Raw genomic sequence first — 288,358 nt, 5'->3', positions numbered from 1 at the left:
CCTCCCTGTATGTGTGTACGGTCTTATAGGTTTTATATGTGTGTGTGTGTGTGTGTGTGTATGAGTGTGTGTTGAAGTGGTGTGAATGGGAAATGGGAAAATAAGAAAGTAAGGCAAGTGGCTTTTCCTCCAAAGTGAAATACTGCTGATTTATTTCCAAGAAAAAAGGACAGAAGTACAGCGGGCACGTGCTACGCAAATTAATACCAATGTGAAAAAAAAGTGACGCATATACTTGATTCAAGTGCAACAAACAAACAAGCAGGTGGCTGAGAAATACAAGGAAATTCATAAAAAAAGCAGCCCAATGTCAAGGTGCAGGATGTCAGTTTGACGTTAGAAATGTTACATTAGATGTTAGACCACAATGTAATGTTTCCCCAAGAAATTCAAATAAAACACCATAAAGTCACCATAAAGAAATACAGCAGAGATGTCAGATTGACGCTAGAAAGTCAAACATTGGATAAATGTTGAATTTTGATTGTTCACACAACTGTCTAAAAACAGCATTGGGTTGACATCAGCATTGTTCTGAGGACATTAACATTATGACGTTTAGCAGATGTTGAGTTGGTGGTGGAGAATGCACAATATTTGAAAAAACAATATTGGGTTGGCATCAACATCCAACATTAAACAAAAGTAGGTTTTTTCGAATTATTCACATTGCAACATTAAACTTGACGTTGTGTGGACATTAACATCATGACGTTTAGCAAATGTTAAGGTTGGTGGTGGAGAATGCATCCTTAAAAAACATACAGTTTCCTTCAGAAATTTGGGGAAGACATGCATAAAGTGTCTTAGTAACACAAGAGGCACAGGATGGCGGTTTGACATTAGACTGATGTTAGACTCAAATATTGGATAAATGTTAAATTTAGATTGTTCACACAACTGTCAAAAAAACTAAATTGGGTTAACATCAACAGTCATCATCAAACAGAAGTAGAATATTTCTTTATTTGTTTATCATTGAAATATTAAACTTGACGTTGTGTGGACGTGAACATCATGAAGTTTAGCAGATGTTGAGTTAGTAGTGGAGAACGCATCTTTCCAAAAATCACTGTTTCACTGAGAAATTCAGGGAAAACCTCCGTAAAGTGTCAGTTTGACGTTAGACTCAAACATTGCATAAATGTCACAAATGTCAAAAAACAAACAAAAAAACAACACTGGGTTGGCATCATCATCCAACATTAAACAGAAATAGAATTTTTCTTCACTCATTTATCATTGCGACATTAAACTTGACATTATATGGACGTTAACATCTTGAAGTTTAGCAGATGTTGAGTCTGTTGTTAGAGAATGCATCCTTCCAAAACCAATAGTTTTTTTCTGAGAAACTCAATTAAAATCCGTAAAAATGTCTCAGTAAACCAGAAGGCGCAGGGTGTCCGTTTGACCTTAGAAATGTTACATTAGATGTTAGACTACAACGTAATGTTTCCCTAAGAAATTCAAAGAAAACACCATAAAGTCTCTTAGAAATACAGCAATGTGGTCAGATGGACGTTAGAAAGATGTTAGACTCAAACATTGGATAAATGTTGAATTTAGATTGTTCACAAAACTGTCTAAAAACAACATTGGGTTGGCCTCAAACAGAAATAGATTTTTTTTTGTTGGTTCTTTAACATCAAGACTTTAAACTTAACGTCTGAGGACGTCAACAAGTTGAAGTTCAGCAGATGTTGGGTTGGTGGTGGACCATGCCTCCTTCCAAAACTTCCTAAGAAATTCAGGGAAACCCCCATAAAGTGTCTTAGTAACACAAGAGGCACAGGATGTCAGATTGGTGCTAGAAAGATCAGACAAAATTCATAACATCAGACAAATGTTGAATTTAGATTTGTAACACATCCTTCAAAAAACAATATCGTGTGGACATGAACATATAACATTTAACAGAAGCAGAATTTCTTTTTATTGTCTAACATTGTGACTTTAAACTTGATCTTCTGTGCAGTGTTATCAATATGAGACTAGCATGTGACATTTGGAAGACATTGGATTTGTATTATTTAGCATCACAAATTAAAACCAACAATGGTAGAATTTCATGCTGTGTGGATGTTAAAATTATAAAAAAATAAAATATTTGTGTACACTTTTAAAATTAATGCTACTTTAAGTTGCAACTATTGCTGACACAACTGTGCAAATGCACACACACACACAGCTTGTCTGGGCCCTGTAGAGAAGTCCTGCCAATAGAATAGAACCCCCTCAAACTGATTAACATAAATGTAATGGCACCATAAAGCATTATTCATCATCCTCACCTCACTCATGCTCTGTCGCTTAATGCAATCAAATCCTCACAGTAATGCTCACCCCAAAATATAATTTTAAGTTTTCTCTGCACAGTACAGACAGCTACCCCAACAAAAGCAGGATAAACTCTAAATAATGATCTTGGTTTTGAAAGAAACAGAGAAACAGTGCATTAGCCGGAATCCCAATGCTTTTGTCCGTATAGTGAACAAAACTACATACAGAATTATTGCCAAATGTAAGCTAAACGAAAGCGATGGAGTTTATTTCTGTCAAAGTTATGATGTACATTTTCTTTTTCTGAGTATGTGTGTGTGTGTGTGTGTGTATGTATGTGTGTGTGTGTGTGTGTGTGTGTGTGTGTGTGTGTGTGTGTGTGTGTGTGTGTCAACCCCTCCCCCTGAGTCTACCCCTGCAGAACTCTACACAGGTCACCTGGATGACGAAGCTTGTCTCTCTCATCAAGCAATGTGAAAAAAATGAAAAGATGAAAAATGAAAAAGATGAACAATTTTAAATAAAGTCTTACTTTGTTAAAGCAGCGGTCCCTGAGACTTCTTATTTTACAATAAAAACACCGGTATTCCTGAGTTGGGAATTTTATACAGGGTTGTCCCAGCATATTATTTTACAATACTTGCAAAGTAATCTACAGCTCTGGAAAAAATGAAGAGAACACGTCCGTTTCTGAATCAGTTTCTCTGATTTGCTATTGCTATTTATAGGTATATGTTTGATTAAAATGAACACTTTCAAAATATTGTCATTTAGAGCATTTATTTGCAGAAAATGAGAAATGGCTGAAATAACAAAAAAAGAAGCAGAGCTTTCAGACCTCAAATACTGCAAAGAAAAAAAAACAAGTTCATATTCATAAAGAGTTTGATAACTTTATGCCACTTCTGGTAGAGTTCAGTTTGGTTTGATGGCTTGTGATCATCCAGCTTCCTCTTGATTATATAGGTTTTTCAATTTGGTAAAATCGAAGAAACTCATTTCTTTTTCAACAAATTTTTAAGTGCTCTCTTATTTTTATCCAGAGCTATATGTCTCAACATACAATTTAAACAAGAAAAAAAAAAATAAATAAATAAATAAAAATATATATATATATATATATATATATATATATATATATATATATATATATATATATATATATATATATATATATATTTAAATGTCATTCTGTTATGCAAAAATATTCAGTATGAATTCTAAATTAATACTTGTTAAAAAAATAGAAACAAAATTTTACAGAAAAAATACTGTTGAAATGCTCATATATTGCTGTTGTTCATAACTGCAAAAAAAAAAAAAGAAAGAAAATACATGAAAAAAGTAAGGTAATTATCTGTTTTTTTACAGACATTTTCTCTACTTTTGTTTTTTGACATATAAAACAAACAAACAAAAAAATCAACAGTAATTTATGATTTGCATTCTATAGAAAAATATAGTTTTTGATTTGTTAATTCTGGCACCTCTGCAACCATAAAATGATCAGTTTTTTTTTGTTCTACAGTGCTCTGTGCTATTACACCTTCTCACCAGAGAGGTCTCTAAATCCCCCAAACTTACAGACTGACACTTTAAGTTATTTTTGCCAAAATTACTACTTTCATTTTGGTAAAATCAAAGAAACTCGTCCTTTTTACTTGGTCTATTTTTTCCCAGAGCTGTATGTCTCTGAAGAACAACATAAAATGACAAAAATAGAAATAAATATATATTTTTAAATGAAAATTCAGTATTTCTGGCATTATAATTTTTTTTTTCTACAGTGCTCTGTGCTATTACACCTTCTCACCAGAGAGGTCTCTAAATCCCCCAAACTTACTTACTAAAATGACTACTTTCTATTTGGTCAAATCAAAGTAACTCTTCCTTTTGTGACAAAATGACAAAAAAAAGAATAAAATATATATTTTTAAATGTGTCATTCCATTTTGCAAAAATATTCAGTATGAGTTTTAAATGAATGCATGATTTTCTTTATTCATTTTACAGAACAAAAATACTGTTGAAATGCTGATATATTGCTGTTGTTCATAAGTGCAAAAGAAATATGCATGAAAATACTTGCCAAAAGGGTAAGGTAATTATCTGTTTGTTTACAGACATTTTCTGACAGATTTTTGACAGATAAAACAAACAAACAAAAAAACAACGACAAAGAAATTGAATAAAATATATATTTTTAATGTTTCATGCCATTTTGCAAAAATATTCAGTGTGAATACATTAATTTCTTTTTGTTAAAAAATTAGGAACATTTTGTTTCATTTTACAGAAGAAATACTGTTGAAATGCTGATATATTTTTACAGACATGTTCTGTCCTACTGTTTTTTTTTTTGGTTTTTTTTTGGCAGATAAAACAAACAAACAAAACATCAACGGTAATTTATGGTTTGTATCCTATAGAAACATAATAGTTTTTGATAGTTTGGCTTTTAATGGCACCTCTAAAATATATATATTTGGCACCTCATAAATATATATATATATTTTTTTTTAGTTGTTTTCTCTGCAGTGCCCTTTGCTATTACACCTTCTCACCAGAGAGGTCTCTAAATCCCCAAACTTATAGATTGTAGCTTTAAGTTGTTTTTGTCAAAATTACTACTTTCTATAAAATATATATATTTTTTAACTAAGTCATGCCATTTTGCAAAAATATTCAGTGTGAATTCTGAGTGAATACATGAATTTCCTTTTGTTAAAAAAATTAGGAACATTTAGATTTTAAGTTTACAGAAAAAATACTGTTGAAATGCTGATATATTGCTGCAAAAGAATTATGCAAGAAAATATATGTAAAAATTTTGTACAGATTTGTTTTTCTACAGTGCTCTATGCAATTACACCTTCTCACCAGAGAGGTCTCTAAATCCCCCAAACTTACAGACTGTTACTTTAAGTTTTTTTTTTTTTTTTTTTGCCAAAATTATTACTTTCTATTTGGTAAAATGAAAAAAACTCATTATTTTGTGACAAAATTACAAAAAATACAATAAATTATAAATTATATATATAATTATACAATTGTAATTTATGGTTTGTAGTCTATGGAAAAATATAGTTTTTAAATAAAAAAAATAAAAAAATAAAATAAAAAAATAAAAAATATATATATTTATGTATATATATATATATTTTTTTTTTTTACAGATTTTAGTTTTGTTCTACAGTGCTCTGTGCAATTACAACTTCTCACCAGAGAGGTCTCTAAATCCCCCAAACTTACAGACTGTTACTTTAAGTTGTTTTTGCCTAAATTATTACTTTCACTCACTCACACAAACACACACACACACTAACACACACACTAACACACACACTCTAGATTACTCACTCTCTCACAGACACACTCTGCCTCCCTCGCTCGCTGTTTCGTGCCGTACATGGTTGTTTTGATTACTCCCATGACTCATGATGGATTGCTGGAAAATAGCCCCATCCATCTTGTTGCGTTGCTGGCCGCGCTTCTATTTATCCTGGTGGCTGAAATGTTGCTATTGAAAATCAGTCGCAAGTAATTAATAAATCTATTCCAACTCTCCTCACCCGAGACTGATCGGCCCAGAGAGCGCAGTAAACAGGCCAGGTCACGGTAATACGGCCCTCATCACTACGCAACAAAGAGAAAAAGTACACTTGAGTCCTGCTGAAATACATCAGTACTCTAAAATGTAATAATATGTATGTAAAATTATATTTACACCATTATTATACTTGCAAAAGTACTTATACCCCTTGAACCCTTCTATATTTTGTCACATTACGACCACAAACATTTTAAATTATCAAATTTAATGATAAAGACCAACAAAAAGTGGTATACAATTGTGAAGTGGAAAGAAATGTATGCATTAAACAAGACTTTTTATGGTTTTCTTTTAACAGTTTTTTTCTTCTATAAAGATCACATTTGTGTAGTGCATGACTAATAGTGATCTATGGATCTCTGCAGCTCGTGCAGAGTGACCATGGGCCTCTTGGCTGCATCTCTCTCTGTCAGTGCTCTCCTTTTTCAGCCTGTAAGTTTAGGTGGACGGCCTTGTCTGGGTAGGTTTACTGTACAGTTGTGTTATACTTTTTCCATTTCCCAATAATGGATTAAACAGTGTTCTGTGAGATGTTTAAAGCTTGGGAAATCCTTGTATTGCCTAAGGCTGCTTTAAACTTATCCACAATCTTATTTCTGACCTGTCTGGTGAGTTATTTTTGGACTTCATGATGCTGTTTTCTCCCCAATATTCTCTTAATAACCAACCTGAGATTAGATTACACACGGGTGGACTCTTTTTAGTCGTTAGCAGTCATCAGGCAACTTCTGAATGCAATTGGTTGCACTCAGAGAAAAGGGGCTGAATATTTTTGCACACCACACTTTTTTATATATTTTTATTTGTAAAAAAATGTTTTGAATTATGCATGATTTTCTTTCCGTTTCACAATGGTATACCACTTTTTTGGTCTTTCACATTCAACTCCAATGAAATATGTTTATGTTTGTGGTTGTAATGTGACAAAATTTGGAAAAGTTCAAGGGGTATGAATACTTTTACAAGCCACTGTATGTGTACTGGTTATATGGTCTTGCAATGTGGATGAGTGTTGTCCTGCTGGAATAGAGCACTAAAATGTGCATTAAGAAGGACCAAAGTAGGACCACTGGTTGCAGGACCACTGGTTCACTTTTGTGTATTTTTGTACTGTGTATTTTAACTTGGGTCTCAACTGCCCATATAAACACTATGAACACTTCAAGTGTGAAAAAAAATCCAATCTATACATTTTCTATGAATTAGCTTAAAGAGTTTAGCATCAGGAAACACCATGCGCTTCTATGAGCCATTTAGATGCTTCCTTTTGCTTCCTATTGTGACGTCACAACAAGGAAACCTGCATAAAACCACCCTGGATCCACCCACCAGAACCCCACCCACTAGATCAGTTGAAGAAACACCATTTCGGTCTGCTGGTTGAAAACCTCAGACAGTACACAACAAGATTATCCAGAAGACTTTGTCTGAGGGAGGGATCTGTAACTACTGTCTACCTCTTTTTTACGCAAGTTAGGATAGATCTATGGGCTGTACAAAACATATTCAGGAAGTTCTTTGCATTAAATCACTCTTAAATAAAACAAGCTAATTCATGCTTAACAGTAATAGAAGCACAAAACTAAAAAAAAATAAGTACTTCCATTTCCTTCATCTGCTGAATTGTCATGGACAATAGCAGTGTTCATTTCTTTAAAGAAAAATATGACAAAAAGTCTCCACTGAAGACCTATTTTTAATGACGAAAACAATATGAAAACTAAATAAAAATGAATACTTTTCTAATAATGTCAAATAATCCCCCCTTTTCCTGGCAGGGGTGCTGAATTCTGTACTGTACTGCAGTAAGTGTTATCATGTCAGGAACTTGACCTTATTTGCTCCACCATTCTTACAGGTAACTTGCTTTAAAACATTTTAATGTTAGCATTATTAAAATGCAACAAATCTTAAAGGCCATTATATAATTTAATAAACATTATCAGAAAATATTCTCAAAATAACAACATAAATATAAAAGGGAAAAATAAAAAATACATAATTCATTCTTTTTATATGACTAAAATTCATTAGACTAAAACTAGGCTAAAATGTTCTTTATTTTTTGTTGACTAAATCTAGACTAAAACTAATATTCACCAAAAGACTTAAATGTGACTAAAGCTATTATGCATTTGAGTCAAAAGACTAAGACTAAAACTAAATCAAAATCATCTGTTAAAATTAACACTCGAGAGTAGGTACAGATTCCTCCCTCAGACGAAGTCCGCAGGTTCTCAAACAAAATGAATGTAATGGCGTTTGTTTCTTCAACTGATCTAGTGGGTCGGGCTCTGGTGGGGATTAATAGGTGGAGCCAAGGTGGTTCTATGCAGGTTTCCTTTTATTGTGATGTCACAACAATGGAGGAGCATCCACACCAAACTTTTTCAGCTGATTCACAAAAAAAAAAACGGATGGATGGATTTTTTTTTTTTTGGCATTTGGAGTGTAAATAGTGTTTATAATGCCAGTCAAGACCAATGTGGAAATGTAACAGCATGCATAAAGTAAGTTTTTAACAATATGTCCCCTTTAACATGCTTTTTCCCTCAATTTTTACTTCCTCAGACTTGTGCTCAAGTCTCATTTGACAAAAAAAAGCAGATAGAAGCACAAAACTTTTTGTTTAAAAGTGCTTACATCTCCCTCTTCTGCTGACTTGTCACGGACGGTAGGTACAGATCCCTCCCTCAGAAGAAGTCTGCTGGCTCTCAAACAAAATAAATGAAATGGCAGATCCTCAACTGATGGATCTAGTGGATGGGGTTCTGGTGAGGGGTTTTTGTTTCACTGTGACGTCACAATAAGGGAGGTGCATCCAAACGGCTCTTAGAAGCATATGATGATTCCTGACACCAAACTCTTACAGCTGAGTCACAGAAAACAGATGAATGATTTTTTTTGGCATTTGGAGTGTTTTACAGTGTTTATAATAGCAGTCAAGACTAGGCTAATATGTTTTTAATTTTTTTGTTGACTAAAACTAGACTAAAACTAATATTATCCAAAGGACTAAAATGTGACTAAAACTATTATATGTTTTTGTCAAAAGACTAAGACTAAAACTAAATCAAAATCATCTGTCAAAATTAACACTGGAGAGTAGGTACAGATCCCTCCCTCAGAAGAAGTCTGCTGGTTCTCAAACAATTATTAGCAGTAAATAATCTCAAAATAACTGTCAGGTCTTAGCCCTGTCTCGTGTCTCTGTGTGTCTTCCCCACGTGACCTGTGCTCCCCTGTGTCTCCCGTCTTAGTAGATTTCCACCTGTGTCTCATTTGTAGCTCCGCCCCTTCCCCAGGTGTTTCCAATTCTAGAGTGTTTCTTGTTTCCTTATATAGATCCCCTGTGCCACTTTGTCTCTGTCGGTCTTTGCACCTTCCTCTGTTGTTTTGTCTCTCTCTGTGTTCTCCGCGTCTCTTAAGCCTTAGTCCTTGCTCTGTGTTTATCTGTTTATTTCTCGTTTGGTATTTCCAGTTTCCTGTTTATTTTCCATTGTTTTCTCTCTTACCCTGCTTAGTTTAGTTCTCTTTGTCTTGTTTATTCCCTTGTGTATTTATCCCTGCCCAGTTTCGTTTTGTATTTTATTTAGTCTCTAGTTTACTTCTTTGTTTATTTACTCACGGTTTGTTTGTTAGTTATTGTTTATCGAGTTTAGTTCCTTGTTGTTATTCCCTGTTTAATTATTATTATCTCTTGTTCGTTTATGTTCTCTAGTCTCCCTCGGTTGTTTTGGTTTGTTTCGCTGTTCTTTGTTTATTTGTTTATTTACTTATTTAATAAATTTCTCGCCTTACCTGTACCTGTGTCCGCCTCCTCGTCTCCCTGCCTGGGTCATACGTGACAATAACAACATAAATAGAAAACAGAAAAATAAAATATACATAATGCATACTTTTAATAAAAATTCATGAGACTAAAACTAGGCTAAAATGTTGTTTATTTTTTTTTTTAATCTGAATCTGAACCTTAATCATCTGTCAAAATGAACACTGGGCAGTAGGTACAGATCCCTCCCTCAGACGAAGTCTGCTGGTTCCTAAATAAATATTTTTTTGGCATTTGGAGTGTTAATAATGTTTATAATGCCAGTCAAGACCCATGTGGAAATGTAAAAGCATGCATAAAGTGAGTTTTTAACAATATGTCCCTTTTAACATGCTTTTTCCCTCAATTTTTTCCTCCCTCTGACTTGTGCATGAGTTATATTTGACAAAAAGCAGCTTAAAGAAAAACTAAGCGCAGTAAGTCTCCAGGTGCTGGATGAACTCAGCTGTTCCCTCAGTGGACCCGCAGTTGAACTCACTCTCTCTGTGTTGCGTAAAAAAGCTCCAACTGTGACTTATCTGCGGCTGAAAGAGAATCGGGGTAAAAATCCCCCCAGAGCACACTCCCCTCTCAGCCGCCGTCCAACGCCAACAGAGCTGCCAACAGCTCTGGCTACAGGACAGCGGCTAACAGACAGCGGGAGCTGCTGAACGCTAGTGCTGGAGCTGTATTTCTGCACCAATAACCCTCAGCATCTGTACGGGGGACGCGCTCATCTCAATACGCTGTTCCAGGAACTGTCAGTGGCCTCACACACACCTATATATACACTAAAAACACACCAAAACACACACAGGATAGTGGTGGCTGCAGCCCAGCCAGCTGAAGAAGCAAAGCCCAGCCAGTTAAAGCAAATCTAATGGTGCATTCCAACCCAAAGGAGGGGTTCAGTCAGCAGTGCTAACGATGCTAATAGCGATGCTATTATGCTAACTGGACGTTAGCCAGTTGAACAGTTGAGCTCTTGACTAGCATCCCAGCTAACATCTTTTGTGTAAGTAGAACATTTTCTGAACCTTACAGTTTAGTTTACGTTTTCTGGATGTTCTTATGTTTATTTATATATTTATATTTAATTTTACATGTGTATTGGGCAGTTATGAAAAAAAAAACATAATATATACAGCTCTGTAAAAAAAAAAAAAAAGAGACCACTTCAGTTTCTGAATCAGTTTCTCTGCTATTTTTAGGTATATGTTTGAGTAAAATGAACATTCAATGAAAATAAATATTTTAGTCACATAGAGCATTTATTTGTAGAAAATGAAAAATGGCTGAAATAACAAAAAAAAAGATGCAGAGCTTTCAGACCTCAAATAATGCAAAGAAAACAAGTTCATATTCAAAAAGAGTTTTAAGAGTTCAGAAATCAATATTTGGTGGAATAACCCTGGTTTTTAATCACAGTTTTTTTCATGCATCTTGGCATCATGTTCTCCTCCACCAGTCTTACACACTGCTTTTGGATAACTTTATGCTTTACACTCCCGGTGCAAAAATTTAAGCAGTTCAGCTTGGTTTGATGGCTGTTTGTAGAGCTGAAGAAAAAAAATGGTTTAAAAAAAGTGTCAAAATGTTTCTATTTTTGTTGAATACAGTGTTCAGTGATCATTACATAAATTCTATAATTAGTGTGATTTATTAGATGGGACAGGTTTTAGTTTGTGTTAGAAGGTTTAGTTGCTCTACAACAGGGGTGTCAAACTCATTTTGGCCGAGGGCCACATTGGCATATTGGCTGTCCTCCGAGGGCCAGATGTAACTTATAAATGTAATAAAATGTAACCAAATGTAATATATGTAAATGAATGTAATTACTCCTTAATGTTAAATAACTCTCAATATATTATTTATTCAATCAAATATTACAGTTGCATGGAAAAAATGTTTGCTTGTTGCTCTATTAACATAAATCCTTTTAATTTGTCATGTCATGAAATCCAAAAACTCCATCAATCAAGAACCAAACTATTCAAGTGAATAGAAATGACATCAAGTTATATTAACTTTGAAATTATTAACTGAAATAAGGCTTAATAAATATAAAATCAAAAATTGTGAGCTGTTAAGAACATAGCATTTCCTCAGATTTAGCAGTTCCTCATCCAACCACTAGTGGGAGCTGCAGCAGCAGCACCACAAGTCCGCAGTCTTTACTGAGTCAGAGCTACAGCCCAGCCACGGGCTACAGGGCTCAGCTCAGCCAGTCTGGAGCGTTTTTACAATTTTTAAGTTCTTCTGTGTATGAAATAAAGATTTTTGTAACCGAATAATACAGCTCTCTACAGTTCATCTTTCAGCCCAATCAGCTAACAGCAGCCGTTTAGAGCATGAGTCACTGCTGGGATTACATTATAAACAGGTCAGTTATCGCGCTGCTAACCTCAGGATGTTTATAACTACGGAGTTTAGTGGACACACCACGGCTGCAGGGTTAGACTGTTGAAGGCTACTGAAGACTATTAAAGGCTATTGGAGGTTATTGAAAGGGTTATTGAGGGCAGAAATCAGTAAAGGCTGGTTAGATAAGTGATTCACGTCCTCGTACTTTGCTGCGGTGAAACTGCGACTAGCGCTGTCACAGTGATGTTTATTAACGTCATTAAAACAGATTTTATCAGCTATTGTCTTATAAATGTTTACACAGAACTTATATCTCTCCTAAAAAGCGTTTATTTTGGTCAGTAACACTCTTCGTAACACAAAAGGCATACCGGTCTTTCGCCTTGAAGCACAGCCGTCCGTCTGCATCAACTTCTCTTTTTCTGGACATTATGGGATAAACATTTATATGTCTCAATTCCACCCGCGAAGTTACACCTTCCCTCCGGCAGGGTTTCCACATCAATGACTACACTGCCGTGTAGTGGCAGTAAGCCGTAACTTTGCGGGTAATACAATCGACAAGCATTGTGGGAAATGTATTTTTTGGTCAAAGAACGCTTCTGACTTATTTATTATAGACACTAAGATCTTACAAGCTCTCGCGGGCCACATAAAAAGACGTGGCGGGCCACATTTGGCCCGCGGGCCTTGTGTTTGACACATGTGCTCTACAAGCATGATCAACCTGACCACTGGCAGTTTTAGGGGCGGGGCCACAGTGGTATTGGTCGCAGCTGAAATCTGATTGGCCACCTGAAGTGCCCCTGTCCTGTCACTCATCTGTCCTTAGCCTGAGAGTGATGATCAGATTGAATGCAGTGCCACACTGAAACACTAGTTAATGGCGCTAATGAGCCAATTACTTACTTACAGTTACACTGTAAGCGGCAGCCAATCATACACAGCGTACTCTCAACCGGAAACAACCGTCCACCTGGAGGTATCTAATTCACCTGATCTCTATGTTTTTGGACTGTGGGAGTCCCCATCAGAAAAACCCACAAACATGTAAGAAATGATGAATCATTTTCAATAATAAAGAATTAAAAATATATATTTAATATATTTGTTCCAGTTTTGAATTCGCGTCAAACACTCTACACTTTGCGCTCCTGTTTGCTGTTCATTCGAAACATTTGAAATTAAAAGACACATTCCTTTCATTATGAAGGACAATAACTTCTCAGTGACTTCTCAGGATTGATATGTCTCTACTTGTGTAAATGTCTCCTCTCAGCGGCTCCTGGTCTTTTTTTAAGTGAGTTCCCGGCACGTATTTCCTCCCCGCGCTCTGCAGGAGCACGTTCTCACCACTCCAAACTCTGGCCTTCTCTTCGAGTGCCTGAGGGAGGATATGAAGGAAACTAATGGATCTAGAGGGCCGCCCGAATCCCCCCGGGGACGGATGGGCCAATTCAAACGCTTCAGTCGGCGGAGTGCCGCTTTGATTCCCGATCAAGACAAATGTAGCAATTAGCATTCGGGTCCGGGAGGAGTTAGATCTCTTTATACCGACAGGTTCTGTACTGTACCGCGCAGCTGGAGGCAGCCCATAGCCTCGCCATGCATCACTCTAATGCCCCCGCAGCACGGGCGCGGGGATTCCATGGATCATGTTGACAGAGTTTTCATCAGGGGTCTTAAGATTTTAATCAGGATTTGAAATATCGGCGCACTCCTAATGACTGTCGTTATCCATTAAAGTGCCACACCTGACGCGCCCGCCGACAATTACGGGGCCTAATACGTGCGCCGAAGTTTACTTTTAAGCGAGAAAAATAGCGATGATCTGAGCCGCGGACGTGAAGGAGCCGTTTAAGTCCGGGGAGGAATTGACTGCACGCTCCGAGGAAGGTAATTAAATATCTGCGTGAAAAGATTTAATTTCAGGTTGACTCGGAGGTAATGTAGCGTGCGTTTACCGAACTACAGAGTCGGGCCTGGTTTAAATCAAGGGAGCTATCGCCGGTGGAAGACCACCCGTATCAATTACGCGCTAAATAAACGAGCCCGGACGAGAATTTATTTAATCCAGCTCTGGGATTGTTCACGCCGTTCTTTTCTTTAAACACCTGTAAAAATGAGTGATTTATTGTGATTTATAGTGATTTATACAGCCTATGTGGCCCGTTAGCCCTCATCACACTGCAAGAAAAGACATTTTAGCACAGCAAATCACCTTTAATCTGTTGTGATATGTGCAGCCGTGTTTTTTGGATACAATCCGGGTTAGCACCCGAACATCCCTTTCATACAGCTTCCTCTTACAGCGTCCACAGTTAATCCTGTTGGATGTGGTTGGTCCTTCTTGGTGGTATCTCGCTGACATTTGGGTGTCCCATGACTTTTGCCAAGCTCCCATTAAAGCTGTAGAACACTTTGCATTGCATGAGACAATTCACCCAATAATATCAGGCCTCACTACAACTCCAACAATAATTTATTACCTTGCCATGAGCACACTGGCCAAGTATTCATCAGTTTCAGTAACTCAGTTCAAAATTTGAAACACTTTATATATTATATAAATGTATTAAACCCAGTGTGATCTATTTTAAGCGTTTATTACTTTATTTTATTGTTGATGATTACGGCTTACAGCCAATGAAATCCCCCCAAATCAGTATCTCAGAAAATGTGAATATTATATAAGACCAATTGGTACTTTTGGCAGTGTGCTAAGTCCTGCTGGAAAATGAAATCCCCATCTCTCTATAAAAGTTGTCAGAGGGATTTTCCCGGAAATTCTTACAGCATTTCATGCTTCACTCTGCTGAGTTTAGAAGTTTTTCAATTTCGTTCAAAAATCTGAGAAACACAAAATAGATCATAACATTATGTATGTTTCATATATGTAAGCATTGTATATTACACACATATGCATAATATATGGTCCATATATATTTTTGAATGCTAGGGAAAAACATATACCATATTTACATATATGTAGTAAACATTTAGATAAATATCAATTATAGTTCATATACGTAATATGTATCGTAGCTGTCCAATGAAAAACAAGTATTCGGTGTTTATTTTTGTCTTAGTAGATCTTTGGCTTAGTATACTTTAATCTACTTTTTTTTTCACTAGCTCAAACTCACTAGCTTTCCAAGAGGTCATTTGTGTTTGTCGTTCCCGGGCCAGTTTTCTTCACTCAGATTAGGCCTGGATGGAATAAACCTCCAAGTATTGAACTTTATTGGCTGGTGATTCAGTCCAGAAGCCAACATTTTCATTTTGGCCTTCAATTTGGCATAAAATGAAACAAAACTGAGCACAGAACACATGGGCCTGATGAAGGGCTTGCTAATAGCTCTGTGCAAAGCTCACTGCTCTGAAACACTCATAAATACTGTAGGTTCAGATCAGGGTTCTGGACTAAACAGTCATTATATGGGTTGGCACACTGGAGGAGCTGTGTGCTTACAGGCTAAATACTCATCCATTTAAAACAGCAGATCCGATAAGAAATAAATTATTTGAATCAGCACTGCTTTCCTGCTGGAAAATGAAATCCAAATCTCCATAAAAGTTGTTAGAGTTGGATTATGTGGTGACCCACCCAAGATGGCGGCGCGTTAACACGCAGCGGCCGCTCCGGGTCCGTTAAATGGTGCTTTTGTGTTACTATTTGTCGTTTTTTCCGTTTATTTCCTGCAAATATGTGCATCGGAACACCCGTGCACATGTTCTACCACCGCCAGACCCTGCTACAGTGGAGAAATCAGCCAGAAAACACGCTACCGGACGAGGTTCTGCAGACGCTACTTGAGCTTAGCCTGCTAAGAGACCCAGGCCGCCAGCCCGCGGTGTTTCCTGACGCCGGAGCCCAGCGGAAGTGCCATCGCAAGCGATGCGAGCGTAAGCGCGGAAAGAGAGCCGGGATCCGCGCGAGGCTAAAGGCTAGTCCTAGCCGGCCGGCTATACCATCGCTTTTTCTGGCAAATGTCTGTTCCCTTGACAATAAACTGGACTACATCCGACTCCAGCGAACAACCCAGCGTGAGTTCAGAGACTGCTGTGCTTTGGTTTTTGTGGAATCGTGGCTGAACGACAACATTCCGGACAGCGCCATTCAGCTAGCCGAGCTAACCGCGTTCAGAGGCGTGTGTGTTTACATCAACACGGAATGGTGTAACAACGCTGTGACTGTCGCCAAACACTGCTCTCCGCTGGTGGAGTTCCTGATAGTCAAGTGCAGACCTTTTTATTTAGTACGGGAGTGCTAAAGAGGCTCGGTCTATCAGCGATCTGCAGAACAAACACCCAGACAGACTGTTTATTATCGCCGGAGATTTCAACCACGCAAATCTCAAGTCAGTGCTCCCTAAATTCCACCAACATGTGAACTTTGCAACGAGAGGAGCGAGCCCGTTGGATCTTGTTTACACAAACATCCCCAGCGCGTACCGGGCGGAGCCCCGCCCCCACCTCGCTTTCTCGGATCACATGTGTGTGTGGCTGACTCCAACATACACACCACTCATCAGACGCTCCAGACCAGTTCAGAAGCAGGTGAAAACCTGGCCGGCAGGCTCCATCTCTGCCCTTCAGGACTGTTTTGAGTGCACTGCATGGGACATGTTTAGGGAGGCTGCTACTGAAGGCGATTCTGTTGATTTGGAGGAGTATGCAGCATTAGTCACTGGCTACATCAGCAAGTGTATTGATGATGTCACTGTCTCCAAGACCATCACCACAGGCCCAAACCAGAAGCCTTGGATGACTGCTGAGGTACGTGCGCTGCTGAGGACCCGTGACTCCGCCTTCAGAGTGGGTGACAAGGTGGCCCTGAGGAAAGCGAGAGCCGACCTGTCAAGAGCTATCAGAGTGGCAAAGCGCACACACGCCCAGAGAATCCACAGCCACTTCAAGGACACGGGTGACGCGCGGCGTATGTGGCAGGGCATCCAGGCAATCACCAACTACAGGACAATGCCACCGTCCTGTGAACGTGATGCCTCCCTCCCTGATGCCCTAAACAACTTTTATGCACGGTTTGAGGCACAAAACAACACGATGGCGAGAAAGACCATGCCCAAGCCGGACGAGCAGGTGTTGTGCCTGACTGCAGTGGATGTGAGGAACACTCTGCGCAGAGTCAACCCACGAAAAGCTGCAGGACCAGACAACATCCCCGGCAGAGTGCTCAGGGAGTGCGCAGACCAGCTGACAGATGTTCTCACGGACATCTTCAACATCTCCCTGTGCAGCGCCACTGTCCCAACGTGCCTCAAGTCCACCACCATCGTCCCCGTGCCGAAGAAGTCCACAGTGTCCTGCCTCAATGACTACCGTCCCGTTGCACTTACACCCATCATCATGAAGTGCTTCGAAAGGCTAGTCATGAGGAACATCAAGACACAACTGCCCTCTTCACTGGACCCCCTGCAGTTTGCGTATCGTCCCAATCGCTCCACGGACGATGCCATCACCACCACCCTTCCTCTCCCTCACCCACCTGGAGAAGAAGGACACTAACGTCAGAATGCTGTTTATAGACTTCAGTTCAGCATTCAACACCATCATCCCACAGAACCTCACCAGGAAGCTAAGCTCACTCGCCTCAACACCCCCCTCTGCAACTGGATCCTGGACTTTCTGACAGGTAGACCCCAGTCAGTCCGGTTCGGGGGCAGCACCTCCAGCACCATCACACTGAACACGGGGGCCCCCCGGGCAGTGTCCTGAGTCCTCTGCTGTTCACCCTGCTGACTCATGACTGTGCTGCAAAACACAGTTCTAACAGCTTTATCAAGTTCGCCGATGAAACAACCGTGCTGGGTCTCATCACCAAAGGCGACGAGTCAGAGAGGAGGTGCAGCGGCTGACAGACTGGTGTACAGTCAACAACCTTCACCTGAATGTGGACAAGACAAAGGAAATGGTTGTTGACTTCAGGAGAGCACAACACACCCACTCTCCACTCAACATCGACGGGTCCTCTGTGGAGATTGTTAAGAGCACCAAGTTCCTTCGTGTCCACTTAGCAGATAACCTCACCTGGACCCTGAACACCAGCTCTACAGCCAAGAAAGCCCAGCAGCGTCTCTACTTCCTCCGGAAGCTGAGAAAGGCCCGTCTCCCTCCACCCATCCTCACACTCTTCTATAGAGGGACCATTGAGAGCATCCTAAGCAGCTGCATCACTGCCTGGTTTGGGACCTGCACCGTCTCTGACCGCAAGACCCTCCAGCGTATTGTGAGGACAGCTGAGAGGATCATCGGCGTCTCTCTCCCCTCCATCACGGACATTTACACCACCCGCAGCATCCGCAAAGCAACCAGCATTGTGAATGACCCCACTCATCCCTCACACGAACTGTTCTCCCTCCTGCCTTCGGGAAGAAGGTACCGCAGCATCCGGTCCAGCACCACCAGATTCTGCAACAGCTTCTACCCCCAAGCCATCAGACTCCTTAACTGCAGAGACTGAACTGATGGTTTTTCTGTACATGCACACACACTCTTACCCCACTTACCCCAGAAAATGGAAAGCACTAAAAACCCTACTACCTCACTGGACTCTATTGCACACTGTGTAATAGAGTAATTACTACCTCACCTGGTCTTTTTTGCACACTGCAAAATTTGCACACTGTCTTGTTATTTATTATTCTTTGTCTGTATTGTGTTGTATTGTCTGTCTGCACTTTTGCACTGTTGCACTATTGTTCTGTATACACTGTGTTTATGTGCACCATGGTCCTTGGAGGAACGTTGTTTCGCTTCACTGTGTACTCTGTATATAGCTGAAATGACGATAAAAACCACTTTGACTTTGACTTTTTAGATAGATAGTTTTGTAAGGGATAGATAGATAGATAGATAGATAGATAGATAGATAGATAGATAGATAGATAGATAGATAGATAGTATTGTAAGGGATAGATAGATAGATAGATAGATAGATAGATAGATAGATAGATAGATAGATAGATAGATAGATAGATAGTTTTGTAAGGGATAGATAGATAGATAGATAGATAGATAGATAGATAGATAGATAGATAGATAGTTAGTTTTGTAAAGGATAGATAGATAGATAGTTTTGTAACGGATAGATAGATAGATAGATAGATAGATAGATAGATAGATAGATAGATAGATAGATAGATAGATAGATAGATAGATAGATAGTTTTGTAAGGGATAGATAGATAGATAGATAGATAGATAGATAGATAGATAGATAGATAGATAGATAGTTTTGTAAGGGATAGACAGATAGATACATAGATAGATAGACAGACGGACAGACAGACAGACAGACAGACAGACAGATAGATAGATAGATAGATAGATAGATAGATAGATAGATAGATAGATAGTTTTGTAAAGGATAGATAGATAGATAGTTTTGTAACGGATAGATAGATAGATAGATAGATAGATAGATAGATAGATAGATAGATAGATAGATAGTTTTGTAAGGGATAGACAGATAGATAGATAGATAGATAGATAGATAGATAGATAGATAGATAGATAGATAGACAGACAGATAGACAGATAGATAGATAGATAGATAGATAGATAGATAGATAGATAGATAGATAGATAGTTTTGTAAGGGATAGATAGATAGATAGATAGATAGATAGATAGATAGATAGATAGATAGATAGATAGATAGATAGTTTTGTAAGGGATAGATAGATAGATAGATAGATAGATAGATAGATAGATAGATAGATAGATAGATAGATAGTTTTGTAAGGGATAGATAGATAGATAGATAGATAGATAGATAGATAGATAGATAGATAGATAGATAGATAGATAGATAGATAGTTTTGTAAGGGATAGATAGATAGATAGATAGATAGATAGATAGATAGATAGATAGATAGACAGACAGACAGACAGACAGACAGACAGACAGACAGACAGACAGACAGATAGATAGATAGATAGATAGATAGATAGATAGATAGATAGATTTGTAAGGGATAGATAGATAGATAGATAGATAGATAGATAGATAGATAGATAGATAGATAGATAGATAGATAGATAGATAGATAGATAGATAGACAGACAGACAGACAGACAGATAGATAGATAGTTTTGTAAGGGATAGATAGATAGATAGATAGATAGATAGATAGATAGATAGATAGATAGATAGATAGATAGATAGATAGATAGATAGATAGATAGTTTTGTAAGGGATAGATAGATAGATAGATAGATAGATAGATAGATAGATAGATAGATAGATAGATAGATAGTTTTGTAAGGGATAGATAGATAGATAGATAGATAGATAGATAGATAGATAGATAGATAGATAGATAGATAGACAGACAGACAGATAGATAGATAGTTTTGTAAGGGACAGACAGACAGACAGACAGACAGACAGACAGACAGACAGACAGACAGATAGATAGATAGATAGATAGATAGATAGATAGATAGATAGATAGATAGATAGATAGATAGATAGATAGATAGATAGATAGATAGATAGATATTTTATTGATCCCCGAGGGGAAATTCTACACATCCAGCAGCAGGTATGTATATTACACAAAGTTACAAAAAGATAAGATATAACGATACATATAAATACAATAAAAGAAAAAATAAAATAAAAAGTATAAAACTACAGTCTTTAGTGTGTGTGTAATGTAGAATGGAGGTAGTGCAGTTGAACAATAGACAGTGAACACCAGTTGTTGTGCATAATGTGAGGATAACTGATGTCAGCCATACAGAAAGTGCAAATAAACAGTTATATAATAATTTAAATTAAATTTAGCAGTGCAAAAGATTTGTAAACAGTAGATGAATGGACTAGTGAATGAACTACTAGTGCAAAATAGGGTAGAACTGTAAAAATAGTGTTATAGGCATCAGCAAGTCTGTATATGTAGAGCTACAGTATAAGGCAGTGCTTTCCAGGAAACTGGTACGATATTTTGTTTCTGTATGTTTTCATAGCATAGTTCATAGCAACCAACGGCATACTTAAAGCCATTCCACATAAACATATTTAAGATTAGCCCGAGGGAGGGGAGAAACACAACACAGCTTATTAAACCGAATCCTCCCAGACGTCCAGTCGTAAACCCAGGCTTCAGATGGTTCTGCTCTTTTTCCATGTAAGACCATATTATTATTTAACTGTGATGATCTCATTCATTAATGGCTTCTCTGGTTCTAAGTTACTTTGCATTTTACTTTGCTTCCACTTTCTTCTCAAGGTATTAGCTTACACACCTCACTCAGAGCGTGGAGGGCTCTATAATTACCTGCTGAGCTGAACAGAATACCTTGCAGCAGTGGGCACATGGATATGTGCAGAGTACTTAACTCCTACCACTGTCTCAATTGGTTTTTAGCTGCCTAGAAACTGAGCTGTAAAAACTTCAAACTTACTGCACTACATTTTTGAGTTTTGAGGCCAAGTCAAACTTTTAAGTTTTGACGAAAACCACCACTTGTGTGGCTCTGTGCCAATTAGAAATCTTAAGACTTGTGCCAGGTTCACCCTACACGATTTTGCTCTTGTTTTTCAGTCGCTGACAGTTTTTCATTGATTGCCAACAAAAACTCTACTCGCCAGGCAAATCGGGGATCACTCGGCACTCACGCTGTCGTGTAGTGTGAACTATTAAAAGATGTGATGACTGATCTCTGACGAGTCCCAGGAGCCCCTCAAAAATTCAACATGTTTAATATCTGACTCAGTCAGCGACTAGGAGTCAGGAGCAGTGGCTTCATACAGCCAATGAGATAACAGAAAAAAAGAACCACAGGTCCAAAACACATCAGAGCTGCTTATGGAGAGTCTGATCACCCTACCATTCCCCCTGTTATATCAAATAGTTGATTAAACTCTAGAGGGAGACTGTGAGTAAGTCCTCTATGAATAGAGGTGAATGGAGCTAAAAGCTAAAAAAGTGTACACTGTAAAGCACTAGCATTACTGCTACTGTGAGCTGATTGGTCGTCGAGCTGAACCTGGACATACAGGTACAGCATTTCTAAAAGGTTTATAACTGGAGTTCAAATAAAAAAAAGTGATGTCTGCTGTACACAAACATTTAACATAGTTCTATTTTGAGGACATAAGTACATATATCAGTTTTAAACTGATCAGACATTTATAAACTCTGATTTTTTTTGCTTTATATGATCCCGTTCATGTTGGACCAGAGACTGTAAAAAAAGATGGACGTCGTGTCGCCGTTCCCATTCATTCAATGAAAATGAAGCCAAAATCTTCCCGAGTCTGCGCAGTAGAGACCAGAGGAGGGAGAAAGACTGTGGAGACACAGCCTACTCATTTAAATAACCCCGCCCCTGAGGGCTGCCTCGAGGTCACAGGCTGCAGAGCGGGGCGGAGCAGAGCTGACGGTCTGTTATTGGTCCCGCCCATAACCAGCCCTTTTACAATAACCACACCTCTTTAAATAGAGCTGAATAACGTTTTAAAAAACGAATTCTGTGGGGATATAAAATGTAACAATATAAGCAGAGGTTACACTAGCTGCTGCATTTAAATAATGGAGGTAGAATTACAGTATATTGGAAAAAAACGTGATTGAAAGTTGTTCTGTTTTGCCATTGAAACCTATGGGGATGGGTGGGGTTACACAGCTTTCTGCAGCCGAACAGCAGGGGGCGCCCGACCTGTGGTGACTTCACTTTTGAGAGACGATGCTCTGTCCAGCTATATGCAGTCTATGTGTTGGACTATTTTATACCCCAAGAATGCACCATGTATTAGTGTTCTCTAGTAATCTAGGAATCGATTGCTATATATTAAGTATATTAAAAAGTATATTTAAAAAAACATTAAATTATTACAGAAAAATGAATGCTGCCGTATTAAAAAAGCACTGAGCGTTCGGTACATCACCCAGCGCTGCTATTGACCCGGTGTCCAGACCTCTGCCTGGGACGGACAGCACCATCTCCCCGGCTTTTTTTTCTCCACAGTGACTCAGGAGTGACAGTAATGAATGCAGGAGCAGAGTTATCATCTTAATGGGCCTGTCAGCGCCGTGTCATCTCAGGACTCCAGGTGACAGGTGGGACAAGCGAAGCGTGCTGGAGACCCGGCAGATCCGAGACGATAACGCCACACAGTCTGGCCTGTTTTTTTTTGGTCATAAAATCACAAACACACACACACACACACACAAAATAATATTAGCATCAGCGGGATCTAGGTGTGGGTCCAGGCTATGGCGGTGTAGTACGGATAGAATACCATATTGTCATTGATTTACACTGACAGTCCAAAAGAATTGCATCAGTATAGTGAAGGTTCTCTACCACGCCCAATCTAATTCCAAAAAAGACAAGACTAGCATCTACTGCAGGCCCTGTATCATGGAAATCGTAGTCCAGTAGTCATCTAGACTATGAAGGAACATAAGGAATCACATAGTAACTTAAAAATGTTAAACAAAGCAAAAACCACTCTGTGAAGAAGCATTTAGATGATCTTATCTGGGTTTAAGCTGTTAACTTGTGGTTTCTGCGGCTGGTAACTCTCATTAACGTATCCTGTACAACAGAGGAAACGCTTGCTCTTCCTTTCTTCAGCCAGTCTTGATGAGTGCCAGTTTCATCTTAGCTTTACTTCTCTTTTTTTACTTAGTTGAGTAGTTCTTGCCATAATATAGACACGTTACTGATGCCCTCAAACACTTTATTAAGAGACAAGAAATTCAAGTAATTAACTCTTGATGAGTTCAGCACAGCTGTTAACTGAAAGCCTAAATTCCAGGTGACTCTACCTCATAAAGCTGACTGAGAAATGCAGCCAAGATATGCAAAGCTGTCTCTGTCTAAGCAAGAAGTGCGTCTTTGAAGAAACTAAAATATAAAATTATTAGTGTCTCATTAATCAGTTACACACATACTTCTTTCCAACTTCTATCTGTGGACAAGCTTCCATGGGGTGTGGATGTGCAAAATAGGCAGCAAAGGTAAAGCTAAGCCTGGTAGCTGCAGCTGAGATAGAGAGCTATGGTTCAATATAGAGTGCTAAAGCTAACACTAAACCTAGAGAGCTAAAGGTAAGCCTGGTAGCTGCAGCTAAGGCTAAAGAGCTAAGGTTAAATCTGGAGAGCTAAAACTAAACCTAGAGAGCTAAAGATAAGCCTGGAAGCTGCAGCTAAGACTGGAGAGCTAAGGTTAAATCTAGAGTGCTAAAGCTAACACTAAACCTAGAGAGCTAAAATTAAGCCTGGTACCTGCAGCTAGGGCTGAAAAGCTAAAACTAAACCTAGAAAGCTAAAGCTTAGACTGGTTGAATAGATAAGGTTAAACCTAGAGGCCTGGAAGCTAGAAGCTGCAGCTATGGCTGGGTAGCTAAGGTTAAACCTGGAGTGCTAAAGCTAAAACTAAACCTAGGGCTAATGCTAAACCTGGAAGTTGCAGCTAAGACTGGACAGCTAAAGCTAAAACTAAACCTAGAGAGCTAAATTTAAGCCTGGTTACTGCAGCTAATGCTGGAGAGCTAAGGTTAAATCTGGAGTGCTAAAGCAACACCTAGAAACCTAGAGAGCTAAAGCTAAGCCTGGAAGCTGCAGCCAAGGCTGGAGGGCTAAGGTTAAATCTGGAGCGCTAAACCTAAACCTAGAGAGCTAAAGCTTAGACTGGTAACTGCAACTAATGCTGGATAGCTAAGGTTAAACCTAGAAGCCTGGAAGCTACAGACAAGGCTGGATAGCTAAAGCTATAACTAAACACAGAGATACATTTAAGCCTGGTAACTGCAGCTAATGCTGGAGAGCTAAGGTAAAATCTGGAGTGCTCAAGCAAAACTTTAACCTAGAAAGCTAAAGGTAAGCCTGGAAGCTACCACCAAGGCTGGAGAGCTATAGCTAAAATGAAACCTAGAGAGCTAAAGCTAAGCCTGAAAGCTGCAGCCAAGGCTGGAGAGCTAAGGTTAAATCTGGAGTGCTAAACCTAAACCTAGAGTGCTAAGGCTGAGCCTGCTACCTGCAGCTAATGTTGGAGAGTTAATACTAAACCTAAATAGCTAAAGTTCAGGCACGTGTGGGTGCAGGGGGGGGCTGGAGCACCTGTACGTTTGGCTTTTACGGCCCAAAGTACACTTTTGTCAATTTTTTTTTGTAAGTGTATGTGTGAAAGTCATACTCGCTTTGGCCTGGAAACTACCGTATTTTACCCTTTTTTCCCCCCGTCTTCACATATTTTCCCGTAAATTACCTGTTTTATATTACAATAAAGAAAAATTACAACTGATGTTCTCAAACACATTAAGAGACAAGAAATTCAAGTAATTAACTCTTGACGAGTTCAGCACAGCTGTTAACTGAAAGCCTGAATTAACCAGGAGAGCTAAATTTAAGACTAGAAGCTGCAGCTATGGCTGGGTAGCTAAGGTTAAACCTGGAGTGCTAAAGCTAAAACTAAACCTAGTGCTGAAGCTAAACCTGGAAGTTGCAGCTAAGACTGGACAGCTAAAGCTAAAACTAAACCTACAGAGACATAGCTAAGCCTGGTATCTGCAGCTAAGGCTGGAGATCTAAAGGTAGCCCTGTCGCCAAAATAACAGAAACAAAATTTTGTTCACCAATTATATAGAGTTTTTTTTCCATTTAAACTTTGCCCAATACTTAATTTTAAACCCAAGTTTAGTATTATACAACAAATATAAAAAACATATCAATATATAAAAGTTGTACTCCCAAGAGCTTTTATGAGTTCTTAAGGAGGTTTTGGACCTGATGCTTTGTTGTAATTCAGTTTTATATTAGCAGTTTTTATACTGGAGTACAGGTTTAGGCTCCTCACACCTATAATGAGATAAAAAACAGAGCCTTGTACAGGAATATGTTGTATCGACCCATGAAAATCAGGTCACGTCCAATTTACATGAGCATTGATTTCGATTAGGCCGCCCACCAAAAGCCTGGGAGTAATTTTCACCTCTTATATTAAAAAGTGCTGATTCAGTCTGAAGGCCTCCTGCTGCAGCGGCGAGACGTCAGAACCCTTACAGCACCTGTTAACGTCTGATAACCGTAAACCTTTAAAGTGACGTTCCTCCATTTATTATTTCACTACTGTGCTCACTCTGCTGCTTCAGAAAGACTTAATACGATCTGTAAGGTAGATTCATTTCGTGAGATCGGTGCCAAGTGAATTCACTAATATGATTTTTTTTTTTAAATGTCAAGCCGCCCCAGTTTCGTATCTGTAATACGAATTACTCCAAAGAAAAATCTTCGCACTTCAGAAGCTATTTTCCTGTTTTACTCCAAAATAACTCAGACAATTATTCAATTCAGCTCAATCCAAATGCAATAAGAGGGATTTTTACAGCTGCTGTGTCACAAAGTATCTTCACATTAATCTGTTTCTGAGGATCTAGTGAGCAAACTGAGCGCGACAGCTGCAGTGAACAGAGGACTCCACTTCCAGACAGTCAGTAGGCTGATGCTATTGTGTTTCTAAGCGGTTACTAGGCGGTTGCTGTGGTATGCCAGGTGCTTGATATGGAGTTATTCGATGACTTGACAGATGGTTGCTATGAAGTTGCTAGGTGGTTGTTAGGTGGCTGCTGGGGTACCCCAGGTGGTTGCTATGATGTTGCTAAGCAGTTGTGAAGTGGTTCCTGTGGTATCCTAAGTGGTAGCGTTGATACACCAGCTGATTGCTGTTTTTCAGAGGGTTTTAATATATTTTTATATATTATATATTTTATGTATTATCTACATTATCCTAAATGGTTGCAATGGTATCCACGGTGGTTGCTATGGTGTTGCTGTAATATTTCAGCTGGTTGCTATTGTTTTCCAGGGGATTTATTTATTTTATTTATTATTATTATTTGTTTTTTCCTGCTGGTTTCTATGGTAATGTGGACAGTTTCTATGGTATTCCAGGTGCTTACTATGGTGTTGCTAAGTGGTTGCTGTGATATTTCAGCTAATTGCTAACATTTTCCATGAGGTTGATATGGTGTTCCCTGGTGGTTTCTTAGTTATCATGGATAGTTTCTATGGTACCCCAAGTGGTTCTTATGGTGTTACTAAATGTTTGCTTTAATATTTCAGCTGGTTGCTATCATTTTCCAGGGGGTTGATTTATTTTTTTCCTGCTGGTTTCTACATTATCTTGGATGGTTGTTATGGTATGCAAGGGTGTTGCTATGATGTTGCTGCGTGGCTCCTGGGGTAGGACCAGGGGGTTTCTATAATGTTGCTTAGTAGTTGTTGAGTGGTTCCTGAGGTATCCTAAGTGGTAGCGTTGACATACTAGTGGATTGCTTATGTTTTTCAGGAGGCTGATTGCTGCGGTATCCCATGTGGTTGCTATGATGTTGCTAAGTGGTTGCTATAGTTTTCCATGGGGTTGATATGGTGTTGCTAAGTGATTGCAAGATATTTGCCGTAGTGCTTCCAGGTAGTTGCTATGATTTTCCAGGCAGTTGCTAATTGTTTTTTTATAGTGTTGCTAGGTCAAAACTAGGGGGTTGCAAGGTGTGATATTTCAGGTGGTTGCTATGGTGTTGCTCAGTGGTAGCTAGATGGTTGCTTAAGTGTTGCTAGGTTGTTTCTATGGCATAACAGATGGTTGCTAGATGGTTTCCATGGTGTTTGACTCACAGGGTACCAGCCATTCACTTGTACACTCACATCTAGGGGCAATTTAACATAGCAAAATTCACCTACACTCTACTTCACACTGGCAGTCCCAACATCTTCTGACAGATAATTCAGTATTGTGAAGGTCCTCCACTGGCCTTGATGAACGCCTCACAGCACTTTGTCATATTTGTCAACACTTCCCTAAACGATATAAATGAACAGCTTCCCCAGACATTCCTCACGTCATTATTTTAACCCAGAACAGTCCTGATGCTCATGGCAGGGTGACGTGAATTATGGGAAATGGAGATACCAGAGGACACCTTCAGCCTCGGTAGGTGGTTTTAATCATATGGTTAAACTGAGTTTAGTTTGCATTTTATTGTAGGTGATTGTTTCCCCTTGTTACTCCAATTTCACCCGATTATTACTTATTTAACTCATCATCATTAATTGCTAGTAACCTTTTATTTCTTTTTTTATATATATAATTTTATTTCTAATTTTATCCTATTTTCTCCCTAATTTACATGGCCAATTACCCAACTCACTTATTAGGACTCCCCCTATCACTAGCAATGCCCCAACACACCAGGAGGGTGAAGACTAACACAAGCCTCTTTCGAGTAGCATCACAGCACTAACACTCGGAGGAAAGCGCAGTGACTCGGTTCTGATACAGCAGCTCACAGACGCAGCCTTTTGCTGATCCACATCACCCTTTAGAGTGATATGGCAAAAGAGCACCATCTACTGTACCCACCCAAAAAGAGCAAGGCCAATTGTGCTCTCTCAGGGCTCTGGCAGCTGATGGCAAGCTGCATGAACAGGATTCGAACATGAACAGCAGTAACCTTTTCTTTAACATATTAATTACTTGAAACTTAAAATGGAACATATATACCACATTCTACACAAGTTATAAGTCTATGAGTCTATGAGCTATACTAAACATGATCATAAAGTTCTTAAAGATCATGAAGATAAAGATAATATCACCAGCTCTATTCTTACCAGTTTCAGTTCTTTTCAGAATAAGCCGTTTAATGGGCTCTGTCACTTTTATGCAAATAAGCTGTTTCTAGTCACACCCCCATGTTTACGCTCAGTGTTTACCACAAGTTAGTGTTAGCTTGCGCTAAATGTCAAAACACAAATATGCTAGTTAATGCTTAACTGTGATAGAAGCACAAAACTCACTATTTAAAAGTACTTACACCTTCCTCATCTGCTGATTTGCCACGGACAGTATAGGATAGGTACAGATCCCTCTCTCAGAAGAAGTCTGGCAAGGAGATGTGGAGCTACTTTGAGCTGGATAACAGTGGAAAAAGTGATTTTGTCACTCAGTCTGAAGGGTGTTTGGACAAAATGTTAAAATTTCTGGATGTCTGAACGCTGTGGGAGAACGGAGGTGTGCTATCCATCAAAGGTAAGAACTTTTTATCATGTTTTACTACAACGAAAGTCCATTTTACACCAGAGATCTCCTTTAATTCCTTTAGATCTCCTGGCAATACCAGACAAGAGGCTGAATGTTTTCTTTAGAAGGCTCTTCCAAGGTCCGAGAGCATATGACACTCAGACTATTACTAAATGGTTGTGAGAGCATCACAATAAACACTCTCTCTCTCCTAGTTAAACTGATTCTTACATTAAAATGCTTTTGGGAACCCAAGCTCAGGTTAGTTGTGAATCTCCATATTCAACTAAAGCACAGCAATGCCATCTGCTGGACAGTGCACAGCTGTACACAGACAAAAGTCTCTAACACAGGCACAGTTTCTAACGCTGACACTATGCAGAGGTTTCAAGTAATTAAGTACAAATACTTAATTACCTTACTTAAGTAGAAATGTTGGTTATCTATAATTTACTGGAGTAAGTTCTTTTTTTACTTCTACTTCCTACATTTTCACACAATTATCTGAACTTTCTACTCCTTACATTTTAAAAATAGCCTCGTTACACTGTTACTGTTTCATTTTTAGCTTTCATTATATCGTTCAATAAAATCCCAATCCCAAACCCCAACCCCCCCCACACACACACACACACACTCCAGCAAGATCATAGCAGACGTTTGTAGTCTAGTATGAAGATGATCCGTGCAGAGACTCAAGAGAACTCCAGATAAACTCCAGTCCAACTAAACTCTAACTTTAATATATTTATATTATTCTACTAAAATACATTAATTTACAATCAGCATATATGCAGTTAAAACACTAGTGGACAGCCTAGTGCCAAATCCCAAACTATATTATCAACATTAACATTTTAATAATAGAACATTATAGTCATTATGACTTTTAGAAAAATGTGTTTTAGTGAGTGGGGGTAGTGCACTATAGGACTTTATTAGCTTTTGTTTGACTTTATTGGCCTTATTTTTTCTCCTTACATTACTTTTACTTTTATACTTGAAGTAGTTTTAAAAGCAGTACTTTTTAAAACACTTTTACTTAAAGAGTAAAAAGCTTGAGTTGATTCTTCAACTTCTACAGAAGTATTTTAAACCCTACTATCTATACTTCTACCTACAGTACAGATACATGTAGAGTAATGTAAGGGAGTACTTTTCACACTTTGTAGTTCTATAATAGTTACAGATTGCAGTCCTGTATCTGTTTCTCTACATACTTTATTTATTATTCTCTTTGTACTCTGTTTTTCAATGGACACCACATGGCAATGACCAACATGGCAAGTGTGAATGTAAAGAGTAGCATACAGGAACGACTATAATGTCACGATCGGCTCAAACTGTGTGTTGCAGAGTATAAAACACGTGCCAACGGGAATTGGCCCACGCTGCATGCACTTAAACCCTGGTTGCCAAGTACGATGTGATATCTGGCCCAAACTGTGGGCGCCAAAACTGCAGTTGCAGAGTATAATACAGAATTCGACCCGAACTACATGTGCCAACACCTTGGTTGCAGAGTATAATACAGGAATCAGCCTGAACCACATGCATTAAACCCTGGTACCAAGTACAATGTGATAATCAGCCAAAACTGCATGTGTCAACACAGCAGTTGCAGAGTATATAATGGAATTTGGCCCAAATCACATATGCAAACCCCTTGGTTGCAGAGTATAATGAGAGAAATGTCCCAAGCCATATGTGTCAAAACCCTGGTTGCAGATTATAATACGGAAATTGGCCTGAGCCATATGCATTAAACCCTGGTTGCCAAGTACAATGTGATAACTGGCCCAAACCATGTGTGCCAACACCCCGGTTGCAGAGTATAATACGTAAATCGGCCTGAGCCATATGTGCAAACACCTTGGTTGCAGAGTATAATATGGAAATCAGCCCAACCTATATGTGAAAACACCCTGGTTACAGAGTATAATACAGGAATTGCCCTAAGCGATGGCTAAAGATAAGTCTCAGCCTTACTCAGGCTGATTCTTCATGCTATCTGGGTAATGTTAATGTGCGGGGCAGCCATCTTGGACTCTGAACTCAGGGTTGGTAGGAGTCCTGACTTTCTGAATAGGGTTTCCTACTTGGATCTCTAAAAACTCTGATATCCGAGTTCAGGTGCAGCGCAGCATAATTAGCATCAGTGGAATCATGTATAACAGCTAGGATGCCAAAACATAGACAGATAAACAGACAAACAAACAAACAAACAAACAAACGATCAAATTAGCATGGCATGCCACACTTCACCGCCGCCGCCTGTGGAAACACTTGTCCTGACCTTTGCCCGATTCTGAACAGTTCAGATCGTGCCCAGAGACCGGGTTTTGGCAGACACCGGTTGCCGGATGCACGGCCTTTTTCATAGTTCTCGCTGTTGCTAAGGAAACGGTTGCTTTGGGGAGTTGAGTAAACAGCTGAACTTGGTCCAAGTGGCACTCGAGGATTTCGAGAGCAGCATGGAAATATGATGCGCACTCGAGACCGGGCTGCTGAAGTCTGAAATGATGCTTGTTTTGCTGACGGCTGATAGGCTGCTGTTTGTTTTCACTGAGACTATTCCTGGCTGGAGCTTTAAGCTGAAGTGTTTCTGATTAACTCCGGCTGAAGACTCCCTCTCAGCAAGTTCAGAACTGCGAGGTGGAACCCGGACACTTGCTGGGGTTTGGAGATGGAGGGAAGGAAGTGGAGGTGCGCAGTCACCTTCAGGTTCATTAGCTGTGTTTTAAAGCCGATTATCAATGCTAACCATACGCTAGACGACGTCCAAAAGACTATAAAAAGACTTTTAACCCTTTGAACCCTTTTTTTTTACTTATTTCTAAAGGTATAGACTTTAAATAAATTCACACCTAAAATATATTTTCAAAAATGTTTAGACTAGAGTGTTTATAAGTTAAAATCATAAGAATATTGATTATTTGAGTTCATTACATGACTTATTAATTATTACTTTGATTAAATACATGGAGAAACAGCATCAGGCGGATTTATTTATCTTGAAAATCACACCTCTAGGATACATGTAGATACTAAAAACCTGACACTCAGAGCAGCCTATGCCTTTCAGTATTTTAATCAGGACACACCAAGAAAACACATATATACAAAAATGTAAACTTTATAGTCTAAATAAATAAAAATGTTTAGTGCAAAATATCTACTTAGTAAAAATGTGCAAGTAAAATAAAAACTATATAAAGTAGTGCGCACATCATACCTAGCTTTAGTTTGAGTAAAGCAGGTAGTTTCACACTTTTTCTGTGGACACTTTTGAGTCTTTATTTACTGATATTATTTGGTTTGAAACATCATATAAATATGTTTGAAGCACTAAAGGTAAATAATATTGGTTGGGGAAGGAGATTTTTTCACTTTTTTAGGTGTTTTTCTCAATGGGTTTCTGGTAGATTTAGCTTTACTGCACTAGGATGTCATCACTATTAGAAAGAGTAAGATCCGCCCTTTCTAAACATATATAGATTATGTTTATGAGTGAAGGGATTCCTGAGTAATTAAGCTGAGAACACAAGGTGTGATTTTGGACGAAAAATCCTTCTGTAGGGTTCTAGACGTTAATAGTCCGACTCTAAAGACAAGTTACAGACTTTTTAGTCACATGCAAAAATTTTGCTTATTCACAGCTGGGTCACTATTAAAAGACTGCAACTATATACTTTTAGATTATTTATAAAAATATATATATATTTATTTTATTTTCTATAAAAGATTAGTGTCAAAGAGACACTCTTGCGCACTCCACAACTTCACAGGGGTCTGCTTAAGACGACCCACAAGCATGAAACATCTGGTCTGTAAATTTAGTTTGAAATATAATGAACGCTAATGGAAAAATAAAAAAATAAATAAAATGCTTCTCTGGTGAGCTTTTGTTTACTTACCTCCCCTGTCTTTCTGTCACGCTCGGCTTGACTTTAGTTTCTGCCCGTTCTTGGGCTCCCTATCTCTATATAAGGGCGTTTTTTCCCTAACCTTGTTCCAATTCACTAGCCGGGGCAGCAGTACACCCTGACGATCCCATGCAAGGAGCGGTGTGTTTATTTATTTATATTTTCTTTCTTCTTGGGTTTACCTGCTTTGAGATCTACTGTTCTGTAATTGTGTTCAACATCCCTCTGGGCTGGAGAGCTACTAGTCTGTAGCACTCCATCCCATTACACTTTTTTTGGATTTTTTTTTTTTTCAAAAAATGATTTTTTTTTTTTGATGGGCCACCACGTAATGGCTTGGAAAATATCCTAAATTAACTTAATTGCCGACCCCTGTTATGGGAGAGCCTTTGTTTCCGAGCCTTCGGCTTAAGTCTTATCCATGTCCAGTTCCGCAAAACCTTCCAGTGCTAACCTTGCGGCTTCCCGTAGCTCTTCTATTGTTTGTTGACATTGTTCACGTCACTTGAGCCAAGTCTCAAGACTTAAAATAATATTAAACACGGTTGATTTTATCTGAACGCAGGACGAGAAAAAGACTGACTGAAACCTTCAATCCTAACCACCTTACACTGAGCGATTGAGATGACGAGACCGCAATTCCACTCTAGCAAAGACTCTCGTGATTTGACCCCAACACTGGAAATTTGTCAGTTTGGCAGTTAAATTGCTAAAAAAAAATGTTTGGTGTAAGATCGGCATAAGCTGGAGCAGAGATGGATTGCATTTCTTGGTCACTACAGTGTGCTTTTTTCGTAAGTGAAAGATTTTCATATGCAGCTGAGACATACAACAGACATTTGTGACGATTTCGAGGACTCAACTGTTGCAAAATGCATCCTTTGGGGTCTTGTGGTTTACAACAATTCTCTGTGCATGAACAATGTGAAGCGAACAAACAGCACCACAAAACCTGGGCAAAAAATTCTGGAAACAGGAGCCTCCAGTGCAGAATTCTTTTGAAGTAGTTTACTTTTAGAATTCACTTTTTTGTGTAAGTTTTACATGGCATCACAAGAACGATTTAAGCTTTAGATTTTAGGAACAATTGCTGTTGTTCAAGTCCAAGATGTGAACCATAAAATGTGATATTAAATCACAACAGCACAAGAAGTACGAGACCAGTAGTAATAGTCTACTAGTCTAAGCTATTTTTCCATTTGTCCCTTAAGTGAAAGTACTGCCCGAAGGAGATTCTGACTCATCTGTAAGTCTGGAAGATTTCAGCTCGCCTGGGCAAGAAGACCTGGACCATACAAGCAGATTTGCAGCATTAGATCAAAGACGAGGAAGCCTTGGCAGGGTGGTCCATCCTGCAGATGTGGACATATCGAACGCGGCAGTCACTGGGCGGTCACGCTGCGTGAGGAGATGAACGAGCTTTGGAATAAAACGATAGAGGATATGTCATTCATCATCGATGACTATAGAGGGGAAAAAAATGGGACAATCCCTTTTGGGATCTCTGGCAGGTTTGTTGGATTGGAGTGTCTGCAGAAATGACATCCAAGGAACTCCCTGTTCTTCTACTGGTGCAGCTGATGTGGCTGGACTTAATTTCTGGCTATAAACTCAGGGAAGTTGGAGTGTCTTATGCCTAGTTCACACTACACGATTGCATCAATTTTATGTATATTGTATATTGGCTAAAAAAAACATCTGCTTGGTAATGCCAGGTTCACACTACACGTTTTTGGGCCAGTTTTTCAGTCGCTGACAGTTTTTTGTTAATCGCAGACAAAAACTCTGCTCGGAGGAAAATCGGGGATCACTCAACGCTCGTGCTGTTGCGTAGTATAAACTTTTGAAAGACCTTTTCGCTGACTGATCGTTGACGAGTCGCAGACGCCCGGCAAATATTCAACATGTTTAATATCTGACTCAGTCGGCGACTAGGAGTCAGGAGCAACAGCTTCATACAGCCAATAAGATCACAGAAAGAGAGAACCACGAGTCCAAAACTCACCAGAGCTGTTTATGGAGTCCTCTCTGAATAAGGGGGAATGGAGCAAAAGGCTGAAAAAACTTTAAATCAAAAATAATAATGAACCACTTGTTCTGAATATTTCTTTAACTTTAGTTCATTAGTCTTCATTGACATAAAGTGAACTCATAAATTGATTTAAAAAAAAGATGAAACCAAATTGATCGGGAGGTAGTGTCCAGGTAGTGTCCAAGACAGTTGACACGCTGTTAAGCAGGTTTTTATAATGTGAGATTCAAAGTTTGAACGCTAGGTGTCAGAAACGGGCCAAAGAGTCTAAAAGCAGAGAGGGTGCGCATTTCTAGCGCAGAAAAACAGGGCAAAAAGTCTAAAAGCGGAGAGGGTGCGCATTTCTAGCACAGAAAAACGGGCCAAAGAGTCTAAAAGCAGAGAGGGTGCGCATTTCTAGCGCAGAAAAACGGGGCAAAAAGTCTAAAAGCGGAGAGGGTGCACATTTTTAGCACAGAAAAACAGGGCAAAGAGTCTAAAAGCGGAGAGGGTGCACATTTTTAGCACAGAAAAACGGGCCGAAGAGTCTAAAAGTGGAGAGGGTGCGCATTTCTAAAGCAGAAAAACGGGCCGAAGAGTCTAAAAGTGGAGAGGGTGCGCATTTTTAGCACAGAAAAACGGGGCAAAAAGTCTAAAAGCGGAGAGGGTGCGCATTTCTAGCGCAGAACAACGGGGCAAAGAGTCTAAAAGCGGAGAGAGTGCGCATTTCTAGTGCAGAAACACGGGCCAAAGAGTCTAAAAGTGGAGAGGGTGTGCATTTTTAGCACAGAAAAACGGGGCAAAGAGTCTAAAAGCAGAGAGAGTGTGCATTTCTAGTGCAGAAACACGGGCCAAAGAGTCTAAAAGTGGAGAGGGTGCGCATTTTTAGCACAGAAAAACGGGGCAAAGAGTCTAAAAGCAGAGAGAGTGCGCATTTCTAGTGCAGAAACACGGGCAAAGAGTCCAAAAAAAGGAGAGGGTGCGCATTTCTAGCGCCGAAAAACGGGGCAAAGAGTCTAAAAGCGGAGAGGGTGCGCATTTCTAGTGCAGAAACAGGGGCAAAGAGTCTAAAAGCGGAGAGGGTGCGCATTTCTAGCGCCGAAAAACGGGGCAAAGAGTCTAAAAGCGGAGAGCGTATTTCTAGCGCAGAAAAACAGGGCAAAGAGTCTAAAAGCGGAGAGGGTGCGCATTTCTAGCGCAGAAACCCGGCCAAAGAGTCTAAAAGCAGAGAGAGTGTGCATTTCTAGCGCAGAAAAACGGGGCAAAGAGTCTAAAAGCGGAGAGAGTGTGCAGTTGTAGCACAGAAAAACAGGCCAAAGAGTCTAAAAGCGGAGAGAATGCGCATTTCTAGCGCAGAAAAACGGGCCAAAGAGTCTAAAAGTTGCCATAATTAAGGAGTTTAATATTAAACTCCGTCTTTTTTTTTTTTTATAAAAAGACATCATGAAGATGAAGATAGTAAGTCAAGTAAAATGGTGTGTAAATGAAATAATCAGGAAAAAAGTATTATTTAAAGTGGTATATTTCATTATTTGTTTTATTATGGAGTGTGACTTGTGACTTCAAATATATTTCTCCTTCTGGCCCCCAACAAAAAAAGTTTGGACACCCCTGGTCTAAGTCATCATTTAGCTACAATGATGGGCTAAGCATCAGATGATCATGTGATGGAAGGTACATTTCAAAATGGCCATCCATGCTATGCTGAGCAAAGTGCTGTAGCTTCATACAATTAGGGGCTGGAAGATCGTGTCCAGTAGAAGTGTTGGAGCATCAGGCGATCAAGTGATGGGAGGAACACTCAAGAAGGTAATTCTGGAATTGCCCTTTAGTGCAAGGCACTAGGCACACTAGAGCATTAGACGCTCAGGTGGGGGTGGTGGAAGGTGTTGTCCAGAAGGTCGTTCAGGTCATGCCATGCTGGGCCGAGTGCTAAAGCATCCAATGATCAGGTGGATGGTGGAAGGTACAATCCAGGTCATATAACTTCACATGGAGACAAGTGTTGGAGGTAATTTCCCAGTTCCATGCTGGGCTAAGTGATGGGAGGTATGGTCCAGAAGGTCATTCAGTGCCATGTTGAGCAATGTGCTGAAGCACCAGATGATCAGGTTTTGAAAGGTACAACCCAGAGGACCTTTCAACCCCATGCCTAGATAAGCTTTGAGTTACTCTACCTGCATCCTCCAATCGTAAAGGGAATACTCAAGGGAAGCCAAGTCCTGGATCACCTTGTATCACCTTGCAAAGTTCAGCTGTATATCATCATGACAGGTGGGATTGTGCAATTGATTCTAAATACAGCTCTGGAAAAAAAAGTAAGAGACCACTTAAAAATGATGAGTTTCTTTGATTTCACCAAAGTGAAAACCTCTGGAATATAATCAAGAGAAAGATGGGTGATCACAAGCCATCAAACCAAACTGAACTGCTTAAATTTTTTGCACCAGGAGTGTAAAGCAAAAGCAGTGTGTAAGACTGGTGGAGGAGAACATGATGCCAAGATGCATGAAAACTGTGATTAAAAACCAGGGTTCTTTCACCAAATATTCATTTCTAGACTCTTAAAACTTTATGAATATGAACTTTTCATATTTTCTTTGAATTATTTGAGGTCTGAAAGCTCTGCATATTTTTTTTGTTATTTCAGCCATCGCTCATTTTCTGCAAATAAATGCTCTAAATGACAATATTTTTATTCGGAATTTGGGAGAAATGTTGTCTGTAGTTTATAGAATAAAAAAAACAATTTTCTTTGTACTCAAATATATACCTATAAACAACAAAATCAGAGAAACTGATTCAGAAACTGAAGTGGTCTCTTGATGAGCTGTATATTTAACCTAAAACTTGGTGCAAGCCTACGTTCACACAGCAGGTAAAAATGGACAAAATCTGTGTGACAGTGTGAACACTTTACATTCAGATTTGAGCCAATTTCATATGTGGCACTAAAATCCGGTACACAACAGCCACATCAGAATCAATGTGATTCTCTTGTAAGTAAGGGGTGTCAGTGTAAAGCTAGTGAGGTAACAGATGTCAATAATTTCGGGATACGGGCGGCACGGTGGCTTAGTGGTTAGCATGTTCGCCTCCCACCACTGGGGTCTTGGGTTCAAGTTTCAAACTGGGTGTGTCGGCGTAGGTTTCATCTGGGGACTCCAGTTTCCTCCCACAGTCCAAAAACATGGAGATCAGGTGAATTGGATACTCTAAATTGTGTATAAGATATATGTATGACTGTGTTCAGATATGGACTGTCACTCTGTCCTGGGTAAATGCTGTAGTGCCCGATGCAGTCCTAGAGGTGGACGGGGTTGTTTCCGGTTGAGAGTATGCTGTGTGCTATTGGATGCCACTGAGTGCTGAGTATGAATGGTTGTGTGTAAAAACATGTCAATTGTAAAGCATCCTTAGGTTTCTAGAAAGGTGCTATATAAGTTAACCCTAATTCATTCATATTAATATTATTAATATTAATTCACCATAAACGATGGTATTTCCAATTTCATTTTGGTCCAGCCTAATTAGATTTGGGTCACTTTCCCTGCTGTGTGAATGCAGCCTAATTGACCGGCGTGATCTGAATCAAATGTCCACACTGTTAAACCATACAATCATACAATTCACCCCCTTTATTTGAAATTTTAACTAGTATCTATACGTAAAAAAAAAAAAAACAGTCCCTCAGTGTGAACGCTACCACATCACTGAATCCAATTTGGCTTCAGTAATAAATCTTCCTCATCTAACTGTGGGAAGTTCTGCACTTGATGCATCATCCATCAAGAGATTCATCCCACTGTGGAGACACTAAATCTCCAAATCTCATAACTCATAAAATCCTTCAACTCAAATGTGTGCACTTTCTGAAATAAGGATCTCAGAAAAAATAACACCAATAAAAAACCTTAATGAAAGCATATTGAAAGAAGTACAAGACAGACCACTGGGTAAATGTCAAGTCGATTTGTTAATAACACTACATACATGAAAAAAAAGACTATCATCATACATTATTTGCCCAAATCTGTGAAAAGAAAGGCTTTTTAAAGGGAACTGTACAATAAAGAAGAGTGCATACATACTGTCTTTCATGGCGAGCGGTTGGAGTAGCATTAGCTTGTTGAGATGGATGCATCAATATATTGATATATTGGGATTTCTTTATTTTATATTACCAGACAGAGCATTTGTTCATAGACTGTCTTGGCCTTTTCTAAAAGTGAGTGCTTATACATGAAGTTCATAATCTGATTACTGCAGATTATCAAAGTTAGTCTGATTAATCTGATTAACACGTTTTTCATGATTGTGGGCAATCAGATAACAGGAAATCTCAGAGTTATAGGAATATAATATAGTCAGGTTATAATAATTCATACCACAGTTAGTTCAGACCCTGCGATGTGATTGGCTGAGAGACGTTCTATGAGTGCTGTTATCAGCTGGTAATGCACTGTAACCGAAGCTCTCCATATATTACTCCGCCACATACAGGTAACCTAGCAACGATTACAAGCCAAGCGCTTACAAACCAAACAGCGCAGCTACAAACAGAGCAGCAATGGAACTATTTTAACTCGCAGAGTTTTTATAACCAAACAGATTGTATTTTTTTCCTCCTCTTTAACTCAAAATCTTTTAATAAAAAGCGATAATGAAACTGTGGTATAGTTGCAATAATACACTCGAGATTCGTGCTATAACATGTAATATTGGCACTATGACCGCAGCACAGCAGTGCTAATATTACACGTTACAGCACTCCCTCGTGTTTTATGGCGTACATAAATTTTGACGGAAACATCACATAAAACCCACTAAGCCAAAATATGAGTTTTAAACACTGCTTAATAAATTCTTGGACTACCGGGTCTATTTTCACACATGCACAGACAATACTCAGGTTAGGAGTTTACATGGACTAAGAAATCTGAGTACAGAGAGTTCTTAATCAGAGTTCTTAATCAGATTTTAAGACCTTAGTTCAATCTTTAGTGAACGCGCTGACTGAGGAACCAGAGAATAGTCTGGTTTACATGGATTGCGAAATCTGATTAAGAGTGGTAGACTTATTTTGTGACTTATTTTAGACCTTAGTTTGATCTTTAATGAATGTGCAGACTGAGAAATCTGCTTAAGAATTCTGATTAAAGGAGCTAGATGTTTTTGTTAGCTCTGTAATTTTTAATGAATGACCAGACTGAGAAATCTGATAATACTCTGGTTACAAGTTTCCATGGACTAAGAAATCTGATTACAGAGCTAAAAACAAATCCAGCTCACTTAATCAGAGTTCTTAATCAGATTTTAAGACTATAGTTTAATCTGTAGTGAATGCGCCGACTTAGAAATCTGATAATATTCCAATTAAGATTTTACATGGACCGAGAAATCTGATTAAGAATTCAGATTAAGGGAGCTAGATATTTTTGGTTGGCCTTAAAATCAGATTTTAGACATTAGTTCAATCTTTAGTGAATGTGCTGACTGAGAAATCTGAATAAGAATTCTGATTAAGGGTTTTTTATTTTTTTTTTTTTAGCTCTGTAATCAGATTTTATACCTGCAAAATCTGAATACTCTGGTTAAGAGTTTCCATGGACTGAAAAATCTGAGTACAGAGCTAACAACAAATCCTGTTCTTAATTAGAATTTTAGACCTTAGTTCAATCGTAAGTGAACGCCCTGACTAAGAAATCCAAGAATACTCATGCTAAGAGTTTCCATTGACTGAGAAATCTGATTAAGAACTTTGTGAGCTCTGAAATCCGATTTTAAGACCTTTTAAGGGTTTACATGGGCTAATTACTGATTCTAATTACTAAGCTGAAAAAAATCCAGCTCCCTTAATCAGATTTTTAGCTCTTACTCCAATCTAAGAAGCTAGGGAATGCTGTTTTCATGTCTACGTAAATAATCCAGTTCATTACTGCAGAAATCTGATTATGAACAGATTTTTGAGGGCATGTAAACGCACTCAGTGACTTTTATAAAAGGTGCAGTCTTATCACTTATAACTTATCACTTTTTGAATGTGGCTACAGTGGCACAATACTGCATCAATCCTGCTGTGTTGAGAGCCAATCGTGGCTGTTCCAGACCTTATGACTGAACAGGAACAGTAGGTCACCAAAGCCTTCTCATATCAGAGAACAGAGGGGCTTTTCTCCACCCTGAACTGCCTCTCGTTAGCTTGTTACCCGGACAGAGCAGCAATAGTTTATGTGGAACATGTAAAGACTGAAAACATGGATACAGTGAGAGCAGAGGCATAAACAGTAGTCAAAACAGCAGGAATTGATTATGACTCAACCGCAACTAGATTGGAAATGCATCTGATTGGCTGGCGTGGGTATGAAGCTTTTTGTAATATATAGTCACTTACTATATTTTTTGCACTATAAGATGCACTTAAAATCCTTTAATTTTCCTAAAAATCGACACTGCACCTTATAATCCGGTGCTGCTTATGTATGAATTCTACCAGTCAGGTATTAAGGAGCAGTAAATCCACTCTGCTGAAGTACAGAGTTATACAGGAGTTTTAGTTTAGTTTAGCAGTATTAGCTTAGCCACTAACCGCGCTAAGCGCTTGCTAGCTATTTCGCCATTAAGAGGTGAGTGTTATCGGACTGAAGGCTGCTGCTAATCCCGGCTAGCACTGCTGGAGCAGCATTAACATTAGCCACTATCCGCGCCAACTGTTAGCTCTTTCGTTGTTCAGAAGTGATTATTATTGGCCTGTAGCCTGCTGCTAACCCCGGCTAGCACTGCTAGAGCTAGTGGTTACCTGCTAATGCTAATGCTCCAGCCATAGTGCTGAAGAAATTTGAGAATCTAAGCTTACTGTACATAAACGTGCTTTACTTACCCAGGAGAGAAATCTGTGTAGATTAACATCCAATATATTTTTAAGAATTACAGTTTTGTTTACTTAGCTTAGCTTTACTTAACTTATTTAACCTTCCCCACCAGAGGAGAAAAATGCTGAATTAGACGGAAAACATGGTGACACCCCTGTTCCTTACTAGTGTCGCTTTAAATGAGTCCTGAGTATGAAAATAGATGTTTTTTGATAGTGCACCTTATAACCTGATGCGCCTTATAGTGCAAAAAATACAGTAATATGTTTATGTATGTGAACAGATCAAGATTTTACCAAATCAGAGCTGAACAAAAATTGATTTTAACTGATTAATGAGGCCTGTAATGTGAACGTAGCCTGAACTGCCAGTTAAGGAACGTAACACAGGGCAATTTAAGAGGCCGAATGTACTCCAGATTAACTGGCATGCACTAAAATTGAGTTTTTTAGTATGAATTTATGTAGAATTATGTTTATGATGCCCACATTTGCTGCAATTCTGTATTTTTCTCCACTACGGCACTCAACCACACTGAAGCTGATCCTACTGCTGTGCCGGGCAGCGAATACTATCATCCAACCTCCGCCTGGGATTAGAATGACTGAGACCCTGTTACCGATAGGGTCCGATCACTGTGCCTCAACATCAGTCATCCATCATCAGTCATTCCCTTAACACTATAAACTAAACTATACACACACATACACACACACATACACACACATCCATTCACTCTAACACACTCTTCCTCTCCTTTCGTTCCATCTAGTTAACTTTCCTGCTGAGTTAAGTTAAAAACGTGTACTTTAGGCTTTGTAGTGATACATGCATCCATTATACTGAAGTACTTATAATTTCTTAAAAAATAAAAGTAAAAAAGAAAAGAAAAGAAAAGAAAAAAACAAAACGAAACAAAAACAGGTATTAGAAACATAGCTATACAGAGTCTTTAGCAGTTCCAGGGAGCGAGGTTTGGAAGGATGCGCCCCATGTCCCGAAGTGATGCAGAGTTAGTTGGGAGGTGAGGTGTGTGTTGGGAGGTGTGGCGGGGGTTAGTTGCTGCAGCACGGCCCTTTGGCAGGCTGGGCAGTCTCTGCAAGGTCCACTCCTCGGTTCCGGCCCGTGCTCGCTCCGGCAGGCTGTGGCTCGCTCTTGGGAAGCTTCTTTGCTGCAGAGACACAAATAATATGAAGATTAAAGGGACTGGTCATGTTTATTGCAAAGATTTAATATTTACACAGTGGCACGAGATCTCGCGATATTAAAACGTGGCGATATTTCTCGTCGAGCTTTAACCTGTCTCGCAGGAAAAAAAATAAAGTTTAGTGTGGACTTTTTAAGCAGGATCTGGCAACACAGCAGGAGTGCAACTAGTATTAGCGCCCCCGGGGGGGAGGGGGTGGAGGAGATCCACCGCGCTAGTAGTGACAGAACCAGCAAGCTGATTGGCTGTTTCTCCTGCGAGAAAATTCATTTGGGGCTTTCATTTGGTGCCCCCTTTAGTGCAGCGCCCCTATGCGTTGTAGGCAGTTATTCTAATCCCTTAGCTCTGTACTGTATTAAAAAAAAATATTCTGTCTCTTTTTGCACTTAAATTACAAGAGATTGAGGAGAAAAAAAACACAAACCATAGGCTTAATATGACTGGTTGTGGTTTGCTCTATATAAGACCTAGAAAAGTTTTTTTATTTTATTTTATTCTTTTTCTTATTTCTATTTCTTAAAGAATCAATGTGTGAGAGAAACCAGTCTGTTAAGTTTGCATTATATGATTTTGTCAAATAAAACTCTAGTTTTCAAGCAATTTTTTATTTTTGACATTTTCTTTAAAAATTTATTTTTAAATATCATCTCGTCTCGTTCTCGTGAACCCAGTATCGTGTCTCGTCTCGTCTCCTGATATTAGTGTCTTGTCACACTTGTCACACCCCTACTGTGTGTGTTTCTAGAACACACACAGTACTGTAACTTTTGTAAAAGGACCTGCACTACACACCCAATACCTGCACTACTGTTACGCTGCACTGTCATACACACTTTAATTCCCCAAGAACTGGGAACTTTAAGAACTTTACCAGCCTTAAGCTAGATACAACATTTGCACTACTGTTATACGGGTTCTATTTATATTGTCACTTGATCTTAATCACCATTAATATTGCACTATTATCTTCTGTCTCACAAATGTCTATTGTGTTTTTGTTGTATTGTACATATAGTGTCTCCCACTCATTTAGATTTAGATTATATATTTATTTCTTTTTATTTCTATTTATATATCTATTTCACCCCCACCACTACTGCACCTTGTTCTGTCTCATGTATGTCTGTGTCCCTGCTGCTGTATTGTACACATAGTGTCTCCCCTTTTTCTTTATTTTTCTTTATTATCCATTATCTGTACTTGCTGTAAAATTGGGAAGGAGAGTAACGTAATTTCAATTCTATGTATGTCCTGTACATATGCAGCATTGACAATAAAATCTACTTGACTTGACTTGACTAGTATGGACTAATTCACTAATTCTTTCAAAATCAAGGATAAAAATTAAAAACCTTAAGTGCCCTATTTTAGTGATCTATAGCGCACCGGTCAATTGTGGCTCATGAAGCTGGATTAATGGTGTGTCAGGGTGTCTTTGGTAAGGTGAGGATGCAAAAAGTACACTTTGCGCATGAACTAATTCTCTTAATTAATCATGGGTGCTTTGGGCATTAGTAGTACCTGTGAGCAAAACTAAAAGACATGAACTCTCTTTTATTCCTCGTGCTCTTAAATTGTATTATAAGTGACTTACTTAGTTTTATGTATTAGACTTTTTATGGTATTGTTCTAAAGTTAATATGTTTCTGTTTTTATACTGATTGTTGAATATTTGACACATTTCAGGTCCCACTGCTTAAAAAATAGTTTTTATGCTGTTGTGTCCTGCCTTGTCAAATTTAATAAATGAAATGAAATGAAATGAAATGAAAAAAAAAACAATAAAATAAACCAATCAGTGTGCCAGTTGCCATTCCCTTTAATTCTCCTATTATGTTTAGTGTCAATTTTACCCATTTTAAAGTTTGAAGATCGAGGGAAAACAGTTAGAAGCATTTTTTTCAGTATGAAACTTCTTCTGCTTGCCTTAATTAGTGTAATCAATATATAATATGAAAATGGTTCATTTTACATATTTGCAACCTCCCCCTACAAAAACTAAAACAAAATTGCAATGTTATGTTTTACTGTTATGTAAAAAGTTTGTGTTTTATATGTTGGTCTTTTAAAGTAATAAAGTAGTGAAACAAAAAAAAGTTTGAACATGTCTTTTTTTATGAAAAACGAGTAAATGATCCTAAATGAAGCATTACCTGTTAGAGGAAATAAACACCATTATACTAAATATTGCTAGAATAATTAGTTATGGAGTAAGCAAAAAAATATTTACACTGCTTGTAAATTTGATTAATTAAACATGCACCGGATTAAATTAACCACCATTGCTGTTCCTGACAAATAAAAATAATAGGAGGGTTAAGAGCCAGACAAGCTCTGACTTTGGTGCGGTTGTATCTTAAGCCCTAAGATATGAACGAGATCAGTTTCTCAGGGGGTTCTGGGGTAATTTTCTCTTTTATGGGGTCCTCTCTGATTTTGTTCTCGTCCAGAACAATCATGTAGGTGTTTTTCTCAGACGTCCTCTGAGAAAATTACAGGCTGAATTATCTACTGTTTTTCTCTGAACTCTTTTTTCGTGGTCCTCCAGTAATTTTAGTCCCGTCCAAACGCACATCTCTGAGTTTCATCACCTCGCATTTGATAAAAAAATCTATTTGTCCACGGCTACACACTGTAATTACACTTGGTAATCTGTTCCTCTATTCTTGTTTTAAATGTCAGTGCCCTCAGAACTGAAAACCAATGAAGTGGTGTATTCAAACTTTTGACTGGTACTTTAAATACATTCTACTCGCCGTCTCCGCCCACAAGCTCCCAGTCCGGAAACTGTTCTCCAAAGCTCGGTTTCACTTGTGTAATTTTGTGGAACTGATCTTTTAAGACCACTGCACACAATTTTTTTCTCTTTTTTCTCTTTTTTATATTAAAAAAAGTTTTGCATTACAGCCATTTTACCACAATGTTTTTATCCTCTATTTCAAGTCATTGTAATGCAGTTCTGATATTCTGCTATATTTATATTATATAAAGGGTTCATACAGTTTTTAACCAAGAAATTTCCATAACTTAATCATGCCTTCATGACAATGTTTTATTTTTATTTATTTTAATTTTTTAAAACATCAGTGCAGACATGGATAATAAATCAAAAATCAACTAAACTAATCAAAATTGATAACAGTAGATCTAAAATTATTTGATATAAAAACATTTCTTTAAGCTTCAATAACAAAATGTGTGTCAAATCCTGAGAGCTTTCTTGCGTAGGGCTATATTACTGTATTTGTTAGTTCAAAATAGCTTTTGTCCGTCAACAGATCATAAAAAATAATAAAAAAAGATTTGTAGATTGCAAATTTCCATGACTGTTCCTAAACTTTGTATTGGTATTTTTTCAAAACTTATTCAGACCTCGAAATTGCTATTTTAAAATTCCATGACTTTTACAGGTGTTTCATGACCGTACGAACACTGTATATATGAATAAAATTAACCTAAAAACAGAGAAATATGGTATTTGCATGACAACAACTAAAATCTAAACAGTACTGTTTAAAAGTGTTGGTCAAATGTAAAAAAAAAAAAAAAGAAAAAAAAAATAGAATGCAAATCTACTTATCTCAGGAGTATGTGTTAAAACATTTTTTTACATATATATACATATATATATTACATACATATTTTTTTCCCTATTTAAGTTCATTAAAACATTTCCATAGCTCTTCTCACAGACTCTAATATTATTTATACTAGTATATCTAAAAAAATTTAATATCATTGAAAATGTACTTTATTTCAGTAATTCAGTTAAAAATGTGAAACTCTATATATTATATAGATGTATTAAACACAGAGTGTTTCTATTTTAAGCGTTAATTTCATTTAATTGTTGATGATTATTACAGCTTACAGCCAATGAAAACCCAAAAATCAGCACTTCATGCTTCCCTCTGCTGACAACTTTTATGGAGATGAGGATTTCATTTTCCAGCAGGACTTGGCACACTGCCCACAACTTAAAGAGACTTACCTATAGCCATAAAAATCTCATTCACGTTCATCGACGTCTTCGCTGACGTCTCCATAAACAGCAGACTGTTGTCGTCTGCGTAAGACTGTGCGTCCTGCAAACAAAACGAGAACCAGTTAGACCAGGACACTGCAGCTATAAACAAACACAAACACTCTCCTAATTATTATAATGTCACATTCATGTAAAACGCTTTTTTTATATGTAAAAAAGCTTTCATTTTAAACAAAAACGAATATCAAGGAAATCAATGTAAAACGATGATATTGCAAGTCATTTTGGAGCAGTTCTATTTGTCCATTCATCATGAAAAATGGCCAGAAATACAGATGTTACAATAATTACATTTATACTCTTGTTGGTGTAAGCATCTTATGAGTATGACTCATGATCATGAGATATAACATATGATCAATGGATATGACATCACAATTTTTCTGACCACAATATTGCTCATTATTTATTTCTTAATAAAGAAAGCCTATTAACATGAAAACCGTTGTTTTATTTTATTTGTCTAGGATATTTTAAAACATTTATTATATTAACTTTGAACTATTATTAGTTAAATGCTGGTGCAATATAAGACTTTTACACACACAGTTGTTTTACTACTTTGAGCTGGAAAACAGTCGGCTATTCAACAAAGGTAAGTACTTTTTATCATGTTTTACTACAAAAAAAGTCTGTTTTACACCAGAGTTCTCCTTTAACTTAGGCCTTATCTCTGAAAACATTTTGTCCTTTGAGTTTTAGAGCTGTAAAATTGACTGTGGGGGAAAGACAGCAGGTAGGCGTTCTCTGCTGCAGTACTGTTAGCCAATCAGAGGTGATATATTTGCATGAATGAATATTCATGGGAAAGAGCCAAAATCCTGTCTTTCTCCAGAGACCAGTAATTTTGTGATCTAAAGCAGGGCTAAATAGAAACACCTGAGCACTTTCATTCCCAAAAAAAACGGCTCACATGGCATTTATTCATATTAGAGTCAAGGGCTGCAACAATTGGTCGATATAATCGACAATGTCGATTATTTAATTTTGTTGACTACAAATTTTAATGTCGACTAATCGTTAAATTATTCACACAAACTGCTGGGGACAGAAGCGCAATGGGAGATGGGTAAATGGATCACTAAAATAGGTTGCACTCAACTTATTCTGTGTCTGCAAAAGTGCCCAAACTCAACAGATTACATATTTAATCCCTGAATATTAATAACTAATAATAAAATAACATCTACACATTTCAATGCCTTTTAAATCTCACGTTTCACTTTTAGAGACGGAGGACATGGCAGAATAATCGTTGACTAAACGAAAAAATAATTACCCCTGGATTTCCCCATTTCCAGAGGTGCTGTCACAATACAGATATTTTATCTTTTTAATCTAAAATATCTGGAAACGCTACTCATTTCTGAAGTGTTTATCCGTCTTACCTTGGTTACTTACTTGGTTAATAACTAATAAGTCTTTTAAGTAACATGACAGAAATTAGCATGGAAAATTTGGAAAATGCTTAATTAAAGAGAATGACAATGTGGATCCTATGTGGCGTAGGTAGGCGTCGGGCCCCAGACATTGTAAAAACTGTCTACAGAAGAACTGAGCAGACATGAAATATATTTATTTGGGATAAACTCCAAACAAGTTTATGCCATGATTTAAAAGATGGAACAGCATCACTGATCTAAAAGTGTAGGATGTTCATCCTGGCAGCAAAGGTTTAAATAAATAAGATTAAAGAGTCTCTCATGCTTAATATTTAAAATATAAAGGTCAGGGAAGCCAAGGAGGAGACACATAGGGTCCTGTTCTATAGACACAGCAAAAATTCTTTAACATCACCAGACCAGTACTTTTAAAACTTTACTTATTACACTACAAAAAGTAAGGCTCAGTGCAGTGACATGTGCCCGATCACTCATGTGGGATGTTAAATAAATGTGTTGTGTGAGAATAATTAGCACTTTCAGTTTTTGTTACAATTAGTAAAAAGGTCGATTATAATCAAAATAATCAAAGATTCATTTTTAGACCATAATCGTCTAGCACTAGTCTAAACATAATAAAATGAACTACTTTCAGCAGTTCACACATTAAATCAAAAAGTCAGAAAACTACACACACAAAAGTTGAAAACAGACGAACCTGAAAGTCCAGTGCTCTCTTGTTTGCGAGGTCCGCCTTGTTCCCAGCCAAAGCTATTACGATATTGGGACTGGCTTGCCTCTGAAGCTCCTTCACCCAATTCTTTGCACGTGCAAACGATTCCTGCCAAAGAAAAGAAGATATCACATCGCTTCCTCTGGACAACTGCACACATATTTTCCCTGGAAAGGAAACTTGTGTCACATTAGCAGCTATTACTCATTCTCTTTACTGGTGCCAGTGGCTGAGAGTTGGCAGAGCACACCTCCTGCACACTGAGAGTACGGAGAACGAAACACAGCTTCTGGCTCTTATTAAACATTTGCACAATGTATTGTTTCCTAATCGCTTATCCCAGCGTTGGCTATTCAGATACAGATGGGAGCCCTGCAACCAATCAGTGTAATGTGTTGTGAATATTTTAGCCAATCACAGGCCTTTCCTGCTGAGTTTTTTTGACTAGGCAATATATTGTAAAAATATCGATATATGAGACATTTCCAAATAAAAACACATGGGTGGTGTGTGTGGAGAGGGTTCAGTTTCTGGAGAGGAGACACTCATTAGAGTACATATTTGGATGAGTTATGTCATAGAAACTAGTGATTCACTGGTAAATTACTGTATCACTCTTAATCTCCTATTACACTTTTGGTATCTTTTTGTTACAATTAATTATTTAATTACATTTTTAAAAATTCGATACCAGTACTGATATATTGCTTTATGCATTTAAGTTTTCATTTCAGTTTTGTTATAAAAAAATCAGTATTACATTGACATAATTAAATTTAATTATATTAGTGGTGTCAATCTCTTAAAAATGAATTGGACTGTAATCATGGTCCTTTTTTTAATGCTGATAGTTCCCTATCAGCATTAAAAACAGGGAGACTGGGAGAGAGACAGGGAAAGAGAAGAGGAGAGAAACATGGAGACGGGGAAAGAGACAGGGAGACGGGGAGTGAAAAGGGAAGAGAGACATGAAGACGGGGAAAGAGACAGGGAGAGAGACAGGGAGAGAGAAGGAGAGAGACATGGAGACGGGGAGAGAGACATGGAGACGGGGAGAGAGACATGGAGACGGGGAGAGAGACAGGGAGACAGGGAGAGAGACAGGGAGGGAGGGAGACAGATAGAGAGACAGGGAGAGAGAATTCAAACATTTCCAAAAAAAAAAACAAATGGGTGCCGTGTGTGGAGAGAGACAGGGAGAGACAAGGGAAGAGAGACATGGAGACGGGAAGAGAGACAGGAAGAGAGGATGAGAGGTGGGGAGAGAGACGGGGAGAGAGACGGGGAGAGAGACGGGGAGACGGGGATAGAGACAGGGAGGGAGATGAGGAAAGAGACAGGGAGAGAGACTTCAAACATTTCCAAAAAAAAAAAAAAAAAACATATGGGTGCGTGTGTGGAGAGAGACGTGGAGGGAGACGTGGAGGGAGACAGGGAGGGAGACAGGGAGGGAGACACATTATGGGTGCAGTGTGTGAATATGGTATGGTTTCTGGAGGGATGGCACTCATTAGCGTACAGATAATGACATTGGCACTTATAAACAGTATCGTATCATCAATAGGGGCAGTGAAGCAGTGGCAAGTAAACGTGCAACATTAGATTACCCTAGTGCAACTTGCTGAACCTGTTAATAATTACTTAGATATACAGTGTGCTATTTACTATTTAAAGGAACAATTAACACACAGAGGCAAAAGACTACGAGTCTCACTGTGTAGCTGAATAAATACATACACACACAATGAAAAATGAGCAAAATGCCCATCTCTACTATGCTACTGCTAAATTATCCAGCTATGCAACCTTACTGAAGCTCAGTGATTACCTATTCAACAAAAAAACAGACAGCTTGCAAGTTTCCAAGGCTGCAGCACACTTTTTGCTATGCTACTATGTTCTATACCTGGCAACCCGGGGTGTGGAAATAGGACTGGGGGAATGGCAGTGGGCAGATACAGAGACTACAAGCCACACAGATTACCATGAAGTCCTTTACAGATCTAATAAGAAAATACTGTCTGAAGCTCTGCTATCAAGAGCTGCCTGTGCTTTAACTCAGCATGTTTCCTTAATATCTGACTAAACAACCTGATAATGTTGAGTTACTGCAGAAAAATACAATCTCTATTGGTCCTTTAGGTATACCATAAGTTTTATTTATTGTATTACTAATAAGCACTGATCATATTGTATCAAGTTTTTTTTTTATTTTACCATATTGCCCATCCCTACTGTGCAGCCACCCAAATCTTCAACCATGTTACATCAATAATTTGTCCACGTTAAAGGATAATCAGTGTATAGCATACTGTGAGCTGTGCCGACTCACTTCGTTCGTGATGTCATACACCACTATGGCGGCCTGCGCTCCTCTGTAATACATGGGAGCCAAACTGTGGTAGCGTTCCTGACCAGCTGTGTCCCAGATCTCGAACTTCACCGTCGTGTCGTCCAAACATACTGTCTGAGTCAGGAATGCAGCTGGAGGAGAGAGAGGAAGAAAACAACAGCAGATCAGATCGATGGTCAATGTTAAAACTATTGGAATTAAAGTAATAGATTGGCGCAAAAAAAAAAAAAAAAATGTGGCAAATGCCTTTATGTAATTCATTGCTTAAAACCATCTCTCGCACCGGGATCCCTGAACACATATACTGTATTTAGTGCTGGGTGATATGGCCAAAATTTATATCACAATATATATTTCTTCATTACGGTCAATAAAATCTGTTTCTGATTTAAATATATACAGTGTAAAAGTCGCTCCTTGTGGTGTATGTAGTCATGCACTGGCAGAACAGGACTATATAGTAATTATATATTAATATTATATTATTTCGTGTAAGGACTTTTTATTAAGGAACAAATAAATAATGAAGGAATATTTTTACATTTAGGCAAAATACATCAGCAGTGGGAGATTCTTAAAAACTGCTATTTAAACAATCTTGCATGTACCATTGTCGGTGTTCTTTAAACACTGATATCCTTGATATCCTTAAAAAAACATGTACAGTAAAATATCAATATATTGCTCAGCAGATACACTAAAAACTGGAAAAAAGGAAAAAAGCATTGCAAAAAATATATATTTTTAGCAAACAAATACATTGGTTTACAGCTTACAGCTGGTAAATAGCATTGGAAATAAACAGCATTTTGGAAATGGATTTAAATGAAGAAAAAAAAAAATCCTGTAGTAAAGCAGATCTGGAACAGAAGGTGTTACTACTGTTACTCTCTACTAGGGGTGTGCCATATTATATCGTACATAATAATATCGCCAAAACTTTTGAATATCGTGAACGATATTATACCCTGAAATATCATACCATATCACCCACCCCTAATTATCACATCAGGGTACTACTTTTTTGCAAAAGAAAAATTCACACTGTTCTCATTTCCATTATATATCTACTAGAGACTATAGAGATTATATCTGTCCAGTGTCATTTATTTTACTTTAATCCTGGATATATGGAGATATTTGAAATGCATTACTAGTATTATGACATTTGGATCATTGACTTCTGTTACAAATCTGATAAACACACTTACACACAGCTAGGGTTGCAACGGTATGAGATTTTCACGGTATGATAACCGTCTCAGAAAATACCGCGGTATCACGGTTATCACGGTATCACAGTTTGTTACATATATTATTAAAAGATACACTGATCCTTAAAGAAATTACAACAAAGGTTTTTTGTTCAATTAACTATTTATTGTAGAAACCCGGAACTGTTATATACAAAATGTCTCCGTTAAAAAAAATAAGCTGTACTCCTGTTCATATAAATACTGCAAAATTAGAGAAACCTAAATCTTTAAATAAAAATCAATGTCTCTTTAGAAAGAAAAATACTTCTTTGTAAACATAAATGTGAAAAAAAGGTTCAGCAAAATTCTTGAACAGTTCTCCTGAGATCAGACTTAGTGCAGCAGTCATTTGTGTTTAATATTTATGCCAGATTATGATGCAGAAACGTAAGCATGTTAAGTTTTTCAGGGCTCAATCTTGAGCGCTGAGGTGACAGAATATGTCCACTTGTACTGAACATTCTTTCAGAAGGCACGCTTGTGGCAGGGATACAAAGATATTTTCTTGCCACATTTGCCAGAAAAGGCATTCCTTCAGCATGCATTTTCCACCAAGCCAGAGGGTCAGCATCAGTGCCAATAGTAGGAAGAGACATGTATATCTTGACCTCAGACATGACCTTTTCATGGATGTTTTGATTTCCTGAGGTTGCCTTGTTTTGCCTGGATGAACTTATTTTTTGTAGCAATGCAGACAGACCTTTCCCTTTTCTCTTAGTAACAGTAGCGGTGCTGCTGCTGCCCTCTCCTGCCTCATTTTCTTCCCTTTCCTCTTGAGGCTGTTTTTGGCATGAACACACTTCTGTTGCAATGGTTACAGCTTCTTCAACACAGGCCTCAACTGTGTCATCCAGGTTTTTGGAGAAGTTTCCCTTAAACCGGGCATCAACAAAGCAGGATACTTTCAGCACTCGTTCTAGCCGCTCTGTGTATCTGACTTCTAGGTCTTCCCTTATTACTTGCTTCATCTGTTTGGTGAGTGCATTGTCTTCAGCTTGCTCAGCGAGAATTTCACTTCTGATGTGCTCCAGTACTGGTGAGAGTGAGGACAGTGTAACCCTTTTCTCAGAGGCCAGAGCATCAGTGAGCTCATAGAAGGGGTGAAGAAGCTGGCTGACCTTCTCAAGTACAGCTATGTCACTGTCTTTTGGCATGAGATGCCAATTACTCCTTTCATTTGCCAGTACTGCGCAGATAGCCTGTTGTTGCTCCAGGAACCTGGAGATCATCTCAAAAGTTGATCCCCATCTTGTTATTACATCATGAATTAGGGCATGCTCCAGATCTGCCTGTTTTTTCTTGAAATCTCTTTTCTTCTTCCAACTCCGAGAAAAACCTTGAATCAAGTGTCTGCATGCTCTGACAGCAGATTCCACCCTTTGGATCTTCAAAACTTTGTTAACGGCCAAATTTAAATTGTGGCCGAAACAAGTGAGCCAGACACAAGGGAACTCTGAAAAGGCTTTCTTCATGTTTGTTGCATTATCTGTGGTAATTCCACACAGATTTTCCTTTGGAAGTTTCCATTCCTGAAGTATGTTTTCAAACATTTCAGAGATGTTTTCTGAGGTGTGGTCTTCAGGGAAAAAATGAGTTTCCAAACAATGACACTTGAGCTGCCAGTCTGAAGAGAGGTAGTGGACTGTAAAACTTATAAATGGTTCCCCTCCTCCACTGCTGCTGGTCCACAAGTCTGTGGTGGCTGAGTAACACACAGCTTCCTTTAGCTGTTCTTCAACACTAGCTCTCACATCTTGGTACATGCGAGGGATTTCACTGGTGGCAAAGTATGTTCTTGATGGAACTTGGTACATTGGAACAGCTTTTTTCATCAGGTGAAGGAAACCAGGTTTTTCCACTACTCTTAAGGGCATCATGTCTTTGGCAATAAAATATGCCACAGCATGATTCAATTCTTGGGCTTGTTTAGACGAGGGATCTAACTTAATTCCCTTTGCAAATGACTGTGCGACAGTTGGCTGAGCTGGATCATGAAATTTCTTTGCACAGCTAGCTTGACCCTAAACCAATAATAGAATAATAATATTAATCAATTATATTTATATATATAAATATATATATATATATATATATATATGTGTATATGTATATATGTATGTATATATATATATATATATATATATATATATATATATATATATATATATACATATATATATTATATACACACACACACACACACACACACACACTTTACACACATTACATGTCCTCTAAGAAGTAAAGATCCTGTGTTTAAACTATTCAGTACAATTATTTAAGTTTAAATTATGTAATATCTGATAAACTGAGCCTGGGTCAGTGTCTGATCAACAACTGTTGTAAACGTCCGTTTTACTGCCAAGTTGGTATATAAGCAGATACTGCAGAAAGAGGGGATTTATTTCTGACATGATCCTCACAATAGAGATTTCTATTTTAAGGCTTTCACAGCGAGTCTGGTTTTAACATATGAAAAACAGCCACGTTAGAATTTGAATATGAACGCATGTAAATGAATGGCGTCTTTCACATCCAGTCCGGCGAGCACCTTTACACGGACACGTGAATCCATCGCAGCACGCACTTCACGCCTGTACCTGCGTGCCCAAATTCCGGATAACTCAGCGCTTTTGCGGGCGCTTACCGCATGGGTTGTGCACGACTACAAAGAGGTTTTATTTAGGTTCAGATTAAAATTATAAACTAAACACATACTTTGAGCTGCACAGCGGGGTGGTGTTCTCTGAGATGGGAGAACAGGTTCGATGTGTTTCCTCCTTTAGCTGCGACTTTACGGCCACATTGGTTACAAATCGGATAACCGTCCTCGGGTGCGTTCGGTGGGTATCCGAAATAGTCCCACACTGCTGATTTCAGTTTAGCCTTTTTTTTAGGCGGACAGAGATTTGCTAAATCCGATGCACGTTCTGCCATCCTCACCACTGTGTGCTGGAGGGCTGAGTAGCTGAAGCGGAGCAGAGTTGCGCATGCGCGGGTGAGTTTCTCCGCTGGCTTGCGTTTTACCGGTAATAAGCAAACACACACGGTATGATAACCGTGCATTTTAATACCACGGTATACCGTGAAACCGGTTACCGCTGCAACCCTACACACAGCACATTCACACTTTTTTAATCAAAATAACTAGAAAAACACACAGAAACCTTCTTTAGAGAAATTACAGATGAAGCTAAAGAGCGATGTGTACTGTTTTCTACACCTTTAAAAGACTCTTGGTAGTTCAAATTACTCTTTGAAAGCCAATATTTGTTAGGAGGCCCACTAGTGGCAGCTTATGTTTGTCATCAGGTTTAGCTGGCTCTGGGTAAAGACTTGGGTAGACTAGTGCATCTCCAAAAAATTTAATGTCATTGAAAAGTTAATCACTGATTGGTGGAAACTTCACACTAGATCTCAAGCAGTTTGTACTGTGTGTCTCTCCACTCTTCCTCCAGACTCTGCTCACTTGATTTACAAATGAAATGGAAAATTTACTGATGATCAGTGATGGTTTGGAGAGACATGTCTGTCATCTGCTGGTGTTGATCCACTGTGTTTTATTATCTAGTTAGTTTATTATCTAGTCAGTGCAGTTTTGTTTTCCCACAAAATCTTACAGCACTTCATGCTTCCCTCTGATACTGACAACTTTTATAGAGATGCAGATTTCATTTTCCAGCAGGACTTGGCATCAATTGTACCAATTGGCCTATAATATTCTAATTCTCTGAGACACTGATTTAAAACAATTAAACGCCTAAAATAGATCACTCTGTGTGTAATACATCTATATAATATGGAACAGGTCATATTTTACTAAAGGTGATGCATCTTTCCCCTGCATTCTTCACCTCCGCCTCAGCAGAAGGAAGATTGCAAAAGTACGTTTTGCAGTGGATTAGCTGTAGGCTTTGCGAAACCCAGTGACAGGGAAGCTGACTGTAAACAAAAGCATTACTTCCTCATCACCCCGGCTCACAGCAGAGCCGCCTCACCTCCTATCGTGCTCTCCTGAAACTCGTGGAACTGGCCTTTGACGAAGCGGAGGACCAGGCTGGACTTCCCCACTGCGGACTCTCCCAGCAGCACCAGCTTGAACTGACAGATTTTGTTGCTGGCTGCGTTCGGCCCATTCGGTCTTGTAGCTCCGCCTCTTCCTGCCATGACCTAGACGCCAGTCGCCTCTTCGGGACTTGAGGTGATTTCCAATTGATTACTCTGAGCAGAGAGGAAAGAAAAGATACTTTGGTAAAAATCAGAAAAATGTGCTTTTACTCAATCTAATTATTTATCAGAGCTGTTGACATTAATTTAGTACGCTACCAAGTTTGACCCCAACTTTAATCTGCCCCGCCCCCCTCCAAACACGCATGAACAACACAATGACAGAGGAGACAGACCCCGGTGTGTGGTGGTGTCCAGCTGTAACGCATTGGAGCCAGCTCAGACCTAGACAGTAAACTTTGGGGAAGGTGAAACACAAAGCACATGGAGCAGATACAACACTCTGACTTGCCCTGGCAGTTTTCACTTGCTTATTTATTAGTTTATACATTAACTAATGCTCTAAAGCACTAAAGCACATTTATGGCATTGCTTTTTAAAAATAAAATAGATTTTTTTTTTTAAAGGAGCTCGATCCAGCGGTCTCCATGATACAGCACACATCACAATCTGATTTTCTAATAATGCACTCCAAATATCTTTATATACCCAGGATTAAAGTACAATTAATTATCCTGGACAGATATAATCTCTATTGTCTCTAGTAGATATACAATGTAATGGGAAATGAGAACAGTGTGAATTTTTCTTTAGCTAAAAACAGCAAAAAAGTGGCACCATGATGTGATAATTAGGGGTGGGTGATATGGCACCATATTTCAGGGTATAATATTGTTGCCGTTATTAAAAAATGTTGGCGATATTGCACGCCCCTTAGTTTTCAGATAACAGCTGTGCTGAACTCGTCAAGAGTTAATTATTTGAACTTCTTGTCTCTTAATAAAGTGTTTGAGAGCATCAGTTGTAAAGCTGGGAAGAGGTAGAGTTACAGGCATACAGTGAATAGTGAATATTTGATTAATGTTTTAATCCATATTATGGCAAGAACTTCTCAACTAAGTAAAGATTTAAAAAAATTACTTTAAGAAATGAAGGTCAGGAGGCAAGTTAACAGCTCCCCAGATAAGAGCACCTACATTTTTAAAAAGTATTTTTTTATTTTGGTTTGTTTAACACGTTTAAGTTACTACATGCTTCCTTATGTGTTCCTTTATAGCCTGGATGACTTCAGGATTCATTTACAATGTAGAAAAAAATAAAAAAATAAAATCATTAAATGAAATGGTGTGCCCAAACTTCTGACTTGTACTGTATGTATTATGTGTCGTCTGGCCTGTGTCCACGTATAGCAAACAAACCAAGCAGTGCCAGATAACAGACTTCCAGTATTAATGTTTAATAGCTCTGCACATCCTCATATGTTTTAATGACAAACAGCCCCGCCCATTTACCATCTTATTTTCACCTGCAGTGAAGAATATTGGTTGTTAAATTCTGTAAAACTGAAACCAATAAATCCAAAATACCTGGTATTTGCTTATTTAGGAGTATCGTAGTTCTTTTGCACTACAAGGAGCACCAGATTATAAGGCGCATTACGCAACACTAGTAAGAAAAAGCCATGTTTTCCTTCTTACCTGCTTAGTGGGTAATGCTAATGCTGCTCCAGCAGAGCTAGCCGGGGTTATTAGCAGGTTACAGGCCAATAATACTCACTTCTGAAAGGGGAAATAACGGATAGCGGCTAATGTTAGTACTGCTCTAGTTTCTGTGCTGGAGAACTAAACTGAAACTCCTGTATAACTCTGTGCTTCAGTGGAGTGGCTTTACTGCTCCTTATTTCCTGACTGCTAAAATTCATACATTAGATGCACCTTATAGTGCGAAAAATAACAGAGAATTTTGTTGAGATATATCAAGTTTCACAGAATCACAGTATACAAACAAAATGAGACGACGTTTTGTAAATTAAGGAAGCCACTATAAAAATAAAATAAAAAAAAACTTAAAATAAAAAGGGGAAAATAATTTTTTCGATGGAGGTAAGGAAACAATGTATTAATCTGAGAGAACAATTTATTGTTGAGTAGTTCTTGTGCAACAAAGAAAACTCTTGCTCTTCCTTTTCTCAGCTGGTCCTGATGAGAGCCAGTTTAATCATAATGTTTCTGATGGACTTTGCGACTGCACTTGAGGATACTTTCAAAGTTCTTGAAATGTTTCAGATTGACTGACCTTCATTTCTTAAAGTATTTTTTTCTTTACTTAGTTGAGTATTTTTTGCTTCTCATAATATGGATCAGAACATTACTCAAATAGACCTATTCGCTGTATACCAACTCTACCTCTTCCAACATAAATGAAAGTGAGGAAACAAGGGAAGAAACACTTTATTAAAATGGAAAAATTATAATTATAGGGAACAAATATGAGGAAACCTCAGCTAACGTAGCTTAAAGCGAAAGCGAAAACAGATTTCCTGTTAAGTTAAAACACAAAACGGAATATTAAACTCTCTATTCAATACAAAATATTCTGTTTTAAAACCTAATTTTAAGATTCTTGATATCAATAATAGTTCTCTCATGTTCAAATTTAAATTTATTGATTATGGATTATACTTTTGGTTCTGAAAACATTTGACACTATTTTGTCGCCATAGGTGTTCTTTAAGTACATCCAGTACTGATGATATATATCCTCTATATCCTTATTGTCGATACGATAAGAAGGTTTATCACAATGCGATAAAATATTGATATATTGTCCAGCTCTAGAACAACTACTTAGGAAAAGAGGGAGTGAGTATTTAGCTATACAAAATTGAAAAAAACTCTTCTCAAATCATGGGAACAAATTAACGTAATTCAAACTTGTGAGATTAATAATAATGTAGAGGCTTTTGTAGCTTAATGTCCAATTCTGGGTCATCAAAAGGTCTCTGCCCAGCATATGATGAAACCTTGGCTAATATGACTAAGCTAAGCTAGCAGCTAACCCACTGACACAAACACACAAGCTTACCTTTAGTAGATAATTAGTACAACATAATCACGATTATGAACATCATAAACAGTGTAAAAATTTAATTAATTGTTTAAAAAGAGGTAAAAACAACATGTTTGGATAATAATGCTAACAAGCTAGCTAACCTAGCTTTACATCACAGCACAGAGCCTTGAAGCTTGTTTAGCTTAGCTTAGCTAGCTAAATAACTAGATTAATCTTATAGTTATGGGATAAAACACGTTTTTAACAGGTGTATTAATAGGTTAGATAACTAAATGTACCATAAAAGCATAAAAAATCAGCACAAAATTGTATTAATAAGGAGAAATAACGCAGTATAACGCAAGGTAAGCTCTAGTTAGTTAGCTAGCTAGCTAAAGCTATTTTGTTTAGAGGTAACAGCAGTTTAACACAAAATTACACGGTTTTTCCCATTAATTAGCGTGAATTAAATGTTATAATCTTAATTAATAATGTATTCTGCTCGATATTAGTTAATACAGTGCCGAAAAAGAAGTTTAAACACGTTAAAAACATGTTAAAAACATCCCACAGGCCGCGATTTTAGTAGCTCTACCAGAATCCAGGTCCATAGAAGTTGAGCTCCGCTCCGGGATTTCGCTCCGATTGCCAGGGACGCTCCGCTGCAGCCGGGATGAAGCGTAGCGTCCCAGGCAGTAGGAGCGAAATCCCGGAGCGGAGCTCAACTTCCCCGGACCTGGATTCGCCACCACTGGAGCTTACGAGCGTCAGGCTAAAGCAGGAAAACAACTGCTGCGACAGAGCTGAGCTTACCTGCTTTCCAGGTGAGTTAGGAAGGTTTCTGGACCCCCAGATCAGGTGTCAGAGCCCAGGTGAAGAAGATACCGATCAAAAGAACCAGGACAGTGCAGCTGTGTCCTCCCCACCGTTTGTTTTTCGCAACTTCCCCTCCTTCACAAGTAAACGCTGACAGGCCGAGTGACTGGAACTGACAACTGGTGACGTCGGAGAACGGGACAGCCAATCAGAGCGCAGGATTCCGGAGAATTTTGCCTCGTGTATAAAAGGTGAGCTCAGGTGAGCTTAGGTGAGACAGGTGAAGAGGGTTTCCAGATACTAACATCACTGTGGACACCTTTTTTTTTTATAAACCATGAATTATCCATTTTGCTAATTAGCACTTTGTATTATTATTATTATTATTATTATTATTATTATTATTATTATTATTATTATTATTATTATTATTATTATTACAGAATATACTTATATACTAGTTTAGTTTCCTTTCCTTTCTTAATGTCCAGTAGGTTCAACAAAAGCAGCTATTATTAGTAAGCAGGTAAAACAGCCCTTGTGTAAACTGATAATAAGGAGCAGCACAGTTTGGTAATTTTCCTGCTCTACCACATCTCTAATCTACACCCTCACCACCGGTTCATACCTCACACCGCAAAATAAAACCGAAAGTAACCCACTGCAGCCCATACCTATGTGCACTACCTCACTCTACCATTAAATACCTGATTAACTCTCAGCTGCACATCAGCTTGTACTGATTATGTTGTGTTTTATTTATTTAAATATTTGATTTAAGTGTTTTGTTGGAGGATTGCTTTTATTTTACTTCGAAGATTGTATTTCTGTATTTTTAAATTATTTTGGGGAGGTACCATTTTTACCATTAACTAATTAATGAATTGACACATTTGTGTTTTAATTTATTTCGTATTTTTTGAGGGATTGTTTTAAATTTTTATCATTATAATTTTCATTAATTTAATTCTTTATTATTATATGTAATTATATTGGGCACTGTTTTGTTTTACTTCGAAGACTGTTTTTCTATATTTTACATTTTTGTATTTTGTTTTTGTTTCTTTTTTATTATTACTACATTTTTTGGGTATTTATTATATATATATATATATATATATATATATATATATATATATATATATATATATATATATATATATATATATATTGTTTACATTTTGATCATAACCATAATTATTATATTATTATATTATCAATTGTCACTGATGAATGTGTAATTTACTCTTCATTTAATTCATTATTCTTATATGCAGTTATTTGGGGAACTAAATTCTTAATTTTTTACTATATTATTATTAGTAGTAGTAGTACTAATTTAATTATCTAATTTATTTATTAATTTTTATTTTGGACTTTATTTGTATATTTAATAGTTTTTGGGCACTGTATTGTTTATTTTATCATAATTTATTATTGTTTGTTTTTCTTATTTGGGTATTATTATTATTATTATTATTATTATTATTATTATTATTATTATTATTATTATTATTATTATTATTATTATATCTGACTAATTACATAATTTATTCGTTTTTTATTTATTTGTATATTTAATTGTTTTGTTTATTTTAATATTTATTATTATTTGTTAATATTTAAATTTGGCAGTCTTTTATTTTATTTTTATTTTATTCTTACTGCTGTTAATTTATGTATTATTATTAGTAGTAGTATTTATTATTACTTGTATTTATTTTTTGTATATTTAAATGTTTTGAGCACTCTTGTTTATTTCATTATTTATTATTGTTTAAATTCAGTATTTGTTATTGTTTATATTTGTTATTTTATTCTCACTGTTGGAATTTTATTTTATGTGTGGATTTTATACTATTGTTATTATATTTTATTAGTTATTTAATGTATTATATATGTTTTTATGGGATTTGTGATGTTGATGTGTTGGTATGTTGGGGGGGAGCAGTAAACTGAGACAGCAGGTTGTGTTGCCTGGTAACAGGGTGTAAACTCTGCTGCAGTGTCGGATGAGCACAGGCTGCGGCTGCTGTTGGTGCTGTTGGTGGTTCAGCTCCAGATATTTATTATAACTACAGAGTTTATAATGACTTTATTACAGAGGAAAAACAGCAGCTGGAGACGCAGAGACACATTCCCCGCTATCAGAGCGGTAATTAATACTCGGGCTAGCTGTTTAATTATACTGTGTTTTTTTTAGAGTGAAAGTGTGTGTTTGTATTAAAGCTGTGAATAATATGTTATTTTATTTTTAAAAAAGGCTGGTAAACTCATACCACTGGGAGACAGGGTACAGACATGCCTGCAGGAACTAACACCCCGGGTGAGTCAGCTCTCTGATATTCACTTATAATAATAACACAGTTTCTCACACCCAGCTCAGCCCCCGGGGGCTTCATTAACTTCCTACTTCTTATTAATTATGATTAAGAGTTTTAATAACAGTAGTGTAACTGTGGCAATGTATGTTCAATGTTTTTCTTTATTTCTTTATTTCATTTATTTTTTTACATTGTAAAAAAAAAATACACAAAAACAGTTTGAACCAGAATGTGTTTTATACTTTTTTTAAGTAACAATTGTACCTTTGAGGACAGATCTGCACCCTCTTGGTGTTTTAATCTCAGTGTCTTCATGAGGGAGAGTCACCTGGAATAGTTTTCTTAGAGTCTTAAAGGAATGAGTTCCTGAAGGTGCTGAACAATAGCTGCTGCTTTTTCTTCAAACTGTGAATCTCCAACTCATCCCAATGAAACCACCAGCTCAGTTGATCAGGTTTAGATCAGGGGATTAATGTGGAGGACAAACACTTTTTTTACTGTTTACTACATAATTCCATGTGTGTCCCTTAATGGTTTTAATGACTTGATCATTGTTCATTAATTGACTATGATCATTTGTTTATTTTCCAACCCAGAGCTGGGCAATATGACCAAAAATTTAAATCACGTTTTATTTACAGGTGCATCTCAAAAAATGTGAAACTCATATATTATAAAGATCTATTACACACACAGATCATATTTTAAGCGTTTTTCTTTTTTATTGTTGATAATTATGGCTTACAGCCCATAAAAACCTAAAAATCAATATCTCAGAAAATTAGAATATTATATAAGACCAGTTGGTACTTTTGGCAGTGTGGGCAGTGTGCCAAGTCCTGCTGGAAAATGAAATCCTCATCTCTATAAAAGTTGTCAGCAGCAGAGGGAAGCATGAAGTGCTGTAAGATTTTGTGGGAAAACAAAACTGCACTGACTTTAAACTTGATAATAAAACACAGTGGATCAACACCAGCAGATGACATGTCTCTTTATGCAAACCATCACTGATTGGTGGAAACTTCACACTAGACCTCGAGCAGTTTGGACTGTGTGTCTCTCCACTCTTCCTCCAGACTCTGCTCCCTTGATTTACACATGAAATGTAAAATTTACTGATGATCAGTGATGGTTTGGAGAGACATGTCTGATATCTGCTGGTGTTGATCCACTGTGTTTTATTATCAAGTCTAAAGTCAGTGCAGTTTTGTTTTTTACAGCACTTCATGCTTCCCTCTGCTGCTGACAACTTTTATGGAGATTTTCCAGCAGGACTTAGCGAACTGCCCACACTGCCAAAAGTACCTATTGGTCTTATATAATATTCTAATTTTCTGAGACACAGATTTTTGGGTTTTCATTGGCTGTAAGCCATAAACATCAACAATAAAAGAAATAAACACTTAAAATAGATCACTCTGTGTGTTTAATACATCTATATTATGTATGAGTTTCACAAATTTGAACTGAATTACTTAAATAAAGTAATGTTTCAATGAAAATCAATTTTTTAAATGCACTAGTATATCGTCCAAACAAAATACTAACTCTTTGCTTCTCACTTTGTAGCCGGTCACACCTCCTATGGTTAAGAAATTTCTCAGCAGTAACCGTCCAGAGCCAGGAGCGATACGAGTTTTCGTCGGAAGAGCAAATGATCCGGACATTGCCAGCAGCCTGGTTCACGGAATAAGCACAAGATCATCCATCACTGTGAATATCCTTCAAACACCTTAACCATGCTTACACATTAACTATAGCCATTTCAAAAATGTATATTTCACTCTTTATGTTTTATTATATTTTATCAAAATTCTTAATGTTCAGTAAATTCTGTGTGCTGGTTTACTCAGGCTGGATCTTTGGTCAACCCACTGCCCAAGACCCGCTATCAGGAGAAGCTGCGTGAGCTGCAGGAGGTCACGTACAACAGCAAACGCAAAGCTCCTCTCGAGAGAGCCTGTGTTAACGGTCCTGGGCTTCCAGAGTGGGTGGACCCTGAGAGAACAGCGTTCGGAGTTAAAACCAGTATCTGTAAGAGCCGTAACTGAATCATTTTTAATTTGGGTGGCCATTATGACGAGATGTTGTGATTAGAATGATAAATCAGATAACAGTATGCTTTCATGAGCGTCTTCAGTGCCTTAAGAACGTAATATCACCCAAAAATTATGAATATAGTGAATTTTGTTGCTGTAAACCAAGAGTAGAATAGAGAAACATGAAATCATTTTATATTTTTAGTGTTTTTTGACATCTTTAACAATACGCTCAATGCAAATTGTGGTGTCATCTATTAAAATGACATATGGCAGCTCTGGGAAAAAATGAAGAGACCCCATTTAGTTTCTGAATCCGTTTCTCTAATTTTGCTATTTATAGGTTTATGTTTGAGTAAAATGAACATTGCTGTTTTAATTCTATAAACTACAGACAACATTTCTCCCAAATTCCACATAAAAATATTAGAAATCATTTAGAGCATTTATTTACAAAAAAATGAGAAATGGCTGAAATAACAAAAGAAATGCAGAGATTTCAGACCTCAAATAATGCAAAAAAAAAGTTCATGTTCATAAAGTTTTAAGAGTTCAGAAATCAATAATTGGTGAAATAACTCTGGTTTTTAATCACAGTTTTTTTATGCATCTTGGCATCTTTTCCTCCACCAGTCTTACACACTGCTTTTGGATAACTTTATGCAGAGCATAAGCAGTTCAGCTTGGTGGTTTGATGGTTTATGATCATCCATCTTCCTCTTGATTATTTTCCAGAGGTTTTTAATTTGGTAAAATCAAAAGTAACTCATCATTTTTTAGTCATTTTTTACACAGCAGTGCCCAAATCCAACTTTTAAATCAACAGTAAACAGAATAAAGACTAAAATATAACATTGCTGTTCCTGCAAAGGAGCTGCCCGCAGGCCTTCACAGTGTGATCAAGCAGGTCAGCTGCAGAAGTGCTGCGCTGTTAAAATACCAATCCACCAAAGTGCACCTGGCTCTTAAAGGGAATGGCAAGGGACACTCTACTTGGTTTATTTCACATTACGCCCAAAACTCTCCTATGATTAATTAAGGGAATCAGTACATGACTTTCACGTGTTGCAAGTAGCTCACTGTGTACTTTTCCAGTCGTTATGATAGCAAAGACATACTGACACCCTAAATCAAGCTGCACAGAACACGGTTGACAGCTCGACTATTCCCTATATACAAACATACACATACACGTTGACATGCCAAAAGTCATGGAACAGTAAAAGGAGCTAGTATTGTGTCCCATTACTTTTGCCTTTTAAAAATAAACTTTATTAAGGCTTTCAGAGCACATTACAAAATCACATCATACATTGACATCATAATCAACAAAAGCAGTGCATACATAACATTTTATAGCAATTGTTTTAAACATATTAACCTAATATCTAGAAAATATTACATTATTACATTTTTAATACTGACCAGGTGCTTTTCTTTGTTTCTTCAGTTCGCAAATGATTTGTTTAAAAACTGTTCTTGCAGGTATTTGTATTTGTTTTATAACCATTGTGCGTCTAGTTTGTTCATAATTTTCCATGACTTTTGCAATTTTCCATGGAAGCTAAAGAACACTGCACTGACCTGAGGGAGATTTGTCTGTATGGGATCTTCTGTATTAAATGTGGACGTGATTTTTTCGGGACGCGAGAATTGCTTTTCTGTTCACGTGGACAGTTTTAGCCAGATGCTGCCAGTCACGATCATTACCACGCACTGCACTGTCCACAACACTGTCCACTGTTGCCAGTTATGCTTTCTATTTCTACAAATTCCTGGTACACATGTGACACAATAGTTTAAGGAAAGCACCCGCTATCAGACCATACTCCAACCCCCATAACTCACACGATAACACCTCACAACTTATACCGATGTGGGTGTTTTCTTAATCCATCCCCTGAGTCAACACTGTATGGTCAATTTATAAACTGCTGTCCCATGACTTCTTAAAACCTTTATTTTATCTGCGTATGGCCTCAGTGCTGGGTTGTTTTATGATAACTCTATATTGTAAATGTGCTGTGAAATCTCTCTTTGTTGAATCTGGGCAGCTTCTAACGGTGGTGAGATCATTAACCCCCCCAAAACAGCGGAGCAGGTGGAAAAGGAGGCACAGGAGGGTCATAAGCAGTACATTCGCTCACACAGCTCCTACTTTGTGGGTAAGTGAGGGGTTTTCAGCACAGTTTATTAGCAATTAGCGCTAATGCTTTTCCTCTTTTATTCGGTTATTTCCTGCTTTTTGCTTTAGTGTGAGCTCTGGGCGTCCTCGGCTTCATACTTATGGATGCATTTAGTGATAAATGATCAAAATTAGCTGAAAAGGAGGTACAGTGATGCATAAATAAGACAGACTCCTCCTACATCCTCTCTAAACATGTTCTAATCATCTGCAGCTGATGTGCTGCACCTGAGTCTAATATACACAGTTTTTACATACAGTTTTAGGCGTTTAGGGGCTAGGCCATTTTTCCCACCCATTCAGCTGCTACTCGCCTCTATATCCCCCATCACTGGTGATGCCACAACACAAGTAGGGTAAAGACTAGCACATAGCATCAGTAGCATCACAGCTATTCGAAGGAAAGCGCAGTGACTCGGTTCTGATACATCAGCTCACAGACGCAGCCTTGTGCTGATCAACATCACCCTAGGAGTGATAAGTGGAAAGAGCGCCATTCATCCACCCAGAGAGAGCAAGGCCAATTGTGCTCTCTCAGGGCTATGGCAGCTGATGGCAAGCTGCATGACCGGGATTCGAACCTGCAATCTCTCAATACCACTCTTAAATGCCGAAATTAATATTCCAGCCCAGTAGAGGATGATCATACCTGTCTATGTGTCTGGCTCACACAAAAACAGATATGTGCACACTCACCGAATGACACCAGTTTAACAAAATCTCCATCATAGAAGCTGAGCTAAAACACTGTTCTCATGTCATACATTCCTACTAATCCACTAATCCGCTAATACATTCCAATTAATTATATTAAAAAACATATAAATATATCTTTATATAATATTTATCCCTCACATCCTGGACATCACCTCTTCCAGACTCTCCCCTCTGGTAGAAGGCTTCAGACCATCAAAACCAGCACAACTTGACACGCTAACAGCTTCTTCCCCAGAGCTGTAGCACTCCTTAACCACAGTGGACACCTCTAAGTCTCCAACCTCAACCTCACCCACTGAACTGTACAGACTGGATTCACAATTAGTTCACTTGCACTTTGCTTATTTGCATAGCTGTACAGATGTTCTTCTGCAATGTAAACATCATCTGCAACTTTCTTTAAACAATATTTAACATAAACCTACCTCAGGAAATTTTGGATAAAATAGTATTCATATGTTTACAGTTTTGATTTTGATTTTATTTTGTTTTATTTCATTTCATTTATCTCTTAGCTTTTATTGCTCTTCAGTGCTCTTTATTCCTTTAGTAATTTTAACTATATTCTTGTTTTATTTATTGTTTATTGTACCTTCTTTCATAGTCTAATGTTTGTGAATAGTTAAATATGTTTTCATATTATTGAAATCTGTATTAATGTCTGTTTTTTTTTGTGTGTGTGGTGTCTAAGGTGAGCGTAAAGACAGAGGTTATGATCTGGGTACGTATCTGAGGGACAGCAGGTTTGGTGTGTCCACCCCTCATCGCAATGATGGACACAATGTCTCCAGGTCTCTGCAGTGGTTCTCAGACACTCAGATGTAAGCTCATCATTCACACTGATCATTTTATGGGTGTGCAGTAGAAACTTTTGTATCATGCATTTGTCTGCAGGTGGTTTAAAGTGTACATTTTAATGCACTGTTTCTTAATTGGACATTTTTTCATGTAGTGCAAAAATGTGTGCACCCTTTTTTTACAATTATATAAATATATTATTATATATTGCATACCACCCACTTCGCCCACTTGGTCACACCCTAGCAGCCTGCTTAATACCATAGTGCCTACTAGCAACTACTAAGCAACTCCGTAGCAACTACCTAGCAACCACAAAAAAAAATATGGCAACCAACTGAGCTAGCATAGCAACCACCTAGGAGCTTTATTGCTTCTAACAGAAATGTAAAGTTTGATTTCCCATAGGAAAATTGGTCTTTAGATCAAATGTTGATCTTTGATGTCTTCACTTAGAGATTCGCAGAAAATGTTAAATTGCTTAGAAGAAATAGCTTTAGCTAAAAATGAGACATAAGAAACTTCTAAGTTTAGAGGAGTAAAAACGGAGAACCTGTTTTTTTTTCTTGATTTTTGTGATTTATAGTGCACCAGTCAGTTGTGTGTTGGTGTGTTTTTGGTATCGTGAGGGCACAAAAAATATGTATTGCAAAAAACATGATCTAATTCTCTTAATTAATCATGGTTAAATTTGGGCGTAACATGAAATAAACCAACCAGTGTGCCAGTGTGTCATTCTCTTTAAGAGTCAGGTGAGCTCTGACTTTGGCGCGTTTGTATCTTAACAGCGTGGTGCTTTTATGTGTCGCAGCAGAGGATTCTGATCAGCTCGTTCACACTGTGAAGATACACCAGCAGCTCATTTAAGAGAACAGCAATGTTATTTTATTGAGTGTTTAATGAGTGTGGGTGTACACAGATTGCTGGGAGCACCTATAGGAAGGAACTCTGATGGTTGGCTGTTGTCAAGGTTTTAATCAGTCAGTGGAGCTCCCGTGTTTTCCACCACCAAAATATATAGAAACACACAAGATATTTACCTGAACACACCTCACTTCCACCACCACACCAAACCATCAGTGTAGATTTATTCCTAAACTCTTTAACTCTTACTTAAACCCATTTCCTGTTTATATAATGCTATATATTGTAAGTTTATATTTCTCTGTGTATTCTGAAGGAACCACAGTGCAAAACTCGTCTCCAAGCGATGTGACGACTTCAGAGAAAGGACCCAGCCGCAGATAGGCAAAGTTCTCGACCCGTAAGTCCTGATTAACGTCTTACAGCATCTGTTACAATAACCATACATGCCTCACTTTTCAATGCATCAATTTCATGAATAATCATTTGTGCGGCAACAATTGACCATCTACCCATCTGTTGTAGGATTGCAGACACCTTGACTGTCCCAGCTGACCACACGTTTGGAATTTTGCTGCGTCCCGATGCATTTGGTAATATAAATGTTTCCACACCATTATAGCGATAGATTGTACATACAAAAGTGGTGTTAAAAAGTATTTGCCCCCCTACAAATTTCTGGTACCACTTTAAAATAAGACTACCTTTATGAAGGGTTTATAAATGGTTTACAATTAGTTTATTAATAGTTACTAATTAGGTTGTAAATGCCATAAAAATCATTAATAATCAGTCATAACACATACGTAGACAGGGCAACAAAATAGAAGGCTGTGGGTTCACTATTTGGGTAACAACAGGTCATTGTTGCCCTTTCTACATATGTGTTATAACTGATTATTAATGTTTTTTAAGGCATTTACAACCTAATTAGTAACCATTAATAAACTAATTGTAAAACATTTATAAACCCTTTATAAAGGTAGTCTTATTTTAAAGGGGTGTCTAATTTCTTTTGTTTTTGCCTTTTTTTCATGATATTTTTCAGATTATCTAACTTTAATATCAGACAAAGATAACTCGAGTAAATATAAAAAGAGCTTTTTAAATTATAAATTTATTTATTAAAAGGTTAAAAACTATCCAAAACAATCCAAACTGTGTCAAAAAGTGTTAAATCTAATAACTTGGTTGGGTCACTCTTGGTGGCAACAACTGCAATCAAGCTTTACTGATAACTGATAACGAGTCTTTCTCATCTCTGTGGAGGAATTTTGTTTTTACTCTTCTTTACATTTATTATTTATCATTTATTATTTTAATTAAGACACGTTACACACTAAGAAAAGTAAGTACAGATTTGTACCTAAAAGAGTATAAAGCTTGTCGCTGGGGCTGTACCTTATATTGAGGTACAAAAAAGTACCTTTCAGTGAAAGTCCTTTTTTGTACCCATGTTTTTTGTGCCAGTAAAGATTATAAATATTATAAACATTATCATCAACTGAATATGTGTCAAGAACTTGATGATCCAAAATTGTCTGGCTTTCAAATAAAAAAATGTGCAAATAAAGTATATATTGTTTATTAGAACAGTGATACAGAATACTGAATGAAATACTTTTGTCTGGTTAAATGGTACAAATCTGTACTTATTGCTGTTAGAAATTACTTTGTACTTCAGATGGAACAAATCTGACCCTGTTAAGACCAATATTGTACCTTTGGTGGTACAATTATGAAGAGTTTACCTTTGAGTACAAAAAAGTACTCGTATCGTACCTCTGTTTTTTAGAGTGTAGAGGATTTTAGAGCATGAATCAGCTGTTTAAAATCACGCCATAGCATCTTAATCTTAAACTTTGACTTGGCCACTTTTTTAAGCCATTCAGAGGTGAACTTGACAGTTGGGATTGTACAAAAAGGTTTTCCTGTGTGAATTTGTGATTGATTCTAAATACAGCTCTGGACAAAAATAAGAGAACACTTAAAAATGATGAGTTTCTTTGATTTTACCAAATTAAAAACCTCTAGAAGATAATCAAGAGGAAGATGGATGATCAGAAGAATCAAACCAAGCTAAACTGCTTGAATTTTTGCACCAGGAGAGTAAAGCATAAAGTTATCCAAAAGCAGTGTGTAAGACTGGTGGAGGAGAACATGATGCCAAGATGCATGAAAACTGTGATTAAAAACCACCAGGGTTATTCCACCAAATATTGATTTCTGAACTGTTAAAACTGAAGTTTTTTGTTATTTCAGCCATTTCTCATTTTCTGCAAATAAATGCTCTAAATGACAATGTTGTCTGTAGTTTATAAAACCACAATGTTTATTTTACTCAAACATAAACCTATAAATAACAAAATCAGAGAAACTGATTCAGAAACTAAAGTGTGATCTCTTAATTTTTTCCAGAGTTGTATATCATACTAATGAGATACTGTGAAACCCCTCCCCAGGTGCAGGTGACCTCATCCACTCCACCCCTCCTTCAGAGCACCTGAGGGGGCAGGACAGGAGGCGGGCTCTGGTCAACGCTGTACGACAACACCTGAAGAAAGCCAACTTCCACAACTTCACATCTCTGCTGCAAGCCTTCAGACACTACGACAAGGCCGGTGCTCTTATTACTCTCTCATGTCATGTGACAAATTGAAGATCTAGCAGGTTCACATGGTGTAATAAGGCTTTTTCAGCATGTGTGTCAGTTGTCATTCCCTTTAAGTGCCAGATGAGCTCTGACTTTGGCACATTCGTATCTTAACAGCATAGAGCTTTTGTGTGTCTCAGCAGAGACTGATACTGAGCTGCTCGTTCACACTGTGAAGATACACCAGCAGCTCATTTAAGGGAACAACAATGTTATTTTATTCTTTATTCTGTTTATTGTTGAGATAAAGATTGTTGAGATAAGTCAGGTTTTTGCTCTGCAGCACCTATAGTAATGAACGTCTGACTGTTGACTGTTGTCAGGGTTTTAGTCAGTCAGTGGAGCTCCTGTGTTTTCCGCTGCCAAAATAGTGAAACGTCAGAAATTTACCTGAACACACCTTACTTCCAGACCACCACACCAAACCATCAGTGTGAATTTATTCCTAAACTCTGACACTATTTTAAAGGTGCAGGCGCAAGGCGTGAAAATAGGCTGTTGACGGGGTGTAAGATAGCAATGAACATCGTAAAATGCTTTGCACAGATTGTACGAAAGGACGAAGTTTATATTTATTTATAGGCAAGTCAGTTCACAAAATCTAATAAAAACACCCTAAACAGTTTATGCACAAAAAAATGTGCAAAACGTGATTTTACAGTTTGTTATGGCTACTGCGCTTGCGCAGATCTCCACAGTAAGTGAGGGCTTCTTTACCAGCATCCTGACTCTCCTCCTCTCTCTGTACAAGCAGCAAGCTGATTGGCTCTTTTTGTTAAAAGGCGGGGCTTTATCCATAAACTGAGAAATCCCGTTCATAAAGTGATCAGTGGCCTGTCCTCTCATTAATAAAGTTTATATAATAATTGCGATATAATCTGTACCAGGGTTACCAGTGCAGGGTTTCTCAATCCTAGTCTTGGAGTCCCCCTTGCTTTGCTCGTTTTACTAGATTCCCTTCTTAAAAATAAAACACTGTAGATCTGAAAGGACTAATTAATGAACTGATTGGTTGAATCAGGTGTGTTGGGAACAGGGAAACAACTAAATGTATAGGACACTATATTGTATTTTTCGCATTATACACCGCACTTAAAATCCTTTAATTTTCCCAAACATCATCAGTGCACCTCATAGTCCGGTGCCTTTTAGGTGTTAGCCGCTAACCGCGCTAGCTTTTTGGCCGTTCAGAGGTGAGCATTATCGGCCTGTAGCATGCTGCTAACTTTGGCTAGCACTGCTGGAGCAGCATTAACATTTTCTGTTAGCGTTTAGCCACTACTGCTAATCCTCTGAAATGACTGTAATGAACCTAGGCAACAGTCAAACAGTCAAGAGTCCATTGCTCTTACAGCCTTTATACAGTGGGTTGCAAAAGTATTCATACCCCATATGCACTTTCTCACATTTTGTTACCCTGCAACCACAAACCTGAACTAAATGTATTTTACAGAGATTTTAAGGGATAGACAAACACAAAGTAGGACCTAATTGTGAAGTGAAATGAAAATGATACGTTGTTTTTACAATTTCCATAAAGTGTGATGTGCAAAAGTATTCAGCCCCCTTTACTCTAAACCTGCTAAATAATTCAGTGCAAGGTGTATTTTTTGCGTCCTCACGATACCAAAGATACACGACACACCCTAAATGCAACTGCATGATCCGCAATTGAACGGTGCACTACAGATCGCTAAAATAGGGCCTTTTGTGTTTAATGTGTTTGAAAAAAAAACATGCTTAAAACTGTTGTGTAAAGTTTAAATTCCTTAAAAAGTCATTTTTGTGATGTCTGCTTGTGCAGAAAGGTCAGGGGAAGATTGATAAGCAGGACCTGCAGGACGTGTGCAGACAGTTTAACCTGGACCTCAGTGGAGACGTGCTAGAGGGTCTCGTGGACTACTGTGATGTTGATAAGGACGGACTTATTAACTTCTTGGAATTTGCAAACTTTCTCAACTGGAAGGATAAAATGCCGATCCGTCCAGCAGAGCAGAGGATTTTAACAAGAGGTAGATATTTACTAATGTTTTAAAGCTTATTGTATACAGATGTTTCTTTTTTCTTTTTATGAATTTTTTACATTGTAATTGTTAGACAAATCAGAATATCTTTTATTTTCACGGTGGCAGAACACACGGCAGACACACACGAATACCAAACACACAGTCAATAAACAAAATAAAGTATGGCAACGAGAAAAACAAACAATACAGGGCTAGGCAACAAAAGAGCAAACAACAAAAAAACTTAAGTGGAAGTGCTAGTTACTAGATTCAATACCGGACAAGGGTGAACAGGAAACGGGGGTTTTATACTAGGGGGAGCAGGTGAGTAATCTCAGAAACTAGGTGAGTCAGAACGCTGATCAGGAATGTCCAGGAGTTCAGGTGAAGGTGCATGCTGGGATATGAAGTCTTTGGTGCAAGTCCAAAGCAAGCAGACTGACAATGTCAGGACTGACATTTATACTTTAGATTATTCTGAGTACCATATTAAATATTAATCTTCAAAAGAAAATCAAGAAAAATATTGAATAAGAAGCTTTGTCCAAACGTTTGACTGGTAATGTATGTCAAAATGTTTTTGGATACCCCTCCTAATGAATGTATCCAGCTGCTTTAAGTACTACTTTACGAATTCCATTGAGTGAACTCCGAGTGGTCCAGCGGGCTAAGCGCTGCCGCTATGATCAGGAAATCCCCAGTTCGAATCCTGTTCATATAGCTTGCCATCAGCTGCCGGAGCCCTGAGAGAGAGCACGATCTGCCTTGTTCTCTCTGGGGGGGGTACAGCAGATGGCGCTCTTTGCCATCATCACTCTTAGGGTGATGTGGATCAGCACAAGGTGTCTGTGAGCTGATGTATTAGAACCGAGTCACTGCACTTTCCTCCGAGTGCGCTTTGATGCTATTTGGCAATGCTACATCAGCAGCAGTTCAAAAAGAGGCGGAGTCTGATTTCACATGTGTCGGAGGAGGCATGTGCTAGTCTTCACCCTCCTTGTGTTGGAGCATCAGTAGTGATAAAGGGAGTCCTTAGAAATTGGAGAAGATCACAGCAAGGCTTCAAAATGGAGTAGAAAATCTTTACTGGGCAGTAGAGACAGTTACTCCAACAAAAGCAGGATACGCTCTTTTTGATATCCTTGATTTTGTAAGCAAATGTACTAATTGAGCAGGTGTCCTAATACGTTTGCCACAGGCAATAAAAAAATAAAATTTTCGCAATTTTACTACTCTTATTTTTACTGTCTTAAAACATTATTAAATTTTAAGTTGAAAAAAGCTCATTTACGTTTGGTTGTCTGCTGTTAAACATGGTGGAGGGTCAATTCCCACCCTTTACACAACACAAGGGTTAATAGTGTCAAGGACGGATTAAGGATCATCCGGGCCCCTGGGCAATTTTGTAGGTCACTAAATGGTCAAGGAGCCATGGTAAATTACTTCTATGGAAGTCAATGGCCCTATAGAAGGGCCCCTTGTGATCAAGGGCCCTCTAATGGTATGGCCTGCTCTTCTCTAGGGCCCTCATAACCAGGGCCTTCTAAAAATATGCCCCCCCTCTTTCCTAGGACCCCTATTAGCCACAAGTTAATGTCAAAGCAGTGCCACATTGCCTCATCCATTTTCATAAAGGGCCCAAAAGCATGGCTAAGGCCCCCAAAAGCATAGCTAGGGCCCCCAAAAGCATGGCTAGAGCCCCTAAAAACATGGCTGGAGCCCCCAAAAGCATGGCTAGGGCCCCAAAAGCATGGCTAGAGCCCCCAAGAGCATGGCTAGTGCCCCCCAAAGCATGGCTAGTGTCCCCCAAAGCATGGCTAGTGTCCCCAAAAGCATGGCTAGTGCCTCAAAAGCATGGCTAATTCCCCCAAAACATGACTAGGGCCCCAAAAGCATGGCTAGAGCCCCCAAAAGCATGGCTAATTCCCCCAAACGCATGGCTTAAGCCCCCAAAAGCATGGCTAGGGCCCCCAAAAGCATTTCTAGGGCCCCCAAAAGCATGGCTAATTCCCCCAAACACATTGCTTAAGCCCCCAAAAGCATGGCAAGGGCCCCCAAAAGCATGGAAAGTGCCCCCCAAAAAATAGCTATGGCCCTCAAAAGCATGGTTAGAGCCCCCAAAAGCATGGTTAGAGCCCCCAAAAGCATGGCTAGAGCCCCCAAAAGCATGGCCCCCAAAAGCATGGCTAGGGCCCCCAAAAGCATGGCTAGGGCCCCCAAAAGCATTTCTAGGGCCCCCAAAAGCATGGCTAATTCCCCCAAACACATGGCTTAAGCCCTGAAAAGCATGGCAAGGGCCCCCAAAAGCATGGATAGTGCCCCCCAAAAAATAGCTATGGCCCTCAAAAGCATGGCTAGGGCCCCCAAAAGCATTGCTAGGGCCCCCAAAAGCATGGCTAATTCCCCCAAACGCATGGCTTAAGCCCCCAAAAGCATGGCAAGGGCCCCCAAAAGCATGGATAGTGCCCCCCAAAAATAGCTATGGCCCTCAAAAGCATGGTTAGAGCCCCCAAAAGCATGGCTAGAGCCCCCAAAAGCATGGCTAGAGCCCCCAAACGCATAGCTATGGCCCTCAAAAGCATGGCTAGAGCCCCCAGATGCATGGCTATGCCCCCCAAAAGCATGGTTAGGGCCCCCAAAAGCATTTCTAGGGCCCCCAAAAGCATGGCTAATTCCCCCAAACACATTGCTTAAGCCCCCAAAAGCATGGCAAGGGCCCCCAAAAGCATGGATAGTGCCCCCCAAAAAATAGCTATGGCCCTCAAAAGCATGGTTAGAGCCCCCAAAAGCATGGTTAGAGCCCCCAAAAGCATGGCTAGAGCCCCCAAAAGCATAGCTATGGCCCCCAAAACATGGCTAGGGCCCCTAAAAGCATGGCTAGGGCCCCCAAAAGCATTTCTAGGGCCCCCAAAAGCATGGCTAATTCCCCCAAACACATGGCTTAAGCCCCCAAAAACATGGCAAGGGCCCCCAAAAGCATGGATAGTGCCCCCCAAAAAATAGCTATGGCCCTCAAAAGCATGGTTAGAGCCCCCAAAAGCATGGCTAGAGCCCCCAAAAGCATAGCTATGGCCCCCAAAAGCATGGCTAGGGCCCCGAAAAGCATGGCTAGAGCCCCCAAAAGCATTTCTAGGGCCCCCAAAAGCATGGCTAATTCCCCCAAACACATGGCTTAAGCCCCCAAAAGCATGGCAAGGGCCCCCAAAAGCATGGATAGTGCCCCCCAAAAAATAGCTATGGCCCTCAAAAGCATGGTTAGAGCCCCCAAAAGCATGGCTAGAGCCCCCAAAAGCATAGCTAGGGCCCCCAAAAGCATGGCTAGGGCCCCCAAAAGCATGTCTAGAGCCCTCAAAAGCATGGCTAGGGCCCCCAAAAGCATGTCTAGAGCCCCCAAAAGCATGGCTAGAGCCCTTAAAAGCATGGCTAGAGAACCCAAAAGCATGGATAGGGCCCCCAAAAGCATGGCTAGGGCCCTTAAAAGCATGGCTAGAGCACCCAAAAGCATGGCTAGAGCACCCAAAAGCATGGCTAGGGCCCTTAAAAGCATGGCTAGGGCCCCCAAGAAGCCCTGGTGTCAAAGTCAGAGGGTCTTTAAAATGGAGGGCCCTCGGAAATAAAAAAAAATATTGTATCAAAAATGTTGATAGGCATCTCAAAATGTTGACCTGACCTCAAGGGCCCCATGGGCACTGGCCCCACTGGCCCGGTCAGCAATCCAGGCATGAATAGTGTACAAAAATACATTCAGAAATTTAGGCAGACAGTGATGACTTTCTCTAAGCTGTAAACCTTTGTCCCACTTTCAGAGCGTAAGGTTAGCACCGCTCCAGCCAACGTCCAGCGAACGATAATCCAGGGATCAGATGTACAGAAAGAGGACAGCTCAGAAAGCCTGGTCAGGTCTGAGGACCTGAAGCCTGTGGAGGTGGGGAGCCCCCTGAAGACCCCCAGAACTCTCAGCAGATCCAGAGCAGAGCAGGAGCACTTCATCACCTCCTCTTCAGTCATCTCTGCCGTTGTGGGTGGTCTCCCCACTACCGGTGAGTCATATTGGACTAAGTGTGAGGAACCGGTGGGTGGCAGGTAAAAGATAAAACTTTTGTACAGGCTTTCAGTTTTTACCCACATCAGTCACTGCTAAAATAAGAAAAGTCCACCAACCAGAAGTGTCTGGAAAAACAATGTCCTGTGGCAGAGGTGTGTCTAGGACTTTTCTGGGTATGGGGCCATCTAAGGGGCAACAATATTCATAGAGGGGTCAATTAAAAAAAAAAAAATCATACACAGTAAAATCTATGGAGTTGATTTTGTTCCAAAAGTTTTACAGAAGAAAAACTAAATTTGAAGAATCAAAAGGTAAAAGTGTGCTAGTGCATCTCAAAAAATTAGAATATCATTGAAAAGTTACTTTATTTCAGTAATTCAGTTCAAAAAGTGAATGTATATATTATATAGATGTATTAAACACAGAGTGATCTATTTTAAGTGTTTATTTCTTTTATTGTTGATGATTATTACGGCTTGCAAGCCAATGAAAAAACAAAAATCAATGTCTCAGAAAATGTAAATATTATATAAGTACTATAATAATTGGTACTTTTGGCAGTGTGGGCAGTGTGCCAAGTCCTGCTGGAAAATGAAATCCACATCTCCATAAAAGAGATGATAAAAAGAGTGTGGCGGTTGCTATGATCTTGCTAAGCAGTTGCTAGGTGGATGCTAAAGTGTTGTTAGGTGGTTGCTAAGGTGTTGCTATGGTATCTGTGTTGGTTGCTATGATGTTGTTAAGCAGTTGCTAGGTGGTTGCTAAGGTGTTGCTATAGTGTCTGTGGTGGTTGCTATGATGTTGCTAAGCAGTTGCTATGTGATTGTGGTTGCTAAGTAATGTATTTGCATAAATCAGGTTTATTGCTAAAGCAATGCGCAGCCATAACAATATCTGCTCTGTGGTGGTTTTCTCTCCTGATCATTGAAGAACAGTTTAAACAGTTTTGGTCTTTGTACTTTTCCTCCACAGATTATCGTACGTATGGAGTTCCCACAGTGCGTCTGGATCTGCCCGCCCCTCAAATAAAGCGCGTCAGTGACCGCACGAACTACGGAGACGAGTCCACGGCGTATAACCTGCTGTTCCCCACAGTGCACTCGCGCTATGGCGTGCACGAGAAACACTTCTTCTCCCCTCGCACCAAAAACCAGGTTAGACTAACCACACATCACCTGCCTCTCTTCCAGAGGTGGGAAGTAACTAATTACATTCACTCACGTTACTGTAACTGAGTAGATTTTATGAGTAATTTGTAATTTTTAAAGTAGTTTTTAAAATAGGTAATTTTACTTTTACTCAAGTTAATTTTGACACAAGTGATTTACTTCGGTTCTTTGGAAAACTCCCTGTTACTGAGTGAAAAAATGAAATGCTGGGGGAAAAAAAAACTAATGGTCTGAAAAAAAAACAAAAAAAACCTGAGTTTTGTTCTCCATGGCAGCGCAGCTGAACATTTTCCAGCAGTGTTTATTATTACGGTTAGCAAGAGAGACGCTGTGTGAATCAGCTGTGTAGCCTGGGGTCTGTGTATGTGGCTCAGGGGAACCGGTGTTCTGTCAAGTTATGCTACCCATCGATATGTGCTTCTTTACGGCACTGTGCATGCACAGCAATGGCAGGCTAAAAAAAAATAATGAACTGTAAAACTACATATAAAAATACAGTTTATAGTCACTTATATGACCATAACCTTTGAACTTTTTAACAGTAAAGAAAAAAAAAGGATCATAGAAACCTTGTTGGCACTTGTTGTATGGGGTGGTCTGAACAAATACTGCCTGAAAGGTCCAAATTATTTAATTGAATAATTATTTAATTTATTGATTTGTGATTTGTACTTTTTTAAATCAAATAAATAAAAGTAACCATGTAACTTTTACTCAAAATACATTTTAAATTGAGTACCTTTTTACTTTTACTCGAGTAGATTTGTAGATGGATACTTTTACTTTGAGTAGAATTTTAGCAAAGTAAAGGTACTTTTACTTAATTACAATTTTTCAGTACTTTTTCCACCTTTGGTCTCTTCACATCGTACACTTTATGATTAACTGAGACATATAATATTTATTGATATTTATTCTTTAGTAAGAAGTGGAGATACTGTACTGTACCTTTTTTTCATTTATCTTGTTATAATATTAACTAATCAATCAATGCTGATTATTGATGTAGCTGTGGTAACGCAGGTGATGCTGTTTCTGTTTCAGATGGTGCAGATTTTCCAGAATGTCGGCCTGAATGTTTCTGAGCAGACGTTTGAGGAGGCCTGGAAGTTAGCATCCATTAGATCTCCCACTGGAGACGTCTGTGTGGAGAGCTTCCGGAACATTCTCAAAGAACTGCAGGCGAATTAAAGAGAACCTGTACTGCATGTACAAAACTTTGTGGACTTTTGTTTGAAATCAAGCGTATTTTAATAGGGGGTTAATACAGCAACAATATATACATTTTTTGTTTTATTCTATAAACTACGGACAACATTTCTCTCAAATTCCAAATATATATTTTTTTAATTTAGAGCATTTATTTGCAGAAAATGAGAAATGGCTGAAATAACAAAAAAACCCTTCAAGCCTTCAAATAATACAAAGAACATTACATTACATTATATTTGGCAGACACTTTTGTCCAATGCAACTTACAATAGTGATGTACATAGAGTAATAGAAGTTTAAGGTAAAAAAAAAAAACTTTTTTAGGCAGCGCCTAAAGGAGGGCAAAGGGAAATAGGAGTGGGATACAGGAGGAAAGGAGGGGAAGGAGGAAAAATGAGGTTAAAAGTAGTAAGTTTGTTAAATAGAGGTGTTACGAGAGTAAGTGCTCTCGTAGTTCATATTCATAAAGTTTTAAGAGTTCAGAAATAGTCAATTTTTGGTGGAATAACCCTGGTTTTTAATCACAGTTGTCATGCATCTTGGCATCATGTTCTCCTCCACCAGTCTTACACACTGCTTTTGGATAACTCCTGTTGCAAAAAATTCAAGCAGTTCAGTTTGGTTTGATGGCTTGTGATCATCCATCTTCCTCTTGATTATATTCCAGAGGTTTTCAATTTGGTAAAATCAAAGAAACTCATCATTTTTAAGTGTTTTCTTAAGTTTGTATATACACAGCAAATTTCTAGAGTTTGAAAACCTGGAGTTAAACAAAAATGTGTGAAAGAGTTAAATTGTAGGAGTTTATCATCCAGCTTAAACTACAGAGTTGAGGGGAACTCTTTAGTGGTGTATCAGAGACTGAACTCTCTAACGGGCGTGTCCCCCAATCCCAGCTCACCATCAGTGTGAAGTCTTTCCCACCAGAGCTCCTTCCATGGTGTATTCCATTGTATTTTATATAATGGTTGTTTGCCTAGCTGATGTGTTGTTGGCCATAAGAGCAAGTTACCATCTTCTGCACTGTGGAGTGTGGCAAAGTGCTGGCAATGCAGTGAAAACTGCAATGTTTTTTTAACTATTACAGTGTTTTTAATAATATTAGTTTGATAACACAAATTTGTTTGCATTAATTGTTAACACTGTGAAGGAGTTTATGGTAAAATTAACTCCAGCAGCTGAGAGCTGTATTTTACTTTAGATGGGATAAATATTTTAACTCCCACAACAGTTCAGATTTAACTCCTGAACAGTTAAAAGTTAAAAGGCCAACTCCCAGAAAAGAGTTACTTTATCTCTGTTATAGAGTGTATTCGATGGTCACGCATACAGTATACACTTAAAATGAGTTGATATTAACTCTCAGGGAGTTTATTCCAAAAAACAGAATTTGCTGTGTATATACAGTATATAAAAGGACACACCTTCTCATTCGTGTAGAAACTTAACAGTGATAATTAAACCAAAATGCTCTAAAATGTGAAGCTTTTAGGTGCTCTTATCTGGGGTTAAGTTGTTAACTTGTGGTTTCTGAGGCTGGTAACTCTGATGAACTTATCCCGTGCAACAGAGGAAACTCCTGCTCTTTCTTTCCTGGGCTGATCCTGATGAGAGCCAGTTTCATCATAACGTTTTTGGTGGTCTTTGCGGTGTTTGAACTTGAGGACAAAAGTCTTGAAATTTTTTGTATTTTTTTTCTTTATTTAGTTGAGTAGTTCTTGCTTCTCATAATCTGGATTAGAACATTACTCAAATATTCACTATTCACTGAATACCTGTAACTCTACCTCTTCACTACTTTACACCTGATGCTCTTAAATTAAGAGACGAGAAATTCAAGTAATTAACTCTTGATGAGTTCAGCACAGCTGTTAACTGAAAGCCTGGATTCCAGGTGACTCTACCTCATAAAACATTTTTGGTAACACTTCTTATGAACCATATCGAACCCTGTATTCATAATGCCTTATGAATGCATTTATAATGCATTAAATGACATGCATAATACCTTTAATGACTGTAATAAGCCTGTATAATAACTCACAAGTACTTACAGCGACATTCATAACACATTATAAACTACAAGTATAAGGGTTTATTAAGAAAGGGCTTATAGAAAGTGTTAAAGTGCATTACAACACGACATTGTACAATGTTCTTATGAACAGATATTATAAGGCATTGTAAGCCCTTTCTTTATAAACCCTTATACTTGTAGTTTATAATGTGTTATGAATGTCTCTGTAAGTACTTATGAGTTATTATACAGGCTTATTACAGTCATTATAAGGTATTATGCATGGCATATAATGCATTATGAATGCATTTATAATGCATTATGAATACAGGGTTCATAGGAAGTGTTACCACATATTTTTTTTCAGTTTTATAGTGCATTACAACACTACGTTTACAATGTTCTAATGAACAGATATTCTAAGGCACTGCAAGCCCTTTCTTTATAAACCCTGTAATTTATAATGTGTAATGAATGTCTCTGTAAGTACTTATGAGTTATTATACAGGCTAATTACAGTCATTATAATGTATTATGCATGACATATAATGCATTATGAATGCATTTATAATGCATTATGAATACAGGGATCATAGGAAGTGTTACCACATTTTTTTCAGTGTTATAGTGCATTACAACACTATGTTGTACAATGTTCTTATGAACAGATATTATAAGGCATTGTAAGCCCTTTCTTTATAAACCCTTATACTTGTAGTTTATAATGTGTTATGAATGTCTCTGTAAGTACTTATGAGTTATTATACAGGCTTATTACAGTCATTATAATGTATTATGCATGACATAATGCATTATGAATGCATTTATAATGCATTATGAATACAGGGTTCAGGGTTTAGGAAGTGTTACCACATTTTTTTTCAGTGTTATAGTGAATTACAACACTATGTTGTACAATGTTCTTATAAACAGATATTATAAGGCATTATAAGCCCTTTCTTTATAAACCCTTATACTTGTAGTTTATAATGTGTTATGGATGTCGCTGTAGGTACTCTGTGAGTTATTACACAGCCTAATTACAGTCATTATAAGGTATTATGCATGACATATAATGCATTATGAATGCATTTATAATGCATTATGAATACAGGGATCATAGGAAGTGTTACCACATTTTTTCAGTGTTATAGTGCATTACAACACTATGTTGTACAATGTTCTTATGAACAGATATTATAAGGCATTGTAAGCCCTTTCTTTATAAACCCTTATACTTGTAGTTTATAATGTTATGAATGTCACTGTAAGTACTCTGTGAGTTATTATACAGCCTAATTACAGTCATTATAAGGTATTATGCCTGACATATAGTGCATCATGAATGCATTTATAATGCATTATGAATACAGGGTTCAGAGTTTAGGAAGTGTTTCCACATTTATTTTTCAGTGTTATAGTGCATTACAACACTATGTTGTACAATGTTCTTATACACAGATATTATAAGGCATTATAAGCCCTTTCTTTATAAACCCTTATACTTGTAGTTTATAATGTGCTATGAATGTCGCTGTAAGTACTCTGTGAGTTATTATACAGCCTAATTACAGTCATTATAAGGTATTATGCCTGACATATAATGCATTATGAATGCATTTATAATGCATTATGAATACAGGGATCAGGGTTTAGGAAGTGTTACCACATTTTTTTCAGTGTTATAGTGCATTACAACACTATGTTGTACAATGTTCTTATAAACAGATATTATAAGGCATTGTAAGCCCTTTCTTTATAAACCCTTATACTTGTAGTTTATAATGTGTTATGGATGTCGCTGTAGGTACTCTGTGAGTTATTATACAGCCTAATTACAGTCATTATAAGGTATTATGCATGACATATAATGCATTATGAATGCATTTATAATGCATTATTAATACAGGGTTCATAGGAAGTGTTACCACATTTTTTTTCAGTGTTACAGTACATTACAACACTATGTTGTACAATGTTCTTATGAACAGATATTATAAGGCATTGTAAGCCCTTTCTTTATAAACCCTTATACTTGTAGTTTATACTGTTATGAATGTCGCTGTAAGTACTCTGTGAGTTATTATACAGCCTAATTACAGTCATTATAAGGTATTATGCCTGACATATAGTGCATAATGAATGCATTTATAATGCATTATGAATACAGGGTTCAGAGTTTAGGAAGTGTTTCCACATTTTTTTTTCAGTGTTATAGTGCATTACAACACTATGTTGTACAATGTTCTTATAAACAGATATTATAAGGCATTATAAGCCCTTTCTTTATAAACCCTTATACTTGTAGTTTATAATGTGCTATGGATGTCGCTGTAAGTACTCTGTGAGTTATTATACAGGCTTATTACAGTCATTATAAGGTATTATGCATGACATATAATGCATTATGAATGCATTTATAATGCATTATGAATACAGGGTTCAGGGTTTAGGGAGTGTTGCCACATTTTTTTTTCTTCATAGTTGTATAGATGTATATGGACAAAAGTAATGGGATACCTGCTTATTCATTATTGAAGAACAGGGCGAAAGGACTACAGCTTTAATTCATTCTACTATTCTATTAATCAGCTCTTCAGTCACAGTCTTCCACAGAGCTCAGCGTAATCTTCTGCGTTAGATAAATTAACCCCATCACACACACACTCACACACACTCACACACACACACGCTAGGGGATTTCTGAAACATTGTCTTGTAGCATTATTATTATTATCATACACACGTATGATGCGAGAGGGAATATGGGGGGGGGGGGTGTTTAGCATAATAAACAGATTAATAAAGTGAAAATGAGGCCTAATACACGATAAAAGCTGAAAATAGAGCAGAATGGTGTATTCAGGCTCATCCACAACACTGCCTGATCCTACAGCCGCACGCATTGTTCGCCGCGATTCGATGCCTGCATGATTAATTGGTTAAATGGCATTAACGTATTAATTTAAACTGAAATGATATCCACTCTGGTAATCATATTAAGACCTGTTAGCACACATACATGTGATGAAACAACCCCCCACCCCCACCCCCACGCAAACTTGAACAATCCATTAGTGCTGAAAATTATAATCCGACTACCATGTTCCTAAACGATTTAATGAGTTCTGGTCAATGATGGAATTCTATCGCTGTTCGGTAATCCAAGACCTCCAGAACAATAATCATAATATAGGCATAAAGGGTTTTTTTTCCACAGAAATAGGATAACATGCATGCTTCCGGGATGTTCTCCTGTCAGTTTCATAAAGGACGTATTTTTCGTATCTTAATTAGACAGTGATTCGTCTCTACAGCCCAGTACGTGATTGAGATTAAGAGAAATACAGTATACCATAAAGTTTAAGGGCCCTAGGATGCTCATTGCTATCTTACACCCCTCCAAAATCTATTTTCTCACCCTCCGCCTGCATTGTTTAAATAGCAACAGTGCTTTTGAATAAATCTACACTGATGGGCGTGGTGGTCTAGAAGTGAGGTGTGTTCAGGTAAATTTCTGGCGTCTTGCTATCTTAGCAATAGAAAACACAGGTGCACCACTGGCTGAATACAACCTAGACAACACATCGACACGCAGCAGTGCACAAAACCCATAGCACGTGCCAGTTGGTAGCTATGCAAACTTTTACCTCAACAATAAACATAAAACACCATAAAATAGTATTGCTGTTAATAGCTTATAAATGACCTGCTCACGCACCTTCACAGTGTGAACGAGCAGGTCAGTTTCCTCTGCTGAGACGCACAAAGCGTTGGGCTGTTAAAATAACAATCTGCCAAAGTCATCTGTGCATCTGGCTCTTAAAGGCAATGGCAAGTGACACACCAATTGGTTTATTTCAAGTTAAACCCAAAACACAAAGAATTAGTACATTACTTTTGCACATTTTGAGTCACACAAGGTGTACTTTTCCCATCGTTACGATAGCAAAGACACACTAACACGCCCTAAATGAAGCTGCACAGTGCACGATTGACCGCTCGCCTAAAGATCTCTAAAATAGGGCCCAATGTGTTATCTGTGTGGCTCAGAAAATACTGAATCTGTGGTATTGAAATACATATTCTATCTGCGTCAGTTCTTTCATGCAACTTTTACATCAAGTTGAGGGATAAAAGGATGTGAGGAGAAGGAAAAAGGATGAGGGTTTCAGTGGTGAAATAATGAAGAAACCACCAGATCAACACATTGTCATGGCCAACCCTGAACCCCATTAAAACCTCTGGAGTATAATCAAAAGGAAGATAGATGATCACAACCCTAATGAAAAAAAATAGATTAAAGTATACTAAGCATTATGTTTAGTATATATAGTATATTTAGTATATATCAATATATTTACAGAGTGCTTAATTTGTACCTATTAAACTTTAATTGTATAAAAATATTGCAAAAGTCTTACTTAAATTGCGCTAAGTGAACTTAACTGTACTAAAATGGAACTATTATTTTAAATATACTTAAGTAACATTTAAACATACTACCTAATGTATGTAATCCCATATTTTAAATATGCTTACAGTAAAATTATAATACATTTAATGAGCATTACAACTGTATCACTATTTATTATACACCAGATATTAGAAATGTACTAAAAATAATGTTAATTATATGTGATCTATTTATTTAAATATGCTTCTTGTTTCTGTCTTTTGTATGTAGGACACTTCTAGTATACTTGGTTGGGTATACAAATATATTTTAATTTACTGTACTACAATTTTTAGCATGTTACAAATTTACTTTAATTTTTTTATTAGACATTTAAATGTCATTTAACACCGCATCCTATAATTTACTTATATTTATATTTTCAGAGCATTGAAAGAGCATTACAGGGCAAATACATTTTAACTGTTAAATTAATGTTGTACCTAAATATAGTTTTTTTTTCATTTATAAATGTAGTAATTTCATTCACTTTATACAAAGTTACATGATACATTGTACTTTAAGTGAACTACTATTACAGCTGTTTTTAACACACTTTGCTAAAAATGTAATAAACAAAAGTATATTTGGAAATAAGTATTTTTTAAGCATATTGAATTACATTAAACTAAAAGTCTACTTCATAGTAGTTTATTTTTTTAATACACTATATTGTACTTTTTAAAAAGTATGATCAAAGTTTATTTTTAAAAAAAATTGATGAAAGCATAATATTAATGTATTTTTTAATATATTTTAAGTAAGTACATACATCTGTTAGTATATTTAAAGCATACTTAAATTTTCACCTTTTTTTTTTACCAGGGAAGCCATCAAACAAAGCTGAACTGCTTTCATTTTTGTGCCAGCAGTGGCATAAGGTCACCCAAAAGCAGTGTGTAAGACTGGTGGAGAGCATGCAGAGACACATGAAAGCTGTGATTAGAAATCTGGGTTAGTTTATAGAATAAAACAACAATTTTACTCAAACATTTAACAATAAATAGCAAAATCAGGGAAATTGATTCAGAAACTGAGGTGCTCTCTTAATAATATTTTTTTTTCCAGAGCTGTATATTACTATAAGCTGAAAGGTAAGGCAAGTTTATTTATATAGCACCTTTCATACACAACGGTCTTTCATACACAAACTGCTTTACAAATGAGAAAATACACAAATTAATAAACATGTAAAAAAAAAATAACAGTAAAAATGGAAATAAAAACTAAAATAAGAATAAAGCATGATTGATTTAAACATGATTAAAACAACAAGGAATTGGAAATAAAAATAAAATAAAAATAAAGCATGAATAAAACATGATACAGCAGCAGTGTTTAAACTGAGCTGAAGGCCTGATCAAACACGTAGGTAGATCAAAAAAGTGCAGTAAAATGACCAGCGACTCCCGAGACACAACTTTTCTCCACACAAATCCTAAAAAGTGAAGGCAGCAGTAAATCAGACTCGCGGAACGCTAAACTCAAAAAATGACATTTCCTTAAAGTTTACTTATAAATGGCAGTTTGCGCGTGAAGTGCGGAAAGCTGGAGCGCTAATGTGACAGATGGGGCGATTTCTCAGACGCGCGAGAGTGAGAGAAAGTGTGCAAATAGCTGAGAGCAAACCTATTAGCAACTATATATCCATCAGAGCAGCACAGAAAACAAATGTCTGTCATAAGAGAAGAAACCCATTAACTACATTTAAAAGCAGCTCCAGCTCTTCACATTCATCAGCCCGTCTCATGGCGTCGAGCAGTTTACATAAACACTTCATAAAGAGAGTGTGTGTAAGTGTGTGTGTGTGTGTGTGTGTGTGGAGGGAAACATATTTCCCGTCTGACAGGCTGCTCGTGAAGACTGAGAGAAGAAGTTTGACTCTAAATTGTGTTTTGTGTGCGTAACTTTAAAAGCCATTACCGTTACACTAAAACGTTACACTGTATGAATGTTTATGAATTTCTGCTCATTAAGATATAATAAGATATTACATAAACAATCGACATCAAATTGAACAGTCTGTCTGTTTATAAACTAAAAGTAATATATATATATATATATATATATATATATATATATATATATAGAATGGTATGAAAAAAGTTGGGGCATCCCTCATAATTTTCATGATTTTTCTTTATAAATCATTGGTTGTTCGAATCAGCGTTTTCAGTTAAATATTTCATATAACAGATGAACACAGTGATATTTGAGAATTAGAATGTAGTTTTAGGATTAAGTATAGGATTTACAGCAATAATGTTCAATATGTTCAGTTATATTCAACGCATTTTACACAAGGAGAAGCTGTATGTGAGAGTAATGCAGAAGAAGCCTTTTCTGAGCACACGCCACAAACAGAGTCGCTTGAGGTATGCAAAAGCTAAAGCACATTTAGACAAGCCAGCTTCATTTTGGAATAAGGTGCTGTGTGTGCACTGATGAAACAAAGATTTAGGAGTTATTTGGGGGGTGCTGCTCCCCACAGTAAAATTAGTGCCAGTTTCATCACGCGGTGTTGATGTGTGATCAGTGCAGGTACTGAACACACAGCCGAGGCTGAATACTTCAACAAGACAACGACCCTAAACACTAAACGCTGCTCAAAATCTAATAAAGCACTAAAGCATTCATGCAGAGGAACAAGTACAACATTCTGGAATGATCATCTCAGATCATCTCAGTCCTCAATCCCAGACCTGAATATTACTGAAATATAATCTGTGGTGTGATTTAAAGCAGCTGTTCATGATCAGAAACCTGAATCAAACCTGACTGAACTGAAGATGATTAGTAAAGAAGAATGATCCAAAATACCTTCAACCAGAAGCTTCAACCAGACCCTCATTGGAAGATATAGGAAGAGTTTAGAGGCTGTTATTTCTGCAAAAGAAGTATCTACTGAATATTGATGTCATTTTTCTGTTGGGATCCAAATTTATTCAGCTGCCTAATTTAGTTTAAAGAATTATCGCACACTTTCTGTAAATCCTATAAACTTCATTTCACTTCTCAAATATCACTGTGTTCTTCTGTTATACGATATATATTTATTCAACTGAAAGATATATCATATCTCGTTGATACATGGTGTCAAATATCAGTGATATTAATGATACATAGGCGCTCTAAACTACCTGAGAGTACCTCCAATCTGATTTACTAAAGTTACTGCTTCATAGCTCCACTTGGAGGCACTATATTAAAAGAATAGGGTAAACCTGTGATGAAGAATGGTGGTTGTTAAATTCTGTGAAACTGAAACACCAAATAAATCCATAATTCCTGGTCTTTGCTTATTTAGGAGCATTTTATCCTCTTCAGTAACACAGATACAGTAAAGGCACAATATATTACAATATATTGAGTATTGCAGCATAGCAGTATCGCAGTATCGATACCTATTTATACATAAATCAAACTGCACACTGAGGTCCAGATTGAAGTACAGCTCAGTCAGAGCCAGCACTATCTTATTCCTGATCCAGGTGATGAGATCAGGTGTGCTCATCACAGAGATACCAGGAGGATGACCCTCCCTGCAGCCACTGTTTCAAATATCAGATTAGTCCGCTCCACCGCTGCTCGGGCAAGCCCCGCCCACTACGATGAGATTGGCTGATATTATAATCCCTCCGTTTGGATTGTCCTGCGTTGTGATTGGCTGTTGTATCGCATTCAAGATCCAATTAACAATTAATACTTTTAAAAAAATGTATTAATTAAATAATATATATATATTTTTTATGATTTTATTATTTTAGTGACACAATCCTGTACTTAGTTTGGTTACTCGTTCACAAGTAATATCGGGATACTGCTGTCCAATCACAGCGCAGGAGGGCGGGGCTAGCCTGAATATAGGTGGAGAAAAAAACAACAACAATAATCACAATAATAACTTAATAAGAGCTTGAGAATTTATTGTTATATTATTTATGTTGTATTATTTCTAAGACAGTGAGCTCGCAGTCATAATAATTTCAAATATGCACGTCTATTATTTTGTATGACATGACTGAAAATTAGTTTTCAGTCTAAAAAAACATCATGGACAATGTTCACCACCCTCTGCACAGCACCATCACCAGGCAGAGGAGCTCATTCAGCGGCAGACTGCTGTCCCAGTCCTGCTCCACAGACAGACTTCGAAAGTCTTTTGTTCCTCAGGCCATAAGACTTTTCAACTCATCTCAGCACAGCAAACTAAAGACTCTGTGACAGTTTTTCATTCCGGCCACTCTGGCCACACCATGGACACACCCCCAGCTATGGACACACTCTCAGACTTGCTGATGCCTAGAACACTTTTTATAGTTCTACCATATTTTGCACTAGTAGTTCATTCACTAGTTAATTCATCTACTGTTTACGTATCTTTTGCACTGTTTACGTATCTTTTGCACTGCTTAATTTAAATCATTATATAACTGTTTATTTGCACTTTCTGTTTGGCTGACATCAGTTATCCTCACATTATGCACATCAACTGGTGTTCACTGTCTATTGTGTTCAACTGCACTACCTCCATTCTCCATCTCCATTACACACACACACACACGAAGACTGTACATTTACACTGTATATTCTATTTCTTATTTGATTGTATTTATATGTATCTTTATATTTTATATTTTATCTTTTTTAACTTTGTGTATTGTGTAACCTGCTGCTGGATGCCAAGAATTTCCCCCCGGGGATCAATAAAGTATCTATCTATCTATCTATCTATCTGTCTATCTATCTATCTATCTATCTATCTATCTATCTATCTATCTATCTATCTATCTATCTATCTATCTAGTTCCTTAAAAAGAACAAAAATTACATGCTTTAAATTTTTTTGCAAATTGTCTAAATTGTCTATGATTGGCTACAAGATTGGCTAATAGTATTACTATTATTACTTATATTTTTAATATATTTGAATATATTTTAATTTTATTTGTGACAATATAGATTTTATTCCATGCTGTTTAGGAGCATTTCTACTGGTTCAGTCATCAATAAATATTAACCCCATGTAAAAACATACAGATCTCAGTGGAATTATCTATTTTATTTTATAAAACAAAAAGAATAAAAATAAAGGAAAATAAATAGACTTTTATAGTATATAATCATAATTAACACGGAATATAATATTAACCACCAAAAAAATCATACCTTTTACAAATGCTAAGTAAAAAAATATATAAATAATATTTTATTTCAAGCATTATTACATTATTATTTCTGATACAACATTAAAACACTAAACCCAGAGTTAAATTATGTTAAAAGTGGGGAAACCCTAATAAATAATGTGTTTTTTTAGCAGTGTCTCGGTCGCTGCGCGTTTTCTCCAGCAGATGGAGACAAAGCCTCAGAGATGGAGCACCGCTGAGGAACTGCCTGGTTAAACCAGCGCTGTTCCACCAGCACTCAGATCAGATCCCAGCTCCACTGTGCTCCTCTAAACCAGCGAGACTGTGTTTTACAGAGCGGAGAGAAATATATACAATATCCTCAGTTATCTGCAGATGAAGCTATTTCATAAAAAAAAAAAACACACAATTACTGTTTATTATTATTACTTTATTATTATTGTATTATTAAACCAATAAAAGATGATAAGATATGGGAAAGTATTCTACTTTTTACATACGTTTTTTATAATAGTGTATTTATTTATACAGAACATATATTTTATAAGCCCCTTTCTATAAATAAGAAATAAAGAAATATACAAAATATAATCCTTTATTAGTGGAAGAAATTCACAGGCACACAGATATAGAACGAATTAAAGACTAAGTATAATAATATAAAAATGATAAATCTTATTTAAAATATAAACATAACACTATTTACATATGCACATTTATTGTATATTTTATATGGTATATTGTACATGTAGATACTGCAGACTGTTAAGCTGTTAAGTGTTTAAATAGTGTATTGTGTGTGTGTGTGTGTGTGTGTGTGTGTGTGTGTGTGTGTGGTCCTACTGGGAGCAGTGCAGGTACATTTTAAGTATGGAAATATCTAAAATTATTAGTCAATCCTGTTTTATTTAAACTATTTAAACCATCAAAACAATTTAATGCAGTTTTTATTCAATAAAAAAAACACAGAATTTAAACATTTTTTTGATTTTCAACTAATTATAATTTATTAAAGATTGAAAAATACATTTACTGAATATCACGGTTACCAATTTTACCAATAATTAATATAATGTTGACTCATCCTCAGTATTTAAAAATGATTTTGCATGATTTCACACTGTGTTAGAACTATATATGCAGATTTTATGCAAGATTATATCATAGTTAGCTAACAGAGCTAAATAAAACACACATAAAGACTTATATATACGTTAAATAATATATTTTTTATTGAATGAAATTAATTATGAAATTCAAGAAATTCAAGTAATTAACTGTTGACGAGTTCAGCACAGCTGTTCACTGAAAGCCTGAATTCCAGGTGACTCTACCTCACAAATCCTGCCAAGATGTGCAAAACTGTCTCTATCTAAGCGTCTAAACTATAATACATATTCAGATATACTAAATAACTCCATGTTTCATTCACAGTTGCATGACTTTAGAATTCATCTACAATTCAGGATTTTTTTTTTTTTTGTAATTCAGGGACTGTCTGGACTTTTAACCAGTATTGCATATAACATTTTATTAAGTCAGTTTTGTTGTTAAATTAATAAAACAAAATGGTTTATCTGGGATATATATATATATATATATATATATATATATATATATATATATATATATATATATACAGTAAAATAAAGAGTACCTCTGTTAATGAATGATTATATATTAATGAATGAATTAATATATTATATTTTAATCTTTTATTCTTTTGCTCTGAACAGGTTTCTACTGCACAGTTGCCAAAAAAAAAAAAAAAAAAAAAAAATATATATATATATATATATATATATATATATATATATATATATATAAAGCTTAATTTTGATCACCAGACCAAACCATAGCAGCAACCCCTGCTGCTGGTGGTGATTACAGGTGAGAGGATTCTGTATTCTTGTTTATTTATAAATAAGAATGTGTGTGTGTGTGTGTGTGTGTGTGTGTGTGTGTGTGTGTGTGTGTGCAGGGACACCTGTGCCGCTGACTGTATTGATTAGTAATTAAAGTCGTGTGTGTGTGTGTGTGTGTGTGTGAGTGTGAAGGGACGCCTGTGCCGCTGAGTGTATTGATCAGTAATTAAAGCTGTTTGTGTGTGTGTGTGTGTGTGCGTGTGTGTGTGTGAGGAGGAGGATGCTGTATGATGATGCAGTGCAGTAATTATCCCCCAGTCTTCAGTGGGCTGATCCCAGTACAATAACGCTCTCTCTCCCAGTGTACAGCTCCATTACTCTACAGACCTGTAAACCCTTACAAACCCCCAGATCTTCAGATCTTCTCCTGCTGTCAGGAGATCCTCACACTCCTCTGTGCTGTTATTACAGAGACATGATAACTGATACTCAGCTCTCTCTGTAGATCACTGTAGGAAGATAATAGTAATATACTATTATAATATACTGCTGATGCATATACAATAGGAGCTCCATACTGACAGATGAGAAAATAAAGTTATTGATCATCTATCAGTCTGGAAAAGGTTATAAAGTCATTTCTAAAGCTTTGGGACTCCAGAGAACCACAGTGATTCACTTTTATTCACTAATGGAGAAAAAACATGGAACACTGGTGAACCTTCCCAGGAGTGACCGGCCGACCTAAAGAAATTACTCCAAAAGGGCATGAACAACTCATCCAGGAGATCCCAAAACAACCCAGAACAACATTTAAAGAACTGCAGCTCTCACTTAAAGCCTCAGTTAATGTTAATGAGTGTTAATGATTTAATAATAAGAAAGAGACTGGGTGAACTTTTGGTATCCATTTACTAACTAACATCTTGATAATCCTCCAGAACTCTGGGTAAATATTCTTTGAGCTGACGAGACAAAAGTGGAACTTTTTGGAAGGTGTGTGTCACATCCATTACATCTGGAGTAAAACTAATTCAAACATATAATTTCAGAAAAAGAACATCATACTGAACGTAGTAAAACATGGTGGTGGTAGTGTGATTAGTGTGATGACCTGGAGCTGCTGGATAACGTGCTGTAATAGATGGAAGCAGGAATTCTGCTGTTTATCAGACAATCCTGAAGGAGAATATCCTCCATCTGTTCTTTAGTGATCCTCAAGCTCAGGTGTACTTGGGTTCTGCAGCAGGACAATGACCCAAAGCACACAAATCCACACAAGTTCAGCTCTGAAGGGATTAAATAGATTAAAACTAAATGAAGGTTTTGGAGGAGTGGTCTAGTTAAAGTCTGGATGATTGAGATGCTGTGGATGATCTTAAACAGGAAGTTTATGCTGGAAAATCCTCCAATGTGTCTGAATTAAAACAATTCTGTAAAGAAGAGTGGAACAAAATTCCTCCACAGAGATGTGAAAGACTTGTTGCATGTGTAAAAAGAGAAAAAGGCATATGTACTATACTGATATAATCCCTTATTTATGATTATGATATAATCCTACTTATACTAAATTATATTTCTTCCATTTAATATTGTATATATAATTGTCTGCATGTAACATATAATGTGAATGTACAAAAACAAACTTTAACACACACACACACACTGAAACACACCTCTTAACTAAAAAAAATCTCATATATAATTAAAATAACTAGTCACATTAATTATACGCAATACATGAAAAATATATTTCTTTCAGTGCTAGTTAATTAATGAGAATTAGAAAAAAATACTATTTATATGTAATAATTTGTCAGACATTTGTTATATAATTATATTGTAATTAAAACACACACACACACACACAAAGTTATATCTCTTGACTCTAAATTGCCTGTGGCAGATAATGAAAATAATTAGTCACATTATGTATTTATTTATGAATGACATTATACTATTAAATGTGTATTTATATAATGTGTATATATGTGTGTTTATATATGTGTGTGTGTGTGTGTGTTTGTGTGTGTATACAAAAAACACTTTACAAAAGTCAGTGACGTCCTGAGAATGTGGAAAGACACCCACACACACACACACGTACGCACACAAACACACACATTTATGAGTATGCACACACACACACATTCATATGCACAGACATGCACACACACACACACACACACAAGCGCAGCTATCTCTGGGCTGTAACTTTTCAGTGCTAGATAATGAGAAAAATTAGTGCAAACGCTCTAAGTAATAGTTTCAGATTTTTTTCCCCAGCAAATGATTTTTTTCAACTTGTTTTTCTATCTATGCATAAATTAAAAAATCTGCTGAAATTTATTATTCATCTGAGATGTGATTAATATGCAAAATTATGCAAATTAAGATGCAATTAGGCTCCAATTCTCCAGTGGAATTTTCCATTATAATTTAATACAAAGTAACAGAGTAATTGGTGTCACGTGTAATTACGGTTACTCAAGTGTACTTTCAGGCATGCAAATGATGTGCTATACGTTGGTTATCCTATGCAAATGCAGCCTGCGCTGCTTTAACCGGTAGGAGATACCTGATCGGCGGTGGATCTGTGGATCTGTGAAGAGCAGGACTGACAGTGCTGTGTTTCTCTACGTCCTCTGGTAGACTGACTCTGAGGAAAAGTTCTTATTTTTCTGTTTCTGCTGAGACTTTTCTTTGGGCTGAACTTGACTTTGACTTAATATTAGCTCTCGCGTTCCTTGAAAAAGCTTAATTAAAACTCATTTCTGGGTTGATGTCATGTGAAACTGATTTGTTTGACTGAATGTGAACGTGACTTTTTGTTTTTTTTCTAAATCGGATTTGAACCAATTTAACATTGCCGCCCTTTAAAGAAAACCATGTGGCTTTATGTCTCAGACTGCCTTCATTGAGTTTTGCTGTGCAGCCTCAGAGGTGCAGGACCAGAAGTAAAGCAGACCAAGCTTTTTGTCTCAGACTGCCTTCATTGAGTTTTATACTTTCACATTGTCATTGTCCAGTGACAATATTTTCACTTCTGTTGATTTTTGGTTTAACATATCGTTTGAACACTATATAGAATAGAATACTAGAAATTATATTATAAATACATTGACTTTCACTAAAACGTACTGTTTTGGAAAAAAAATACCGTACCAGAATTCAGCTATGTTTATACTGTTTACACTGTTTATACAGTTTAACACTGAGACAAACCAAAGCTAATACATTATACTTTATCATCTTAGCTATTGCAAAACCACACACCAGTAACCAGTGAAAGAAGATAAAGGGTCCTGTGTGCAGCATTCTTAGATAGCATACTGTAGGCATTGTCCTGTGGGCAGCATCCTATTGGCAATGTCCTGTAGGCAGTGTTATGTGGGCAGCATCCTTTGGGAAGTGTCCTATTAGCAGTGTCCTGTGGGCAACATCCTATTGGCAACGTTCTGTAGGCAGCATCCTGTGGGCAGCATCCTTTGGGCAGTGTCCTGTGGGCAACATCCTATTGGCAACGTTCTGTAGGCAGCATCCTGTGGGCAGCATCCTTTGGGCAGTGTCCTGTGGGCAACATCCTATTGGCAGCATCCTGTGGGCAGGGTCCTATTGTTAACATCCTATAGGCAGTGACCTGTGGGCAGTGTCCTTTGGGCAGCAACCTTATGAGAAAATCCTGTATGCAGCATCCTATTGGCAACGTCCTGTGGGCAGCGTCCTGTGTGCAGCGTCCTGTGTGCAGCATCCTATTGGCAGTATTCTCTGGGCAGCATCCTGTAGGCAGTGTCCTGTGGGAAGCATCCTATTGGCAACGTTCTGTAGACAGCATTCTGTGGGCAGCATCCTATTGGCAATGTCCTGTAGGCAGTGTCCTGTGGGCAGCATCCTTTTGGGCAGCGTCTTTTAAGCAGTGTCCTATTGGCAACACCCTTTAGGCAGTGTTCTGTGGGCATCATCCTGCGGGCAGCATACCATTGGGAGTATCCTCTTGGCAGCATCCTGTAGGCAGTGTCCTGTGGGCAGCATCCTATTGGGAATGTCCTGTGGGCAGCATCCTATTGGCAACATCCTTTAGGCATCATCCTCTAGGCAGTGTCTTATGGGCAGCATCCTATTGGGAACATCCTCTAGGCAGTATCCAGTGGGCAGCGTCCTATTGGCAATTTCCTGTAGGCAGTGTCCTGTGGGCAGCATCCTGTTGACAGTGTCCTGTGGACAGAATTATAATGTCAGTGTCCTGTGGGCAGAGGTATATTGTCAGTATCCTGTTGTCAGCATCCTGTGGGCAGCATCAGCAGGATAATGCTTAAGTATGCAGAGAAACTGATACAGGACTAATAAAACTTTTATTGAAAGTATCCAATAACAATAGTGTAGAAACAGCATAGAAACAAGTGGTGGTGGAAGTGGTGTTAAAATCACTTCCAGCATTTCATTAATTATAATAATTCACAGTATTTTATATATTTATTAATGTAGATATTGTGAATAATCCCGTAAACTCAGCGCATGGTTAGTGTTGCAGCAGCGTGGTGGCGTTCGGGTCTTCAGAGACCGGTTTCTTCTTGGGCGGTAAATTGATTTTAAATTGTTACACGGCTGCTTACATGGCCTGACTAGCAGCTCATTGACACCGGTATCATAAATGACCCCCCTCTGAACATCGTCGTTTTCCTCCACCTCTCTCTCTCTCTCTCTCTCTCTCTCTCTCTCTCACACTTCTTCATTCTTTTCTTCCTCTCTCTTGTTACCCCCCCACACACACACACACAACTCTCTCTTCTCACCCCCCTTTTCCATCTCTGATGAACAAAGCCGCCGCCCCCCGCCCCAGCACCGCCTCCACCCCGAGCGGCAGCCTGCGCAACTCTGTCAAAGAACATAATCCCTCAACAGAAATCGCCGCACAAAGGCAACTGCGGCTCAATCCTATAACACACGGCCTCCCCACACAATGCCCCCTCCCACCTGCCCCCCGGTCCGCGCCTCTTCAGGAGCTCGGGATGCCCCGTGGCAAAAATCACTCTTTATCCTGCTCATTCCCCCTGCTAGCATGACTGATTAGCGCTACCCTTTCTTTGCGACTCCCGGTCCCACTGTACTCGGCCCGGCCTGGTTGCCCTGTTTTCGTGTTGCTGTAATGTCTTTACTCTGACTTTAAACCCAAGAGCTTCAGTAGAAGTGGCATCCAATGCACCTTATGCACTCCACGCCCATGTTAAAACAAAAGCGAAGCTGGGGGGTACACTCCTAAACCGGAAATTTCAAGCATGCCGAGTTCAGCATCCCCACCAGAAAAAGCACCCCCTCTCGGAGCGTATTACGTAAGTAAGTTAAGTTAAAGCACTTTTATCAAGAGAGGGGGTGCTTTGCTTTTCTTGGTGGGGGTGCCGAATTCAGCACTACTATGGTGCCAAATTCAGCATCCCTGCCAGGAAAAGCACCCCCTCACAGGAAAGACTGCAGTTGAGATGACTATTGGAGTGTTTATATGTTTATATATCAGGGCTGTCAATTTTAAACATTTACTAAATAATTGCGTGTTGAAAATTGCAACAAGTCCCAGTTTCTGATGGGATGGGATCATGCTCAGTTTCAGAATGTCACAGTACATCTGGGAAGTTAGCTCCCCAGTGCTGGCAGCACACATGCAGCTCCAGACCATGAAGGCAGCTCCAGAATGCGTATTGTCCTCTGTTAAAGCCATTTGGCTGTTGATTTACTTCTATGTTTTGGGTCATCGTCCTGTTGCATCATCCATCCTCTGTTGAGCTTCAGTTGGTGGACAGATGGTCTTAGGTTTTCCTGCAAAATGTCTTGGTTAACTTAGGAATTCATTTTTCCGTTGATGACGGAAATCCGTCCAGACCCTGAGGCAGCAAAGCAGCCCCAAACCATGATGCCCCCTCCACCATGTTTCACAGTTGGGATGAGGTTTTGATGATGGTGTGCTGTGCCTTTTTTTTCTTCACACATATCGTTGTGTGTTCCTTGCAAACAACTCAGTTTTGGTTTCATCTGTCCAACAGTATATTTAGCGAGTACTGCTGTGGAACATCCAGGTGCTCATTTTTTTTGCAAACTTCAAACGTGCAGCAATGCTTTTTTTGGACAGTTTTTTTTTTTTTTTGCTCAATAAAAGCATGCAAACGTATATATTTTTGTGTGGTATTAGTTTAAGCAGACTGTCTTTGTCTATTGTTGTGACTTAGATGAAGAAAACATTTAACGACCAATTGTTGTTATTTTTTTTTAATGTTGCTAAAGTCTTCATGTGGTTTGCCAACAATTAAAAGACTAGCTAACCACGTAAAAAGGTACGTCAGTGAAATGTTTGTGTGGTTTGTAAAATGACTAGCATGAATTCTCAGCCTACAGTCTGGACAGTGAAAAGGTTTCAGATTGAATGGTTCTGCTCTGGCTGTGCTGGCGTAGGTGTGTAAAGGTGGTGGTTAGTAACAAACCTGAAATAACGGCGTGCAAAATGCTAGCTGATGTGCAAGTTGACGGCTTGTGGTGAGGCTCAGATAATCACTTAATCACTTTATAGTAGAATATCACAGTAAGCAATTTACTATAGTAAATATACTGAAACAAGACATTCCTACCCTGGAGAAATCTTTGTATCTACTAGACAAAAATAACATGTTGCTATTACATACAGAATACAGAATATTGTTGTGCACTTTTTATTAATTGACACCACTAATATTATAAATATGAAATATGTGTAGTACCAGTCAAAAGTTTCTTCTTCTTATTCAATGTGTGTTTTTTTTTCTTATTTATGTTTTTTTTACATTGTAAATTTAATATTGTAAACTATATTAAAGCTAGGAACACATGCTGAATTATTCTGTAAACAAAAAGTGTTAAATAAACCAGAATATGTTTTATACTTTAGAAAAACAAATGAGAGAACTTAATTTTGGTCTTCCCATGATCTTCAGAAGAATCTGCTGATGTCACTTCTTGTGTGGAGACTGTTCCAGATGTTTTAGATAATGTGGGTAATGTGTTACAGAAACAGGACTGAGTGAAATAAGCCAGTGACACAACTAAAATGTGTATTTTAGCTTATATATTATGGATTTATTATGAAAAAATATATATTTTTAAAGCATAGATGGGTTTTGAAGTCACAAAACAATGCAAAAAATACATCTCTGAAGGGGACAAGTAATAAATGCTATTTTTTCAGTGTTCTAGTAGTAGTTTTTTTATATATATATGTATATATATATGCATATACATATACATGCATATACATTTGCAACTTTTGCAATTAGGTCAATGTACAATACGCCATGCTTAGCAATAAAACGTATTTTAAAGTTAAAGTTTGTGTGCACATTTATAATTAATAGATAGTAATTTCCTAGGGACTGAAAAGGCACAGATTCGACGGAATATTACTTATAGTGCAAAAAGTGAGTTGAACATATTGTGTAATGTGTTAAATATATTTGAAACAGTCATATCTTAACAATCATTTCTTAAAGCATGCTTGTGACTGCTGCACGTGTGCATGCATTTTAAACATCAGATTCAGGTTCATTTGTTCAGGAAGCGCCGAGCAGCAAGCAGATGAACAAACACCAAAAAGACATAATGCACAATAAAAGAAAAAGAAGGATATGCAGAAGAAGACGCATGAACGGGGGGGGTTTGCGGCACCTGCACACACACACACACACTCAAACACTCACACGATGTAGGTCAAGACAGGGTTTGCATTTCCTGTGCGTGGCGGTTTAATAGCAGCACGTCGGCTGTGAGCCCCGCGCCCCAGAAAGCTGCGCTCTGCCGCGGCTCCTGAGCTTCTGGAGGAGGTCGGGTAGCCGGGGCTCGGCGTTTCGGGGTGGGGTGGGGTAAAGGAGCGTGGGTGAGGCGATGTAATCTCGAATCAGAGGCGACGCACGTGTGGTCTTTTGTTACCCGCGTGTGCCTCATTCACCAAACTCAGGGAGAACAGTGTGAAGATTAGATCTGCCAGGCAGGCAGGCAGGCAGGCAGACACAGCCTCCAGAAACTAGGCCACGCTTTACTGTCTATACGAGAAGAACTTTGCTTTTAAGTAAAACTTTTGTGGCACATTAAACTGGCATCATTTCATCCTCACTCCAGATGTAGACATGCAGCTGAAACAGGTTCCTGCTTCTTTAGTTTATCGCTGGAGCTAAAAGCTAAGTAACGAAGTGAACAAGTAATGCAGAAGAATCTAAACTATCCCATGATTTTTGCCAAGTTTCCATGGAAGCTTAAGAACTCTGCACTCACCTGTTGCATATGTGTGCTGGGGCTCTTGCATTAATTGTGGACGTGATTTTTATGCGTCATGCAAGAATAAAGGCATTTCGTAGCTTGGCAATGCCACGAAAGTGTAAAAAAGCTGTCCTGGTAAATATGTTTTTTACTGAACGCTAGGTCTGAATCTATGGTAACGGCAAGATTGTTAGTCATTATCTATTGTATCAAGGGCTGCGCTCAGTTCAGGCAACACCAGTGGAGATACACAGCCTTAATCGGCAGCAAGAAGAAGCACACCTGATACATGATGTGAATCGATTAATGTTCATTACCAGTTCAGTTTATATATTGCTGTCCCATGACTTTTGGCATTTACACGCTGTCAACTACAAGTATGCAAACACAAGATCTCAGCTCTTCTGAAAGTATTGAAGAAAGTCAGTGTGACCAATTATAATACACAGTTAGTTCCAACCGTTATCAGCCGGTAATGCACTGTAACCGAAGCTCTCCATGTATTACTCCGCCACATACAGGTAAACTAGCAACGATGCAGCACTTACAAACCAAACAACAGTGCAGCTACAAACAGAGCAGCAATAGAACTATTTTAACTCGCAGAGTTTTTATAATCGAACAGATTATAAAAAAACAGTGATAATGGAGCTGTGGTAAAATCGCAATAATACACACAAGGTTTGTGCTATAGTCTACAATTTACGACCGCAGCACAGCGGAGCCAATAGTACATGTTATACCACAAACCTCGAGTGTATTATTCCTGAATTGTCACATCTTTGATTTAGTGGCCTTACATTACAGGCGCTGCTGTTGTCAATTCTTTCTGCTAAAATTATAGAATGAAGATCATAGAGTGTCGTCATTTTTACATGAGTGTTTTAAGGCTTGTTTCTACTTTTTTATACTGTGTAGAGTTAATGTGTTGTGTGAGAACATGAGGCTTAGTAAAACAATCACAGCTGCTGCTGTATGTTGTGCACAACACAGTTATATTTCTGGGGAGGTATGCATCAGGTTATGGTGTAGGATACATGGCTCCACACAGGGTACATGGCTACATGAAAGGAATGTACACATAGTGTATGCATGTAGAGTACAAGGTACAGGGTTGAGAACACTTCTACAGGGAAGGATGCAAGGCTACACATAGTGAATGCCACTATGTGTTGGATATGTAACTATGGCGGTAGGGTTCGCAGCTTTGTGTAGGTTACACAGCTATATGGTAGGGTACACAGTTACGTGTAGGGTACACAGTTACGTGTAGGGTACACAGCTATGTGTAGGGTACATAGTTATGTGTAGGGTACACAGATATTGGGAAGGGTACACAGCTACGTGTAGGGTGTACAGCTATATGGTAGGGTACACAGCTATGTGTAGGGTACACAGCTACGTGTAGGGTACACAGCTATATGGTAGGGTACACAGTTATGTGTAGGGTCCACAGCTATGTGTAGGGTACATAGTTACGTGTAGGGTGCATAGCTATATGGAAGGGTATACAGTTACGTGTAGGGTACACAGCTATGTGTAGGGTACATAGTTACGTGCAGGGTACGCAGCTATAAGGTAAGGTACACAGCTATATGATTTGCTACACAGCTATAAGGTAGGGTACACAGCTATGTGTAGGGTACACAGCTATATGGTTTGCTACACAGCTATAAGGTAGGGTACACAGCTATAAGGTAGGGTACACAGCTATGTGTAGGGTACACAGCTATATGGTTTGCTACACAGCTATACGGTAGGGTACACAGCTATAAGGTAGGGTACACAGCTATATGGTTTGCTACACAGCTATAAGGTAGGGTACACAGCTATAAGGCAGGGTACACAGCTATGTGTAGGGTACACAGCTATATGGTTTGCTACACAGCTATAAGGTAGGGTACACAGCTATAAGGCAGGGTACACAGCTATATGGTTTGCTACACAGCTATAAGGTAGGGTACACAGCTATAAGGCAGGGTACACAGCTATATGGTTTGCTACACAGCTATAAGGTAGGGTACACAGCTATAAGGTAGGGTACACAGCTACGTGTAGGGTATACAGTTATGTGTAGGGTACACAGCTATATGGTAGGGTACACAGCTATAAGGTAGGGTACACAGCTACGTGTAGGGTATACAGTTACGTGTAGGGTACACAGCTATAAGGTAGGGTACACAGCTATATGGTAGGGTACACAGCTATGTGTAGGGTACACAGCTATGTGCAGGGTACACAGCTATAAGGTAGGGCACACAGCTATGTGTAGGGTACACAGCTATATGGAAGGGTATACAGTTACGTGCAGGGTACACAGTTATGTGTAGGGTACACAGCAATATGGTAGGGTACACAGCTATGTGTAGGGTACACAGCTATATGGAAGGGTATACAGTTACGTGCAGGGTACACAGTTATGTGTAGGGTACACAGCAATATGGTAGGGTACACAGCTATATGGTAGGGTACACAGCTATGGGGTAAGGTACACAGTTACATATAAGGTACACAGCTACGTGTAAGGTCAGTATTCTCTGGCCAGCTTTCTAGGTAACGTTTTATGATGCAACCATTTGTCTAAATGACCAATAACCAAACAGGAAGTATATTTTTAGCCTATTTAAATAAAGGGACACTTATTTGTCCATTTAATTTCTATCCACCACCACTGTAAAGAAATCTGTGTTTGTGAATTTCTCTACAATGAACCACAAATTCACACCTGAATGACTAAACTGTGCAGAAATTTTGAAAAACGTGTGGAATTCCCCTTTAAGCGACTGGGTGCACAGTGATATATAGTGACCTTTTTCAAACATGCTGTTTGGGCTTTTTAGAATAAACAAGCGCACACCGGAATCGCTGAGGCCTATAGAGGGGTATTTGTTAAATACGCGGGATATTTTTCGTATTTTCTGGCGAAGGCTCTCGGCTCTCAGCAGTAAACAACTCCACACACAGGACAGAAGAAAGAAGGGGCGTCTGTAATATTTGCTGTGCAGATGCATGTTTTTGTGTTTTCCCCCGTTTCCTCGTTCTGTGTGTTTTTTTGTAAATTTGTCTGAACAAACAGATGAGGGGATAGAGAACATGCGTGGAGAATAAACGCAGTCATTTGCTTCTCCTCTCTTGGTGGATTACTGAGCTGCCGCTGCCGCCGCCGCCGCTGCCGCTGTGTGCCTCTGCCAGTCCTGTTTGCCATTTCTGGGCTCGCGTTGCACCTTGAAATATTTGCCAAATGGATTTCTGAGGCTGTAATTAAATTTAGTCCACCTTCACAAAGCTTCAGCAAGGTGGAACGAGGAGCCGCAGCTTACCGCCGACTTCCCTGTCAGCGTAACCGGAGATGTCCAGCTACGGTCATATATAATATATAAAACCTACACTTCAGAAAACAGTTAATGCATTTGGAGAATATGATAATATTTTATTGATATTATAAAACATTATACAACAATATGCCTTTATATGTCATAAAAAATGTGAACAAAAATGGATGAAATAGATGAAAGACTGAAAATGTGGTTTGTAAACTTTGTGCCAAATTTTACAGTTTATCTAATTGTGATAAGTGTTTATAGGGCACATCAATTTCCATTTAATCCACCAGTAGAGGTTGGGGATGAGTTGGAGAGTTGGGGATGAGTTGGAGAGTTGGGGATGAGTTGGAGAGTTGGGGATGAGTTGAGGAATTGTGGATGAATTAGGGAGTTGGGGATAAGTTGAAAAGCTGGGGATGAGTTGGAGAGTTGAGGAGGAGTTGGGGATGAGTTGGAGAGTTGGGGATGAGTTGAGGAGTTGGGGATGAGCTGGAGAGTTGGGGATGAGTTGAGGAGGTGGGGGTGAGTTGAGGAGGTGTGGATGAACTGAGGAGCTGAGGATGAGTTGAGGTGATGGGCATGAGTTGAGGAGTCGGGGATGAGTTGAGGAGTTGGGCATCAGTTGGGAAGTTGGGGATGAGTTAAGGAGTTGGGGTGATTTGGGGATGAGTTGAGGAGTTGGGAGTGAGTTGGATAGTTGGTGATGAGTTAAGGAGGTGGGGATAAGTTGGAGAGTTGGGGATGAGTTGTAGAGTTAGAGATTAGTTGAGAGGTTGGGCATGAGTTGAGGAGTTAGGGATGAGTTGAGGAGTTGGGGATGAGTTGGATAGTTGGGGATGAGTTAAGGAGTTGCAGATGAGTTGAGGAGTTGGGATCGAGTTGAGGTGATGGGATGAGTTGAGGAGTCGGGATGAGTTGAGGAGTTGGGCGTGAGTTGGGAAGTTGGAAATGGGTTAAGGAGTTGGGGCTGAGTTGAGGAGTTGGGGATGAGTTGGGGATGAGTTAAGGAGTTGGGGATAACTTTGAGAGTGGGGATGAATTGAGAAGTTGGGGATGAGTTGAGGAGTTGGGGATAACTGTCATTCACTCTTCTTTGCTGAGTGGATTTATGGTAGAAGTATTGCGATACCATATTATCCACCCTCCCAAACAGCACAATATACATCATAGAAGTATTGCAATACCATATTATCCACTCTCCCAAACAGCACAGTGCTATTGACTCTTCAGTGCTCAGTGGAGTTATCATAGAAGCATTGGGATACCATATCATCCACCCTCTTAAAGAGCCCAGTCATTCAGTCAGGTTTGTGATGCCCTCAGCTGCCATTATTCTGATCTGACCCGCTGTGTTTGTCTCCGCCGTGCAGCTTTAAATTCTTAATATGACATGCAGCAATTAGGTTCTGATCAAATTACAGGAATCAGGTGTAACCGACCCCCTGTAGCGCGTTACTGCGACTCGGACACGTGTCCAATCAAACCCCTCCACCATCCGTCTCTGCTCTCAGGTACACAGCTTTCATCACAGCCCCTTCCAGCACCGGCACTTTCACAAACATTAATAATTCCCATAATAACTGTCCGCAGAAAAAAAAACATCATTTAAGTGTTTTTTATTCAAAGAGCAATCAAGTTTATGGAAGGAGGGAGTAAATAAGCCGTGATCCCGAGTGTAATTGACTGTACAAATGTGGGCTGGAGAGAGAGAATTCCTTAATGCGGCACTGAGAGCCCGGGTTCTGATATTTATATACACACAGAGAGAGAGAGAGAGAAATACCTTCACCTCCCAAATGAGAGAATTTGAAGAAATGTATATTATAGCTCTCATCAAATATTAAATTATTATAAAAAAATATTCCCTTTCGGTTTTTCTAATATCAGAGATATTTGCACATTCAGATTTGTAGTTTTTTATTCTAATTATTATAAAGTTTAATGTGCTGAATGTACCTGTGTAGAATTATTGAAAATAGATATTGAAATAAATGAGCTGATTATATCCTGATGCACCAAATATAATGTAATAAAATATAAAATTCAGTTCCACTTTAAAATAAATATTCTTCATAAAGGGTGGAAAAATAGTTTATAAAGGAGTTTATTCATGGTATTTTAATTAAGTTGTAAATGCTTAAAAAACACTAATAGGCATATACAACACATACATATGAAGAACGATTTTTTAAAAATGTCTAATACAATTATATAGAAAGTCAGTTTAGTCATTTAATATGTTATTATAGTTAAATAAATAAAATTATTAACAGAAATGTTATAATGATGACTGATGGAAAAGACAAAGTAAGATAAGCATCTAGTAAGATCTGAGGTGTAACGACAGGCCACTGTTGCCCTTTATATGTATGTGTTGTATCTGCTTATTAATAGTTTATAACCTGATTAATAACTATTAATAATCTCCTTTATAAACTATTTACAAAAACCTTTATAAAGGAGTTTTATTTTAAAGTGGTACCTTCATCACAAATGTTTATTATTATTATTATTATTATTATTATTATTATTATTATTTAATATTATTATTTAATATTATTATTATTATTATTATTATTATTATTATTATTACAATATATGACATCAAAATGTATAATGTATTTGTAAACAGCACATTAAATCCCATTTAGATAGTGACGTGCAATAAAGTGAGATATAATATGAATTTTACTGTATTTTTGTATTATTATATTTTATTTTAATATGTTAGGGCAGTGTGAAATATGGAAAATTGTTTCATTTAATTTTTTTTACATATTTTTTCTATTATATGTGATTTAATATTTAAAAAAATACAGGGAATTACACCAGATTTCTTCAGACGTTAATGATGCAGCAAGATCATGATATTAAATAAGCATTCTGCATATCCCAGGTAAATGCAAAAAATATTACGTTTGGGCAGATAAATGTAATAATAAAAAAATACATATATATATATATAATATGAAAAAAGAATCCTGTATTCTATTCTATTCTAATCTATTCTGTTCTATTCTATCATATTTGCATTGACTCCATAGAATATATTTAAAATATATACACATATTATTAATGTATTATTACTATTAATGGTATTATTATTGATAGTGTATTATATTATTTACATTGACTACATAGATTTTTTTTTAATATACATGCATATTATATTATATTATATTATATTATATATTATATTATTTGCATTGATCTCCATTGAGTATATACTCAGTAACAGGATTACTGTGTATTATGCTGCTGTACAAATCTTTGTAAATCATGAATGAGTGCCTGTTTGAACACACACACACACACACACACACACACACACTCTCTTTCTCTCTCTCTCTCTCTCTCTCTCTCTCTCACACTCTCTCTTTTCCTCTGTAATTACCAGTGGTTTGCAGGCCCTTCCGGATAGTTGTTATTGTGACATTATTCATTAGTGTTTGCCCAAAGAAATGATTTAAAATCTTTATGGCGCTCCTTCAAGCAGAATAGCTGTTAAGCGGGAAGCTGTGCTGCGCCGACTTAAGTGTTAAATGGTTTGTTGAAGTCATCTGGGGTACAAGAGATGATAAACATAAATTATGGCTAATATACTGCACCACTGAGTACGGGGGTGGGGGGGGGGGGGGGATGTTTCGGTAACGCTTTCTTTTACAGTACCCTAAGTTCTAGGTATTAACCAGGTAATAGTGAGGTACAAACTCGGAAGTACTAAGTCATTATTTTTGGTAACAAGATGGTAAGTACCAGGAAAGTCTTGCCTAATTACACTGAAATGTCTAGGTATTAACCAGGTAATAGTGAGGTACAAACTCGGAAGTACTAAGTAATTATTTTGGGTAACAAGATGGTAAGCACCAGGACAGTCTTGCCTAATTACACTGAAATGGAACTAGGTAATAAACAGGTACATGGGTGGTACAAACTCTAAAGTACTAGGTAATTATGTTGGTTAACAAGATGGTAAGAACAAGGCCAGTTCAATTTAATTACACTGAAATGTCTCACAGGTTCTAGGTAATAACCAGGTAAGTGTGAGGTACTAACCCCAGTAACATGATGATAAGTACCAATACTGTTCATTTTAATCAGTCTCTATTTATTTGATTTAAAAATAAAAGGTCAATACCTGATAACAGAGAAGAAATAGCTTATTTCTCTGAGTTCTTACCATTTAGTTCAACAAATAACCCTCTGTAGAACATCCTTCTGTAAGTACCATATAAAACACTGTGTAACTAACAGAACTTTCTGCTTAATAAAGGAGTAAATGGACTGTAAAAGAAAGCAGAGCTTATTTTTCTGGTTTTACTCAGTTCTTACCATGTAGTTCAACAAATAACCCTCTGTAGAACATCCTACTGTAAGTACCATGTAAAACACTGTGTAACTAACAGAACTTTCTGCTTAATAAAGGAGTAAAAGGACCGTAAAAGAAAGCAGAGCTTATTTCTCTGGTTTTACTCAGTTCTTACCGTGTAGTTCAACAAATAACCCTCTGTAGAACATCCTTCTGTAAGTACCATGTAAAACACTGTGTAACTAACAGAACTTTCTGCTTAATAAAGGAGTAAAAGGACCGTAAAAGAAAGCAGAGCTTATTTCTCTGGTTTTACTCAGTTCTTACCGTGTAGTTCAACAAATAACCCTCTGTAGAACATCCTACTGTAAGTACCATGTAAAAACACTAACTGTTACACTCCCCAGGCGTGGGTTAGGCTATAACAGTTTGCGACCCCGGGTGAGCAGGGCCTAGATCAGCTGAATACAGGATACAGAGAAGACACAGTGAGACGGTGTTTCCAGTGAGTTCTCAGCTTAATCTCTTTATTTAACAACATACACAAACTAAACCACTTTTACTTTGGTCTCTTTTCTCTTTCTTTTGCAGTTTCACATACACATTGCATCTCATCTGCATTTTACATACATTCACAGAGAATCCTTTTTTTTTTTTTACTTTTTTCAGTTAACAAAACTCTGTATATCACAGTACATATTACCTTTACTTTTTAATCAGCAAACCCTCTTAATACTGTTTCTACACAAAAAAAAATATATATATATATATGAATATAAAAATACTACTCTATATTAATACATTTACATATGCATACATATACCAATACTCAAACTTCTTTCATATTAACACACTACATTACCAAAAACACCTTTAACTTTTACTGAGCACACTAACTACATCTTAGTGCTTTTAAATCTCATTTTAAGCAGAGTTTCTAATATTTGTATCTGCATAGAGTGTATAGAATTGACCAAAGTATAAAACTTGAACAAAGTGTATAAAAACATGATTACTTAGAGAAACCTTAAACTGTAGCTTATCTAGCTGTAATAACTCATTATTGTGGTTGGCAGAGGCTCTATATTTACTTTAACAAGGCCAAACTGGCTCTTAAAAAGAGAATAAAATTGACTTGACTTTTAATAAACATGTATTTAACTAACAGCGACTGCTAATGCTAGCGTAAATGTATAGAGAAACAATAGGAATGAAGGCGCGAAATTAGCCCGAGCTACTTTGAGAAACAGCGACACACGGGCACAATTACCGAGCGAAAATAGCTAAAACTAGAGCGCGAACACACGAGAGATAATTACAGGCTTAAACACGGTTATAGAGCGAAGTTAGCGACCGAAAGAGCGAGAGGAATAACAGCGCGGAGCCGGTAAGGAGCGCGGTTAGCGGGGGCAGTGGCTAATGCTAGTGGCAAAGGCAAGAGCGCCGGCCAGGCGCGCGGCTAGCGGGCCGCGGGAGTGAATGCTCCCCGATGCTGAGCGTCCACCAACACACAAGACCATAGCGGCTCATATTACACAGCAAAACCTTTTAACGAACATATACACTCAAATATCCCTCTTATAGTGCTTTGGAAACATTTATACTTGCACAGTTCCACATATTTCCCCACCTGGATACAGAGAAGACACGGTGTTCCCAGTTCTCAGCTGAATCTGAGACCCATCTCCTGTTGCTCACCTAAGCCACAGCCTAGCGCCCGCCCCCTGGCACTGCTCCCCCTACAGGACTGGATGTTTCACGTTTCACATACAAAAACCCATTCAGAAACCCAAAAGAATATATATTACATGGTACTTACAGAAAGTTGTGTCACATTTAAGTAGTTATTATTTTATATATAATAACTACTTAAATGTGACACAACTTTCTGTAAGTACCATGTAAAACACTGTGTAACTAACAGAACTTTCTGCTTAATAAAGGAGTAAAAGGACTGTAAAAGAGAGCAGAGCTTATTTCTCTGGTTTTACTCAGTTCTTACCATGTAGTTCAACAAATAAGCACTTCAAAAAGAACAACATACAACTTCAAAACAAAACAGAACTGTTTACTGTTTATTATTTATCTCTTTTTTGACACAACCAAGCATGCATTACTGAACTTATATATATACAATGAAAGCTGAGGACAGCTTTTATTGGGGTAAGCAGCTTGCGGGCAGGAGCTTGCCTTCGCCCCCTTGACCCTTCCAAGCCACTTCAAATTTTCTATTTCTCTGATCTTACTATGTATAGGTACATGTTTGAGTAAAATGAACACTGTTATTTTATTCTATAAACTACTGACAACATTTCTCCCAAATACTAAATAAAAATATTGTAATTTAGAGCAGAAAATGAGAAATGGTCAAAATAATGAAAAAGATGCTTTAGTGCTTTCAGATCTCAAATAATGCAAACAAAAGCAGTTAATATTAATTTAGAAACAACTATAATAATGTTTTAATATATATTTATATATATATATATATATATATATATATATATATATATATATATATATATATATATATATATATATTTAACATGTAAGACCTTATTCTACAAATTATGTTTAAAAAGGGGGTAAATACACATATTCAACACTTTATTCTTATGGTATACTTTTTCACCCTTAAACCTTGTAACATGCTCTAATGTCTTTAAACATATGGCCAAGTATTCCATTCCTGTGCTGTCTTCCTAGTGAAGAATTCCACTCTATAAACCTTAAATTCATTTTTAGGGATTTCTCAGTCAAATAAATAGAGACTGATTAAAATGAACAGTATTGGTACTTATCATCATGTTACTGGGGTTAGTACCTCACACTTACCTGGTTATTACCTAGAACCTGCGAGATATTTCAGTGTAAGGAAACTGTATTGGTACTTATCATCATGTTACTGGGGTTAGTACCTCACACTTACCTGGTTATTAGCTAGAACCTGTGAGGTATATCAGGGTAAGGAGACTATATTGGTACTTATCATCATGTTACTGGGGTTAGTACCTCACACTTACCTGGTTATTACCTAGAACCTGTGAGATATTTCAGTGTAATTAAATTGAACTGTCTGGTTCTTACCATCTTGTTAACCAACATAATTACCTAGTACTTTGGACTTTGTACCACCCATGTACCTGTTTATTACCTAGTTCCATTTCAGTGTAATTAGGCAAGACTGTCCTGGTGCTTACCATCTTGTTACCCAAAATAATTACTTAGTACTTCCGAGTTTGTACCTCACTATTACCTGGTTAATACCTAGACATTTCAGTGTAATTAGGCAAGACTTTCCTGGTACTTACCATCTTGTTACCAAAAATAATTACTTAGTACTTCCGAGTTTGTACCTCACTATTACCTGGTTAATACCTAGAACTTAGGGTACTGTAAAAGAAAGCATTACCGATGTTTCTTCATGTGTATATATATATATATATGTGTGTGTATATAATATATGGATGTGTATATAATATATGGATATGGGTGTGGATATGAATATGGAGTGGAAATGACTCTCATCTCCCCACCACCCCCTGTCCTCCTGCACCCCCCGAGGGCGGAGTGCGGTGACTGCGCAGGTGTGATCACCTGCAAGAGTGTGTTAGCGCGGCGGAGTTCTCTGGAACATGGGATCGTGCAGCCGGGGTCGTACCTAATTGTTCTATTCCAGTTGTCGGATCTGCTGCGCTTTCTGGAATGTGCTCTCTGATTTAATTGGTTTGAACTGGTGCAAAAAAGCCCTCCGGGGGCAACAATATGCTTCGGCAAAACGTCAAATGAACGTCAAATTTATGTGGAAGCCGGGGTGCAAATGAGCAAAGGGAAGAAAGAAAGAAAGAAAGAAAGAAAGAGAGATCTGGACGCTTTTGGATGTTGATTAAATATGCAGTGCTGACGAGCAGCTGCTGAGCATCCATCCATATCTCAGTCATTCCTGCTCTGCGCTGCCGTTACAGCTAACGTTTTAACCGCTGTTAGCTTTGCTGCGGCTAATCAGTGGGGAATTCGAGGCCCAGGTTCAAGGCCTAATAGTACGTCCCACCGGCGGACCCTCCTTTGTGAGAGCTCGCCTTAGGCCGCCTATTGTCTGCCCTCTTAGGCCGGCTATTACCATTCGCCCTGCTTTCATCGCTCTGTGTGCTCTTTGTTCGAGGGTGTGTTTGTTGTGCCTACCCTTTTTTTTAGCGAACAGCAGGAATTATTAGCAGCTTAGCGCTCTGAGGGGATCTGAAGGTCTCTAAGGGTCTCGCAGGGGCTTGCGGATTGACTCCAGTGGTGTAAGTTCTTTTGCCTTGTTGTCTTGTCGCCTTCTTACCTTCGCCTTGTCGTCTTGTCTCAGAGGTCTTGAGTCAGAGGTACCCATATCCTGATCCTGAGCTCTCCAGCCACTCTATTAATTCTGTAGAATTAGCATAGCATTAGCATTTGTTTAGCGCTTGTTTAGACGATGCTAGCACTGATTTTAAAATATTTCTTTGTCCAAAACTGAATAGATCAAAATTAAATCCAGCAGAAGGGTTAAAAAGGCAAGCTTTCTTTTGGAAAAAGATAAAAGATTAATCAATGCTAAGGGGAGTCCTAGACATGGATTTTTACTATTATTTCTAATATTTCAAGCAATGTTGCAACAGTGTTGTTAGCATAAAACGAAACACAGAAGATATACAAAAAGGTATACAGCTGCAGCTCTGCTGGAAACCTCAATGGCAATGGCAATGGCAAAGCTCGGGTTCCCGGGTGGCGGCGGGCTCTTTTGGGGGTTGTTTTGGCGGCTAATAAGTGGGTGACTGGGAGTTACCACACCTCAGGATCTCTGGGCCCGTCGTTTCGGGGAAGCGTGAGAAATCGGTGGCACCTCTCCTGCTAGCTCGGCTGAACCGGTGCCATATCTTGTGATGGACTGAGGCAGGGAGTGGAGGCAGCCAGGGATGAATACGGCTTAATCTTTACACAGGCCACATGTGTGCGCATGATAACACGCATGCTTTCTTCCCGGCGCCGGGCTGTTCTCGTCCGGCTGCCAGGTTGCTGCCTTCGAAAGAGCCGTGTTTCGCTGCGATATTCAGCCTCGCGAGCGGAAAAAGAGTGGTGGCACCTAAGGAGGGGGTTAATGCATGTTTTTGGAATTGGGGAGGCTCGATTTTGCTGTAATTCCTGACACATTTCAAGAGACAGATACGGGAGTCTTACGGTCTTACGGCTGCAGACAATATGTAAAAGCAACTATAAATGGATCGCTCCCGTTTTAGCGCCCCGATATCAGGTGTCTCAAGGCCCGGTTGCGATGGAGATGGGGGGATTTTTAAATGTCGCAACCGATGGGAACTGGGAAGTGCTTGTCGGCTCAGCACTAAAGGAACTCAAAAAGGAAGGGCCATCGTTTGAGAGAGAGACAGACAGCGCGAGAGAAAGAGAGAGAGAGTCACAGGGGTCGTGACTCTTGTCCTGAATCTCTTGACTCCTCCACAAAACTCCTCACGCACCGTCTATATATACACCCAGTGCTCAGGTCGAGTGTAGCGTTTATAGTGAGTTACTGGTGGGAAGTGCTTGTCAGCTCAGCACTCACTAATCCCAAGCCACCAGATAGCGCGAGAGTGAGCGAGAGAGCAAGAGAGAGAGTCACAGGGGTCGCGGCTCTTGTCCCAAAATCCACCCCGTGCCGTGAAAACACCCTGCACACCCCATCCACCATCAACACCTCGATCAAGTGGCGTTTTTTTTGCGAATTAACCAAACGCTACTCTCACAAAACCCCCCCTCTCGACTCTCTCTTTTTTTTTTCCCGAAGAACGCGAGGGGCGTTCATCGTGATTGCATTACCATAAATGATTCTATAGCATCTGCCCGTCAATAATTATGGTACAGATTTGCCTGACCCCTGACCCCGACTCTGGATGAAACCCAGGTGGAGAGAGCGGCTGGGTAAATTATCAGCCGCCGCCTCTCGCGTCCCCGCCCGTGCACATGGCTCCGCAGCCGGCTCAATTAAAGAACAGGGGCGGGTTGCGATATTAGCGGCAAATTAATAGACGCCGGCTAATTGAATGTATCAAATTCAGACGGTGCCGCGTCTTCTAAACAAATGCACTCGCGCGTTGGAGGCAGCGCTTGGACGCCTAACAATAGATTTGGACTTCGATGCAACTGCTTGGCCTCGGTTCAGCGGCTCTACATCAGTTGCACAGCAGGATGCATTTTACACTGAATAAAATGCAGATTTTGGGATGCTTTGTGTTAATCATTCAAATTACTGCGGAGGAAAAGAGACAACATGAGTTCAAATAAGTAAATATATAGTATATAAATTAATAAATAAATTGATGTGTTGGTGTATTAAATTTTTTTTTTTGGATTTATATATGGGATTTTAATACAAATATGCTTAAAAATTTTTTATTTTTTTTACTACATTACATATCAATATAATTTAAATGACATGAAATAAATGTTTTTTTTTCTTTTTCTTTTTCTGGTATTTCATAATATTAAGATATTTTTTGCTGCTGAACAAATCTATATGTACTTTGAATATGTGTGTATCTGTGTATTTGCTGTGTTTTCTATCACACAGCACAGCAGAGCTATTTAAAAGATCAAGATTTAAGAGAATCATTTTATTTCCAAGAAGAACCTGCAAAAAAAATAAAAGAAAAAAAAAACATATTGTCACTGTCCAATGAAAAACAAGTATCTCCATATTCTTCATAATTTGAACAGACCAACTGTCCTTTACACTGTGCTAAAATGTCTTGAAAACGGATCAATAGAAATAATTTATAATGACCTGAAATCATTTTTTTTTTTACATTAACTTCCATTCAAAGTTTGTTAAGAAGCCTTTTTTTCTCAAATTCCTGTGAAGTTGCTCTTTCGGAAATACTTAACTTTTTTTCATTGGACAGCAACGATATATATTAGTACAAAATATGGACAAAAAAGGGGAAAACTTTCTCTTTTAGAATGGAATAGAATAGAATTCAGAGGAGCTTAACAAAGAAAATAAATAAACATATGTGTATTGCAAATGTACAATAAATTGCTAAATGTTGTAGCTATGTAATTATGACTATAAATATATAGACTATAATAGATTATAAACATGAAGTGGTATAAAGAGGGCAAATAAATAATCTAAGTATGTATTAAAAACAGAGTAGATTTACACAGTATATAAACAATAGTAAGCAGAGTACAGTCTGTCGTTATTGTTCAGATCAGATATTAGGAGGCGGAGTTCAGTAGTATAACAGCTGTGGGGAAAAAAGCTGTTCCGTTACCTGATGGTCTTAGTACGGAGAGTCCTGTAGCGCCTCCCAGAGGGCAGAAGGGTGAAAATTCCAAAATTAATAGAATTAAAAAGAGTTTATACAGCTTTTATTGGAGTATCTGTCTCTCAATTACCCAACTCCCATCCAAATTGAAAAGTATTGGATGGAGCTCCATTGTTCCAAAGGACACAGTTCCACTTATGCTCAACTTCATACCCCTGTACGCCTCAAGGCCTGGCAATAGGGGTGGTGCCATTGGGTTTATCTTCTTCAGAGAAGGTCCTATTCTATTGGCAGTACCTCTACAGGGACTAGACAAGCTATGTATGCTTGTGCATTTTGTCGCTGTCCAATGAAAAATGTGTATCTTCAAAACAGCAGCTTTACAGGGGAGAGAAAAAAACCTTGTAAACTTTCAATGGAAGTCAATGTAAAAAGAATTTAATTCAGGTCATTTTGAAGAGTTTCTATTGGTCTGTTCATTAAGACATTTTGGCACAGTGTAAGGGACAATTTGCCTGTTCAAATTATGTAGTAAACTAAAAATCGACAGAAATGGAGAATCCACAGCTTGTCTATTCCCTGTAGTACTGCCAATAGAATAGGACTCTCTGATGATTTGCACATCGGTGTCAGCAATGTATGCAAAGTAGCTTCCTTAAAGTAGCTGAATTCTCTGTTTTTCCTTAGAATGGATGTCCATAAATTTCTGTACATGGTCTATACACTATTATATGCAAATTGTTTTACCACATGCAAATAACAAAAGCACGTAGAGGGATTTGTCGACTTGTTTACAGGGAGTATACGGCGAGGCTCTGCTCTGTTCTGTTTGCTGTGTACGTCCTGAATTAATAAAACAGCATCTTCTCTCACTTCTCCAAGTTGACACAATAGTCAGATGCTGTCCTAATTGAAAAGTTAATTGTCTTTCGGAAGCCATCAGCTGTCGTTTAGGAGGATCCGATCCCGGCATCCTCTCGCGGGAGCGCCTTTATTTTGGTGTTAACGTCTGGGGAGCGGCGCGTTTCGCCGCGTGAGGCCGTTTGGTGGCCGAACACGGCATTTAGAGCCGACTGCTTAATTAACGGCAAATTAGCGGGACTGTATGCAGTCTTTAATTCCACGTATAAATTGTTTTCTTAAACGCCGCACAACTGAGACAACCCAACTTTTCATTAGCCCGAACCCCTCTCTCTACCCCTCTATCACTCTATCTCTCTTTCCGTCTTTCTCTCGTGGTGCGTTCGCCAGGATCCCGGGCGCTCATACTCAGGTGTTGCACCAGTCTGGGTGGTGGGATTTCTCTCGGCAGCGTACGAAAAAAAAAAAAAAAAGCTCCCCTCCGCGAGGAATTCTGCCGTCTGAATTTGTGTTTGTCACTGGTGGGCTCTCTCTGCATGCAAACACGGGCAAACACAAATCCGTCTAACCATCCAATTAGGCGGTACACTCCAACGACTCCCACAGCTGAGAGCAGAAGCCTCCTCTGAGCAATTCCACCAGCCATGTAAAACATATATTATTGAAGCTCTTCATGTCTTCATGTCGTGTCATATGGGCTAAACTGGAATTTGACTGACGTAACGCCATGTTACGGGTGACTCATGCTGAGGATTGGGGTTGGGGAGGTTCGGTGGGGGTTGTTGTCATATGCACGGCACGCTTCCTCTTGCTACATACGATACATACCTTCTTTCTCATTTGGGAGTGGAAGGAAGGGAAAGAAGGAAAGGAAAGGGGGAGGTGGAGGAGAAGATCTTGCTCTGTACTGTGATGACTGACTCATCTTTGATGAGAACAAGTGATTGATTAAAAACTCACTGCAGTGTACTGCTAAACACAGTGACTATAAATTCGCCAGTTCATCAAAACGACTATACAAGGGTTGGACAACGAAACTGAAACACCTGTCATCATTTTAGTGTGGGAGGTTTCATCATGGCTAAATTGGAGCAGCCTGGTGTTCAATCTTCATTAATTGCACATTGTACCAGTAAGAGCAGTAAGAGTGTGAAGGTTCAATTGTCAGGGTAAGAGCGCAGTTTTGCTCTAAATATTGCAATGCACACAACATTATGGGTGACATACCAGAGTTCAAAAGAGGACAAATTGTTGGTGCACGTCTTGCTGGAGCATCTGTGACCAAGACAGCAAGTCTTTGTGATCCAGGGTAACGTCAGCATACCACCAAGAAGGACGAACCATATCCAACAGGATTAACTGTGGATGCAAGAGGAAAAATCACGGCAGAATTCAATGTGCATCTCAACTTTCCTGTTTCCACCAACTGTCTGTCGGGAAAATAAATTATTGTGTACTAAAACCAGGTGTTTCAGTTTCATTGTCCAACCCCTTTACTGTTTGAAAAAAAAAATAAGAGAGCACTTCAGTTTGTGAATCAGTTTCTCTGATTTTGCTATATGTATATGTTTGAGTAAAATAAACATTTTGGTTTTATTCTATAAACTACAGACAACATTTCTCCCAAATTCCAAATAAAAATATTGTTATTTAGAGCATATATTTGCAGAAAATGAGAAATTGCTGAAATAACAAAAAAGATGCAGAGCTTTCAGACCTCAAATAATACAAATAAAACAAGTTCATATTCATAAAGTTTTACAAGTTCAGAAATAAATATTTGGTGGAATAAGCCTGATTTTTAATCACAGTTTTCATGCATCTTGGCATCATGTTCTCCTCCACCAGACTTACACACTGCTTTTGGATAACTTTATGCCGACACTCTTGGTGCAAAAATTCAAGCAGTTCAGTTTGGTTTGATGGCTTGTGATCATCCATCTTCCTCTTGATTATATTCCAGAGGTTTTCAAGATGGTGCTCTTTCCATCACTACTAGGGTGATGTTGATCAGCACAAGGCTTCGTCTGTGAGCTGATGTATCAGAACCGAGTCGCTGCGCTTTCCTCCGAGTGGGCTGTAATGCTACGCAGCAATGCTGCATCAGCAGCAGTTTAAGAAGAGGCAGAGTCTGACTTCACATGTCTCAGAGGAGGCGTGTGCTAGTCTTCACCCTCCTTGTGTTGGGGCATCACTAGTGAGGGGGGAGAAACAGCTGAGTCGTACAGGTTGTAAGATAGAGTCTGAAATGTTTTTGAGTGGGTCCTTTAGGCATGTCTAGCAGTCAACCATCTCTCACCAAGAGGTACACTAGCCAAAAGTATCTTCTAGGATCCTTTTTATGAGCAGCAAGCGAAGTAATTTTACGCCATCTTTTGGCAAGACCCAGTATCTACTCAGACCACACCTGCACACATTTATATATTACTCCAATATATCTTTTAACAATGAGAGTAACACCCTTTCTGCCTTCTTCAGAGGGGAAATAAAGCAGCTTCAGTTAGCAGCGATGGTAAACGGCTCTTTATCTGATCCGCTGTCGCTTTTTTCACAGGCAGGCCTTTTTTCGCTCGTTCTCATTTGGTGAAATTGGACATGGCCCGTGGGCAGGCTTGTTGAACAAGCAGGGCCGCGTTCACCCGGGGTCAGCGGCGCTTTAATTGATTCTTTCTCTACTTACGCTTCTTATTAGACCTGCCATGTTCTCCATGGGTACGTGTAATTGCTCCTCCCTGGTGGCAGCTTGGGAAGAGAGAGAGAGAAGGAGAGAGAGAGAGAGAGAGAGAGAGTGAATAATGGTCACTTTCATTTTGTAAAGGCACAGCTTGCAGGCTAGCTTTAATACAAGATATGTTGGTTTGAAGAAAGTAGAGTTTTGTGCTGATGATGTGTTGAATTTGGGGCATAAATTGGTCATTATATGTGTTCTGATCTTTATCTACGTCACAACAATAGACAAACACAGTCTGCTTAAACTAATACCACACAAAAATGATATGTTTGCATGGTTTTATTGAACACAACATGTTAAAATTCACAGTTAAGGGGGGGGGAAGGTATGTAAACCCCTAGACTAATGACATTTCTAAGAGCTAATTGGAGCCAGGATGTGATGAGTTTAAAGGATGTGTTGGTTAAAGCTGAACTGCCCTATAAAAAAACACACACTCACCAGTTTGAGTTTGAGTTTGCTGTTCTTAAGAAGCATTGCGTGATGTGAATCATGCCTCACATAAAAGATCAAGCTCTCAGAAAACCTACGTTCTTACTGCAGGCGTCTCACTCAGTCTGTGGCGTCAGAGTAGCAAGATATTTTTTAGGTAATTTTAGACCATTTCTATTGTAAAATCTCAAATTTGAGTTTGTAGATATACTAGATATATTTCTTTTATATTGTATTACGTCGCTGTCCAATGAAAAACACTTACCTTCAAAACAGCAGAGAGAGAAAAAACCTTGCAAACTTTCAATGGAAGTCAATTTAAAAAGAGTTTATTTCAGGTCATTTTGAAGAGTTTCAATTGGTTTGTTCATCAAGAAATTTTGGCACAGTATGAGGAACAGTTTATATGTTTAAACTATGTAGTAAACTAAAAATCTGCAAAAATGGAGATACTTTTTTTCATAGGACAGCGACGATATCCAATTTTTACATAACATACAGCTGGGAATTTATATCTACAACATTTATCTGATGCTCTTCTCCAGAGCGACTTAACAGGTTATTTCTATTACAAAGGTGGGTCAAAGTATGGTTAGGAGTCTTGCCCAAGGACTCTTATTGGTGTAGCGCAGCATAGTTACTCACAGTAGACCTAGAATTGAACCCCAGTGTCCCACATGGTAGCTCACTGGCAGGCACTGGTGTTATCCACTGCGCCACACCAACCAATTATGCAAAAAGGGCCACATGTCTGGTTATGATTCACTACTTATTTAAATTTGATTGTGACAAAAGCATAAAAAGATACAGCTCTGGAAAAAATTAAGAGACCACTTCAGTTTCTGAATCAGTTTCTCTGATTTTGCTATTTATTTATTTTTTTGTTTGAGTAAAACGAAAATTGTTTCTTTTTGTTCTATAAACTGCAGACAACATTTCACATTTCTTCCAAATTCCAAATAAATTATTGTGATTTAAAGCATTTATTTGCAGAAAATGAGAAATGTCTGAAATAACAAAAAAGATGCAGAGCTTTCAGACCTCAAATAATGCAAAGAAAACAAGTTCATATTCATAAATCAATATTTGAAATCAATATTTGGTGTAATAACCCTGGTTTTTAATCATAGTTTTAAACATGCAACTCGGCATGTTCTCCTTCTCCTCCACCAGTCTTACACACTGCTTTTGGATAACTTTATAATTTACACTCCTGGTGCAAAAAATCAAGCAGTTCAGTTTGGTTTGATGGCTTGTGATCATCCATCTTCCTCTTGATTATATCCCATATATATATATATATATATATATATATATATATATATATATATATATATATATATATATATATGCATGTTTAAGGCTTTTAAGTTCTTACATTGGGTTCATATGGGTTCATACTTCATATGGATGTTTTTTTCACACTGAGATGAGCTACTGGATGTGAACTGGTTAAGTTACACCTCTGTTTTTCTCAGTAACTGATGTCCTGTGATCTTGTGGTGTTCTTAAGAAGAGATGTTCATGGACTAACTGTAAAAACCGACAGAACAAACAAACAAACAAACAGGAAAAACCCAACACCCAACACCCAAATCTCACCATAATAAGAGACGATTACATCTTTTTACGTCTAAATATCACCTGCCTGCCGCCTGAGTCAATGTAGATAATGGAATTCAGTGGAATAGTGTTGATGTGGAAATGGTTTGAGCACATTTATAGAGCTTCTTCGTAAGAATACATGTGTGTAAAGAGCACTTGCAGAGGTGTCAACCAAAGCTTGCGGTTTCCAGCAGCCAACTGTAGTCACAGATTTCTTGAAAATGTGAACTGCTTTCTGTATAATAGAGACTCTCTGATGCTCCTCAGTCCACCTGAGTTTCGCATCGAGCGCTACACACTGAAAATATCATTTAGATAAGCTGTAATAATAGTCTGGAGTTGACTCTGTGGCTAAGCTAGCTTCCTGCACAATCGCTAGCAGCATTAGCTGCACTCAGATCAGAGTAAGATCTGAAGGAAGATTGGAATCCACCATCAATTCTAAACCACCTAAAAGACTGAGATACACATCTACAGATCGAGATACACCCAGCAGATAATAAGCATCAGTTTGTACCGGATGCACTGACTATTTGACAAGGGAAAAATATTTAGACGAAAAATAGGTGAACATCAATCACAATTACTGTAAATCTTAATTCTAAGTCATACTGCAGTTTCCTCTAATGTTAGGATTTTTTAAACAGTGATGCCAGGTCACCTATAATAAAAAAAAAAAACATATACATGCATCAAAATATCAAAATATGTGTTTGTAAAGAGGTAGAGTTACAGGTATACTGTGAATAATAGCTCTATATGAGTAATGTTCTAATCCAGATTATGAGAAGCAACAATTACTCAACTTTCAATCAATCAATCAATCAAGCAACCTTTATTTTCACTCGGTAAATACATTGAGGGTAAGCCTCATTTTCAATGTAGCCGAGCTTACATAAAGTTACAGGGATTGAGAATTAAGTTTCAATTATAAAAACAAGCAAACAATGTAAGATTTAATTAAGGAAAAATAAAATAAATCGAAATGAAAGGATATGCAAACAGGCTTAAATGTAGAGCAATAAAACAAAAAGATAAATACTCAGAATAATAACATTTAAGCACAGAAAAACAAATAATAGTAATAAAACATAAAAAAAATAAAGGACTAAAATAACCACAATTATAAAAATGTAAATGATGGGAATAAATAATAATAATAAGTAAAAAATATATTAAGAAAACATAAAAGGAAGAAAATAAATGAAATAAAATAAAATAAAATAAAAACGTAAAGTTCAAAAGTAAAAGCAGTAACACAACAAATAAAAAGATGAAATTAATAAAATAGATAAAATAAAAGGGCTAAAAGGTAAAACATAAAATTAGATAAATAATAATAAAAAAAATATTAAATAAATAATAAGGTAAAAGAAAAACACAACTTAAACAATTACAGGCTGTCTGAAGGTGGTTAGAAACTAGGAGTTTTAAATGATTTAGTGACACCAGCGAGCTGAGCTTTAGGATTTCCTGTAGTGAATTCCAGCTCACTGGTGCACTGTAGCTAAAAGCAGATTTTCCCAGTTCACTAAAAACTCTAGGAACCTGACAGGTGATCCAGTCACTAGAGTGGGTCTGATAATTACTGGTGTTTATAGAAATCATGAATGAGATATTAGATGGCATGTGGCCGGAGAGAAAAATTATAAATATATATAAGCCAGTGTGTTTCCCGTCGAGCTGCTAGTGAGGACCAGCCTCCTTTTTGGTACAGTCTGCAGTGGTGAGTAGTGTAAGGGTCACCAGTAATGAATAAAGAAAAAAATACTTTAAAAAGTAATAAAGGTCAGTCAAGCCCAAATAAAGAATTTCAAGATCATCAAGTGCATTCACAGCAAAGACCTTCAAAAACTTCATAATGATGGAACTGGCACTCATCAGGACCGCTGCAGGAAAGGAAGAGCAAGAGTGACCTCTGTACAGGATAAGGTAATCAGAGTTACAAGCCTCAGGTTTGTTTAACACTTTTAAGTTACTACATGATTCACTTTACCATTCATTTATAATGTAGAAAAAAATACATATATAAATATATATATTTAATAAGAATGTGTGTCTTGATGTTCGACTTTTGGTAGTGTATATACATGGCTTATATAGTATTAAAGAGCTAATAAATGTAATTTGTATAATAATAATAATAATAATAATAATAATAATAATAATAATAATAATAATAATAATAATAATAATAATAATATATTTTAAATAAATTAATAAAAAAATATATGCCTAGTGATATATTTGAAATGTTGAGGATACATCAACAGTACTGTTTTTATTGGTTTTAAATATTATTATTAGTTCATAATGTATACAAATGTTTTGAAAGTAAAAAATAAATGTCATGTCTTTGCTTGATGTATGGAACCAATTTTAAGGTTAGAACATGTTTTAAATGTTAAAACAGTTTTTAATGATTTAATGATAACAAAAGTATCAGCGAGTCAAATCCTACCAGAGATTTACCGCCGGTTCTAAAACTCGCTGAATATGTTTTTTGTTTTGTTTTGTTTTGTTTTTTTTGCAATTTCCAGATTAGTTTCGTTTCCCAGCTGTGTAAAATTCCGACTGTAAGTTTTTGATTTTTTTTTCTGAGGTAAAAACTGGTTGAATAATTGAGTCTGAACTTGTTTGTCTAAGGTCACTTTGTTTGCGAGGTTGTGGAGACTGGAGACGTGAGTCATGTGATTTTCTGTTCATCACGGACTCAAAGTTAAGGAACCGCAACTCGCCCAAATAGGAACTTATTTAAAAGGTAGTTTTGAAGAAGTGGTTGCTTCTAAAATAAGATAAACAAAAATTCTACAGAGTGGAAAATTCACACATGAGGAGTAAATGTCAGCTCAGTGCTGACCATGTTTAACTCTGCTTCAATTTTCCAACCGATGACTCTCGCTTTAGTCACGATCAGACTTTTTGTTTTTTGGTCTCTGAAATGAATGCACTCTTTCTATTTCTGTTCATGTTGTGGTTGGTTTGAAAAATTCTTGCCTGAATATCTCGTCGAGCTTGTTTATCACCTGTAATCTAAGAATGAGCAGCTTCCTGCTTCTCTAAAACCTTCAGACCCAACGAGACAAAAACGTTTGGCAGTAATTGCTTTCTCTTTATTGCCATTTAGTTTTGTTAAACAAGTTTTTTAATAAGTGTTTGTAAGTGTTAGAGATTAGCCAAAACGGTGAGTCAAATGGCAAATGTGTGATTTTCAAGAGCCTATTTATAATTTTCTGCATGTCTTCAATGTCAGGGCGAAACCTTGTGTCTTTATTTATCAACCCAGGAATTGTTTCAGAAGAAATTCAAAAATAGTCATTGATCATCTATCAGTCATTTCTAAAGCTTTGAGACTCCAGAGGACCACAGTGATTCACTATTATTCACTAATGGAGAAAAAACATGGAACATTGGTGAACCTTCCCAGGATTGGCCGGCCAACCGATCAAAATTACTCCAAAAGGGCATGAACAACTCATCCAGGAGATCCCAAAAGAACCCAGAACAACATTTAAAGAACTGCAGGTCTCACTTACCTCAGTTAATATTAGTGTTAATGATTTACTAATAAAAAATAAGTTGTGCATTGTCTTGTTAAACAACACACAGCACATTCACACAGATAATGCTGTAACTATTACATTTATTTAGATAGATTTTAGCAATCTATAGCACACCAGTCAAAATCAGCTTGTGTGGCTCGAAACACGCAAAAGGCATGAACTAATTCTCTTAATTACTCATGGGTGTGTTTTGGTTATAAAGTAAAACATATATAAATAAATCAGTGTGCTAGTCATCATTCCCTTTTAGAGTCAGGTGAGCTCTGACTTTGGCACGTTTGCATCTTAACAGCAATGTTATTTTATCCTTTTTCTGTTTATTGTTGATGTAAAACATGTAATTGCCCTCTACAGTGTGTTTATTTGTGTTTTTAAGGAGGGGGTGGTGTACACATGCTGAGAGCACACAACACTCAGGGCGTTCCTGCAAGGCTGAGATAGGATTGGTCATCTGACTGTTGACTGTTGTCAGGGTTTTAATCAGTCAGTGGAGCTCCTGCATTTCCTACCTCCATGATAGAAACACACCAGAAATTTACCTGAACACACCTCACTTCCAGACCATATTTATTCCTAAACTCAGACACTATTTTACCAGCGCGGGTGCAAGGCGTGAAAGTAGACTGTTGAAGAGGTGTGAGATAGCAAAGAGCCTCACGACGCGTCTTGTGCAGGGTGTTCGATAGAGACCCAAGTCTTTTCTTTAGAGAAATTACAAATTACGCCAGAAAAGGTGAGTCCTGTTTTCTACAACTTCAAAAGACTCTTAGAAGCTGGAGAAAACTGATACAGAAGACGTCTGGCTGACCCACATGGAAACAACTTCTTTAGCCTTTAGCTCAACTTAACATGCAGTGAAGAGATAAAGCAGTAATAAAGTCATTGCTAACATGAGATCAAGAGTCGAGATTTGATGTTTGTGTCGACTGTGATGATAACTCTACCACAGTAGAGTGACATAAGAGAAACAATGTTTTATGGCTTTTCCATTTTTATGTTTTAAGTTATAAACTTTACCAAAAAGTAGGCTGGTCCTCACTAGCAGCTCAACGGAAATCCCACAATACTCACTCTCCGGCCATATGCCATCTTATATCTCATCCATGATTTCATAAGTCATTTTAAACTCTTAATATCTAACTACCTTCAGACAACCTGTACCTGTTCTAGTTAAAATTTCTTTTTTCTTTTACCATTTTATTTATTTAATTAATTCTTCTTTGTTTATTTATCTAATTTTATGTTTTACCTTTTAACCCTTTTATTGTATTTATTTTATTAATTTCATCATTTTATTAATTTTATTACTGGTTTTACATTTAGCCTTTTACCTTTTTATTTCATTTATTTCTTCTTTTTATTTTTTATACGTTTTTTTTAACGTATTATTGTTGTATATAACAAAAATTCACACTAGAGCAACTGAACTGGACTATCAAATTCTTAATCCAGTTTGCCAGCAGGAGCATTAGCGCCACCCCACACAACTGAAAACCCCCATCCTGCCAAAATAAAAGACCCCCGAGTATAAATGATGCATTGACACAAAACACAAAATTACAACTAAACTTGCTGTCTCACATTATTATTATTATTATTATTATTATTATTATTATTATTATTATTATTATTATTATTATTATTATTTTAGTTCCATCATGTACTTTTTTATATTTGTGGTGTTATTTTAGTCCTTTATTTCTTTAATTGTGTTTTTATATTTTAATATTCTAATTAATTATGTCTTGGGTTTATTGCGTTACATTTTAGCTTGTCTGCATATCCTTTTATTCTGAATTGTTTTATTTCTTCTTCATTAAATCTTGTTTTATATAGTATATATGTTATATATTTTTTAAATATTGTTTGCTTGTTTTTATAATTTAAACTAATTTTGTAAATGCTCGACTGCATTGAAAATGGAAATAAAGGTTGATTGATTGATTGATTGATTTATCTGTTTTATGCACCAATTGGAAAAGCAGCATTTGTGGAATTTATTTTTCTAGGAATAAAAAAGTGTTTAGAAGGATTTTATTTATTCGGAATAATCTCGTCAATGTTCGGAAGGTCCGTTTGCAGGTATACGTTTCTTGCCGATGACGTTTTGCGGCTACCCCTGTATCACCGCTCCACATGATTTCCACTGTAAACACTCACGTAGCAATCCATCAGTTGCTACAACAAGTCTGAGCCCAAAACCTCAAATCAGCGTCAAAATCACAATTTTTTTCACAACTTTTTTCTCAATTTTTAGCCCTGAAACTGCGACTTTAATGAGTCTACGCTGAAGCTCACAATTCCCACAGTCCTCCGAAACATGAGAACGTACTGAAATCAATTTACTGTAATCAGGGGAATCCGCCGCGTGTCATGTCACATTTTTTGCACCACTACAATGACTTCCGCAGTCGGGATATTACTCAGCCAACTCACCATATTGAAAAAGTGTCTGGTGTTTTCAGCCTCTGATGTGGGGGGCTGATGTTTCTATACTCCTACAGCTTACCTGAAGTCAGTCACGCCTGTTCTTTCCACTACAACTCCACGACAACACTCTGCTAGAGGATGTTACCGCGGCAGTGTCTTCCTTATCTTACTGAGACGCTGACTTCTGCTTTCAGTAGATAAAACTACTACTAAAGGACCTACAGGAGGGCAAAAAAATGGACGTGCTTTTACACTTTTTAACTACAAAGCCATGGTCTTCAAGTGGTTTGTGTGGCGCAGTGGATAACACCACTGCATGCTAGTGAGTTATCATATCATGTGGGAGACTAGGGTTCAATTCCCAGTCTGGGTGACTGTACTGCTCTTCACCAATAGAGACCCAATGAGAAAAAATGTTTGGCAGTAATGTCTTCTTCATTTTTGCCATTTATTTTTTTTAATTAGTCTTTGTAGGTATTAGAAATGAGCCAAAATGGTGAGTCAAATGGCAAACGTGTGATTTCCAAGAGCAGCACGTTTATAATTTTCCTTTAACGACAATTTCTGCATATTCCCAACGTCAGGACAAAACCTCAAAAAATTCGAAAAACAGATGAGGAAACAATAAGTCATTGATCATCTATCAGTCTGGAAAAAGTTTTAAAGTAATTTCTAAAGCTTTGGGACTCCAGAGAACCACAGTGAGAGTGACCGTCAGACTGAAATTACTTCAAAAGGGCATGAACTACTCATCCAGGAGGTCACAAAAGCTCCCCGTGATTTCCAATGTAAACACTCTTGCTGGTTGCCAGAAAATGATCAATCAGTTGCTTCAACAAGTCTGAGCCCAAAACCTCAAATCCTCACTTTTCAGCTTTGAAACTACGACTTTACGAGACTAAGCTGTAGCTCACAATTCCCACAGTCCTCCGAAACATGAGAACGTACTGAAATCAACTTACTTTTACAAAGCTTTAATAAAGCTGTGGTCTTTAAGTGGTTGGTGTGGCGCTGTGGATGACACCACTGCATGCCAGTGAGCTACCACATCATGTGGGAGACTGGGGTTCAATTCCCAATCTGGCTGACTATACTGTTCTACACCAATAGAGACCCATTGAGAAGAAACGATTGGCAGTAACTGCTTCTTCTTTTTTGCCATTTAGTTATGTTTAACAAGTTTTTTTAATTTGTGTTTGTAAGTGTTAGAAATTAGCCAAAATGGTGAGTCAAATGGCAAACATGTGATTTCCAAGAGAAGCTCATTTATAAGTTTCTTTATTTATTAACCTATGAAGCGTATCGTGAGGGTGCAAAAAATATGCCTTGCACAGCTAGACATACACAAATGGCATGAACTTATTCTCTTAATTGATAATGGGTGTGTTTTGGGTGTAACGTGAAATAAACCAATCAATGTGCCAGTTGTGATTTTCTTTTAAGAGGCAGGTGAGCTCTGACTTTGGCGCGTTTGTACCTTAACAGCTCGTATCAACAACACGCACAGCACTCCTACATGGCTAAGATAGGATTGGGCGACTGACTGGTGACTGTTGTCAGGGTTTTAATCAGTCAGTGGCGCACATTGCCAATTTCCCACCACTAAGATAGCCTCAAGTAAATGTCTTTAGTATTTGTAGTATACATTTGCATCCTTTTTACATTGTTAAATCCCAAAAATGTACATGTACAGTACTTTTTTCTGGCAGTGTATAGCAATTTTTTTATGAAGGTCATGATCATGAAGTAGCTGTATATAAACCTGGGTCCAGGCCCCCCAGTGAGTGAGCCGAACACGACAGTGACAGGAAAAACTCCCTCAGAGCATTTGACAGGAACCCTGCGAGGAACCAAGACTCCTCCTCTGGTATCGCAATCATTAGCACAACAAAAGCAATATGAATAATAAATACAGAAATGACTAATGAATATGCAATAATGATGAATGAATAATGAAGCTAGAAATGAGTGTAAACATCGGATTAACCAGCATTCTAAGAATCACTGGGTTAAAAATAACTGGAGTTGGGTCCAATTTGGCAACCCAGTACTGGATGCAGACTTTAGACTTGATAATAAAACACAGTGGATCAGCAGATGACATGTCTCTCCAAACCATCACTGATCATCAGTAAATTTTACATTTCATTTGTAAATCAAGGGATCAGAGTCTGGAGGAAGAGTGGAGAGACACACAGTCCAAACTGCTTGAAGTCTAGGGTGAAGTTTCCACCAATCAGTGATGGTTTGGAGAGTCATGTCTGTCATCTGCTGGTGTTGATCCACTGTGTTTTATTATTAAGTCTAAAATCAGTGCAGTTTTGTTTTCCCGCAAAATCTTACAGCACTTCATGCTTCCCTCTGCTGCTGACAACTTTTGTGAAGATGTGGATTTAATTCTCCAGCAGGACTTGGCACACTGCCCACACTGCCAAAAGTACCACTTGGTTTTTAATTTAAAAGAACAAATCTTAAGGACTGCTGCTTTAAGTATATTTAACTGATATTAGTTAATATTAATAATACTGAAATAAATAAAAAAAAGTAAAAACCTCTGTTTTTTAACACGTGTGATAGTAATACTTATCTACTCTCAGCAGTAAATGCTGGGAATCTTCTTAAATCAGGTCAGATAAGGTGTCTATCATTTATTTGAAACCTCTGGTTTATAAGAACTACTGTCTGACCTTACCTGAAGTTCTGGCGCATTTCTCTCTCTGCAGTTCCCATACCACGTCTCCCCTCTCCCCCTCCCCAACTTTACTCTGTGTGGGTATTTCCTACCTAACCTGAGAAGCTGAAGGTGCGGTGTGGTTGAAACGTTGTGATGATCTGCATGCAGCTGATATGTAGGTCCTTTCAGATTCTGAGGGAAGTCCTCCAGAGTTTCACAGCCTGCCGACGCATTCTTATCACGAGTGTGTGAATGGTGGAAGTAGATGTACACAACAATCAGCCAAGAACTTTAAAAAACGCTGACACGATTATCTGAGGGCAATGACTCATGTCAGTTTGTGGATCTACTGCACGTATTGGGCAGCGAGTGAACAGTCAGTTTTTGAAGGCTGTAGGTAAAAATCTGAAGCCAGGATTCTGAAGTGCACCAGATTATAAGGTGAAAAGTCTATTTTCTGATCTATTTTCATACATAAGGTGCAGTGGTAAATATGCCTATATCGAAGTGAGCAAGGGTGTTACCATGTTTCCCTCCTTTTTAAAAAAAAATATATTTTCTTTCAAAGTCAAACGAGTGCTGGATGTTAATCTACACAGATTTCTCTTCTGAAAACTGTTTATTTTAGTGTGTAAAGCGCTTCCATTTATTTACAGTAAACTTAGATTTCCAGTATTTTGACTAAGAATGAGTTTCCAGTGAAGTTTCTCCAGCACTAAGGCTGGGTGCAGCAGCATTAGCATTAGCCTCTAACCGGGGGAAACCTGAGTGTTCCTGTAAACCAGAGCACTATCAGCTAGCGATTCATCCCACGTAGCTTGTTTTAACATAGTAAACAAGCAGACTACAGTCTAAATATACTCGCCTCTGAATGGCGAAAGCTTGAGCATTGCGTTTAGCGCTAATGCTAATGCTGCTGCACCTAGCCTTATTGCTGAAAAAAAATAAATCCTGAAAACTCACCCTTATAATGCTGTACTTAAGTAGAGTGGCTTTACTACTTCTGACTGGTAGAATTTATACATAAGCCACACCAGGTTATAAGGCACACTGTCAATTTTGGGGAAAATTTAATGATTTTAAATGAGCCTTATAGTTTACATTATAGTCTGAAAAATCGAAGAAAAAAAGAAATTTACATCTATTAATTACAAGTATCTTCAGATGATGTAGGCTACTGAGATCAGGAGGGCCATTAAAACAAGCAAATTGGAGAGATTTAACTCAAGCTCAGGTTTGCCTCAAAGCAGTATCATTTCACCCACACTTAGGTGATAAACAGAAAAGCCCACACCTGTATAAGTTGTGAGGTGTTATCTTGTGAGAGAGGTCAAACATTGTCTAGCAAGCTCATGGCAAAAGTGTTGTAAAATATGTTGGAGTTGTACAGGGGTTGGACAATGAAACTGAAACACCTGTCATTTTAGTGTGGGAGGTTTCATCATGGCTAAATTGGAGCAGCTTGGTGGCCAATCTTCATTAATTGCACATTGCACCAGTAAGAACAGAGTGTGAAGGTTCAATTAGCAGGGTAAGAGCGCAGTTTTACTCTAAATATTGCAATGCACACAACATTATGGGTGACATATCAGAGTTCAAAAGAGGACAAATTGTTTGCTGCACGTCTTGCTGGATCATCTGTGACCAAGACAGCAAGTCTTTGTGATGCATCAAGAGCCACGGTATCCAGGGTAATGTCAGCATACCACCAAGAAGGACCAACCACATCCAACAGGATTAACTGTGGACGCTGTAAGAGGAAGCTGTCTGAAAGGGATGTTCGGGTGCTAACCCGGATTGTATCCAAAAAACATAAAACCACGGCTGATCAAATCACGGCAGAATTCAATGTGCACCTCAACTCTAAATTATTGTGCTCTAAAACCAGGTGTTTCAGTTTCATTGTCCAACCAGTGTAGTTTTGGGGGTTTGATAGTGGTTGCAGATGGATGGGCGTTATTTAATTTTCTGAATTTGCGTAGGTGTTTAACATTTCTCCGTCCATGGTTTCCGGTGTGTATTGGGTAAACATCATAAAAGGCATTATTGATTGTTTTTTGCAAGCGACTCTGGCAGAAATCACATCAAATTATTTTCATTGCTGGAGGCCCCACACACATATTCCACATGTCCCACAAGTCATAGAACACAATATTAGTTTAGTGTAGACCCCTGGATCCAATCTCTACCCTCCCTCTGTTTAAAAAGTAGAATCGGTTGGAAGTTTTCGCTATAATTCACTGTTTCATCTCAATCGTCCACTTTAAAGGACTTTTTATACTTTAATTTGCAGAAAGTTCCCTTTTTAAAGCAAGTCTTGGAGCGATTTATTGGTAAGAAAGTGAGGCTATACACTTCATAAGTTATCACCAGTACAAACTCTTGCACTTCTGTGCTTCTAAAGAGCCGCAAAACACCGCAGATAAGCTCGCCGAACTCAGGCCTGCTGCTGTTTTAACCGATAGCGCGGTTGGCGCCAGCATTTGGCGCCGGCGCTGCCGGTGACACACTCTGCCGGCGAGCCGAGGACTTTGAGCTAGCCTGCCGAGGCATAGCAGAGCAGGCGAAGAATGGCAGCCTGTGCTGGTATGGCAGTGTCCAGTGTTGGCATGCAGGAGCTTGGCCTGCAGTGGCTCGGCCCGTGGCTCCCCCCGAGCACCTCCCTCCACTCGAGCCGGCGCACGGTGCGGCGCAGCGATACGCCGAGGAGACGCCGGCCGCCGCTTATCGACGCCAATCCAGATGAACCCAAAGACACGCTCCCCCAACGTTGCTGGGCGAGCGCCGGCTGTCTTTTTGAGCTGTGACAGACCTAAGGCGAATGGTGAGCCACTGCCAAGCCTGCTCACAATTCGCCATGTTTTCAAGGCTCGGGGGGGGCTGGGAGGCTGGGGGGCCTTAGGGCTTACTGGCCTGTAGAGACAGTACAGCCCCCTCCCTCCACCCCATCTCCATCTTTGCGGCTTTTCTCGGCCAACCCGGAGCGCCTGGCACCGGCCCGCCGCCTCCGATGGCTCCCAAAGCGGTGGCTGGGTATGATATGTCTTCAACGAGGGGCTATTTTGCGTCACGGTGCATTCTGGGAGGGATGAAAGGAATGCGTTTGCTGGAGGTGCGCTCCGGGTCGCGGAGGACGGGGGCCAGCCTAAGCAGCATTCACATTCCTCAGATGAATGGCAAGCAGGGAAATGAAATGAAAAGACTTTGTAAACTCATCTTCACTGCGAGCGGAAGTGATTCATTTATTGGTATTAACTCCACACTTCCAATGAATCCTGTAGCGCTGATGTCGGGACAAATCCTTGGTTCTCTGAAACTGTAACTCTACAATAGAAGCTATAGGATGGTTTTAATTTTAACCTACATCATATATCAAACGTACGAACATTTGTAAAAAAGGGATTTTACCATGTTTTTGTTGGAGTAACTCAGTAAGTCTACCATAGCTCTACTACATTTTGAAGCATTGCTGTGAAAAATTGGTTGCACTCAGTGATTGTATTCACCTTCTTCTCAAAAGTATAATTTGGAACTCCATCATTCCACACTCTAAGAAAAATAAGTACAGATGTGTACTTAAAAGAGTACAAAGCTTGTCGCTGGGGCTGTACCTTATATTGAGGTACAAAAAAGTACCTTTGAGTTAAAGTCCTTTTTTGTATCCATGTTTTTTGTGCCAGTATAGATTATAAAAGATTATAAACATTATCATCAACTAAATATGTGTCAAGAACTTGATGATCCAAAATTGTCTGGCTTTCAAATAAAAAATGTGCAATTAAAATATATATCAGAATCAGAATTGCCTTTATTGTCACATGGTCACAAGTACCAGCTAAATTAGCTATCAACCCATCCATACAATAACATACAAGGGGGAAACAGGACAGGAAGACAGGGTAAGCCGGAGCGTGTGCACACGCAGCCATCAGTTCTTCAGTTAGAGGGATACAAGGGGAAAGAAGAGGGTAAAAAAACTTACCCCTAGACTGTGCCCTAAAGAGCACAGTGTAGGAACATCATATATATATTTATATTTATATTGTTTATTAGTACAGTGATACAAAATGTAGAATGTACCTTTTGGTTGGTTAAATGGTACAAACCTGTACAAAAAAGTGTTCCAAATATCAGTAAACATTAAACCAGTGATGGGGTCATAGGCAATCAAGACATTCACTTCACTCAACTTCACACAAGATCTCAAGCAGACTCTGCTCCCTTGATTTACAAATGAAATGTAAAATTTACTGATGGTCAGTGATGGTTTGGAGAGTCATGTCTGTCATCTGCTGGTGTTGATCCACTGTGTTTTATTATCAAGTCCAAACTCAGTGTAGTTTTGTTTTCCCACAAAATCTTACAGCACTTCATGCTTCCCTCTGCTACTGACAACTTTTATGGAGATGCAGATTTCATTTTCCAGCAGGACTTGGCACACTGCCCACACTGCCAAAAGTACCAGTTGGTCTGATATAATATTCTACATTTCTGAGATATTAATTTTTGGGTTTTCGTTGGCTGTAAACCATAATTATCAACCTTAAAAGAAATAAATGCTTAAAATAGATCACTCTGTGTTTAGTATATCTATATAATACTGTATATGAGTTTCACACTTTGAACTGAGTTACTAAAATGAAGTAATTTTCAATGATATTCTGGTACCACTTTAAAATATTACCTTCATAAAGGGTTTATAACTGGTTTACAATTAGTTTATTAATGGTTACTAATGAGGTTGAAAGTACCTTAAAAATCATTAATAATCAGTTATAACACATGCGTAGAAAGGGCAACAATATAGATGGCTGTGGGTTCACTATTTGGCAAACAACAGGTCATTGTTGCCCTCTCTACGTATGTGTTATAACTGATTAATAATGATGTATAGGCATTTACAACCTAATTAGTAACCATTAATAAACTAATTGTAAACCATTTATAAACCCTTTATAAAGGTAGTCTTATTATAAAGTGGCACACTAGTAGAAGGTTGCATTTAAATTGCAATTGAAACATGTGGTCAGACTCTTATTGTACATTTCCCAGACTGGGATTAAGCTTAATCTTGGATTATTTAGCATTTTTAACGAAGACATCGTCTACGAGTAGGCTTAAACCAACACTTTCCAGCTCGAAATCTACAGCATTAGTGAAAAGCAAATCAAAAATAAAAGCTCAGGATTTGTGTGATTCACACCTGCCACCCTTAAACGGTTATTTTACCTGGATGCACATTGTTGTGCTTGCCAGAAAGGTCCTGTAAACAGGATGTGGCGTCCTCAGAACGAGCGCCCAGTACTCTCTTGGTTTACGATAAATGCATTCTCGCAACTTTTTTCTTTCATAGAAACCGAAAACTCTACCTTAAAAAACTAAAACGTCAGGTTCATTTTGTGCGGTGTCCAATTTTTTTTCTCAAAAAAAAAACATGTAGTACAAAAGTCATTCCACTCACACAACCAAACTAACAACCTCAACTGTAATCTGTAATAGACGTCACTGTATTTCCCGGATATGTATTGGCTTCTGTTTGCATTTGAGGCTCCCAGGAATTGATGAGGGGTTAATTTATTTATACTTTATTGATTTTTTTTCCACAAAACTCTTATACAATGAAACATTCATATTACAACATTATCCAGAACAAGATGTAAAATACACAATTTTTAGGAATAAATAAAGAAAATGTGAAAAATTTAATTTTCGTCCATTGTGTTTAATAATGTCCATAATCCTTCATTTTTTTCACTTCAGTCATTATATGATATATATATATATATATATATATATATATATATATATATATATATATATATATATATATACAGAACAGGCCAAAAGTTTAGACACACCTTCTCATTCAATGCGTTTTCTTTATTTTCATGACTATTTACATTGTAGATTCTCACTGAAGCATCAAAACTATGAATGAACACATGTGGAGTTTTATACTTAACAAAAAATGAGCTGAACCTCCACAGTCACCGGACCTGAACCCAATCCAGATGGTTTGGGGTGAGCTGGAGCTTCACAGAGTGAAGAAGGCAAAGGAGCAACAAGTGCTAATAAACACCTCTAGGAACTCCTTCCTTCAAGACTGTTGGAAAACTTTCCTACAGTTTTTTACAGTAAGAGTCTGTGAGGTTTTCATTAAAATGTCCATATTTTATGGTCTTTAAACTAAATGTAATTTAAAGTTAAAATTAAACATAGCACCACCATACAGATAATTACTTATTTTATATATATATATATATATATATATATATATATATATATATATATATATATATATATATATATATATATATATATCGTCGCTGTCTAATGAAAAACGTGTATCTCCAAAACAGCAACTTTACAGGAGAGAAAAAAAACCTTTAAGCTGTCAATGGAAGTCAATGTGAAAAGAGTTTATTTCAGGTCATTTTTAAGTAATCCTAATGGTCCGTTCATCAAGAAATTTTGACACAGTGTAAGAAATAGTTTGTCGGTTCTAATAATGCAGCAAACCAAAAATTGACAAAAATGGAGATCCTTGTTTTTACATTGGACAGCGACGATATGTCTTTATTTGAGTCAAATAATTAATTAATTAATTGTTCTTTAAATGTATTCATGAAATCTGAATAGATTAATTTATAGTTAGGTATATTGTTTCTGGAAGAGCCTTTTTTTAATACCCAATTTTTATGTCACCTGTCCATTCTACCTGTCTTTTAAATACCGCTCACCATGATTACATGATACACATTATCTCATTTTAAATAGTTATAAATTTATTAATAGGTGTTCATGCAGTCAATTTCTGGGTCAGCTTTACTGTGATTTCGACTCATGTTCACACACTTAACCTCTTCCTGTTTAATTGTCACTTCTTCTTTAGTTGTATTGCAGGTCTCGTAGCATCTCCAGCTACTTTGTACAGTATTTGCCTGATTTTCTTTCTAGGTTTACACATTTTTGCTAATCACTCTGGATAAGAGCATTTGCTAAATGCCTCTAATGCCTTAATGTATATTTTAATTCCTGTGTGTGCATGTGTGTGTGTAATGTATGTGCATATGATAACTGTTTAGTTAAACATGCAAACATGCAAGAGGCTTCAAAAGTGAGGTCACTTTCAGGTTCATGTTTTAGTTCTGGAACTATCTGGGGTCTCTAATGAGCATAAAATTTAGAGAAAATGATGGCTGCATGTTGGGCTTTTATTTTTTAATGCAAGAAGTTAAATCGAGGCAAATGGAATCATCTAAAATCTGGTCAAAATAGATATTGTGTCTAATATTGAGAACTACTTATACTTCTTTCATCTGCTGATTTGTTACCTACAGTAGGTACAGATCCCACCCTCAGACGAAGTCTACTTGCTAGGTTCTCAACTAGCAGACTGAAATGCTAATCTTTCTTCAGCTGATCTAGTGGGTGGGGATCTAGTGGGGGTTCTGTGCATGTTTTCTTTCTTGTGATGAAAAAAGATGGATGGATGGAATATGGAGGTAAACTAGCATTTGTTTCCGAAGTTTGAACCTCTCTGTTAAACTGACGAAAATACAGTACAAGCTCTGCAATTTCTGTATACCAGCATTTTAAAAATTGATTAATCATAATTAATCACATAATATTTGTAAAGTTTTTTAAGCAATTGAATAAAAAGTATTTTTTATTCTTTTATTTACACTAAAACTCCCATTATTACAATTTTTTTCTTCCTTAATAATAAGAAAACGTTTTGTTAATTGAGATTAATTAAATAATTCTGTTGTAATTAACCATATTAATCTTTTTTTTTATCTTTGATTGACGCCCCTAGTCTTGAAGAATTCAACAACATAGAAATCTGCTTTTTTTCTCTTCAGTGCTGATGCTGTGCCGCTTCTCCAGCTGCTCATGGCTTAACACTTTTGATTAATACGTGGAGGAAATGTTTGTGAAAGAGATTTATGCCTCGATTCATCTGCAAAATAATCAAATCATTACCGGCTAATGACAGCAGAATGACGGATGATAGGGCTACCTCGCGAGATGCTCAGGACTGCGGGGTCCAGAGCCGCCGAGGGCACGGGCCCCTACCTGTCAAAGCGGTAATGGCGCGCCGGCTGTTGGCGGTAGTGTCGCGAACGCAAACGCTGCGCTTAATGAAGTCGTCCGAGGCGGCAGCAATTACTGACTTCTGTCACGGTCTCCCGGGGAAACGAGGCAGAGCCGGGGCTTTCTTTCTCTCCGGCGGAGGGAGAGGATCCCCCGTTGCTTTTTGGAGGAGTGTCGCTTAGTGCTTGTCAAAAGCAGCATGGAATATCAGAGGATTAATGGCTTGGAAAGAAGGCAGGGGAAGCGTCTTTAACAGGAGAATGTAATTGAAACGTATGGATTCATTTCTGTTTCAGACCGAGGCTACTTGTTACAGGAGTTACAGCTGTGTGAAGTTCTTGAGTTTAATATACACCCTACTCCAGCTCATCACCTGAGTATTTACAAGACCTCATCTCCTATTATAAACCACTGCGATTACTTAGATCTCAGGGTGCTGGTTTCTTAATAGTTCCCAGAATTCAGAGGAGCTCTGCAGGAGGAAGAGCTTTCTCTTATAAAGCGCCTCAACTCTGGAATAATCTCCCCGAATATGTTCGGGACTTTTAAGTCTAGACTAAAAACTTATTTGTTTAGTTTAGCTTTTGGTGATTAATGTTTTTCCCTTTAGATCAGGCTGCAGATCCAGGGGTTGGTTCATGGACAGAGGGAATTGTGGGTAAACTGAATGCTGGTGCTGATGTTCACCCACTGCACACTGTGGTCACTCAGGTTTGTGGACGGATGGTGGAGTGGGAGGATGCTGGTGTTTCAGGGAGCCTCCATGTCTATGTTACCTTCTGGCTCTCTTTCTCTCTTTATTTAGGCTGTTTTATTTAGATCTGCAGGAATCGTTAGATAGATAATCACACTCTGATAATGTTTTATACTCTCTGTTTTACATAAATCCCGTCAAAACTAATTCCATCTTTCTGGTGACTGCCCACATGTCCAACCCAATACCGATGGATGTTGGACCCTCAGGATCTCCTGTTACCTAAAAAAATAAATTTGATTTGATTTTAATATATTGTATACTGGTTAAATGGGGGATAGATAGTTTGGAAAGAAGTAAAAAGGAAAGTTTTTAGGTGCCCCATTCAATCCAACCAGAGTAGTTGATGGTTAAATATTGGCCAACACTATGCCTTAATAATAATAGTCACTTGGTTTAAATATGGTAGGTTATTAAAATTTAAAAGACAGCTGCTGCATGGACATCATTTAGAACATTACAATACCATATTGCCATTTTAGTGTAAAGTTTGGACGAGGAGGGGATTAGATGCAGAGTTGTTTTTCAGGACTTGGGTTCAGCCCCTTAGTTACAATGAAAGGAACTCTTAAAGCTTCATCATACCCAGAGATTTTGGAAAATTAAATATAGCCCTTTCCTGTGGCAACTTGACTAAATACCTGTCACCTGGAATAGTTTAGTTTTATCAGAGTCTTCATGAGGTAGAGTCACCTGGAATAGTTTTGTTTTTTCTCAGAGTCTTCATGAGGTAGAATCACCTGGAATAGTTTAGTTTTATCAGAGTCTTCATGAGGTAGAGTCACCTGGAATAGTTTAGTTTTATCAGAGTCTTCATGAGGTAGAGTCACCTGGAATAGTTTAGTTTTATCAGAGTCTTCATGAGGTAGAATCACCTGGAATAGTTTAGTTTCTCAGAGTCTTCATGAGGTAGAGTCACCTGGAATAGTTTAGTTTTATCAGAGTCTTCATGAGGTAGAGTCACCTGGAATAGTTTAGTTTTATCAGAGTCTTCATGAGGTAGAATCACCTGGAATAGTTTAGTTTTATCAGAATCTCCATGAGGTAGAATCACCTGAAATAGTTTAGTTTTATCAGAGTCTTCATGAGGTAGAATCACCTGGAATAGTTTAGTTTTATCAGAGTCTTCATGAGGTAGAATCACCTGGAATAGTTTAGTTTTATCAGAGTCTTCATGAGGTAGAGTCACCTGGAATAGTTTTGTTTTTTCTCAGAGTCTTCATGAGGTATAATCACCTGGAATAGTTTAGTTTTCTCAGAGTCTTCACGAGGTAGAATCACCTGGAATAGTTTAGTTTTATCAGAGTCTTCATGAGGTAGAATCACCTGGAATAGTTTAGTTTCTCAGAGTCTTCATGAGGTAGAGTCACCTGGAATAGTTTAGTTTTATCAGAGTCTTCATGAGGTAGAGTCACCTGGAATAGTTTAGTTTCTCAGAGTCTTCATGAGGTAGAAACACCTGGAATAGTTTAGTTTTATCAGAGTCTTCATGAGGTAGAATCACCTGGAATAGTTTAGTTTTATCAGAATCTCCATGAGGTAGAATCACCTGAAATAGTTTAGTTTTATCAGAGTCTTCATGAGGTAGAGTCACCTGGAATAGTTTAGTTTCTCAGAGTCTTCATGAGGTAGAATCACCTGGAATAGTTTAGTTTTATCAGAGTCTTCATGAGGTAGAATCACCTGGAATAGTTTAGTTTATCAGAGTCTTCATGAGGTAGAATCACCTGGAATAGTTTCGTTTCTCAGAGTCTTCATGAGGTAGAATCACCTGGAATAGTTTAGTTTTATCAGAGTCTTCGTGAGGTAGAGTCACCTGGAATAGTTTAGTTTTATCAGAGTCTTCATGAGGTAGAGTCACCTGGAATAGTTTAGTTTCTCAGAGTCTTCATGAGGTAGAAACACCTGGAATAGTTTAGTTTTATCAGAGTCTTCATGAGGTAGAATCACCTGGAATAGTTTAGTTTTATCAGAATCTCCATGAGGTAGAATCACCTGAAATAGTTTAGTTTTATCAGAGTCTTCATGAGGTAGAATCACCTGGAATAGTTTAGTTTTATCAGAATCTCCATGAGGTAGAAACACCTGGAATAGTTTAGTTTTATCAGAGTCTTCATGAGGTAGAGTCACCTGGAATAGTTTAGTTTTATCAGAGTCTTCATGAGGTAGAATCACCTGGAATAGTTTAGTTTCTCAGAGTCTTCATGAGGTAGAAACACCTGGAATAGTTTAGTTTTATCAGAGTCTTCATGAGGTAGAATCACCTGGAATAGTTTAGTTTTATCAGAATCTCCATGAGGTAGAATCACCTGAAATAGTTTAGTTTTATCAGAGTCTTCATGAGGTAGAGTCACCTGGAATAGTTTAGTTTTATCAGAGTCTTCATGAGGTAGAGTCACCTGGAATAGTTTAGTTTTTCAGAGTCTTCATGAGGTAGAATCACCTGGAATAGTTTAGTTTCTCAGAGTCTTCATGAGGTAGAGTCACCTGGAATAGTTTAGTTTTATCAGAGTCTTCATGAGGTAGAGTCACCTGGAATAGTTTAGTTTTATCAGAGTCTTCATGAGGTAGAATCACCTGGAATAGTTTAGTTTTATCAGAGTCTTCATGAGGTAGAGTCACCTGGAATAGTTTAGTTTTATCAGAGTCTTCATGAGGTAGAGTCACCTGGAATAGTTTAGTTTTATCAGAGTCTTCATGAGGTAGAATCACCTGGAATAGTTTAGTTTTATCAGAATCTCCATGAGGTAGAATCACCTGAAATAGTTTAGTTTTATCAGAGTCTTCATGAGGTAGAAACACCTGGAATAGTTTAGTTTTATCAGAGTCTTCATGAGGTAGAATCACCTGGAATAGTTTAGTTTTATCAGAATCTCCATGAGGTAGAATCACCTGAAATAGTTTAGTTTTATCAGAGTCTTCATGAGGTAGAGTCACCTGGAATAGTTTAGTTTCTCAGAGTCTTCATGAGGTAGAATCACCTGGAATAGTTTAGTTTTATCAGAGTCTTCATGAGGTAGAATCACCTGGAATAGTTTAGTTTATCAGAGTCTTCATGAGGTAGAATCACCTGGAATAGTTTCGTTTCTCAGAGTCTTCATGAGGTAGAATCACCTGGAATAGTTTAGTTTTATCAGAGTCTTCGTGAGGTAGAGTCACCTGGAATAGTTTAGTTTTATCAGAGTCTTCATGAGGTAGAGTCACCTGGAATAGTTTAGTTTCTCAGAGTCTTCATGAGGTAGAAACACCTGGAATAGTTTAGTTTTATCAGAGTCTTCATGAGGTAGAATCACCTGGAATAGTTTAGTTTTATCAGAATCTCCATGAGGTAGAATCACCTGAAATAGTTTAGTTTTATCAGAGTCTTCATGAGGTAGAATCACCTGGAATAGTTTAGTTTTATCAGAATCTCCATGAGGTAGAAACACCTGGAATAGTTTAGTTTTATCAGAGTCTTCATGAGGTAGAGTCACCTGGAATAGTTTAGTTTTATCAGAGTCTTCATGAGGTAGAATCACCTGGAATAGTTTAGTTTCTCAGAGTCTTCATGAGGTAGAAACACCTGGAATAGTTTAGTTTTATCAGAGTCTTCATGAGGTAGAATCACCTGGAATAGTTTAGTTTTATCAGAATCTCCATGAGGTAGAATCACCTGAAATAGTTTAGTTTTATCAGAGTCTTCATGAGGTAGAGTCACCTGGAATAGTTTAGTTTTATCAGAGTCTTCATGAGGTAGAGTCACCTGGAATAGTTTAGTTTTTCAGAGTCTTCATGAGGTAGAATCACCTGGAATAGTTTAGTTTCTCAGAGTCTTCATGAGGTAGAGTCACCTGGAATAGTTTAGTTTTATCAGAGTCTTCATGAGGTAGAGTCACCTGGAATAGTTTAGTTTTATCAGAGTCTTCATGAGGTAGAATCACCTGGAATAGTTTAGTTTTATCAGAGTCTTCATGAGGTAGAGTCACCTGGAATAGTTTAGTTTTATCAGAGTCTTCATGAGGTAGAGTCACCTGGAATAGTTTAGTTTTATCAGAGTCTTCATGAGGTAGAAACACCTGGAATAGTTTTCTTGTCTTGAGCAACTAGTCATGATCCACTGGACCTCAGGTAGGTCCTCAATTAGGTCCACATTCTGTGGAACAGAATGTGAGAGAATGTTCTAGAGAGTCTCTTCAGCTGTCAAACTGGTATCATCCTTCTCTTGTATGGAAACGCTCTTTCTTGGACAAATGTTAATTATCGAGTCACGTCTTAAACGCTGCGCTGAAGTGTTTTGATGGTCTTAATGAAGCTAGTTTCCTCTCCATCCTGCATCTCCAGCACCACCGTCACCACCACCCCCCCAAACCCGACCAACACAGGTGTGCCCTGATGCCGACAGATGTTGCCATGGTTACGTTTTGTGGCCCTATGTAATTATGCTGAACAGCTGAACTTGGTTCTTCAACAAAGGGTAAATATACTGTGTACGTGTCAGTCCTTGCCAAAGTATTTCTAATTTTCTATTAGAGGAGAAGAGAGAGAGAGAGAGAGAGAGAGAGAGAGAGAGAAAGGAGAAAGAGAAAAAGCTCAGCGATGAGTCCATACTTTTAGAGCTTGTGCTCGTTTGATGGCAGGCAATCTTGCAATCTTTTCACTCTTTTGCGAGGAGCTAATGTGTGGTTTCTGAACTCTTCTATTATGATTTTCTCCCAATTTAGCTTGGAAAAAGAATTTTAAAAATGGGTAACGCTTTATAATGCAGCCCGTGTTTTAGAGGGTAAGTTCCTTTCAATTACTGTTTAACTTCTCTGGATGAAACAGTACATTCAAAATACTTACCACGTCCTACAGGTACTTTAACTGTGCGTATACATAAAGTACAACTAGGAACAAGAGTGTAACGACTAGGTACCTTTCTGAAACTTACCCTGTACTTTCCCAACACTTATGGTGTTTCTGTTCTCTATGAATCAGTAAATACATAATACTTACGGGGTCCTACTCATACTTAAATGTAGGTACAAATAAAGCACTGCAGAACCTGCAATTTCCCTAAACTTGAAGTGCAATTTTCATATAATATAATATATAATCATTTTGCCCTTTGTGCATGGCAGTTATGAAGGCTTCATTCCAGGCACGCTCCAGGGAATCATTATTATTCTAATAATTGTATGAGTTTGAAAAAGAAGATGAAGAAGAATTTGATCTATGCTTTTAAATCAGTCAGGGTGGAGCAGGAAGACAATGTACAGCTTTAATGTCAAAACTAAAATACAATAATATTCATATATCTTCAATAACTCACTCAGGAATGCTGAGGTTTTAAAGAAAATGTATTCATTAATACACAGAAACAACAAGGTTTTATATTAATGGTTAATAAACTCACACCTCACCTGATTTTTACTGTTCTTACTCTCTAATTACACAGTAATTACTCAGTAATTACTCAGTAATTACTCAGAAACAGCAGGGAGTGGGCTGTATTATGTAGTGTACAGTGTTTTACCATTCTTACTCTGTAAGTACACAGAACTTACCCTCTTAAACACGGGTTGTATTATAAAACGTTACCAAAAAGTCTAGCACATGCCTCCTCTGACACATGTGAAGTCAGACTCCGCCTCTTTTTGAACTGTTGCTGATGCAGCATTGCCGAGTAGCATTACAGCGCTAACACTCTGAGGAAAGTGCAGCGACTCTGTTCTGATACATCAGCTCACAGACGCCTCAGGCTGATCGACATCACCATAGGAGTGATGAGGGGAAAGAGCACCATCTACTGTACCAACCCAGAGAAAGCAAGACCAATTGTGCTCTCTCAGTGCTCCGGCAGCTGATGACAATCTGCATGACCGAGATTAGAACCAGTGATCTCCCGATGGCAGTGGCATTGCTTTAGACTGCTGGAGCACTCTGCGCCCATGCATGACTAACTTTTAACTTTTAATCAGCTTGGATCAGCTCATAAAGCTGTGTCAACAATACACTCGCTTAGGGCTCCAAGTGGTCCAGCGGGTTAGGGCTGCCACTATGAGCAGGAGATTGCGGGTTCGAATCCTGGTCATGCAGATTGCCATCATCTACCAGAGCCCTGAGAGAGCACAACTGGCACAACTCTGGGTGGGTACAGTAGATGGTGCTCTCTCCCCTCATCACTCATCAGGGTGATGTCGATCAGCACAAGGCTGCATCTGTGAGCTGATGTATCAGGACCGAGTCGCTGCACTTTCCTCCGAGTGCGCTGCGATGCTACTCGGTAATGTGTTAATATAATAGACTGTCTAATATACTAGACTTTATTTAAAAGTTAAAAACAGCCATTTTACAGGACAAAGTAGTCTAAGTAGCTGATAGAGGCTCATTTTTATCCTCTTTATCTTGCTTTCTATATTTATTGTTTTTACAGGTCTTTTCCACTGGTTTGATGACCAGAATTTAGATGTAATAGCAGCAAAGTTTGGTTTGGTGTTCTCAAGCTCTAAATTAAACTCATACGCAGTGGTTTTTCACTTACTCTGTGTGTGTGGCATGTTTTCTCTAACCCCCCTTTTCTACCTCTAGTGATAAGGACAATAGTAGTGTAGCAGTGTTTGATCTACTGTAAATGCAACCTACAGTAATTAGTAATCAGCTCTTTGGTGGAGAAGAAGGTGGATGAGTTGGAGGGGCACATCTGGGGTTTATTAATGGATAGACAGCAGAATTCCCTGCTAGCACCCTCGGGAGGAGAAGAAGAGAGATAGAGAGAGAACTGTGATGAGTCCATTCTTGCAGATCTTGCGCTCGTTTGATGGCAGGCAATCTTCTCGCTCATTTGCGAGGCACAGCAATTGAAACCTACCAGTGGAATTTTAGGAATTAACTTGTGGTTTGCGGACGCTTTCATTACGCCTGACTAACCTCTAACTTGAATTACCTGGGATCTGCTTGGATCAGGTCATAAATCTGCGATAAGCTTGGAAAAAGAGTGGAAAAACGATGCAGGAAAATCCCAGTGGGGGAAAAAGAGGGAAAAAAAGGGGAAAAGAATGAAAGAAACTTCTGAGCGTCTGAGTGCGGGTTAGGAATTAGTTAGCGCCTAGCAATTTGAGTCTCATGCTAATTGATAAAAATACGCAAATTGCATGACTAAGAGGCTTACGCCGAAGGCGACGAGACAGTTAGATATGTGGCAACATGCAGTTTATAAAGAGACATATTATTAGCTCTTAGTGTGTCTTTTTTTACCCAGCGTGCAGCGAGGCCTCTGTTTAGCAGGAATGGCTAATAAAGCCTAGCCAGGCGAGTCCTCTCATGGAGGAATCCTTATCAGGAAAGCGCTTGCTCGACTTCAGATCTGCCTAATCACATCTGTTTAATTAAGCAAGCGTAATGGACTCTCTGAAAATATGATGTCTTGCTGGGGCTCAAACATTGTGTTAAGATGCACGGCAGCGACTCTCGCGGCGAACTGTTAGCGCCGACGCCTGGAGTGAAGCCTTTCTTTTTTTCCTCCCCTGCTTTTTTTTTGTTAATTAATAATAAAATAATAAGCTTTATAAAGCACTTTTCACACAGCAGCTCACAGAGTGCTTTACAGACAAGTGATAAAGTTCAGTAACAGCAATTAAGACAGAAAATGAAGAGTATTAAGATATAGAGCGGTTCTTTCTAAATCAGAGAGAGGGTGGGTTGTGCTCTCTGATTTTGCTTTTATTTACGATTCGTGAGTTTTGAACAGGATGACCAGTTAAAAGATTGTTACAGAAATCTCTGTTTATCTGTAAAATGTAGTGATAAATCAGAAGTCTGAAACTATGCCCAGGTTTGGTACATTAGATCAGATTTAAGGGTTTTTAGATTAAGCTACTAGGTTTAGTTTTTAGCAATTCTATTGAATTCTAAAGGACTTTATTTCAGTAATTCAGTTTAAAATGTGAAAAAAACATTGTATATATTATATGGATGTGTATTAGACACACAGAGTGATCTATTTTAAGTGTTTATTTATTTATTGTTGATGATTATGGATTACAGCCAATGAAAACCCCAAAATTTGTGTCTCAGAAAATTCAAATATTTTAAAAGACCAATTGGTACTTTTGGAAAAAGTCCTGCTGGAAAATGAAATCTTCTGGTAGACACTGCACTCATTGACTTTGGACTTGATATAACAACACAGTAGATCAACACCAGCAGATGACATGTCTCTCCAAACCATCACTGATTGGTGGAAACTTCACACTAGACCTCGAGCAGTTTGGACTGTGTGTCTCTCCACTCTTCCTCCAGACTCTGATCCCTTGATGGGATGACCAGTGAGTTCTTGAAAGAGATGTTATGATTGTGGTGAAGACCTGTAGTTCTTGGAATGAACAGAACGTCAGTCTTGCTGGGGTTGAGTTTCAGGTGATGAGAACTCATCCATGACGAGACATCGGTGAGACATGCTGAGATGCGGGATGAAACCTGAGTGTCGGTAGGAAGAAAAGTAAGGATTAGTTGATTATCATCAGCATAGCAGTGGTATGAGAATAAATAAGAAGATATTATTTCACCCAGAGAGTATAGAGTGTAGAGTGAGAAAAGAAGAGGACCAAGCACTCAGCCTTGTGGAACCCCAATGGAGACCCTGCATGGAGCAGATGTTGCCCCTTGCCATGTTACCTGGTAGGAACGATGCAAACCACGGCCATGCAAAGCCAGTGATTCCAAGACTGATGAGGATGGAGAGGAGGATCAGCAGAGAGATCAAGAATAATCCGGACTTGATGACAGTTTGGCAGCTTTTGCTGCATGAAGCTTCTCTGTAACTGCAATGAGGGCAGTTTTAAAATATCTTTTTTATTGTCTCATTTTTGTTTCTTATGTCTAAAGTCATTCAAGGAGAACTATGTAAGAAATGCATTCATTTGAAAAATTGTCCACAAACATTTGGACTTGGATTGTAGGTTTTCATTAAGACCGTTGCCCTAGTTTATGGGGTTAAATATGGTTTGCAAGCAGACAAAATTAGCCAAACTTGCTTGCAGAGCTGCTTGTGGTTTGATTTCATTCTGCATACCTCTCTCTGTCTCTCTCTCTTTCGCTCTATTGAAAAAAATAAAAAAAATTCTCAATGCTCTGAAGGCAAAACTTGGGTGGTAACTTTCTCTGTGCGCTCGCTCGGCTCTAATCAGCTGAAGCGGTTGCGCTCCAGCGCCTGAGGGGGGAAAAGTGTGTAATTTTGAAGAGCACTGTTGGCCCAGACATGATAAATAATTTTTCAGGCGCTCTCGGGTCTGGCTGCTGATGGGCGCTCAGAAACACTGTGAATACCAACAGGGGGAACACACTGAGACCTGTAGCACAGGGGGAGTACTATGATAGCCCCCTAATGTCTGCACTGGACTGCTAATACCCCTGTTAATACTGCTGTTACCCTTTGACTAAGAAAACTAATAATCTATTACTTTAAACAGGAGAGTTAGAGCCAACTTAGTTGAGTCATCACAAAACAAAACAAGTAAACAAGCAAATTAGGTGGCTTTCACTAGGAGGTTGGGCCTTAAGGGTGTGGCCTGGGGGGTGTGGCTTATATGACGTACACATAGCAACTGTATCCATGTAGCTCCACCACTGGAGTCGTAAACACAATACAAATGTCAATTTGTAATTCAAGGGGTAAACATTGTTTGTTACACTATTAAGCAACATCAGTATAGTTATAACACCACCAAACATCACACCACTGTCACACCACTGACGGTCACACCACTGACTATCATACTCAATCACATCACTGATCATCACACCACTGTCACAGCACTGACTGTCACACCACTGTCACACCACTGACTGTCACACCATTGACTGTCTCACCACTGATTGTTACACCACTGACCATCATACTACTGTCACAGTACTGATTGTCACACCCTTCATTGACTGTCACAGCACTGACCATCTGCTACTGTCACAGCACTGATTGTTACTCCACTGACTGTCACAACACTGACCATTGCACTACTGTCACAGCACTGATTGTCACACCATTGAATGTCACACCACTGACCATCTTACTACTGTCACAGCACTGATTGTGACAACACTGACTGTCACATCACTGACCATCATACTACTGTCACAGCACTGATTGTGACAACACTGACTGTCACATCACTGACCATTGCACTACTGTCACAGCACTGTCTGTCTCACTATTGACCATCACACCACTGACCTTCTCACTACTGTCACACCTTTCACTGCCACATCACTGTGTGTCGCACCAATGACCATTGCACCACAGTCACAGCACTGACTGTCACACCACTGACCATTACACTACTGTCACAGCACTGACTGTCACATCATTGACCATTGTGCTACTGTCACACCACTGACTGTCAGCTCATAGACTGTTACACCACTGACCATCATACTACTGTCACAGCACTGATCATTGCATCACTGTCACAGCTCTGACAGTCACAGCACTGATTGTCACAGCACTGACCATTACAACACACTTTCACAGCACTGACTGTCACACCACTGACCATTGCACTACTGTTACAGCACTGACTGTTGCACCACTGACCATCACACCACACTGGTATCATTTCATTTTTAATAACACTAAGCATTTCATTAATAACACTACTGACACACCTCTGATCTCATTTGAGATATTCAAGTATATTTCTGTACTTCATTTTTTATTTTAGGTTTCTGTAATACTGATATGAAATCTTAGGACAAGATCTATCATCAAAACAGAATTAGATTCTATTTCTAAAATGTAAAAAGCTTTTTTTTAAAAAGGTTAATTTAACTAATATAATATTATGTTATGTAATATAATAATAATAATAATAATAATAGGCTCTGTAAAAAAGATATCTGTAGTTATTGTGGAGGGCTGCGCGGCTTCCTGTGTACTATATATATATGTTTAAATTATGTGCAGGATGTGGTGTGCAGAGGGGACTTTATTTTATTTATTTAGTTATTTCCTGCTCTGGACTGTCTCTAGTCTCTGACCTGTCTCAGACCTTGTACTTTGGGGTTGTCCCTGATAGACCTCTGATTGGGCCGTACTGTATTTTATTGAGATTTTAATAGCTTATAATTGTGAAGTGGAACAAAAATATACATAATTTTTACAATTTTAATCAAATGAAAATGAAACAAAAACCTGTGACATGCAATATATATTTCAATATATATCAAAACTTATTTGAGCCACCTTTCTCTGCAATTACACCTTAAAATCTTTTGGGGTTTGTCTCTACCAGGTTTGATAATCAAGAGACTGAGATTTTTACTGCTGCTTCTCTGCACACGAGAAAGAGAATTTCAAAAAGAGAGTGAAATTCAAAGAGAGAAAAATACAGAGAGAAAGAGAAATATAGAAATAAAGAGACATAGAGAGAAATACAGAGAGAGAGAGAGAGAGAGAAATACAAAGTTAAAGAAATACAGAGAGAGAAATTCAGAGCAATACAAAGAGAAAGAAATACAGAGAGAAATACAAAGATGGAAAAATATAGAGAGAAAGAGAAATACAGATCTAGAGAGAGAAATAAAGCGACAGAGAGAGAGAGAGAGAGAGAGATTTAGAAAGCGAGAAATACAAAAGTAGAGAGAGAAATAAAGAAACATACAGAGAGAAATACTGAAATATAGAGAGAAATAAATAGACATAAAAAGAGAAATACAGAGAGAGAAAAATACAGAAATAGAGAGAGAAATAAAGAGACATAGAGAGAGAAATACAGAGAGAGAGAAATTCAGAAAGAGAGAAATACAGAGAGAGAGAAACACAGAAAGAGAGAAATACAGAAATAGAGAAATACAGAAATGGAGAAATACAGAAATGGAGCGAGAAATAAAGAGACATAGAGAGATATACAGAGAGAGAGAGAAATGTGAATATTTGTCATGCTAATAAAGCTTTTGAACTTTGAATTTGAATTTGAGAGAGAGAGAGATTTAGAAAGGAAATACAGAAATAGAGAGAGAAATAAAGAGACATGGAGAGATAAATACAGAGAGAGAGAAAGAGAGAGATTTAGAAAGAGAAATACAGAAATAGAGAGAGAAATAAAGAGACATAGAGAGATAAATACAGAGAGAGAGAGAAAGAGAGAGATTTAGAAAGAGAAATACAGAAATAGAGAGAGAAATAAGGAGACATAGAGAGAGAAATACAGAGAGAGAGAAAGAGAGAGAGATATTTAGAAAGAGAAATACAGAAATAGAGAGAGAAATAAAGAGACATACAGAGAGAAATACAGAGAGAGAGAGACATTTAGAAAGAGAGAAATACAGACATGGAGTGAAAAAAGCAAGAGAGAGAAATAAAGAGACATAGAGAGAGAAATACAGAGAGAGAAAAATTCAGAAAGAGATAAATACAGAGAGAAATACAGAAATGGAGAGAGAAATAAAGAGACATACAGAGAGATATACAGAGAAAGAGAGAAAGAAATTTAGAAAGAGAGAAATACAGAAATAGAGAGAGAAATAAAGAGACATACAGAGAGAAATACAGAGAGAGAGAGACATTTAGAAAGAGAGAAATACAGACATGGAGTGAAAAAAGCAAGAGAGAGAGAAATAAAGAGACATAGAGAGAGAAATACAGAGAGAGAAAAATTCAGAAAGAGATAAATACAGAGAGAAATACAGAAATGGAGAGAGAAATAAAGAGACATACAGAGAGATATACAGAGAAAGAGAGAAAAAGAAATGAAGAAAGAGAGAAATACAGAAATAGAGAGAGAAATAAAGAGACATTGAGAGAGAAAAACAGAGAGAGAGACATTTAGAAAGAGAGAAATACAGACATGGAGAGAGAAAAAAGAGGTACAGAGAGAGAAATACAGACAGAAAAATACAGAGAGAGAAACAGAGATAAGACAGAGAGAAATACCAAGAGAAAGATAAACAGAGAAAGAGAGATAGAGAGAAATTCAGAGAGAGAAACAGAGATAAAGAGAAATACAGAGAGAAAGATAAACAGAGAGAGAGAGAGGTAGAGATAGAGAGAGGTAGAGAGAGAGAGAGAGAGAGAGAGCAGTACCCTGCGGGTTGTGAGTAAGTTGGACTCTTTCGGGGGGTTTTGTGAAAGAAATGACGAGAGAGCGCTGATCATTCACATGTGTAGTAAACGTTCCCCACAATAACAACATCATAAAGACCTTCCACAAATAGACCTGACGCCCCACTTGTCGCCACCGGGGTTCTGTTTTTAGACAAATTGCCCTCTATTGTAAATAACGGCTGTAATTAAAGCATTCCCGCGCCATGAAGACGCAGCGCAGTTCAGGACTCACGGCCTGCTCGCTGTAAACATTCATTTTAGGGGGAGTTTATACTCTTCCTAATCTGGGTCTCGCACCGTCTCCTGTATACTAAAGTCATCCAAACTACTATTTAGTAAACTACTAAAGTGTTAAACAAACCAGAATATGTTTTATATTTTAGATTCTTCAAAGTAGCACCTCTTGCTTAGATTAGACAGTTTTGCACATCTTGGCTGAATTTTCTCATTCAGTTTTATGAGGTAGAGTCACCTGGAATTTAGGCTTTCAGTTAACAGCTGTGCTGAACTCATCAAAAGTTAATTACTTGAATTTCTTGTCTCTTAATGGGTTTGAGAGCATCAGTTGTAAAGTTGTGTAGAGGTAGAGTTACAGGTATACAGTGAATAATAGCTCTAATTTAGTAATGTTCTAATCCATATTTTAACAAAATGATGAAACTGGCACTAATCAGGATCACCACAGGAAAGAAAGAGCAAGAGTTTCCTCTGTTGCACAGGATGAGTTCATCAGAGTTACCAGCCTCAAAAAAATGTCAGTATTTCAGTATTCAATGTAGAATTGAACCAGAGTCTCCCATGCAATGTGGTAGTTAGCTCCCTGGCAGGGAGTGGTGTTATCCACTGCGCCACACCATCCACCAACCATTGCTGCAATGTTGCAGGCTAACCTTGAACCTGGAACCTTTTCTAAAAGTTTCTGGACGTTCTTATAACATTTTCCGTTAACTGCCTCCATTGCCTATATTACAATATAGGCAGCAGTGCCAATATTACATGTTATAGCATGAACCTCAAGTGTATTATTGTGATTATACCACAGTTACATTATCACTGTTTATTAAAAAAGATTTTAAGTTAAAGAGGACGAGGAAATATGATTTGTTTGGTTATAAAAACTCAGCGAGTTAAAAAAGTTCCATTGCTGCTCTGTTTGTAGCTGCGCTGTTTGGCTTGTAAGCGCTGCAATGTTGCTAGGTTACCTGCATGTGGTGGAGTAATACTGTATACATGGAGAGATTTGGTTAAGGTACATTACCGGCTGATGGCAGCATTCATAGAACGCCTCTCAGCCAATCACATTAAAGGGTCGTAACTAACTGTGTATAATGTGTAAAAATTCATTCAGAGTAAATCTTGTTTGCATGATATTAAGCAACTAATTTGTGGACTCAGAAGACATATTATATTAATACTGTTTTGACCCATTGATTCAAGTTACTAGTACCTCCCACCATTCCTGATTCCCTAGTCTCATTTTTATTCTTATTTTCATTCTTATTCTTCTCAGTTCGACACTCTGCTTTCCTTTCGGGGCAGAATCTGATCTGCGTCAGGGAAAGTGCAGCACTGTCAACACAATTAAACATGCTTCCTGTCTCAGACACCCACACGACCACTTCCACACCCACTGCATCTCTGTACTCTACTACAATAACAACAACACCAACACCGCCATAATCATGCGTCCCTGCACTGACGCTGCGTCTGCTCACACAATATGAGAGATATTAACTGAAATATATTATGTCATAATGTATAAATAGATGATAATGCAGCAAAAATAGTCTTTAATACCTTTGCCCTGCCTGGAGAGAAATAAGAACAGCACTTTATCTGAGGAGCTCCTGTTTCTGTTCCTTGCGATATTAGAGTTTTTATCCACTAGATTATGGAGCATTGCTGTAAGGATTTGATTTTGCTTTTGGCAACAAGACAGTGACAAGAGCATAAATGACATCATGTATTTTCTTTAATTTCAAATGTTTTGTTGCACATAACACTATTTGCACAATTGCACAATTGATCCACAGCTCTGAGAAAAGTTCCTCTCATCCCTCAGATGAGCCCAGAATCAGTCCTGGAAACAGAATCATTAAAATAAAACTCATTAAAACTCCCAAAACTCTGGATATGAGGTGCTAAAAAACTTCAAGAGCAGTAACTATAGTCCTGTTTAAATATATTAATACTGTAACTTGAAGTTACAATTCATATAGCAAATAAATCCAATTAGATAATATATTTAATAGTTTTCTTTTATTACCATTGCATTGGAAGCCTGTGTGTAATATTTCGTATTTCATATTGACCCTTTTTGTTTCATAAACTGTCCCTAAACAGTTAAAATGTATTAAACATGATTAAAACGTATTCTAAATTATATTAAATCAGTAAAAAATAGTTGTTACTTTGCTGTCATTCAAAGGCTCTAGTTTCAGTACTGTTTTTCCTGGGCCAAGTTACTGTTTAATTGGTTTATAAACTCGTTCATTGGCTGGTTCCCGGTCTATTCTGATGGACATCAGCTCCCAAATAGTGTTATGTGCAACAAAACATTAAAAAAATAAAAGAGAAAGAGATAATACATGATGTCTATTGTAATGGATGCAGGTAACACAAGGGTTTGGAAAACATTCTTAAATTAACAATAAATCTTAAGTACAAAGCATTATAAAGCTGTCAGGAAACCCGCCCCTGTTTTATTATTGAACCAAAGGTGATCCCTGCCCCCCGACATCACTCAAAAACCCCTTTGTAGCACCTTTATTTTATATAAAATATATATAAGTGCAAGCATGCATTTCTGGTCAAATGTGCACATATTATCACCATTACCTGCTGGTGATTAGTGTTTTTGATGACTCTTCATAAACAGGACGTAGGTGGTCGTGTGTGGGCTGAAGGTGAAAATCAAGGGTACTAACAGAAGTGGGTGGGGGTGACAAATAGATATATAAATAGCTCATGACACTCAAGACTGTGTCAGTGTGTATCATAAATATAAGCACTCTAACTCATTAATTATACTCATGCAGTACAACAAATACACATACAGTACATTCACATATTGCAGATTAGAAAGCTACAGAAGGAAGCTTCATCAATGGCTCGACAATGGCAGCTTATAGAACTTGGTAACTGAACTATGATTTCTCTCATGTTATGACACCCTTGAAGAAAGCTGAGAAGGTTGTTAGGGGTCTTGTTTAAGCATCCAGAAGTGGTAACTGAAGTAACACAACCCTGTGGTCATTGCCATTGCTGCAGTGTAAAACTGTGTAACTGCATTTCTTACTGAACTAATTAAGTTAACATAACTGGTCCCACTTTATAATAAGTGTCCCTAAGTACTAAGTAGTTACATGGTAACTTTGTTACTTTGTTACTTGTATTTAATTCAGCAAAATTAAGCAATTCTACTTTAAAATGCTTTACACATGCTCGCTTCACCTAAATTGCAAGCAATATAAACAGCTTACATGGTTAATATTTGCCCTTTACCTTTCTTATGTTACATTTCTTTCAAAAAGTGCTACTCTTTTTTTTATTAGTTTTTTAATAAAATGTAAAAGAAAATGAATTAAACTCAAGATATGAGTAGAAAATTTGTTTAGTTTCAAATTTACAAATGAAGCAATGTTTATTAACCCTTGGCCAAACATACTGTATGTAATATAAATGTGTGTGTGTGTGGGGGGGGGGGGGGGGTACAGTGTGTGTTTATCGAAAATGTGTTTTGATATATGTTTTTCTCAAAAAACCCGAAAAGACCCGAAAACACCACACAAGGGTTAAATGAGTGAAACTTGTGGGCACTTAAGCAAAGCTCAACAAAGCTCTTAACCCATTTTAACCCTAGTTTCTTAGTTCAGCAAAACCAAATGCTGCATTGACCAACACATTTATTTATTTATGAGTATCAAAATGGAATAAACTGCTCATGTTCTAAAACAGGAGGTGGAGGTTTGGACTTTTCTAGACTATCTTAATAATGGATGGAGCTTTTTGTGGTGAACTATGTAGAAAACTCTTGATTGTGAGTTCTTATAATAATAATTATGACCTTTTTAACAAATAATTTTGGTAGAATTATCTACAGCCAATCACAATCTCTTATCCACAGTGCTCTTTAACCTCCTGGTCCCCCTGAATTTCTGGGGCCTTCTGTGAGTAAGGCACCAAGCTAATTACGCTAACGGCTAACGTTTATCCCCCCAGATTGGCCCTTCTCTGAGCCTGACCGTTTCCTCTGAGCTGAGCTTCACTCTAAAGCCCCCTCTTGTGGACACAGAAGGCACCACACAACCCCTCAGCTCATTCAGAGTGTGTGCTGATTTGATTTCTTAATGTAAAATCTGTAGAAATGTTAAAAAACCACACAGAATTCAGCCCCGGCTGCTTTAATGTACAGTGCGGTCTGCAGCTTTCCCCCCTCTCACTGCTGCTCTCCTCAGATCACACCAACTGAAATCAACGCAGGGCAGTGATTCATACGGGGAACGAGAGAAAAGGGCAGAGGTGTAACAGTGACAGATAAAAGTTTAACATGGCTTTTGTGGAGTCCCAAAACCACGGCTGTGTGCGCTCTTCTGAGAAACGGCTCCAACCTGACGATAAGGAGCAACGACTGAGTTAAAAAAAAAAAAAGCGTGAGATAATAAGAGAGAAATTGGGTCATTAGTGAAAGCTGTGCAAAAAAAAAGTACGTGTACATTTAGTATACTTTTTTAAGCATTAAGTACATTATTTGTTTTACATCTTTACATCTATTTTGCATTTCAAAAGTATACAAGTAAAATGGTGCAATGATTGCAAGTGTATGAATCATTGCAAGATTAGATCTTAGAAATCCATAATTAAAAATGTCTAGTAGTAAACATTAGTAATGGTATATATTTGTAATACTGTGTAAGATATGTGTACAATATATATATATATATATATATATATATATATATATATATATATATATATATATATATATATATATATATATATATATATATATATATATAATATGCATGATATATGATACCATACTGATAGAAATGCAGGGTGCAAATCAAGCACAAATGCAAGTTGTACATAATTTTTGCACCTTAAAATGGGCAAAATGTCCCATAATTAAGACTTTGTAGTAGTATTTAATTGTTGTAGGTTTATGTTTGAGTAAAATGAACCTTGTAGTTTTATTCTATAAACTACAGACAATGCTTCTCCCAAATTCCAAATAAAAATATCGTCATTTAAAGTGTTTATTTGCAGAAATTGAGAAATGGCTGAAATAACCAAAAAGATGCAGAGCGAAAACAAGTTCATATTCATTTCAGTTCAGTTCAGTTCATATTTCTGAACTTTTAGAGTTTTAGAGTTCAGAAATCAATATTTTGTGGAATAACCCTAGTTTTTAATGCATGTTCTCCTCCACCAGTCTTACACACTGCTTTTGGATAACTTTATGCCACTCCTGGTGCAAAGAAAAAAAATGTATATATAGAAGTAAAGGGTGCAGTAAAGTGTCAAAATATGTAATAAATAGCACAAATAATATATTGTCACTGTCCAATGAAAAACAATTATCTCCAAAACAGCAACTTTACAGAACAGATAAAAAAACTCTTTAAACTTTCAATGGTAGTCAATGTAAAAAAAGAGTTTATTTCAGGTCATTTTAAAGTATTTCTATTGGTCCATTTATCAATAGATTTTGGCACAGTTTAAGGGACAGTTTGTCTGTTCAAATTATGTAGTAAACTAAAAACTGACAAAAATGGAGATACTTGTTTTTTTATGGACAGCAATGATATATATATATATATATATAAATTTGTACAATATATGCATTTTATTATTATGCTTTGCATTATTTTGATATGATTTATTGCTGATAGAAATAAAGGGTGCATTCACTGCAAGTGTGTGAATTAAGCATATATGCAATTTTTGCAAATAGTAAAAAGCAGTAATAGTAAATAGTATATATTATAAACTCTATATACACCATATTTGCATTTTGGATTGTGCAGTATATTGATATATTGAGTAAATGTTTTACTGCTTCATGGCAGGTGTATGAGTTTAGAGCATGGGTAAAAAGTGGGGGAGGTAATGTAACTCAAAATGAGTCAATTTATTAGTTATATGAATTAGAACATATATAACAGTATATATCCATTTGTCAGCTGATGATAAGAACCAATGCTGATGATAAGTTATAAATAACATTTACTAAATATATCAATATACTGCAAAAAACAAAATGCAAATATGCTGTATATCGAGTATATAATATATACTATTGCTACTTTTTACTACTTGCAACAATTGCAATTATGCTTAATTCACACACTTGCAGTGAATGCACCCTTTACAATAAATCTACAATGAATTATATAAAAATAATATATTGCATTATAATACGGAGAATGAGAGAAGGAGAGGTTGATTAGTGGACTCTCAGGTTATGTAGAGGTGTGAGGTGTGAGGTATGATGCTGCTGCTGAAGTGTGTTTTGGACAGATGCTCCTCGCAGTGGTGTGAGAGTGACCCAGTTTCTGCTGCTGCTGCTTCTGCTGCTGCTGGACGCTCTGCACCTCCACCTCACCCTGTTTCCACAGGATGAAGCTCAGCCTACACAGCAGCAGTGGGTCGGGGGGTCGGTGTGGGGGTGAGTGAGTGGGAAACTGGGGTGAGGATGGTGAGGAGGGGGCTTTTGAGGGTTGAGGGTTTTGTTTTTTGTTCCCTTCACTGCGGCACGGAGACAAGCAGCGGAAACCTAGAGAGCTGACCAACAGGTGTGTGTGTGTGTGTGGGAGAGAGAGAAGGGGGACTGCAACTTCTGAAAAGGCTTCATTCCGAGCTCACAGCATTTATCCGCAATAAATAAAGGAAATAAACACATCAGTAAAGAGGAAGCAATTGTTGAAGTGAATAAATATAAATAGAGATCAAACAAACAAACAAATAAACAAACAAATAAATAAATGCTATTTATAGAAATAGGTGGTAAATGAATGCATGATGATATATTTATATATATGCGAAATAAGTAAATATGGAGCTGAATAAATTACACAAGTAAATGAATTGATGAATGAATAAGCAAGTAAGTACGTAAATAAATCATTCAATTCAATGAATAAATAAATAAATAAATAAATAAATAAATGATATATTCATGGACAAATACATTAATACATTAATAAACAATGCCACATACTGCAAAAAATGAATAAATAAATGAACCGGAGCATTTATTAATAAGTAAATAACCAAGATAAGCAAAAGTTAAAAAATAAATAATATTTTTAAAAAGTAAGAAAGAAAGGATAAAGGAAAATGAAAAAGAATAATATATAATGTGCTTTTTATATTTAATACTACCTCTTTCTTTCTCTGCTCTATATAAAGCCACTTACAAAGGATGAGTTTCTGTGATTTTACCAAACTGAAAACCTCTGGAATACAGGGGGAAGATTGTATTCCAGAGTCATCAAACCAAGCTGAACTTGCTTTTTTTTCCAAAAGCAGTGTGTAAGACTGGTGGAGGAGAACATGATGCCAAGATGCATAAAAACTTTGATTAAAAACCAGGGTTATTCCACCAAATATTGATTTCTGAACTCTTAAAATTGTATGAATATGAATTTGGTTTCTTTGCATTATTTGAGGTCTGAAAGTTCTGCATCTTTTTATTTTGTTTATTTCAGTCATTTCTTATTTTCTGCAAATAAATGCTCTAAATGACAATTTGGAAGAAATGTTGTCTGTATATATATATATATATATATATATATATATATATATATATATATATATATATATACTATATATAAAATAAAAAATGAAATAAAATATAATACAAATGATAAAAACTCCACCTCAAACCCTTCAGTAATTATTCATTGCATCTTAAACAATACTTAAATTTTACTGTAATATTTTTAAACCAAATAATAACAAAGTTTGTCAGTAAAATGACCCTTTTAGAAAAATAAGCTACAGCTTTAATTTGCTCGTTGCTTTCCTGTTCGTAGTAGGTTTTCTGCTCTGCTGAGAAATGAGCAGTTTCTGGTTCAGTAGGAGCACAACGGTGTTATAACACACACACACACACACACACCTGCTGAAGCTCACATCTGCACTCACTCACCTGTGCACTGTGTAACTGCGTGAAATAATCAGCATTTTTGCACTGAAAGTCAGTGACAGCGCAGTGGATTTAAATATTTAAATATTTAAACCGAGTTAAACTCATCACGCAAGATTTGGTGTGAATGTGTGCCCTCTTGGCCACGCCCCTTTTCCTTGAAGCGTGCGGTTTTCCCGCGGGTTTGTTTCCCCACATGTATTCTGATGTTCTCGTCCAAAAGTTCCTTATCTATCATGTCTGCTGAAAACTGTGTAATATTGCTGTGAAGATATATGATATGATGTAATATATTGTAGAGGGGCGTGGCTAACACTGAAAAAGATAAATATATGCAAGTTTTAGAATGTGCCATAATTTGCAGCAATGTTCCTTGTATTGTACCATCAAATACAGTTTATCCAATTGTGATGGATTACATCACATTTAATCCATTGGGGGCATCGTAAGCCCTGAATTGTGATATATATCGTAGAGAAGTAATAAAATACAAATATTTTAAGACAACTTTTTTGTTCTCGTTACTCCTATTTCATTTCAGTTGGTTTTCATTCCGGCTTCTCATCCTTCAATAAAACCCCTATCCAGATAAATCTCTCCATCCAGATAGAGTGAATCTGATTGTGACTGGATGTAGAGAAGTATAAACATATACCATTCCGACTCCCTATTGGTTTATACTGTGATCCATCACACCTGCACCAGAAGATCATTTGTGCAGAGACTCAGATATATTTGCATTTTACTTATATTCTTATATTCCTTATTGTGCTATCTTACTGTACGATTGTTGTCTATCTATCTATCTATCTATCTATCTATCTATCTATCTATCTATCTATCTATCTATCTATCTATCTATCTATCTATCTGTTCCACCCGATGTTCAGGTAAGCCACGCCCCTCTATTGCAATGATTGACTAATTAGTCAATCATCCTGGACTTTTTTATCAAAAAAAAAAAAAAAAATTTATTTTTAGTTATATCTTATGAGGTATAGTTAATTTTCATGCTGTTCTCAGTTAGCATCTTTTATAGTCTTATATTCTTTACTGTGCTTTCTTACATAGATAAATCTATCTATCTATCTATCTATCTATCTATCTATCTATCTATCTATCTATCTATCTATCTATCTATCTATCTATCTATCAGGTAAGCCCCGCCCCTGTTATTGCTATGATTGATTAATTAGTCAATCATCCTGGTTTTTCTTTCTAAAAAAACAAAACAAAACAGAGAGAACAAACTCCTGACCAATCGCGGAACAGGTGGGCGGGGCTTTGTGTGGAAAACGGGTGGGGAAAGAAATCAACAACAACATCACACCACCGGAGAGAGTAGTATAGCGCAGCACGAGCGAGATAGATCAAAGTGGGGCACGCGCGAGAGCAGACGCGTGAGGTCTAGAGAGAGAAGGAGAGAGAGAGCGATAGAGCTGGCACGAGGCGGAGACGGGGCGGTTCATTTTTTCATACCTGCCCCCGCATCCCACCCCTCTTCTTGCCCCTCCGCCCCCCTCCAGTCCCCTAACACCCCCTCCCACTCCCGCAGGCAGCTCTATCCCGGACCACAGGTCCCGCGCTGCCCGCATTTCTCGCGCTGCCTCGCCGCGCGCCTCCGAACTTTGCTGATTTTGAACTGAGCTCGAACTGAATTTGAACTGAGCGCGCGCGAGTGACCGTTGGCGTCCAGTAACGGTCGCTTTCTAACGGACTCCTCGCGATTCTGCGGCTATATTTTCATTTATTTTGGTTAATTTAGTTAATTTTGAGGAGTTTTCTCGCCTTTTCCGAAGCTGTCAAGGTGGGAAGCGAGGCGAGACGAAGCCGGTCAGCTTTGGATGGGAAAAGAAGAGAAAAAAGCTGCGAAAAACGAGAAAGAACAACGCAAAACGAAAGGTGAGTGGCTAAACGTCTAGTTGAAGCATTAGTTAAGCTTACGTTAAGTTTTTTTTCTTTTTTTGCGTTTACCTCTGTTACAGGTAACGTCTAACGTCTAAGGTATCGTTAAACGATGCCTGGACTTTAAACGTTCATTAACTTACAGGTGTACGGTAAAAAAAAGAATATCGAATAGACGTTGCTCTTTGGTTGCGTTTAACCTAACTACAGTTAAGTAGTTGAGTTTTTAAGATGCTGATGGAAAAACGTTTAACATTTAAACAACGTTTAAATGGGTTACTTAAAACTGCTTGCTTCATAGGCGTCAGTTAATCAGTTGAAATTATGACTTTGATTCAACGTTTATTTTAAGGCTTTGAAAATCACAAGTTAAGCATTAACTTGCACGTGTAAGGTGAAATGAATATTGAGTTGACGTTGCACTTTGCTCTTTGGTTGCGTTTAAACTCAATTTCTGAAGTTTTAAGTTGTTATTGGTAAAACATTTAAAACATTAAAAAACGTGCAGGTTACTTGAAACTGCCTCATATGCATCAGTTCGTGCTGAAATTCTTACATTGATTAAACGTTTATGCTTTTGTTTTTTATGAGAAAGGTGCTTGCGACAAATAATATAAATTATAATAAGTATAATAATAGTAATGGTTGTCAATATTATTAAAATTGAACTTTCTACACTGTATGTTTGCACATATTTAAGTTTAATACATGCAACACATATAAAACGTATAAACGTTAAACCCATATTAAATCTACGTATCAGTCAATCAGTCAGTGTTTACAAACAATTAAACTCTGACATCGGACATAAACGCTGTTTCAGAGCATTGGAGAAGAAAAAAAAATATATATATATATCGTTAATTCAACAAAATTGAGCGTTAACGTCTGTTGCTGATAACGTCTAACGTCTAATATTATTGATAAAAGTTATTTTATGATATGGTTTTATGATAGAAAAGAGAGGTAAACTGAAGAAGAACAACACAAAACACGAAGTGAGTGGCTGGCATTGCATCGCATTGAGTTTTAACGTTAACTTCAGTTGTCATCAACATCTAACGTCTACTTGGACTTATACAGGTGTAGGCTAGCTTGGTTTTAATCTGAGCTGCGTTTTACTACAAACCGGTTAAACAGCTAGTTAAACATCTTCACACTTACTTAGTTAACTAGCTAAGTGAATGAATTAGCTGGCAGTTAATTAGTTAGTGACTGAAGCCCCCCCCTTCACACATCTATCTAACGTTAACTAAGGCAGAAAGAAAACACCACCTGCTCCCAAAACAAGCTCTCTCCATTATTGACGAGCCTCCATCCCTCACTGTCACATCCCTTTGCTGTCCTCTTTCATCAATCGCCTGATAAAGAATAGATAAGGCCAGGAAAAAAGGTGTGCACTCAATTCTTAAACACTTCTCTTTTATAAGCACTTCAAGAATTAATGCCTCATGCTGTTCTGCTGCTATTTAACTCAAGATTTTTCAGCTCAAGATTTTTGTGTCACACTGATAGAAGTCAAGAGTACCATACATCCATGCAAAGTGATGCTCCTAACTTAGTGCAACACAAACTAAGCCTTAAAAGTTATTTTTATTAAGTAAAATTAACTGTTAGTAGTAGAACATATTGCTATTATGTAGTCATGCTTTTTAATTTAGCTTTTAGTCTTGTTTTATTGCATTTTGATCTTAATATTATAAGCACAACTTCTCTATCATCAATATCAGTTTATACTAATAGAATTAAAGGGGAGAGTCACTGCAAGGGTATGAATTGTAAGCAACGTAATGCAAATAAGATTCAAAGGGCCAAAAATCCTGTTTTATTTCATTGTTTATTCATTTAAAACTCGTCAAAATCAATAGCTTATACTGATAAAAGTAATCAGGACAATAATTGGTAGGTAAAGCAGCAAACTCAAAACAAATCCAAACATCTCGTAATTAAAGATAGTTAATAGTTATTAGAATATTTATATTTATATATGTGTGTATATTTATTTATATACATTTTCAGATTTTTTTAAGCAGTATAATGCAGTTTTTTTCATCAATTTATCATAAGCACTAATCCATTTTTAGATGTTTAATAGTACAAGCAGTGCAGCTGTATGAGTTAATCACACTTTAACTTGTCAGAATGCGTGAGAAAAGCCATATCTAATAATAATAATAATAATAATAATAATAATAATAATAATAATAATAACAAAAAAAAATGCATTAAATCTCTAACTAAACAAAAGTCTCTTTAGTTTAGTTTCATTTTCATTTCCGCATTTTTTTTTTGCAAACATCTCTATGTCTTTATGTATTTGCTTTATATATATACCTGTCCTGAGTATCATAAGCTGAATAAGGGACCAAACCTGTGTGTCCTGAGTAAATGTCTTCCAGATGTGCAAGATAAGCATTTGTGCATCGTATCTATTTAGCTAATAAAACGAAATAAAAAAGCACAAATCACCCAGAAAAGTTTATGATAGCACAAAGGAACACTCTTTATATATATTATAAGATAAAATCTGTATTAACATTAAATGAAATCCAATTAACTACAATAAAGTAACTGTTTTTTTGGTTTATGTCTATTGGATTGAAAGCCTGTGCTTAACATTTTATGTTAGATTTGATATTGACCTTTTTGTTCACAAGCCATCCTTAAAATAAACACTAAAATAAACAAACATGAAAAAAATGTGTTCTAAATGAGGTCTTTTAGTTTATTTAATTTTGGCTCTAGTGCTGTTTTTTTTTTTTTTTCTCCAGTGCAGTGATCAAGGCTGAGCTATTGTTTCATTGGCTTATAAACTTTTAAGTCTATTCTGATTTAAAAACAATTAGTGTCTCAGTTAGTGTTACAGGCAACAAAACGTTTGAAAAATATAAGAAAATACATGATGTCCATTGTAATGCATGCACAGTCTGAAAGGGTTAAGCACAGTTATGTTTAAGCAAAAAGTGCACAGTAGCTTTGGTAGTGTTAAACTAGCTAAATCAACAATGTGTAGGTAAGTTAACACAGCTCAAAATGACTAAAAAAGCATGCAATTTATATATGCAATTATATTTGCATGGCTTTATAGGATATATACATCATTTTTTATGTTTGCAACTTGTCTGTCTGTCTGTTTCTTGCAAACTTGCATGCTTTCTGCACGCAGACGAAGCGACAGCACTAGACTTTATCAAGCAGACCTTATTCTGTCTAAATTAGATCTAGCCGTCCACCCTCATCCGGCAGGGGCTTAAAACCCCCCTGTCACACATATAAACACTATACATAGCTCCGGCGGGTGATGGATGTGTAGAAAAAGAAAAGCATTGCTCCGGGATTTGGCTGAATCCCGCGGTTCTTTTCTTGGAAATGCCAGTGCGGTCTGAGGGATGAGTGGGCACTGCTACTTTTGCAGCGTCTTACACACTTCACGTCTCATTTATCAGTCATACCTCTGAATGTACGCACTGTACAAGCCACCGCTGTGTTAAAATCAGCACTTCTGTACTGGAAAAATGCAAAAAAAAAAAGTCACAGTTTGTGCTAAGAATACAGGAAATTGTTCATATTTGCACTATAACACATGCAAAATGTTTGATCAAGCAATATATGTATAGGAAATACATGTAAAATATAAAAATGTAGTGTAGAAGTGACTTTTACAGAGTATTTTTGCATTGGAAGCATGCAAATAGCATAGACAAACATAGATGAGGGGAATGTATACACATATACACACACAAATAGACACTGAATATATGTAAAATTATATACAGTATCATATCATGTACCATGCACCATACATGTCTGTATGGCTACAGAAATACAGTTAGATAAACAGCCTCGCTGAAAGGATATATATTAATATGAAATATATTAATATGATACATCTTCTGTACTTGCTGAAGGAATATATACGCATAAGGGCACTGAGTTGAAGTGAAATATTAATATGATATATCTTTTATACAGACATAGAAGTATGAAATATGATATTCTGTCTTCTGTACAAACAAAGAAGAGATACAGTCAGACTACATCAGCATTGCTGAAGCAATATATACTTTAGGTTCTAAATTGATGTAAATGTATATATCATATATTATATGTAAATATGTCTGTATGACGACAGAAATATAGTTAATCAGCCTCGCTGAAAGATTATTCACTAAATATATGTGAAATATTATTATGATACATCTTTTATACAGGTAAAGAAATGCATTTAAACATTACAGCAGCATGTTCAGGGGATATATACACATATATGTACTGAATATCTGTGCAAAAAATATTACATATATCATATTCAAGTTCAAATATGGCCTTCCAAAGCATTATATTTATACACCTGTACTGAATATAGGTATAATATATATATATATATATATATATATATATATATATATATATATATATAGTATGTAAATATGTCTGTATGACTGCAGAAATACAGTTAAACAGCATTTCTGAAGGGATATTTACTAAATATATGTGAAATATTACTATGATATATCTTCTGTACTTGCTGAAGTGATGCATATGCATTTAGGTACTGAATATATGTGCAATATTATTATTATATATCTTTCATACAAGTATAGAAATGCATTCAAACATTACAGGAGCATTAATTTCTCAAGCATTATATACACATATAAATACTGAATAGCTTTTAATTTTTAATTAATATTATATTCAATATTGTATTCAAGTTCAAATGTGTTTCTGAAGTGTTGTATATACATACATCTGTACTTGATCTATATATGTAAAATAGTGTGATATATATTTTCTATTTAAGCACAGAAATACAGATAAAGTTCAGAAAATAGCAAATATATACTAACTATATGTTCAGTTTATATGATATATATGCACAATTATGGAAATACATCACAGCAGCATTTGTGAAGCGATATTTATACACTCATACAGGCTAAATTGATGTGAAATGAATGTAAATCTTATTAATCTTTTGTACAAGTTCATAAATACACTTTAAATACAAAGATTATTGTAGCATTTCTGAAGCAATATAGAAATAAACATACATACAAACACAAGCAACGCAATTTAGGTACAATTTAAATTGTAATGATGCATATTCTGTACAAGCACGACAAAAAAATGCAGGTAAAGACTACAGCAGCATTTCTGAAGCAATACTGAATATATAAAGATATGCACATATGTGTTAATAATATATATTCTTTAAAAAAATGAATGCGATATTGTCTATAGAAGCACAGGCAGCAGCAGCACACCTGAAGCAGCAGTAGTAGTGTATATATATATATACAGGTAATATTGATATTGAGTGCGAGACAAAGCCTGTAATCAATTTCAGACACACACAGACAAAACGTCTTCATTAGTGTTGAGGAGTGACGAGAAACTGGTGCACACTCCTCTGTCTGCATCGTTTAACCTTTCGCTCGTTTCTTTTTTTCTCTTCTTTTCTTTTTTTTTAATACCTCAGCGAGTGAGGCGACAATTTCGGGTTGTTGTTCTCCTTCAGGTGATCTCGTTCTCCTCGGGTAGAATTAGCGCGGTTTGTCTGGTCACTATTTCGCAGAACCGAGCCACAGCTCTCTTCCTGTCACTGCCACTGCCAGTTCTTGTAAGTGCTGTTTAAGATCAAAGGAGCTATTATGAGCGTTAATTCCCCTCTTCTTTTCTCGTTTATGTGTTTTTTTTTTGTGTGTTCTCTCTCTCTCTCTCTCTTTTTTTTTGTGGACCTCCTTCGGTAAAGTCGCACTAATGTGCAACCAGCCCCCGGCGCCTTGATCTCCACTCAAACAGGTTAACCCTTCTTATTGGCATGACTTAACCTGGTTTTCACACTTGCCACTGTGATCGTTACAGCGATAGCAGCCAGCCGGCACTGCGTCGAGAGATAGCGATCTCCTCTGAGTCCCCCGCCACAAGCCTATTGAACTGGGGAACGAACGTGCGTGTGTGTGCTGGTTTTAAAATGAAAGACAGGAACAGGGTCAGCCCTGTTTCGCAGTAGAACAATGGACACACAATGGATAAGCATGTTGATAGTTATATATTTTTTGCAAAATAGTCATATTTTCAAAGCCAGAGCTAATGATAATGGCTAAAATTGATGCTTGAAGTAAAGTTATAAAAATGTTGCACGTGTCTTCAACAGAAAACGATTTTTATCGCATTACAGCATTTCCTGAAACAGTGTATATTTATTGAATGAAACATTATAGAATAAAATACATGCAGTGAGCCATCTAATTAATTAACCAAGTTAAGCAAGGAAGTCTCTTCACATTGCACTTGCATCGCATTGCTTCTTTTGGGGGGGCCAAATGCCCCCCTCAGCCTTTGCCTAGAACCAGCCCTGAACAGGCAGGTGCTTAGTTGCAGCACAATTCGAAATACAGCATCGTGATTAGTGTGAGAAAACATACCTACTATAAAAAAAGATTTGCCTGAACAAAAGCTAACAAGAGTTAACATATGCTTGCGTTTCTGCATATGAGTGTATGTCTGTCAGTCCTGTAGAAAAAATATATTAGTAGTAGTAGTAGTGCATCAGAACTGCATGAGAATTGGAACTCATGAAAAACCCAAGGCGAAAAAATTACAGATGCATGCATTGTCTTTTTTGTTTTTTATATCTTAATCAGAGGACAAATATCTCATAGTACACTGGTTTATATTGGCATATTTTAGCTGTATTTTATCTATCTATCTATATATATATATATATATATATATATATATATATATATATATATATATATATATATATATATGTATATATTTGAGCTGTTACTGACTGTAACAGCTAGCGCATGCAAAGTTCACTTGATTGACCTTATTCTCTTGAAACCAAAGTAGTGCATGTGAAAGTCTTGCCCTAAAAAAACTTTTCAAAAAATAATTTGAAAAAGCATAATATGATTCATATCTTATTGACTATATATGACCACTGCCCACGCCGCAGTGCTCTATTGTTCTCGGGCGCGATGAGCGCAGCCTCGTTCTGCCCTCCTGTCATTTCTGACAGCAGGATGTTTGTAAACGTGTCGTGCCGTAGGGCACATATAGGTCACTATATCAGTCCCCTGAAATGAAAGTAGCGCATGTCGACGTCTTGCCAGTAACTGCAGGAAGTCGAGGTGTGTTTCAGAGCTAGTTCAGACACAAGCAGATAGCCCCCCTCACCACCTCTCTCTCTCTTGATCTCTCGATCTCATGATTTCTCAATCAGGCCACATCTCAGTGTTTGAGATTCCTGCTTAATTGGCCTCCAATTTGTCAGGCAGCACGACTAAATCTTTGCTCAGGCGAGAGAGCGTCTGTAGAGCAGCGTCAACGAGGGTGGTCCGAATGGTGCTTTTTTTGTACAAAAGACGAAAATGCGTACGTACAGTGCACACCGTTGTGACTGAAGAGTAAAGAGAAAGAGAGGAGAGTAAGAGAAGGACTGAAACAACATATACCCACAGGCCCTCTGAGACCAATTAACCCACCCAGTGCTTCAGTGGAGGTTGGAGGTGAGGGAGAAAAGCACCTCAGAGCATAATCAAACCATCCAATCCTTGATGAATTATTTCCATTCTGTCACACCTGGTTTGTCCCCTTATAAATGACAGGGCTCCAGCAGTGCAGCACTCTCACACGCTCAAACGCTGCCCCTTTCAACAGCGAGAAAGAGAAACCAAAGAAGCCTAGAACACCCCAGGTGTTATTTTAGGGGAGGGGGCTCTAAAATATCCTCAGTTTAAGGTGCATTAACGCCAGCCAGCCAGCCAGCCCGCCTGCCTGCACCCTGGTTGGTCTGTGTGTGTCTGTGTGTGTGTGTGTTTTTGTTGGTTTGCTTGTGAAGAAGGCGAGACTGATATCTAGGGTAAAACCATTCATCGTCTTTACCACCGCCATAATGAACGCTGCAGCGAAATAACAGCTCAGCAAAGAGTGAAATTATACTTGTGGTTTGGAGCCCAGTAAATACCTGTTTAGCTGCCAGCGCATGTATTTATTAGACTGTCGCCAGTAAGGTGCCTGTCTCGCCTTTTTTTTGTGTGTGTGTTCGGAGATTCCACCTCCTCCTCTGCTCCTCTGGAAGGAAAACCTCTCTTAACCTCTTATGATTCCTAATAGAGAAGAAAGGCAGTAATGATTTGCAGGCTTTTTTGACGACAAGCCGAGACCAGTTATAGTAATAATAATAATAATGAATGGCGTCTTAATAGGCATTGTTTGTGCATTCCTGGGCTTCGAGTCAAAAATGTAAAAAGGCTGGCAATTACAGCCCTGCATACCACCCTAGACGCATTTTTTTAATGCGTAGTTGCAGACTCGGGGTTTAATTTCGCCGCATTTTCCAACTTTTTGGACGAGGCCGCTCTGCCTCGGCATGTTTCAGCCGACTCTTTTATTCCTGAAGCGCTGTGCATCTTATTTTATCTCCGGCCCCTTTCATACGCTCACAGATCAGCGCCGCATACTCGCTGAAAAAAAAAAAAAAAAAAAAAAAGGCGAAAACAAACACAAACAAACACAAACCAACACGGAAAAGTGTTTGAAGAGTGCGTCACGTCGGTTTCTCCACGGTTCGACTTGATGAAATAGGTGTAAAATCAGAATAGCAATGTTATCAAGCCGCGCAGTGCCATCCCTAACGGAATTTGGAACACGAGCTTAGCGGGACCTTCAACTTCTCGCATTTCCGACAGCCTAAATTTAGGCCGTCCATATGCTTTTTTGATCTGCCGTCATTGTCTCTTATTTCTATGCTTGTCGCTCCGCGATCTGTGTAGGTTTTCTCGAATCCTTTGTTCTGGTCGAAGCAATAGAAAGAGAAGAGTGTGCATCTGACGGATGCGCGCGCTGCAAAAGATCAGGTTGTTAATACCCACCCACATACTCCAAAGAAACAATTTAAAAAGATATTCTCTCCTTCTTTTTCTTCTTCCTTTTTTTCCTCTCGCAGATGCGCATGTGCACACATGCACTCGAGTCATACACAACATAACACACTCGTGCAGCGGAGAAAAACACGGAGAAAAACAGAGAAAGAGATTTACAGAGACACAGATTAGCTCGCACTGACAAGTCGACTATTCAAATCACTTTGATCAGTCCAACAGGAGAACAAGCAGAAAAGAACCTGAAACAATGTTGATTAAGAGGAGCTTCTTTCCAGGCACGGCCTACGAACCCGCTCCTGTTAAAGTTCAACGCAAGTTTACACACCTTTACACACTGTAAAATAGAGGTACCAATCCTGGGTAATTTAAAACACATTAAAATCTTCGCTAGTTAATAATGTATTCTCTCTCAAATCAACAAAACAGAACAGATTTAATCTAAGAGCCTAAGAACCAAAGAGCCATCTCTGTTATTTGTGGTTGGTCTATTCTATATATGCAATAACAATATACCTATAAAATGCATTAAGAAAAAAAATCACATTTCCACTGTCATACCTCTCATGCAGCATATCTCCAAAAAATAATAACTCTGAATTAAAAGTTATTAGTGGGCAGTGTGACGGTGTGCGTTATTGTGTCACAATAACTTTAATCGCTTAATACATAATCGTATACACTTATACACTCATATACTACATATTGTGGATAATGTATGTATTTAAGTATTTAAGAATGATCAGCTGACCATCTGCACAGTCTTATTAATATCAATATACTAAATATAAAGTAGTGTTTGAATACATTTTTTAAAGAATAAGCCATTGCGTATGTATTTAGTTTGGATGTAAAGGACGTATTGCAATAAATAGTGTGAATTATAGACACCAGTGTCTATATATATATATATATATATATATATATATATATTATTAAATAATTATTAAAATATATATTATTAGAGTATATCAGAGTAATTAAATATGTTTATAAGAATATACCATTACCACTATACCACTACAGTAAAAGGCATTTTTTGACTTATTGATGAATCTGCATGTCAAAGTATTGCAATAAATATTGTGCATTAAAGACAACAGAGTGCACCAGATTTTGAATATATATCAATATATTATTAGATAATTATTAAAATGTTATTGATATATACTATTTGAGCATATTAGAGTAATTAAAAGGTTTATAGGAATATATAATTACCACTATACTATACTATACTATACTATACCACTATACAATATAAGCCATACATTTTGACGTATTGATGAATCTGTATTTCAAAGTATTGCAATAAATATTGTGTATTATTGACTATTATAGTGCACCAGATTTTGAATATACATCAATATATTATTAGAGTACTATAAGAGTATATTAGAGTAATTATATTAGAGTAATAAATACGTTTATAGGAATATACCATTAACACTATACCACTACAATATATTGCCATATATTTCGACCTATTGTTGAATCTGCATTAGTTTTAAAAAATTTAAAATATCTTAAATATTGTAATTTGCCATGTTTTATTAAATGAAGTGCAGCTGATTTTTTTTAACATATTAGTATAGAAATATATCAATATATTAAATATGGCATAGCATTTAAATATCAGCTTTTAAATAATATGTTATGACTATTCATTTTGATGCATGTCACAATACTTTGATGAATAAAAAAAAACACCCCTTAAATATCTTGATACTATATATTTTTTGTGCAGTCCTGCAGTAAATATATCCTAAATATTCAATAAATCACTTTATTACCCAGCCCTGAGGAGCACTTCAATCCACACTCATCTATTTCCCCCTCGCCACAAAGTGCAATGAGTTCATGAGTGTCTTTCTAGTTTAAAATCCTCCCAAGGGTCATGGTGTCCCACACACTGAGCTACACACACACACACTGAGCTACACACACACACTGAGATACAGACATACACCGCCCCCTGTCTCTTTTACTCTATTAATTGTTGATATGTTGCAATCCACGAGGCAGAAATTAGAGGTCTAATTATTCGATCATGTGATACTGCCCCTGCTCCAGTGACAGAAAAGTCATCTGCGAGGCCTTGAAACTGATGTTAGTTGATTGTTCTCTGACTAATTTGTTTTATAATTTGATAAAAGCAGGAGGAATAAATAAGGGGGATGAGCAGATAAAGAGCTCTCGCTCTCTCATCATGTGCCGAGAGGGAATAATTGGTTTTAAATCATTAATACGGGCTCCTGCGGGGGCGGCGCGGAGCGAGCTGGGGCCTTTTTGTGGTTTAAAATGTTCGGCTGCGGAACCATAACTGCTGCGGCCAAACCTCGGGACAGTGCCGTACCTTTAAACTTACTCACACACACACACAAAGCAGACACACACACTCAGACTGGCACACGTTTAGACAGTAAAAAGCCACAAGGGGATTTTTTACAGTGCTCATCACAGGCTGAGTCCATGAAGGGAATCTGTGTGTCTGACAGAAAGAGAGAGAGAGAGAGAGAGAGAGAGAGAAAGAGAGACTGAAGCATCAATATCTGCATCACTCATCAATTTTACCAATAAATACAGCTGTTATTAAGAGATTATATATGTATTTATAGGGAGAGTTGCACAGATCAGGCATGCAGACCGTATAGAAATCAGCACTTACGCACTTGTTGGGGTTATTATCTTCAATAGTGAATAGCGGGGTGGTATATTGATTATTATAGGAGTATTTCAGCATATTTCTTCTTTGTTTTTTTGTCACATCTCTAGCATATTGTTTAGTTATCACAGACAGTTATATTGACTGAATACTAATTTACTGTGCATTTATTTATTTAAAACACTAAAAAGCAGTTCACTTTCTATAGAGTGTTGGCATTATAGTCTTATAGATTCTATGTATATAACTAATAAAACATTTGCTTGCTCATTGGTTCTCTGTTAAATTCATTGCACAGGTAGGCCTAGACAACCAGCTCTAAATCTATATCAACTTATATTGCATATATAAAAATTGTTTCAGTGATGATGCCATGATTTAAAAAAAAAAAAAAACATTTCTGATATTTCAGTTATTTACATTATTTACAGCATCTCTCACTAACTGATGCTCATTGCAGGAATTGGAAAATGTATTAATTAATTAATTTTTGCAAGATTTTTGTACATTCAGGCATCTAATGTGTATGTAGGCCTGTTCAGATTTTTTTTTTTTGCAGACGATTAATGTGATAAACGATATTATTGTCATTTTAAGACAATTTAAATGTCACTTTTTTAAATAAATCATTGTTTGGGAAATGTATACTTTTTTTATTTACCTACTGCAGTCTGTCCACACTGTGTGTATGGAGTAAAAACACAATAGACGATATCACGATCCTTATTAAATATTATTGAGGTTTATTGTTTATTGTTCGATAATGTCGATAATGTAATTATTGTGACAGGCCTGTATTATACATATTGATATCAGAATTGTATCATATCATGCGAAATTAAGACATATATTGATGTAATATCAGTTTTGGTGATATGGCTCAGCTCCCCCCATACATAACTATTCCAAACAAGGCTTGTTGAGATCCGGTTAGATAAAAAAAAAAAAATGTTGGACTGTTCCTTTAAACAAAGCGAAGCATGTCAAACTACAAACTAAAACACAGAATTCGATATCTGGCGTATTATTTGGCTCCACCAGCATTCTCTAAAGCCTTGCAGAAAAAAAAGAGAAAGAGAGGGAGAGAGAGAAGGCAAAAGAGAGAGGGAAGGAGCCAAAGAGAGCGAAGTGGGCAGTGATGACTCTACCCCATGCTGGTTACATTATCAAACTGCCGAGATACACTTGGCCCTGATTTATAACGCGAGCTCCAATAATCACGTTAATGCACATTTAACGTCGCAGAACTGGCGAACGCCGAGACAAAACAACGCCTACGCGAGCGATCGGGACAGCGCTGGTGAAGAGGGTCTGGATGAGGAAGCGTTTCCATCGCTGATTTGCAGTGTGCTGCACTGAGATTCTCTTTTTTTTGCTATGTGCGTTTGGTTCTAAGCATGCTCAAGCCCAAAGCCTGAAGTTCAGGTTGTGCAGATAGGGGGAGGTGTTTAATCAGTGGCGGGGGGTTAAAATGTCACTTTCTGGAAGTGTTTTTTTTTTGTGTGTTTTTGTGGTGTAACTGTGTATAATGAGTATTATGTAATGACTGGAGCGAAAGAGTACAAGAGAGAGAAAGAAAGAGCGAGAGAGAGAGTACTCTTGCACGTTGGTAAGTTCGTAAATGTTAAGGGCTTACTGTAACACGAGCTGACAGAAAACTAAAGACTTAACTGAATCATCATCAGGCTGCGTGGCAGGGAGCAGGACCGAGTTTTCCGATGTTGATGATAATGTAATCTCTGATTTGAGAGACTTACTGTAATACCTAGTGTGATTACTGTGCTTTAAAAAAAATAAAAAAAATCAGTAAGAGTAGAAATAGAAAGGCAGCAGCAATCTGTCAGAATCGAGCCGGCGGCTTACGTGGAAATATCACGCCGCTTCCTTTCAATAAGCTGGTGAAGTGATGCTTCTGTATCACCTGACGCTGTAGCGTTCATTCGCTTGCGTCGTTTTGTCGTGGGGAACAAACAGCTTGGAGAAATTGGCCCTTTTGTATTTCGCCTTTTTTTTTTACGTTTCGCCATACGCTCTTCTAGATAATTGAGTGTTAAATAATAATCACGGCTGATCAAATCACCGGCACTCTCTGAAGCTCCATGCCCTTCTGGATGTCAGAAGGAGAAGGTGCTGTCGTTTTTTTATTTATTTATTATTTATTTTTTTTACAATCGTGCGTATCGTGTGTTTGTGTGTGTGTGTGTGTGTGTGTGTGTGTGTGTGTGTGTGAGTGTATGTACGTGTGTGTGTGTGTGTGCGTGTGCCAAGGTTCTTGGCAGTGTCAGCACCTGTTGGCAAAGGCAGGCCCCTCCTGGCAAGGCCGGCCGAGGCAGCGTGATGGTCTTGGACGGGCAACAGTGGATATTAAAGCTTCTGTGGCGCATTTCAACATGGCCGACGCATCAGCCTACCTCTGCCTGTACATTAGGTGCGAGAGCGAATAAAGCAGCAGACAGCTTGGGGAGGGAAAAGACACAAACACACACACACACACAAATATACTCTACACACACGCTCGTGCACATGCACACAAAGAGCCGGCGCAGCTTTACAGCTTATGGATGCCGAAACGAAGCTCTAAGTGACTGATAAACAAGGGCTGTGCAATGCTAACGGTTTGCACTTAAACAGCTGAGCGGAATGAAAATAACGTCTGCGGGGAAGAAATAAATAAATCTCCAGGCGGACACCGTGTAGGGTGGTGCTAATTATCATTTCATAAGTCCAACATGTTCGCTAGCAGTGTGTGTGTGTGTGTACAAGTGTGTGTGTGTTCTCCCTAGCCCTCTTTTCACAGACTCTCCTGCTGCACCTGTTTACAGTATCACCTCGTTGCCCGTTTGGGTTCTCACAGCTATTTCAGCTCCACCACCACCACTACCACTGCCACCACCCCCAGAGAGCAAGTAGTAGATACACCGGAAGCTCACCACCGGCACACTGTATTCGCAACCCCTAAAGAAGGTCACGCGCAAGAGGCGTAAACTCCGAGCGATCTAAACGCCGAACGCTCTTCAGCCGGCCTACGTCGGGGTCGAGAGCTCACCTTCGCCGCTGCGGCTTTCTGTAGCACGCTGTTTTCGCACTCCACGCTTCTCCCGAACGCCGCAGTCATGTTTTAGGAATTAAGTCACAGGTCAGCTCGTTACGAGCTTCCACGAGTGTTTGCGTGCTTTTGCAGCCTTGCTCCGGCTGGTGGGTTTCCTGTTTCGCTAGGCCTCTTCGATTTTATCGCTTGTTCTGACGCTAATATCAGAGGCTTCGCTTTGCACGACGTGCTACACTACAAGCCTTTGCGGCACACGCTTTCACAATCTCAGCTGGAGGTAGCTCAACTGCTGTAATACACGATACACAATAGTGTGAAAGTGACCACTGTAGTGTGAGAGCTGACCACCGTTTTAAATCACAGATAAACTTCTGCATAGTAGAACAGTGTGCAGACTCCAGACTTTCAGCATTGGCTTGAGTAAACTCGTATAGTGTATTGTATATAATTTTTGGTATATTACAACATTACAATGAATGCATGAGAAGAGAATGAATGGTGTTGATCATATAGAATGTAAGTATTCAATAATAATAATAATAATACAGTGTAAATACTTCTATATTTTAATTATAACTGTATCAAACACTGTATGACTATATCTGCATCAGTGTAACTCGTATAGTGTATTGTATAGTATTTTTTGCTACGTTATAACATAGAAATAAATGCATTAGAAGAGAATGAATGGTGTTGATCATATTAGAATATGAGTTTATAGAGTATTTCAATAATAATAATAATAATAATAATAATAATAATAATAATAATAATACAGTGTAAGTACTTCTATATTTTAACTATGATGGCATCAAACACTGTATTTATTATATATGATTTTTGCTATGCTAAAACATAGAAATTAATGCATGAGAGGAATAAATGGTGTGGATCATATTAGAATATGAGTATTTCTTTGATAAAGATTATACAGTGTGAGTACTTCTATATTTTACCTATAACAGTATCAAACACTGTATTACTATATCTGCATCAGTGTAGTGAACTTGTGTAGTGTATTGTATAATATTTTTTGCTACGTTACAACATTAAAATGAATGCATGAGTAGAATGAATGGTGTGGATCATATTAGGATATCAGTATTTTAATAATAATAGTAATACAGTGTAAATACTTCTATACTTTACATATGATGACATTAAAATTGTATTACTATATCAGCATTTGTTAATGAACTTGTATAGTGTATTGTATAGTATTTTTTGCTATGTTTCAACATAGAAATGAATTCATGAGTAGAATGAATGGTGTGAATTATATTATAATAGGAGTATTTCTATTATAATACAGTGTAAATACTTCTATATTTTAACTATGATGGTATCAAACACTGTATTACTATATCTGCATCAGCTGAATAACCTTTTTTATACAATGTATTGTAAAGAATGAAAGAAAAGATTGAACTGGATCAGAATTAGAATAGAATTAGAATTAGAAACACTTTTACAATACAACGATAAAATGAAACACTTATTCACATACACTTTTATTAATCTTTATTTTTTTACATTACAAATAATTTAGCAGAATATAGTCAGTTATAATATTAATATTTAAGAAATATATGCAAATGCATGCTTTCACAGTCTCACTTCTTTATAAACACTTTATTATGTTATTATAAAAAAAGTCAATACAGCAGCTGCTACTGAAGACAATGAATGGAATGCAACAGATTGGAGACAGTATAGTATATTTCAGTAATATATTACACACTTTTATCTCAGCTGATAATAAACTTTATATTACATCACAATATTATCACAGTACACTTTTATGAAACTCATTTTTCACATTACAAGTATTTCACATTACGGATGTGTTAAGCTAAAAACTTGGCAATTTGTGAAATTCACTTTGACAGATGCTTGTAAATAATGTGTACTGAAGTATTTAAAAATCATATTTTTATGATATGTTTTACTGTTTCATGTTTAAGTGGGGAATTAGTTTTAGTTCATTAAATGTTATTGTTGTTTAACTTTTAAACAGTTAAACAGGACTTATTGTGTAATATTGTAAAAATATCTTTAAATATAGGTACATACCTTTTTTTTTTACCATATTACCTACCTGTAGTCTACTGTTAGTAGACCCTATTTTACTATATCTCCACTACAGAAAATACAGCATTATTTACTGTGTAACAGACATGCACTACTGTGAACATTAAAAACATGCATGTAATACATGTAATAGAATAGTATAGGCGTGTCTCACACTTAGGCCTGCACAGCATTGATATTGCTATGTACACATGTGCACATGTACAGGAAATGCAGTGTTTTCTCCCGTGTCAAATGACACCTTTTTTTTATTTGCTGCATACAAATATCATTTGTTGCATTGTACTCATTGCTACTCGGATTGCATTATTAATATATACTATATGTTGGAAACTCCTATATTTATTTTTCGAATATCGCAATATATATATATATATATATATATATATATATATATATATATATATATATATATATATATATATATATATATATATATATATGTATTAGGAAAAAAATAAGAGAGCACTTAAAATTAAAACATCAAACCAAACTGAACTGCTTGAATTTTTGCACAGGGAGTGGCATAAAGTTATCCAAAAGCAGTGTGTAAGATTGGTGGAGGAGAATATGCCACAATGCATTAAAACTGTGATTAAAAAACAGTTCATTTATGAATATGAATGTGTTCTCTTTGCATTATTTGAGGTCCAAAAGCTTAGCTTATTTTTTTGTTATTTCTGAATCTATAGAAATGCTCTAAATGACAATATTTTTATTTGGAATTTGGGAGAAATGTCTGTAGTTTATAGAATAAAGCAACTATGTATATTTTACTCCAACTTATACCTGTAAATAGCAAAGTCAGAGAAACTGATTCAGAAACTGAAGTGGTCTCTTATTTTTTTCCAGAGCTGTATATATGTGAATACAGTGAATAGACCAAAATAGACTAAATTATGGTTATTTTTGACAATATTATTAATTCCAACCAACTTTGAACTTATTAAATGCCACTAAAAGTGAACCTATAGTGTCAGATAAGACAGCACAGTGCTGTTGAGTCAGTTGCACTTTTCCCTTCAGCACTGGTAGACTTTATTATGACTGAATAGCATTATTCACTCTCTGTGTGGGGAATGGGTTGTTTATCTACCACCTGCTCTGTGTGCACTGCTCTGCTCTCCTGCTCGGTACCCGTACACAGAAAAGAGGAACACAGCCATGGCACATTACACTCTCATCAGTCTATCACACTCATATCACTCTGTTACTCTGTTATCCAGCCCTGGAGCACAGTTTATTTGATACTTTTCTAAACATTTATTCATCTAGCTATTCTACTAAACATATAGCCCAGACTCATTAAGAGAAAACAGACCAAATAGTGCCCATCTCTACATCACTGCTTATCTGCTAGATAAACACACACACACACACACACACACACACATACACACACAGCATGCTACTGCTGTTTATACCTCTAAAAACCTGTAGAAAACCTAAGCTAGCTGGTTGAGACAGGAGAGATAGAGAGAAAGATAGATACACAGATAAAGAGAGATAGAGATAAAGAGAGAGAGAATGAGAGAGGAGGATGGAGGGATGATAGGCAAGCTAAGCTAAGCTAGCTAACCCAAAACACACCCTCTCCATTCATTTACCTGCCTTTTATTTGTTTTTGTTTACCTCCAGCCTGCGCGCGCTCCGCCGCTCGCGTTCCATTCCGCGAATGTCTTCGCGTGCACGCGCGCGCCTGCTGCCTGCCTGCCGCCCGCTCCCTCCCTCCCTCCGTGCGCGCGCCCGCGCAGCCAGCCGCTTCACTCTAATCAAGCTGATTAAAAATTCCTACGCAGCCCGGAAATCGTCCGCGAGCGCGCGCGCGCAGGGACGAGACCCCCCCCCTCTTTTCTATTCTGCCTTCTGTTGTATCTTCTTTCTTTCTTTCTTTCTTTCTTTCTTTCTTTCTTTCTTTCTTTCTTTCTTTCTTTCTTTCTTTCTTTCTTTCTTTTTCATTTTTTTCACCCCTTTCTGTCCGTTCTTTTTACATTTTAATTTTTATATTTATTTTTCACACTTTTTTCATGAGTTGTTATACTTTTTAGTATTATTTGTTTATATATTAGTGCCTAGTTACATTTTTATTTATTAGATTTTTTCACACGCTTTTTACATTATTTTTTACACTTTTTTGTTTGTTTTATTTATATGTTAGTACATAATTATGTATTTTTTCTTTTACACGCCTTTTTTCTAATATTATATGTATTATTTATTTATTATTCTTTTTTATTTATCTAATGCACTTTTTTCTTTATTGTAGTTTTTATTATTTTTTGTATTTTTTTTATAAATATTTATATATTTTTAAGGCATTTATTTTTTATTTTATTTTTATTTGTATTAACATTGTTATATTTATTAAAATTTTATAGGTGTTTATTTTTATACATTTTTAGTGCAGCTTTTCTGTCTAAAAATATTTAGTAAAAATAAAAAAAAATCTTGTTTTTATTTTTTTCCCCTCACTTGCTTCTTTTTTCCTTTTATTTATTTATTTTATTTTGTATTTATATTTTTGATATTTACTAATCTTTTAATAGGTGTTTATTTTATTTATTTTTAAGCACCTTTTCTATCTTTTTTTTAACATTTTTTTATCTTTATTAATAATTTTAAGTCCTGTTTTTATTCATTTTTTCCCTAACTTGCTTCTTTTTCCATTTTATTTTATTACTTTTATGCTTTATACTTTATTTATATGTTTTATATGTTTGTGTATATATCTTTTTATTCGTTCTTCCTTTTCTTTTTTAAGCGCGGAGGGAGGAAAAAGGCAGAGCGGTGCGGAGGGGAGGGCAGTGATGAGTCAATACAACTAATAATTTAATGGGGACAGAGAGCGAGAGAGAGAGAGAGAGAGAGAGAGGGGAGGAGGGAGAGAGAGAGAGAGAGAGAGAGAGGGGAGGAGGGAGAGAGAGAGAGAGAGAGACGGTCCGGGCGCGAGCTGAACGAGCCGAAGAGCCGCGTGAGAGGCGGAGGGGGAAGCGGCCATGCGGCTCTGACACACACACACACACACTCTCACACACACACTCTCGCTCACACACACACACGCCTTCATTCTCGCCTCCGTCGACGAGGAGCAGCAGCACATCGCACTTTTAAAGCCTCGCTCTCAGCGGCTCGCGCGAAACAGCTCGTGTATGCATGCGCATGCACGCGGACCGTCGCGAGCCCGATGCGTTGTTCGCTCCGAGCAGCTCCGGTGAACCGGCGATGACCGAGCGAGGCTCACTTTCAGCCCCAGCAGCAGCAGCCCGAGCGCCCGCAGCAGCAGCAGCAGCAGCAGCCGCGGCGGCGGTGGTGGTGGTGGCGGCGGCGGTGTGAGCCCCGTGAGCAACTAACCTAACTATATAACCCACCAGCAGCTATATTATAGCCCGGGACAGCGCACTTTCAGCCTGTTTCACCCCGATTTATCCCGCTTTAGCCCGTTTTTAGCCCGTTGTTCTCGCTCTAGCCCGGGTCCACAGCATGCATGCCAGCGTTCAGACAGCGGACCACCACCTCCAGCACCAGCAGCAGCAGCAGCAGCTCCAACCCCGGGACTGAGCGCTCTCTCTCTCCGGTTAAAGCGCCTGCTGAAGTTTTCCTCCTCCTCCTCCACCTCCTCAACTCAAACTTACCCAGCAGCGCTGCTCTCCCTCCGCTCATCCTCTCTTTATATGCTCTCCAGCTCTCCTGCGGTGAGTTTCATCCAGCCTGTCATCCTCCTCCTGCTCCCCTCTCTCTCTCCACCTTACACACACCTGTCCCGAACACACACTCACACTAATGCATGACTCTACTTAGCCACATGTGTAGGGGAGTTTTCTCTGTTTTCAGCCCAGGTCTCATACATGCTTTCCTTATATTAGGTTCTTATTTGTATCATTCATTAATGTGTACAACTCTACTTACATCCTACTAAATATAGTGTGCTATCACTTACACTCACTTGTGTCCCAGACTTATTTTGCTAAAACAGCCAGTAACAGTATTATAACAATTTATATTATTATTATTATTGGATATGTATAGAGTGTAGAGTGATCCCTCTCATAGCACAAACTGTGGCAGGTCTCATATGTAACTTACTTTCATTAGATTATTAGGTTTATGTGCAAAGCTTACTTACACAAATTTACCAATTTTAGATAGATATATAGTATAAATATAATTATGTTGCCTGTGCCCTTATGAAGGCACTTATTATTATTAGTATTAATGCTTATTGTTGGGTATGTTTGAGTACTACAGTGCACTGTCTACGGATTAGAAAAAAGAGCACTGCATCAGTGAGCTGTCTCTCACAACTTACGTCCCAAACTTTTGAAAAATAATCAGCACCAATTTTATATATAGATGCATAATATAAAAATAATAATTTTGCCTGTGTCATTGTGAAGGCACTTATTAGTATTGTTTAATGTTGAGTATGTTAGAGCACAGTGAATTCTCCACAAATTAGAAAAAAGAACACTGGATGAATTTGCTGTCTCTCACAACTTATGTCAACTTATGACTTTGTAAAAAAAAATATATATATATATATATAAAGTATAAATATAATAATGTTGTTGTGTGTTCTCTCTTTTATGTCTGCTAGTTTCTTTTAGAATTGTTGGGAATTTTATATTGTTGCATAGAAAGTTTTATATATATATATATATATATATATATATATATATATATATATATATATATATATATATATATATATATATAAAAACGTATAATCATAATAGCGTTATGTGTGCTGTTATTATTGTAGGTATGTTAAATATGTATACTATGTACCCTCTTTGAATGGAACAGAGCACTTGTACATCAGTGTATCATCTCTGTTCTGTTACAGACAGTGATTAATTTTATCTGTTTTATATATATTTAAAGTATCAGTGGGAATTTTATATCGTCATATGAAGGCCTGTTATTAAGAAACCTTTCTATTTCTATTTAAAAAGCTCTTCTACAGAGTGTATCATACTGCCCTCATTTATAGGATGTGTGAATATACATATAAGTAAAAACATGCTATTAAATTTCTATCAAACCTTATTTAAACTGTATCCAGTGTGATGTCTGTCTCAACCCCAGACTCTAATAAGAAACTAATAAGAATAAGTGGGAATTTTATATCATCACATATAAAGTTATATACATATAAATATGATAGTTTAGTTTGTTGCTGTTATGAAAGCACGATAAACCTTTCTATTTCTATTTAAGGAGCACTTGTAGAGAGTGCATCATATGATACTCATTTATAGGATGTGTGCAATTATATATATATATATATATATATAAGTAAAACCATCACTCACGCTTGCTTGTTTCTCTTTCGGAGATTATTGCTATTAGATCTCTGGGCTATTTGTGAACGTGCAAACCTTATTAAAACTGAATCCAGTGTCCCAGACTTTTAAAAAACAGTAAAAATCAGTAGGAAATTTATATAATGACATAGAAAGGTATATATAAATATATAAATATAACAATGCTGAGTGCTCAGTTATGAAGGCACTTATAATTATTATTCTTCAGAAAGTACATATATACATGTATAAAGTGAGTCCTTTACAAATCGAGATTGAACACAGCACTTGTACAGAGTGTATCATCCGTGTCCTGTGTTCTCTCCCTCCCTCTGCCTCACTGTGTGCCTCAGCTTTTGTCCTGCACACACAACATATGCACAAATTGAGGCCAGGCGTGATTAATAGACCACTATTGTTGGTAATGTTGGTAGTGTTTCCCCTTATTTCACTCTCTGAAATATGACTTGCATCGCAAGATGAATGCACAAACAGTTCATAAAGAGTGCAAAAGTTTTTACCTGTAAAGAGACATGGCAGCACCTGATGATTTTCACAATTAATGGTAGCTTCATTCACTTTATTTGAATGACTTCAAATAAATTCCTGTCATATTTAGCCAGTAATTCAAATGTAAGAAAGTTATTTTGGCACATTGAGTCGTATAAAAGCTGCTCATAATGTTAAAGGGAGCTGTTTGCTGTGCTTAAACTTAAAATAAATAAATAAAAAAATCTTTACAGGTTTTATACTTAAACTTTCAACTTTAATTGTGCTTTTATTTATTGCTACAATTTGTGTTATAAAGGTAAACTAAAAAATAAATTTAATAGCTATGAATAAAGCTGTTTCTTGCTATTTTGGCACATATACAAATAATAAAAATAATAAAAAAAAATGAATAAAATTAGCTTTGGTTGTTAAAGGGTTTCCCAAAAGGTTATTTCTTATTTCTTAGCAATAAGATTATTCTTATATGGTTTATGGTTGATTGTGCTTCACACTCAGCACTAGTATGCTTTTGGGAAACTGGGCCTTTTTCAGTTTTAATCCAATATTAATCCAATAGAGTCGTAATCGTGAATCGCTCATAATTTCATAATTTTAAAGTCCTAGCACGCTCATAAACTTATATAGGTTGAAACAGACTACCATTCAGAAGCAGGAATTTATCACTTTAATATGTAAGCCTGATGTTTACCATGATAAAACTTGCTAAAAGGCCCCAGCAGAAATGAGGTTTCAATGTGTGACCAAAAGAGAAAAAAAAAAAGATGCACCACCTGTCACCTTCACACCTTTATGTCCTGTTATTTTAAGAGACTATTAAAAAAAAAACAGGTGCTATATGACGTGTTTTTAAACATTGTCTGCTCCCATAATGCTTTTTAATAAATTAATGAGTATGTCACGATTGATTGGGTCTTTCTGGGACTAAAGGTGATTAATAAGTATATAATGTATTGGTTGAGGAAATCAAAAAATAGTTGTTCTTATATGTTCTGTGCTTAAATCATCATTTGTAGCTTCTTTATAAGCCTTTTAAAAGTTGTACAATTGATGAAACGTCCAAATAATGCTAGTTTTACAGTAGGGGTTGGTGATATGGCCCTTAAATAATATCATGATGTTTCATGGTATTACCGCGGTATCGATAAATTTCGCGATATGACAAAACACTGATTTTAAAGAATACACTACTCCAACAAAATGAAAATAAAATTGTATTATTGCATATGATATGTAATGGCACACTAGATGTCTAGATAAAGACATTCACATATCGTCGCTGTCTAATAAAACCGAAAACAGAAACTTTACAGGGGAGAGAAAAAATCTTACTAACTTTCAATGGAAATCAATGTAAAAAAGAGTTTATTTCAGGTGATTTTGGTGAATTTCTTGAAAGCACTGAATATCTGGCCCGTGGGCTTGTTTGAGCTGTAATGAACGATAATGAAAAAAAAATTAAATACTTTTCTGGTGAGCTTTAGTTTACATTCCTCCCCTGTCTCTCTCTCTCTGTCGCGCTCGGCGTGACTTTAGTTTTCGCCCGTTCTCGTTTTCAGACCGTTCTTCGGCTCACTATCTCCTTATAAGTGCGTTTTTTTTTTTCCAGGGCGTGTCCCAATTCACCAGCCGGTTCACAGGTTCGATCCCGCGTAAGGAGCGGTGTGTTTATTTTTTATTTTTTTTTTACTTTCTTCTTGGGTTTACCTGCTTTGAGATCAACTGTTCTGCAATTGGGTTCAACAACCCTCTGGGCTGGAGAGCTACTAGTCTGTAGAGGGCTGGAGAGCTACTAGTCTGCTGACCCCTGGTGTAAAGCTATATTACTGAATTAACTGTGAGCTGAAGTATTTGTAGCTCAAAATATACGTTTTTTTTCATCGATAAATTACTAAGATTTGTAGTCCAAATTTTCATGACTTTTCCAAAATATTCTGAGTTTTTTATTTGTCCACAACTTATACAGGCTTTGAAATTGCTATATTTTAAATTCCATGATTTTCCAGGTTTTATGATCGTACGAACCCTGTATGTAGTATCTGAAAATCGACAAAAATTTAGAAAATTTTTTTTATTGTATAATTAGGCTATATAGCTCTTATTTCTTTAGTGCTGTTTCTATCTCAGTAATAGCATCGCTCAATAAAGTCTATAAAGTGCTTTTGTGCTCTGCATGTGTGTTTTCTACACTGTGCTGGCCTGGAAAGCTTTGCTGTACGGTGCAGTGATCACTGGAGTGGAATCCTCTGCAAATTAATGCGTTTGCACAAAAACTGTCTTGTTTGCCCTCCACATGGGATTCTGCAGTGGGACAGGCATACATAATACATGCTGTAAAAAAAACGGGGAGCGTGGTGGCGGCACGGAAGCTTGTAAATGCCATGTAACATTAACTCGGATCAAGGAGTTTTTCCTTTTTCTCTATTGCGAACACACACACACTGTACACACTTACACACTGTACATACACACACTTAAAACATACCTATGTACTTGAACTTGAACTCCGTGTTTGAATGTGTCAGCAGCATATTTGCATTTTTTTATCATTTTTAAATTGATATTTAAGCTAAAAATTAAAATATGTGATCTGATGTGATAGTGGGATCATTTTATGTGTATTCTCTTTTTTCTGTACTTTATTAAACAATGGAGGGTGTCACATACCTTTGTTAGATTAGGTTTGGCTTTGCTTTGTGCCATTTTTTAATGTGCGAAATGATTACTATTAATAGAAAGTTGTTGAGCATGCACAATTGCATTATATGTGAACCCTATACATGTATAGAACATTTTATACATAATATTGTCTATATAAAAATACATACAAGTAAAACTCTCACTCATTCTTGTTCGTTTTTTTGTTGCAAAAATGTGATGTTAGATCAGTAGGTTTGTGTTCAGGACATTTTTTTATACAAAATATATTTTTAAACATTTTTTTTCTTTAAAGCGTCTCAATACATGAACTGTTATTGATTTTCATTTTATTATATGTTAATATTTATTTATTTATTTATTTTTTATTGACGTCTATTATCACTCCTAAAAATTTGAATGCAGAACATATAAATCAGATATGAAATAAATTTAGTGCAATACTTTTTTAGTGTTTGTTATTTAGTAATTCCATGGAAAACATGGCAGAAATATGTAAATTAGCCATTAACTTCCTTTAACTTAAATCAGACTTATTTTATTATCAATCCTAATTTTGTTTTAAACCTTTTATTTTCTGTTCCTGAACTTAAAAAATCTTTAAAAATAAAGAAATTAGAGAAAGTATTAATATTATTATTATTAGTAGTAGATATTAGTAGTAGTCATAATATATTGTCAGTGACAGAGCAAAACCTTGCAAAATCTCTGTGTGATCCCTCAACTCCCTCAACAAGAAAAGAGAAACCCTTCTTTATTGTCAATGGAAGTGAATGTAACAAGAGAAATATAATTTTAGATCATTTTTAAGCATTTCTATTGGTGCATTCATGATAAAACTTTGACTCGATATAAAGAACAACTTCCAGATTCACTCTGTAGTCAAGTGAAATTTGATAGAAGTGGAGATACAGGGTTTTTTGCAGTATAACAGTAGTGATATAGATATTCCAGTGAAAGCTCTACCTGTATCTGTATCAGTATCTGTAACGAGTCTCACTTGTGTCCTGTGTGCAGTAGTAAGTAGCAGATGATGCGATGCGAGCGCGGATGTCATCATCTTCCGCCGCTGGTTTGTGGTCCAGCTCCTGACGCGAGGTCTGTCTCTCCTTCCTTCCTTTCTGCAGGTGAAAGTGAGCAGTGGAGCTGAGTCATGATGGATCATCTCAGCGACGCCTGCCTGGGGAAGGAGAACTGTGAACTGGTCAGCAACCTGAGCGAGGCCAAGCCTCCTCCGGCCAAACTGGCCAGACTGGAGCAGAACGGCAGCCCTCAGGGCCGCTCGCGCCTCGGCAGCACCGGGGCCAAACTCTCCGGAGCCAGCTTCAAACCCTCCACACACCTGCTGAAAGCCTGCCACAAGAGGGGTGAGTGCCTCAGCCTGTCCACTCAGGAGTGCTGCCTGGGGAAGGAGTGTCTGTGTGTCTGTGTGAGTGTGTGTGTGTGTGTGTGCTTTATAACACAGATATTTATACTGAAAATAGAAATTAGATATCAAAAAAATTCAGTGCCGGACTTTTTCAATGTTGGTTACTTATTAATTCCATGTAAAACAATGAAGACATATGTAAATTAGCTATTATAATGTAATAGCGCTTAATTTAACTGAAACCAGGCTTATTTTATCATCACTCTTAATTTTGTGATTCATATTTTATTGCTCTTTCTGAACTTTTCTTATTTTTTCTTATTTCTAATTCTTATGTCTTAACCCAGATATTTTCAGATATTAATGCATAAAACAGAAATCAAATATGAAATAATTCAGTTCAGTACTTTTTCAAAGTTTGTTATTTAGTAATTACATGGAAAACAGTGGAGAAATATGTAAATTACCTATTATGATGTAATAGTGATTAATTTAATTTAAACCATGCTTACTTTATTATCCAGGCTTATTCTTTAGTAGCTATTAAGACTGTTTGGACAATATGGCAAAAATTCTGTATATTACAAAATACACTGTATATACAGCTCTGGAAAAAAAAAAATAGAGCACTTCAGTTTCTATTTATAGGTTTATGTTTGAGTAAAATGAACATTGTTTTTTATTCTATAAACTACAGACAACATTTCTCCCAAATTCCTATAAAAATATTGTCATTTAAAGCATTTATTTGCAGAAAATGAGAAATGGCTGAAATAACAAAAAAGATGCAGAGCTTTCAGACCTCAAATAATGCAAAGAAAAAAAAAAACAAGTTCATATTCATAAAGTTTTAAAAGTTCAGAAATATTTGGTAGAATAACCCTGGTTTTTAATCACAGTTTTCATGCATCTTGGCATCATGTTCTCCTCCACCAGTCTTACACACTGCTTTTGGATAACTTTATGCCTTTACTCCTGGTGCAAAAATTCAAGCAGTTCAGCTTGGTTTGATGGCTTGGAACCTCCAGAGGTTTTCAATTTGGTAAAATCAAGGAATAATATCATCATTAAATGGTCTCTTATTTTTTCCAGAGCTGTATTTACACACTTCACAATAACGGTCACAATTAACAGTAGCAAAGACAGTAATAAACACTGTTAAATGCTTAGATAATATCTTAACTAATTACTACTGATACTATCTGAGATATTAGTTGATATATTTGCACAATACACAGTATTTATCAAAATATTTTGATACACAGGCAAAATGCATCAGCAGTGACAGATCTTTAAACCTGCTGTTTAGATACTGTCTCACGCATAATACTAAAAGTACTGATTGTACTTTGAATTGTAATGAATTGTACAGTTGGTCAGTGTTTATTCTTTAAGCACTTATTGCCTATGCGATTGAAAACTTTATGGCAGTACATATTCCCATATAAAATATCGTCTATAAGATATAGTAATATTTGCCTGCTCCAATATATAACATATAACCTATATGATATTTTGTATAGGGATATAAAAGTGACATATTGAGTTGGGGAATGTTCTGAAAGCTGGTTAATAATGCTGTAGGTGTGCAGCTTTGTTCAGGAACACGCACACATGCGCTGGTGTTGCATCATTTGTAGAGTCAGTGTAACACAGTGCTGGAAAGGTACAGTGAGACAGTGGTAGAGTGGTGGTAGAGTGGAGTAGCATTTGCTAGAAAAACTCTCTTTTTTAAGAGTGTCATTATTACAGCATTACAGCTCTTTTCATTTGCGCAGTAAAACTGCACAGACGTCATTTTCATTCAGACCACAGCAGCAGTCATGCGATTGATGCACTTTTAGAATGGAAAAAAAGAAATACATATTACTATATTTAAAGATGTTTTAACGATACACAATACTTAATATAATGTTTTGGTACACTGACAAAATGCATCAGCATTTTATTTTTAATGTATGTGATAAAAAGAGCACATTGTTAATGTGATTAGAAAAATGATCATGATATGTAGGGATGTGCGAATTCCGGAGACTACAAGTGCTGGTATAACTTTAGAAACAAATTTTATATTTATATACTTTACATTTTAGCTTTCAACCAACTGTATAAAAACAATAAAATGAAAAGTTCCCCCTGAGAGAAAGTTTTCATATATTTGTTTGTTTAGCGGATTGGTTCTTACATAGACTGATCATCTACAATCTACCTTCCCATCCATGATGGCAAGATGCATGACTGGGATTCCAACCACCGATCTCACAATCATAATGGAAGTGCTTTAGACCACTGGACCACGCGATGATAAAATATTGTAATATCGTCCGCATCTGGGGTAAATTTAAATTTCTTTCGGGATGAATAAAGTATCTATCTATCTATCTATCTATCTATCTATCTATCTATCTATCTATCTATCTATCTATCTATCTATCTATCTATCTACCTACCTACCTACCTACCTACCTACCTACCTACCTACCTACCTACCTACCTACCTACCTACCTACCTACCTACCTACCTACCTACCTACCGACCTACCTACCTACCGACCTACCTACCTACCTACCTACCTACCTACCTACCTACCTACCTACCTACCTACCTACCTACCTACCTACCTATCTATCTATCTATCTATCTATCTAATGATCTTTTCAGCTGTAGAAGATATCGTATAATACTGTGGTTCTTGCGGTCAGTCTGAAGCCCCTGTATCTTGTAAACTGTAAACTTCAGTCCAGCGCTTCCTGAACTTTTGGAGGCTCCAGTTTTAGCATTGTTTCTGCAGAATAATAATATTTAGCATGGGCTCATCTCAGCTCACAGCAGACAAAGCACGTATTGATCCCAAAATGAACCTACACAGCAGTCTTTATTGTTAGATCTTTATCTATTAAAACCGGAGCATCCCCGCTTCAGCACATTCTTTGGCATCTGTTTGTGATTACCCTATTTATTGATTAGTTGCCAGAAAACGTTGGCATCCTCAGGAAGGTCATGCCTCGGGTTTCAGAAACCAAACTTACAATGTTTTTGCTTTAATAATACTCCCCACTTCCTTTCCACATATGCACACACAAACACACACACACACACACACACACACACACACTGAGAGAGACCCGTGTAGAAAATAAATGTAATGAGTCTTCCAATTTCCTCTGAATTTCAGCAGTGCAGGGTTTCAGCTGGCTGGCATTAAGTGATATTTGCGCAGTAAACCCGAACACATGACTGCTTTGGACAGGGAATCGTAGGGAAGTGGGAAAGTGTAATAGTAGAGACGTGTTTACAGAGATTTGTTAAACTCTGGGATATATGGTGTTCAGCGAGGAGGTGCCGCAGTGGATTATGGAAAGGTTACATGGGGCTGGAGAGACAGTAGCTGTTTATTTGGTTAATAAAACACTAATGTAGAACAGCGCTGAGCGGTATGGCCTAAAATGCATATCACGGTATTTTTCAAGATTCTGACAGTTTCACGGTATACATATATATATATATTATATATATATATATTTTTTTTTTATTATATTTTTTGCATGACTGTGCTTTAATATAGGTGTGTGAGTTACTGTACTCCGGTATTGTATGGTCATGAAAAAGCTGGAAAAGTCATGGAATTTTAAAACAGCAAATTCCAGGCCTCTATAAGTTTTGGAAAAATAAAAATACCCAGAAAGTTTTGGAAAAGTCATGGAAATTTGCTCTACAAATCTCAGAAAAGCTATTTTGGTGTTAAAAATAATTTAATGTTTAGGCAAATCCATCGTGTCACGTCTGCACTGATATTTTAAAGACTGTACGGTCATGAAAATTAGTCAAAAAGGTTTGTAAAAGTCATCAAAAATGATGGAAATGTATTAGCTGAAAAGTGTATGAACCCTGTGTACTGTTAGAAGTATATATAATATAATATAAAACACCAAGGCTTTATTTTAAGGCTTTTATTACTATTGGGTTTACTCTGTTCCATGAAATTCAGACTTTATTAACAGAAAAACAGCAGATGAATGTAAGCAGTAGGCCTTAAAAAAAGGGATACACCAACAACTTTAACACAGCTTCTTTTACAAAATATATAAAAAATATATATTTTAAATAGGTCCATATAGGGGTGTGCCATATCGTATCGTACGCGATAATATCGCCAAAGTTTTTGAATATCGTGAATGATATTATACCCTGAAATATCGTGCCATAACACTCACCCCTAATTATCACATCAGGATAACCAACAGAAAAATTCACACTGTTCTCATTTCCTATTAAATATCTACTAAAGACAGATTATATCTGTCCAGTATCATTTATTTTACTTTAATCCTGGATATAATAGAGATATTTGGAGTGCATTATTATTAATATTATGACCTTCTGGATCAATTATTTCTGCTACAAATCTGCTAAATTTCTTGTGTTTTTTTTTAATATATCAGTTAGGAGTGTGCAATATCATATCGTTTTGTTTCAGTAGTGTATTTTTAATTTTTTTTGTCATATCGCTAAGAGTATCGTTATTGCGATAATACCTTGAAATATCGTGATATTATTTTAGGGCCATATCGCCCACCCCTAGTTCCATAAACACTATAAATGGACATAAAATACTCAATGTTTAAGTATTCAAAGAGATATTTCTCAAAAGCTCTTTTGCACAAGTAAGACACAAGTTAAATATAAAATATAAATTTACTATATGTTATTCCTGAAGCCATTGAAAGCATTACAGTATTAAAATCAGCCACAATTGCCTTCTTTCTTAAGTTAAAAAATACATAAAAATACTCCTTCAAGCTACAGTATTAATCTATTTAAAAGGGCTGTAGTTATTCTCTGATGGTTCTGTTCCACACGGCGCTCCACAGCGCCTCTAGTGGTATGGCGGTATGAAAAAAAGACATAGCGGTTCTAGTTCCCCCCGCAGTATACTGAGGGAAACTGGTATCCCGCCTAAGATTAATGTAAAATAAATAAATACACATAATATTCATACAGGAAGTATGAATTTTAGCTTTTAGCTAGTTCTTCTTATTCAGAACCAGTTGGGCCAGTGTAGTGTTAGGAGTCTTGTCCAAGGACTCTTTCTTATTATTACTTTCTTATTGGTGTAGAAAGCCTTACATTACACATTTTTACATTACATCAGAGAGAACCTGTGATACATTAATTTAGGCATTCACCTGTGTTTTTAAGATTTTAAGATGCAGATACAAAAAAAAGGAAAAGTAATACAGGCACATGCACAAAAAAAAAAAGGAGCACCCTACACACATCAAATGAGGTTATGTTATACATGCATACTACGCTTTAAGCATTACATCATTTAGTATATTGGTATTATTAATAATAGTAACCAATAGTAATCTGCTCTTATTGGTTCAATGTACTCAATCAATCGTTTTCATATTCGATTAAATTGACCTTTTTGCATATTAAGAAAGGAATTTAAGCTTTCCATTATACATATATTTCATGAATTATATCAAACCCTTCTTCTATAGTGGGGGCACTATAGTTTAACCGTCTCCTTGTTATCACCAGAAAAATCAAGCATTAGTTTCCTATCCTTCTCATTTAATGTTATTATAGAGTAGAGATATTGTCCAGGTACAGGACTTCACACTATAGCGGGATTTTACAGTCAGAGATTTGTTACATATTTCTGCGTATTTTTCCCCAGACCTGTAATTTAACCCCAATCTACCACATGGTAGCTCACTGGCAGGCGGTGGTGTTATCCACTGCACCACCACACCAACCACAAAAAAAGTTCTAGATATGAATAGGACAATAATTATGCTTATAGTGCAACATATACTACGATATGTAAACATGACCATCATCATTTTGTTAAGCAATACTCAATATATCACACAACAATGCTCTGCTTTACTTCACAATATCTGTGTTACTGAACTGGATAGGAGGATAAAATACGCAAATAAGCAAATACCATGAATTATAGATTTATTGGTCACAGACTTTCACAGATTTTAAGAACCAATATATTCATCACCATAGGTTTACTCTATTCATTTTAGTATGAAACTGTAACTTTAGTAAGTAAAAATTGTGGGGCAAGTCTTAAGAAGTTTAGAGGGGCCATATTTCAGTAAAAATATAGATATTTGATGCCACATATGGATTTCATACAATAATGTTTTTATCATATCGATATATTGTTAACGACATATCGCAGTATCGATATATTGTCTCACCCTAAATAACCTTTATGTTCTAGTAGGTTAACTTTGTTTACTTATTCAGGAAATTAAAACAAACATATTTGTATTATAGTTCCGATGTCTTAATAATCTTAATAATTCTAAATGATTATATACAAGTTGCATAGCATGATGTTAAAATGATAATAATAATGTTTATTGCAATTATTTGTGGGGCAATGTATCGTGACAGGTTTATTATATGTTTATATATGAGTCGCTAAATCTGAAACCATATTTTTTTACATTATTAGCTGTAATGTGTTTCCTAACCTTTATAAACCGCTTTTATTGTGGTAATTTTTTTCTCTGCATCGCACTCTCAGGTTCAACTGTGTCAGTCAGCCAATTAGCTCTCCCTCCTTCCCCGCCTCTAAACCCATACATCACCCAGTGCCCCTCCTAAACTATTCCTCCCATTGTTATTCTGTATCTAATTTAAGCCGAGGGTGAAGTCAGCTAAAACTCACAAAGTGATCTTTTAGTAATTAATTATCTGTATATAAATATAATGTTTAACGTTGTTGTGTGGGTGTTGTGTGTTGCAGGTAACATGCTGCCAGTGTTCTGTGTGGTGGAGCACTACGAGAACCCTATAGAGTTTGACAGCAGAGAAGAGCATGCCGAGTTTGTGCTCGTCAGGAAGGACATGCTCTTCAATCAGCTGATCGAGATGGCACTCCTCTCGCTGGGCTACTCACACAGCTCTGCTGCCCAAGCTAAAGGTATGAATACTTTTACACACACACACACACACACACACACATGCTCTAAATCTAAATATTTAATTAACATATGTTTAATTCAACTGTCGCTCATACATCATACAGTATATAACACATTTCCAGTCATGTTAGAAATGTGCATTTCTGGCCTATGTGTTACTAGTCGTTTTTGAACGTTTAGTCATTTCAGAAGTAATTAATCTCACTTTTTCTGTTTAAGATGCAAGTTTTATAGTGGATATTTAAAAGTAAATAAAATAATCATTGTAAGGATTGTAAAATCCCATTATATCCAATTATATTTGTCACGGGACACTCAGTCTAAAGAATATTTTCCCAAAGTTCTGGAGTTTATCAAGATGTTTGTTGGTAAGTGTGAGATGGCTCTTTTTGGTCAGCAGTGTTTTTTATCTTGGAATTCTCCCATTTTCACCCAGTCTCTTTCTTATTATTGAATCATTAACACTCATTAACCTTAACTGAGGCCTTAAGTCAGACCTGCAGTTCTTTAAATGTAGTTCTGGGCTCTTTTATGACCTCCTGGATGAGTTGTTCATGCCCTTTTGGAGTAACTTAGGTTGGCCGGCCACTCCTGGGAAGGTTCACCAGTATTCCATTTGTGAATGTTTTTTCTCTATTTGTGAATAATAGCTCTTACTGTGGTTCACCGGAGTCCCAAAGACTAAACATATCAAACACTCGTATACTAGTGTAGTATAGTAGATGTATTGTCCTGAATCAGACTGGTTTGTATTAAAAATACATATAAAAATCTGCATGCATTAATGCTTTAACACTGACACTGCCCTAGTTGTTATATTATATTAAAATATATTATTATATATATTTTTTGGCATATTTACTTTTTTTGCATTTGCATCAGATGCAGATGCAATATCAGGAGCAGAATCATCAGTATTAGATAAGCAGCAGTCGAGAGTGAAAACAGCAAGCTGAAATTCTAGCAGGGTTTTACAGCATTCGTGCCGGTACCTCCTAACTCCTCTGTCTGGGTCGATCCGGGCAGGGTCAGCGTAGGTCGGAGCGAAACAGAGCGTCCAGGTGCGCGCCCTCCTCCTCCTCCCCCCACTCCACACTGTAATCACACTCCTCTCGATGGGGCGGCAGCGTGGAGGTGGCCCCCACCGCCATTAATTGCTCTCTTTATGGAGCCAGGGCTATTTTAGGCGCTATGGCCCACGGCCCGTTATTCCTTACAGACTGTCCGTCATGTGCTGCTGTGTTTTCTGTCCGTCTGCCTGTCGCTCCTTTTCTCCCCCCCCCCCCGTTCTTCCTGAGCTGTTGTACATGACTCACACTCTGAGGTGAGGTGAGGCAGAGACACATCTGATAGTGTGAGAGGGAACGCTTATGGTTTAGCAGTCGATAGAGCAGTTTTTTATAGCTGATGCCTTATCTTGACTCATCTGAATCAGGGGGAGGAGTGAGGCTTTTACAGGGAAACAGAAGAGCTGCTTTAGGTTTAGGTTAAGCAGTATCTTCATGTCAGGTGATATATGTATGTATATAAGATTGCAGATGTATTACGATGTGATGTTGAGTATTGTACTAAATATGCACACACAAGTGTTTCCAGTTATATACAGTATATATATATATATATATATATATATATATATATATATATATATATATATATATATACACAGTGGCTTTTTTTCAGATTATTAAACAAACTTTAATTTCAGACAAATATAACCTGAGTAAATGTAGAAAAGCACTTTTTAAATGATTATTTAATTTATTAAAGGAAAAAAATATATATAAAAAAATATGTTAACCAATCTAGCCCTGTGTAAAAAAAGTATTAAACTTGGTTGTGTCACTCTTGGAGGCAACAAGTGCAATCAAGCTTTACCGATAACTGGTAACGAGTCTTTCACATCTCTGTGGAGGAATTTTGTTTCACTATTTTTTACAGAATTGTTTTAATTCAGACACATTGGAGGATTTTCCAGCATAAACATCCTGTTTAAGATCATCCACAGCATCTCAATCATCCAGACTTTAACTAGACCACTCCTCCAAAACCTTCATTTAGTTTATTTTATCCAGTCAGAGGTGAACTTGTTTGTGTGCTTTGGGTCATTGTCCTGCTGCAGAACCCAAGTACTCCTGAGCTTGAGGTCACTAAGGAACAGATGGAGGATATTCTCCTTCAGGATTGTCTGATAAACAGCAGAATTCCTGCTTCCATCTATTACAGCAAGTTATCCAGCAGCCCCAGACCATCACACTAATCACACTACCACCACCATGTTTGGTCAGCAGTGATTTGTATCTTGGAACTCTCCCATAGAGACCGTTTTCACATTTTCACCCAGTCTCTTTCTTATTATTGAATCATTAACCCTCATCATTAACCTTAACTGAGGCTTTAAGTGAGATCCTGCAGTTCTTTAAATGTTGTTCTGGGTTCTTTTGGGATCTCCTGGATGAGTTGTTCATGCCCTTTTGGAGTAATTTCGGTTGGTCGACCGGCCACTCCTGGGAAGGTTCACCAGTGTTCCATTTGTGAACGTTTTCTCCATTAGTGAATAATAGCTCTCACTGTGGTTCGCCTTTGTATATCATTAGTATGTATACTAGTGTAGTATAGTTAATGTATTGTCCTACACAAGACTAGTGTTGATTAAAATATGTGTTGTGTCGTTTCAGGTATGATTCAGGTGGGGAAGTGGAACCCCGTCCCTCTCTCTTACGTGACGGACGCCCCCGACGCCACAGTGGCTGACATGTTGCAGGACGTGTACCATGTGATCACACTGAAGATCCAACTGCACAGGTGTGTGTGTGTGTGTGTGTGTGTGTGTGTGTGTGTTTGAATGCGCTGCACCAGCGCACCACTGATTACCCACAATTCAATTCCACAGCTCTGCATGGTCAACACCCATTTTTACTGAGCTGTTACTGCTCTGTCTCTCTCTCTTGCTCTCTTTTTCTCTTTCCCTCTCTCTCACACACACACATATACATAAACACACACACAGCCAACAACCCTTGCTTATTGGCTGGGATCGGCTGTGTTTATTTCTAGAGCATGCTAGCCACAGACATAGTTCGTCTGCTGCCCTTCTTCTCCACCTCGTTCTCTTTCTTTCTCTTTCTCTCCCCCTCTTTCTCTCTCGCTTTTCCTCTCCTCCCCAGAGGGTCTGCGGCTGTTCAGCACGTTAAGGTGTTCCTGCTGCTATTCCTCTCCATTTGTGTGTGTGTGTGTGTGCTTGTTTCTGGGCGTGTGTGTGTGTATATGTTTGCTTCTGCAGAGGCAATATACACACCTCTCGCCGCCGAACGGTATGAATTTTCAACAGCAATTTCCACCTTTCTTCTCCCCTCTTTAGCTCTCCTCTGTGTCGCCTTTAGCTCGGCGCTACAGTATGGATACAGTAATGAAAGGCTAATGTTGCTGCACTTCATTTCGGATGCAGCTGTTTAGAGATTTGCAGGCGTCCTTGATTCTGCTCTGCATTTGATATATCTCGTGTAATATTGTTTTGGTTGAATCCCATTCAATAGGCTTTATAAAAGATGCATATAGCACAGCTGCGTCGTCGCCGTTCGCTCGCCGGCAGCGCGGCTCGTTTTTATTAACCATATGCACACATCTCTCTCTTTTTCCCCCCCTTTAATACACTACCCCTGTATGTTTTATTTTCATATTTTTTTTTTATATATCCGCACCTAAACACAGTCTGTAACACCTTAAATTGGTTTACTGAGCACATCGAGCCAGGAAGGTAGAAGTAACATGAAATAATAGTCGCCACATGCAGCTGATGTATAATTCATGCATCAATACAGCAGATGTGTTGTATAAAGTAATTAACTAATCAGAACAATCAGGAGAGAGAGAGAGAGTGAGCGAGCGAGAGAGAGAGAGAGAGAGGGGGAGAGTGAGAGAGTGAGTAAGTGAGAGAGAGAGCGAGAGAGAGAGAGAGAGAGAGAGAGAGAGAGAGAGCAATCTCCAGATGCATCTGCTTGATGCGCCAAATGAAATCTGTCTGTCTTAGAGGGGCGCTTGCAGCAGGAAAAGCAATGCTCTCTCTCCCTCTCTCTTTCTCTCTCTCTCGCTCTCTCCTTCCCTCCCTCTCTCCCTCTCTCCCTGGCTCCCTATCTCTTTCACTTGCCATATGTCTCGCTCTTGCTGTCTCTCTCCCCTGCTTCACTCTCACTGCTCTCTCTTACATCTCACTCTCACTTTCTATCTTAATTTGACCTCACATTTTCCCCTCTCTCTCTTTTTGTCTCTTTTACTCAGCATATCTCTCTTTCTGGCTCCCTTAGTCTCATTTATTTATTAGTGTATACTCCCTCTCTTACTCTTTGTTTCTCTTTCACTTCTCCCTCATGTCTCGTTTATTCTTTTCCATACTTTCTCCTAATTCATTCTCTAGTTTCTGGCTCCCTTTGTCTCATTTTCTTAGTGTATACTCTCTTTCTATCTCTCTGAGTCTGTCTCTTATTGTTTCCTTCTCTCTCTTGTTTCTCTTTCACTTCTTGCTCATGTTTCACATGTTCTTTTACTTGCTTTCTCCTAATTCTTAACCTGTTTCACTCACCATATCTTTCTTTCTGGCTCTATACTTCTCATTCTTTATCTATTTGTCTCATTCATTTGCCATATCTCTAATTCCTGGCTTCCTTCTGTCTTATTTAGTGTATACTCTCTCTCTTTTCACTTTCTATCTCTGTACGTCTGTCTCTCTTATTGTTTTTTTGCTCTCTCTTGTTTCTCTTTCACTTTTCGCTCATGTCTCACTTACTCTTTTTTTACTTTCTCCTCATTATTCATCTATTTTACGCACCATATCTTTTTATACTGGCTCCCTTTGTCTCAGAAACTCAGTGTATAATATCTCTTTCTATCTCTCTCTAAGTCTTGTCTCTTATTGTTGTTTTCTCTTTCTTGTTTCTCGTTCACTTCTCCCTCATGTCTCACTCAATCTTTTCTTACTTTATCCTCATTATTTGTCTCTTTCACTCACCATGTCTTTCTTTCTGACTCCATACTTCTCATTCTTTATCTATTTGTCTCATTCATTCCCAAAAAATCTCAAATTTCTGGCTCCTTCTGTCTCATTTACTCAGCGTATGCTCTCTTTGTATCTCTCTAAATCTCGGACTGTTTCTTTCTCTCTCTTGTTTCTCTTTCACTTCTCCCTCATGTCTCATTTAGTCATTTTCTTACTTTTTCCTCATTATTTATCTATTTCCCCTCATCATATCTTTCCTTCTGGCTCCCTACTTCTCATTATTTATCTATTTGTCTCCTTCCTTTGCCTTAGCTCTGATTTTTTTGGCTCCTTTTGTCTCATTTACTCAGTATACTGTCTCCCCCAACCCCCTCCCCCTCTCTTTCTCCCTCTCTCTCTTGGTCTCTTATTTACTCGCCCTCAATGTTTCTTTCTCACTTGACTTTTACTTCTCATGTCTTACCCTTATTTTTATGTCACTTTTTCTCTTTCTCATTATTAATCTCTTTATCTATTTTACTTACCTTATCTCCCTGTCTGGCTGCTTTTGGCTTGTTTACTCCATACTCTCTCTCTCTCTCTCTCTCTCACACACAAACACACACCTGGTATTCTCTCATTCTGCTGTCGTCACCGAACTATAACATAGCAGTAGTTAAAATGAAATACGAAGTCTGATTTTAAGATAGAGAAAAACAAGGTTTCCGTGGTGCACATATATTAACCTGAGGTAGATCCTAACTTGACAGTAAAAAGTTTAATACACTCTACATGCTACTTTCTCTCTCTCTGGTTTCTATCTCTTTCACTTGCCGTATGTCTCACTCTAGCTGTTGCTGTCTTTCTCTCACTTTTCTTTTTTACTTCCTCCACTCTCAACCTCAATCCGTTTTGCTTCTTACTCTTTATTGCTCACTTTGATTTGTGTACTCAATGTCCTCTCTCTCTCTCTCTCTCTCTCTCTCTCTCTCTCTCTCTCTCTCTCTCTCTCTCTCTCTCCTCTATCTCTCTCTGCAGTTGTCCTAAACTGGAAGACCTGCCTCCAGAGCAGTGGACCCACTCGACAGTAAGAAACGCCCTCAAGGAGTTACTCAAAGACATGAACCAGAGCTCTCTGGCTAAAGAATGTCCCTTGTCACAGGTGCTGGAACCTTCCGCATCATCCCCCGAATCCCACTGCCGTCTGTATGCCAACTCGGCTGCGTCCCCTTTTGTCAAACGCCCAGAGTCTGATAGACTGGAAACGGGCAGAAATCGCCCCGGAAATTTAAATCAATGGCCGTTTCTATCCTCATAGATTAATGCTGCCGCCGCCGTTTCGCAGCTGATGAATGTAAGTTATTGTTGTGAAAACAATGGAGGGACAGGAACAATCTTTGTTATGCGTTTCAGGCGGCATGCTTTTTCTACGGCGCCCACTTGTCTTCTTTATTTTCGGGAAGTGCTACATTTGCCCTCCTGGGTTGTGTTTTTTTTCAGCAGTGGGCCACCAGTTAAATATTTCATAGAAAAGGCCGCGTTACATATCAGCGAGCTGAAGAGAGCAGTCCGTTTTTAACCGGTGTATATCTGTGTGCAGGTATAGGTTAGAGGTGGAGTATTAGAGTGGGTGTATACTGTAATTTTCCTGCTATAAGGTGCACTTAAAATCTTTACATTTTCCCCAAAAATCGACAGTGCGCCTTATGTATGAATTCTAACAGTCAGGTATTAAGGAGCAGTAAAGCCACTCCACTGAAGTACAGCCTTATATGGATACGTTTTCAGTAAAAGTTTCTCCAGCACTAAGGCTGGGTGCAGCAGCATTAGCATTAGCCGCTAACTCTTTAGCCGCTATCGCTAGCTCTTTCACCGTTCAGAGGTGAGTATATTAGACTGTAGTCTTTGTGTATGCCGTTTTAAAACAAGCTACATGGGACGAACCGCTAGCTGATAGCACCCTGGCTTACTGGAACACTCAGGGTTTCTATGCTAATGCTAATGCTGCTGCACCCAGCCTTAGTGCTGGAGAAACTTCACTGACAACTCACCATTTCTAAGCTTGCTGTAAATAAACGGAAGCACTTTACTCACCCAAATAAACAGTTTTCAGGAGAGAAAGCTTTGTAGAGTAACATCCAGTGCTTGTTTGACTTTGAAAGGATTTTTTTTTTACCTAGGTTCTCCCCATTAAAAACATAAAATCCACGCCCTACATCTCTAGTCTCCTATTTTAAGTAGTACAGTATGTGCTAGAGCTCTGTACTGGCAAAAGCTAAGCGATACGATAGGTATCATGATACAGAAGGTACTATTGAATATATCACGATACATTTCAATACTGTAAACATCACTATATATTGCTATATTGTTTCAAATTGTTATAGTATTAAAAAAAACACATAATTACACTGCTATCTAGTGGTCATGGTTTAATCACAATACAAAATTAACCTCTTCTGAAACCAATCTTTACATCTAAGCTAATAATTAAGCATTAATACTGTATTTTTTAACAAAATATTGCGATACTTCGATATATCGATATTTTCTCACACCCCTAGTATATGCACTCTACAAACAAGTTAACTTGTTTTTGCTGTAAGGTAAATGGCTCTGTTGTAGATGCTTTTTGGTAGGGGTGAGAATCACAGGGAATCTCACAATATAATAAAATCATGATACATTGATAGTGCCCATGATGTGAGTGATGATATTATGATACTGTGTTTCTGTGAGACACAGTATATCACAGTATAAGACAATTCTGTACGATGCTTCAGGGCATCTGTGTTACTGAAGAGGATAAAATACTCCATAATAAGTACATTTAAGAAATTATTGAATTTTTGGTGTCAGTTTCACAAGATTTCACAACTAATCATCTTTACTTATTACTGTTTTTATTCATTTGATTATAGCGCCAATACATGGAGTAATGAAACAGTAGAGTAGAGAACTCTAGAGTGCCCATTTTTTGTAATAAAAAAAACAACATTAATATTTAATGCCAGGTTCAATAATGTATCGCAAACAAAAATAATATGATATATTGCCATATCGATATTTCGTCCCACCCCTTACTTTTTGGTCAGGTGAGAGACCACGGAGCCCCCCACATCCGAGGAGCCAGGAGCGAGGGGCAGAACCGGGCTCTTTTAGAGAGCAGAGGCATGATTGGCAACTTTTATAGGATTAACTTGTTCTTGATATTCAAGACGGTAATCCTCACACAGAAAGAGAAAGGTTAACAAACGCAGTACGCAGAGAATTACCCCACAGTAGAGCCGGCTCGGGGGGTGGGGGGGGGGGAGCACAGAGGGTCCTGAAAATAGCGCTTTTGTCCAAGGCCTTGTTGAGCATTTAGTTTTTTTTATTCCCCCCACAGCCCAAGTCACTCTTTGTGCGTCTGCTCTACGAATGCCCTGAAGAGACTCCTTAGGAAAAAAAGAGAAAAGAAAGAGAGAGAGAGAGAGAGGAAGGAGGGGAGAGATAGAGCGAATAAGAGAGAGAGAGAGAGAGAGAGAGAGAGAGGACGTATCGAGCGTGGTTATTGTTCCCAGTAGATTATCGTTCGGCCGCCTGGAGATGGATTTCTCGTGTAGCGCTAAAGAGCGCCGTAAATCGTTTGCCGTTCGGGTCCAACACGTCGGCCACTCCTGCTTATGAAGACTCCTTCAACACGTCTGTGTGTGTGTGTGTGTGTGTGTGTGTGTGTGTGTAAGGGTCTCCCTGTGACAGTGCGTAACCCCCACATAGCCTCACGACACGAGGACAAAAGAGCTAAGCACCCAGAGAGCAGCTGGTTAGCTGCACAGCAGCAGATAGCCATCCAGCCATTCCAGTGATGTCTCTGTGGGCCAATCACAGGCTCCTCTCAGCCTGGTCCTGAAGTACCACAGCCTTCAGCCCTTCAGCTGTATGTGTTGGCAGGAACCTGATGATATGATACATCTGATTTTTAAAAATTATTTATTTTAAAATTTCTCCCATTTCTTCTCCTCAATTTAGCTAGGCCGATTGTCCCATCGTATATTTAGCTGCTACTCAGCAGTTTATCCCTCATCACCAGTGATGCCTCAACACTAGCACACGCCTCCTCCGATAAATGTGAAGTCAGACTTCGACTCTTTTCCAACTACTTCTGAATAGCATCACAGCAGACTTGGAGGAAAAAGCGCAGCGACTCACAGATGCAGCCTTGTGCTGATCAGCATCACCCTAGGAGTGATGTTGAGAGGGAAAAGTGCCATCTACTGTACCCACCCAGAGAGAGAGCAAGGCCAACTGTGCAATGGTGCTCTTTCAGGGCTCCGGCAGCTGAAGGCAAGCTGCATTATCGGGATTCGAACCAGCAATCTCCCGATCATAGTGGCAGCGCTTAGAATGCTAAACTATTCAGTGCTCGATTTACTGTGGTTTTTAAAACCAATTTTAGGAAAGCAGTTATAGTAGAAAAAGAACAGTGTATGCATAAAATCTGAGTGAAAGTGATCAACTGGTACTTCTGAGGATTTTCTTTTACTAGCTACTGCGGACAAGGAAGGCTGAAGAACAGTTTCATATGCAGCAGCATCATATACAACTCACAGAGACCTATAGTATTTCACGAAGAACAAGAAAAAGTAGATTTTAACAGAATGAGACCTTTAAAAATGAGAAACACCTCCTTTCCCATTTTAGTACCACTGAAGTAATCAGCACTACGAAACTTAAACCTAAGATACAGATATGACTAACAGAGCTAATGTTGAAAAACGATGGATAATCTCTTAAACAGTGTGATCTGAATTACACGGCTTACTTCTAATCCAGGGTTAGGAACCACCGTCTACCACTGTCTATCTCCAGCCGTCCCTCACTCCCCAAACACACATCGTACACGGCCTGTTACTGGTGCTACTGGAAAAAGAGGCTGTAATTAAGACGTGTTGAAATGGGGGAATAACCCAGGCCTCCCACACAATGCAGAAGGATTAGAGTAGAGGAGGAGTAGGACTGATAGTAGTAGTAGTAGTAGCAGAAGCAGAGTGGGCGAGAGAGATTGTGAGGGAGTTGCAAACAAAAAGAGAGAAAGAGAGAATGATAGAAATGTTGTTGACAGTCACACAGAAGGTGTGAGAGAGTTACATAGATAGAGATGAGCTGAGTAAGACAGAGAGACAGAACAAGACACTGAGAATTACACAAAGGGAGAGAGAGAGAAAGAGAGAGAGAGGGAGAATAGAAGGCAATGGCAGTAAGCAGCAGCTGGACGTTTTTGTGCGCCGCTCCCATGACGGAAAGCCGAGCAGATCGCAGCGATAGCGCCGTAGCGAGACTTCCTGGGCACTGCGATAAGGCCTGCAGATGTTTATCATTTAAAGGGGCCCGGACTCATCCCATTTTACCTGTTGACGGAGGCTGCCGGCCCGCCCCAGCTTTTACACAGCTTTTACAGCTCTCTCTCTCTCTCTCTCTCTCTCTCTCTGTCTCTCTCTCTCTCGCTCTCTCGCGCTCTTTCTCGGCAGGCGTCTCTTTGGGAGACTGGGCGCGATGCTGCGTGCGAGACGTGTGATTAATGAACAATATTTATCCCAACATCTGTGTCAAAAGCGGCTTCTGCCAGACTTGCCGTTGGGAGAGATGGATGCCTTTACAGCGCCCGACACAACAGGCACACTGCTGTCACCCCAATGAAGGATGCAGCGCATTTTTACTGTAATGATTCATACACCTTTTTTAATCAGTTTTAGTATAAATCTTAATTCTCTCTTCAGCCCGGGCTCTTATCAGCGGTGCGGAGCGGATGACGTGGCAGGCGCAGGATTCTTTTCAATCTGCCGCAGAGAATCTGGACATTTTTACAGATGAACGATAAGGAAATCTGATCGTTTTAAGAAACAAGTTGTCCTCATTAGCGCACAGGTCACTGGCAGGCCAGTATGTCAGGATGTGGCAGCAGCAGTAGTTGTTCAGTTGTTAAAATTTTTTTGCTTTGTTTTGTTTTGTTTAAGTTGGACAATATTCAATCGTAAAATATGCTTTTTTTAATCATTAACTCTCAATAGCAGTCATTACATTAAATACATATTCATACATTAAGATATATATTGTGTCACATCGCAGTAGGTGCAATGTCATGTTGCAATCTTTTGATTCTTGACACATAAAGTAGATACACAGCACTGTTCTCTGTGTCTGTGTGAGTGTCAGGCTGCTGCTGCCTGAGAAGTGGAAGGAGGGGGAGGAGAACCTCCATCCACATGGTTGGTTGTAAAAGCACACGCATATCGAAAGCTGTGCACCTCAGTCCAGCACAGTTTTGCAGTTCAGATATTTCCAGTTACAGCTGTATATATACAGCTGTATGAAACGATATGTATATGTGACTTAAGGCCATTAAATATATATATATGTGACTTAAGGCCATTAAAATCGAACACGTCATGTTGCAATCTTTTGATTCTTGACACGCAAGAAGTAAATACACAGCGCTGTCTCTGTGTCTGTGTCAGGCTGCTGCTGCCTGAGAAGCATGAGGGGGAGGGGGACCTCCATCCACATGGTTGGTCGTAAAAGCATTCGCATGTCGAAAGCTGTGCATCTCAGTCCAGCACAGTTTGGCGGCTCAGACAGCTGAATTCACGCTTTTAATCCCAGAAAAATCTCAGAAAACCTTTTAAAAAAGCCATTTAAATGCCTGATAAAGGGCTGATTACGATTTTGCTGTTTTCGTCGGGTTTTAAGTGCTTGGCGCTGACTCGGCTCTGATTCTTGTTAGTCTGGAGGGGTAGGTTAGGGGTTAGAGGAAGTGTTGGGGGTCACATGATCCTTCAAACAGAGATTTTTCAGAGGTACACTCCATACAGAGGGTATAAGAATCACTGGCAGCAAGATGGCATAGTATTGTGAGACGCTCTGTGAGTTCTCAATTTTCTGTAGTTTTTGAACGATAATCAGAGAGTCTTTATCAGAAGATTCAGTCTTTCAGTTCGCCTGTACTTTTCCCCCGTACTCCTCATCTCTCCAGCTGCACGCGCACCAGCAATAAAGGTTAATTGTCCCTCTCAAGCATACACAGCCCTGGCCTTTGCTGAGCTGTTAACCCGCTGCCTCCTGCTTTGTGCAGAACCCACCACCCAGTGTGCAGAACCAGACGACACCGCGTCTTAAAATCAGGACTCATTCTCTCATTCTCTGTTTGTTCTACTACACTGTGTGAGTGTCTGAATGTTCTGATGTCTGGATTGACACTGTGTGAAAGCAAAACCCTGTGTATTGTACCATAGATACAGTACCTTTGTAGATAGAAGGAGGTTTTATACAATTTAGATTTTTTTTAGAACTGTTCATCAGCCCGTTCCTCGTCAAATGTTTATACAGTGTAAAAGACAGCTGCTGCTCTCAAATGATGTTAAAAATGAAAATATTGGCATTCGAAATGTGAGAATAGTCCAGTGTGTGATTCAACATTAAGCTGAGAACTCACTGATAGAAAAGATTGAGTAGACTCAAATCAACATCACAATTAGAGATTAGGTCGGGCACAAAAAACCCAACCTGGCCCAAGCCTGTGCACTTTCTGACCCAAGCCCTCCCCTCCCCTCCCCATAAACTGTCATTTTGAGCCAGAGTCCGATTTAACCCGACAATTTTTTTAGTAAGTACATCGTTAAAACTGAGCTTAAAAATAAAAAAAATCTGTTCAGAATGATGTTAATTAACACTGCAACAATGAAGAAGCATAGACCTATTATTTACGTTCTTTTTTATTTAAACAGTTAGAGCGCCGCAAGTTAAGTGTGTAATGCGGACAAGTTGAGCAGCTCACTTGTACGTTTTTTTTTAACACAGATTTTTTACTTTGCTATATCATGATTATCACGCCATAGCTTTATATAAAATGAAAATAGACCCCTACGTCACAGACTATTTTCTTGAGTTCAGGCAGAGTATCTAAGCTTTAATCACAATTAATTACACTATTATTTTTTTGTACAAGCTCCTCAAGTTTTTCATTTTTTTTTAAATGTTTTTCTCTACGTTGTTTCAGGGTCACAGACATAATATGTGATACTATGTGCCACAAATTCATAGTATGAACATGAACTTTAAATTGCCTCTCAGAATCTTACACATTTTTGGTCATACCGCCCAGCACTACTTGTATTTTAACATTTTGCTTTAGAAATGTTGCGAGAACTAGTTTATATATAATGTTAAACATTTTCAAAATCATTTGAATGGTTAAATGCCTAAACCATCTAAAAAATACACTTTTTATACACTTTTTTATTAAATGAGCTAATTAACTCAGCACTCCTACCTTCTGTAAATAAGGTCACATAAAGGAACACACAATTTCACACACTGTCCTGTAGTAATACTATGTTAGGAGTTTTTTTAACTATGTGTGGATCTTTACACAGTTTTTAAAGGGCCAGATGAAACACCACCATGGGCTCTTTTGTGTTCAGCTTTTGAATATTTATACTTGCACAAACAAAGCTTGTGAGTGTGTGAGAATGAGTGTGTGTGACTGTGTGTGTATGTATTACGTATCCATGGGCCATTAAAGTGTTAAGTGCTGAGATTAATAATTTGGAACAAACAAAAAAAATTCTCCACCTGGATTTAAGTAAGTAAATGATGTGGGGTTGGTTGAAGCTGCAGTTGGTCTGCAGGTTTAGGTTCAGCAACAGTATGTGCTGAAAGAATGAGGTCAGCTGACTACCTGAATATACTGAATATAGAGCAGCTTATTCCATCAATGGATTTTTTCTTCCCTGATGATCACGGCCATATTCCAAGATAAGACAATGTCAGGATTCATGGAGCTGGAATTGTGAAAGAGTTCAGGGTTCAGAGAGCAAGAGATCATCATTTATCATTTTCACACATGGATTGAGAGAGAGAGAGTTCACCACAGAGTCCAGATCTTAACCTCATTGAGAATCTTTGAATCTTTGGGATGTGCTGGATGGAGAAGAGCTGCTTTGTGCAGTGGTCAGACTCTACCATCATCAATGCTGCTGCAAGATCTTGGTGAAAAAATTATTAAAGCAACGCTGGATTGAAATCAATCTTGTGAAAACATTGCATAAGATTATTGAATGCATGAGGCAATTAAATATTAGAGTGTGTGACCTTTTTTTTTGGTGGACAGGCACTGTATATAAAAGCAAGAAGAATGAATGCTGAACTGATTTAAGATCAGAGAAGGAGGAATTCTCAGTACCAGCGACTCTACCGAGCGGCTTTACAGCAGATTGTGGCTGCGACTCGCATTAGTATAGAGAAGAAATCCCTAAAGCACGGTGTGTTTAGCTATCTGGATGCTAAATCTTCCTGTATACACGGCTGGTGTGCTGTTTTTAATCTCTCTCCGACGCTCGGTGTACGCGGCAGGCTGTCTCTCAAACTCTGGGCCATTTGGTGGAAAGGGACGTGTGCTGTTTTGGTTTTCAGATTGATTTGAGTTCTCTTTATCGAGAGGCCACGAATTTGTGCACGAATTAGTGTTCAACTTCTGCCCCCAAAAAACATCAAACAGCATGCATTGAATTCTACAGTATGTATTGAATATGGCTGCATGTGACGTAATCTAACTTTAAACACAGTTTAAACACATTTTAAGGTGATTGTTTTTAGATTTTTTTTTTTTTTTGCAAAAAAAGCAGAAATTCAATGTTGTTTTGTTTGTATTGCTCTCTCTCTCTCTCTCTCTCTCTCTCTCTCTCTCTCTCTCTTTCGATCATTCTCTCTCTCTCTCTCTTTCTCTCTTCTTCTCTCTCTTTTCTCCAGAGCATGATATCCTCCATTGTGAACAGTACTTACTATGCAAATGTGTCTGCGGCGAAGTGTCAGGAATTTGGACGTTGGTATAAACATTTCAAGAAGACAAAAGATATGATGGGTAAGCAAAATGAGGATGGCATTGTGTGGCTCCATTGTTTGTCCCATTACACCTGCTGTTACAGGATGTGCATGTAATAGTCTCTTGCTTTCTGTGGAAATGTGTAATTTTACTCTCTTTTTTTTTAACTCATTTATTAATGGATGGAATAATGAGTTCAGATTATTTTCTCTGACGTTGACGGATGTAAGATTTCTGCTAAAATGTTGCTAAAAAATGTCTGTACTGTATAAAACCTTTGGTAATATAGGAATTGACCGATATTAATTTTTTAAAATGTGTCTACAGTATTTTTCAGACTATAAAAGTCGACAGTGCTCCCCCTTATGTAAAAATATTATACCAGTCAGGTATTAAGGTGCAGTATAGCCACTTCACTGAAGTACAGTGTTATAAAGGTTATAAGAGTTTTCAGTGAAGTTTCTCCAGCTCTAAGGCTAGGTGCAGCAGCATTAGCACTTAGCACATTAGCACTAACCACAGCACCAGCTCTTTTGTCATTTATGTCGTATCGGACTCTAGTCTGCATGTTTTCTGCGTTAAAACAAGCTAAATGGGACGAACCGCTAGCTGATAGCCCCCTGGGTTACCAGAACACTCAGGGTTCCTCTGTGTAGCGCTATCAGGCGGCGTTTAGCTGATAATGCTAATGCTGCTGCACCCAGCCTTAGTGCTGGAGAAACTTCACTGAAAACTCACTCCTTACTGTAAATAAACGGAAGCACTTTACTCACCCAAATAAATTATTTTTAGGAGAGAAATCTGTGTAGATTAAAATCCAGCACTTGTTTGACTTTAAAAGAAAATGTTTTTTTTTTAAGAATTACAGTTTAGTTTACTTAGGTTCTTTTAGGGTGGCGACACCCTTACTCACTTAGATGTAGGCATCCATACTGGTGTCGCTTAATGCGCCTTATAATCCAGTACACCTTATAGTCCAAAAAAATACATTAATATTTATTTAAAGACAACAGTGCACCTATAGGAAATCATCAAAATAACATGCTATCTGTTTTTTTTCAGTATATCGTCTTTATAAAGTCAATTTTGGAGTATTTCTAATGGTCACTATTGAATTTAGGATTTCCCCATATAACACACTTATATACTGTACCAGCTTCTTTGATAAATGCACTTTTAATGGTGTTGTGCTATTTTAAACATTATTTAGTGTACTAAATAGTACTAAATACTATTTATTGGAACCTGTTTTTCAGTTTTAAAATTTAATTTACGTTACAATTCTTTTCTAGGAGAAAGAAAATATTGTATACCTTCCCCAGCTCCTGGTTTACTCCTGATTTAGCCCCAATCTGCTCTGTTTTGGATATTTAAAAAGTTTTTTTTTTATTAAAATGCTCATCTAAGTGGAGATTTAAAAAAAAAAAAAAAAACTATAAATCATAGACCACATGCATTAAGCACTACATTTCTGGTAAACACTGTTCTATTACAAATATGTAGGGCTTTGTTTAGATCTAGAATCTATAATTCCCTGACTTGCATAGTGCACTGCTTAGGGTGTAGAGTTTAGGAAGTGATTTGGGATTAAACCTCTATGTTTTCTTTATTCTTCAGGGTGTTTTAATGGTGTTTTCTCTCTTTATGATCACATTATTGGTAGCCTAACCTTTGGGTGTCTAAATCATTCCACCTTTTCTGCTTGTTTTTTTTTTTTCAAAGTTTGTAGCAAATAGTTGTTAATCCAGTCTGCTCAACATTCGGGGAAGTCTTAGAGAGGTCAGCGTAAACATATCACTGATAGTTTGGTGTAAATCTGACCTCTCTCTGGTCTTACGCTTTTAATACCCCCTTTTTTATCTCTCTGGTAAAAAAAGAAACATATGCGTGCGCAGAAACATTACAGTAATTACAGCATTTGAGAAACAAATCACAGGAATTGTTTCTTCTAATGATGTCTTCTTCAACACAGCTACCTGTTTTCTGTGTTAATTGTAGATATTAGAAGTAAACAGCTTATCCGCCAAATCACACAAAATAATGAGCAGCGCAGTCTAGAATTAGGCCACTTTTCTACATGTAAATGTCAGGTGATTGTCCACAGCTGCCAGATATATAACTGTGTGTTTATGATGAATATAGCCTTGCTGTATTTAGATTTTATTTCTGATGATAAATAGGCAATCAGGTTGGGTGTCCAGGTGTAGGAATTAATTCTCTGTACGTCTCTGCGAGCTACAGCTGGAGACTGGCCAAGCGAAAACTAACACAACTATCAAACTACTTCCACAAACTAAATTTGGACTAAAAAGTGCAGAATTTTTTTTTTTGAAGGATTATTATTTTAAATAATTAGATATAAGCACATTTCTCTGTAGCTTGGAGCAGACTGAACGTAAACAAACATTACTTCTGCCTCCAGATTCATAAAAATGATTAATGCAGTCTGCCTCGATGGGGATATCATACACAGAGCTCAGCCTTTTCCATGCATAAAGATATAAGACAAAAAATGATATAAAATATATTAACGCTTCAGGTCAGGATTCACTTAAATCATGAATTATTGAGGAAAAATACACATCAGGGCTTAAGCAGTAAAGTAGAGTCTGAGTCTGATGATGGAGATCTATTAAGGAATGTTCATATCAAACATTATCAATAATTATCAATCAATTTTAGGAACAAGAATGCAAAGTGTGCAGTAATATTTTATTGTGCTCTCTCAGGGCTCCAGCAGCTGATGGCAAGCTGCATGAATGTGATTCACACCAGCGATCTCCTGATCGTAGTGCCGCGCTTAGCCTGCTGGACCACTCGGAGCCCACAATTATTATAGATTTTTTTTTTTAATTAATTTGAAAGATAAACTAATGCAAAAAAGTATACGTTATGATTTTATATAATATAACCGTTTCAATTAAATGTGTAAACTTGTCTAATTTACAAATGTCAGTAACTTACCAAGACTCTGTATATAGATTTTGTAACCAAGATTTTGTATATAACTATATTATATTATTTTTTGCAAAACTAGTGAGTGGTAAGTTACAAAATAGATTTTAAAAAGTAAATTTAATTTAATTTAATTGTAACAAATGTAACAAAATTAACATATAATAACAATATTATGTAACAAAATAAATCATTAACCCAAAAAATCTACTACAAAACTTAAGTGCAAATATAAATAATTATTTTGAACAATATTATTACATGTAATAAAATATGATACACCTCTAGTATGAATACAGCTCTGAAAAAAATTAAGAGACCACCGAATAAGTTTCTCTGATTTCGCTATTTATAGGTATTTATTTGAGTAAAATGAACATTGAAATGAACTACAGACAACATTTCTCCCAAATTCCAAATAAAAATATTGTAATTTATTTGCAGAAAATGAGAAATGACTGAAATAACCTCAAATAATGCGAAGAAAACAAGTTCATATTCATAAAGTTTTAAGAGTTCAGAAATCAATATTTGGTGTAATAACCCTGTTTTTTAATCACAGTTTTAAACATGCATCTTGGCATCATGTTCTCCTCCACCAGTCTTACACACTGCTTTTGGATAACTTTATGCCTTTACTCCTGGTGCAAAAATACAAGCAGTTCCTCTGTTTAAAGTGTGTATGTATAGTGTTTATAGAGTTTATATCACACTGATAAAACATGCGGGAGGTAATTCACACCGGTGTGTTTAGGCTCCTGCCGTGACACTCTCTGTAACATCTGCCCCCTTTCCTCCACCCCCCCTGAGCACACGTGCATGTGCCCCCCCACTAACACTCTCTATCTCTCTCCACACCTGTGTGTGTGTGTGTTTGTGTGTGTGTGTGTGTGTTTATATGCCTTCCTGCGCAGTCATGCGCCAACCCTCCCAGCTGGAGGGCTACCTGGGGACGTGCGTCCTCCACGACAGCCCACGTGCCACCACAGTAGGTAGGTCACGTGACCCACCCGGGGCCATTGCACCACCGCACACCCCACCAGCCGGCCGTTGCCCACGGCAACCCTCCTTAGGACTTAATATTCATGAGAGTGGGCAGGTTTTTTTTTAGGCTCTCGCGAGGGCGCGTGAGCCGTACATCCTGGTCTTTCGTGCCTCGGCGCACGTGGGGGTCGACAACACAGTATAATTAATATAGTATAGCGCACAATAGCCCCCAGTTAGCTAAACAAAAAAATAAATAGACGATGACATCTAGACTAGTGGTCATCATGGTCATGCTTTATCTATCTATCTAAAGAATTCTAAAAACTCTATCTAAAGAATTCTGGTTAGCGTTTAGCGCCATACATAATGTGTAGTTTTAAGTGCATTGTTGCTGAGCTTTCGTAAATTTATTTTTCAGTAAAAGTCTAAAAACTAAAAGTCCTCATCATATTTTTTTAGACCACAGAATTATTCACAGCTCTGCTCATATATTATAACACCGCAAAAAACTCTCTGTCTTGAAACAGGGACTAGTACCGTGTCCCATTAAAATCTGGGTAATTAAATTTGACTTAAATTTAAATTGTCTTAAATTTCCTGCAAATTTGCTGTAGGTATTGCATGTTGAGAAGTATGTTTAAAACATTGTGGCCCATTGTAAACATCTAAATCTGGGGAGAGAACTAGCGAAGGTTAGCAGAGAGCTAACTAACATTAACGGAAAGCTAGCTAACGTTAGCGGGGAGTTAGCTAACATATTAACTTTAGCAGCGAGCTAGCTAACATACTTCATAACTTCAGCTAGCTTAAACAAGCTAGCTAACGTTACCAGGGATAAAAGTAAGATTAGCAGAGAGCTAGCTAACATTAGCGGCAAGCTAGCTAACATACTAACTTTAGCGGCGAGCTAGCTTATATACTAACTTTAGCAGCGAGCTATCTAACATACTTCATAACTTCAGCTAGCTTAAAAGAGCTAGCTAACATTACCAGGGATAGAAGTAAGGTTGGCAGAGAGCTAGCTAACATTAGCGGTGAGTTAGCTAACACAATAACTTTAGCGGCAAGCTAGCTAACATACTAACTTTAGCGGCGAGCTATCTAGCATACTTTATAACTTCAGCTAGCTTAAACAAACTAGATAACATTACCAGGGACAGAAGTAAGGTTATCGCAAAGCTAGTTAACATTAGCAGCAAGTTAGCTAACATATTAATTTTAGTGGCAAGCTTGCTAACATACTTTATAACTTCAGCTGGCTTAAACAAGCTAGCTAACGTTACCAGGGATAAAAGTAAGGTAAGCAGAGAGCTAGCTAACATTATCGGCGAGTTAGCTAACATTCTGACCTTAGCGGAAAGTTAGCTAACATTACTGGGGAGAGAACTAAATAAATTATATTTATTAAGATCTTAAAAAGCTCTAAAAGCATTAAATTTGACTTTTAAAATGGTTTGAGAACCCTGGTTAAGTTTGACTTTGATTTTAGCCGCTGGATCGTTTAAGGCTGCTGCAGTCTCTAGCCGCAGTGATGCTGTGAGCGGACAGCATGAAGCAGGTCACTTTAAGGAAGGAGCCACTCCTGTGGAGTTCAGGGAAGTGTGTGAGTGTGTATATGAGAGTGTGTGTGTGTGTGTGTGTGTGTGTGAGTGTGTGTGTGCTCACGAAAGCAAGCGCTCTGTCCGACTGTGCAGCCGTGGAGTGGGCTGGAGTCCTGCTGTTCTCTCAGAGATACACCAACCACCAAGCACTCCCCCCCTCTCCACTTTCTCTCTCTCTCTCTCTCTCTCTCTCTCTCTCGTTCTCTCTCTCTCTCTCTTTCTTTCGTTCTCTCTCTCCACCAGCCCACATTCCCCTCTACTATTGTACTGCTAATCCTGGCCCGCTTGGTGCCAGATTCCACAGAAGGAACTCTCGTTGTGTGTCTGCCGCTCGCTGCTACAGCGCAGGCTGTGCGAACACTTTTCTCTCTTTCAATTTGCATGGAAAAGCTATGTGTATACGCATGTGTGTGTGTGTGTGTATAAGTGTGTGTGTGTGTATGAGTGTGTGTATGAGTACGTGCCCCCCAGCATTTTTTCGTACGGTTAAAAAAAAAAAAAAAGAAGGGAACCTAAAGGCGCACCGTAGCATCAGACTGCCGAAATGAGGAGGATTATGAGAGAGCTTTGATTATTATTGAGCCCCCCCCACACTTTCTGCCGATACTGAAAGGAACAGCCATGGCTGCCTTTGTGCCGGCTGTCAGTAAAGACACATGCTTGTGTTCCTGTGATTATTGTATGTATTTCTGGAGCGATTCCATGCTCTTAATCTGTTTTCTTCATCTCCTATTGAAACGTCGGTATTTTGATGAGTTGCCACAATTCAGGTTCGCCCAAAAAAAAAAAAAAAAGCGGTTGCCAGATGAGTTGCGCGGAGTTGGAATCGCGCAATCCCCGCACTTGTAGGTGTCACACGTTTTAATTTCTCCTTATTTAAACAAATCCTTTTAAAGTAATACGCCCCGAACGTCTGAAGGAGCCGTAACGCTCCGGTCCCCGCTTAAATCCCGCCGCTCACAACAGACCTTTTCATTTACGGATTTTCCAGCCCGTTGTTTTGCGGCCTCGCACTCGTCAATTAAAAAGGGCTGCGATATTTATAACAGTAAATACCATCAACAGCATCAAATAGCTGCCTTATTCTCCCGGTCCTGTCGGGGCTAGCCTGCGCCAGAGAGAGAGAGAGACAGAGAGAGAGAGACAGAAAGAGAGAAAAAGATCGGGTGTGGGATCCAAGCGCCTCGCTCCCGACTATATTTAGCTTTTCCCGAAATTTCATATTGGCCAGCTTGCGTACCTTGTTTGAAAATTAAGAGCATAAAGAGCGATTCAAGCGCACCAGCGACTGACCGAACGCATGTGAGGACTCCCCCCGCCCTCCGCTCGCTCGCCCTCCACGCCGGCCCACACTGCCTTGTTGTTATTGCTCACATGATCGGGCCATGGACATTATAAACTAATTTCAGAAGCTGCCAACTTGTGTTAGATGCAGGTCACGCACTGGAGCCCTTTAGTCCCTGGCTGTGGTGGTGGCTGTGGTGGTGGCTGTGGTCACTGTGGTGGTCCCGCAGGTTATTGGCTTATTTGCTTTAGTGTGGTTTTATATTTTCTCTTTTTCTCTTGTGTCATCAGTCATTTGTGCATCTGTCCAAAATACAGGCTTTTCTGTTAAAAAGTTCAAAGATAATCAAAGAAGTCAGTTCTTTAAGAAGCTAATTTGTAATCTATACAATTTTATAATTAAATGACATTTTCAGACTCATACAGGCCCATAGAGTTTGGAGGTTTAAGTATCTGCTAATTGACTAAGGGCATTCCCTGCAGCCATTGATTTTATACTGTGCTGATTTTATATAGCGCTGCTGCTGAGCCTGAATCACCAGCATTAACATCGCTCTATTTTTTCTCTCTCTTTTTTCTCTCTCTTTCTCTTTCTCTCTGTCGTATTCTTTATTTCTCTATTCTCTTTGTCTCTTAATCTTTCTTTCTCTCTTATTCTGTTTCTCTGTTCTTTTACACTTTATTTCTTTCTGTCTCTTTCTCTTACTCTTTCTCTCTTTCTCTCTCTCTTACTCTTTCTCTCTTTTTGTCTGTCTCTTACTCTTTCTTTCTTTCTGTCTGTCTCTTACTCTTACTCTCTTTGTTTCTCTTACACTTTCTTTCTGTCTGTCTCTTACTCTTTCTTTCTGTCTGTCTCTTACTCTTTCTTTTTGTCTCTTACTCTTACTCTCTTTGTTTCTCTTACTTTTTCTCTCTTTCTGTCTGTCTCTTATTCTTTCTCTCTTTCTGTCTGTTTCTTACTCTTTCTCTCTTTCTGTCTGTCTCTTACTCTTTCTTACTTTCTATCTGTCTCTTACTCTTTCTCTCTTTTTGTCTGTCTCTTACTCTTTCTTTCTTTCTGTCTGTCTCTTACTCTTTCTCTCTTTTTTTCTCTCTTACTCTTTCTTTCTCTGTCTGTGTCTAACTCTTTCTCTCTTACCGTCTATCTCTTATTCTGTTTCTCTCTTATTCTAACTCTTTCTCTCTCTCTGTCTCTGTCCTTTACTCTCTCTCTCTCTCTCTCTCTCTCTCTCTCTCTGTCTATTACAGCTGAAATGGACGGTTTATCAGACCTTTCCCCGCCCGGAACCAATCACCTGAGCTTCAGTCAGCAGCCCATCCCGGGCAGCACAGCGGAGCAGCCCCCATCCCCCGTGCCCCTGCCCCACAGCGGCCAGGCCCCGGGCCGCGCCCAGCTCCCCGGCCTGCACCCCGGCCTGGTGTCCACCCCCATCAGCCCCCAGCTGGTCAACCAGCAGATCGTCATGGCTCAGATCCTGAACCAGCAGTACGCTGTTAACCGGCTCCTCGCCCAGCAGTCCCTCAACCAGCAGTACCTGAACCACCCGCCCGTCAGCCGCGCCCTCAACAAGCCCCTGGACGGCCAGGTGTCCTCCAACACAGAGGTGTCTTCAGAGATCTACCAGTGGGTGCGGGACGAGCTGAAACGAGCCGGCATCTCCCAGGCCGTGTTCGCCCGCGTGGCCTTCAACAGGACACAGGTACACTCATACACAGCACTCACCAACACTGACAACACTGATTTAATAATTGTTCGTCTCTTTAAACAGTGAGATAGTATAATATAAATGGGATATAATTCATATAATATACTTTACATATAAAATACATTAAATTCAAGTAACACAAAGTCACTGTCAGATATAATAAACCTTTAGTTTTTCCAAAATTCTACTGTATTGCATTATAGTGTAATTAAGATTTAAGTTATTTTTATAGTTCAATCGTAATAAAATTATTATGCAACAGCCGTATTACCATTCACATGTCAAAAATGAATAAATACAAAAGCAAAAAAAGTATATACAAGGTTTATGCCTATCTGTGGCAATGCAGTGTACATATGTATGATGATATGAGTGTTACTATTGCTCATTGACGTTGTTTTTATTATTTATAATTTGTATTTTATTTGTAAAGGCAAAACAGGGAAAGTGGACTAAACAATAAAATATAGTTTTTTACATTTTAATTAAAACAATGAGTTCAAATGTGAGCAGTGCTCGCTGCACATTACTGCATGTGTAAACAGCATGGAGCAGCAGAGACAGCGTTTGTTCATAACTGTGGTGATTAGCATTATCTGGCTAATATATCAGATTAATCTGTGCCTTATCAGCAGTTTAGCTTAATTAAAAAGGAGTGTATTTGATAGCTGGGTCAGATCGAGACCGAATCACGTTCTGACCACAAGAAAAGTTCGTTTGGGACGTTTTTTAAGCCGTTTTTTCTGATCTTGATTTGAAGAATACAAATGAACCAGAGTCCGTTTTAACCAGACCAAATAGTGCTGGTGTTAAAAAAAAAAAAACACCCTAAATCAGAGAAGCAGCATCCCTTTTGCTAACTTTCTACTAACAGACCCACTTATTCAACTTTTTTTTTTTTTTTTTTTTTTTTTTTTTTACAAATTAGCAGTCATGAAATGAAGGCATGTATAATAAATGTTGAGTCCAATTACAGCTGCTGTATATCTTTATATATTTACCCAGAATCTTGACTGAGACATTTCCCTCATCTCGTAAAAGTGTCCACACTAATAAGAGACGTTAAGCACAGTTTCTGATGCTACTATGAAACTGTTTAGTTGTCTGTTAGACTCTTCTGTAACTGTTAGACTGTTAGACTAAGCTGAATCATTCCTTACCACCCAGTGTCATACATCAGCTATGACATGTTTGCCTGATGCATGTCACTACACGTAGGCTATATTACGCTAATCACCCGGCTCTGGTAACACAGCAACAATGGAATGCTCTCTCTCCGCGAGATGGGGAGCTGGATGTTGTTTGTTGTGGGAATAAACAGACAAGGGTAGACTGTCGTTACGGCAAAGAAGGGACAAGAAAGAGAGATATTTGGAGCTTCTGCCAAACCAGGAGGGCCTGGGCCTGCCGTCTCGCCTCGCTCTCGTCTCGCTCAGTGTCTCACAGGGCTGGGCAAAGTAGTTATAAAATTATATCTCAGTGTTCGTCATCTACAGCTCTGGAAAAAATGAAGAGACCACTTCAGTTTCTGAATCAGCTTCTCTGATTTTGATATTTATAGGTATATGTTTGAGTAAAACGAACATTGTTTTATTCTATTGGAATTGTTTTATTCTATAAACTACAGACAACATTTCTCCCAAATTCCAAATAAAAATATTGTCATTTAGAGCATTTATTTGCAGAAATTGAGAAATGGCTGAAATAACAAAAAAGAAGCATAGCTTTCAGACCTCAAATACTGCAAATAAACAAGTTCAGAAATCAATATTTGGTGGAATAAGCCTGTTTTTTAATCACAGTTTTCATGCATCTCTGCATGTTCTCCTCCACCGGTCTTACACACTGATTTTGGATAACTTCATGCTTTACACTCCTGGTGCAAAAATTCAAGCAGTTCAGCTTGACTCATTTATTATTCTTTTTTTTTTGTAAAATCAAAGAAACTCAAAAAAAAGTGGTCTCTTATTTTTGTACAGAGCTGTATATTAGAAATTATTGATTATGATCTATCTAGAGTATTTAGTTCCTACATGACACCTGAAAAATGTTGTGTGTTTGTGTTATACCCAATGCCAGCCCTACTCAACAACGACCCTACCCAATACCAGGCCTACCAAACAACAACCCTACTCAACACCAGCCCTACCCAACCCCAGTCCTACCAAGCACCAGACCTACCCAACACCAACCCTACCCAACACCAACCCTACCCAACATCAACCCTACCCGATACCAGTATCACTGCTAAACAGAAAAGTGCCAGAACCTTCACTGATAACTTTACCCAGCCCTACCCAAGCCCAGCACCAGCCCTACCCAACACCAGCACTACCCAAGCCCAGCACCAGCCCTACCCAACACCAGCTCTTCCCAACACCAGCCTAAGCTCTACCCAGGCCCAACCCTACCCAACACCAACCCTACCTATCCCAAGCCCTACCCATCACCAACCCTACCCAACAGTAACCCTACCCAGTAACAGCCCTACCCAACACCAGTCACACACCAAGCCACAACCCTACCCAGCACCAACCCTACCCAACACCAACCCTACCCAACACCAACCCTACCCGATACCAGTATCACTGCTAAACAGAAAAGTGCCAGAACCTTCACTGATAACTTTACCCAGCCCTACCCAAGCCCAGCACCAGCCCTACCCAACACCAGCCATACCCAACACTGATATCACTGCTAAGAAGAAAAGTGTCAGACCTTTCACTTCTAACTTTATTCCTTTATATCCTTCTCCCCTCCCACTCGTTCTTTTTTCCTCCTGCTTTGTCATTTCACACGAGCACTTGCCGCTTCAGCGTTAGCATAAGCGCTCGAGTCCTGTAGAGACATGGTGCCATGACAACTGTTTACCGTCATCAGGTGAGAGAGAGAGATGTACCTGGCTCTCCGCCAGTGCATGGGGAGCCTGGTCATGGACCGCTGCTGCACCGTGCTCACAGGTTGTTGTTGTGTGTGTGTTTTTTTTTAGTATTTATTTCCTGGAGCCAGCCACGGAGATAATGTCTGAAGATGTTCTGCATAGTTTTGTGGAAGGCTGGGCGTGCGGCTCATTATAACTCCCCGTGGCTTTGAAGTCGTGTGAAAGTGATAAGAATCTATTGGAAAGTGGGAGTGTGAACGGAGAAGTGAGTTTTTCTCCAGCAAATTGGCAGCCGCTCGCATTTATCTACACTATAAAGAATTTGCGACGTGCCTTTTTCTGTTTTGGAGAGCTCTTGTAATATTTATCGTACATTCTTCCGCAGTGGTTTTAATGAAGAGTGCTTGTGGTGACATGTCGTGGCGTCTCTGACTGGGGAACGCCGCGCTCGCGTGTGGGTTTGGTGGCCTTTTTTGATTACGCCGGAGATAAAGAGCATAAAGGGGGAGGCTTTTGAAAGTGTGGTAGAGTTAGCGAGGGGAACATGGCGCATATTAAAAGTCCAGCATCATCCAGGGTCAGTGTGCTGTTGTTCAGTTCAGTTAACTTCAATTTCGGACTCATATTTTTATTCATATTGGCTTATTGGTAACATTTTTCTTCATTTTCTTTATGTTTTCACTTGTCAAACACTTTTTTAATTTTTAATTTTAATTTTTTTTCACTCTTTTTTTTCTTGCTCTTTTTCATTCTTTTTCTTTCTCTCAGGGTCTCCTCTCAGAGATCCTGAGGAAAGAGGAGGACCCCAAAACGGCGTCTCAGTCTCTGCTGGTCAACCTCAGGGCCATGCAGAACTTCCTGCAGCTTCCCGAGGCCGAGCGAGACCGAATCTACCAGGAGGAGAGAGAGAGGAGTCTGACAGCAGCTTCCGCTATGGGTCCTGCTCCTCTTATCAGCACACCCCCATCCCGCCCTGTCCAGGTAACACCTGCGCTCTGCGTTCTGACAGATTAGGGTCTGTTTTTTCTCCTGTTGATTATACTACGTTTATACTACATTTATTTGGTGTAGTTTTATACTGATGGAAGCTCAAAGTCACCCAAATATGGACAAGAAAGTTTGGCTCCAATTTTTATTCAAAGATCAAGCTTGAGCTAGATCACGAGTTCTCAACTGGTCTCAGCACGGGACCCACATTTAATGGTGGTCATTAAGTCACGACCCTTTTTTATGGAATAAAAATGTATTTTTTAAAAATAGCCTTCAAAAACCTGTTAAAACCTATTTTTGCACTATAAGGTGCACTGTATTATAAGGTGCACTAGCAAAAAACTGGATTATAAGGCGCATTGTGCAACACTAGTAAGGAACAGGGGTGTCGCCATGTTTCCCTTCTAATTCAGCAGGTCTCGCCGCTGGGTGGTGGTGGTGGTGGGGAATGTAGTAACTAAGTAAAGCTAAGCTAAGTAAACAAAACTGTAAATTTTCTTTTACAGTCGAAAGAGTCAAATCAGGTTTGCACATACAAGACCCGATAATTAATCGCAGTTTATGCCAGTTGTTGTTTGACAACAGCATAAACACATAAAAATAAAAGAAATAATAGAAAAAAAACTAAATAATACGATAATTCATTTTTTTTAAATAATATTTTATTAGAAAAGCAAAAAATGAGAGTAATCTTCTACGGGTTAATGAGTTTTATTAGTTAATGAGACATTTATTTAATAGTAGCTATTGTCAGCACTTAAAATCCAAAAGGTTAAGAGCTTTATTTTTATTTTTTTTATATACAATCAGTCACCTGGATTCCAATATATGATCTGTGTCAAAAAAGTCAACTTTATTAAGGAAAGAAAAAAAAATGTCATAACTTCCCACTTTCAGTGAAGAAGAAAATTTAAAAAAGATTTAATTTCAAGTCATTTGGAATTATTTCTCTTAGTCAGTCATGACTTTTTGACACAATGTAAAGAACAATTCGATTATTTCAGGTTTTTTCAGGACAGTGATGATACAGGGAACGCATTGTGTTCATTAATTCGTATAAATGCGTTTAGCACTTGGGATAAAGAAGAGAAGTGTCTGCTGTGAGGGATGAGGAAGCATTTCTAACCCTAAACAGTCCTCAGATAGCAGTCAGAAAGTAGGTGATAACTTCTCCTCTGCAGACTCCTTCAAGTGCACTTGAGTGTGTCATAGTGCACACAAAGCCCCTCTATGCTGCTCGGGCTGAGCCAGGCCTTTTTATTCAGACCCCTCTCCTGCTCATTCACACACACTGAGACTCGCACAATAGCCAAGACTGAAATGCCATTGCTGTTCGCTCAAGTGTGTGTTTTCTTCTGTGTGTGTGTGTGTGTGTGTGTGTGTGTGTGCTAGAACCAGAGTGTAGGAGTGAACCAGATGCTGCTTTCCAGTTCAGATCCCATAATCAGATGCTACTCCGACTTGGTTAGTTCAGCGACTGCTCTTGATGCTTTGATTCATCAGGCGTGCACAGCCTCAGAACAGCCAGCATAGCACTGCAGACTACTCTCACATATGCTACAGACAGACAGACACATTTAGAGACAGACACATCTGTGTTTATGTATAAAAACAGACAAGACTGACGTAAGACAGACAGGCAGACACAGAGGCAGATAGACAAGAAGCAGTTACATATACACATATGTCTATAAGAATACACAGATAGAAAGACAGACAGATGGATAGATAGACAAATATAGTACAGACACATATATACAGGGAGACAGACATATATGTAAGACTGTGAGGTTGAAAAACATAAAGAAAGACATGTATTAACACAGACATAGGTAGATGGGCTGGCAGATGGACAGACACACATATAGCTAGTTAGACAGACAGACAGACAGCTAGATAGATAGATATACAGATATACAGACATATATGTAAGACAGACAGTCAGAGATAATATATAAATAATATAAAATATATAGAGAGCTATATGTATTGACATACAAACATAGATAGACATACAGATAGCTAGTTAGACAGACAGACAGATAGCTAGTCAGATAGATAGATAGATAGATAGATAGATAGATAGATAGATAGATAGATAGATAGATAGATAGATAGATAGATAGATAGATAGATGTTTGAACATACAAACATAGATAGATGGGCAGATAGAAAGACAGATAGACAGTGATAGCTAGTTAGACAGAGAGACTGACAGAGACCCAAGTAGACAGACAGACAGATAGAAAATATTTAGAGAGACATGCACTGACATACAGACATAGATAGATGGGTAGATATACATACATACATACAGTGGCTTGCAAAAGTATTTAAAAGTATTTTCAGATTCTTATTTGATAAAAATGTTGTAAACCATGTATCATTTTTGTTCCACTTCACACTTAAGCAATACTTTGTGTTTGTCTATCACTTAAAATCTCAATACGTTTCGGTTTGTGGTTGTAAGGTGACAAAATGTGAAAGAAGTTCAAGGGGTATGAATACTTTTGCATGCCACTGTAGCTAGTTAGAGCGACAGACAGACAGATAGATAGTTGAAAAACTAGGTAAATATCCAGGTAGACAGACTGACAGACAGGCAGATAACTAGCTAGAGAAATAGACAGCTAAATAAAAATATACGCAGACAGACAGATAAATAAATGCAAGAATATATAAATACACAGGTAAACCCCGAGACAGCCAGATAGCTATTTATACAGACAGATAGCTTTTTAGACAAACAGACAAATTGATAGAGCGAAAGACTGATAGATAGATAGATAGATAGATAGATAGATAGATAGATAGATAGATAGATAGATAGACAAGAAACAGATACATATACGTATAAGTACAAGACAGACATACACATATATACAGATAGACATATATCTAAGATAGATAGATAGATAGATAGATAGATAGATAGAAGACATATATTTTCAATATCAAATATATAGAGAAATATATGTATTGACATTCAAAAATAGATAGACATACAGATAGCTAGTTAGACTGGCAGACAGCTAGAAGAAGACAGACAGACAGACATAGAGAAAGACAGACAGACACTGCAGGTTTACAAATGTGTGTTTAAATGCAGCTCAATATGTTCAGGATGATCCACGTGGGCTAGAATCACAGTATCATCTCCTGCTCTAAATCTTTCACAATGGGTCTCAGCCTGGCACCAAGACGTAGCCATGCATTCACGCCACCCGTGCGCCATCGCTGCGTCTCAGCCATATTGCGAGTTACATTAGCGGTTATTACTCCGGCTGTTGTGATTCCTCTCGCCAAGCCTGTTCCCGCACGCGAGGCGAGAGCACGCACACGGCGCATGCCAACCCCGCACGCCGCTCCACGCGCCGGAGGCTGGCGCTGACTGGACCCGGCTCTATAAATCAGCGGGGCGGCAGTTCTCGCTGCTCCGCGAGCTTTTTTTTATGGCCATCATAAAAAAACGGCAGTGGAGGTATGACTCCCACATACGTTAATGGCTCGTCAGACAGACAGCGCCGCGCAAGTTTGTGCATGTCCCGTCCTTAACAATTAGATACGGTCACAAAACAGCTCAACCCCGACGCCCGGGCTTTCGCACAAGAGCGGCTGTGAAACGACTTGCTGACAGCGGTGTTTTCACCAGTTCTGTCGCTAGACGTGAGACGCGTTTGGGTTTTTTTTTGCTACTTTTTAATACTCTTTTGGACAGAATCATTTCCCCAGCCTCCCGTACAAGTATCTCTGCTCCAAACGTAAATCATTAGAGATAGGTGTTACAATATGTTCACCAGAGTCCCTGTCCTCTGAGGGGACATTACGCAGATAATTCTCCTGGAGAAGGGAGAGAAGGGAGGCTCTTCATTTGGAGTTTAGAGTGTTGTGAACATTAGATTAGGTGTTTTCATTAAACTATGTTTTCACCACACGCTTCAGAGGAGTTAAACGTGTTAAAATGTGCGTATTTGTGTGTGTCTGTCTGTCTGCAGCCCAGAAGAGAAGAATGCAACAACGTCAGACCTGAGGACTGGAACCCGAGGATTCCAGTGGGCATTTCTCCTGTGAGTATCTCAGTAAAATCCTCTTTAATGACCAATTTTAATGATTTTTCCAGCTTTTTGCTGTCTGAGCCACTTGAGTTTGATGCTAGCTAGCAGTGATTTAACAGCTTTGCTCTTTCAGTGCGTCCCAAAAAATACAAAAATCTCTTAAAAAACTAAAAAAATAATTGACAATGTAGTATTAAATTCTATCAGACAATTATTGGCCAGGTAACTATATATATATATGTATATATATATATATATATATATATATATATATATATATATATATATATGTGTGGCGTGCAGTTAATATAGTGGGTACCCCTTCTACCCCGGAGTGAAAATCATGAATCTGATTGGTTAGATTGTCCTGCGACTTTGCTAATATACTCATTACTACATCCTTCTTAAAATCAGTAGAAGGGTCATGCAGACACACTTTGATTGGTTAGAACAGCTGTCAGTCAGATAAGAGTCCTGTAGCAACTGAAAAACACAGACTAATGCTTTGAATTAAATGCTGTTTTTTATTTTAGTTAATTTATAAAATATATGCTTATAGTTTACAATAACTATAATATATATTTCCTGATTAAATATAATGTAATGATTTACTATACCTATTGTCAGGGTTAGAAGGGCCTCACTGCACACCACTGTATATATATATATATATATATATATATATATATATATATATATATATATATATATATATATAAACTAGGATTATAACAGTACACAGAAGTCACAGTTCATTTAATTTGAACTAGTGCCATATAGCACAGCACCCCTCTGAGAGGGTTAAAACAGCCTGTGGTGTGTTAATTAAACAGTACAGTGTAAACGTTAGCATGTTCCATATTTGCATGCATTTACACACACACAAAAAACATAAAAATAAAAAACGCAAACACTTCATTCACGTGCAATCCATCGTTATTCGCTGAGTGTTAATAAGATATGAAAAACAGAAAATAGAAAGAAATGCTTCTTTCTGTTCACGTGTTTCAGGAGTGATAAAGTTTAAACAAAGATAAAAAAATAAATGTATCAGGCACTTTCTCAGTATGCTGCAGCAAGAGAGAGAGAGAGAGAGAGAGAGAGAGAGAGAGAGAGAGAGAGAAACAAGAGGGAGAACGTTCCCATAGTGCATGCATGTGTACTGCAAAATATAGATAACGTACGTAAAAATTAAAGACAGTTTACTATATACACATTATATGAACAGTAATAAGGAACTACAAGCAAGCAAATAAGAATACTGTATTGGTTCAGAAAGTGTGAAAATCATTTAAAAAATACTTTATTTCAGTAATTCAGTTCACAATGTGAAACTCATATATTATATAGATGTATTAAACACACAGAGTGATCTATTTTAAGAGTTTATTTCTTTTATTATTAAATAAAACCCAAAAATCAGTGTCTCAGAAAATGTGAATATTATATTATTATAAGACCAATTGGTACTTTTGGCTACAGTGTGGGCAGTGTGCCAAGTCCTGCTGAAAAATGAAATCCGCATCTCCATAAAAGTTGTCAGTAGCAGAGGGAAGCATGAAGTGCTGTAAGATTTTGTGGGAAAACAAAACTGCACTGACTTTAAACTTGATAATAAAACACAGTGGATCAACACCAGCAGATGATCAGCATGTCTCTCCAAACCATCACTGATCATCAGTAAATTTTACATTTCATTTGTAAATTAAGGGATCAGAGTCTGGAGTGATGTTTCCACCAATCAGTGATGGTTTGGAGAGACATGTCATCTGCTGGTGTTGATCCACTGTGTTTTATTATCAAGTCTAAAGTCAGTGCAGTTTTGTTTTCCCAGAAAAACATACACTTCATGCTTCACTCTGCTATTGACAACTTTTTTGGTGGAGATGCGGATTTCATTTTCCAGCAGGATTTAGCCAAAAGTAAAAAGGGGTCTTTATATAATATTCTAATTTTCTAAGACACTGATTTTTGGGTTTTCACTGTCATCAACAATAAAAAAACTGAACTGAATTACTGAAATCAAGTAACTTTTCAATGATATTCAATAATAATGTTTTTAGATGCACTAGTAAATTAGAGCAAGCATTAAACATAATAAACATATTGTATTTGTGATGCAAACAACACAGTTAGATAGTTAGGAACAGTGAATGTTCTGGAAGTGAAGCTGTGAAGACTAGCTGTGGTCTGGCAGATGATATTCTTGTTATTATATTATCACTGTCATAAGAAAATAGTTCTTCGTGGAAGACAGAAAAAATGTTCTTACTACTGTTAATGACTTAGAATATTTTATTCCAAGCAATTTGGGAGCATTTCTATTGGTCCATTCATCACGGAATGAATATTCGCACAGTGTACATTCGCGCGGGGCAGCTGGCCGGTGGTGTAAAGATGGTGTTTTCATATGACAGTGATGATATTGAGAGTGTAGTGGAGCACAGTGTCTCATTTAAGGTTTAAGTTTTTTAGTGCTTTAAGTTCTTTTTTAGTTTAAAAAATAATGATGTTGCTGTTGGAATTGTCACTGAAATGCTGCTCCTCTATGCTGTATTGAGAAGGCGTCTCGGGTCCCTGCCCAGGTGAAGCCCTCTCCTCTGCCAGCGGAGTGGAACGGCAAGCAGGAGAGCTCAGTCCTGAACATCAACTCCTCCATCTACGACGAGATCCAGCAGGAGATGAAGAGAGCCAAGGTGTCGCAGGCCATGTTTGCCAAGGTCGCCGCCTCCAAGAGCCAGGTATGACGTTTTTCTTACACGATTCAAGCACTAAACTAGTGATCTGTGAGGAGCTAAAATTAAGTTTATTCATTTAATCATCAGAATTAATACATTTTAGCTTAGATTTGAAATTAAAACAAATAATATAATCTAAAACTGAGGAAAAAATGGCTAAAAAGTTAACTCAGCAGGCCAATGGAGTCTTCATTGGTCCTCACTAACTGCACGAAGAGAATTTCATTGGCTAATTTTAATTTATAAATTACTTTCTAGCTATTTGCCAGCTTATATCTCCTATCTGATCTCAATTAATAATAATAGTACTAATAATAATAATACATATCAGACTCGCTCCCATGGCAGATTTGCATGTCAGGTACCAAGAATTTATAGTGAACTGGGAAAATCTGCTTTTAGCTACAGAACAGCACCAGTGAGCTGTGATAATACAGGACTTACAGGAAACACTAAAACTCATTTTAAATGTTTAGTTTCTAAACACCACCAATAAGCCTGTCACCGTTTTAAATAAGGGTTTTTTATTATTATTAGTTTATCTTTTCTTATTATTTATTTTATTCATTCTTTTTTTTATAATGAATTTAATTTATTTTTATGTATTATTACTTTCCCTAGTAAAAATAAAGGTTGATTGATTGATGAATCGATTAAAAAGAAGTTTAAGAATGAACACACACAAGCTCATAAATGGCAGTAAACACACCCTCACACACTCCTTTACACACCCACAATGTTCATTGTGTTTTTTAGTATTACAGTTTAACTTTCTATAGCACGTATATCACATTTTTTATGGCAGCTTCTTATAAACCTTATCATTTGTCTGTAAATTCCTGGAAAGTAGTGGCAGCCTTCTATGAACATTTAGAATGCAATTCTCGATAGTATAATATATATATATATATATATAGATTCCAAGCTATAAGACTTGATGATGATGAAAAGATGATAAAAAAGGACTTTTTAGGAGGATAAGGTTCGGGAATTCTCTGCAAAATGCTGCTTTTAAATCTTCTGAGAATTTCAGATTTATTGGAAATACAAAAAATGACCAAATCATTTCATCACTCAGGCCTTTATCAGGTTTAAAAGACAAAAGTTAATAACATTTCAACTTTTAAAACATACTGGATTACAAAACAACCAATGAGAACACTCCAAGTACTGAAATCAACAAACATTTATGCAAAAGACATACAGAGGATAAAACAATACCAACACCAAACTGACAGTCCAGACACCTCTGTTCTCAAAATTCCCTTAAAAAAAGCTTTTTGGATTTTTAAATAAATAAATGATGATTTTACACTAAAAGAGTTATAAGTTGCTAGGGGTTCTTAAGCTTCTTAAGGTGGAGTTAAGCTGTCAGTTTCATATTGGCTGATTGTGTGACCTTCAGGACTTGGAGTGTTCTCATTGGTTGTTTTGTTATTAAGTATGTTTTAAAAGCTGGGATGTTGTTAACTCTTTTCTTTTAACCCTGATGAACCCTTGTAAAAGAAAAATGCATTTTAGTATATATATATATATATATTTTTTAAGTATACTTAACATGGAAAAGTACATAGTTTATGCATTAAAATGTATTTAAAACGTACTTAAATACATACTTAATGTACTGTTTTGAAACAACTTACAGTCATTTAAGTATATTTCAATTGTAGTTAAGGTATATTTAATTACAACATGAAAGCATTATGTTGTGATTTTAGTGTTTTTTTTTCGTATATATCTTCTGCATCTATCTTTACACTATTGTAGACGTACTACTTGTGTAATGATGCACATATTGTGTATACCTTTATGATACTGAAAAAAAATTAATCAGTATTTAATGCCAAGACATGTATATATTTTATCAACACAACGTTTAATTGAAAGCATATTGCTAAATTTTCTATAAAATGTAATGGAAATACAGAGAAAGTGTATGTAATGTGTATTTTCATGAAGTATTTTGTATTGAAAATGTATACTCTCAAGTGTATACTTTCTTTTTAATAAGGGAAGGCCTTATGAGGAGTTTTGAAACACCTTGGTAATAATATGAACTCTTGTCTTATATCCCTAATGAACCTTTGTAAAATGAAAAAAAGCATTTTAGTATATTTTTTAAAAGTACATGGGAAAAAATGTACAAAATGTAAAAAGTAAAGATAATGTTCTTATTACTTATAGACCCAAAACACACTATATAAAGCAAATTACTAGACTTTATAAACTTTATATAGTCACAGTCGACCAGTATATGTGCACAGCAGCAGTGTGCATCAAATAATGATAAAAAAAAGCTCTTTTGACCAACTTTTTGAGGTTGAGGTTAACAAATACTTTGCAAACCGCAGCTTCAGCCACGTAAAGGGTCGGGTAAGCTTCAAACCCGTGACCTCGGTTTACAAAACACGGCCTAGCACTTACAGTACACACTGTAAACCCATGAGTTGTTTGAACTCAAATGATTTATGCCTATTTTACATTTTAAAATGGGAGATTTCTAAACAATACTCAACTATTTTGAGTTAGTTGAACATTTGTGGGCACATAAACTGAACATTCAAACTGAGATATTTGAGTTAAACCAACTTATAATAACTGAGTTTAATCTGTTTTGCCATTGGCAGCTTCTTTTCCATTGGCTTCTGTCACAATCTATTTGCATACTGGGTGTGTCCAACTGTTTCTGACTAACACTCACCATCAGTGTGTAGTGATTCCCCCCTGGGCTACCCTAGAATCAAGTTCCCTTTTAGTTGTAATAACTTGATGTTTTAATTTATGCGAACTCAAGTTTTCATTAATCATTTTTAAAAAAACTGAGCAAACCGACTGCCTTAAAAAAGTTAAGTAAACTCAACTTATCCGGTCTTACAGTATAACAACAAAAAACTAGATGTAGTTAGCTGTAATAACTTGATGTTTTAAGTTATGCTAACTCAAGTTTTCATTCATCATTGCTTAAAAAAACTGAGCAAACCGGCTGCCTTAAAAAATTTAAGTAAACTCAACTTATCTGGTCTTACAGTATAATAAAAAAAAAAAGTTAAATCAACTTCCCCTTTAGTTGTAATAACTTGATGTTTTTATTTATGCTAACTCAAGTTTTCATTCCCGATTGCTTAAAAAAAACTGAGCAAACCCGCTGCTTTAAAAAAGTTAAGTAAACTCAACTTATCCAACTTATCATCTTCCCCTTTAGTTGTAATAACTTTATGTTCTAAGTTATGCTAACTCAAGTTTTCATTTACCATTACTTAAAAAAATTTAGCAAACCGACTGCCTTAAAAAAGTTAAGTAAACTCAACTTATCAGGTCTTACAGTGTAACAAAAATAAAAAAGTTAAATCAACTTCCCCTTTAGTTGTAATAACTTGATGTTCTAAGTTATGCTAACTTTTAAAAGTTTTTATTACCCATTACTTAACTTTTTTAAGGCAACCTCAAAGATTTCCTCAATTTTTTAAAGTAAATTCAACTTATCCGGACTTTACAGATTTACGGATTTTCCTCCCTCCTCAGCTCTCAGATAGAAAGATAAAAGAGAAGACAGGCAGGTACGCAGGCGGGTAATTTACCACCATAATGACATAGGCGTGCTTTATTGTGGCCTTGTGAACAGCAGACAGTGTTTCAACCTTAAACAAACGTGTTTATATTGTCCCGTCTCCGACTGGCTCTCGGCAAAGCCCACGCCATTATCTCACCCGTGGAACAACCTTCTGCTGAATACAGGCTTGTGTGCACCAAATTACCGTCGGATTCTCTCTATTAAAACTAATTAAAGAAGCACAAGGCGAGGCCCGTTATTAAAGGTTTCGAATATATCTCCACGCACTGGAAGACGTTTTTTTTTTTTTTTCTTCTTTTTTTTCCCAATTGCATTTGATGGCGAAAGGAGGGGAGAAAAAATGACTAAAAAGCCCTAAATTATCTGGAAATATCAGTGGGTTTCTGCTGATTGCACTGATCACGCTGCCAGATACCTTTCTTTTACCAAATTACAGTTTGATGCACAAACCACTGTTTTTGTTCGACGAGTTCAAAGCTGAGAAGCGGAGGGAGGGGTAGAGCAGAGAAAGAGAGAGAGAGAGAAGATACAGCCAATGCATTCATTCCTCTCGCAAAAAAAAAAAAAAAGGGAAAACTCTCTCATAGAGTTATCCTATCAGTGATGAGAAAGCGAAGAGCGTGCCAGTGTTTTTGGCTGCGTGTGTTTGGAGAGAGAGAGGGAAAATGTAAAAATAGATAGTCCTCACAGTAAACATTCTCGCTAAATATGTGTCTATATATATATATATATATATATATTTATATATTTATATATATTTGTATGTACAGGCGAGTGTGCGTGTTTGCGTGTTTGCATCTGTGTGTGTGTGTGTGTAAAAGAATCTGAGAGAGCATCTATGTGCGCTTATGTGCATGAGTGCACGTGTGTGTGTGTGTATATATGTGAGTGCATGTGTGTGTGTGTGTGTGTGTGTGTGTGTTCTCTCCCCCTGCATATGTCTGTGCTCCCCATTCATGGCTGGTGTGAATGTGAATTGAGCAGCAGATAAGAACTGTGCTAATTACGCAGCTGAAAAAGGGGCCGGGGAGAGCACTTATCTCCAGCTCCATCTCGTAATGTGTGCTCCCCGGGCAGCTGGTCCCCCCCCTCCCTTCTTCCCTCCTTCCCTCCATCCTTCCATCCCTCCCTCGCTCGCTCGTTCGCTCGCTCTCTCGCTCCTCTCCCTCTACCTCTCCCTCCTATTCCCCAGCACCAGGCCCACTGGGGCTACAGGCTGGAGGTCCAGCCAGCAGTTAACTGTCTGTGGTGGGTGGTGAGAGTTGATGTTATGATGTTATACAGCCAGAGCACCAGAATTGTTGGAATTAGGGGTGGGTGATATGACCCTAAAATAATATCACGATATTTTATGGTATTTTTGCAAAAACGATACTCTTGACTGATTTAAAAACAAAAAACAATTAAGATTACACTACATTTTATTATATTTGTAATAAAAGTTAATGATACAGATTGTCATAATACTAATAATAACACACTCCAAATATCTCTGTATATCCAGGATTAAAGTAAAATAAATGATAATTCTGGACTGATATAATCTAGTAGATATACAGTATAATAGGAAATGAATTTTTGTTTTTTTGTTTTGCTAAAAACAGTAAAAAAAAAAAAAAAAAAAAAAAGTACTACCCTGATGTGATACTTTACTATATTTTTGAGATTACAATGCTCTTGGCTATGACAAAACACTGAATAAAAAAAAGGATATGTATTTAAAGAATACACTGTTGCAACAAAATGAAAATTAATTTTTGTTATTGCATGAAATATGATATAGCACACAGCCCTAACTAAGATATTAAAAAATAAATACAAGAATTTGATCAGAAGTCAATGATCCAGAATGTCATAATACTAATAATAATGCAGTCCAAATATCTCCATATATCCAGGATTAAAGTAAAATAAATGATAATACTGGACTGATATAATCTCAGTAGTCTCTAGTAGATATACAGTAAAATGGGAAATGAGAACAGTGTGAATTTCTCTTTTTTGTTTTGCTAAAAACAGTAAAAAAAAAAAAAAAAAAAGTAGTTTCCTGATGTGATAATTAAGGGTGGGTGATATGGTTCGACATTTCAAGGTATAATATCGTTTACTTCAAAATGTTGGCGATATTATTGCGTATATGATATAATATGGCACACCCCTAGTGAGGCTATGACTGCAATAGGAATTGTATAGTTGTAAAATATAGAGGGTTGAATCGATACTACTTTGCAAAACTTCTGATACTGATATTGATGTCAGTTTTTTAAACATCTGCTTTGGTAACCCCATGAAACACTGGTGAACCTTCCCTACCAAAATTACTCCAAAAGGGCATGAACAACTCATCCAGGAGGTCACAAAAGAACCCAGAACAACATTTAAAGAACTGCAGGTCTCACTTATCTGTGCAAGACTCGTTACCAGTTATCAGTAAAGCTTGATTGCAATTGTTGTAACAACCAAGTTATTAGGTTTAGGGTGCAAACAAATTTTCACACAGGGAAATTGGATTGGATAGTTTTAGGAAGAGTGTTTGGTGGAATAACCCTGATTTTTATTCACAGTTTTCATACATCTTGGCATCTTGGCTCTCCACCAGTCTTACACACTGCTTTTGGATGATCTTATGCAAAAATTCAAGCAGTTCAGCTTTGTTTGAGGGCCTTTGACTGGAAAGTTTTCGTTGCTTGTGTGTTATACAGTTTAGTTACTATTCTCCAATCAAATCAAATCAAAAATAGTAGCAAATGGGTCAAAACATGTCCATTGTGCTGCTTAAAACATCAGAAAATGTAAATATTTCAACTTTAAAACACAATTACAATGCGAAAATTTCAGAAAACGAACTGGGCGGTTTGTAACAGCGACTGCCGCTCATCAAAAGGTTAAAAAATAATTCACTGTGATTAGGTAGAGGCTCATCTGCATATTGCATATTGCACATCAGTATTACAAAGGCCAGTATTGCAGTAAGCGATTAAGCGGTGATATATCGTCCAGTCCCAGTTGGCATGTGTCTGTGCTCGGTGGGGGATGGGGACTTTTCCCCCTCTCTCCTGGCTGCATGCCCATGAGCTCGCTGGGTAGCATGGCATGCAGCGGGTCAGGAACACAGGCCAATGGCAGGCCGGCTGCTGATTGATCAGCTTCATCTGCAAGAATGCTCGACTGCACCAGCTGCAGCGGCGGCAGCATCATTTTCACATATCGTATTCACAGCACTAATCAGCAGGGATGAGCTGATGTGGAATTTATACACCAATATTGATAAAATAACCAGTATCTACATCTATTCTATAAGATTGGTATGTTTTATTAGTACAGAGGAAAACATTTCAGCTATTAATGAAAAGAAACTATGGGTTAGGATTTAGTACCTTTTTAAATTGTGTAGATATTTTAGTGTATAGAATCCATACATTTATTTTCACCTAAATATATTTTTAAACTTTTAAATTTGGCTGTATATGGTTAGTTTTGTACATGCATAAACATCCTTGATGTCCAAATAAAGGATTTTAATCAATAATATGAATATAAGAATATGAGTATCAGCTCAGCCAATCAGCTCTCCATCCTGTCCCATCTCTAAGCCCATACATCACCCAGTGCCCCTCCCAAATGACCTTTACCTTTTTTTCGTTAGCCTTTTTCAAATTCAAGCTGAGTGTGGAATCAGTGCCCCTTTTAAATATTTAAACATGTAACGATTTATTTAAAATATTCAATTAAATTGACTTACAATTTCCTTCTCCTGTCAAAATAATAATAACAAACAGGCCTATCACATTAATTATGTTATCACCAGTATATGAACATAATCTGAATAATTTTTGCTGATCTCAAAATTGCGTGGATAAGAGTTCGTACTTTATAATTTTATTTAAAATATATTTGTCTTCATTTTTTTTTTTTTTTTTTTTTTTTTTTTGAGATTTATTTCTAATTTTCTCAAAATTAGGCCAATAGTCCCACCTATTCCGCTGCTACTCAGCTGTATATCCCCCATCACTAGTGATGCCACAACACAAGGAGGGTGAAGACTAGCACATGCCTTCTCTGATACATTTGAACTGATGCTGATGCAGCATTGCTGAGTAGCATCACAGCGCTAACGCTCGAAGAAAAGCGCAGCGACTCGGTTCTGATACATCAGCTCACAGACGCAGCCTTGTGCTGATCGACATCACCTTAGGACTGATGAGGGGAAAGAGGCCAATTGTGCTCTCTCAGGGCTCCAGCAGCTGATGGCAAGCTGCATGACCGGGATTCAAACCAGCGACCTTACGAACATAGTGGCAGCGCTTAGCCTGCTGGACGCGGTTTCTTTTTTTTTGAGCTAGTTAGTTTTAGATTTTTCCTCAGAGCTCTTAGATTTTAACATACATTTAAGCATACAATTTACTCACGTAACTTAAAAAAAGCAGTGAATTAGATTTAGCAATGAACACATAAAATGTCTGCGTGTCAATTAAAGTTATCAGTGTTTATTTTTTATGTTAAACTGCTTCTCAGAGCACTGTAAATCTGAAATTTCCAAAACTGTAGACGCTTTCTGCTAATGTCAGCTGTCTCATATTCTTTAGGCCCTGTGGATCAGTGGAATGATTTTTCCGATGACTGATTAGATTAGTGGCATGGAAGTCTTCAGTGCATTTCCCTCTCGCTGCTGAACATTTGTTACAAACTGCAGTTCTCCTCCACCCTGTTGTGCTGAAAGTGTGAAGAACGTCCACACAGCTCACGTTTCCACTCTGCAGTGTCAGAATCCTAATTCAGGTCATTCAGATGGACCAATATAACCAATAGTTTGCAGTAGGTGGGCAGTGATTGCTTCAGTTCCCTTCAGTTAGTTTCACACCAGTGAAACGAGTTCTGAAAGTAGGAGTGATCAGATATGGAACAGCCGACTAAACAGTTTCTTAACTGCTTTAAAATGTTAAGATCATCTTGAACAGCAGAAACAGTCTATACATTCTGTAACAGTCTATAATTTATGCTGAAACGGAGACTTAGCTCTGTAGCTCACATTATAGCAGCATTATAAAAGGACATGCCTTACACACGCTTTTCTAGACAAGCTGAGCAATACAGTTCACCACTAAAAAACATGTTTTACACATGCTTTTCTGGACAAGCTGAGAGATACGTTTCACCAATTAAAGACATGCTTTAGACATGCATTTCTAGACAAGCTGAGCAATACAGTTCACTACTAAAGAACATGCTTTACACATGCTTTTTTGGACAAGCTGAGCAATATAGTTCACCACTAAATAACTTGCTTTACACATGCTTTTTTGGACAAGCTGAGATATATAAGTGACCACTAAAAGACATGTTTTACACATGCTTTTTTGAACAAGCTGAGAGATATGATTTACCACTAAAGGACATGCTTTACACATGCTTATCTGGACAAGCTGAGAGATACGAGTCACCACTATAGGACATATAGCGATACAGTTCACCACTAAAGGACATGCTTTTCTGGACAAGCTGAGAGATACGATTCACCAGTAAAAGATATGCTTTTCTGGACAAGATGAGGGATACAATTTACGACTAAAGAACATGCTTTACACATGCTTTTCTGGACAAGCTAAAATAAAGAGATACAGAATGTAAAAGGAGCATGTGAAGGGAGGTAATATTACAATATTTTACAATAATATGTCTCAGATATAACAAGATGGACAGTATTTCCACTGTTTTAAGTGAGTAGAGGAGTATTACAACCATTTTAAACCTGCAATTTTAAGTTCAAAATGCTGCAAAAATTTAGCTTTAAAAACATAGCTTTAAAAACACACTGTGGAAATAATTCTTACTGTATTAAAGCTGGTGCTGGTGTCTATAATAAGTGAATAATTAAAATAAAACAATTAAATTAGTTTTTATAGATTTATTTTTGTATGTATCAGTAGTATACCAGAGTTGATATGTTGTGCATCCCTGATAATAATCACTCTTAAACTCTTATAGGTTCGTTCAGAGCAGTAATATTACCCAGCATGCAGTAGGAGCTGGATTATTGGGCCTGTGCTGCTGAGGCGCTGAGGTGCAGAGAGAAAAGCAGAGGGAGGAGAGGTGGAAGTGATGGAGGGAGGGGTGCAGGGGTGGTCTCCAGGGCCTGAAGAGCTGTAAACAGGAGTTTACAGTGAGTGTGTGAGCGTGTTTGCACGCACAGATGTGTGCATTCATGTCTATTTGTGTGTGTGTGCTCACGTTAGAATGTGTGTGTGTGCATCCCCTCCATCTGTGTGAGTGCGTGTGTGTTTGTATGATTGTGTGTTGTGTGTGTCCACATCTCTTGTTTCTGTGTGTGTTTCTGTGTGCAGCTTCTCCATGTGTGCATATGCATCTTTGTGTGTATTCATGTTTATGTGGATGAGTGTGTGTGCAGCTCTTCTGTGTGTGTATATGTGTGTGTGTGTGCTGTGTGCTGGGGGATGGGTGTTGGACCTCAGCCATGTTGTCCCCCTCTCTGGGCTCGTATCCATGCAGGACCTGAGAGGCAGCCTTTCTCTGTTTGGTGGCACTTTCATATTCACACCAGCATTTCAATTACCTTCTCCTTCAGTATGTAGCTTAAAGGAACACTCCAGCATTTTTAACCTGGTCTGTGTGTGTAGGGGATGTGCTTTCTGGGGGTAATTGTGGGGTTCAAGTGTCTGGAAGAGTGTATGAATTGTCGTATTTGTTTGTTGAACCTTGTGGAGAAAGGAAAGCGCATAAAAATCCATACAAAATTACAGCAGTAGGTGAAAATATAGATATTAAGTGGCTAAAATTACATTGTAGCAATGTAGTATGTAGTACTCAACTTCCAAAATAACTAGATGGAGCACCATCATTCACGGTTCATGGCTGTTTATCTGCTTTAAAAGGTCTTATTGTATTGGCTTGAATACGTCTCTACAGGGACTAGACTGTAGGTCTCCTTTATAGACAGCTATACACATGCTTTTCTGGGCAAGCTGAGATTCAAGATATACAGAAGCAGCATCAGAAGTGAAAGAAGTATGTGGACTGAGGCTGAAGAGTAATATTACAGGATTAAACACTGAATATAACTCATTTAATGCAGTCATACACAGTTCTTTAGGGGGGTCTCAGTCAAGTTGTAGCTCCACCAAAGATCCATAGTGCAGTAGGAGCGTGTAATGGCCTATATATATATAAGGATATGTCTGAAGCATCAGCATGATTCTGAAACTGATATTTAAACAACAGATGCTACATATTGCTGCTTTAATCACACATTTTTGCACTATTGTAGTAAAATACTGACATATTGAAAAAGGGGTAGGTTGGTACATGGACACACTTAAATAAGATAATTTATATATAAATATTTATGTGTGTTATATAACATATTTTCAGACTATAAGGCACATTAAGTGACATACCTACATCGAAGTGAGCAAGGGTGTCATCATGTTTCCCTTGTAATGGGAAAACTGAGGGAAGCGCCTTAGTAAACAAAACTGTAATTATTAAAACAACCAAAAAAAAAATATTTTAAAGTTAAACGAGTGCTGGATGTTAATCTACACAGATTCTCTTCTAAAAAGGGTTTATTTGGATGTGTAAAGCACTTCTGTTTATTTACAATAAGATTAAATATTCAGTATTTTGTCTGAGGGTTAGTTTTCAGCTAAGTTCCTCCAACACTAAGGCTTGGTTCAGCAGCATTAGCATTAGCCGCTATTATAAATGCCACCCGCTAGCACTAGTCTGAGCGTTACACTGAGTGTTCCAGTAACAGTAACCAGGTTTGTCATCAAGCAGCTTGTTATAACACAGCAAACATGTGGGCTACAGTCTGATGTACTCACCTCTAAGTGGCTAAAGAGCTAGCGCTGCAGTTAGCAGCTAATGCTAATGCTGCTGCACCCAGCCTTAGTGCTGGAGAAACTTCACTGAAAACTCACCCTTATAACTCTGTACTTCAGCAGAGTGGCTTTACTGCTCCTTAATACCTGACTGGTAGAATTCATACATAAGGAGCACCAGATTATAAGGTGCACTGATGCATTTTGGGAAAATGAAAATATTTTAAGTGCACCTTATAGTGCGGAATATACTGTAAATATATAACACATAGACACTTTGTGCAGTAATTATGTAAAATATACACTAACACACTACTGCATCACCCCAGCTAACAATTTTCCTGATGTTTCCCGAATGTTACAGTTCTTTCAACATTCTTAAATGTTCAAGAAGTCAATATGTTTTCTGTAGAACATTTCTTAGAACGTTTTTATTTAGCGTGATTTTTTATACATTTTTTAACACCGCTGCAACGTCACTTTTCATTCTTAGTTTTGCAATGTTATTTTTAACGTTTCCATAATGATAGTAGCTATTGATCAAGCTGGGAACTTTATGTGAGAGATGTTTAATAGTGATTTAATTTATATTGTGATGCAAACCATTATCATTATTAGTATGTTACATGTTTCCAGGATGTTAGTGGAACATTGTTTCTGTAACTATACAAGCTAACTTTCCTGGAATCTTTTCAGAACATTGATAAAACGTTCTTGTAACGTTTTTTCTCTGTTAGCTGGGACGTTTGCAGCAACTGTTTCATAACTCTTCATATGTTGAGATTTTAGCAGTGCGGCTATGCGCATGTTTAGAGCAGGTGTGTGTGTGTGTGTATAGGGTAAGTGTGTGTGTAGGGTGAGTCAGTGTGAGTGGAGAGCAGTGTGGAGTGGGTTAGAGCTTGAAGCAGGAGTGAATAAATAACGATACAGCATGGAGGACTATGCAGCACATGGTACAGAGAGACTAGCATTCAAAATAGAGCCTTTGGGAGAGAAAGAGAGGATAGATAGATATGATGGAGAGACATAGAGGAAATGGAGAAATAAAGAGAGAGAGAGACGGAAAGAGAGAGAGAGAGAGGTGTCTGAAGGTTAGAATAATCACAGTCACTGCTGTTGGATGACAGGAACCTTTAGCCCTCTGTACCATTCCCTCAGAGTGTCCACCTCTCTCTCTCCCTCTCTCTCTCTCTCTCTCCCTCTCTCTTCTGGAAGAGGCTGTGGTGGTAATTAGCAGTGCTCTAATGAGACAGAATGTCAGTGATCTGGTGCGCCGCTGCAGTACAGGGGGGCCATGCGTGGGGCTGGTGTGTGTGTGTGTGTGTGTAAAGGGGGGCAGTGGAGGGTGTGCCATCTGCCACTGAGCACCCGGTTCGCCACTCTCTGGGGGGGGGCTTCACTCTAGGCCAGAGAGAGAGACAGAGACAGAGAGAGAGAGAGAGAGAATTTGAGAGAGACATAGAGAGAGAGGGAGAGAGAGAGAGAGAGAGAGAGAGAGAGAGAGAGAGAGATTGAGAGAGAGGCATAGGGAGAGAGAGAGAGAGAGAGAGAGAGAGAGAGAGAAAGAGATTGAGAGAGAGAGAGATTGGGAGATTGAGAGAGAGAGAGAAAGAGATACATACCTGAAATCACACAATTTTACTCAATTGTCATTACACATTGAGCTAGCAAAAGTGCTAACTGGCTAACTTCATAGGTATGCAGGCAGTCAGATAAGTAAGTAGGTTGATGGGAGAGTGGATGGATAAATGGATGGATAGATACATAGATGGAGAACGGCTATAATTCTAATATCGAACAATTTCATGTGTCATCGCACTAAAACCTTAAATGTCAAGTTTGAAAAGTTTTTCGCACTATAAGGTGCACAAGATTTTAAAGTACACTTTCAATAAACGTCTATTTTCTGGTCTGTTTTCATACATAAGGTGCACCTGATTATAAGGCGCATTATGCGACACTAGTAAGGAACAGGGGTGTCACCATGTTCTCCCTCTAATTCAGCAGTGGTGAGACCTGTAAAGCTAAGCTAAGCTAAGTAAACAAAACTGTAATCCTTAATAACAATAAAGAAAATTATTTTAAAGTCAAACGAGTGCTGGATGTTAATCTACACAGACTTCTGTCCTAAAAACTGTTTATTTTTGTGAGTAAAGCACTTCTGTTTATTTACAATGAGCTTAGATTTCCAGATCTCCACTAAGGCTAGCTGTGATTAGCGGCTAATACTTCCTGACAGCTCTACACTGAGGAACCCAGAGTGATATTAGCTAGTGATTTGTCCTACATAGCTTGATTTTAACTGGTAAATAAGCACAGGCTACAGTCCGACATACTCACCTCTGAACGGTGAAAAAGCTAGAGCTTAGCTTGGTTAGTGGCTAATGCTAATACTGCTCCAGTGGTGCTAGCCAGGGTTAGCAGCAGGCTAAAGGCAGATAATACTCACCTCTGAATAGCTAAAAATATAGCGCTTAGCAAATTAGCAGCTAATGCTTATGCTGCTTGGTCTTAAGTCTCTGTGCTGGAGAACTAAATTGAAACTCCTGTATAACTCTGTACTTCAGCAGAGTGACTTTACTGCTCCCTAATACCTGACTGATAAAATTCATACATAAGGTATTATACCAGATTATAAGGATGATTTTTTAGATAATTAAAGGATTTTTACTAAAAAAAAAAATAATGACAAAAATATTGTGAACTTGCTATATTTCCTATCCCAGTAAATATACATTTTTTTAGTGTTAGGAGTCTTGCCCAAGGACTCTTATTGCTGAACTTAAGTTATATATAGTTTTATATGGTATTCTAAAATATACTTTATTTCTGATTAAGCCTGTAAAATTCCTTTTTTTACTTTTTTGTAGCATTTTATTTATTTTTTAATGCATGCAGACTAAATGTCAAGTTGGAAAAGTTAACTAGCATATTTTTTAACACTATAAGGCGCATTTGAATTATAAGGCGCACTGTCAATAAGCATATATTTTCTGGTCTATTTTCATACATAAGGCACATTATGCGACACTACTAGTAAGGAACAGGGGTCTCGCCATATTTTCCTTTTAATCAGCTCTAAAGCTAAGCTAAGCTGAGTAAACAAAACTTTAATAAAAAAAAATAATATATATATATATATATATATATATATATATATATATATATATATATATATATATATATATATATATATTTTTTTTTTTTAAGTCAAACAAGCCCTCGACAATAATATACACAGATTTCTCTCCTGAAAACTGTTTATTTGGGTCAGTAAAGTATTTTTTTTTTTTTGATGCATGCAGACACTTTCGCAATGCTAACACGAGCACATACACATTTACCTTTATTTACCTTTGTGATATCTCTCTTTACAGTGTTAGATCATCTTCAGTTAAATGTAAATGCGTTCACCTCTGGCACCGGCTCACTCCTGCAGCGTTTGGTTCATTTCATTAGCATGTTCACATCTATATGGTGCCCATATGTAGCTGCAGATCTTCCCACGGGTGGCGCTTTGCAGAATCACCGGGCACTGCTCACTCTGGCGCTGTGCCAGCGTTTTTTTTTTTGTTTGTTTGTTTTTTTTACACACTTACTGTATACCGGGCCTGATTCTCGCGTTTCGTATCTTTCTTTCACATCGCAGCTTCTTAGATTAACAGTGCCTGCCATCCGTGAAGGCATTATTGTTATTCATTTATAAATGAAAAAAGTGAATGTGTATGTGTGTGTGTGTATTAGTGTGTGAGAGAGTGCACAAGTGTTTGCCTGTGTGTGTGTGTGTATATATATCCATACATTATTTTTCATTATTTTCGTTAGTGTGGTGGCTTCATTTTGAGAAGTTGTTTGTTACTGTTATGAATTCATCCTCTTCCTGTGGGGGGATGGGGCAGTTATTGTGGGGCAGAAGCAGCCAGATGGGAACAGGGAGTCTCTGAGAGGGGGGAGCGGGCCTAGGACTCTTTATTAATTGATTTATTTATTTATCTGGTTGCCTGGTTATTAGGTTGCCTGGGAAACCGCTGCAGTTCCCTCTATTATTAAAGACACAATTTTCTTGAACTAGAGCCCCAGATGTCTGAATAATTGATTTAGGGATGAATTATGGCACAAAAGGCAACGCCCCCCCACACACGCGCTAAGCAATGAACCTTTGTCTTATTGTGTAATGGACAGAATATTCTGGAGCACGTTTTTTTACTTCTCTTATTACTGCACCAAATAACACCAAGCATGCAGCCTTTACGTTCACCTCCTGGAAAAGAAGCTCATCTCTGCTAAAACTACAGACATAGTTAACATGCCTCTACATACCATATATATTGTTTTGCACTATAAAGTGCCCTTAAAATACTTTAATTGCCTTTATTGTGCTTTATAATCTGGTGCGCCTTGTGTATGAATTCTACTGCAGTACAGCGTTATACATGAGTTTCAGTTTAGTTCTCCAGCACTGAGGCTGAAGCAGTATTAGCATTAACTACTGCACTAAGCACTAGCTCTTACTCAGTTCAGAGGTGAGTATTATCGGCCTGTAGCCTGCTGCTAACCCCGGCTATCACTGCTGGAGCAGCATTAGCATTAGCCGCTAACTCCATTCAGAGCCAAGTATATTGGACTGTAACCTGAGCGTTTACCGTGTTAAAACAAGCTACATGTACGTGTAAGTAGACCTGTTGAATTAAAAGGAAAACATGGCAACACCCTTGTTCCTTACTATTATTGCATAATGCGCCTTATAACCCGATGTGCCAGTTGCAAGCAGAAGAAAGAATCATATTGCTAATTCTGTTTGATAGGAAGATAAAGGTAACCAGGAAACGTCAATGATTAAAAATGTAGACTGATATTGGCAATTCTTGGTCATATTTATTGAGCTACACAAATAGAAGTAGTGTATATGAGTCGTAGAGGTTCCTAATGGTGTCCTGTAATAATCCACCTCTACAGCTCTAATATTCTCACAGAGATTCTGCAGATTGTGTGGTAGGCGTGTTTTAGTGTGTTGATTGCAATTTTGAATTTGGTTGGTCTACAGTTGGGTGTAGATAGAATGTGGTTGGTCTACAGTTTTGTTTAGATAAAAGTTGGTTGGCCTACAGTTGGATTTTTTCTACAGTTGGGTTTAAACAGAATTTCGGTTGGTCTAGAGTTGGGTTTAAACAGAATTTGGTTGGTCTACAGTTGGGTTTAAACAGAATTTGGTTTGGTCTACAGTTGGGTTTAAACAGAATTTCGTTTGGTCTACAGTTGGGTAGAGACAGAATTTGGTTGGTCTACAGTTGGGTTTAAACAGAATTTGGTTGGTCTACAGTTGGGTTTAAACAGAATTTAATTGGTCTACAGTTGGGTTTAAACAGAATTTGGTTTGGTCTACAGTTGGGTTTAAACAGAATTTGGTTTGGTCTACAGTTGGGATTAAACAGAATTTGGTTTGACTACAGTTGGGTTTAAACAGAATTTGGTTTGGTCTACAGTTAGGTTTAAACAGAATTTGGTTTGGTCTACAGTTGGGTTTAAACAGAATTTGGTTTGGTCTACAGTTGGGTTTAAACAGAATTTGGTTTGGTCTACAGTTGGGTTTAAACAGAATTTGGTTTGGTCTACAGTTGGGTTTAAACAGAATTTGGTTGGACTACAGTTGGGTTTAAATATTGTTTGGTTGGTCTACAGTTGGGTAGAAACATAATTTGGTTAGTGTACAGTTGTGTTTAAATAGAATTTGGTTGGACTGCAATTGGGTAGAGACAGAATTTGGTTGGAGTACAGTTGGGTTTAAATAGAATTTGGTTTAGCTTAGACAGAAATTGCTTTGAGTACAGTTGGGTAGAGACAATGTGATGTCATTTCCGTGACATTTTGGATCAACTACCCACCAAGTTTCGTCCCTGTCAGTCGATTTATTGTATGTGTATACACATATACATATATTCTTTCTTTATATGTCTAATAGATGCTCACTTTTTACTTTTACTCCCTTTTTCACCTTATATTACTGAGACTATCTCTAACTCTCTCTTTTCCTGGTCTATCTCTCTTTCCCTCCCTCTGTTACTTCATATCAACGAGTCTGTCTCTCTCTCTCTCTCTTGCTCTCTCTCGTTCTCCTCCCCTCTCTCGTGTCTCTCTTTCATCCCTCCCCCTATTACTTCATATTAGCGGGCCTCTGGATCCCTCTCTCCCTGTATCCGCTGTTCGTGTAAGAGCCGAGAGTGTGTGTATATATGTGTGTAGATATGTGTGTGTGTGTGTGTGTGTGTGTGTGTGTGTGTTTTAGGTAGTGTTCCTGTTCTTGAGCTTCTCCTGCATCTCCTCTGTCAGACCACACAGGGCTTGTTCTGAGGCCCATTCTGGCTAATCTGATCAGGCAGGCAAATACGCGGGGAAAAGCGGCTTTAATGATCCCCCTAATTACCCCAAGTCAATACCAACTGTATTATTAGACTCCGGGAAAATATTCCATTAGGGTCCCCCCTGTGGGACTCGCCGCGCGTAGCGATGTCACGCGCCGCGCGCCCCCGCGCTTGTAATTAATTTTATTTACACACGCAGGAATGCGCAAGGTCGCACCTGCAGCCCGGAGCCGCCCCGCCCGGCCCCAGCCTCGCCCGTTTAATCAGATCTGTCATAATTACCGTTCGCCATGCTTCCGACACACGCTGCGAAATATTTCAATTTAACCACAGCCACCAGTGTCTCCCAAACCGGCCCAGCGCTGCAGCCTGATATATCTGTCCTAACCTGACAAGACCCCACTCTTCCCACCAGGTTCCTCCAGGTTCAGACATCCTTTCTTACACTCAGCCAGGATTCAGTTGGGTTGAGACACAGCCTAATGGATTGTGGCCTACATACGAATTCTGGCCTGCTTTATTTTTAGTGTTGTTTTCTTTTCCCATTACTTTAAACAGTGTTTTATTGTTAAGCCTCCACAAAGCCAGTGGACACTACAGTCAGGTTCAGAACAAAAAATATATCAGACTACAGTTGTGGGTAGATAGAATTTTGTTGGGTTACATTAAAGGTGGAGAAGAATTTGATTGGCTTTAATCGGATTTAGAAGAGTTTTTTTTTTTGGACATAGTTCTGACAACTATGTCCAAGATAAGCAAAGAAGTTTGTAAAGGTAGAGTTAGGTTTGGTTGGTCTACAATTGGGTTTAGACAGAATTTGGTTTGTCTACAGTTGGTTTTAGAATTTAATTGGTCTACAGTTGGGTTTAGACAGAATTTGGTTGGTCTACAGTTGGGTTTAGATATAATTTGATTTGCTCTACAGTTGGGTTTAAATGGAACATGGTTGGTCTACAGTTGGGTTTAGATAGAATTTGGTTGGTCTACAGTTGGGTTTAGATAGAATTTGGTTGGTCTACAGTTGGGTTTAGAATTGAATTGGTCTGCAGTTGGGTTTAGATAGAATTTGGTTGGTCTACAGTTGGGTTTAGAATTGAATTGGTCTGCAGTTGGGTTTAGATAGAATTTGGTTGGTCTACAGTTGGGTTTAGATAGAATTTGTTTGGTCTACAGTTGGTTTTAGAATCTAATTGGTCTACAGTTGGGTTTAGACAGAATTTGGTTGGTCTAGATATTTTTTTTTGGACTGGTAGACTTTGGACTACAGAAAGTTGTAGGAACAACTTATCTAATCTCTGGCCTTCTTTGCTTCCACTCATTTTATCTTCTGTTCATATTTAGCTCTATGAACTTCATGATGCCTCACTGTCAGTCACTTGCAGGCTCTCTTCCCCTGGAACTTGCTGACACTAGCATTTCACAAATACAACCAGGTTCAGTATTTGGACAGAATCACGATTTTTGAGATTTTTGGTTTATTTTGTAAATAATGACTGTATAAATCTATATATAAACGATGATGAATCTCTGTATTAGTCTATAACTCATTGGGTCATTGGGTTTGACCGCATTAATTAAATGACCTGTGAAGAGTTGTGCTTGGTCTTGGAACGTCCAGGTACTGTGAGCTTCCGAGGAGCTTTTGAGAAGTTAAATATATTCCATACCTTCTTTCCTGTTTGAAGGCAAACTTGTCTGCCAATTAAGGATGCTGATTTAGCTGACATATACAATTTGCAGGTTTTATGCAATTTTAATCTATAATTCAATAAGATCTCTGTGATTTATCTGCTTAATTACACACTGATATTAGCAATTAAACTCCAGCTTTGAATTAAATCTCAATCAGGCGCTTATAATTGATGGACTAGCTCTACTCGTAGGCGCTTCACGAGTCTCTCTCTCTCTCTCTCTCTCTTTCTCTCTTTCCAGAACTGGCATACTGTTCTGTATGTTCGGGTTGCATCTGCACCCTCCATCATGTGGAACTTCCTCCTTTCTCTTCCTGCTTCATTTAAGACCTTAAATTAGAGGCTTTTGAGAGTGGATTTTTTTTTTTTAAAGAAAGGAAAAATGTGCAGGTAGAGCTGACTCAAATTATTATATCTACTTTTGACCTTTGATCATCATATACTACACCTGTTCATGTGAAACTTTCAATAAACATAGTCATATTATAGTCGGATTAGTCAGTTTAATCACAAATTTGACTTTACATAGTCAAGATTGTACTTTTTATGACTGTTTTTTTGTTTAAACAGTATCTTTATTATGTCGTCTTTATATTAATAGTATATTATATTTTTGTAGACTACACAAAAGAGAAAAAAAGAGTAAGAAATGTTCATTGTTCTCCCTTGGTAGAATTATAACACTGCAGCCGTGCTCCAGGTCTTTTGTGGTGTTCCTCTTTAGGCTACTTCAGTTAGCAAGCTAGCTATATTTACACCATATCAAAGTACAAATCATTCAATTATCAGCCATCAAAGTCCGCAAGGTCCTCCCATTCAAGAAAACCCAGGACAACCTCCTGTACCTCTCTAAACTCCTTCATTTACCCATAATAAAATAGGTTATTTTCCTCAAAACAAGATTTAAAGTCATTCCTCTTATCCACTGTGGTAGACCAGAGGCTTCCTCTTTTTTCCAGCACTGTGCTGTATTACATGTTTGGCTCCAATAAGACATAAGTTAATAAAGGATGATTCCTTTATATGACTGTTATGTTTATTTAACCTTTATTTTTACTATTAAACTGTTGGTATAAGAGTGAGTTGGCCAAATACACAAAAATTTCCCTTACAGTTCAGAATGAATGCATTTTCCAGTATGAATTTAAACCCTACTATTCTTTGCACTATAAGGTGCACTTAAAATCCTTTAATTTTCCCAAAAATCGGCAGTGCACCTTTTATAATCCGGTGTACCTTATGTATGAATTCTACCAGTCAGGTCTTAAGAAGCAGTAAAGCCACTCTGCTGAGGTACAGCTTTATAAGTACAGAGTTTTCAGTGAAGTTTCTCCAGCACTAAGGCTAGGAGCAGCAGCAGCCATTCGCAGTCGAGCGTATCAGACTGTAGTCTGCATGTTTACCATGTTAAAACAAGCTACGTGGGACAAACCGCTAGCTGATAGCGCCCTGGGTTATCAAAAGTAGCGATATCGGGCGAAGTTTACTAGCGCTAAGCGCTGCTAACCATGCTAAAATATTGGATTTTTTTTTTTTTTTAAGAATTACAGTTTTATTTACTAAGGCTCCTCTGTTGAATTAGATGGGAAACATGGCGACACCCTTGTTCCTTACTAGTGTCTCTAAAAATGCGCCTTGTAATCCAGTGCACCTTATATATGACAATAGACCAGAAAATAGACCAGAAAGTAGACATTCATTGAGTGTGCTTTATAATCTAGCTCACGTTTCAGTTCGTAAAATATGGTAATACTATCTCTGTCTATCTCCTATCTATGTATATCTCTATCAGTTTATCTCCTTCTCTTCCTCTCTCCTATCTCTTTCCTATCTCTCACTCGCTCGCATGTTCTGGCCTCGCTCAGAGAGCAGCACTTAAATAACCCCCTCATTACGGACTCATTATGGGCCGTGGCATTCTGGGACCTGTAGTCCTCTCAGCCCCGGAGCCCATGCGGCTTTTATTTGCTCGCCCACATCTGCGAGAGACGAGCCCGTCTCTAGGTTTGTTTAAGAGTTCACGCGGCCCCTGGCCCTGTTTCCCCTCGCTGCGTGCCAAGACCATTTGAATAAAAGCTCCGAGCAGATCTATTTGCATGGAAAGATGTCCAACAAGCCCCGGCGTCCTCAGCCTATTTTTGGCCCGAGCGTGTTTTTTTGCTTATTGTTGCGGGAGATTCACATATGCTGCTCGAAAAGGCATTAATATTTTCTCGGGCGGCAGATGGACGGGTTCGGCTCTTTAGCTCTCGCGCTCACGTACGTAAGTTTCGCCGAGCGCACCGCGACGACGTCGGCGGCTGCGGCTGAGGCTCTCACAGGCACAAACAGGTTTGAACGCACTGCATTTATCCTTTGAATTTATCTGCATAGCGCTGTCTGCCAGAACTGGGCCCGTGCCAGGACCAGGAAGGGGGGTGGGGAGATGGGGGGGGGGGGGGGTGTTGGAGGAAAAAAAAGGGGGGGGAGGGGGGACAATAATGCTTTGTCTGTTGTATGCCTTAGCCCTTCGCCTGACATCAAGATGTTTGTCTCTCTCATTCTCTCAGTCTTTCTCTCTCTTTTTCTCCATCAACTCGCCAGAGAAGTAGGCCACAACAATGGATTACTCGCCGCAGAAAAAGAGTGACGTTCTAATTCTCCCGGATTACTGTTGTTTTAGAAACATCTTTTTAGAAAGTCCTTCTGGTTCGCTCCCGACACTTGCTTTCCGTCTGATCGTCGGGGTGGTCGGATCTGAGTAGCCGTTATATATGAGTTATATGAGTTGCAGGGAGCTGAATTAGCTTGATGTTTTTTTTTAGAAGTGACCAAATACACTCAAGCTAATGTTTAAATCGTCGATCTGACCCTTACAAAACACTTCTCGTATCACATTACTCAACAATTGTAACTGTTTCAGGTCATTGTGTTAACATTTCGCAACAAATTAAAAAATCTAAAAACCATTTCAGACCATTGACAAGATGCAAGGGATTCCTTGAGTTGTATCTTGTTACTGTACTTATTACAATACGGCTACTCGTTATCCAGTTGGCTATAGATTTACTTATTAATATTAATGTTAGATACAGTTGGGGATACAGATGAAGGCCAAAACATACTAAATCTGACTTTTTCCTTTTAGATTTAGGCTACTTCCATATGTGGTGTTGAAATCCAATCTTGTGACTTTTAGGTCAAGGTATTCGCTAAGTAGAAGAGAAATGAACAATAGCAGTGAGGGAAGGTTTCAATGCTGGGATAATGAGGTAACAGACCTCATATAGAGACCACTTAAAAATGTTAAAAAGAGTTTCTTTGATTTTACCAAATTAAAAACCTCTGGAATATAATCAAGAGGAAGATGGATGGTCATAAGCCATCAAACCAAACTGAACTGCTTGAGTTTTTGCACCAGGCATGTAAAGCATAAAGTTATCCAAAAGCAGTGTGTAAGACTGGTGGAGGAGAACATGATGCCAAGATGCATAAAAACCGTGATTAAAAAACAGTTATTCCACCAAATATTGATTTCTGAACTCTTAAAACTTTCATTTTAAATCAAGTTTAAAGAAAACAAGGATGCAAACTAAAAAGGAAGTAGCTGGAATTTGTGGAACAAATTACTTCCACTACCAGAGCAGGAGCGTTCCTCACTACCTTTTTTTTTTTCATGAAACTCCTGAAGACAGAGCTCTTCAAAGAGCACTTACTCTCCTAACACCTCTAACTAACTTCAAACTATATCTAATCTCATTTCCTTCTCCATCATCTCTTTTCCTTGTTTTTGCTTTGAATTTCTATGTTCTTTATTGTTAATGTAGAGCTCTAAGAACAAAATGAAGAGACCACTTCAGTTTCTGAATCAGTTTTTCTGATTTTGCTATTTATAGGTTTATGTTTGAGTAAAATGATCATTGTTGTTTTATTCTATAAACTACAAACAACATTTCTCCCAAATTCCTAATAAAAATATTTTAGTCATTTAGAGCATTTATTTGCAGAAAATGAGAAATGGCTAAAATACTAAAAAAAGATGCAGAGCTTTCAGACCAAACAAGTTAATATTCATATTCAAGTTTTAAGAGTTCAGAAATCAATATTTGGTGGAAAAACCCTGGTGGTTTTTAATCACAGTTTTCATGCATCTTGGCATCATGTTCTCCTCCACCAGTCTTACACACTGCTTTTGGATAACTTTATGCCAAAAATTTAAGCAGCTCAGCTTGGTGGTTTGATGGCTTGTGATCATCCATCTTCCTCTTGATTATATTCCAGAGGTTTTCAATTTGGTAAAATCAAAGAAACTCATCATTTTGAAGTGGTCTCTTATTTTTTAAAACTAGTTAGTATTTGTAATTATTACCTCCAGACTGGGTAAGGCAGTGTCTCTGGGGTTATGGAGGACAGGGCAGGGTGGTGCATGGGTGCATTGTGCTGAGAGGGTATGATAATGAGTAAATGGGATAATGTAAAGGTGTTGCTGAAGCCGCGTGACTGGGCAGAGGGCTGTGTGATGAATGGTTAAGCCGGGCCTGTGCTGCTCGGAGGCTCCTGGGCTGACCGGCTCACTGACCGGTTTATTAATGCTCTCCATCGAGGGCCCGGCAGTTAAAGGGACGTGAATGCTGCGCTGTTTCCTCACAGAGCGGCCCTGTGCGCCTCTCATTGGCAGCTTGTGACTGCCACAGCTTCTACACACACACACACACTGTTTCTCTTGAGCACTTTCGCTCTCTGTCACACACGCCCTGTTTTGCACTCTCTCTCTCTCTCACACACACACACACACACACACACACACACAGAAACGCATGGTGCGCTGCATAGCTGGGTGAATCCCACGCATGAATTCAGCCATTGTGCTCCAAGAGAAATATTTTTATCAGAACGCTAAATTGCTATTTATACAACAGGAGACAATAGAGGCTCGGCAGGGCCCGCCCCGGCCCCGGCGAGGAGGTTATTACCTCTGCCTCCAACACCTCCACAGTCCTGAACCAATCACCACCATCACCACCATCACCTCCAACACTCTCACAACCAACACTTATACATTATAATATACTCTTATTTTAAGTGACTTTAAAATCAAAGCATCAGTTATAGGGAAATTGTGCTGGATAGTAAAAAAAAGAGCTATTGTCATTAAAATGTTGGTTTCAGCATGTTAATTAGCTTCATATTTCTTACTTAATTACACTTATATAAGAGTTACCCTTATATAGCACCTTTTTGCCATCCAAGGCACTTAAGAACGCTTATAGTTACATTCTACACACTCAACAAAACACCGGTGAGAAGCGGCAGCCAATTGCGCACAGCGTACTCTCAACCGGAAACAACCGTCCACCTGAAGGACTATATAGGTATTGGGCACTGACGAGTTGACCCAGCAACCACGAGTACCAGTCCATATATGGGCATACATTCACACACCAGGGTAGTTTTAGAGTAGAATATCCAGTTTATATTGAATATCCAGATTCTCTTTATACTTGTTTAGTAATATTTCTCTGTGAGATGCACCAGAAATAGTTTGGTCCCCTAAAAACATTAAATTAATGATTCATTAGAACTTTTTTGCAAATAGATAAAGGTAAAACAGTACCTTTAAATGATGTACAGTAGACAGCAAGGCATATAACAATGTTCTTTTCAGAGCATCTTATATAGATATAGTCTTTACTGAGTAATAGCATTTATGTTTATTACAAATAGAGCTAATCAGGTTCATATCTAATGTTAAACGCTGACCAAAAATAATATACAATATATAATCAATTTTTATCATGTTTTACTTGGTCACTTTATGTGATTAGTGTCGAGATTACATTCTAAAAAGAGTTTAAATGCATACTTTATGTATTTACACTTAGTAATCAAATGTGTCTCTATGTAGTCAGGCTGAAATCTAAATGTTGTGTGGAACAGATAATTAAAATTAGCTTGTTGCACATTAATTATTGGTTGTTAAATGCTTCTCTAAGAGACAGATGAGTTTACACTACTGTAACATGAATTCAGTTAGTCTCAGACCACCTCCTAAAGTGGTTTGAGTGATTCAGTTTGTATCTGATTTAGGTTTATCTTAGACCACTTTTTGAACTTGTTTGAGTGATCGAATCTCTTTTAAGTTTGTCTCAGACAACTTTCTGTAGTAACAAATTTGAAGCTGTTTTAAGTTTGTTTCAGGCCACCTCCTGAAGTGGTTTGAGTGTTTGGATTTGTATCTGGTTTAGGATTGTCTCAGACCACTTCCTAATGTGCTTTGAGTGAACAGATTTGTAGCTCTTTTAAACTAGTTTTAGACCACTTTCTGAAGTAGTTTGAGTGATCGGATTTGTAGCTGTTTTAAGTTTGTCTCAGACCACTTTCTGAAGTAGTTTGAGTGATCAGATTTGTAGCTCTTTTAAATGCGTCTCAGACCACCTTCTGAAGTAGTTTGAGTGATCAGATTTGTATTTCAGCCTTTTTTTACCACAATAAAGTTAAATTAAACATCATTGTATATTTGGTTGCACTTCAGAGTCAAACGATTCTACTGATCGTCTGATGTATTGGCCAGGCGTTCACACACACACACAGTTACACACACTCCTCGTTCAGAGCTCAATGCAGGCAGATAGGAAGTCTATAGTTCTCGGTATCAGTACATGCAGTGCGTGAGCCGATGCGAGCATTGTGTACAGTTGAAAAGGATCATTGTTTCTGGTAACTCTGCAGGGTTTAGAAAGGTTTCACGCTGTATAATATTCACTGTGACATCACTGATCTGCGGATAGCATTCATGTTCACGGTTTGACTTCGGGGGGAAAGAGCGGTTTGGGCGAAATTCAGATGTTTCCATAACTTACGCACCGTGCTTTGGTGAGAAGCAGCTTGCTGTTTTTCTTTAGAGTACTGTAAAATAATTGGTCAAAAAGCCAATTACACCCCCCCTCGGCCGGCCCGAGTGCCTCCTAGCTCTCTCTGTGTATGGGAAGACGGTGGAAGAAATGCAATTGGACAAATACAAACATGTTTTCAGTTCTTTAAATCCCAGGGATCGCTCTGCATAGCCGTGCGATTTGAAAGGCGCAGCTCTTGCACTCTCATGCACTCTCACCCATATCATCACTGTCGTAACAAAACATCTCTAAAACGGCAACTTTACAATGGAATGAAATATGATTTATTTTTTATTTCAAGTCAAATTGTACTACATTTTCAAGTTCATGACAAAATGGTGTAATAAACAAGCACAGGCAACAAAGTGCAGGAAGGAGCATTGGAATGAATATATTAAGACTATTAGGTTACTATATAAACACTATGGGCCCTATTTTAGTGATCTATAGTGCACCGGTCAATCAATTATGTTCCATGCAGCTGGATTTAGGGCGTGTCTGTGTGTCTTTGGTATCGTGAGGATGCAACAACTCTGCCTTCTGCTTCTCCAAACGTGCAAAAGGCATAAACTAATTCTCTTAATCAATCATGGGTGTGGTTACATTTGGGCGTAGCGTAAAATAAACCAATCAGTGTACCAGTTATCATTCCCTTTAAGAGGCAGGTGAGCTCTGACTTTGGCGCGGTCGTATCTTAACTGCGCAGCGCTTTTGAGCGTCTCAGCAGAGACAGAAACTGACCTGTGCGTTATTATTGTGTTAATAGTCGGGTTTGTGCTCTGCAGCACCTATAGGAATGGACTCTGATGATTGACTGTTGTCAGGGTTTTAATCAGTCAGTGGAGCTCCTGTGTTTTTCACCACCAAAATATATAGAAACACACCAGAAATTTACCTGAGCTCACCTCATTCCAGACCAGCACACCCATCAGTGTAGATTTATTCCTAAAGCAAGGTGTGAAAATAGACTGTTGACAAGGTGTAAGATAGCAATGAGCATCATGATACTCCTTGCACAGAGTGTACAATAGAGCCCTAATACTTTACCAGGCTCTGTAAAAGAGTGAAATATGTCAGGAAAAAAATTATATGGTAAAATTTTTATTTTCGTTAAAAAATATATAAATAATGCGTTAAAGTTTCCAGATTATTCTTGTGTCTCTCTCTTGCCACCACTAGTGTACTAGTATATAATAATATATGTACATATGCAGAAAGAGAGAGAGATCAAGAAAGAGAGATGTTTGTTTATAGATATATAAAGATGTGCGTTCAGATTTCTGTATACAATGTGTATTTATTTATTTTTTTTATTATTATTATTTTATTTTTTTTACATTTTCTTATTTTAAGTTTTAGTAATGGCCGTGATTGATTTGTTAAGTGTGTGTGTGTGTGTGTGTGTGTGTGTGTGTGTATGTGTGTGTGTGTGTAAGCTTGAATGAGACCACAGACATCAGAGTGGGAACAGCACCCAAATCCCTGTGCATGCAAATTAAAAAAAAAAAATAATACAATAAACGTGGCAGAGGAACAAGGTGGGCTATACTGTCTTTATGTCTCTCGCCCTTCTTCTCTAACACCCCCCCCCTCTCTTTTTCTCTCTTTCTCTCTCTCTCTCTCTCTCTCTCTCTCTCTCGGGTTTGATGTGGCTTTGGGAGGAGTTGGAGCAGGGGACAACAGAACTGCTGAGTTATCTCAGCCATGCAGTGCACTGGTGTGGCTCTGGTGCTGGCACTGGCCTCCTGTGTGTGTGTGTGTGTGTGTGTGTGTGTCCGAGCACTGGGTAATCCTGTGGAAATGAAAGGTGCTGCCGCACACTGGTCTGGAGATTACGGCATCGTACTTGTAACAGTGCCAGGACACGGCTGCTGGCACACACACACACACACACACACACGCACACACACACACCCTTTCCTCTACCTTATCCTTCTCTCCTTCTCTTCTTCTCTTCTTCTGTCGGTTAGGTATACAGCAATAGAGTAGAACCCGTTCCGTAGTACATCAGCATCAGGATCTATTAAAGAAACAGGTAGAATAAGTGTAAAATAGAAGGAAAAGACCACAGTAGCATTGCTATATAAAATATAATAATATTAATATCACACTTTAAAAACAAGTCGTCAGCTCCGAGGCTGTAATGTGGGGTGGACAGCAGCAAATGTGTACATCTTGATGAAATGCCGTCAGCAGCAGCAGCAGCTTCTATTAGAATAGCCTGCAGGTGGCTAATAAAACCTGGCAATAAAGAAAAATATGACCGGCAGGTAATGCACTGTAAAAATGCACAGTGTAATATAGGCTGGGCATGCGGCGTGTTAGCACAACCAGTTCCCTGTTCTCTACACATCAGCACACTCATCTTCTAACTGAGATATGAAGATATATATATATATATATATATATATATATATATATATAAAGAAAAATATCAATTAGGACATCAATTATTTATAAAAGATTATCATGTAGCATATTACTAAAATACTGTACTACTATTCACAGATATTGGAAAGCAAATAAATCAGTACTTTATTGCTATTTAAAAAAATATATATTTCCTTTTTATCATTTTAATTTTCCACTGTTTGCTCGTTTAGTGACCATATTTTTCGGTTTGTTAATCTACACAATCTATGTTAATCTCTCCTGAAAACTGTAGTCAGTAGTTGTGTGATCAGTGTGAGCAGTAGCTAATAGCTAATAGTATCATGTCAGGATTGTATAGTCCGGGATTATATTAGTATTGGACTGTAATATCCAGGAATGTGAGGCAGCAGATAAAGTCATCAAAAGCCACACTTCTTTGCACTATGATATCACAAAAATTGGCAGTTTAATTTATAATATAATATAATATAATATAAAAATAATATATTTTTATTTAATATTTTATTTTAATTGATTTATTATAATATTGTATAGCTAAAACCTATAATCTTACCTTATGTTATTTGACCTTTTTTACCTAATGTTATATATATATTTTTTTATTTTATTCCTTTTTTGTTTTTGTTTTTGTTTTTGCATTAAGTTTTAATCTTAATTGTCTTTGAATTTACTTGTTTCTTTATTTCTTTTCTAAATTATACTGGTGTTCTGTTCACCTTTTTGTATGTACAGCGCTTCAAGCTTCACATTTTAGCTTATACATTTTAATGTATAAAAGGTGCTGTATATATATATATATAAAGATTATTATTATTATTATTATTATTATTATTATTATTATTATTATTCATAATAATTTATTTTTATTTTTTTGGCAAACGTAGGACCCTATTGTCTCTGTATATTTAAAATGTACAAATATTTCTTTATTTATTTCTGTTTATTTAATATAGAAGTTCTTTCTTACTATGAAGTATTAATCTGAGCCTAACCACAAGCACTTTACTGCAAGAATTAGTAATTAAATAGTTAACAGTTAATTAATTAAGAGCGGTGAATTTAAGTTTGAGCCCAAATACAGTCTTTTTTAGTTGTTTAAGGATTACAGATTGAACAGAAGATTAGTGTGATAAGTGCTAAGATTATAAGATTGCCTACAGTGAATATATAATAAGAATACATGTATATATGTAACTGGTTTAATGTTGTATCCTTATAAACATTAGGCAGAAATGTTGTATAACATAGTTATTATCATATATAGAAGTTTTTTTTTTTGTCTTTTTGTGTGTGCAGGGCTGGCTGTGTGAGCTCCTGCGCTGGAAGGAGGACCCGTCTCCGGAGAACCGCACGCTGTGGGAGAACCTGTCGATGATCCGGCGTTTCCTGAGTCTGTCTCAGTCTGAGAGAGACGCTATCTACGAGCAGGAGAGCAACGGCGGCCAACAGCAGCACCACACAGACCGACCAGCACACCTGCTGCACATGCCCAGTGAACCCCTACAGGTCAGTGACACACACACACACACTAGTGTGTTACCAATATACATGTATATTTATAAATATAAATGTTCAGTTGAGTTTCATAACATTGTAGTCGACTATTCTGCTGATTATTTTTTCAATTAGTCGATTAGTCAACGATTATTTCTGCTATGTTATATGTGCTCCATCTCTATAAACAATAGAAACAGCTAAACATGAGATTTTAATGTCTGGATGTTGTTAAAACATTGAAAGTACTGATAAGGAACAAAAAATAAAAGAAATACAAATTTTAAACTGACATTTAGTATAGATGAATAAAATACACACGTAAAAAGAAAAAAAAAGGGAATTTAAAAAGATAATGAAATAAATTGACAGATAAAAAGTAAAGAATTAAAAAAATATAAAATAGATAGATAGATTTAACTGGACAACGCAGGTAACGCCTTTGTAATTCTCACATGCGACCAGTTTTAGGGGGCTAGTGTGTGATCATGTGCGTTGATGTGACAGAGCAGCGTAAATGCAGCAGTATTATATATATATATATATATATATATATATATTTAACATTGACAGCCCTAATTAATATATAGATACAATATTAAGACCTTTTAGTAACACTTTACAATAAGGGTACATTAATTAAAAGTACTTACTAATGAGTACTGTTATCATTATTTAACACTAGTTAGCTAGACATTATTAACCATTACAACATTTTAAAATAATGCCATGATTGATTATTTATTATTAATTAACATGCACTTACCTAGTGTTAATTATTATTAGTTAATGAATTACATAACATTTAACAATGTTTATTACTGTTGTGTGTACTTTAAATTGGTGTACCCTTATTGTAAAGTTTTACTGAGCTTTTTGAGGTGTTTGAACCACCTTATAAACCACTGTGTTAACATTTAAACAATATTAAGACAATATTAAAACTGCGGTTAAATCATTTTTTTAGGCGAAAGCTACTCTTCATACTAACTTAAGACACTGATGATGATGAAGATGTATTTTTTTCATTCTTAATTAAAAAAGAGGAACAGCAGGAACATTTAAATGAAGATGAAGTGCCCTATTATATACATATACACACGCATATATATATATATATATATACATGAGCACATAAACACATGCCCATCACTCCACGTAGGAACTTTCTGATAGCTGTCTGTTTATGTATTGGTAGGCTCGACTCCCGCATTGTTGTTTGTGTTTCTCAGTTGCTCAGTTTTCACTTGAGCGTTTAACGCTTTGTTGCCTCCGTCTCAAGTTGTGGGATATTAACCTGCAGGACTAAATCTCAGCATCTGCGCCGGAGACGCCGAGCTGTCATTAGCGCGTTTGTCAGCATTCATATTTTTAAAGACAGCTGCCTGTTTGGGATAAACGAAGGCCTATTCAGGAACGTTCGGTAATCAGGAGAGAAAAAAAGCACATCAGCCCGTCTCTCCTACAGCTGGGTCTTTGATCACGTATTATTTTGTTTACTCCAAAGCATATGGTCAGTCCGAGCGCAGAGAGCAGGACTGGAGAAAGATGTTATTTATTCCATTTTACCCACTTAAGACGAGGACATTAGCACACAATGCTGCGAGTTTCAGACGCGCAGATGCGAGTCAGATGTCTCGAGCACATGCTGGGTGACAAGAACCCTTCTCAGACCTCCAATGCCACCAGTGTGCTTTAACACGCCACTTACACACACACACACACTCGGTTTCATAAGCGTTTATCACCTATAAGTTAATTTCAGCCTTTTCTGGCTGAAGGAGGTCTGATACTGAGGCCACACGCTGAAAATACACAGCTTTCCTGAGGGTTTTGTGCTCGTTGTGAAACATTTATCATTACATAAAGTGTATGTACTCACTTGAAATGCAGTTAAAGTGGCAGTCTGTATCTAGACGTTTTACATTACATTACATTGCATTACATTTAACGGACAATTTTATACAAAGCGTCTTAAGCTCTTCCTGGACAGGATGTGTTTCTTAGAGGGACGTCTGTAAAAAATATTTCACACTGCTACTCAGTGATAAAACTCCTGCATCCGAATTGAAAAAAAAAAAAAACTTTTTTTGCCGTTCAGTAGCTCCTCCATTTCCACTCGCTGTTGTGTTTTTACGAGGATCTCCGTGGAAACGTGCGCTCAAAGTGTAATTATGGTGCGTGGCAATGGACAAATAGATATTTTATGAAACACTCAGAGATGTGGTGATGAAACTCACACTTTTACCAGAGTTCAGCGGAAAAAAAAAACTGTAAGTAATTCAGCCTGTAATTTTCTCAGAGGATGTCTGGGAAAAAACATACATGGTCGTTCCGGACAGAAATAAAATCACAGAGGACCCCCAAAAAAGAGAAAATTACCCCTTTACAAATAATTATATGCATTAGCAGTGTAGGACATATTAAAAATAAAAAAAGCATTGTTACACAGGGACTAAAGGAGGCCAGGGCAAATTGTGGGATAGAGGAGGAAAGGAGACAAAAGGAAATGAGGTCAGAAGTAGTTAGTTTTAGCTGATAAAGTGTTACTGCCCCAAAAAATCTAAAAAAAAATGCTCTCTGCAGTTCTAATTCAACCTTTATTTTCACTCGGGAATACAGCATTTACAGTATGAAAGGGACTGAACATATTTAATAAGAAATTAGAAATAATAAAGAACAAAATAGGAAAAAAAAAAACTGACATTTCATATAGATGAATAGAAAATTTATGTAAAAAGAAAAAAAAAGGAAATTTTAAAAAGACCATAAAAAAATTTACACATAAAAAGAATTTATGAAATTTATAAAATATAAATTGAAGAAAAATGTAATATTAAAAATAAAATAATAAGAAATGATAAAATTAATTATAATAACCTAAGAACCTGGGAATCAAATGAAAACATAATAATAATAAAAAAAAATTATAAATAAATACAATAAATAAAACAAATTAAAAATGAAAAAAATAATAATAAGAAAAACTCATCTTTCTGATGGTGATTAGTAACTAAAAGTTTAAAATAATTCAGTGATCCTTGTGAGCTGAGCTTCATTGTTTCCTGTAGTGAATTCCAGCTCACTGGTGCTCTGTAGTTAAAAGCAGATTTTCCCAGTTCAGTAAAAACTCTTGGATGGTTTAATCTATATCATAAGCAAGCACACAATAGAAATAATTATTGCGGATCATCACAGATCACTTGAAATTGTTTTATAGAGAGGTTACTCTGACGTATTATTTCTTTCTCCACCTGTATTAATCACTGTCCCACAAGGTCAGTTATAATATTACATGTCTGATCTCATTTTTGAAGAGTTGTAATTTTAGCTCTGTTAATTAATGCAACAGATGGTTGAACGCGGGCTGTGTTCATATAATAAGATTACCACACAAGTATTGATTGGACATTAAGTGAAAGGCAAGAGCAAACTTTAGGCTTCTTCTTTTTGTGCTTATATTAATCCTGTAGTCCTGTAGCTGTCTGTAGAATACTGTAGAATTTCTCCTGAATTCTATAAAAACTATTAAACTAATTGATTTATTAAGTCTCTCCTCAGATGTGGAGGGTGTGTAAGAGCAGCAGAATACTTCAATATCAGAATTAGAATCAGAGTCACTCCCATAGAAATCGCGCTTTTACACCTGGCTCTTAAAGGGAAAGACTACTGCCACTCTGATTGGTTTATTCCACTTTACGCCCAAAACACACCCATGATTAATTAAGAGAATTAGTACATGACTTTTGTGTGTATTTTTTGAGCACTCCAGACACTTTATACTTTATTACGATACAATAAACTGTTGTTATATTGCATAGCTCTTCTTGAACAATTTAAAAACTGTTATTCTTTGCCCCCAAAAGGTCGTTTAATGTAGCGCTCATTGAAAAATGAGCTTGTTTTACCATTTACTGGTGGTTTTAGGCCTCGCTCTCGAGCCGCACTCTTTATCTGTGAATGTCATCATGGGTTTCCAGCGCTCTGGGGAATGTCCCAGGAAAAAACAGTTTATTATAGTCAGTAGTGACCGACAGCTGCCTGCTCAATAGCCTCAAACAGCCAAACAATGGTGCGTTTCAGAGCCTCTGTGTTACAGCATTGCCTCAATGTGAGACTGACCTAAACACACACTCACACACACAAACACAGTATATCAACCCCTCCGCACTCGCCCGGACCCCTTTCTCTGCTTTCCCCAGCTTTTCAATAGTGCTTGATAAGCAATCAACAGGCCCGTGGTTTGTGTGCGCGAGAGTTTCAGAGAAAATCTATTGCTCATAGGCGAATAGATAAAGGTAAAAAAAAAAAATCCCACAGATTCCATTCAGTGAGAGGTTTCACAGCCAGAACAATGCTCTTAATGACGAGCCTGGTCTAATCGTGCTTCACTTTTTGACCCCGGTTCAATTCCAGATTCTGATGCCATTGTGTTTTTTACATTGGGCAGCAAGTCTCTCACCTCACATTGATTCAGTTATCGCAGATAGGTCTTGCTTGTCTGTACGCATGGACAACTCTAGCCAGAAACCACCATTCACAAACAAAAACCATCCACTGCCCTGTCAACTCTTAATCTCAGTTCAGTTTATTTGTAAAGCCATCGTTTCTCTGTCTCGTACCTCACATTCAGTTATGATTTCTTAATAATTAATTCAGTACATCATGACATTTCAAATAATCAGGTTCAGTTAGATTCATTTGTTGGCACTCAAAAGTTTTTAGACTCTAAAAAGTGAAGACTCTGGTTCGTTTTCTTTATTTTACCAGTGTGTACTTCCAAGAATCTATCTACCTACCTACCTACCTATCTACCTAACAACCTACCTACTTACCTACCTACCAACTTACATATCTACCTTCCTACCTACCTACCTACCCATCTTACTACCTATCTACCTACTTCCGTACCTACCCATCTACTTGCTTACCTATTTATTTACCTACCTACTTACTTACCTACTGCCTACTTACCCATCTACCTACCTAACAACTTATCTATCTACCTTCCAACCTACCTACCCATCTTACTACCTATCTACCTACCTACCTACCCATCTACCTACCTACCTTCCTTCCAACTTATCTACCTACCTACCTACCCATCTACCTACCTACCTACTTACATATTTACCTACCTACCTACTTATATATCTACCTTCCTACCTACCTACCTACATACCTACCCATCTACTTACTTAAGTATCTACTTACCTACCTTACTACTTATCTATCTATCTACCTTCCTACCTACGTACCCACCTACCTATCTACTTACTTACCTACTTACTTATCAACCTATCTACCTATTTACTTGCTTACTTACCTTCCTACCTACTTACATACCTACCTACCTACCTACCCATCTACCTATCTACTTACTTACTTACCTACCTACCTTCCTACCTATCTTACTATGTACCTACCTACCTACTTATCTACCTACCCATCTTACTACCTACCCATCTACCTACCTACTTACCTACCTGTCTCTCTATCTGTCTATTGTATCTATACAGTATCACTGACACTATATAAAATGCATTGTAGTCCTTCAGATATATAGTTTAAAGTGTTGCTAATTGGTATCTATTTTTTTTTATCTTTTCAGTCTCAAGTCCACCAGCCTCCCTCGTCCCAGCACCAGCACCAGCCCCCCCTGACCCTGCAGCACCCGTCCCAGCCCCTGCTGCCCCAGCAGGTTCCTCAGCAGCAGCTCCAGACAGGCCCCCGCCTGCCCCCCCGCCAGCCTTCCACAGCCTCCCCGGCCGAGGCGGAGGACGAGGGCCGCGCCAAGAGCCGCCAGCAGGGCAGCCGGATCTCCCTGGAAGCCCTGGGCATCCTCCAGAGCTTCATCCAGGACGTGGGCCTGTACCCCGACGAGGAGGCCATCCACACGCTGTCGGCGCAGCTGGACCTGCCCAAGCACACCATCATCAAGTTCTTCCAGAACCAGCGCTTCTACATCAGCCACGGAGCCAAGCCCAAGAGCCCCGAGCAGGACGAGGGCCTGACGGACTTCAAGGAGAGCGAGCTGCTGAAGGAGCTGGACGAGAGCACGCAGACCAACAGCACCATCTTCTCCATCAAGATGGAGGAGCACCACCTGGCCAGCGAGGCGCAGACCCTGGCCGAGCAGGAAGTGAAAGAATGAAGAAAAGATCCATCATTTTTTCTTTCTTTCTCTCATTTATCTCTCATTCTTCTCTCTCTCTTTCTCTTTTAAATCTGCCTTACAGCAGTATATAGAACTAACTGTAAGACTCTCCACGACCCAGGACTGAGTAATACTACAGAAACGAAAAGAAGAAGAAGTATTACCTTTTACATTTTGTAAAGCCCTGTATTATTATTATTATTATTATTATTATTGTTATTATTATTATTATCACTGTAAAGAAAAATCGCGCATCATTTAAATAACCTGCACAAACAAACAAATGAAAAAAAAGTACAAAAAAAGGAAAAAAAAAATCTTGAATATGTTGCCGTGAATATTTGCTGACTGCACTTGATGTCTGTTGTTTTTACACTGAACTTCTGACTTCTGAACTTCTGAGCTACTGATTTTAAAAGAGGAAAAAAGAAAAAGTCAGTGGAGTTTGATAGACTTTGATAGATGTTTACGTACGTGGTGTTAACTGGAATTTTACCTTTTTAATTTTTTTGGTTTTGTTATATATTTTTTGTTTCGTTTTGTTTCAATTTTAATGCAACAATTTTTTTTTTTTTTTTTTGCCCTGAAACTGGTGGAAACAGAGGAGAAAAGGCCTTAACGGTGAGGTACTCTTATAGGCTTATAGTCCTTAAAATGAAAAAAAAGTAAGGAAGTAAGGAAGGAAGAAGAAGAAGAAGGATCTCACTCTGGAAACTCACTCTCTGAGTGTTGGAGAATAGCTCAATCTTTACTTATTATTAATTATCGTTATTATTATTCTTATTATTATTTGTTTCTGAAGAAATATAAATATATATATAGACATATATTAATTGTAAAGAGAAAAAGAAGAAAAGCGGAATAAAAACGAATAAAAATATACAGTCTTAAAGAAACTATGCCAACAAATGCCTTGTACTATATGGCACTGCCGATGTTAGATTATTTTGCGAACCTTTGTCACTGTAATTCTGTAATTTTCAGGATTTTCACACAGTTGGAAATGTGAATCACAGACCTCCTCCTCCTCGTATTCCTCTTTGTTCCCCTTTATCTCCCCCTCTTCATCATACTCCTCCATTATTTATTTGCAGATCATGCTGTGTTCTGATGTTCTGATGTAATTATGTTTTTTAAAAACTTTCTGTTACTGTTACATAGCGCTTTTTAATTTACACAGATTTTCTTTGTTTTTTTTTTTTTTGTTTAATTTCCTATTTATAAATGTAATTTCGATGGGCAGTAAAATCAAAAAGTGTCTTAACGTTTTAAATGGAGAAATGTGCTTTAACAGTTGCCTAAAAAGTGCTGTATGTCGAGCAACTCATGCTACTCAAGCTTCTCACGAATTTATGTCGTATGCAATTTTTACTATCATGCAAATAAGCTTAGGAGAAATGACTAACCCTATAGACGACCACCTTAGAAAGAGAGAAAAAAAAAAACATATGCAATTTGTGTGAAATCGATGTTTGCGACGTGTCTTCCTTTGGTTAACGACCCGAACGACTCAAAGCTATTCCTGTATAAAAACCTTCTGTACAAAAAAACAAAAGTGTTTCTTTTTTTATGAGTTTATTGCAATGAGAAAACACCAGTTATTTTGTTACGACTGACTGTTTTATAAGTGTTTCTCGGTTTTTCTTTCAGCAGAACTGTTCTAACTAGGAGTGGTTATTGATTGTTAATGACACAATTAAACTGTTTGTATTGTACCCCAGAATCTTGGCGTTAATGTCACCATGTGCACGGAGTTTACTGGATCAGAAACATGTATCGATGTAGCGATAAATGCAAAATTACATATATTTATCGCTTATATTTTAAATGCTGTTACATTGAAATACTATAATACCAGAATGATCCACATGACCCCGCCCCCTTTTAGAGCTGCTCTCTCTCTCTGTCTCTATCTCTCTCTCTCTTCCTCTTTATTTCTCTTTATGGCTGTTTGTTTCCTATTGCGAGCACGCTTGCAGGTAAATAAGCGGCTGGTGTTAATGCCTCGTTAATGAGCCCATCTTCAGGGAGAGGAGGTGTAAAGAGATGCAGGTGCTGCGTGTGACCCCTCGCTGAACCCCGCAGCCTCACCTGTTCGCACCTGCGCGACGAGGTGTCACCCGGGCTGGGCCCTGAGCCGCGGGAGAGCCGAGATTTCGCTCTGATGCTGAAAACAAACTGGCTCGGAAACTTCCTGAAGGCCTGATGCTCCTTTTAGTAGAGTTTAGCCTCTATTTTATGTTTTTTTAGGTGTTTCGAGCTGTTGTAGCCAGTGGAAAAATTTGATTTAGCGAGGTTAACTCTTAAAAAGTCCTTAAAAAGCACTTAAAAAATGTCTTAAATTTGTATATCAAGCATTGATTTGTCTTAAAATTAAAATCCTCCCCCATTCTTGTTAGGCCAATTCAGCTGCTACTCAGCTGTATATCCCCCTATCACTACTCCAAAGGGGGATTCCACAACACCCAGAGGGTGAAGACGAGCACATGCCTCTTACGATACATGTGAAGTCACTTCAGCGACTCGGTTCTAATACAGCAGCTCACAGATAGACGCAGTCTTGTGCTGATCATCATCACCCTAGGAGTGATGAGGGGAAAGAAAGAGCAACATCTACTGTACCCACCCAGAGAAAGACAAAGGCCAACTGTGCTCTCTCTGGGCTCCGGCAGCTGATGGCAAGCTGCATGACAGGGATTCAAACCAGCGATCTTGGCGATCTCCTAATCATAGCGGCAGCGCTTTAGACCGCTGAACCACTTTTTAAAGTTTTATTTTCACACATTTTACTTGTATAATGTACAAATTTGATACTTTTAGCTGGAATAAATAGGCAAATTGTTAGATAACCCAAATTCCTTTATGTCAAACCTAAAAAATGATGTCAAATTAATGTAAACTGATAAAAATTGGCAGTGTCTAACATTAATATCTCACTTCTGTTCTGGCTAAATTACTTCTTAATACTTTTTTTTTTTTGAGTGGTGTAAAATTTTTTTAAAAAGACCTTTTAACAGCCTCCACCTTAAAAAGTTGCTTCTATATTTAAAAATAAGACGCTTAAGTGCATCTTAAATACCTTGCAATATAGAAATATTGGAATAGGAATGTTCCTGGCCGACAAATTGATGCACATCTTAAACATTTGCTACAGAAAAAGTGTCTAATTCACAATTTTACAGCTTTTAATACTTCAGGCTAATAGATTTCGATGGATTTCAACAACGTGTGGAAGCTTCTTGTCGCTTCTTCTGTACAAGATGTGCCCTGATGCATGTGGTTGTTCTGCGTTCTGCTTTTATTATTATGTAATATTTCTTTAATATTTCGAATTGTCTGGGTTGGATGTTAACACCTGTACAGAAAGTCCAGATTTCACTCCATTTTTCCCCACCCACGTTCCACCAAGACGCACGAGAAGAAGACGATGAGATAATCCACCAGAGCCTTCACGTTTTTAACCAGATCCGGATCTCCAGCCCCGCCCTCGCAGGTTCTTTCAGCTGCACTGTAAATTTAGCATCTTTACTGTGTACAGGTGTGTATTATGTGACATGTGAACATGACTTCAAGTGTGTACAGTTGTGTACAGTATGAATAAGCACATTTTGATGATTTCAAATGTCAAATAAACTTCCTTAAAGATCATCAGACCTCAATGATAAGCAAGTCTCTCACTCTCCTAATGCTCAATAATGCTTTTTTCTCTATTCAAACTCTGATTATACCCTATTTTTAAAAATAAAAGGGGCTTTGAATGGGTCCTTGAGGGACGCCATAGTAGAAAAAACACTTTTACTTCCATTAAAACAAGAAAAATCAGGTCTATAATAGTAATTTTTAAGTGTGACCAACATCTACAACCTACACAGGTCAATAATCACTGAATTCAGGTTTATTTAAAACCTGCAAAGTAACTTAAAAAGGGGGCTATAAATGGTTCCTTGAGGGATGCCATAGTAGAAGAACCACATTTCTATTTAACTCTACTTAATCTCACTTCACATGAACTTTTAACTTGATGCTCGCAAAATAAAAGGGCTTTAAATGGTTCCTTGAGGGACTCCATAGTGGGAAACTACTTTTGCTTCCATTAGAAAAAGAAAAATCATGTCTATAATAGAGATTTGTAAGTGTGACCAACATCTACAACGTACACAGGTCCATAATCATTGGATTTAGATGTATAGAACCTTTAAAGTAACTTTAAATGAGTCTTTAAATGGTTCCTTGAGGGACGCCGTAGTAGAAGAACCATTTTTTCTTCCATTAAAAGAAGAAAAATCATGTCTATTATAGAGATTTGTAAGTGTGACCAACATCTACAACCTACACAGGTACATAATCATTAAATTCAGGTTTATAAAACCATTAAAGTAACTTCAAAAGCAAGCTTTAAATGGTTTTTGAGGGATGTTGTAGTAAAATAACCTATTTTTCTTCCATTAGAATAAGAAAAATCAAGTTTGTAATAGAGATTTGTAAGTGTGACCAAGATTTGAAATCAGGTGAATGAAACCTTTAAAATAACTTAAAATGGGCTTTAAACGGTTCCTTTAGGGACACCATAGTAGACGAACCAACATTGCATCTATTAGAATAAGAAAAATCATGTCTATAATAGAGATTTGTAAGTATGTAAGGTCTATAATCATTGAATCATTGAGTGTATAAAACCTTTAAAGTAACTTCAAATGGGCTTTAAATGGTTCCTTGAGGGATGTCATAGTAGAATAACCACTTTTGCTTTCATTAGAATAAGAAAAATCATGTCTATAATAGAGATTTTTAAGTGCAACCAACATCTACAGCCTACACAGGTCCATAATCATTGAATTCCGGTGTATATAAAACCTTGAAGTAACTTTAAAGGGTCTTTAAATGGTTCCTTGAGGGACGCCGTAGTAGTAAAACCAACATTGCTTTCACTTAAATAAGAAAAATCATAATAATAGAGATTTGTAAGTGTGACCAAAATCTACAACCGACACAGGTCCATAATCATTGAATTCAGGTGTATAAAACCTTTAAGTAACTTTAAAGGGGATTTAAATGGTTCCTTGAGGGATGCCATAGTAAACAAACCATTTTTGCTTCCATTAAAATAAGAAAAAAACATGTCTGGAATAGAGATTTGTAAGTGTGACCAACACATTCAACCTACACAGGCCATAATCATTAAATTCAGGTGTATAAAACCTTTAAAGTAATTTGAAAAGGGGGCTTTAAATGGTTCCTTGAGGGACTCCGTAGTGAAAGAACCACCATTGCTTTCGTTAAAATAAGAAAAAAGCATGTCTGGAATGGACATGTGTGAGTGTGTTGAACCTCTACACCAAGTGAAGCTTCTGTAAGCTTTAAATTAACACTATAAAGAGTGTTTGGACAAAAGTATTGGGACACACATCTTAAATATTAAATTTATGTACATAAAGATCTCAGATCTCAATGATAAGTCAATCTCTCACTCTCCTAATGCTCATTTAATGCTCTTTTCTCTATTTAACGCTACTTAATCTTTAAACATTTTATTTACTTTTAACTTAATGCTCGCAAAATAATGGGGCTTTAAATGGATCCTTGAGGGATGCCATAGTTGAAGAACCTTTTTTGCTTCCATTAGAATAAGAAAAAGCATGTCTATAATAGAGATTTGTAAGTGTGACCAACTTTCACAACCTACACAGGTCCATAATCATTGAAAACACACTAATGACTATGGGTTTAGAATGAGTATAGAATTTTAAGTTCTTGTACTGATAGAGAAATTCGTAGATGGCTAAATTCTTGTCAATATAGTGTTTTTAGATTTTAATAATTGGTAAGAATAACCACATAGAATCATAGAACACCTTTGGTTCCATTAAGATGCATATATGCAACAGATACTGAGGGCCCTATTTAATTGATCTATAACGCACCGGTCAGTTGCGGTCAATACACAGCTGGATTTAGTGTCGGTGTGTCTTTGGTATCGTTAGGGTGCAAAAAAAATGCCTTATGCAGATCAAAACATGCAAAAGGCATGTACTAATTCTCTTAATTAACCATGGGTGTGGTTAGTTTTGGGCGTAACGTAAAATAATCCAATCAGTGAGCCAGTTGTCTCACATTCCCTTTAAGAGGCAGGTGAGCTCTGACTTTGGCGAGTTCACATTTTAACAGTGTGGCGCTTTTGTGTGTCTCTGCAGAGACTGATACTGAGCTGTGAAGATACATCAGCAGCTCATTTAAGGGAACAGTAATATTATTTTATTCTTTATTCTGTTTATTGTTGAGTTAAAAGTCGGGATTGCAAACTGCAGCACCTATAGGAATGAATTCTGATGATTGACTGTTGACTGTTGTCAGGGTTTTAATCAGTCAGTGGCGCACCTGTGTCTTACTCTGCCAAAATATATAATAGAAACACACCAGAAATTTACCTGAACACACCTCACTTCCAGACCACCACACCCATCAGTGTAGAATTATTCCTAAACTCTATAAACGCTATTTTAACAGTGCGGATGCAAGGCATTTTGCGAAGTGTGTACAATAGGGTTCTACTTGTTTAATGTGATGTTTCGGATTGACTGACCTTCATTTTATTCTTAAAGTATTTTTTTTTCTTTACTTAGTTGAGTAGTTGTTGCTTCTCATAATCTGGATTAGAACATTACTCAAATATTCACTATTCACTGTATACCTGTAACTCTACCTCTTCACTACTTTACTTTAACTGATGCTCTCAAACACTTTATTAAGAGACAAGAAATTCAAGTAATTAACTCTTGATGAGTTCAGCACAGCTGTTAACTGAAATTAGCCTGAATTCCAGGTGATTCTACCTCATAAATCTGATGGAGAAAATCCAGCAGAGATGTTCAAAACTGTCTTTTTTGTTTGCTTAATAAATCCATATGTTTTTCTTCTTAGTTTGGATGACTTTAAAATGAATCTACAATGTGGTACATGGTCCCACTTTATAATAAGTGTCGCTAAGTACTATGTAGTTATACGGTAACAATCCATGTAACTACAGTGTAACTACTGATGAAGTACACATTGTTACAGATTAACTACAGAGGAACAGGTTACGTAAGTGTGAGTGTACTTACACAAGTAATATAGTAAGTGTACTTACACATGTGTAATAGTGTGTGTAATAAGTTGAGTATAAAATTATCCAACAGCTATTGTCTAGTATGTAATTAGGGCTGATTGAGTACACACACATTGTTACACACTGGTGCACATGTGTACTTACACAAGTCAAAATTAACCTTAATACACATGTGTAATACATGTGTAATACATAACCTGTACCTCTGTAGTTAATCTGTAACAATGTGTACTTCATCGGTAGTTACACTGTAGTTACATGGATTGTTACCATGTAACTACTTAGTACTAAGCGACACTTATTGTAAAGTGGGACCAAAAAGTCAGTTTTATGAGGTAGAGTCACCTGGAACTCAGGCTTTCAGTTAACAGCTGTGCTGAACTCGTCAAGAGTTAATTACTTGAATTTCTTGTCTCTTAATTTAAGTGTTTGAGAGCATCAGTTAAGGTAAAGTAGTGAAGATTTGGTTGTGTGACCTACTTCCACAACCTACACAGGCCATAATCATTGAATACACACTAATGACTATGGGTTTAGAATGAGATTTCAAGTTCTTGTACTGATAGAGAAATTTGTAGATGGCTAAAAGCTTGTCAATATAGTGTTTCTAGATTTTAATAATAAATAGGTAAAAGACATCATAGAATAACCACCTTTGGTTCCATTAAGATCCATATATGCAACAGATACTACAGCTTTATGAAGTAGAGTCACCTGGAATTCAGGCTAATTTCAGTTAACAGCTGTGCTGAACTCGTCAAGAGTTAATTACTTGAATTTCTTGTCTCTTAATTTAAGTGTTTGAGAGCATCAGTTAAGGTAAAGTAGTGAAGAGGTAGAGTTATTATAGGGACACTTATTATAAAGCGGGACCTGGGACATTTCTACTTATAGATCATTTTTGCAGGATAGAACAAATTGAAAGTGGAATTCATGAAGTAGTTCATTCTTTTTTATTTTACTCTATTTTAGTTTTTATGTTACTTCAGTCAAAAGTTTAGACCCAACAGATTGTTCTAAACGTTTTCCAGCTTCTAAAAGAGAAAAACATAAATAGTAAAGTTAAGTTTAAAACACACGTGAATTTGAAATGTTTTCCCCAACAAGTAGTTTATCAGTCGACACACTCGGAGCATATGCGGATCTTCTTCATTCCTGCTGGAAAAGCATCCCAGGTGGCTCCTCATGAAGCTGCTTGAGAGAATGCCAAGAGTATGCAAAGCGGCACAAAGGCGAGAGGGGGGTTTAGGGGAGAGGAGGCACGGAAAAGGTGCTTTGAAGGATGTAAAATATAGTGGATTGGGTTTGTTTTGGTCACTGCATAATTCCATATGTGTGACATTCTGCTGTTTTGAGTTTTTTTTAGAATATAAAAAAATGGAGAAAGTTGGTATAAGAAGGAGAAGCTTATGCAAAAGCTTTTTTTTTTTAGATGTTTTTAGAAGTTCTGGACATTTAAAAACATATTTTTTTATATAAAACAACATACCCAACATTTTACCAGAAAAAAAAAGAATTACACATCTTTATCATAAAAAAAAAATAAATAGCGCAGAGTGATCCAGTGGTCTAAAGCGCTGCTACTATGATCGAGAGATTGCTGGTTCGAATCCACGTCATGCAGCTTGCCATCAGCGGCCGGAGCCCTGAGAGAGCACGATTGGCCTTGCTCTCTCTGGGTGGGTACAGTAGATGGCGCTCTTTTCCTCTTTCCCCTCATCACTCCTAGCGTGATGTGGATCAGCACAGGGCATCTGTGAGCTGATGTGTCAGAATAAATCTAATTTATTAGACATTTATTTATTGAAAATGTTTTTTTTATTCTGTACATAACTTTTTTTTCCCTCTCATCGACCATATCTATAGACTCATGCACATTATTTGATTAATACCATCTCCATAATTTCAGCCAAAGTCTTATTTCTCCCAATATATCACATTTCTCCCACACATATATCCATCATCACTAGTGATACCACAACACCAGGAGCGTGAGGACCAGCACATGCCTCCTCCGATACATGTGAAGTCAGCAACCACATCTTTTCTAACTGACTAGCATTACGTAGTAGCATCAAGGATTAATTCAGTAAAATAAATGAAGTAAAATTTACTAAAAGAAAGGATTGATTCAGTAAAAATAAATGAAGTAAAGTTACTAAAAGAAAGGATTGATTCAGTAAAAATAAATGAAGTAAAGTTTACTAAAAGAAAGGATTGATTTAGTAAAAATAAATGAAGTAAAGTTTATTAAAAGAAAGGATTGATTCAGAAAAAATAAATGAAGTAAAGTTTATTAAAAGAAAGGATTGATTCAGTTAAAATAAATGAAGTAAAGTTACTAAAAGAAAGGATTGACTGAAGTTCAGTTCTCTTATTTACTGTGTGTAAGATTTAAGTCCTGAAAGTTGAGGTTACTTAAATTCATCTGAAATTAAATTTACTTAAAAAAAAAGCAAATGCAGAAAGTTACGAAAGTTTTTTTTTAAAGTAAATTTTACGCATCATTTTTTTTTTCAGTGCATAAGCTTTTTATAAGTATTCAAATATTGCTTTAATTAATTAAATGCATTATTTAATGCTTATGAATGTGTTTATGTGTATGAAGCCTCTATGTAGGTCTACTGAAGACTTTAAATAAAGTTTAACTCAATGAAAACACAGGGTTTTCCGTGTATTTGACAATATCTGTTCTTCACTGAATGAAAATAAGATATTTCCACTCCGGGCTTTTTACAGTACAGTATTTTTACCACAGTTCCCGGACTGTAAGGTAAATATTTTTCTCCATCACTTGAGTTGAATTGCTTTGAGTTGGTCATTACCGAACTTTCCCACAGTTTTGTATCCAGCAGCGGCTTTCATTCTGAGCTTATCGAGAGCTCTGTGAAGACAGTTAGTGAAAGATTGTGCCAGTGAATGTGAAAGTGCCTCAACACCACGAAATCAACAGCTTCTTACTTCCCATATTTGATCTCATTGCCGCTGCGTGGGCCTACTTTTACTTTCAGTCCAGTAGGTGTTCTCAGAAGTGGTGCCGGTACTTCTCGTAGAGTAGAACTTCCAATACCAGTCAGTTAGGTAATGAAACAGCGCGATGACACATTAATCGAGCCGCTGGTGCGATGCACGTTCACATTCGTGAGCTGTTCCACAACACTGGTGCCAATGGACATGCTAATCTGACCCTGTTTTCCTGTCAGAGTTATCTGTTTCTTATCATCCATTGTTTTCGCCATATTGTGCAGAATAATACTGAGAACTGAAGCCCTGGTTATTATAGCGAGCTCGTGACGTCAGAGGAACGTGACGGGGTGGAATATCTGAGACTCAACCTGCTACTAAACTTGTATTTCAATCAATTTTACCCAAGATTTTAACAGCTATGTCAATCTGTGTCAAAATCAACCACAAAATGAACAAGTGAATAAAAAAAAGTATTTTCCTCCCTTACAGATTTCCTGTTTTTGCACTTTTGTCATACTCACATTTTTCATATTATCCAACAAACTTTAATATCAGACAAAGATCACCTGAGTAAATATAAAAATCACTTTTTAAATTACATTTTATACATTAACTGTGATTAATCACACTTTTTGAGAAGCTGAGTTCAATTTCACTACTAACCACAACCAAACCTGGTTACTGCCAGACCTGCAGAATCAAGAAATCACTTAAATACAACCTTTCTGACAACTCAAAAAGCAAGAGATTCAAAATCAGACGAGAAAACAAAGTTGTTAATCATCTATCAGTCTGGAAACGGTTATTTCTAAAAGTCATTTCTAAAGCTTTGAGACTCCAGAGAACCACAGTGATTCACTATTATTCACTAATGGAGAAAAAACATGGAAAACTGGTGAACCTTCCCAGGAGTGACCGGCCGACCTAAAGAAATTACTCCAAAAGGGCATGAACTACTCATCCAGGAGATCACAAAAGAACCCAGAACAACATTTAAAGAACTGCAGGTCTCTCTCAAAGCCTCTTAAAGTTAAGATCAGTGTTAAGGTCAGTTAAGGTGAACTTGTTTATGTGCTTTGGGTCATTGTCCTGCTGCAGAACCCAAGTACTACATTTTACTACGTTCAGTATGATGATCTTTTTCTGAAATTATGTGTTAGTTATACACCAGATGTAACGGCGTAACACAGACCTTCCAAAAACTTGCACTTTTGTCACGTCAGTCCAAAAAATATTTACCCAATGTTCTGGAGGATCATCAAGATGTTAGTTGGTAAATGTGAGACGAGCGGTTGTGTTTTTCTGTTTTTGGTCAGCAGTGTTTTTTATCTTGTAATTCTCACATAGAGACAGATTTCCCCCTGTCTCCTTCTTTTTATTGAATCATTAACACTCATTAACATTAACCGAGGCTTAAAGTGAGACCTGCAGTTCTTTAAATGTAGTTCTGGGTTCTTTTGGGATCTCCTGGATGAGTTGTTCATGCCCTTTTGAAGTAATTTCTTCATGTCGGCCGGTCACTCCTGGGAAGGTTCACCAGTGTTCCATGTGTTTTCTCCATTAGTGAATAATAGTGAATCACTGTGATTCTCTGGAGTCCCAAAGCTTTAGAAATTACTTTGTAACCTTTTTCAGACTGATAGATGATCAGTAACTCTTTGTTAGCTTCAGTTTTTGAGATTTCTTTAGATGGGGGTATAATATTGTGCTGCTTTTTGAATTCTTTTATCTGCTTCATGTTGTCAGACAGGTTGTATTTAAGTGATTTCTTGATTCTACAGGTCTGGCAGTAATCAGGGCTGGTTTTGGTTAGTAGTGGAATTGAACTCAGCTTTACAAAAAGTGTGATTAATCACAATTAATTTATAGAGGAAAAACTAGGGTTTCCAGTATAAAAAAACTATATATATAAATATATATATATTCTCATGCCCAAATCTTTACCCCCTTCACCCAGTTCCTCCTGCCCTCTGTATCTACACCCCCCCCAAACCCCCCACCGCTCCACCACCACCCCACCACACTCGTTCCCTCCTGCCCTCTGTTTCTGTTCCTCTACCGTAAACAGATGAGATTAAACAGACTCACCTCAAGGGGATCCAGGCATCTTTCTCCACATATTAATTTTAGCAACATCACACAGACATGAATATGCATGCTAATTTGCGGCAGAGAGGCATGAGACGCCGTATTATCATAATTTCTTGTATTGCGTTAAAGGACTTATATGTTTTAACGTTCGTTTCTGAGCAGCCTCGGAGCCACGGCTTGGCTCGGCGCTACGCATCTGCTGCAACTTTGTAAATTGCGATAGTATGGTTCCTGTTTCCATGCAGAAGTATTTAACCCCTACCCTATTACCGTCATCACCTGACACACCCCTTAAACCCCACCCCTCCTTACAAACAAAAAAGTGGTCAGCACAGATAAAGGTGGATGACCATTGGGTTTGGTTCACAAGGGCTGGGAATCACAGGGCATCTCACAAAAAACGTCACTATCACGATACATTACCCCTGATAACCATAATATCACAATACTGTGATTCTGATATAATCAAAATATCAATATATTGCCAAATCCTGTATTCTGTTCTGGCCTACATCGTGATTGGTAATAAAAGGCTTGGATGAAGTCGCTGTCATTGCCAGTCGCTTCCACTGTGTTATAATATCACTGACAGTTGGCTGTGGAATATTTAGTAGTGAGTAGTGGAATTTCACGACAATTAATTTTTAATGCACAGAATTTTTGTAGCTTATTCCTACCCCCATTTACTAAACAGATTATCATGGTAGAATCAGTAAATCAATAAATCAACCTTTATTTCCACCTGATAATACATTGAGGGTAACCCTCAATTTCAATGCAGCCGAGCTTTTCCAAAATTAAAGGGACTGAAAAATAAGTTTATATCATAAAAACAAGCAAACAATATAAGATTTAATTAAGAAGAAATAAAATAATTTTAAATAAACGAATATGCAGACAGGCAAAAATGTAAACCGATAAAAACTGAGATAAATAATTAGAATAATAAAATATAGACACAAGATTAAAGAAATAGAGGACTAAAATAACACCACAATTATGAAAAAGTAAATTATGAAACTAAAATAAATAAAAAATAATACTAAGTTAAAAAAGTCAAAAATATAAAAGGATGAAAAAATAGAATATAAAGGTCAAAGGCCAAAAGTAAAACCATCAATAAAACAAATAAAAGGATGAAATGAATAAAATAAATGAAAAAGGCTAAAAGGTAAAACATAAAATTAGATAAATAAAAAGGTAAAAGAAAAAAAAAATCTAAACTAAAACAGTTACAGTCTGTCTGAAGGTGGCTAGAGACTAAAAGTTTAAAATGATTTAGTTTTAGAGTTTAATTGTTTCCTGTAGTGAATTCCAGCTCACTGGTGCTGCTCTGTAGCTAAAAGCAGATTTTCCCAGTTCAGTAAAAACTTTAGGAACAAGTGATCCAGTCACTACAGCGGGTCTGATAAGTATTTTTATTTATAGTATTCATGGATGAGATATAAAATTACATATGGCTGGAGAGCAAGTTATAAATAAATATAAGGCAACATGGGATCAAAAGTTCATGAGAAGTTTGTAAAAATTAAGAACATTGGTCAATTTCAGTGTCCTGTTATTAAATACGATAACCAATAAACACTAATCTTTGTAGAATTAAGATTTAACCCTTGTGTGGTCTTCGGGTCTGTGGGACCCATTTTCATTTTTCATCAAATGATACTAAAAAAAAAATTCTAACTCAAACTCATTGGCATTGGCTCATTTTTTGAGAAAAACATATATCAAAACACATTTTCGATAAACACACACTGTACACCCAACTCCCCCCCCCACACACACACACACAAGCCAAGGGCTAATAAACATTGCTTCATTTGTAAATTTAAAACTAAACAAATGTTCTTCTCATATCTTGAGTTTAATTCATTTTCTTTTACATTTTATTAAAAAACGAATAAAAAAAGAGTTGCACTTTTTGAAAGAAATGTAACATAAGAAAGGTAAAGGGCAAATATTAACCATGTAAGCTGTTTATATTGCTTGCAATTTAGGTGAAGCGAGCATGTATAAAGCATTTTAATGTAAAATTGCTTAATTTTGCTGAATTAAATACAAGTAACAAAGTAAACGAGTGACAAAAATATGAACACAACACAAGGGTTAAAAACTCCTCTGTCCTTAATGCCATCAGACTATTTAACTTCTCTTTGCAGGGGAGGAGTAAAAACATTTTTAGTTAGATTTCATGTAAGGTGGCATAAACTGACGGCGGCAGCTGATCTGTGCTGGGTAACGGGGAAGCCTTACTTCCAGAGACTTCCATCAGCATCTGGCCAGACCACAGACTGTATATAGCTGGACAGAGCATCGTCTCTCAAAAGTGAAGCCACCACAGGTCGGGCGCCCCCTGCTGTTCGGTTTCAGAAAGCTGTGTAACCCCACCCATCCCCATAGGTTTCAATGGCAAAACAGAACAACTTTCAATCACGTTTTTTTCTAATATACTGTAATTCTACCTCCATTATTTAAATGCAGCAGCTAGTGTAACCTCTGCTTATATTGTCAAATTTTTATATCCCCACAGAATTCGGTTTTTAAAACGTTATTCAGGTCTATTCAAAAAAGGTGTGGTTATTGTAAAAGGGCTGGTTATGGGCGGGACCAATAACAGACCGTCCGCTCCGCTCCGCCCCGCTCTGCAGCCTGTGACCTCGAGGCAGCCCTCAGGGGCGGGGTTATTCAAATAGTAGGCTGCTCTCCACATTCTTTCTCCCTCCTCTGGTCTCTACTGCGCTCTATAGACTTGGGTATCAGGATCGCCAACATGGCGGAAGATTTCGGCTTCATTTTCATTGAATGAATGGGAACGGCGACACGGCGTCCATCTTTTTTTACAGTCTCTGGGCCAGACAAGTGACAGGAAACTCTCTGGCCAGACAGGTGGGCAGTCAATAAGTCAAGTCAAGAGGCTCAAGACACGAGCCACTTGACTTGACTTATTGACTGCCCACCTGTTGAGTGGCTACCTATTGACTTGGGCAGTCAATAACTCAAGATGGAATTAGTTAGGGTATGAACAATAGTGGTGTTGAGAAAGCTGTGCCTAAATAGACATGTTTAATCCTTAGAACCCTACAGATGGATTTACGTCTAAAATCGCACCTTGTGTTCTCAGCTTTATTACTCAGGAATTCCTTCACACATTAATATAATCCATATATTGTTAGAAAGGGCGGAACTTACTCTTTCTAAAAATAGCGACGGCATCCCAGTGCCAATATTATTTACCTTTAGTGCTTCAATCATATTTATATGATGTTTCAAACCAAATAATATCAGTAAATAAAGACTCAAAAGTGTCCACAGAAAAAAAAGTGTGAAACTACCTGCTTTACTCAAACTAAAGCTAGGTATGATGTGCGCACTACTTTATATAGTTTTTATTTTACTTGCACATTTTTACTAAGTAGTTATTTTGCACTAAACACTTTTATTTATTTAGACTATAAAGTTTACATTTTTGTATTTCTTTGTTTTTTTTGTGTTTCCTGATTAGAATACTGAAAGGCATAGGCTGCTCTGAGTGTCAGGTGTTTAGTATCTACATGTATCCTAGAGGTGTGATTATTGATTATCAAGACAAATAACTCCGCCTGATGCTGTTTCTCCATGTATTTGGTCAAAGTAATAATTAATAAACCATGTAATCAACTATCATTAATATTCTTATGCTCTTATGCTCATAAACACTCTAGTCTAAACATTTTTGAAAAGATATCTTAGGTGTGAATATATTTAACGTCTATACATTCAAAATTAAGTACAACAAATAAAAAAAACAGGCGCTTGGTAAAAGCGCTTTTTTGACTAAAACATGATCAGTTCCAGGAAAATTTACCAAATCTTCTTCCTTTTACATTTTAAATGATTATATTTGTGAGCAGCCGTATGTCTTCTGGAGTAAAAGAGATCAGGGCATGTGTCTGTCTGATATAATTACTGTGTTATAAGACCTGAAAAAGAGGAACTGAAAACAAAAACAGAGAAAAAACACACCAAAACAGCCTAGAGTTCAAAGGGTTAACATAATAGAGATTCAAATTAGAACTGTAGAAATCTCAAAAACCGTGGAAGTCTGGTCATTCTAGCTAATGATTAAATACACATCTAGATTCCACTCATTGTTGGCAATGTTAGCAGTGCAGACCTTGTTTCAGAGGCCTGTGCCATCACTATCTACACAAACGTTGTGTAGAACAGAGATCAGTCACTGTGTAACTGTGCTGTGTGGTGCGCTATGAATTGACGTTCATTGATATAATGTTCCTAACGATGCGCCTCATTATTGGAAATGGCTCCCCGGCCGTTTTCACCAAAGATGAGGGTCATTCAGAGTTTCCGATTTCAGTGGGGCTTCGGTAATGGCCTCTTTGACCAAATCGTACTGTTAATCTTTCTCTTTTTCTCTCGTCGTCTGAGCCGAGCGAGTCTTGGGAGCGTTCTCGTCTTCTTTTGAGAAGTCGAGCCATTGTCTCGACGCTAAAACGAGAGAACGACAGAAGTTTGAACCGTAGGAAGAATGGGAGTATTGACGTGGCACGAGATAAGATAACGATAACCCAAAAAGTACATGATAACAGATCAAAGTTTCACAATATTCCCATTTACTGTACTCCATCCCATGCCATGCAAACAGGCGGATAAACCTGACGCCTGAGGTTACTACTGTTATCGTGACGCGGAAGTACAGCTTCTGATTGGATCAGAAAGCAGCCGCTTTAGTACGTTTCATTCCTTTTCATTTCACAGTCCGTCCCTGATCTGCTGTAGCGAGTCTGCTGCCTGTTAGTTGTGGTTGTCAGAGCTTTGGGTTTTTAAAAAATTTGATTACGTGCTTTATGTTTTGCTACTTCACGACTCTCGTGATTGGAGATAGCTGCACATAATGGCTTTATCAGAGGGAGGTACACTTCTCAGAGACGTTTCCACTTATTTCCAGACTAAACAAGAAAAGAAAAGGAGTCAAAACAGAAGAAAAGAAAACCACAGCAGCACAACTCTGAGCTCGGAGCTCGGTGAAGACTCTGAGTATACTGCTCTTGTATTGTGAGGCTATGAAACATGCCATAAAATCCACATGGTGGGGAATTAAGAACATTTAGCTTCCAAAAACGGATTCTTTGGATTGAAAGTAGACGTTGAAGAAATGTTAACAGATCATCTAAAATGTAACATGAACTTGTTCTAAGAACATCCAGAACACTTGACAGATTAAACATTTAAAAGAACATTTATTTTAATGTTCTGTTAAAACAGCAATCCACCAAAGTCAAATCACTCTTAAAGGGAATGGCAAGTGACATGCTAATTGGTTTATTTGAGGTTAAGCCCAAAACACACCCATAATTGATTAAAAATAATTTTTACATGCTAAAATAGATCTCACAGTCTTACTAACAGCTAGTCCTGCAAACAGTTAGCCCTGCTAATAGCTAGTCCTGCTAACAATTAGTCTTGCTTATAGCTAGTTACACTAAGAGCTAGCCTTGCAATCAGTGAGCCCTGCTCTCATGTACAGCTAGTCTCGCTTACAGCTACATATGCTAACAACTAGCCTTGCAAACAGTTAGTCCTGCTAACAACTAGTCTTGCTTATAGCTAGTTACACTAAAAGCTTGCCTTGCAAACAGTGAACCCTGCTAACAACTAGTCCTGCTAACAACTAGTCTTGCAAACAGTTATGCATGCTAACATCTAGTCCTGCTAACAACTAGTCTCGCCTACAGCTAGTTATGGTCTGAGCTAGTCTAGCAAACAGTTAGCCCTGCTAACATCTAGTCCTGCTAACAGCTACACCTGCTAACAGTTAGTCTTGCAAACAGTTAGACCTGCTAACAACTAGTCCTTCTAACAGCTACACCTGCTAACAGTTAGCCTTGCAAACTGTTAGTCCTCCTAACAACTACTCTCACACATCACACACACACACAAACACACACCTGCTAATAGCTAGTCCTGCTAACAGTTAGTCTCGCATACAGCTAGATTTGCTAATAGTTAGTCCTGCTAACAATTATCCCTGCTAACAGCTGGTCTTGCTTACGGCTAGTAAAGCTAAGATCAAGCTTTGAAAACAGTTAGCTTTGCTAGTCCTGCTAAGTGCTAGTCATGCAAACAGCTAGCATTGCTAAATGCTAGTCAGCTGTATTGTGTTTTCTCCTGTCTTTCAGAATAAACCAGACTAGAGCATGTCCATTGAATGTGTTCAGAACCTGTTGGCGAGGCCTGAATCATCACACATGCACACACACACACACACACACACACACACACACACACTCCAAAACATGTGTGTGCAGACCCACACAATCCACAGGGCCTCCTGCCAGGCTGTGTGAGTTCACCAGCCAGGAATTAGCGATTCAGTTCCCATACCAGGGCCGCAGCAGACAGGCCGACAGCCAATCGCTTGCTTTCTTGGGGTTTTACGGCCAATCACAACACTTTCTTCCTCAACTCCGACCAATAGGAGCGCAGATCCGAGCTAACATGAGATCAGCTGCAGCGAAATGACGCTCCTTTCCAAACGTAATCGAATAGAAAGGTTTAATTAGAGGACACGGCGTTGTCGTGTGTGGAGGGCGTGTGCAGTAGATGCAAGGATGCCAGGGTGACCCTCCGTAATTCCCGACCAGATAGAGATCGGGATGCCATCTCGCACATATGTACCCATGCTGGTCCCACACACCTCCACTTTCAGGCTAAATTGAGATGTTGCCAAGCAACTACATGGCGGAGTGTTAGCAGCAGCTATAGCCAGGTTTACGTTACGTCATTTACTTCACAGGAACACAGCGTTTACCGAAAAACCAGGGAAGGCCTTATTTTGCAGGGAGCAGCACAGTGCCATAGATACTGTAAGTGGGGAGCAAATGTTTGGGCATCCCTGGGATTAAACATAACACTTATGTGACTATAAATACAACCTCAATTCCTAAAAAGTTATTATTTTCATAGTTGCATTCCCTGTAGAACACAAAACACAAATCAGTGTGAGAAAAGTGAGAAATCTACCATTTACCTACTATTTACCTTAAACTTATCTTAAACTTTACCTTAACTTTCCTCTAAAATACACTTGTTCTTGTTCTTTGTGAAATACAGTAGGTCTCTCTGAGTTGTATATTATGATGCTCCTTATGAAACTCTTCCTCAACCTCCATTGTCTGCAGCAGCTAGTAAAAGAAAATAAAAAATAACCGTGTCTATGTCAACCTGTGAATTAGTATTCGTGGCCCCGCCCACCTCGGCTCGCGACCAGCCACAGGCAGAGCTGAAGCCAGCCAGCGACACGTCTCATCAGATAAGAGCTAAATAACAGTGCTAGGAACAGCATGGCTGTTCATTAATGTGTTATTTGTGCGAATAACACATCAGTGTTTATAAGCTTTACCCAGTAATTCAGAGCTAAGAAACAAATGGTTAGAATTTGTCTATGAAATACCACCAGCAAACTACAATGAAGATACAGTAGGTAGGTGTATTTTTACTGTGGATTTTTACTTTCTGGACCTGGACTACGTACCTCTGTGTGTTTGCATAGGTTTACATAGGATCTCCGGTGGATTTTGCGTTTTAAAGAGACTCTAAGACTAGGTCAGCGAGGCTAAATGGAAAACTGGTCTGTGATCAGCAGAATACTGATATTTGACATAGTGTCTAGAAGATGAACTGAAACATTTTAAATGTATTTACCATAAATAAACCTAGGTGCTATAGGTTCTATAAATATTCATATAAGACATTATATGAAGCCTTGATTAGTTTATTAGGGTTAGGCCATGTCCACATTAAGCAGTCTTATTTACAGTAATCTGTGTCCTGTGGGTATCATACTGTGGGCAGCATCCTGAGGGCAGCATTCTGAGGCAGCATACTGTGGGCATCATACTGTGGGCAGCATCCTGAGGGCAGCATCCTGAGGGCAGAATCCTGAGGGCAGCGTACTATGGGCAGCATCTTGAAGGCAGCATACAATGGACAGCATCCTGAGGGCAGCATCCTCTGGGCAGCATTCTGAGGCAGCATACTGTGGGCATCATACTGTGGGCAGCATCCTGAGGGCAGCATCCTGAGGGCAGAATCCTGAGGGCAGCGTACTATGGGCAGCATCTTGAAGGCAGCATACAATGGACAGCATCCTGAGGGCAGCATCCTCTGGGCAGCATTCTGAGGCAGCAGACTGTGGGCATCATACTGTGGGCAGCATCCTGAGGGCAGCATCCTGAGGGCAGAATCCTGAGGGCAGCGTACTATGGGCAGCATCTTGAAGGCAGCATACAATGGACAGCATCCTGAGGGCAGCATCCTCTGGGCAGCATTCTGAGGCAGCATACTGTGGGCATCATACTGTGGGCAGCATCCTGAGGGCAGCATCCTGAGGGCAGAATCCTGAGGGCAGCGTACTATGGGCAGCATCTTGAAGGCAGCATACAATGGACAGCATCCTGAGGGCAGCATCCTCTGGGCAGCATTCTGAGGCAGCATACTGTGGGCAGCGTACTATGGGCAGCATCTTGAGGGCAGTATACAATGGACAGCATCCTCTGGGCAGC

At 37.8% G+C, this 288,358-nt stretch overlaps 4 protein-coding genes across 16 annotated transcripts in view; 3 read left to right on the top strand and 1 right to left on the bottom strand.

Moving 5' to 3' along the window:
* The window catches only part of znf385d (zinc finger protein 385D), a 140,507-nt gene extending 137,683 nt beyond the window's left edge, over positions 1-2,824 (top strand). For all 3 annotated transcript variants that reach the window (XM_049467585.1, XM_049467584.1, XM_049467583.1), the window contains one exon: positions 1-2,824. This exon is cut by the window's left edge. The gene's annotated coding sequence lies outside the window, so the exon portion shown is untranslated.
* Positions 2,825-39,018: 36,194 nt separating this feature from the next.
* On the bottom strand, positions 39,019-60,968 carry rab5ab (RAB5A, member RAS oncogene family, b). Of its 2 annotated transcripts, XR_007427152.1 has the most exons (7): positions 60,782-60,968; positions 56,908-57,130; positions 51,633-51,784; positions 49,286-49,408; positions 47,132-47,225; positions 40,634-43,104; positions 39,019-40,557 (listed from the first exon to the last, which is right to left on the bottom strand). XR_007427152.1 is itself a non-coding variant. In XM_007232540.4 (6 exons), the coding sequence occupies exons 2-6, from the start codon at positions 57,074-57,076 to the stop codon at positions 42,989-42,991; spliced, it is 654 nt and encodes a 217-aa protein (XP_007232602.1). In that variant the 5' UTR covers positions 57,077-57,130; positions 60,782-60,968; the 3' UTR covers positions 39,019-42,988. The 2 variants fall into 2 exon arrangements, 1 of the variants encoding a protein (XP_007232602.1); XM_007232540.4 differs by having other exon boundaries at positions 39,019-43,104.
* Positions 60,969-62,626: 1,658 nt separating this feature from the next.
* efhb (EF-hand domain family, member B) lies at positions 62,627-80,801 on the top strand. The gene is made up of 13 exons (XM_049467577.1): positions 62,627-62,939; positions 63,048-63,110; positions 64,678-64,821; positions 64,962-65,142; positions 67,202-67,312; positions 68,741-68,870; positions 70,028-70,111; positions 70,237-70,304; positions 72,174-72,328; positions 74,169-74,376; positions 78,177-78,410; positions 79,388-79,569; positions 80,629-80,801. The coding sequence occupies exons 1-13, from the start codon at positions 62,874-62,876 to the stop codon at positions 80,773-80,775; spliced, it is 1,773 nt and encodes a 590-aa protein (XP_049323534.1). The 5' UTR covers positions 62,627-62,873; the 3' UTR covers positions 80,776-80,801.
* An 82,434-nt stretch (positions 80,802-163,235) lies between these two features.
* Positions 163,236-271,282, top strand: LOC103038899 (DNA-binding protein SATB1). 10 transcript variants are annotated; one of them, XM_049467562.1, is made up of 14 exons: positions 163,236-163,728; positions 190,032-190,271; positions 197,053-197,229; positions 199,909-200,035; positions 203,241-203,364; positions 211,989-212,100; positions 215,931-216,008; positions 220,137-220,588; positions 224,244-224,456; positions 225,858-225,929; positions 228,461-228,532; positions 231,082-231,261; positions 261,280-261,489; positions 267,089-271,282. In XM_049467562.1, the coding sequence occupies exons 2-14, from the start codon at positions 190,058-190,060 to the stop codon at positions 267,629-267,631; spliced, it is 2,574 nt and encodes an 857-aa protein (XP_049323519.1). In that variant the 5' UTR covers positions 163,236-163,728; positions 190,032-190,057; the 3' UTR covers positions 267,632-271,282. The 10 variants fall into 10 exon arrangements, with proteins under 10 accessions (XP_049323519.1, XP_049323520.1, XP_049323524.1 ...); XM_049467563.1 differs by lacking the exon at positions 163,236-163,728 and adding an exon at positions 169,495-169,536; XM_049467567.1 differs by lacking the exon at positions 163,236-163,728 and adding an exon at positions 183,368-184,125 and having other exon boundaries at positions 203,241-203,289.
* Positions 271,283-288,358: the final 17,076 nt, after the last annotated feature.

Source organism: Astyanax mexicanus, chromosome 1, assembly GCF_023375975.1.
Source record: "Astyanax mexicanus isolate ESR-SI-001 chromosome 1, AstMex3_surface, whole genome shotgun sequence".
Classification (NCBI taxonomy): Eukaryota; Metazoa; Chordata; class Actinopteri; order Characiformes; family Acestrorhamphidae; genus Astyanax; species Astyanax mexicanus.
This window is presented reverse-complemented; position numbering and strand designations above follow the sequence as displayed.

Bases quoted from the DNA above. Each gene is read 5' to 3' on its own strand.
- LOC103038899 (XM_049467562.1), top strand. From the start codon at position 190,058: ATGATGGATCATCTCAGCGACGCCTGCCTGGGGAAGGAGAACTGTGAA. The intron at 203,365-211,988 runs GTGCTGGAACCT...TCTTTTCTCCAG, and splicing joins AAGAATGTCCCTTGTCACAG to AGCATGATATCCTCCATTGT. The intron at 261,490-267,088 runs GTCAGTGACACA...TTATCTTTTCAG, and splicing joins TGCCCAGTGAACCCCTACAG to TCTCAAGTCCACCAGCCTCC.
- rab5ab (XM_007232540.4), bottom strand. From the start codon at position 57,076: ATGGCAGGAAGAGGCGGAGCTACAAGACCGAATGGGCCGAACGCAGCC. The intron at 51,785-56,907 runs GTGAGGCGGCTC...TCTCTCCTCCAG, and splicing joins TCAGGAGAGCACGATAGGAG to CTGCATTCCTGACTCAGACA. The intron at 43,105-47,131 runs GTAAGTCTCTTT...GTGTCTCTGCAG, and splicing joins TGAGATTTTTATGGCTATAG to CAAAGAAGCTTCCCAAGAGC.
- efhb (XM_049467577.1), top strand. From the start codon at position 62,874: ATGACTTTATTACAGAGGAAAAACAGCAGCTGGAGACGCAGAGACACA. The intron at 65,143-67,201 runs GTAAGAGCCGTA...GAATCTGGGCAG, and splicing joins CGGAGTTAAAACCAGTATCT to CTTCTAACGGTGGTGAGATC. The intron at 79,570-80,628 runs GTTAGACTAACC...TTTCTGTTTCAG, and splicing joins CCCCTCGCACCAAAAACCAG to ATGGTGCAGATTTTCCAGAA.